This window comes from Myotis nattereri, assembly GCF_964212035.1.
Source record: "Myotis nattereri genome assembly, chromosome: 1".
NCBI lineage: Eukaryota > Metazoa > Chordata > Mammalia > Chiroptera > Vespertilionidae > Myotis > Myotis nattereri.
In genome coordinates, this window is record NC_138075.1 from 206,703,119 (window position 1) to 206,991,300 (window position 288,182).

A 288,182-nucleotide genomic window follows, 5' to 3' on the forward strand; every position below is an offset into this window, starting at 1 on the left:
GAGCCTTTCGAAGAGATACTCGCCCAGCTCAGCCTGGGGGCTGGCAGCCTGCGGAGGTGAGTCAGGTGCTGCCCATCTTCTTGACGAGTTTCACCTCCTCATCCTGGAAGTGGTTCTCCCGGAAGTAGCGGAGCTGAGGGTCTGAGCGGGTAGAACCCAGGCCTGCAGCTCCCGAAGGGCCTGGGTCAGGCTCCTCTCCAACGCCTTGGCGGCCTCCCTGGTGTCCTGAGTTTTGCCCACTCATCTGGGGAGGCTTCAGCACGTCCTGGAAGAGGGTGAGGCCACTGCACTGGTTTTGCATCTTTAAGAGACGCTCAGAGCCCTCCAGCTTCTTCACCAACTCTTGGAAGAAGTGGCTGGGCCCTCGAGAGCCACATCGTCAAAATAGAAGCCCAGGGAGAGGCAGGTGTGGGACAGAAGCCCAGCGAGAGGGAGAGGCAGGTGTGGGACAGATGCCCAGGGAGAGGGAGAGGCAGGTGTGGGACAGAAGCCCAGCGAGAGGGAGAGGCAGGTGTGGGACAGAAGCCCAGCGAGAGGGAGAGGCAGGTGTGGGACAGAAGCCCAGCGAGAGGCAGGTGTGGGACAGAAGCCCAGCGAGAGGCAGGTGTGGGACAGAAGCCCAGCGAGAGGCAGGTGTGGGACAGAAGCCCAGCGAGAGGCAGGTGTGGGACAGAAGCCCAGGGAGAGGGAGAGGCAGGTGTGGGACAGAAGCCCAGGGAGAGGGAGAGGCAGGTGTGGGACAGAAGCCCAGGGAGAGGGAGAGGCAGGTGTGGGACAGAAGCCCAGGGAGAGGGAGAGGCAGGTGTGGGACAGAAGCCCAGCGAGAGGGAGAGGCAGGTGTGGGACAGATGCCCAGCGAGAGGGAGAGGCAGGTGTGGGACAGAAGCCCAGGGAGAGGGAGAGGCAGGTGTGGGACAGAAGCCCAGGGAGAGGCAGGTGTGGGACAGAAGCTCAGGGAGAGGCAGGTGTGGGACAGAAGCCCAGGGAGAGGGAGAGGCAGGTGTGGGACAGAAGCCCAGCGAGAGGCAGGTGTGGGACAGAAGCCCAGGGAGAGGGAGAGGCAGGTGTGGGACAGAAGCCCAGCGAGAGGCAGGTGCAGGAGGCCAAATGCAGGTTGGCCAGGCGGTTGACCACAGCCTCCACCGGGTGGAATAGTTCTGATGAATTTGGGAGCTCATGGTTGTTCAGCAATAAGGAGTTAAAGTAGAAAATAACTGGTTGTTGGCTGGTCTCAGCGGTGGTTCTGAAGGTGGTGACTAGATAAGATTCAGGAGAGTGGCCGGAGGCTGGAAGAAGGGGTGTCCCTGGGTCTGTTCCCGCCGAATACCGTTGAAGCAAGAGACAGATCCAGGACCACGGAGGGCACTATCTCGCCTGTTAAATAATAACCGCGTCACAGATGGTTGTGAGGGTAAAATGAGGTAACTATGGAAAGCCCCTCACACAATGCTGGGCCAACAGTAAGGGCCCGCCTGCCCACAGCGGCTGCCACCGGTCAAGCGCACTGCAGCCCCAGCTCCCACCACAGCCTCCTTGGGCAGCACCTGCAGACGCTCCGAGACTTGGGTTTCTGTTGTGTCTGTTTCCAGGCTCCAGGCCAGCTCCCCCCTTGCCCCACCGCCACCCCACTTCGGTTAATTCTCTTTCTTGAGCCAGGGTCCAGTTTCCACTGCCTCACGTTTCCATACAGTTCAGCCCAGAGGCCATATCTACGGGAAAAGTTCATCACTTTCTGGACCAGGGGTCCTCAAACTTTTTAAACAGGGGGCCAGTTCACTGTCCCTCAGACCATTGGAGGGCCGGACTATAGTTTAAAAAAAAACTATGGTCCTGATCGGTTTGGCTCAGTGGATAGAGCCTTGGCCTGGGGACTGAAGGGTCCCAGGTTCGATTCGGGTTAAGGGCATGCACCTTGGTTGCGGGCACATCCCCAGTAGGGGGTGTGCAGGAGGCAGCTGATCGGTGTTTCTCTCTCATCGATGTTTCTGACTCTCTGTCCCTCTCCCTTCCTCTCTGTAAAAAAAAAAATCAGTAAAATATATTTAAAAAAACAAAGAAAACTATGAACAAATTCCTATGCACACTGCACATATCTTATTTTGAAGTAAAAAAACAAAACGGGAACAAATACAATATTTGTATTTGCATGTGGCCCGCGGGCCGTAGTTTGAGGACCCCTGTTCTGGGACAGTCAGTAAACTAAGGCCCTTTTTGCGTTTGGGGAACCACTCACAACGGCCACTTCTGTAAGAGCTGAGAACACTCACCTCCTAACCTCCCTTGGAGCTCAGTCTCAGCTGGCACCTGAGAGCTGTCAACCAAACTCCTGCCCCTTTGAGATGTGGGTTGGGTCACGCTGAATGGGGACCACACAACCTGGGAATGCTGGGCAGCGGTGCCCACATCCCACCGTGGGTGGCACAGGTGCTGCAGGCTGGCTGGGTGCCCCGGGCGCTGGCAGGGGAGGCCAATAATGTGATACTATTTCTGACACTATAACATCTACCATTTCCCAGAGGGTTTGAGCTACTTAACACTTGTTAATTTTTTATTGATTTCAGAGAAGAAGGGAGATAGAAACATCAATGATGAGAATCATTGATTGGCTGCCTCCTGCACGCCTCCTACTGGGAATCGAGCCCGCAACCCAGGCATGTACCCTTGACCGGAATCGAACCTGGGACCCTCCTGTCCGCAGGCTGATGCACTATCCAATGAGCCAAACCAGCTAGGGCTCAACACCTGTTAATAAACTTCTTTTCTTCTTGAATTAGCTAGTTGACTTCTGGTAAATGAGTGCCAGTAGCTGTAGGCAGCACTCAGGGAAATGGGGTCACCTGGGTTAGCTCCTGGGCGTGGTGAGGGCAGGAGGCGGTGCGAATGGAGCAGGGACTAGGGGTGGGTTTCAGCAGACCTGGACAGAGTAGTGAAAAGTTCATCAGAGGCCCTCACAGCCACATGCTGAAACCCTGAGCCCCAGGGGCTGCATTTGGAGACAGGGCTTTTAGGAGGTAATTAAGGTTAAATGAAGTCATAAGAGGGGGGCAGTGACCCAACAGGGTTCGTATTCTTGAGACAAGACACCAGAGCACTCTCTCCGCCTGCGCACATAGGAAAAGCCATGTCTGGACACAGCAAGGTCCTGTCCATCTACAGTCCAGGAAGAGAAAGCGAACAGCCCGGCAGGAAACCTCTCGGGTGGGCTCCTCAGCAGGAGCCTTTGGCTCCAGGATGGGTTTCTGTCCCTTCCACATGCGACAGGGATTTTTTTCTATCCCCAGCTCCACCTGATCTTCACCTCTACTCAGGAACGGTCGCTTTCCGTTCCGGCAGCTAGTGTTACTTAGGAGAGGAGAGTCGGGCAGGGCGTGGTTTCCTTCCCGCGGCAGCAGCCAGTCATCCCGAGAGCTTATCTCTGGGCTCCACCTGCAGGTAGGCGCGCTCCCAGGGCCCACAAAGCACCTGTGAACAGGCATAAACCCGAGTCTGAGGGACCTTTCCTTAGGTTATTAAGTTCTCTAATGGGCTCGAGAAAAGTTCTGACTTTGTGGATTATTTTTTTTCTAGCTTTCTACATTCTAAGCTTTGGACAGAAGGCCCTAGATTCAAAGTGATGAGAAACTTAACTTATTTCAATTTTGTTATTCTACGTTTTTTGTTTTTTGTTTTTTTTTTTTTAAAGTCACTAGAACCTGCTCTGGTAGGTGTGGTTCAGTCGGTTGAGCGGTGCCCCATGCAACACCAGCTCGGGCATCTCATATCTTTGCTTCTATTTTCTATCTGCATTTGAGTGTTTTTTTCCCCCATTGAGACGTCCTTTATTTACCACCCTTCTATTTATTTACCCTACAAGTATTTACTGATGACTGATCTATTTTTTTAATGTTCCAGTCAATGTTCTGGGTATTGTAGATACATTAATAAGACACCACCCCTCAAAAAAAAAAAAAAGAAGTCCCAACCCTGTTGGACAAAATTAAAAAGCAGGTTAAGCCCTGCTGGTGTGGCTCAGTTCAGTGTTTGAGGTCCAGGTTTGATTCCTGGTCAGGGCCCATGCCCAGTGTGCAGGCTCAATCCTCAGTAGGGGGTGTGCAGGAGGCAGCCAATCAGATTCTCATTGGTTTCTATCCCTCTTCCTTTCTCTCTCTGAAATTAATAATTTTTTAAAAAGCAGGTTAATAGGAAGCATCATAAAGAAAAATTAAGCAGGGAGGAGAGCTAAATGGAGGCAAAAGCGATTTCAGTTAGAATGATTATTTGAACAGCAACATGAATGAAATGATTAAGCAGGACATGTGAGGATCTGGGAGAAGAGCATTTCAGGCAGAGAACAGCTACTCAAAGGGCTGAGGTTGAGAAGCCTGGTGCATCTGACTAATGCTAGAGGCCAGTGTGTCTACTAGGGGGAGCAGAAAGGGATAAGGCCTGAAGAGTGACGAGGGTCAGATACTGTCACCATGGTAAGAAGCATAAATTCTACTGATACACTTGATGAGATGTATTCCTTGCTTCTCTTATACAAGAAATTAATTCGTTAGCTGTGGGATTAGAAGCTGTCAGAGATTCAAGGCAAGTAAGTTGCGCAACTGTCACCTCACAGAATGGAATGCTATGATCAGGGCGATAGAGATTAAAGCTAAGTGATAATGGCCCAGTCGAAAATAGTGGTTACCAGTTGACAGTGAGAAGTCCGCACAACTGTTTTCTCCAGGTAAATTGTTATGCAGGTATGAGGTGACTGGGTAGAGAAATGAGATTTTGCCAGGAATGTCAGGAAGCAAGGGACGAGATGTTACAGTGATGGCCCATGGGACATACGCTGGGTAAAGGTAAGTAACAAGGAGTGCCCCTGCCTCCCCTTCAGGAATGTAGGATGTGGCGTTAAAAATAGCTGTTGAGGACTTTAAATCAACCATATCAATGACCACTTTGGACATAATCTTTCCATCTCTTCATCATTAATTGCTACTCTACTCTAAGCAGCCCCCTTGTTCCATTATACTTTCTCCTTATCTCTACCTCAGTTCCAAGCTGCTGCATCAGTGAGATGCCCTTTACTTATATACACCCTGCCCCCAGGATTCTACATCTCAGTCCTTTTGTGCATTTAACAGCCCTCCCTCAACCTAAATCCCATTAGTACCTAAAGATAAAGGTTAGGGATAAAATTAGAGAATTAAGAGATACCAGGTATAATTGATGGGACAGAAATATGACTGTTCCAAAAGAAGCCTAGAGTTACCTAAAGAGGAATAACCTAAAAACAAAAATCAGACATTTAAAAACTGTTGTCTCAATTAAAAAATAAAATAAAAATAAATAACTGTTGTCTCTATGGCTTAGTATTAAAGGTAGAATGATAATCATGTTTTCCACAATGAACTCTTCCATTACTCAGTATAAAAATTTAAATGTAGTTTTTAAATGAAAACAATGAACCATGCTAATAACCACCTCGGCAGATGGTTATCCTGAATGTTTCCTTACCAAAAATTTTGCCTTTGTACTTTCCCTCTACAAGGTTAACCTCAGAGGAGCTACACCTCTCTGTACACACAGAAATACGCCATTATGCAATTGAGAACTAAAGTATCTGTAATGGAAAAAAATAAATGTTAGGGCCAATGAGATGTTGCCACTTAATTTTCTGTGGGCCCCCTAAACCAAGAACACTGCTATGCATTCTATTATTCCAAAAATAGGATAAACGTATGTTTAGTGCATTTTACACTTCAGCGGAAGTCATGGAGCCCAAAATACAGATGGCACTGCTTCACCAAAACATTCTGCTCAATTCACACCATGAAAACTGGTTTGGGTACGTTCCTTGAAGACCTCACTCCCACCTGAACTGGGTTTTCCTTAAAATGCTTGCAAATGACCCCTCCACATTTCCTATCTTTAAGGAAAAACAAAAATAAGAATATTTTAGACTTGAAAATGCTACCTAGAAAGGCACATATAAATAGCAGTATTATGGGACTTCTATCAAAAATAACCTGTTACTCTGGATATCCAACCCATTTAATTGATTATTTTTTAAAGGATTTTATAAACTAGGGGGTAAAAGACTGGAAGGTCTCCCTTTTCCACCATATTCTATAAATATGGTTAGAAGGTATCAGTGGAATGTCATTAACCCTGCTCCTCAATATTGGTTAGGAAAGTTCATTCATCTATCAACATAATGCAAATAATAATGAATGTGTATAGCAAAGGAATGTATTTCACATATTGAAAACGAAGAGCTACAGAATACAATAATTAGAGCTAAATGTTAAGTGAAGAAAAAGTACTACTAGTTGCCCTTAAGTTAAATTAGGTATAGTCTGTACATGCAGCAAAGTACGAGGTATGTTTACTCAGTAAGAAATAAAATACACTCTGGGTTTCTAAAATTTTGTCTATGTACATTAAAAAAGAGTCTATAGCCCTAACCAGTTTGGCTCAGTGGATAGAGCATCAGTCTGCGGACTGAAAGGTCCCAGGTTCGATTCCAGTCAAGGGCATGTACCTTGGTTGCAGGCACATCCCCAGTGAGGAGTGCAGGAGGCAGCTGATCGATGTTTCTCTCTCATTTATGTTTCTAGCTCTCTATCCCTCTCCCTTCCTCTCTGTAAAAAATCAATAAAATATATTTTAAAAAAAAGAAAAGAAAAAGAGTCTACAGCCTAGTCGGTTCAGCTCAGTGGATAGAGCACCGGCCTGCAGACTGAAGGGTCCCAGGTTCGATTCTGGCCAAGGGCACATGCCTGGGTTGTGGGCTTGATCCCCAGTGGGGGGCATGCAGGAGGCAGCTGATCGGTGATTCTCTATCATTGATGTTTCTCTCTCTCTGTCCCTTTCCCTTCCTCTCTGAAATCAATAAAAATATATTAAAAGGAAAAAGAGTCTACAAGTATTGTAAACTGAATATTTACACAACTTTGCGTTAACATCTTAGAAGGTAATTTATAATAGGAAATTTAAATGATAAAGTTGTGCTTTAATGTATTTTTACTAAAATAAAATGGGGTGAAATGAACATTACATGCATACATAGATAGTATGTTACTATAGTACAGTGATGGCGAACCTTTTGAGCTCGGCATGTCAACATTTTGGAAAACCCTAACTTAACTCTGGTGCCATGTCACATATAGAAATTTTTTGGTATTTGCAACCATAGTAAAACAGACTTATATTTTTGATACTTATTTTATATATTTAAATGCCATTTAACGAAGAAAAATCAACCAAGAAACTGAGTTCGCTTGTCACCTCTGACACGCGTGTCATAGGTTCGCCATCACTGCTATAGGACATACTCCTAAAACCTTTATTAGAGAATTCATGTTATTTACTGAAAATCTTTAAATCTTTGATGATCGAATCAAAACACATACCAAGTGTTTACTACCCTTTAAATCTGACCATTCTTTGCTGGGGATTGGCATGACAGCTCACTTGAGTTCCATTTGTTATCCTTGATTTTTAATTTGAAAAGCTCCAGCTTGCTCCATGAAAAGAGCATTTCATATCGGCATTCCATTCAGGAGCAAGTCCATTTTCAGGTCAGAGAAACTAAGGACTGCTGAAAGCTCGATATAAATGCCCTAGAGATACAAAGTAATGATCAGTTTGCTCTGTAAAAAACTAGCACAAATCCTAATCAACATGACCTCTTCTAATTATCATTCCTAATGGAGGCAGGAGTAATCCAAGGATAGTGACCCAAGACTTTCTGAAACAATTCAGAGTCCTTTCTATGGTAATAGGACTCTTTCTAGAAAGATTTGTGTGCACTATGAAAACAGAACAAAATTACTTTCAATACTCACTCTGGATTACACTAATTTTTGAATTAGAACCTAGTTAAACAATGTTGTATTTTCAAATAAATAATTTTAACTAGAATTAAACAATTTCAAGTCATTTTTAAATATAGACCCAATATAATTTATTGCATCTATCATCATATGCTCATCATTCTAAAACTTGTCTAGGAGAAACAGCTACCCACTTCTTTTTCTTGTTTAAAGTTATATGGAGGCTTAACCGCCTGTCCATAGATGAACACCCAGAAAGAAGATATAAACCATTTTCAGGGGAAAACATGCATGCATTTATTTTTAAGAATTCCCAGTAAGGGGGAAAAAAAATTCAACATCTTTAAAAATGTGTTTATTTTTTTTAAAAAATCAGTTGTGTACAAAAGTGTTTCGTAGTTTTAATTCTCAAGACAAATACCCAACCCTCCCCCGACAGCCCACCCTGCTTCATGGTCTTTCTGGTAACCCACCCACTTTCCCCATACAGGAAGTTAACGGCTTAGGATAGACCCTCCTACAGATTTATCATCACTAACAGATGGTTTAGAATAGAGATCTAGAGAAGCTAACAAGCAAGGTTCTTTCTTAGTGAGGTTAATGAGAATCCCTACAATGGCAGTAGACTTCCAGCAGACACCACAACAAAGCACCATCAATTGCTGAAAGCTAAAAAATAGATATTATTTTCAATAGTATTTCATTTTCTATTGGAAAAGTCTTTAAATTACATTAAATAAGTCTCTTTCCCCCCAAAAGAAATAGTCTAGCTTTTATGATGATGCCTGTAGAAAGTAGGTACAGCAAGCACACAGGATTGGTTAACAGCACAGTGCAATGATTTGTATCCACCCACCCGCTAGAGCCAAACTGATAAACTGTGCCACACCTGATTACATATAGAGCAGCACGGTTAAAATACCCAAGCAGAAGGTGACACATTCTCAACTTACATTTAGGTGATGGTCACAGGTTTCTGAGGGTAGATCAGTCCAATAAAGCGGTAAGGGAACAGGACAGGAGAGATACTGACATTCCTCTAGCCCTGTGCCACAAGATTTTTGATCCATGTTGCAGCAGTGCAAATAGAACATGTGACATAATATGCAGACACTGCAGAAAAGTCGCATTTGGGGAAAAGGCTATTTATCAGTAAATACTTCAAGTTGCCTTCTTCCCTAGTGGTAGCAATGAGCTGGTATTAAGCATTATTTTAAACTGATACTAAAAGAATAGAAATGCAAAATTCTTAAATCAATGGTTTGTACCCTGGAATTGAAATTTCTTGAACTAGAAAAAGTGTTTAATACATCATTTTGTAAAAGTCCATGAAATAAAGTTAACTGTAAACAGACGGCTTCCTTTTTCATATCCAAACATTGTTTCCATCTATATACAAGTATACCTGGCTCCAACTGTTCCCTGCCTGAATTTATCTGAAATCTTTGAAACAACAAAATGCTTTCTTTCCTCTGTTGCTACAAGATTGTGGAAACATTATCTTACTCCTATTGCAGAGTTTTAAAAGCTCAAATCAGGTGTAAACTTATAGCCAAGATCTACTTTCACATTGATAAACTTATTAAGCAGCCTAAACAGTAACACGATATGCTACATTCTGTAGTGCATAAGTAAGCAATACCCACCCAACTGCCAATTCTCTTGGATACTTAAAAAAATTATTTTGCATAGTTTTAAGCGTCACCAACAACCACAAATGTGAAAAACTCCCCCCCATCAGTCTTACTTTCATTTCATAGATTATTCTCCTTAAAAGCAAAATACTCAGAATCCAAACATATTTATATAATTGAATGTGTTGTGTTTAAGTAAACCATAGTCACAATTCCAAAAATTTGTGGGAACCAACTCAGAGCATCTAATTTTGTACAAGTCCTTCAAATATTTATATACTACTTACTATATACTTATTTGGGTCACAAATAGCTATTCATTCTTTCAGTTATCTGTACTGAAATATTATACAATTATTTGTTGTTATAAAAGTCAGGCACATACTCACGGAATAGATTTGATTATAATAAAAGCCTGCTGGAGTATCAGTGTCTTCTAGCAAATCTGCCTGCCGTAAACAAGACATCCCTAAATACATATTTTTAACCACTGTTTTTGAGGCCTTTAAAAAAAACTGGAAAATCACAAAAAAATTGAGAATTATAAAAATAATTTTTTATCAGGGTACCTTTTACCTAGACCTGTACTTTTAGTGTCCTTTTTCTAAACATATATAAGACCAGAGAAAAAAAGAAATTGCTTTAATTTCTTTGTTTAGGAAAATAAATCCACCTATAGAGAAATATGAAAAAAAACAAAATAGGATGACAGTGTTCCAGAAAGGAGAATTATCACATTAAATGAAAATGAGGTAAATAATTTTGAAATGAAAAATCCATTATGGAGAACCTCTCATACCAAATATTTTACTTTTCAATTTACTGGGCACTGGGATGTTGAATTATAGTTAGATGAATAGATACCCTATGGGCTAATGTGCATAAAAATCAAAGGCAAGGTATAGCTGCCTCCCAGAGTTAAGTAATGCTTGACATTTAGTAACCTCTGAGCTCTCTCCTTTGTCTAACCACAGGACAATTAAATATACCCTGAAAATATAAGCAATTAGTAAACTGGGTAGATGTTTGATATTTAAAATAATCCAAATATATTACCAAACTGCCCTCCACTTAAAAAAAAAATTCTAACCAACAATGCAACAAAACTGTCCACATTTTCACATAATTCCAACCTTACTTCAAAATATAAAGAAAAGTACAAGGTATTAGTTATTTAAAATAAATAAAGAAAAATCTTGTTTCCTTTGGCATCTTTAGAAAGAAACTAAACTACAATTAAAGGAGGTGATTGTATAAAGAAATTTATGCTTAAGCAAACATATAGGGAAAAAAACATAGCAACTTGTGTTTAGTATGCAATATCTACTACTAGAGTTTACTATTGATTAGGAAAGCCTTACAAGTTTTTGGAAGAACCTTCACATCTTTAACGTTACAATATATTTAACAATGGTTCTTTTATTGCTTCTAAGATTATTGAGAATTCAATGAAATTATGATGAATTTATGGTTTAAAAATATTTTCCAAACACTTAACAATTATAATTTAGGATAAATAACACTTGAAGAAAGCAAACCTTTTATAATAGGACTTTCAATGTACAGCCTTGCTTTAATTAATTCCAATTCCATTACATTTTTATTATTTGCACTGTCCTGAAAATTTAATAAGAACTGTGTTTCTATGCATAGAACTGCCTGCATAAATCCATTTCAACCTTCATAAAATGGTCACATTAGTGTTTGAACTTGCAAAACTAAAAATTTTCAAACTTTAGAATTTAGAATGAAATGTAAGTTTAATACACAGAAAGTCTGACTATATGTACAAGAGAAGGTAAAGTTTTCAATTTTCGTATTATCAGAAACATCATAAAGAAAGCTAGATTTATAACACATTTCTATTCCTATGTGCATCTGAAGTATGTACAGTTAAACACCAACACAGCTTTCATGTGTAAATAGGGGGAAATGCAAGCAAGAGTGACTTTTAAAGTATCTGATAAAGCAATCTCTATAAAGCCAAAATTTGGCTAAAAAACTGCAGTTGGTTTATTTCATCTTTTCGAGTTCTCAAAGAAAAACTTCATCAGCTTAAAAATAGATGTCAAATTCACTTGAAAAACTAAGTTGGGTTCTTTTATTAAATCTTGGGAATACTGCAACATCAAGTATTTACTGATTTTGCAAGAGAAACAAAATTGGCAGCTCCATCTTTCCATTATTACTTAACATAGGGACGTTTTTAAAAATAAAGAACTGTGACATAACATTCCATATGGACAACCTAAAAAATGAAGCAAGGGATACTGTCCCTCAGCACATTTCCCAGAGAATTTACTATTAGGATATTAGCTGTGTGTGGCAAGAGAGGAAAAATAAATATAGTGTCCCAGTCTGCTGACCAGGACAAAAAGGCTCTGAATAGGTCACCATCTTCATTCTAGATAAACCTCAAGTTTAAGAATTCTCAAATGCTTAAAATGGTGGTCTTTTCAGCTACCCATCTTAAGAAGTCAAGTACAAGCATGCAAGTAAATTCACAGGCACAGAGGATCCATGTTAAAAACAGTTAAGGTAGCTGTGATGCAACACCAACAATTTGAATGGTCCTGACACACTCAAAATATTACCTAATTATTCAACAAAACCCTGAAGCAAACTCTTGCTATTCTGGTACACTGCTAAATACTAAAGTAGCATGTTTTTTTCCATGGTTTCGCTTAGCTCAAAAAATTTTTACACTATTAAGTAAGAAAAAAAATTAAAGTATTTCCCCTTTTTAAATTTACACAGACGTTTAATTAGCTTTATTTACAGAGCAGGGATGTTTTGTTTTGTTTTTTTTCAGTCTCCAATGGTGCCTAGATAACATCATTAGGCAAGAATGCCAGTTTAAAAGAAATCTATGCAGAATCCTAAAAATAACAGATGTTGATGCTCCTCAAGAAGGGGCAAGCTTGACTATATCAGCAGCTCTCTCATTATGCCTCAGTTACTCAGAAGCAATTCTGTTGCAGTCTCTACATCCCATGATTTTGAAGACAAGGCCACTATTACCGCATTCTGTAGAAATAAAAAGGGGGACAAAAAAAAATCAAATCTCAAGGAAATATCTTAAATCACTCCTTGTCTTTTTATATTTAGAAACCACACCCTATTTTTGTTTTTTTATCTTTATGCTGAGCTGCCCTTGTGCATAAAAAGCTTCTAAAACAAATGATTGGAATGAGCAAAAGGAAAAGAAAAATCACTGATTTTTAATAACAAAAAGTTCATATATCAAAACTAAATTCAGAGTATTTTTGAACCAATTCTGTCAGCCAAGAATTTGCTGCAATCATTTAAAATCAATGAAAATATCAAAAACAGCATGCCTTTATGTTACTTACCCTATCAAAGCCCATAGCACATAGGTTTTCTATTTTTTTGGTGTATTCTGGACTAGAAACTGGTGCTCCAGCATACACATGTGCCCAGAGTCGAGCTGTCTGTTTGAACATTTCAGGATTTTGCTTGTACTACATGAGAAAAAAAAAAAATTGGATTGACATGACGATAGAGTTATAACTAGCTAAGTTCTAACTGCCTAATAACCTGCTTTTTCTAAATAAAACTAATGTATGTTTTAAATGTTATTGATTCACTCTCCACTGCAAAAAAACTAACATTATTATAACATAAGCTAGAATTCATAAGTTGTATAGATGAAAGACAAATAACATTTATCAACTCTGATCTCCAATTTCAAACGTAAGTAGTCGAAAACTAATACTAAGTCAAGTGAGGTGTTAGAGATTGTTTCTAATAGAGATATTTCTAAATACTGTGTAGGGCAAATATTATACAACTAAATAGAATTACTAGTTTCTAAAATAATGTGGACATTAATTAACCATAGCTCAGGCTGTACACAACTGGGCTTTACTGTTTTGCTAGAGCTGTATCAGTGTATAGCGATTTAAGAAAACCCTATATATCAACAATAAAGATTAAAAAAAAAAAAGAACACATATGCAAAGCCCTAATTTATACCACATGTTTTGAGATGATTATGAACTTACCATACAACACTTATAAAGGATAAAACTTCCCATATGGATTGAAAAGAGGTAAATTTATTCTCAAATATTCCATTATTTAATAAAGCAAAGTATACACTTAAAATAACTGAGGAATTCACTTTCTTTCAGAAGTATTTTATACATCTTTAGTATTTTAACACTAAAATTTTGTTATATTTAAAATGATATAGTTTCTAATATTAATTCTTAACAAGAAAATAAGTCAAATTATTGGCTTGTTTAGGAGCTAGAAGAAATCTTTGAGTCCAACTCACCACTAAATAGAAAACCAAAGCTGGGACTAAGGCTATGCTTTTAAGTACCAAAAATGAATGGATAGCATATACATATATATAACATGTAAAACCATAATTCTAAGCACTTGGAGACAAATAGAATATTTTAACAAGAATATATATGTAAAACAAGGAGTGAACAACTTTTCAAGAGAAAAGAGAAGCTTGCTAAGAGGAAAAGTTTCATCAGGTAGCCCTGGCCAGTGTGGCTCAGTTGGTTGGAGAGTCGTCCTTTACACCAAAAAAAAGGCGTGAGTTCTATTCCTGGCTGGGGTGCATACAGGAGGCAAGTGACCAATGTTTCTCTCTCATATCAATGTCTCTCTCTGTCTCTGTCTCTGTCTCTCTCTCCCTCCCTCTCTCCCTCTCTCTAATCCTCGGGTGAGGACTAAAAATGTTTTCTCAGGCCTCTAGCCAGTTTGACTCAGTGGATAGAGTGTCGGCCCAAGGACTGAAGAGTCCTGGGTTCAACTCTGTTCAAGGGCACTTACGTCAGTTACAGTCAGGCAGTTCTGGAGGCAACCAATCCAATGTGTCTCTCTCTCTCACAGCGATGTTTCTCTCTCTGTGTCTCTCACGCTCCCCTCTACCTTCTCTAAAAGTTAATGGAAAAATACCCTTGGGTGAGGATTAACAAACAAACAAACAAACAAAAAATGTCCTAAGGTAGAGGAAACATGGCAGATTGGGTAAAATGACATGTAGAAATGAATGCATCTTAAAAAAGCTTGAGTTTGAGGAACAGTAAGAATTTAGGGAATTAAGCTGAGTATGTAGATAGCTCAAATCATGGAGGAACTTTGCAAACTCAAGAACTGAGAATTATGCCGTAGGCAGTTTGTCTCAGAGGACAGAATGCCAGTCTGTAAACTGAAGGGTCCCAGGTTCGATTCCAGTCAAGGGCACATGCCCGGGTTGCGGGCTCAATTCCCAGTAGCGGGCGTGCAGGAGGCAGCCAATCAATGATTCTCTGTCATTGATGTTTCTATCTCTCTCTCCCTCTTCCTTCCTCTCTGAAATCAATAAAAAAATCTTAAAACAAAAGAATTGAGACTTACCAAGCAGATGATAGAGCTAATAGGTTTTTAGTAGTAAAGTAAGATTTGCACTTTATAAGGCTAACTGGTATCAATGTAGAACATGGGGGAAGGAAGAGGCTGAGGAAGGGAAGTTCTATCACAGCAGTAGAAATGAGAAATTTTTAAAAATGTGTACTGCAGCAATCAGAGAAGTATGATGACAAAGAGATAATGGGAAGAGAATCAACAAGAGAAAAAAATACCTAGAGAAGAATACCAAGACTGTGATTGGATATTTAACTAAATTGATGATGGTATCACTGAAAGATAGATGGGTTTGCAGGATTTAAGATTTTGCATTCAGTTTTGGGACTGCTGTGCTGAGGTTTTCATGGAACATTTAGATAGAGCTATCCAGTTCCAAATTGGCTCTTGGGCTCAGGAGAAAGGTCTAGCCTGAACATTTTATCAATATACAGATGGTAAATCAGTGTGGATATGATCATCCAAGTGAGTGTATATAACAGAACCAATAAACTATATTTAAAAGGGAAGAGAAAGAAGAGAAATAATTGTGGGAACTAAGAAGGAATGACTACAACTATGAAGATAAAAAACTGTTATTTCAGAAATAAAGCGAAGAAAAAATTTCTAGGTAAAAAAAATCAATCCTAAGGATTTAGATAGGGGTTGGCAAACTTTCTTCAAAGACCAGATAATAATTATTTCAGGCTTTCAAACCATACTGTCTTTGTCACAACTATTCAACTCTACCACTTGTAGCTGGAAAGTAATCAAATAGGTGTGGCTGTATTCCAATAAAATATTACTTACAAAAACAGTCTGACTATAGTTTGATATCCTCTTTCTTGAAGATCAAAACTAAAAAATAATATTCCAATTGGCAATTATAAAGTCACTTCGGTAAGCTTTACCATGACACTTCAGTGCCACAGAAGCTGGTTAAAATTATCAAGAAGGGATCATCATTTAATGGAGGAACAGATAAATGGATACACACATAATAAAGTACATGTAGGCAAATGTTAATCATAGAATATAGGTTAGGTAGGTATATGGATGTTCAGTCTAATTATTTTTTAAAAAAAATATATATTTTATTGATTTTTTTACAGAGAGGAAGGGAGAGGGATAGAGAGTTAGAAACATCAATGAGAGAGAAACATCAATCAGCTGCCTCCTGCACATCCCCTACTGGGGGTGTGCCCACAACCAAGGTACATGCCCTTGACCGGAATCGAACCTGGGACCCTTCAGTCCGCAGGTCAATGCTCTATCCACTGAACCAAACTGGTTGGGACCACTCTAATTCTTTTAACATTATTTGTTTGAAAATTTTTATAATATGTTAAAAAAATCTACCATATACCCAATTAAGTTAATATATTAAAAATCAAGAAATTACCTTTTCAGATTAATAAAAAAAGACATTCACTTTTCACTATTATATCTGACAAAATAACCTTATTGCAAGAAAGGAAACCATTTCCAAATTTAGGTTTGATAGAAGTATGCTCATATGTTAACAATGAAAACCACTAACCTAGAGACTAAAAGGTAAATATATAAGCGTCTTTCAAAAGATAAATATATAAGCGTCTTTCAAAAGCAGCAGCTATCTTACCTGATTTGCTACTACTGCATCCTGTGGATCATCTGGTTCTGCAGCTGCCAACAGTGCTTGCAATGACAATAATACCGTGCGGAGAGTCATTGCTGCTGCCCTGAAATTAAAAATAGGAAAAGATCAAGTTAAAAATGCTCCACATGACAAAAGCAAAGTGGATGTTTTCTGAATAAAAGATAACTACTGGAGTGAAAAGTAACCCAGGCTTTATCTTAATTATATAATTAAGTTATAGAATTTATAATTACATATTTGTGTACCGTACCTTTTCTTCTTTACAATGACCGAGTCTTTCTATTTCTTTCTTTTTGTTTTTAATACTCACCTGAGGATATTTTTCCATTGTTTTTCAGAGAGTGGAAGAGAAAGGGAAAGATAGATACATCGATGTGAGAGAAACACATGCCTTGCACACGCCCTGAATAGGGCCTGGCCAGGGAGGAGCCTGCAATTGAGGTAGGTGCCCTTGACCAAAATCGAACTCGGGACCCTTCGGTCCATAGGCTGATGCTCTATCCACTGAGCAAAAACCGACTAGGGCTGACTGATGTTTCTTGCATTGAAGTTTCTCTCTCTCTCTGAGTCATTCTATTTCTTTTTTTTTTCTTTCTTTCTTTTTTTTATTGCTTAAAGTATTACAAAGGGTATTATTCTATTTCTTAAGACAATTCAAACTATCTTGAACTGGCTTTGTTTTTTTCTTATTACTGATATCTTCAGGTAAGCTGTATCCACTGACTCATTTCCTACCCATTTCTCTAGACGTAAAGTAAAAATAGTGATATACTAATATGCGGAACTTAGTTTCAACGGCACTCTAAAAACAAGTAAGACATCATCAAGCACATATCTTTTACTTTCAAGAAAACCTCGCCCAGTCGGTGTGGCTCAGTGGTTGAGCATCGACCTACGAACCAGGTGGCCACAGTATGATTTTTGGTCAGGGCACATGCCCAGGTTTGTGGGACTGATCCCCAATAGAGGACGTGCAGGAGGCAGATGATCAATGATTATCTCTCATCACTGATGTTTCTATCTCTCTCTCCTCCTCTTCCTTTCTCTATGAAATCAATAAAAAATAAATATTAAAAAAAAAAGCCCTGGCCTGTTTGAGTCAGTGGTTAAAACCATGGCCCTCAGACCCGAGATCTCCAGGTCGGGGCCAGGGCGCATGCAGGAGGCAATCAATCTCTCTCTATCCCTCCCTGACTCCTTTCCTCTCTTTAAAAATCAATGGAAGCCCTAGCCCAGGGATGGGCAACCCCTGGCACACGTGCCAAACATGGCATGCCAGTAACTTTTGCTGGCATGCGAAACCCTCTTATAATTTTCCATTTACTATTTTTTTTCTTAATATCGACTTCTTTATTTTTCAGATAAATTCAGTGTAGGTGCATCTTAGATAAATAATTTTACATAACAAGTTATCTTAAAGACCATAGACATCATGGATTGACGAGAGAGGGGAAGAGCAATTTCTATGCCTCTGCCTTAACTCTCCCTGCCTTCCTAGATCCAACCAGTGTTTTGGTTTCATCCACATACGCTTGTGAATCTTTGTTCTCAGTGATGAATTTTGTTAAGTCTCGTTATAGGAGTAGCCTGACAGATGAAAGTAGTAGCTCGTGCATATCTCTGAAGGTCACGAAATATAAACCTGATGTAAAATCTCTGTCATCAGTGATGCAGCAGCAAAAGTCCCACTGATAATATCAAACAAAGTCATAAAGTTTTCTGTCGGACTATCAGTGTACATGTATACATTAAAAAATAAATGTATTTTTCACCATCATATACTGTGTTTTTGTCGCTCAAATGAATTTTATTATTTCTTCAAGGTTCTTCACATACATACACCTTAAAAGATATCAAGTAGGCGTAACATGTTCTCAAAAAATTAGGGCTGGCACGCAGAAGAATTCTGAGTCAGAGATGTTGCTGGTTTTGGTACGCACTCACAAAAAGGTTGCCCATCCCTGCCCTAGCCAATTTGGCTGTGATTCTGGTCAAGGGTACGTAACTTGGGGTTGCAGGCTTGATCCCTGGCCCTCGTTGGGACAAGTGTGGGAGGCAACCAATCAATGCTGTCTCTCTAACATGTTTCTCTCAGTCTCTTCCCCTCCCTTCCACTCTCTCTAAAAGTCAATGGGAAAAAAAAAATCCTTGTGAGGATTAACAACAACAACAAAAAGTAAATAGAAAAATTACAAAATAGTTATTTTTTTAAAAAATCAATGGAAACATATCCTCGGGTGAGGGTTAAAAAAAAAGCCTGGACTCAATTCGCTGCCACCTCTCCCGGCGCCCCCCTCTCTCCTCAGCCTCTTTCCAGATTCCACTCGTCCGCACCTTCTCCCTCTCTTCAGCACAGGTTTTACAGCTCTTTAAAAGATTGCACAGGACCAGACAACAAGTTTTTAAAAATGATACCAGAGCATTAGAAGCAGCCAGAATAAAAATAAATGAAGAATTCAAAAATAATAAAAATGAAGCTTCTTCTAAGAAAATAGAAGAGAGGGAGAACCAAGATGGCGGCAAAGGTTAACGCTGGAGTTTGCTGCTTTCAACAACTACTTCAAAAGTGAAACCAAAAAAACGGAAGGGACATCACCCAGAACCACAGGAACGCTGGCTGAGTGGAAGTCCTACAACTAGGAGGAAAGAGAAACGCATACGGACACTCAGAGGAGGCGCAGTGCTGAAGTCAAATTCTGAGGTGCGGAGTGCGCGGAGCGGGCTGGCGGCGGAGGGCGCGGTTGGCGTTTTCAATCCGGAGGGAGTCGCAGACTCTGAGCTCCAGATCCGGGCGAGTCTTCAGGGACCCAGACTCAAACGGGAGAAGCGGGACTGTCTGGCTTCGGTCAGACAGAGTTCAGCTTTCTCTCCGAGGTTTGCAGCCATTGCTGGGACTCAGAGAGGCAGAGCCCCTGGGGATAGGACTGAGAGCGGCCATAACTGCTCTCTCAGGCCCACCCTGTTGATCGTGAGCGACCCGCCCCGCCCAAGCCCTGCACACAGGCATTTGCCGGATAGCCTCAGGCAAAGGCTAGATTAGCACCTCCCTAGAGGACAGAAGTTCTCTCACTGCTGACACAGCTGATTCTCACAGCCACTTGGCCTGGAGGTCAAACCCTCCCTGGAATTAGCTACAACAATCAAGATTTAACTATAAGACTTCGAACAAAGACCACTAGGGGGTGCACCAAGAAAGCATAACAAAATGCGGAGACAAAGAAACAGGACAAAATTGTCAATGGAAGATATAGAGTTCAGAACCACACTTTCAAGGTCTCTTAAGAACTCTCTAGAAGCCGCTGATAAATGTAGTGAGATCCTCAAGAAAACTAATGAGACCCTCGATGTTATGATAAAGAACCAACTAGAAATTAAGCATACACGGACTGAAATAACGAATATTATACAGACTCCCAGCAGCAGACCAGAGGAGCGCAAGAATCAAGTCAATGATTTGAAATGCGAGGAAGCAAAAAACACCAAACCGGAAAAGCAAAATGAAAAAAGAATCCAAAAATGCGAGGATAGTGTAAGGAGCCTCTGGGACAGCTTCAAGCGTACCAACATCAGAATTACAGGGGTGCCAGAAGATGAGAGAGAGCAAGATATTGAAAACCTATTTGAAGAAATAATGACAGAAAACTTCCCCCACCTGGTGAAAGAAATGGACTTACAGGTCCAAGAAGCGCGGAGAACCCCAAACAAAAGGAATCCAAAAAGGACCACACCAAGACACATCATCATTAAAATGCCAAGAGCAAAAGATAAAGAGAGAATCTTAAAAACAGCAAGAGAAAGAAACTCAGTTACCTACAAGGGAATACCCATACAACTGTCAACTGATTTCTCAACAGAAACTTTGCAGGCCAGAAGGAAATGGCAAGAAATATTCAAAGTGATGAATACCAAGAACCTACAACCAAGATTACTCTATCCAGCAAAGCTATCATTCAGAATTGAAGGTCAGATAAAGAGCTTCACAGATAAGGAAAAGCTAAACCACCAAACCAGGATTATATGAAATGCTGAAAGGTATCCTTTAAGAAGAGGAAGAGGAAGAAAAAGGTAAAGATACAAATTATGAACAACAAATATGCATCTATCAACAAGTGAATCTAAGAATCAAGTGAATAAATAATCTGATGAACAGAATGAACTGTTGATTATAATAGAATCAGGGACATAGAAAGGGAATGGACTGACTATTCTTGGGGGGGAAAGGGGTGTGGGAGATGCGGGAAGAGACTGGACAACAATCGTGCACCTATGGATGAGGACAGTGGGTGGGGAGTGAGGGCGGAGGGTGGGGCGGGAACTGGGAGGAGGGGAGTTATGGGGGGGGGGGAAAGAGGAACAAATATAATAATCTGAACAATAAAGATTTAATTAAAAAAAAAAAAGTCTGAAAAGATTCCTTAGCATTCTGAAATAGGGCAAGTTTTTGCTTAAAATATATCACTTAATTCAGTGGTTACCAACCTTTCGGACCTCACGGACCGCCAGTGGTCCACGAACCACCGGTTGGTGACCGTTGACTAAATTCATTTGCTTCTAAATGTATTTATAAAGCAAATATGTATCTAGAAAATGGTATCTACCTAACGAGCAAGGATTCATAGCATTTCTGTTAAAAATACAGAAATGTTTATAAATGTAAGCATAACAGTGTAATATTTAAGATCCTGAAGATATTAAACAATATGCCCATTTTCACCACACTAATTATATCATTCTAAAATACTTCCTTTCAGTTAGGGGTCCTCATTTCAACCACACAAAGAGAAAATTACTAAGTGACTGTTTTCTCAATTTCCCCAGGATAATATATAAATAATACCATCCTAGATGTTTATTACCAAGAATGGATGATGGCTTAAGGCAGTGAGCATAACAACAAAGTATGCTTTACCAACTAGTAATATCGGTAGCACTTGGGAACTTGTAAGAAATGAAAATTCTCAGCCTTATCCTAGACCTACTGAATTAGGAACTCTAGGGTGGTTTAACAGGTACTCCAAGTGATTCTGAAGTACAGTAATCTTTCAGAAATACTGCTTTGGTGCATTACAGATTAAGCTCACTGAGAAAGGCTATTCTAAACCTAAAAAATAAATATCACATCTGCATGTATATATGCTATATATTAGAGAAAAATTTACACAAGTTGTTCTTTAAAATGTTATCAGAGTAAGTCTTTATTAATCTAACTTATCCTTTTAGAGAAGCTACAGGAATAAGAAAAAACTGGTTATGCTAAAAACTGGCTGAAATGCTAAACTAGTATTAAAAGGAGAATAGGATTTAAAAACCATTATATAATCTTATCTAATAGAAATTACTATTTCTAGAGATGGGGAAATAGAAAGTGCCTCTCTAGACTAAGCTTTAAAATTTCCTAAAGTTTACACAAGTTCTTTTCAATCAACAGTTCTAACATCTTTTTTTTTTTTTTTTTAAATATATTTTATTGATTTTTTACAGAGAGGAAGGGAGAGAGATAGAGAGCCAGAAACATCGATGAGAGAGAAACATCGATCAGCTGCCTCCCGCACATCTCCCACTGGGGATATGCCCGCAACCCAGGTACATGCCCTTGACCGGAATCGATCCCGGGACCCCTCAGTCCGCAGGCCGACGCTCCATCCACTGAGCCAAACCGGTTTCGGCAGTTCTAACATCTTTATACGGACAATATTCTTCTAAGACAGATGTCAAAGCATAAACAATACAAATTTAGTCCTTAAATGTTCACTGTTGTCCTGTCATTATCACCATAACAAGGTTGGAATCTTTCTTAATTAGAAATTCACTACTATAATTTCATTTTATGCTTCGGTAATTTTAAAGAGAATGTTTACAGACACATGCACATCAGAAACTACCTAGATAACCCGCTGGTGTGGTGGCTAAGTGGTTGAGCATCAACCCAGGAACCAAGAGGTCACAGATTCGATTCCCAGACAGTGCACATGCTTGGGTTGCAGGTTTGATCCCCAGCAGAGGGCATGTAGGAGGCAGCCAATCCATGTTTCTTTTTCATTGATGTTTCTATCTCTCTCTCCCCCTCTTTCCCTTTCTGAAATCAATAAAAAATATATTTTAAAAAAGAGATAATGAGTATTTGTTGTAAAGCCACCTAAATAGCCATAGTCGATTTGGCTCAATGGGTAGAGTGTCAGCCTACTGACCAAAGGGTCCCGGTTTTGATTCCGGTCAAGAGGAACATACCTTGGTTGTAGGCTCCTCCCCTGCCCTGTAAGGGTGCTTGCAGGAGGCAACCAATCAATGTATTTCTCTCACATCAATATCTCTCTCTGTCTTTCCCTCTCTCTTCCACTCTCTCCAAAAATCAATGAGAAAATATCCTCAGGTGAGGATTAAAAAAAAAAAAAAAGATACCTAAATATACCAGCTTGAAGCAGACTTAAACCACCCAAAAAGGACAAAAATACAAAATATCACAGAAGTAGATATAAAAAGTTAAGCTGGTTACTCTAATATCCCAATGTACTTAAGTGTCCTAACTTAAAAACACATGACATCACTTTAATAAAAATCCTAATTTATATAATTTTAAATTAATACAATTGTTTCTTAGAGAAGAAAATTTATTTGAATATTGAAGAAAAATATTCACTCAGAGGAATTATTTCATTTTAAATAAAGTTAAACTCACAATTATTTTAACTCACAATAAAAAGGTAAAACCATCCTATCCTATCTACACTAATAAAAGAGAAACATGCAAACTGCTGTCCCTCCGCTATGCCCACCAGCCAATCGGAGTGATATGCAAATTAACCCAACAAAGATGGTGGTTAATTTACATACACAGGTCAGAGTGTAGAAGGAAGCCAAGCGCTGCAGAAGGGAGCAAAGCAGCGGAGAAGGGAATGGAGCTGAGGCAGTGGACAGGGGAGGGAGCGAGGCAGCGGAGAAGGGAGGGAGCTGAGGCGGCAGAGACGGGAGGGAGAGAGGCAGCCTTCTCTGCTTCACTCTGGCCTCAGGAAGCCCTATTCTTGCAGGAATCTTCCTGCAACAGGTGTCTAGTCCTATATAATATGCTAAGTGTCCAGTCGTCTGTTCAACCAATCAAAGCGCAATATGCTAATAATATGCTAAGGCCACTCAACCACTCACTATGACGTGCACTGACTACCAGGAGGCAGAAGCTCCAATGGGTAGGTTAGCTTGCTGCTGGGGTCTGGCAGATTGGGACTGAGCAAGATGGGCCGGACACACCCTGGAGCCCTCCCATGGTCCCTCCCTAGCCCCAATCATGCACCTGTGGGGTCCCTTGACCTGGCCTGCACCCTCTCGCAATCCGGGAACCCTTGGGGGATGTCGGAGAGCTGGTTTTGGCCCAATTCCACAGGCCAGGCCGAGGGACCTCACTGGTGCACCAATCTGTGCACCAGGCCTCTAGTGTAAAATAAAAACCATCAAGTCTCAGCAAAATCTTAACATCTCCACAAGGTAGCTTTATACATTTATATCCCAACAATGCAACAGACATTTAAAAACTTGACAAGCTCTCAAAAGAATAAAAGTGGCCCTTGCCTTACACCATATATAAAACTTAAAGTGGATCAAAGCCCTAAATGTAAGAGCTACAATTATCAAGTTCTTAGAAAACATAGGGGGAAAAGCTTCATAACACTGGAATTGGCAATAATTTTTTGGACATCATCAAAAGCACAAGAAACAAAAGAAAAAACAGAATAATTTATATATAACTCCATCAAAGTTTTAAAAACTGTGTAGAGAGGGGGGAGGGACATTTTGTGCAAAAGTTACAATCAACAGAGTGAAAGGCAACTCACAGAATGGCAGAAAATATTTGCAAATCATATATCTGATAAAGGGTTAATATCTGGAATATATAAAGAATGCCTACAACTCAACAACAACAAAAAAACTATTTAAAAAATGAGAAAGGACTTAAACATTTCTCCCATGAAGATATACAAATAGCTGCTAAGCACATGAAAAGATGCTTAACGGCCAGGGCCAGGTTGCGCAATTGATTAGTGTGTGTCCCAATAGAAAAAGTTTGCGGGTTGGATGTCTTGTCAGGTACTTACAAGAGTCAACCAATGAATGCATAAATAAGTAGAACAAATCAATGTTTCTTTTTCTCTCTCTCAAAATCAACTTAAAAAAATGATGCTTAACATTACTTAAATCAAACAATATCACCTCCAACCCATTAGGATGACTACTACTACAAAAAAATAAAATAAAATAAAAATCCAAAATAACAGTTGTTGGTGAGGATGTGGAGTAATTGGAATCCTTTTGCACTATTGGTGGGATTGCAACAGAAACAGCATGGCAATTCCTCAAAAAACAAAACAAAACAAAAAAAACAACAACAAATAAACAAAACATACCATAGAATATTATTTAGCCTTAAAAAGAAAGAAAAGAAAAAAAAAGAAAGAAAAATCTGACACATGCTACAATGTGATTGAATCCTAAGAACATTGTGTTAAGTGAAACCAGGAATGAGAAGACAAACTCTATGATTCATAGAGACAGAAAGTAGAATGGTGGCTGTCATGGGCTGGAGAAAGGGGGAATGGGAAGCTAAATGGGTGAATGAGTTTCAATTTTGCAAGATAAAAAGGGTTCTGGGAGGGGAGGAATAGGGTGAAGGGATGAAGAAGCAGAGCATAGATAAATTCTAGGGCAGCGAAAACACTCTGTATATCATAATGATGGATACAAATCATTATATGTTTGTTCAAACCCGTAGAATGTACAAAATCAAGCATGAACCGTAATATAAACTATGGACTTTGTGTAATTGGGATGTGTCAATGTAGGTTCATCAACTGTAGCAAACATACCACTCTAGTGGGGTAGGCTATCCTTGTATTATGGAGGCAGGGAGTACATGGGAAATATCCCTACCTTTCTCTCAATTTTGCTGTGACTCTAAAACTGCTCTAAAAAATAAAGACTTATTAAAAGGGAGGTGGGGTGTATTCTAGAAACTGGTTGCACAACAATGTAAATATACTTGTTACACACTGTACATTTTTAAAAAGTTAAAATTACAATGTTATGTCAATTTAAAAACAACAGGTAAGATGGTAACTTTGTTATATATACTTTATAAATATATTTTAAAAACGTTAAGTGATAAACTCTTCCTTAGAGATTCGTAAGTTATTATTATAAACTAGAGGCCCGGTGCACAAAAATTTGTGCACTCGAGGGAAGGGGGGGGTCCCTCAGACCGGCCTGAGCCCTCTTGCAGTCTGGGACCCCTTGGGAGATAAAGACCTGCTGGCTTAGGCCTGCTCCCGGGTGGCAGAGGGCAGGCCCAATCCCTAGGTGCAGCCCCTGGTCAGGCTCAGAGCAGGGCCGATTGGGGAGTTGGGGCGCCTTCCCCTGTCATGCACAGAGCAGGGCAGATTGGGAGGTTGCGATGCCACCCTCAGTCATGCTCAGGGTAGGGCCGATTGGGAGGTTGGGGCACCTCCCCGTCACACTCAAGGCAGGGTCGATGGGGAGGTTGCGGCGCCACCCCGTCACGCACAGAGCAGGGCCCATCAGGGGGGTTGGGGCTCCATACCCTGTCATGCACAGAGCAGGGTCAATCAGGGGGTTGAGAAGCTCCCCCGTCACTCACAGAGTAGGGCCGATAGGGGAGTTGGGGCACCGCCCCGTCACACTCAGGGCACAGCCGATCAGGTGGTTGGGGCGCCGCCACTCTCATACTCAGGGCAGGGCCAATGGGGAGGTTATGGCTCTACCCCGTCACACACAGAGCAGGGCCCGTGGGGGGAGGGAGGTTGGGGCCCCGCCCCCTGTCACACACAGAGCTGCAGGGAGATCAGGGGGTTTGGGCGCTGCCCCCTGTCATGCTGATCCCGGTGCCGGGAGGCCTCGCGGCTCCGCTGATCCCGGTGCTGGGAGGCATATTACCCTTTTACTATATAGAATAGAGGCCTGGTGCACGGGTGGGGGCCGGCTGGTTTGCCCTGAAGGGTGTCCTGGATCAGGGTGGGGGTCCCCACTGGGATGCCTGGCCAGTCTGGCTGAGGGGATGATGGCTGTTTGCAGCTGGTCACATACCCTTCAGGGTGGGGGTCCCCACTGGGGTGCCTGGCCAGTCTGGGTGAGGGGCTGAGGGCTGTTTTCAGGCTGTGACTGACGCTCCCAACCGCTCCGTTTTTTCTTTTTTTTTATTTTTATTCTGGGCCAGCTTTAGCTCTGAGGTGTCGGCTGCTGAAAACAGGTTTCTGGCCTTTGTTTACCGTCTGTATTTGATACAATGTTGCGGTCCGGCTGGCTGAAGCTCCGCTGAGTAAAGCAGGTTTCTGGGTTTTTTTTAGCTTCTTTATTCGCAACATAGTTGCTTAGAGTTGCAGCTGAGAGGCAGGCGGGGAACGTTGGAGTTCTCTGTCACTGAAGCAAGCAAGCCTCCCTGTTCGCATCAGCTGCCTGGCTGCCGGCCGCCATCTTGGCTGCCAGTTAATTTTCATATCTCGGCCCTACTCTGTGACTGACAGGGGGATTAGCCAATGGGAAGGGTAGTGGAGTGACACTAATTACCATGTTTCTCTTTTATTAGTGTAGATACTTTCTACTTCCTTTATTTGTAGTGTCTTTATTGGGAAGACACTCACAAGCTATTATAGACCTTCTTGAGTTATCACTTCAAGAAGTGGAAATTAAAGACCTAAAGGTGAACATGTTAAAAGGGATTATATTGTTTGCTCTCAAAATGAAAAAGTTGTACATTTTCAATATGCTTGAAAATAATATGTTGGGGAGGTATTTATAAACCATTAGGGATTAGTTTAATAAAGAAAACTGAAAACTGTCCAGCCGGTTGAATGTCAACCTATGAATCAGGTCACAGTTCAATTCCCACATGCCCGGGGTTGTGGGCTCGATCCCCAGTAAGGGGTGTGCAGGAGGTGGCCAATCAATGATTCTCTATCAGTCACTCTGCCCCCGCCCCTTCCTTCCTCTCTGAAATCAATTAAAAAATACACACACACACACATATATAATTTTAAGATTCATTTGTGCCCCTCCCATTCGCAATCCTTACCTAACCCCACCACTGTCCTAATTTCTATCATCATAAAATAGTTTTGGCTCATCTTGAATTTCATAAAAACAGAATCATGGTGCATACTCCTTTCTGTCTGGCTTTTGTCACTCAGCACGTCTATGAGAACCATCCATGCTGACTGTGTTAATGTGCTTTTGCCCCCCTCTATGCAGTGTTCCACTGTACAATAAAGCCATTAGATATTCATTCTCTTGTTGATAAACATTTGGGTTATTTCCAATGTAAGTAAATCTGCTATAAACATTCTTGTACAAGTCTCTTGGTGGACATATGCACTCATTTCTCTTGGATATATACCTATGAGTGGAACTGGTACTGGAACTGCTAGGCCATATTGAAATTGTATGTTTAGCTTTGGTACATACTAATGGTTGGGTGGTTAAACCACATTTGTACCAGCAATTCATGAGAACCATTTACAAGTGTGTAGTGGTATCTAATTGTGACTTTAATTTGTTTCCCTGATGACTAAAGATGCTGAGCACAGCTTATTGACCATCTAAATAATCTCTTAATGCCTGTTCATGTCTTTTGAAAGGGCAGTAGCGAGAGCAATTTTTATGTGTTGTCATTTTCTTCCTCAGGTAAATTAGACATCTTTAGTCATGATAGGTGGGAAAAAAATCAGAAAATAGTTTCCACATAGACTAAGTGTAGGAGTTAAGAAATAAACCATACTAATATAAGTTGTTAAATATTATTAAAAGTAAACCACCATCTACATGTATTAGTAAAAGACCAAGATTAACAAACTGCTTTCTAGCATATCTGTCCCAGATTATTCAATGTTTATTCAATTTATTTTTCCCAAGATTACGATCCTATAGTTTTATCTCTTTTTAAAAAATTGATTTTAGAGAGGAAGAGAGAGGGAGAGAGACAGAAACATCCATGATGAGAGAGAATCATAGATCAGCTGCCTCTTGCACACCCCAGGCATGTGCTCTGACTAGAAATTGAACTGTGACCTCCTGGTTCATAGATCGATGCTCAAACACTGAGCCATGCTGGCCAGGCTATAGTTTTCTTTATCAAATTCAAGTTCTAAAGTCTAAACATCCACACTTAAGCAGAGATATCTACTAAATGTCAATTATACCTCAATAAAGCTGGGGGTGGGGTGGGGGTGGGGCAAATGGGGGGATAAGGGCACAAATGTAATACCTTAATCAATAAAGAAAAAAATTTAAAAAAATAATAAATAAAGCTGGGGAGGCAGTGAGAGAACAAACCCATGGATATCCAATCTCACCTATTTTATCTGATGTATCTTTGCTATCTTTTAATATTTCAATTATATAGGTATCAAACAAGACTAAATTTCAGCTATATCACCTGCCTTAGGAAATGGAAATAGTTGATAAAAAGTCTTTTGGTACAAAAATTCAAGTTCTCTCCCTATATATACCCCATAATCATTCAACTATCTATAGAGAGATAATCAGAGGTGGTAGGACTGATGGCTTAACTCTGAGCAAAAAGGAAAGTCAGTGGAAGATTTTAGTCTGGAGCTTTATTTATTTTAAAAGAGGTGGCTATCATTCTGGCTGTTGAGAAGAGCCCGAGCAGGGAAGGATCAGAAGCAGTGAGGAAAGCTACCATAATCATTCAGACAAGAGTTAAGGTGACTTGAATCAAGGTGGTAGTAGTGAAGCTACTAAGATTTTGGAAGTTCCACCAACAGAATTTAAAGACAGGGTACAGGGTACCAGAGAAAGAAGAATTAAGGACCATGATGAGACTTTGTTCTGAGCAACCGTGAGGATGTAATTGCTAATAACTTAGATGGGGTGAACCAGGTTTTTGGTTAGGGGGAATATCAATCAATTCAGTTTCCAACATGTTTAAGTTAGAGATAAGCCTAGAGTTCAGGAAAGATAAATTTGTGGGTTGCTAGTATGTAAACCATGAAGTTATGAGATCAGATGAGTTCACCAAGGAAGTGAGTACTGATGGAAAGGAGCAGAGGTCAGGACTTAGTCCTGAGGCATTCTCATATGTAAAGCTCCAGAGAGGGAGTAACCAGTTAAGGAGTCAGAGAGTGGGCATAGGAAAAAGGGAAGAACAGAATTGATATTGTGGAAACCAAGTGAAAAAAAAAAGGTATCTCTTAACACAGCAAATATTCATTAATATCACTGAACGATGATAGAGCTAGGCGTCTTGGAGATGACCTTAAAGGTAAAAACAATAAGGCCAAGAAATTCAGTAAGTTGCAAAAAGTAAAAAAGTCAAATGAATGACAGAAGATCTACTTAGATAGATGTTTTCTATACTGTTCAATGTTTAACAATATGGAATGTAGATCAAGAAACTAGATCCCAAGAGATGATATACTGAGGGAGAAGCCTTACACAGATGTGCTATTAGAATGAAAAAACAAAACCAGCAACTCTTGCCTGTTTATCCAGTTACTAAATAAACCAAGTCGCCCACACACTGAATGTTGTCATTCCTGTCTCACCTTGTTCAGGTTCCATTCTTTCCCTTCCTTAACAAATCAAACACATTACTACTATTTTCTCCCACTTCAATGTCTTTATGTTTTCTGCTTGACTGCAACCTGAGCACATGCCCTGATGGGAAACTGAACCAGTTACCTCCGTGTGCATGGGTCCACGCTCAACCACTGAGCCACACCAGCTGGGCCCCAAGGTCTTTTTATACCTTTTTGTCTTAGTCTTTTCATCCAGTTTCAGAATATGCCAGACATAAAACAATTCACTCAGTCCTGTCAACAGCCTTATGAAGAAAGTATTAACCCCATTTTTTTCAGATGAGTGAAGAGATAAGGCACAAACATTAAGTCAGGGGTTCTCAACCTGTGGGTCGCAACCCCTTTGGGGGTTGAACGTTCCTTTCACAGGGGTCGCTTAAGAACATCAGAAAACACATACTGAATATATAATTACATATTGTTTTTGTGATTAATCACTATGCTTTAATTATGTTAAATTTGTCACAATAAAAATACATCCTGCATATCAGATATTTACATTACGATTCATAACAGTAGCAAAATTAGTTATGAAGTAGCAACGAAAATAATTTTATGGTTGGGGGTCACCATAACATGAGGAACTGAATTAAAGGGTTGAGGCATTAGGAAGGTTGAGAACCACTGCGTTAAGTAATTTGCTCAAGACTACACTGTTCAGTAAATGGCAGAACCAAGATTTGAACATTTTGAACATAATGGCTACAGAGTAAGAAAGTTAAAAAAAAAAAAAAGAAAGAAAAGAAAAGCTTATTGATTTTGAGAAAGAGAGGAAGGGAGAGGGAGATAGAGAAACATGGATTAGCTGCCTTCTGCCTGCTACTGGGTATTGAGCCTGGAACCCAGGCATGTGTCCCAACTAGGAATCAAACCTCTAGAGCAGGGGTGGGCAACCTTTTTGTGAGTGCGTGCCAAAACCAGCAAAATCTCTGACTCAAAATTCTTCTGCATGCCAACTCTAATTTTTTGAGAACATGTTAAGCCTACTTGATATCTCTTAAGGTGTACATATGTGGAAAACCTTGAAGAAATAATAAAATTCATTCAAGCGACAAAAACACAGTATATGATGATGAAAAACACATTTATTTTTTAATGTATACATGTTATGTAAAATTATTTATTTATCTAAGATGCACCTACACTAAATTTATCTGAAAAATAAAAAAGTCAATATTAAAATAATTGTAAAAACCAAGATGGCGGCATAGGTAAACACCAGAGTTTGCTGCCTCGAACAACCACTTCAAAAACACAACTAAAAGACAGAATGGACATCATCCAGAACCACAGGAAGGCTGGCTGAGTGGAAGTTCTACAACTAGGAGGAAAGAGAAAAGCATACCGAGACTCACAGGAGGCGCAGTGCTGAAGTAAAATACTAAGGTGCGGAGTGCATGCGGAGTGGGCTGGCGGTTGAGGGCACGGTTGTCGTTTTCAATCAGGAGAGCGTCTCAGGCTCTAAGCTCCAGTTCCGGGCGAGTCTCTAGGGACCCAGACTCACACGGGAGAAGCGGGACTGTCTGGAATCACTCAGAACCCTAGGGCAGCTTTCTCTCTGTGGGGCTTGCAGCGATTACTGGGAAACTGAGAAGCAGAGCCTCTGAGAGCAAGACTGAGAGCAGCCATAATTGCTAACCCCACCCTGTTGATCCCGTGGGACCCGCCCCACCCAAGCCCTGCAGGGAGACTTTTGCTGGATAGCCTCAGGCAAAGGCTAGATTAGCACCTCCCTAGAGATCCAGGAGACAGAAAGCCCAGAGGTCAGAGTGGGACGATCCAGTTTGCAGCTCTGTGGAACCATAAAAGACACACTCAGGGGGCAGACTCAGTGAGCACCAAAGCCCCATCAAAGCAAGTCTAGCCCCAGAGGGGTCTCTCCAGCACAGAAGTTCTCCCACTGCAGACACAGCTGATTCTCACAGCCAATTGGCCTGGAGGTCAATTCCTCACAGTGATACCTACAACAATCAAGGCTTAACTACAACAAGACTGTGCACGAAACCCACAAGGGGGTGCACCAAGAGTGTCTACCTCAGGTAATTGGGACACTTAGCACAGAAAGGCACTCTATCGACATAGCGAAGCATAAAAAATGCCGAGACAAAGAAACAGGACACAAATGACAGAATTGGAGGAAAGCAAACTGTTGGATATAGAGTTCAAAACCACACTTTTAAGGTCTTTAAAGAACTGTCTAGAAGCCCCCGATAAATTTAATAAGGCTCTCGAAAAGACTGGTGAGACTGCCGATAAATGTAGTGAGACCCTCAAGAAATCTAATGAGACCCTCGATGTTGTGATAAAGAACCAACTAGAAATTAAGGATACACTGACTGAAATACAGAATATTATATAGACTCCCAACAGCAGACGAGAGGGTCGCAAGAATGAAGTCAAAGATTTGAAATACGAAGAAGCAAAAAACACCCAACCGGAAAGGCAAAATGAAAAAAGAATCCAAAAATATGAAGATAGTGTAAGGAGCTTCTGGGACAGCTTCAAGCATACCGACATCCGAATTATAGGGGTGCCAGAGATGAGAGAGAGCAAGATATTGAAAACCTATTTGAAGAAATAATGACAGAAAACTTCCCCTACCTGGTGAAAGAAATAGACTTACAAGTCCAGGAAGCGCAGAAATCCCCAAACTAAAGGAATCCAAAGAGGACCACACCAAGACACATCATAATTAAAATGCCAGGAGCAAAAGATAAAGAGAGAATCCTAAAAGCAGCAAGAGAAAAAAAATCAGTTACCTACAAGGGAGTACCCATATGACTGTCAGCTGATTTCTCAACAGAAACTATGCAGGCCAGAAGGGAGTGGCAAGAAATATTCAAAGTGATGAATACCAAGAACCTACAACCAAGACTACTTTATCCAGCAAAGCTATCATGGAGTTTCCTTAAAAAACTGAAAATGGAACTCCCATTTGACCCTGTGATCCCACTTCTAGGAATATATCCCAAGAAACCAGAAACACCAATCAGAAAGGATATATGCACCCCTATGTTCATAGCAGCACAATTCACCATAGCTAAGATCTGGAAACAGCCTAAGTGCCCATCAGTAGATGAATGAATTAGAAAACCGTGGTACATCTACACGATGGAATACTATGCTGCTCTAAAAAGGAAGGAACTCTTACCATTTGCAACGTCATGGATGGAACTGGAGAGCATTATGCTAAGTGAAATAAGCCAGTCAATGAAGGAAAAACACCACATGATCTCACTCATTCATGGATAATAGAGACCATTATAAACTTTTGAACAATAATAGATACAGAGGCAGAGCTGCCTCAAACAGGTTGTCAAACTGCAGCGGGAAGGCTGGGGAGGGTTGGGGGGCAGGAGGTAGGGGGGTAAGAGATCAACTAAAGGACTTGTATGCATGCATATAAGCATAACCAATGGACATAAGACACTGGGGGATAGGGGAGGCTAGGGGACTGTCTAGGGCGGGGGGATAAAATGGACACATGTAATACCCTTTGTAATACTTTAATCAATCAATCAATCAATCAATCAATCAATAAATAAATACAAAAAAAATAAAAAAATTAAGTTAATGAACATTCAAACTAAAATGTGTTTCAATAAAAGACTTCACAATTCAAAAAAAAAAAAAAGAACTTCACAGATAAGAAAAAGCTAAAGGAGTTCATCACCACCAAACCAGGATTATATGAAATGCTGAAAGGTATCCTTTAAGAAGAGGAAGAAGAAGAAAAAGGTAAAGATACAAATTATGAACAACAAATACACATCTATCAACAAGTGAATCTAAAAATCAAGTGAATAAATAATCTGATAACAGTATGAACTGGTGATTGTAATAGAATCAGGGACATAGAAAGGGAATGGACTGACTATTCTTGGGGGAGGGAAAGGGGTGTGGGGGTGAGGGAAGAGATTGGACAATAATCGTGCACCTATGGATGAGGATAATGGGTGTGGAGTGAGGGCGGAGGGTAGGGTGGGAACTGGGTGGAGGGGAGTTATGGTGGGAAAAAAGAGTAACTAATGTAATAATCTGAACAATAAAGATTTAATTAAAAATAAAATAATTGTAAATGGAAGATTATAAGAGAGGGTTTCGCGTGTCAGCAAAAGTTTTGGTGTGCCATGTTTGGCACGCGTGCCAGGAGTTGCCCACCTCTGCTCTAGAGGCATGTGACAATGCAAAACCAACTGAGCCACACAGACCTGGGTCAGAGTAAAAACTCTTAAAACACTATGTTAAGATAAAATCAGACAAAATATGTGAAAGTACTATAAATTACTGTGCAAATGAAGATACCACCTACAAAGGTACTTCTTCTTGGAATCTGAAACTTAAAATGTGCTCAATTAACACAAATTTTCACACTTTTGTTGGGTAACACCATCTAAGTCAGAGCTGATTATTTCAATACTTTTTTTTAGTCTTCACAAATATCTTCAAGACAACAAAAAATCAAATTTACCAAAATAACAAATGAAGTCCAAGACTTTTCTCAAGAGGTAAGCCAGCATCTGACATTACTTAATAAGTCTGTATTAAAATATAGACTGTGATCTCAATTATAACACATTTTCAATTACGTACTTAACTACATAAATCTTAAAGTCAATGCCCAAATAAGAGAAACTGTAATACATGGTGGGCAAAAGTAGGCTTACAGTTATGCATATGCAAAAGTTTATTCTTGCATTATTATTTATTGCATTATTTACCATATGAACTGTAAATCTACTTTTGCCCACCTCTGTATATACAGCTTATGCTTTGAAGCAGTACTCATTTAACACTCCAAATATAGTCTTGGAATTTATATGGGAGAGGGGAGAAGGTAAACTGAAAATCTCTTACCATTGATCTTTCAGGATATCCAAACAAATAGCCCCTGTGACAGAACTAATATTAGGATGCCATATTTTAGTGATAAACCGGACCTAAAAATATAAAGCATACAAGTTTTTAAGTAACAGAAATAAAACACATATAGTTTAAATAGAATTACAAGAGAAAGAAATCCTCATATTTAAAAAGAGTGCCCATACTTACATCATTTTGCCTAAGAGAAGGGAGTGGTATAGAAGAAAAAGTACTGAAGTAGTAAGCCAAATGTTATCATTGACATACATTCCTTTTAAACCTGTTAATAAATGCTCCGCCCTTAAAGAAACCCAACCATTACTAGGTGTTCACAGATAGTAAACAAACTTTTTTAGTGTGAAGGAAGGTGCAGAATAAGTTTGAAGGAAAAAGTGAGCAAAATCAGTAGTAAATGGAAGCCCAAGTAGTAAGTGGCTGTAAGATTGTTCCTAATTTTTCTGTAGTAATTTTTTTTAGCAAATTCTTTTTTTTTTTTTTAATATATTTTACTGATTTTTTTTTACAGAGAGGAAGGGAGAGAGATAGAGAGTTAGAAACATCAAGGAGCGAGAAATATCGATCAGCTGCCTCCTGCACATCTCCCACTTGGGATGTGCCCGCAACCCAGGCACATGCCCTTGATCGGAATTGAACCTGGGACCTTTCAGTCCGCAGGCCGACGCTCTATCCACTGAGCCAAACCGGTTTCGGCTAGCAAATTCTTTTTTAAAAAGAATTCAACTGCCTATTTTTATGTGCCAGGCATGGAAGAGACACTGAGGCTTAGAGTTTAACATATTGATCCAAAATCAAACAACTAGTTAGCAATAGAACAATGTACAAACTCATAAACTCTGATTTCAGATTCTAAGTCTCTAATCTTAGAACCAATACATAATAAAATTTTAAAAATAAAAAAAATCAACTCATTGCCCAGCTGGTGCGGCTCAGTGGTGGAGTGTCAGCCTATGAACCAGAAGGTCATGGTTCGATTCCTGGTCAGGGCACATGCCCGGGTTGCAGGCTCGATCCCCAGTGTGAGGTGTGCAGGAGGCAGCCAATCAATGATTCTCTCTCATCATTACTGTTTCTATTTCGCTCTTCCTCTCTGAAATCAATAAAAAAATCAACTCATTAATATATGCTCCAAATCTAAGCTAAGGAAAGAGGCTAAACAACTTGCACTTTTTTTCCTTATGACTTGGATTTGTCTATTCTACTTATCTCTAACTTCCTCACCTACTTACTCACTAACATACATGCCATTTGAAAAAGCACTTTAAGTCACTAATGGCTTCAAAACACCTAAAACTAATGGATACTTTCCATGCCTTGATCCTTTTTTTATTCTTGAAATAAAGTTAATGATTTCAACGATATCTACTTCTCTCCATTCACAGAACCACCATCTCGTTATAGGACAGTGGTTCTCAACCTTCTGGCCCTTTAAATACAGTTCCTCATGTTGTGACCCAACCATAAAATTATTTTCGTTGCTACTTCATAACTGTAATATTGCTACTGTTATGAATCGTAATGTAAATATCTGATATGGAGGATGGTCTTAGGCGACCCCTGTGAAAGGGTCGTTCGACCGCCAAAGGGGTCGCAACCCACAGGTTGAGAACCGCTGTTATAGATCATTCTTCATCTGGGTTACTGAACAATTTGCTAACTTTACTACCTTCAGTTCTGCTTCCTACAATCCATTCTGCACACTGAAACCAAAGAGAATCCTTTAAAACAAATCTGATTCATACCACTACTCTATTTAAGGCCCTTTAATGGCTTCTCATTCCTTTTGTGCAAGCCCACATTCATAAAGTGGCCCTACCTATCTCTCAAATCTCACTTCTACATCATATTCCATGCATTTGCTCCAAAAGTCATATTTTTAAAAAGTTTGATTTTTTTCTTTTTGCCTTGGGGCCTTCACACACCTTTCTTTCTCTCTCCTGTCTACAAGAGCATCCCAGTATTTAATGTGCCTCATACTGAATACACATACAATTAACATAATGACAATCCTGTTATTACAAGGCTAAACAGTATCCCTCTCAAATATAGTGCAGGTCAAGTAAGACAGGCTATACAGAGCTTATGTACAACAAACATTTCTTCATAACAGATAAAACCTCAATATTCACATCATCTTAAATTTTACCACTGAGTTCAAAATATAATTCTTATGCCAGAATTTCAGTAATTCAGACATTACAGCCTTTTGTGACTTTAAAACAAAAGTTGGTTCAAAATTATATTGGAAAACAGAATTTTAAATTACTACTGAAGATGTCAGAAGGTTTATGGTTTAAGCAAGTGAAATAATACCTAATGGTGCCTAAAACAGAGCCAGGGCTATACAATCACTTTAAAGCTATAATAATGACTTTAGAGGTTAAAAATGAAACACTTTTATTGAGAGCATTTCAGTGCACAACTTCATGGATTCCAGTTTATTCACAGAGTTGTGCAACCATCACAATAGAATTTTTTTTACCATTTCGCACCTCAAAAAGAAACCATGTAACTCTCATCAGCCAGTCCCCATTCCTCCCTACCTCGCAAGTCTGAAGCAACTACCAATCTATTTTTGCCTCTATGAATTTGGTTCTTCCAAAGTTTCATATCAATGATTGCCGGACCTCTTATTTAGCATACTCTTTTCAAAGCTCATCTATCTTGTACCACATATCAGTACTTCGCTTCATTTTTGTCTTTTTAATACATTTTTATTGATTTCAGAGAGGGAGGGAGAGGGAGAGGGAGAGAGAAAAAGAGAGAGAGAGAGAGAGAGAGAGAGAGAGAGAGAGAGAGAGAGAGAGACATCAATGATGAGAGAATCATTGATCAGCTGCCTCCTGCACACCCCCTCCTGAGGGTCAAGCCCACAACTGGACATATGACCTGGCCAGGAATCAAACCTGGGACCTTTCAGTCCACAGGCCAATGCTCCATCCACTGAGCCAAACCAACTAGGGCTTCATTCATTTTTATAACCAAATAACATTTGACTATATGGACACACTACATTTTATTTATCCATTCAATTGATGGATATTTAGGTTGCCTGCACTTTTTGACTATCATGAACAGTGATGGTATAAACACTTTTGTACAAATTATTGTGTGCATATGTTTTCATTTCTACTGACTAGAAACCTAGAAGTAGAGTTGTTAGGTCAAATGGTTAAAACTCTACTTTTACCATCTTAATCAAAGTATTTCCAAAGTACCTACCAATATTTTACATTCCCACTAGCAATGTATGAGAATTTCAATTTATAGAGGAAATTTAAGTGTCAATGCTACTGCATTTAAAAATGATGTTACATGTCCTGTTGGGTGGCTCAATGGTTGAGCATTGACCCATGAACCCATCACCAGTTCGATTCCTAGTCAGGGCACATGCCCCAGTTGTGGGCTTGATACCCAGTAGGGGGCACGCAGGAGGCAGCCGATCAAGGTTTCTCTCTCATCAATGTTTCTATCTCTCTATCCCTCTCCTTTCCCCTCTCTCTAAAGCCAATAAAAAACATATTTTTAAAAAAGTGATGCTATAGAATAAATACAACAGATGACTTCAAGGACCTCTTAGGGTGGTGATCAATGGTTAATGCTAGCTAATATTTCTGAGTGTTTACTCTACACAGGCACTGTTATAAATATTGCCTTTCATTAAATCTCAAATACCATCAGTTATTAAATACAAATTTTATGTACCCTTTAAGAAGAAAATTCTGCCAATTAAATTATGACATACATCCATTGAAAGATGTGTCCTGATTTCAGAGATGTTAAAAATGTTTCACAGAATTATTGGAATTTAATTCTTTACATGGATTAACTCCTTTAATCTTTATAATCCTATGAGAGGACTTTATAAATGAGGAAACTGAGGTAACAGTTTGCTTCCTAAAAATCACAAAACCAGTTAAAAAGCAAAAGGAAGATTTAAACTCTGGTTGACTGTTCTTGGTAGAGCAATATTCGCTGAGAGATTTTGTCCTTACTTCATCAGGATCATGGAAATAGAGCGCATGAGCTTTATGAAATTTTTCTATTGAGTTCTAGCCAAAATTCCCTCATTTATTAGGACTATTTTAAAGACTATTTCGGAAAAGGCATGTAAAATTCTTAGTACAAAGCAAGTGATAGCTGCTACTATCATTATTCAATAGTAAAAATGTAGTGGTTGAAAATAGTCTCTCTTGAGGTTTTTTTTTTTTTACATTTTTAAAAATTTTTCATTTTATTTATTTTTTACAGAGAGGAAGGGAGAGGGATAGAGAGTTAGCAACATCGATGAGAGAGAAACATCGATCAGCTGCCTCCTGCACACCCCCTACTGGGGATGTGCCCGCAACCAAGGTACATACCCTTGACCGGAATCGAACCTGGTACCCTTGAGTCCACAGGCTGACGCTCTATCCACTGAGCCAAACTGGTTAGGGCTCTCTTGAGGTCTTTTATTTCTAACTCATTTCCATTAAAAAGATTTAGGCTATGAAGTCATCCTTATCACTAAATCTTCTTTACTCATTCTAATGATAATACTGACAACCTAGATTGAATCCAGTGGATGGTAACCCAGATGAAGATAAAAATTAACCAGGATGAGGATAAAATTAAGTCACAGACCTGGCTGGTTTGGCTCAGTGGATGGAGCATTGGCCTGCGGACTGAAGGGTCTCAGGTTTGATTCTGGTCAAGGGCACATGCCTGGGTTGAGGGCTTGATCCCCAGTGGGGAGTGTGCAGGGGGCAGCCGATCAATGATTCTTTCTCATCAGTGATGCTTCTATCTCTCTCTCCCCTCTCCCTTCCTCTCTGAAATCAATATATATATAATTAAGTCACAAACATAAGATGAAAACAGTGAACATCTGTAAGTGGTCATATTGAAATTTTGTTTTCTATTTTTTTGTACTTCACTATATAACTTTCCTGTACAACAAACTACCTTTATAATAATAATAATTCAAAAAAATAAATGAAAAAAATAATTTGTGTGAGTTCTCCAACATCTAGGAACATCAAGTTTTTCCAGACCTAGAATTTAAGCCATTGTCAGATGCACCTCCTATTATTCCTGCCTAGAGCCATTATTAGCTGCCTGAGTAAGCTTGCTTTTCATCATAATTCTAGAAGCTGTCTTCCATTATCTGAAATCTTGTCCATATTAAATTTTCATAGTCAACAACTCAAAACACTCTAATTTTAATAAGCACTGAAATATATGTATTAAATAAATGGGCCAAGAGAAATATTTTAGAAGTTCATGCACAAAAATAGGCTTACAATACCTTAGGGGGGTTAAATGGATATGTTTCTGGTATTTTTATCTCTAGTTGATATCTTCCTCCTAAAAAATGGGAGAACAGAAAGATAAGAACACTGCTCATCTGAAACATGAGCAGTAAAGCCAAATATAGTGGTAGAACTTTCAAAACATGTAGTATTTTATATTCAATTACAACAAACTCATTTTAAAGTTGCAACCCAAAAAGGAAATAATCAAACGCATAATTTTTTAATTTAAAGCATACAGAATACCCATTTTATACAACTATATTAGCTTATCAGTGAATAATAGGGCTAGACATAGGTAAATACATTAAACCCACAGACAATCCAATGCCAAAGATTTAATTGGGATAATTAAGCAGTACAGACTCTGTCTCCTTTTGTTTCTTCTAGTCCACACCGACAAGAGTTGCTAAATAACTGGGGAGGTGGGAGTGGGGAAAAGAAAAATAGAAAGAAAGCAGGGAGGTATAAAGGCATTGATGGTACAGAGGTAAAGGATATATAGATTATGCTATAAATGGAAAGAATCTATTTCTAGCTGGTTCTCTCATAAGCAAAAATGTCCCAAACTTTTAACTTGTGCCCTAAATTAAATGTTAACATTGCTTGCTAAATTTTTAAAACAAAATTCAACAACAGGTACACCTAAAGACAAAACTATTGTCTCTAAAGTGGTGTACAAAATGCAAAGCTTTACAAAGAGGTTGTTCTGACCAGTAATATATAAATAGAAAGCAACATTCTGTTTTGAAGTTATCTTGAGCAATTAGCAGCTAAATACATATTTTATTTATTTATTTATTATTTTTTTTAATATATTTTATTGATTTTTTACAGAGAGGAAGGTAGAGGGATAGAGAGCCAGAAACATCGATGAGAGAGAAAGATCGATCAGCTGCCTCCTGCATGGCCCCTACTGGGGATGTGCCCGCAACCAAGGTACATGCCCTTGACCGGAATCGAACATGGGACCCTTGAGTCCGCAGGCCGACGCTCTATCCACTGAGCCAAACCGGTTCTGGCTAAATACATATTTTAAAAAGTTTATCTAGCTTCCCATACCTGGGAGAATAATAACAGCCTCTCGGGAAACTCTAAAGGGTAAAGTCTTGCACTGGATGAGAACCTGGATTTGAATATTAACTCTAAAGAACCTAATTCTAAGATTCATTAAAATAGAACATTCACTATTTGAAACTATAGCAAATAAAACTGTGCTACCAGAATATTTACATATAAAATTGTGCCTGGGATTTACTTCAAAATAATCATGGAATGATCAGATCAAAGACTGGCCAAGAGTTGAAAGCCTATAAAGCTGGCTGATGACTATATGAAGAATTCATTATACCATCTGCCTTCTATAGATATCTGAAATTTTCCATAATAAAAAGTAAGCCCTAGCCGAGACCGGTTTGGCTTAGTGGATAGAGTGTCGGCCTGCGGACTGAAGGGTCCCGGGTTCGATTCCGGTCGGGGGCATGTACCTGGGTTGCGGGCATATCCCCAGCGGGGGATGTGCAGGAGGCAGCTGGTCGATGTTTCTCTCTCATCGATGTTTCTAACTCTCTATCTCTCTCCCTTCCTCTCTGTAAAAAATCAGTAAAATATATATATATATAAAAAAAGTAAGACCTAGCTGGTTTGGCTCAGTGGATAGAGCGTCGGCTTGTGGACTGAGGGTCCTGGGTTCGATTCCACTCAAGGGCATATGCTCAGGTTGCAGGCTCAATCCCCAGAGGGGGGCATGCAGGAGGCAGCCGATCAATGATTCTTTCTCATCACTGATGTTTCTATCTCTCTCCCTTCCTCTCTGAAATCAATACAAAATATATTTTTTTAAAAAAGTAAAATAAAAACTATGTGCTAGAAGCAATATTAACTTCAAAATTCCATACATTCAACTCTCAGTATATCATGAATTCTCTCAAATCCTCCTCCTCCACTATTAGAAATAGATAGGTGAATGTGGATCTGGGAAAAATAAAAGAGCAATTCACTTGGTTCCCGTTTCTTCAAGCCCTTTTTGGTTCCAATTCTTCTTTTCTTGCTAATTCTTTTTAAGAGTCCCAAAGTAACTGATACATGAGTTGGAACTGTATGCCTGAATCAAAAAGCATATGGCAGCAGTGAAATATACAGGAAAGTAGTCAAAACAAAAGAAACAAAAAAATAAGATAGGTAAGAGATGAGTACTTGAAGAAATTTTGTGAATACAGAGATAACTCTTTATGTTCAGTTATAAATGCTAGCTTCAAATAAATCTGGCCTGAAAAATATGTAGGTTCTTTTTCTTTCCTAAGAACCTTACTTTTTTTTCTAATTTATTTCCAGATTAGTGTCTCTATAACCTTTTATATAAAGTTATTCCTTCATGAATGTCCAAAAACAATCTATTAAGAGTAGTATGAGAGCCCAGATATATAAATAATGCTGAATCCTAGAGTCCCCAATCCTATTTCTACTCCCACATCCTATTAATATGCTCTGTCTTGAATTATTCTTTTTGTCCTGAATTATTATCTGATAACTTTCAATATCTAATCATAGCATTATTTGGTATACATCAGAGCAACACAAGTAAGGGAGCTTTATAACTACACTGGAGGCCCTGTGCACGAGATTCGTGCACTGATAATAGGGGGCGTGGCCTGCAAGAATTGGCCGCTGTGAGAGTGCGGCTCATCCCTGTTACCAGAGTGGTTGTGGACCTGCACTTTAAGGGGCTACTCCTGCTGCAGGAGCAGCTGCTCATCCCAGTCAGCTGAATGGTGCTCCCACTGTGGAGCGCACTGACCACCAAGGGGCAGCTCCTGCATTGAGCATTTTCCCCCTGGTGGTCAGTGCATGTTATAGCAACCAGTCATTTCACCATTTGGTCGATTTACATATTAGGCTTTTATTATATAGGATTATTCATATTATAACAGGTTTCCCTACAAAACATTTATTTTTTGAATAACTTAATATTAAAATTTTATCATTTTTATATTCAACTTAATCCAAAGGGATGGTAAGGGATGAGATTTTTAAAAAATATCAATAATTCTACAAATTCAAAACAACTCTTAGGGAAAAAGGCTCAAGAACTAAATTGCTCCTTTCCCACTGAGCCATTATGAAACGAGAATTAAGTAACACATATAATACTGTAATTTTTCCATGGGTGTTCTACTTCTCAATCTGATTACTTTGAACACTGCATAAAATAGCTGCCTCATTATTTAACAATGATTATAAACAACTTAACATTCCACAGGTAAATTTTGGCCTTAGTTATTAAATCGAGATTTTTTAAAAAATCTCAAAAACTAGTGAGAGCCTGCAATAAATATTATCAAATTATTTATCCGTGTTTATATATTTTTAAAAAGTAGTATATGTTTATGCCTTTGAATGATGCTTTTCCTAAACAAAGTGAATACTTCTCTGCAACAGTTTTATGATAAAAATATAATTTAAATTAATCTATCTTAAATATATAATCCCAAAACATTAAAACTAATCTTATCAAATATTTATGTCTCATATAGTGGCAGCAGTGGAAATAAGCACTTAAAAACCAACCACCAAACTTGTTTCTAATTAGCAAAGAATGTTATATTTATAACTTAATCATCTTACAAATAGTGTCTATGTCCCAATTTTTTGAATTTATCTACCTCTCTTAAGGGTTGCCAAGAAAGTAGAGAACATTCTGCCTATCTAATTTAGTTCAGGAAGTACCTTGTTTATATGTATCAAACTACTGAAAGAACTCAAGAATGATGTTACTGCCCCATTATCTTTAAAACATCTGAACCTAAAAAAAGTAATTCAAGAATATTTATAATGTCTGCCTTCAGAAAAAAGCTAGTATAGTCGTCCCTCAATATCCACAAGGGATTGGTTCCAGGACATACAAACTTCCAAAATTCGCAGATGTCCAGGTCCCTCATATAAAATGACATAGTATTTGCATATAACCTATGCATATCCTCCCATGTGCTTTAATCACCCCTACTAGATTACTTATAATATCTAATACAATGTAAATGTTATGCAAATAGTTGTTATAGTGTATTTATATTGTGCAGGGAATAATGACAATAAAAAAGTCTGTACATGTTCAGTATAGACACAACCACCATACACCTAACTACATAACATACATCAGCAACAATGTAACATCCTCCTCCCCCAAATATTTTCATCTGAAGTTGGTTGAATCCACAGATGTAGAACCTGGAGATATGCAGGGCCAACACCTGCTATTAAGACAAGAACTTGATTTTTATAAGATAACAAAGATCTATTATCTAATGATTGTCAAAAGGACTAAATGAAAAGCTTCCATGAAAGCATCTGATTGAGGGCTGACATATAGGAGGCACTCATGAATAATATAAAAATTTAAATATCTAAAAATGACTCATATGAACTAGAAAACAAAATAAAATTTTATTATTTAAGATTTGGTAAGCTATACCAAAGACATTTTAGGGTCTTTAAAATTTTAAATAAAAACAAAAATATTCTAGTACTATATTAGATTCTTCTGAGGTAAATGTTCATTCTAGGATTATAGAACCACAACATTCAAAGTAGACACAACCACCACTTCTAATATTCAGTCAACCCTGATTTATTAAAAAACAAACAAACAGAAAAGTGATGAGAAATACAGGCTTTGAAGTCAAAGGCTGAGACTGAAATCCCAGCTGTGCCACTCAGATGACTTTAGACAAGTTACTTAACTTCTCTGAGTTTAAGGTTTCTTCATCTATGAAACAGTGACAACTGTACTTACCTCATAAGATTTGTTGTAAAAACTGAATGAAAAAAAGACATGTAAAACTCTAACAAGTAAAAACTCAGTTAGTGTTAATACTACAAATAGTTATATGATTTCTATTAAATATTTGAAAGCCTATTATATGCAAGAACCTTGGTTATGCTACATGACCCAAATTTATATTCATTACTGAAGATGTGCCTAATGAAGAAATAAAAAGCTATAAAGCTTTTTTCTGTATCTTATCACCCAATTTCATGGTCTAATGTAGCTAGAGACTTAGTCTGTGAACATAAAATTCAGCAAAGCTGCCTCTTTTCTTTTTTATATATCTTGAAACAATCACGCAAAGCTTTCCTGAATAAAAAAATCAAGTATTTGTAATACAGCCTATAAGAAGACATATGAGTGAATGAAATGCTAAGTGACAAACAGTGGAGAGGAATTTAAAAAATATGTAAGTATTTTTTCAGTCAGAAATTTAAGGCAAGGCTTATTATAGATACCATATGAAAGGGTAACTGAAAGTCTATAGTCCATGTAATTTAGAGGCTTAACTTATACTATTAAATTCTAATCTATATAACCTGTAACTAGACTCTACTGAATCTATTTTGGGAAAATAAAAAAATTAGCTAAAATTCGGTAAGAAAAATAAGTCCAGATAAGTATCTATTTTTATTATTTAAAAATTGCTGTATATCCTAAGCCAAGTGAAATTACCTTCCATTTAATTTATAATATATGCTTAAGTTATTCTGATTTAATGTTTCAGACAAGTTCTAATACGCACAATATTTTGATACAGAAAAAAGTACTTGCCTTCATATGGTGTGTCTGGAGGTCCTGCTATTTCTCCTCTTAATTCTGTAAAATTCTCATCTACAAGATCTACTTTAATTTGATTTTTGCTCGTCTTAAAAATAAACAGAAAATAAATGTTAGTTATATCAGCAAGAAAAAAACCTATTATAAAGTATTATCTATAAAAATTTTGAAACCCCCTCTTTCATTAGCTTGGTTATCTGCTCTAGTAAAAATAATAGTCTGTGTTTTCCTAGGACTTAACTAGCCAGTTTTAAGAATATTTAAAACAAAAAAACTAAATATTTTTCACTTCAATGTTTTCAATGAAATAAAACTACTTTGAACAATAGTACAATGGCTATTGACTTTATAGGAATGTTCAGAGAAAAACAGCAGACATTTATATTTGCCAACTTCATGTATGTTAGGTACAAAGTGATAAATCTATTCATTTGTAGACTACACTGAGCTACTATACCCCCAGATTACATGGGCTCTATCCATATAAATAGAAAAATCGGTGTCAATAAAAGCCATTTAGGCTATAAGCTCTCACTTGAACTAGGCACTACTCTAGATATCTAAAATATCTAAATATCTGAAATATTACACCATCCACCCAGATGGTAAACTGAAATATTATGGTAAAAGCTCTAAGCAGCTAATTAACTTCCCTTCCCTTTCCATAAAAATTCCTGAAGCCTAATTGCCTCCCTAGAATTGTCTAATGCCTTCTTCAATTTGTTTTTCTGCTTAGTTTACTTCAATGGCAACAGCCTACTTTTTTTTTTTTTTTTTTAAGATATAATAGCAAGTTTAATGAAATCAGATTTGTATGAAAGCAAAACATTCTTCTTGGCTCCTAGCTCTCTGCTTCTCTGGCCAGCCTATCTGCCCTCAAAGCCACACCCAGTCTCTCTCTTGCTCTCTTCAGTCTCAGAGTCTATCTCTGGGTATCTCCACGGGTAACTGGTTGCCTGCAGAGAAGTTGTAGGCCACAGAGACCTGCTCCTGGGTGCCTACTTTTAAAACAGATTTTTATTTTAAATTTGCATACCATCTATCTATGCTGCATATTACACTACTTCTCAAAGTACTTTATTATCAATAGTATCACTTAAATCTCTCAATCTGTTATCAGAGCTGATCAATGGTGATTCAGAAAACCTTACAGTGGGATTCACATTAATGCTCACAAGTATCTGTCTGCAAATGGGTTCTCCATTTATATTTTCTGACCTATACTAGCATCTTACTGGTCTATACTTTTAATAGTTTATCCTCCCCTTTTCTCAACTTTTAAAAATATAAAGCCTTAATATACAAGTTATGTTTTCATTTTTTTGGTTAGGATTTCATATTTTTACCTAAGTAACACAGTATTATCTACTCTTATGAAAGTAAGCCTGGCAAGATTTCAAGAATAAATTTTTGCTTTTGAACCTACCTTCTTCTTAGTCTTGTTTCCTCTCCCCACCCCAATAGAAGATACTATTTTTACTCTTTTTCTATACTAAACTATTTTAGTACAGAATGTTAAGTACAGAAAAAAACAATTTAAAACCTAAATTTTAAAAGTTTCATGACTCCTAATTAATTTTATCTTTTAATAAGAGCATAAGATAAAAAACATTATGCATTTCAAAATTAAACATCCTAATTAGTACTGGTTTGTTTACTATCATTTTTTATACTTGAGATTAAAGTATTTCATATATTTCTGAAGATAATTTTATCCCCAAATTAAAATTAATTATAGCCTGGCCAGCATGGCTCAGCGGTTGAGCATTGACCTATGAACCAGGAGGTTGCGGTTCAATTCCCGGCCAAGGCACATGCCCAGGTTTTGGGCTTGATCCCCAGTGTGGGGTGTGCAGGAGGCAGCTGATCAACGATTCTCTCTTATCACTGATGTTTCTATCTCTCTCTCTCTCTCTCCCTCTCTGAAATCAATTAAAAAAAAAATTAAAATTAATTATAAATATGCATAATGAGAAATATCTTTCTGTGCTCTAAAAAAATCATTATCACCCTGGTATTTGTAGTAGAGGATTAAGTGTACAGTTTTAGCAATTATAAAGTATTTTGTCCAGTATGCACAGCCATTAATGTTAAAATAAAAACCTAAGGCATTAGACTTTCACAGACCAATTTAAGGAGCCACAAGTATAACTACAGATTTCCATTTCTCTCCTAAGACTTCTAAGTAAAACAAGAGTAATCAGATCTTGCAAATCATCAATGCTTTCAAAGTTTCTACTGCTTCCCACAATATACCTTTACCAAAAAGAAGTAAATAACCAAAAATGTGAGGATACTAAAGGATAGGATTAAAGTCTCGAGAAAGGGAGGAGAAGGTAACAAATTAGAAAATCTGCCTTCTAGATTGCCCCCAATTGTCTTGGTTAGTAAAATGGTAAACCAACATTATTAATTTTTATACCCCGTCTTTTTGTCCTCACTACCCTCAAATTATAATCGAGAAAAATGGGTTTTTCACTCTATGAAAAATTTACTAGATTAGCTCAAGAAAATACAACCACCATGATGAAATCTATTATAAAGAAGCATTCTATATGATCTAGAATAGGGTCTTTATTTGCCGAGAAAATGGAGAATTAAAGACAAAGATTTTTCAGCTTAATTTTTCCATTATACAATTATCCTTTATTACCTCCACAGTTTAATTCAAACATCCAATTATTCCACAATCCAGAACTCCAATTCCGTGCCCCCACAAACTAATTAAAATTCCACTTAAGACTGAGCTATAAGGAAGACATGGAAAATGGCAAAAGATGACAAATAGTATTAGAAATGGCATGACTTTTGGGGTCAGATAGATGTGAGCTGAATCCTACTTATGCCAATTACTTGTGGTATTAATTCAGGTAAGTCACTTAACTTCTCTCAATTTTATTACTGTAAAATGAGAATACATCTCTCAGAATTACATATATGAGAATATCCTGGATAGAAGTAGGGGATGTTGTTCCTCTAACAACATTACAAAAACCCTTGCTTTCAAAGCCTTCTTTTATAAAATGTATTCACAGTTCTGTTTCAGTCTAATATGAAAGTAATTTCTAAAAATAAACAACAGGCTCCCTTTCCTTCATTCACTAAAGATGAGCACCTGTTACGTGCAGGCACAGGAAACAGTGCAGCAGTGAGGCAACCACAAGTTAAGACTTTCTAGATGGTACGACTTTATTAGAGGGAAACAGGCAGGCTGGCAGTGCGCTACAAATAGTGTCCCTTTAGGTAAGCTGCTGTTCCTTGGGTCTTCCCAGCATGATCAGAGTCAGGTGTCTTTAAGGGTCCGAAGCAGGGCAGGGACACTGTCAGTTCTGCACCTTACAAAGTTCACTCTGAGGCTGGAAGAGAGGTCTGTCTGATGGAGCAGGACGACCCTACCCCACCGTTTGCCTACTATTCCACTCTGTCTTTCTGAGACAGTCTCTATGGTGAGGCCCAGAGTTCTTTCTGGAGGATCCTGCAGCCTCACTCTTCTACTTTACCATTAGCCACTTCCTTCCTCTTTTCCTTTGCACCCCAATTCATTCCCTTTTACTGGCTCTAGCAAAAGTATACTTTTAAAAGATCAAGTTTGAATTGAAGGCAGAAAGCACATTCTGCCTAACCTGGCTGAAAGCCGTATGCCCCTGGGGACATGGGAGCCAACATCAGAAGGCAGTCCATCCTCCTTTTCGGAGAACTGCCTATCATTATGGAAAGATTAACAACCTAGTCCCAGAGTCACCCACCCTATGCCACTCAACCCAGCCCACACTGCCTGTAACCTATAACTATTATACCTTGCCTACTTTCCCATGCTCCTAATTGTTACTTTCCAATGTAATCTTTGTCCTTCTACACAATATAAGCAGCTGGTTTATGGGGAGGGGTAGAGCAGATTTTTGTGTATGACCAGCTGCTCTCCCATACTGCTGGCATTATTGGAATAAACACTCATATATGAAAATTTAAAAAAAAACAACACACAAAAAACAGAATGTTATTCATTTTAATGACTGTAACGACCAGGGAGGCTAAATAAGTCTTTTGGATGAAAACTCAAAGAATTGTTTGGTATCAATGCACTACTTTTTTTGAGAGGACAGCTGCAAAGTTGCTTTTCTATAATTTCTTCTCCCAACTCATCTAAACACGAAATGGGACCACTGGTAGTCCTGATTTTTATAATTTTCCCTTGTGGCTCCAATGCATTTCTAACATATAATAGGAAAAGAAATGAACAGAAGCTATACAGCTCCTAGTAAACATTTTTTAAATAAACTATTTTATTAAGGTATACATAATGTACGCAAAATAGCACGGTGACAGGGCAGGAGGTCATTAGTCATTGCAGCTGGTCCTGATGTCTGCCATGGCATTGCTCCACCTGGTTTTGCTGCTTTTCTGGGCCTGGAGCTGAAACACAGCTGAAGCCTACATGTCATCTCCAGGGGTTAATACTTAAGGGAGTGGTCCTGCAAGGGCCTGTTGCTAGGTACAGGGCTCTCTGCCCTGGTGACCCTCTGCATTTGGCCCTTCGTTCCTGCCCTGCTTATGCCTGTGAGAAATGCTCACCTCTCCGAATGCAAATAACAGACTCAGAGACAGAGTATGGTGAAAACAAATCTTTTAATACCTTCTCGAGAGCTGGTGTCTGGTTGTACAGGCACATATGTAGTATCGATCACAGGCTTATCCAGCCCCTCCTCCAGTTCCCACAGGCTAAGTACTATGGGTCACCGGTTTCCTCATACATCGCTTCCTTGTACATCACCTAGGTCTTGTCTCCCATTGGGCCATTTTAAAAAATTGGACTGAGGCCTTTCCTAGTTGTCTCCACCTCCCCGTCTAGTTGAGACAGGAGTCTGGGGGTTTCCATCATGATGCTGGCTCATGTCCACAGTTCTTCGTTCTTACATCCTCTTCCCTCCTCCCTACATTCTGTTTGCCCTGGGAAAATTCAGTGACCGGTTCCATTAAAAGTTGACTGTGTTGAAGGTGGATCACAGAGGCTTATTTCCTACAATGCCGAACTGCCTACTACAACTGGAAGTAAAACTTACAGGATTTAGTTATTACATACTAAAAGTGTATGATAAGGAGAAACAAGGATCACTCTTATAGTTTTGGTTTTCAACTGGGTGGATGATAGTATAATAAACTAAGGTAAGGAAATAAGAAATTGAAGAGTCAGAGTTTGGGAAAAAGGGAAAAATCAAATTCAATTTTAGATATGATGAAAAGAAGTATGAAATCTATAAAATCTCCAAGGGCCAAGTAGACTGTTGAAAACACAGATCTAAAGCTCAGGCATGGGTCTGTAGCAAAGATATGATGAGCAAAACAAACAAAAAAAATCAAGAGTCTGTTACCACTGGTACAAAAGGAAGAAAAATGTTTCAGGGACAGAGTAGCTAGCTAATGTTGCTGAGAAGTTAACAACGATAATAGCAGTTCATACTTACATAGCACTTTATAAGCAGTGCTCAAACTGATTTAAATGTAATAACCCACTTAATCCTTGTACAATCTTACGTGTTTACCAACCAGTAAACAGAGATACAAAGAGGTCTACACAGATATTAGTGAAGCAAGGTTTCAAAAATGACTCACAAGCCCTAGCCTATTTGCTCAGTGGTTAGCCCACGGACTGAAGAGTCTCGGGTTCGATTCTGGTCAAGGCCACATACCTCGGTTGCAGGCTTGATCCCTGGTCCCAGTCAGGGTGTATGTGGGAGGCAACCAATCTATGTCTCTCGCTCACACTGATGTTTCTCTCTCTGTCTCTCTCTCCCTTCCACTCCTTCTAAAAATCAATGGGAAAAATATCCTTGGATGAGGATTAATAACAAAAAAACAGACTCACAAGTCAACCTATTTCACTGACTCTAAAATACCGTAAATTATAGGATGCCCTGATACATGCCACTAAAAAAAACACCACCACTCACATTATTACACAATATTTTATCATTTAGAACTGCTACTTTACAATTAAAGAGACTTTAGATTTTACATACATTACACATAGACTGCATTAAGAAAAAAATAAGCAAAATAGTTATTTTGTTCATACACACAAAATACTTCCACAAGCGTACATAAGAAACTGACAAGAGCCTAGCCGGTTTGGCTCAGTGGATAGAGCGTCAGCCTGCAAACTGAAAGGTCCTAGGTTCAATACTGGTCAAGGGCACATGCCCAGGTTGTGGGCTCGATCCCCAGTGGAAGACTTGCAGGAGGCAGCCGATCCATAATTCTCTCTCATCATGGATGTTTCTATCTCTCTCTCCCTCTTCCTTCTTCTCTGAAATCAATAAAAATATATTTAAATAAATAAAGAAAGAAACTGGCAAGACTGGTTCCCTTAGGGTAGGAAAACTAAGAACTATGGATCTAGGGTAGATGGAGAACATGGTACTGTCTGAAAATGATTTCATAGACATGTAACTTTTGCTGCAAAAAACTTTATAAAGGCTGATGAAATGAGCAACAGAGAGGTCCTTGCAAAGTGACAGAAAAAAAGGTAAAAGCATCCACCATAATTGGGTATTCCATGAAAGGTGAGGGAATGGACACCATGATGAAAGATAACTCTTCCAAATTTTGGCTATGAAAGAAATGTGAGAAATAGGACAGTAGTTAGAGAAAAAAAGGGCAGTTCTATGGGAGAGGGAGAGGTTAAAAATAAGAACAGCACAGATAATGTAATGAACAAGATAGAAAGGGTGAAGTCTAAATGAGAATAAATGACTGGCCTTAAAGAAGAGAACAAAACACTTAATCTACATCAAGAAAGGAGAAAAAGATATTCATAGGTCAACATAGCTGTATAGGTTTCTTGCTTTTCTATCCTTGATGAAGAACTCCTACCTTTTTCCTACCCTACTAGTGTGAGCTACTAAATCTTCAGGAATCAAGTCTTAACTGTGACCCCTGCCACAATCATCTTTTAAGTATACATATTGGGAGAGATTATTTATGAACAGGATCTAAATTTAATTCAGAACCTAGCACACTGTATGAACTATATACTTTTCAGAACTGGCTTACATCCAACTTGTAAAAAATATACATGCTCAGCCCAGTCAGTGTGGCTCAGTGGTTGAGGGCAAACCTATGAACCAAGAGGTCATGGCTCAATTACCAGTCAGGGCACAGCCAAACCAGCTAAGACAAGCCCTAGCTGGTTTGGCTCAATGGATAGAGCGTCAGCCTGTGGACTGAAAGGTTCCAGGTTCGATTCTGGTCAAGGGCACATGCCTGGGATGCAGGCTCAATCCCCAGTAGGGGGCGTGCAGCAGGCAGCCAATCAATGATTCTCTCTCATCATTGATGTTTCTATCCCTCTCCCTTCCTCTCTAAAATCAATAAAAATATATTTAAATATATATATACATGGCCTGAAGAGAAATGTGCCTGATTTAAGATTTTCTAATGTTCACAATTACATCAGTTATACATACAGCAACAATGACACTCATAGCCCACATTTGTACATTACTTCACCTCATCTTTTATGAGAGCAATCACCTTCCCTTTTCCATTTTTTTTGGTTGAAGTTCAGTCCCACTTCTGATGGGGCCATTATAAAGCTACTGAAATCAAGATGCCTGACTTCAGCTTGGAAATTTAGATACACAGAACAATGGACCAAAATAGGGAGCGCAGATACAGGCCCAGACTTACATAATCTACAGGCCCAGACTTACATAATCAACTGACCTTTGACAAAGGAGTAATTTGATGGGGGGAAAAGAATAGCATTTTCAACAAATGGTGCTAGAACAACTGAACAAAGTAATCTTACATTATATTTAACTTTTTAAACTGGAAAATAATTTTTCAATTTATCTTTATTGTTGGAAGTATTTCAGATATCCCCCTTTCCCTTCGCCCCCACTGACCCCCTTCACCTTCACCCCCTCCCTAAAATGGCAAAATTCTTTCTTTCTTTTTTTTAAAAAAAATATTTTATTGATTTTTTACAGAGAGGAAGGGAGAGGGATAGAGAGTTAGAAACATCGATGAGAGAGAAACATCAATCAGTTGCCTCCTGCACACTCCCCACTGGGGATGTGCCCGCAACCAAGGTACATGCCCTTGACCGGAATTGAACCTGGGACCCTTGATTCCGCAGGCCGATGCTCTATCCCAGGGTTGGGCAAACTTTTTGACTCGAGGGCCACAATGCGTTCTTAAACTGGACCAGTGAGCCGGAACAAAAGCATGGATGGAGTGTTTGTGTGAACTAATATAAATTCAAAGTAAACATCATTACATAAAAGGGTATGGTCTTTTTTTTTTTAGTTTTATTCATTCCAAATGGGCCGGATCCGGCGGGCCGTAGTTTGCCCACGGCTGCTCTATCCACTGAGGCAAACCGGTTAGGGCCAAAATTCTTTCTTTTTAAAAAAATATTTTTATTGATTTCAGAGAGGAAGGGAGAGGGAAAGAGAGATAGAAACATTGACGATGAGTGAGAACCACTGATTGGCTGCCTCCTGCATGCCCCACACTGGGGATTGAGCCCACAACAGGGGCATATCCCCTGACCAGGAATTGAACCAGGACCTACCTCCTGGTTCTTAGGTCAATGCTCAACCACTGAGCCCACCAGGTTAAGCTGGCAAAATTCTTAATACCCAACACTGGTAAGGTCAAAGTGATACCAATAAAGCTCATAAGCCCTTTTTTTAAAGGTAATAATGCAAAAAATATTAACACCATAAAAATTTTCATACTCTTTAAACCAGTAGTCCCACTCCCAGAAACTACGTTATAAACTCATTTCACCATCCCTCCTCCACGTCCATCAGCCAATCAGGAGTGAGTATGCAAATTAACCAAAGATGGTGGGTTAATTTGCATACACAGGCGCAGAGCGGGAGAGCCGGAGGAGAGTGGAGCAGCTTGGGGAAATAGCTTCCCAAGCCGCCAGACGGAGAGCAGAAAGGAAGAGCTGGCGGATTGGAGGACTTGGCAGAGTGGGAGGCCATGGGACGGAGACAAAGCAGGAAGGGAAAACCAAGATCGCAGGGAGCACCAGGAATTCTGGGAATAGTTTTGGTGGCAGCCCCAGGAACAGAAGCAGAAGCCCAGAGCGCAGGGAGCACCAGGAATGCTGGGAATCATAATTCTGATGGCAGATGGATCTCCTGGACACTAGAGCAAAGTGAGCCTGGAGCAAGTTACTGTTGTGGTGGGGGATGGAGGGAAAGCAAAGGTGAGAGACATAAGTAAAATCAGAGTGTCTAGGAAAAATTAAAGGGAAGATATCCTAAAACTTCCAGGAAATCTCCACCAATGAAGCAAAGGAAAAAAAATGCCTCTAACATTCTGTGAGCAACAAACCAAACTGAGTTGGGGTCTCAGGCAATCTGCTCATATGATTGCAAAGACAGACAGAAACTCCCGGATTGGAGAGGGCTCTCCTGAGGGCTCCCAGATTGGAGAGGGTGCAGGTCGGGCTGAGGGACCCCCACAACCCCCAGTGCATAAATGTCATGCACCGGGCCTCTAGTTACATATGATGAAAAACAAGAATCTAAGTATCCAACAACTGGGGGATATCAACAAGAATTATGGTACAATTTAAGGGGACACAAACAAAGATAAATGGAGTAAACTTATGGTTTCCCATCCAGCATGTAAACACTTGGAAGCTGTCACTCCCACCCCACAGAAGAAAAAAAATGAACAAATTGAAAATCAGTAACTCTTCTTAGATATAATTGAAGTCACAGGGCAAATTGCTGCTGTCAAAATTGGAGACAGGTAGGCAGAAAAAGAGACTCAAACCTTACCAGAACAAAAGCTTGCAAGCCTCTCTGCACGAACCATTCATTACCTGGCTAGGTAAATCTAAACTGTAATTGATAAATTACAGTTGCTGGAGGCTCAGAAAGGATGAATCTGAGAGTAAAAAAAAATCCCATGGGCCTGCAGGTGAATTTTTACCTCCAGGATTCCTATAAGGTTTTCACAGCTAAGATCAGAGAAAAATGCCCTAATTCTTCTGGCTAGGAAAGGGGGAAACTCACTATTTTGAAATAAGCCCAGAATAGTATGTTCTTAACAAAGCCTACCCCCAAGAGAAACTATCTCACCAGAGCCTAACCAATTGGGGTTTTAACAGATCTAAGCAACCCATACTCAATTCTAGCCACCCCTAGTCTTCCACTCTCATCTAAGAGGGGAGGGGACTGAGAAACACTTGAAGATTACAGCTTAGAGGCACAGGCTCACTAAAAGACTGACACCCAATTACAGGACTATAGATTGATTCCCTTACCCCAAAGTCTTACCATTAGGGCTCCAGTATACCAGGAGACCACAATTCAAAAACCTGCATATCTCAGACCTTATTTAAGATATTTCTAGGGAACCCCAAAGAGGAGCCCTAGCTGGTGTAGCTCAGTGGACAGTGTGTCAGCCTGCGGACTGAAGGGTCCCAATTCTGATTCCAGTCAAGGGCACATGCCCAAGTTGCAGGCTCGATCCCCAGTAGGGGCGTGCAGGAGGCAGCCAATCAATGATTCTCTCTTACCATTCTTGTTTCTATCTCTCTCCCTCTCCCTTCCTCTCTGAATCAATAAAAATATATTTCTTAAAAAGTCAACAGAGGAGACAAAAACAAGAACATAGGAGATTTTAGCCTCTGACACCTATACCTACAGCAAAATGCAGCCAATTCCCTAGACAGATAAACATAAAATTATCTCACTGAAGGCCTATTTACACCTTAGTTTCTTTTACCCAGTACATCATGTCTGGCTTTCAAAAAAATTACAAAGCATACTAAAAAATAACACAAAAAAACAAAGACTTGGGCTCAGATATGGTAAAAATGCTGAAATCAGACTGGAAATTTAAAACTATAACTAATATGCTAAGTACTCTACTGGAAAAAGTTAATAACAATGTCCAAAACAGATGGGTAATGCAAGCAGTGATGGAAGTTATAAGAAAGAATATAAAAAGTAAATGCTAGAAATAAAAAACACTGTAACAGAAATGAAAATTGCCTTTGGTGTGCTCATTAGTAGGTGAACACAAAGAAAGAATCATTGAGTCAGAAGCAGTGTCAATAGAAACTTCCAAAATGAAAATGCAAAGGAAGAACAAATGAAAAAGAACAGAACATCCAAAAGGTGTAATATACAAGTAAAGGGAATACCTGATGGAGAAAAAAAAGGAAAAGAAATATTTGAAGCAATAATGACTAAGAATTTTCATAATTAGTAATAGACAACAGATCCAGGAAACTCCAAAAGTACAAATCAGGATAAATCCTCAAAAATCTATACCTAGGGACATCATAGTCAAATTGAAGAAAATTAAAAAACCAAGATAAAATCTTGAAAGAAGACAGAGGAAAAGAACATTTTACATATAGAGGTGCAAAGATAAGAATTATGCCCAGCCCTAACCAGTTTGGCTCAGTGAATAGAGAGTCGGCTTGAGGACTGAAGGGTCCCAGGTTCGATTCCGGTCAAGGGCATGTACCTCGGTTGCGGGCATATCCCCAGTAGGGGGTGTGCAGGAGGCAACTAATTGATGTTTCTCTCTCATCGATGTTTCTAACTCTCTATCCCTCTCTCATCCTCTCTGTAAAAAATCAATAAAAAATATATATATATTTTAAAAGAATTGTGCCCAGCTGGCGTGGCTCAGTGGTTGAGCATCAACGAATGAACCAGGAGATCACGGTTCGATTCCCGGTCAGGCACATGCCTGAGTGTGGGCTCAATTTCCCATGCAGGAGGCAGCCAATCAATGATTCTCTCTCATCATTGATGTTTCTAACTCTCTCCTCCTTCCTCTCTGAAATCAATAAAAATACATATATTTTTAAAAAGATAAGAATTGCATTGGACTTCTCTTCAGAAAATATGGAAACAAGATGAGAATAGAGAAGAATTTAGTGTTGAAAGAGGCTGGCCACGGGGGCTCAGTGGTTGTGTGTTGACCTATGAACCAGGAGGTCACAGTTCAATTCCTGATCAGGACACATGCCCGGGTTGTGGGCTTGATCCCCAGTACGGGGCGTGCAGGAGGCAGCCAATCAATGTTCTCATCACTGATGTTTCTATCTCTCTCCCCCTCTCCCTTCCTCTCTCTGAAATCAATAAAAACATATTTATATAATGAAAAGACAACCTAATGGGAGAAGATATTCACCAATGACACATCCAATAACGAAGGGGTTAATAACTGAAATGTAACTAATACAACATAACACCCCCCAAATAAAACAAACAAATAAACAAAACACAAACATACAATTCGATTAATAAATGGGCAGAGGACCTGAACTGACATTTCTTCAAAAAGAAAATACAGTGGTCAACAGACATATAAAAAGATGCTCAATGCCACTAAGCATCAGAGAAATGCAAATTAAAACCACAATGAGATATTATTACCTCACACCTGCCAAAATGGCTATCACCCTATATAATACAAGAAAACATGCAGCCCTAACCAGTTTGGCTCAGCAGGTAGAGCGTCGGCCTGGGGACTCAAGAGTCCCAGGTTCAATTCCAGTCAAAGGCATGTACCTTGGTTGCGGGCACATACCCAGAAAGGGGGGTGTAAGAGGCAGCTGATGGATGTTTCTAACTCTCTATCCCTCTCCCCTCCTCTCTGTAAAAAATCAATAAAATATATTTTTTAAAAAGCAGAAACATGCAAATTAATTGTCCCTCCGTTATGCTCAAGCCACGCCCACAAGCTAATCAGGAGTGAGTATGCAAATTAATCCAACCAAGATGGCAGTGGCCACGAAGCTGGAGTGAGCAGGAGCGAGCAGGAGGCTTGGATTGCCCCTGGCGATGGAGGAAGCCAAGCTTCCCATCTGCCCTGGCCGGCCTTGTCTCTGCTCAAGGCTACAAAGTTCCAATTATAGAAGATAAATAAATCCCAGAAAAAAATAAGAAAAAAGAAAAAAAGGAGAGACTAGGAGCTTGGGTTGCTGGGGGGGTTGGCCAGCCTGAAAACGGCCCTCAGCCCCTCACCCAGGATTGCTTAGGCACCCCAGCGGGACCACCACCCTGATCTGGGACACCCTCCAGGGCAAACCAGCTGGCCCCCACCTGTGCACCAGGCCTCTATTCTTCTATCTAATAAAAGAGAAACATGGTAATTAGCGTACGACCGCTACCCTTCCCATTGGCTAATCAGTACGATATGCAAATTAACTGCCAACCAAGATGGCAGCCGGCAGCCAGGCAGCTGACGCGAACAGGGAGGCTTGCTTGCTTCAGTGAAGGAGGAAGCCAAGCTTCCCTGCCTGCCTTGCCCGCCTCTCAGCTGCACTCTAAGCAACATTGTAACAAATATAGAAGCTCAACAAAACCCCAGAAACCTGCTTTAGTCGGCCCGGGCTTCAGCCAGCAGGGTCGCAACATTGTTTCAAATACAGAAGGTAAACAAAGGCCAGAAACCTGCTTTCAGCAGCGGAGGCTTAAGAGCTGGAGCCAAGCCTGAGAGCTAAAGCTGGCCCAGAATAAAAAAGAAAAAAAAAGAAAAAAAGGAGCGGTTGGAAACTTCAGTCACCCACCAGCCTGAAAATGGCCCTCAGCCCCTCACCCAGACTGGCCAGCCACCCCAGTGGGGACCCCCACCCTGAAGGGTGTGTGACCAGCTGCAAACAGACATCATCCCCTCACCCAGGCTGGCTAGGCACCCCAGTGGAGACCCCCACCCTGATCCAGGACACCCTTCAGGGCAAACCAACCGGCCCCCACCTGTGCACCAGGCCTCTGTCCTATATAGTAAAAGGGCAATATGCCTCCCGGCACCGGGATCAGTGTGACAGGGGGCAGCGCCCAAACCCCGATTGCCCTGCGGCTCTGTGTGTGACGGGGGGGGGGGGGGGGGGTGCCCACAACCTCCCTATCCGCCCTGCTCTGTTCGTTACAGGGGAAGGCGCCCCAAACCCCTGATCAGCCCTGCTCTGTGCCTGATAGGGGGGAGCTCCCCAAACCCCTGATTGCCCTGCGGCTCTGTGTGTGACAGGCTGCGGTGCCCCAACCCCCTGATCGGCCCTGCTCTGTGTGTGACAGGGTGCGGCGCCCCAACACCCCCCCACACACACACACACGGGCCCTTCTCTGTGTGTGACGGGGTAGAGCCATAACCTCCCCATCGGCCCTGCCCTGAGTGTGACAGTGGCGGCGCCCCAACCCCCTGATCCGCCCTGCTCTGTGTGTGATAGGGGGCAGTGCCCCAACTCCCCTATCGGCCCTACTCTGTGAGTGACAGGGGGGAACTCCCCAACCCCGATCGACCCTGCTCTGTGCGTGACAGGGTACAGAGCCCCAACCCCCCTGATGGGCCCTGCTCTGTGAGTGACAGGGGATGGCGCCGCAACCTCCCCATCGACCCTGCCTTGAGTGTGACAGGGGGCGGTGCCCCAACCCCCCAATCGGCCCTACCCTGAGAGTGACTGAGGGTGGCATCACAACCTCCTGATCCGCCCTGCTCTGTGCATGACAGGGGGTGGTGCCCCAACTCCCCAATCAGCCCTGCTCTGAGCCCGACCAGGGGCTGCACCTAGGAATTGGTCCTGCCCTCTGCCACCCGGGAGCAGGCCTAAGCCAGCAGGTCATTATCTCCCGAGGGGTCCCAGACTGCGAGAGGGCACAGGCCGGGCTGAGGGACCCACCCCCCCCCCCCCACCGAGTGCACAAATTTTTGTGCACCGGGCCTCTAGTCCTATATAATAAAAGGGTAATATGCAAAATGACCCTAACAGCAGAATGAATGGGAATGACTGGTCACTATGATACACACTGACCACCAGGGGGCAGACGCTCAATGCAGGAGCTGCCCCCTGGTGGTCAGTGTGCTCCCACAGGGGGAGCTCTGCTCAGCCACAAGCCAAGCTGACGGCTGCCAGCACAGTGGTGGTGGCAGGAGCCTCTCCCGCCTCATTAGCAGAGCTAAGGATGTCCGACTGCAGCTTAGGCCTGCTCCTCGCTGGCAAGCGGACATCCCCCAAGGGCTCCTGGGCTGCCAGAGGGATGTCTGACTGCCCGCTTAGGCCCGTTCCCCCCCAGGGAGTGGGCCTAAGCCAGCAGGTGGACATCCCCCGAAGGGTCGCAGACTGCGAGAGGGCACAGGCCGGGCTGAGCTCCCCCCCACCCCGTGCACAAATTTTTGTGCACCGGGCCTTTAGTACTATATAATAAAAGGCAAATATGCAAATTGTCCCCTCAGGTATTCGACCAACCAAGAGTTCAACAGCTCACTATGACATGCACTGACCACCAAGGGGTGGTATGGAACGAAGGAAGGCCCCAGCCAGCAGCCAGGGGAAGGAAGGCCCCAATTGGGCTGGAGGGAGTCAATGGAGGTGGGGGGTAAGGGGGACATATGCAATACTTTCAACAATAAAGAATGATTTTAAAAATAAAATAAAGGCTGAATGAAAAAAATAGTAAATAAAATTACTAGGTTATCGTATTTTAACTCTTCATACTTTTATGACCAAAGTAATTTCTAGAAAGGTGGTCGTAAATTATTATAGCGCTGGCCCTTCATGAGGTAGCCCATTTAATCATATTCTCATCATTAGTACAGTCTTTAAAAACACACACAAATAGAAAAATCAACTATCTATCTTTTCAGTGAGACTAGCCTATGTCTGTTCCAAGCAGCATTGCTGGAGAAAAACCCACATAACCATTCATTAATTGGTTTCTTGTTCAAGTGAAGACCATACACAAATGGAATTTAACATGGCCCTGTGTCTGTTCCTATTAAAGAATGATCCTTCCTCTATGCCAGGGATACCACCCCTCTGTTCTTCTCAAGGACTTTGCACCTTCAATTACTCCTGCTCTATCATAATTTCTCTCATCCACCAATATACAAACATACACTATTATCTACCAGAAAAAATTTCTCAAGATCACTGCGGCCATATTCTTCTCCAGCTCACCTTCTTCTCTGCTCTCCTATCAAAGCAAACATCTTTTTAAAAGTTGATGATGTAACACTCATCAGGTAGCTCAGTTGGCTGCAGTGTCATCCCAGACACCAAAAGGTTTCAGGTTCAATTCCCAGTGAGGTCATATACCTAGATTTGTGGGTTTGATCTCCAGTAAGGAGGCAACCAACCAGTATCTCCACCCCCCTCTCTAAAAATCAATAAAAACATATCCTCAGGTGAGGACTTTTTAAAAATTGATAACGTGTTAGAGTTGTACACTTGAAATATGTATGGTTTGATTAACTCATGTTACCACCAATAAACTCAATTTTAAAATGTTTATTAAAAACAGAATTGCTCTAGCCAGTTTGGCTAAGTGGACAGAGCGTTGGCCTGCGAACTGAAGGGTCCCAGGTTTGATTCCAGTCAAGGGCACATGCCCAGGTTGCAGGCTCCATCCCCGGTAGTGGGCATGCAGGAGGCAGCTAATCAATGATTCTCTCTCAAAAATTGGTTTCTATCTCTCTCTCTCTCTCTCTCTCTCTCCCTTCCTCCCTGAAATCAATAAAAATATATTTCAAAAAACACACAGAGTTGACCACTGTCAGTTCCTTACCTACTTCCTCTTAACCCACTCTAATGATATTCATCTCAGAAATAAGCATCATGATCTATCTAGTTGCTTAAGAGAAAACTCTAGGTGTTTTCCCAGCTTCTTCATTTTTCCTCTGTAGCACCAGCAAGCTCTGGTGACTCCATGTACCTTTAAAACATTTCCCAAGTACTTCTACTTCTCTTCAGCTCCCTATTCAACCCTAAACCCAAGATTACAATCATCTCTTGCCTGGCCTCCCAAGAAAGACTCCCCAAGATATCTTTCTGAGTTCATTCCTACTCCCCACTCTCCCACTATACATGGCAAGTTGCCTACCCAATTTCCTTTCTCCTTCTTTCTTACTAATGGAACCCTGATTTAATTGGGGATCAATGTAATCAGCTAAAAGAACATTTCCTAGCCTCTCTTAAACCAAGAAGAGGTTATGACACAGACCTGGATAAAAAATAAAAACAAAAAGAGGTCACTGAATGGGGTTTCTCAGAAAGCTCTTTAAAGGGAGCAAACTCAGCTGGCATGCACCTTATGCCTTTCCTTTCTGAAATTCAGACGTGTTGTCTGGACTGCTGACAGTCATTTTGAGAATTTAAGGACAAGGGTCAAACTCCTAAGAACGGTAAATTGAAAGTTAGAATAGTCTACTAACACTATAAAGCCCTTAACCAAGTAATTCAGAGATACTTCCCTCCAGACTTTTGTTTAAACCACTACTATTTTTTTTTTACAGCCAGCCAAACTTAACCCCTAACTCTTAAATCCTTTTTCCTTACATTTTCAGTTTCTATTCATTGTTCCCACAGCAGCCAAAGTGATCTTTTAAAAAACAATTTTTGTCCTTTGCTTTAAATATTCAAATGGCTTCCAGTCATTTAAAACCCAAATTTCTTCCTTTGGGCTTAGAAAATTTTATGTGATCTGGCTTCCGCTTATATCACCTTGCACCATTCTCCTCCCTTACTCCAGCCACAATAACCTCCTTTTGTTGATTAAACACAGCAAATTCTTTCTGACTTTAGGACCTTTACATTAACTGTTTCCTCTGACGTGGAATAATGATCTCTAGAGGCATGGCTTTATAATTCAGATCTTAATCTAAGACTGAAATCTCAGAAAAGGCCTTTTAATTTCATCTATACAATATTACTATATTTCTCAGCGTTGCATTTATCACATACTTGTCTGTCTTCTCTTGCCCCACTCATCACTACAGCTCCATGCATCCCTAGGGTGCAATTACAGATAATTTTTTTCTTTAATATAGTTCCATACTTTCCAAAATTCAATAATGAGCAAATGCTTATTTTTATATTCACAGAATTACTATTTATTTAACAGGAAAAAGCAATTAGATGGCCCTTCAGTCTTGACTGTATAATAGTTATAAGCTTTCTATATGTATATTAGAGTTGATATCCTAATATATGACAAAGTTAATTCCACAATTTATCTTCCCAAGTGTCAGTTTAAGGGTCATTCCCAAGGAACTTTTTCCGAGGTTAGGTTTCCCCACCCCAACAGTTCTTATTTAAACTCAACCAACACACATATAATTAACTAGAGGCCCAGTGCACGAATTCGTATGGGGGGGGGGGTCGGTCCCTCAGCCCAGCCTGCACCCTCTCCAATGTGGGACCCCTCAGGGGATGTCTGACTGCCGTTTTAGTCCCAATCCGGGACCTCTGGCTCCTAACCGCTCGCCTCTTTGCCTGCCTGATAGACCCTAACCACCTCTGCCTGCCAGCTTGATGCCCCTAACTGCCCTCCCCTGCTGGCCTGATCACCCCTAAAAGCCACCACCCTGCTGTATGGGTCCTAGGTGTGGTTATCTAGCTCCCTCCTCCCTCCTGTCAGAGTCTGGGGATGCAGAGTCAAGTCCCCATCCACCCACGTGCACTTCAAAATCACGCGAGACCCAGACTCGGCCGGCCCCACCCGTCAAGCCCTGCTGACGCATCACGACCCTGGCCGGTGCCAGGACCCTGGCCAGCGCCAGGTGGGGACGCAGCCTCCTGCTGATCAGTTGTTACAGCATGAGGGTGGGACGACAATTTGCACATTATACGCCTTTTATTATAATAGACTAGTGGCCCAGTGCACCAAATTCGTGCATGGGGTAGGAGGAGGTTCCTCAGCCTGGCCTGCACCCTCTCCAATCTGGGATCCCTCTCGCAATCCAGAACCACTGGCTCCTAAGCGCTCACCTGTCTACCTGCCTGATGCCTCTAACTGCTCCCTTGCTGGCCTGATAGCCCTAACTATTCCCTTCTGGCCTGATCCCCCTAAGTGGCTATCTACACTCCTGGCCTAAACCCCCTGCCTATGTGCTCTACCTTCCTCTCCATGCCTTCAGACCCCAGCACAAGAGTGCTGAGAGCTCTCCGCCGAGGCCCCGCCCCCATCCTGACGCCCCCCCCTCCCCCCAGTCTGGGCCACCGCGGCCCATCCTGACGCCCCGCTCTGGGCCAGGCAGCGCCGCGGGACTGCACATGCTTCAGCTGGGGGGCCACCCCCGGCAGCAGCCTCACATCCTGGTGGTGCAAGTCCCCGCCCCCCCGGTTCCTGTGTGCACACACCTTTGACTAGTCGTGGCTTGGACACCATTAGGACCAATTAGCATATTCCCTCTTTATTATATAGGATTAGTATCTCACTGCCTTATCAAACCATAACTTACTCCACAATAGCATGGGCCATGTCTATCTTATTAACACAGGTAGCATTCAATAAATATTTGTTGAATAAAGAAAAATGTAAAATTAAAGAGTTAAACCCAGAAATACAGATGTCATCATAAACAGGTTGGGGCAAAAGTAGGTTTACTTTTGTGAGTACAAAAAAGTTTATTCTTGTACTACTTTCAGAGTGAACAACTGTAAACCTACTCTTGCCCCACCCTGTATAATACTAAATAGATGCTCCTGAGGTCTTCAAAAGGGAAAATACAAAATAAAGGGAGGGGTTGGGGGTAGGTATTTCCCAATTTTTGGCTTGGACATTATATCACTCCTATGCAGAACCTGACTACATTATCAGTACTTACATTTAGAACAGAAACCCAACTTTACTAAGAGGCCACATTTATCAACATAGTCAACTCTCCTTCCTAGTCCCAAAGGCAGGATAAAAGGCATTACTTTCATAGTGGTTGGGGATGACCACCCAGGAGCTTAAGAAAATCCTTAAAATCATTCAGGAAAACAAGTGCCTCTGACTTGCCAAGCAATGTGCTAAGCAATGAAGAATCAAAAATCAGTAGGTCTCTGCCCTCAATGACTCACACTCACAGTTCCTATGGGCAGATGCAGATAAAGCATCTAAGTAAACACCTAAGGATATAATTAAAGTATGACCAAGCCCACAGATATAAAAAAATTGTCTGACATATATAACCACCTAAAAATCTCATCCAAACACCCAATGACTTAGTAATACCACTCTCAAATATACACCCAAAATCTTGCATGTGTGCACCAGCAAGAAAATGAAAATAACTGAATAGACAAGATGCATAAACTGCAGTATCCTATATAATAAAAGGGTAATATGGAAATTGACCCTAACAGCAGAATGACTGGGAATGACTGGTCACTATGACACACACTGACCACCAAGGGGCAGACACTCAATGCAGGAGCTGCCCCCTGGTGGTCAGTGCGCTCCCACAGGGGGAGCTCTGCTCAGCCACAAGCCAGGCTGATGGCTGCCAGCACAGTGGTGATGGCAGGAGCCTCTCCCGCCTCCTCAGCAGTGCTAAGGATGTCCGACTGCAGCTTAGGCCTGCTCCTCGCTGGCAAGTGGACATCCCCCAAGGGCTCCTGGGGTGCCAGAGGGATGTCTGAATGCCCGCTTAGGCCCGATCCCCCCCAGGGAGCAGGCCTAAGCCAGCAGGTGGACATCCCCCGAGGGGTTCCAGACTGCAAGAGGGCACAGGCTGGGCTGAGGGACCCCCCTAGTGCACAAATTTTTGTGCACCGGGCCTCTAGTTTTTAAATAAAGGAACTACTACCGAATGACATATAAGAAAAATGAAGCACAGCATGGCCTGTGTGGCTTACTCGTTAAATGCTGACCTATAAACTAGGAGGTCACAGTTCAATTTCCGGTCAGGGCACATGCCCAGGTTGCTGGCTCGATACCCAGTGTATGACATGCAGAAGGCAGCCAATCAATGATTCTCTCTCATCATTGATGTTTCTATCTCCTCTCTCTCCCTTCTTCTCTGAGATCAATAAGAATAAATTTAAAAAAGAAAAAGAAAAATGAAGCACAAAATGTTTTATCACTGAAAACCAATAGTATTAGACAATCCACAATTTGATGTGCCAGTTCCAAATAGGATGGGTCACAAGAAACAAAGAAACCTCAAAGCAAAGCACCCACGGTCACCTGAGAAAAAAGGCTACATATACTAGCCATGCATTTATAATTACTAGGAAAATTCATAAACACACAAAGGCTGAAAATAATTAACAGAATGACAGGCTCTAACCACTGAGGACACTGTCCAGGGCAAGGCATCTTTTTTTAAATAGGTAAAAGTTAGAACTACAAGCCATCTATAGAATGAATTAAAAAACTGTGACATAAAATACTATATAGTTTAGCCGAAACCGGTTTGGCTCAGTGGATAGAGCGTCGGCCTGCGGACTGAAGAAGGGTCTCAGGTTAGATTCCGGTCAGGGGCATGTACCTGGGTTGCGGGCATGTCCCCAGTGGGGGATGTGCAGGAGGCAGCTTATCGATGTTTCTCTCTCATCGATCTTTCTAACTCTCTCTCTCCCTTCCTCTCTGTAAAAAATCAATAAAATATATTTAAAAAAATATTTTTTAAAAAAATACTATATAGTTTAAATTGAAGAACTGAAGCAATATGCATTGTCACAGAAAAAAACCCTCAAAAAATACAATGCTAGGAAGAAATGTTGCAGGATGTAGAATATTATAATAATCATCCATTAAGTGGTTTTTAAGTTTTAAAACACTAAGAAGTGTTTTTACACTAAAAAATACTGTTTACCAATAGTAAAAACAAAATACAAATAGTAAGGATATACACCAACTTCACATAGTGGTTACTCCATCATAGTGGAGACTGGAAGAGGAAAAAGGTTACAAGATGAGCTTCATCTGTATGGTATGTTTTATTGGGGGAGGGGGCTCAGTCCAGTTTGAATGATGGTTAAATTTGTTAAATCTGGATCATGGCTATAAAGGTGTTCATATATTATTTTCAAAACTTAAGTGTAAAATATTTCACATTTCTAAAAACCATCTTTAAAAATAATGGGCAGGAAATAAGTAGATATGACTGTACACTATTGTTTCCATCATAGTCAGTAAATGTTTTGGAGTCAGAGACCTTATTTCAAAAACCTTGTACCACCAAGTTACTGAAATCTGAGAAAGTTAATTTCTTCAGAACTGCAACTTTCTAATCTGTAAAACAACAACAATCTTACAAGGCTGCCATATATATAAAATGTTAGATAACAGGCATTCAACTATAGGTAGTTATTTCAACTATAGGTAGTAACAGTAAGGAATTAAAGGGAGGATAAAGTACATAGATTTTATTTTATTTTTTAGAACATAGGTTTTAAATGAAGTTCTCTTACATTTTCAGAATTATATAACACCATGAATGTCAGATAAATGTGACCACCACTTTCTAGTTTTCAACACCCAATTTTAAAATAGGAATTTACAAAGGTATTCAAACTTACTTTACACAGCATAGGATTAGATCTCGATTCCTTGGCCCAGTCCCCATTGACCAGAGCCACGTCAAGAAATCCAAGGGTGGCCCTGACCGGTTTGGCTCAGTGAATAGAGCATCGGCCTGTGGACTGAAGGGTCCCAGGTTCGATTCCAGTCAAGGACATGTACCTTGGTTGCGGGCACATCCCCAGTAGAGGGTGTGCAGGAGGCAGCTGATCGATGTTTCTCTCTCATCGATGTTTCTAACTCTCTATCTCTCTCCCTTCCTCTCTGTAAAAAATCAATAAAATATATTTAAAAAAAAAAAAAGGTAAATAGTTCTAGGCAAATTTAAATTCTCATACCAAGAGAGAAAAGCAAAATACACTTAAATACAATATCCAATACTCAACTGTCACTTGTTGTACTTAAAAGTTTTATTGGCATTCAGTTTTTACAGTATTGATATATAAAAAACCCTAATATGCAAACAGACCGAACGGCAGAACAACTGAACAACCAGTCGTTATGATGTGTGCTGACAACCGGGGGTGAACACGAAACATGGCGGGCGTCACCCACAGTAGGATGGTGGAGCAGGTGAGTGGGGTTGCCAGACCAAGGCAGGGTGCCGGTCACTGTCATCTAGGCGAGCCTCTGGTGGTTACCAAAAATTCTCTGCTCCTGCGCACTGCGGTCCCACCTGGTGCTCACACCTGCTGCCAGCGCCGGCCCCACTCCCACCCACTGCTGGTGCCGGAGCCACTGCTCGCACCCATTGCCGGCGCCCGGCAACCGGCCCTGATCGCCCCTCGGCTTCTCCACCTCCCCCTGCTCCTGAGGGGTAACTGGGGCAGCAGGTGCCACTTGCTCCTGCTGCTGGCACCAGCCCTGCTTGCACCCACTGCTAGCGCTGGCCCTAATCACTCTGCACTGTCAGCAGGTGCGAGCGGGGCTGGCGCCATCAGTGTGTGGGAGCAGCAGAGGCAGGAACGGGGCTGCCAGCAGACTGGGGACCGGGGACCAAGGCGGGAGGGGCCAGGTGGGGGCACGGAGGATGGGCCAAAACCCACCCCTGTACCCACAGCAGCCTCACAGCCCACAGTTCCTTTCAGGTGCACGAATTTGTGCACTAGGCCCCTAGTACATATATAAAAGTCTAAGCAACGGGCCGAACATTCGACCAGCAGCTATGACGCACAATGACCACCAGGGGGGCAGATGCTCAACACAGGAGCTGCCGAGCTACAGTGACTTGGCAGCTGCGGTTTTCGGATGAGGCACCCGGAACCAGAGAGGAGGGAGGCCTATTCTGCAGCTTGTCACCTGAGAACCACCCTCTCACAATCCGGGACCCCTAGGGATGTTGGAGAGCCGGTTTCAGCCCAATCCCCACAGGCCAGGCTGAGGGACCCCACCAATGCATGAATCCGTGCACCAGGCCTCTAGTTTACTTATAAGTTACATATTCCTGTAATTTCTTTGGGACTGCCTTCTGAAATTTGAAGTCAGTTTTAACTTTCCTTTGAAACCTAGCTCAAGAACCTCTCTTCATATGCATACCCTCAGAACTCCCTATCTCCCAATCAGGTAAGTCTTTTGGGGCTGTGGTCAATATGTTCAATAACTGCTGATAATATTTATGAAGAAATAAGTATAGTCTATACAGAGGGGTGATATACTAGGGGACCCCAGTATCTAAATCTATGCCTGATGGATAGAGATGAAAGTCTTTATAATAGTAAAGTAAAACAAGAAATGCACCCCAGTCAACATTACTTGGACATGCTTTAAATTTTTCATTTTTTTACCCAATCTATAAGCTTCCCTTGTTCAACCCACACCCAGAACCCCAAAAGACGCACTATTTAAATAAGTTATTAAAAACAAAGATACCAAGCTTCCATATTGTGTCCCCGCATGTGTATGATTATTCTGAGCTGGTCTGCCCAAGACTCCCCGAGTGCCAAGCCTAGTCCCCTGTGCAGCCCACTTCCTCTACAAGATGAAAGAAACTCGTGATCCAAGAGAAACTGGCCAAACTGTAGGCACAAGTGCACATTGGTGAGAAAGGAACTTGTCGTAGAAGATAGTTCACAGAACAGCCACAGCAGATGATAAAAAACTTCAGTTCTCATTAAAGAAGATAAGGTAAACAATTTACTCTGGTAAATATGTTCACAAACCAAGGAACAGTGAGCCACTTTAACAACCCTAAAGTTCAGGCATCTCTAGCAGTGAACACTTGCACTATTATAGGCTATGCTGAGACAAAACAGCTGACAGAAGTGCTACCCAGCATCTTAAACCAGCTTTGTGCAGACAATCTGACTAGTTTAAGGAGGCTGGCTGAAGCTCTGCCTAAACAATCTGTGTAGGGAAAAGTATCCTTGCTACAGGAGAGGATGATGATGAAGTTCCAGATCTTGTGCAGAATTTTTAAAATCCTCACCCAAGGAGTGAGTATATTTTTCAATTCATTCATTCATTCATTCATTTAAAATATCTTTTTATTGCTTTGAGAGGAAGGGAGAAGGAAAGAGAGACAAAGAAACATCAATGATGAGAATCATTGATCAGCTGCCTCCTGCATGCCCCTCATGTGCCCTTGACTGGAACTGAACCCGGGACCCTTCAGTCCACAGGCCGATGCTCTATTCACAGAGCCAAACCGGCTAGGGCCATTGATTTTTTAAAAAATATATTTTATTGATATTTTACAGAGAGGAAGGGAGAGGGACAGAGAGTTAGAAACATCGACAAGAGAGAACCATCGACCAGCTGCCTCCTGCACACTCCCCACTGGGCATGTGCCTGCAACCAAGGTACATGCCCCTGACTGGAATCCAACCTGGGACCCTTCAGTCCGCAGGCTGACGCCCCATTCACTGAACCAAACCGGTCAGGGCACCTCACTTTTCACATCTGTTTTTTTCTCGATGTTTATATTTTTAATTAACAACACACTCCAAGTATGGCCACTTATAGCTTATGGCCAGAACTCACCAAACATTATCATTCTTTACAAAGGCACTCAAAAGGCCAAAACAAAATCCTTAAATCAACCCAGTATTCTTAGCAAAACAAGCATATGAAACCTAAACTTTAGTAAACTTGACATTTACATAGGCGACTCAAGATACTGCATTTTACATTAAAAAAAAAACAAAACACATGGCCTGGTTTTGCTCAGTGGAAAGAGCATTGGCCTGTGGACTGAAGGGTCCCAGGTTCCATTCTGGTCAAGGGCACATGCTGGTTGCAGGCTCAAACCCCAGTAGGGGGTGTGCAGGCGGTAGCCGATCAATGATTCTCTCTCATCATTGATGTTTCTATCTCTCTCCCTCTCCCTTCTTTAAAATCAATAAAAATATATTAAAAACAAAGAACAACAAAACACACACACACATGGACTGTACTACAAGTCCTTCAATGAGTTGAAAAGAATTCACTTATAGAACTGGCCTTATTAAGATACAGATGAGCCCTAACCGGTTTGGCTCAGTGGTTAGAGTGTCGGTCGCGGACTCAAGGGTCCCAGGTTCAATTCTGGTCAAGGGCATGTACCTTGGTTGCGGGCACATCCCCAGTAGGAGATGTGCAGGAGGCAGCTGATTGATGTTTCTTTCTCATCGATGTTTCTAACTCTCTATCCCTCTCCCTTCCTCTCTATAAAAAATCAATGAAATATATATTTTAAAAAAGATACAGAATAAAATATTGGTGTAAATAAAGCTATTTGTTGGTTATACTCCAAAATTAAGTTATCTGACTCTAAGAATATCATGGTGAAAAGCTGAGAGCCCTTACCACTTTTAAGAAACAGAATATACAGCATTACAAGTTTAATATTAAGTTTAAGATTTGTACAATCTTATTATAGAAGAAATGTTTGGGGCTGTTGGTAAAATATTAGCTGCAATGTTTCATTACAAATATATATGTTAACTATCCTAAAATATATGTTCTTATTAAACAAAAAAATAAAGTCATTATTTCACTGCATATCAGATGACTACTTCTGCACTGTACCACAAAAATACAAAGTCATCCTTCCATTCAGAATTTTGGCACTTGAACAGAGAGGTCAGAGTTCATACACATGCTCTGTAAAACTGATTATACTATATACTACTACATTCAATAAGTCTGCTTGTATTTGTAATTTTTATATAATTTTAAACTATTTTCTCCATGTCTAATTGGAAAGATGTGTAAACACCCACTATAGACTCAATAGCACAAATAAAACTCAAGTGCTATCAGATATACAGGGGTGGGCAAAAGTAGTTTACTGTTGTTCCTATGGAAAAAGACATGCAGGTTATGATTATTACAATAGCTCTATTAACTCAAAAGAATGTCACAATGACACAATGAACCTACTTTTGTCCACCCCTGTATGTATTTCAATTACTCATCACGTACTTAGAATGCCGAATTTCACAAATAATTGAGATTATAAAAATACCAAGAGAAAAATACAAACAGCAATCATACATTCAATAATGGTATCTTACAACTTGAAAATAACCACCATTTCAGTATTGCTTTCTTTGTTAATTCCAAGAAGGAAAAACAACCTGGCATTCTTGAATTGGGTATGAAAAACTGTACTGATACTTGCGTGGTTTTGAGTCAAGTTACTAGGACATTTTGAGGATCTTATGTAAATAAATGTGGCCAACACTAGAGTATCTAAATTCTGCAGGACTCAAGAGGAGCTTTAGAAAGAAAAAACAAATTTTTTTTTTTAGTCAATTCAGGTACGCTATGATACACCTGCTCACTTAAAAAGGAGATGTAACAATGTGTTAATCAGGTGAAACCTCATGTTTTCAACAGGGCTGTTTCAAAAGCAAGAATCAACAATGAGGGACACATCATAATGAAGTTTCATGGCACAACACAGTCACAGAGGCATTGTCTGAGGAGAGGCTCTCTGATCTGTTACTTCTGTAACTTGTAATGTTTTGAAATCAGCTTATCATACACTCCATTCCCCCCCACCCTCCCGTTAAAAATATCTAAATGCCTTCAATACACCGAACTACTTGCCTTTACCCAGTTAAAAGCTTTAGGTGTCAATAGAAAAGGAGCCGAGGAAGTGGGGGGGGGGGGTGGTAAGTGAACATGAGATAATGATCTGGCAGGGAATTAATATCTTATCTGAGGTGAAAATTCCCTCATCGCCCCACTCCAATGCGATGGCATCGCAGTAGGTCCCTCCTCCTCTCCCAGCACCCAGCTGAGGGGGTCACTCGGAACGTCCTCCTCCTTCCATCAATACCTAGGCGTTCTCACGGCGCCTTCCCTCCGGAAAGGACGGTGGCGGCCACAGGCTACCACCCAGAACACCCCCCAAAGTGCGGGCCCTGGAGCCCCGCGGCTCCCCGGATCCAGTTCCCGTCCCTCTTCCCCCCGCCCACTTCCCGGGTTTTCTCCGGCTCGGCCTGCTCCCCCCGCTCCACCCGACAGCCACACTTCCAGCGGCGGCCGCTGCCGGGGGCTCCCTCAGCGCTCACACCCCGCCGACCAGCACCCGCTTCGGCGTCGGCCCCCCAAACGGTGCTCCTCTCCACACCGCCCACCCGCGAGACTGTCCATCCCAGGGCCCGGGCGGGGAGGGGAAGGGAAGGCGGCGGAATGAGAGGGGGTGGAGGAGCCTGCTGGTTCCCCACAGGCAGAAGGGCGGCCCGCGAGAAGGGGCCCCCGGGGTGAGCCGTGGGTATGGGGAGGCGCCGCTAGCAGGGCCCTCCCGCCCCGGGCTGAGGGGGGGGGATGTCCCGGAGTTCATTTCTGACCTCCTCGCTCTTCAGCACCTCCTTGAACTCCCGCTTGATTCGCTGCACCGCGATGTTGGCCATGTCTCCGCCCGCAGCTGATTCGTACCCGCCTCCTCCGCCACCGCTACGACCACCGCCACCGCCGCCACCTCTTCCTCCACCGCCTCCTCCCTCGGCGATTCACACCCGAGCGCACGAACACTGCCACTGCCACCCCGGCCGCCGCGCTCTCTTCAGTGTGGAATCACCTCCGCGCCGGGCCACCAAAATGGCGCCGGGGCCGCGCATGCGCACGACGCTGACCTGCCCGGGCGGCGCAGCCGCTCCCGTCGTAGCGCCCCATACGGCTCCGCCGCGAGCCTCGCGCCGCGCCGCGCCGCGCGTCTCAGAGAGCTGCGGCCGCGAGGCTCCGCCCTGCGGGCGTCTGGGGCCTGGAGGGTGCGGCTTCCGCGCCGGCGAGCCCTGCGCGGGCCTCCCGAGCCGCCGTCGGCCCTCCTCCCCGCTTCAGACCCCTGCGGGGTGGTCGGGGCTCCCCGCCTCCGCCCCGCCTCTGGAGGAAGGCGCGCAGTCAGCCCGGCGGGTTCGCGCGGCCCCGACCCAGCCCGACCCAGAACCCGCCGGCTTCCTGCGCTTGGCGGTGCCGAGCGCAGGAGAACGCGGTCCCAGAACTCAGTCGGGCCCGTTTCGGGCTGGGATAGGCCCAGAAAACCCATCGCGGTCCGTTTCCGTTCTGAAGCCATTACAGTGCCGCTGTCACTCCCATCGTGCCAGGTACTAGAAATCATGCCATTAGGTCTGGTCTGTGCTGGGTCCCATCAGGGGTATTTGAGGCAGGCTGTTGACCTTTGACCTACTTAGGTTATACCGAAGCTGTGGAACAAAAACCATAGTGTTCTGGGGGTTTTTTAAAATATATTTTTATTGATTTCTAAAGGAAGGGAGAGAGAGGGAGAGAGAGAGAGAGAGAGAGAGAGAGAGAAAGAGAAAGAAACATCGATGATGAGAATCACTGATGGGCTGCGTCCTGCCGGCCCTGACCGGAATCGAACTGTGAGCTCCAGATTCATAAGTTGAGGCCCAACCACTGAGCCACCCGGCCAGGGTATACCTATAGTTTTTAAACTTCAGTGTACAACCAGAACCCATTCAGACCTTGTGTGTGTGTCTGTGTGTTTGTGTGTGTTTTGTTGTTTAAAGAGATTGCTGGGCCCCATTCCTAGAGTGAGGGGTGGGCCTAATAATTTGCATTGGTAACAAGTCCCCAGATGGCGCTGCTCCTGCTGCTGGTTCAGGGACCACACTGTGAGGACCACTGAACTACTGGCATGTGAAAGTGAAAAATGCAGAAATAGATGATTCTTGGGGGGAGAAGGGCAGTTTTACTTCCGTAAGCCGATGGCCTACAACAGTATCTGACTCTAGTAGGCACTCAATAACTATTAAATGAATAAATGAGTAAAGATAAGAGTAAAGCCCTGACCGGTTAGGCTCAGTGGATAGAGCGTTGGCCTGCGGACTGAAGGGTCCCAGGTTCGATTCCAGTCAAGGGGCATGTACCTGGGTTGTGGGCACATCCCCAGTGCGGGGTGTGCAGGAGGCAACTGATCAATGTTTCTCTCTCCTGGATGTTTCTAACTTTCTGTCCCTCTCCCTTCCTCTCTGTAAAAAAATCAATAAAATATATTTTAAAAATTAAAGATAAGAGTAAAGTGTTTTAACAAGTATGAAAGGCAATGTGAAAATGGTTGCTAGGGTTTGCAACTAGTAGTGGTGCTGAGAGTTACTTTGAATAGAATATTTGGAATAAATAGTAAAGTTTACTTAGAAGTCTGTATTTCATTGCACTTTTTTCACTTAACCAATCAGTATAGTATCCTATTAGAAAAATATCACAAATACACTCTTAGCAAAAATTACTAAGATTGTGGCAGCAAAAAAGGAGATAGCCACAGGAAGTTAATCACACTGAGTGATGGCAAAAAGCCCCCGCCATAGGAACCAAGAGGAGATGTTTCATTCCAGCTCTCCATGCCAGTTCTCTTGGTTAATCTTGGTTTCCGCATCTGAAAAATAGGAAAGCTGGATTTGATTCTCTTTTTCAAGTTTTAACAATTCAGAATTCGAAATCATCATCTGGAAACCTTTCCCTAAATAGACTAAAATAAATTATAAAAAAAAAAACACCCTTCCAGCAGAGCCCCCTAGTGGTCCTAAGAAGAACCTACTATATATGTGGGTCATGGTACAGTGAATTATTTGTATAATGTAAATCATGCAATATTATGGGTATTTGTGTCAATACAATAAGAATAATTATTCTGAAGTGTGCAAAATTTTTTTTACTATTATACATTTATCACCTTCATTCAGTCCCTAATCTTAATCTTGGAACTTCAAAAAATGTGTAATGCTCAAATCCCATGGGAACTAGTTAGAAGGGCATTGTAATTTCTTTAATGGAAAGGGATTTGGTACTTTTTAGAGCCATGATCATTGGCTCTAAAATTCCATTTCCAAGTAGTCATTGTCACCAGCAAAGACTGGCATTAAATGGAGCTCTTTCAGACCAGAAACCAGCAAACAGCCTTCAAGATGAAACACCCTCTTAGTTTGGACATGGTACTATGGTTTTTTAAGATGTTGAAATCAGTAGAAGTAAGTAAAGCGTATACAAGAATTTTTGAAACATTTCTGTAAATCTAAAATTATTTTTTTTTAAAGTTTACTTTTAAAAAAACGATGGCCCTAATTGGTTTGGCTGAGTGGATAGAGTGTCAGTCCTTGGACAGAAGGGTCCCAGGTTCGATTCCGGGCGCTCGATCCCCAGTAGGGAGCTTGCAGGAGGCAGTTGATCATTGACTCTCTCTTCACTGACCCCTATCTCTCTCTCCCTCGCCCTTCCTCTCTGAAATCAATAAAAAATATATTTTTAAAAAATGAATATATGGCCGAGACCGGTTTGGCTCAGTGGATAGAGCGTCGGCCTGCGGACTGAAAGGTCCCGGGTTTGATTCCGGTCGGGGGCATGTACCTGGGTTGCGGGCATATCCCCAGTGGGGGATGTGCAGGAGGCAGCTGGTCGATGTTTCTCATCGATGTTTCTAACTCTCTATCTCTCTCCCTTCCTCTCTGTAAAAAATCAATAAAATATATTTAAAAAAAGAAAAAAAAATGAATATATGAGTCTTTCACTTCAAAGAAAACAACTGGCAGAATTTGTTGCCTACGATAAAATTCAAACTTTCAACAGAAAATTAGAGTGTTAGAAAACATATCTGCCACTGTGACTTGACAACTTCCAAATACACTTAAAGACAATTCTGTTTAAATTGGTGGTAATTTTAACAAATGTGATTGCTTGAAATTGTACAGTGAAATCGCCGAAACCGGTTTGGTTCAGTGGATAGAGCATTGGCCTGCGGACTCAAAGGTCCCAGGTTTGATTCCGGTCCAGGGCATGTACCTGGGTTGCGGGCACATCCCCAGTAGGAGATGTGCAGGAGGCAGCTGATCGATGTTTCTCTCTCATTGATGTTTCTAACTCTCTATCTCTCTCCCTTCCTCTCTGTAAAAAATCAATAAAAATATATTTAAAAAAAAGAAATTGTACAGTGAAATGTATTAAAATTTGGAAGAGCTGCATAAATCAGTGAAGCAATATTTTCCAAATGAACAATGCAGGATGTTAGAGAATCAGGCATAGGTAAAAACATTCATTCTAAGTTCAAGATAGACCAATGGATTTTAATGTAACAGTACAAAAAGTTCATTGATAACATTTCAGATTCCACATTGCAACTAACCTTTAAGAAACTATAATTTGTCTAGATTTAGCATAGTATTGAAGAATAATATCCACAATTTTCTGAAAAAGTTATTAAAATATTCCTTCCCAGCACTGGCTGGTGTGGCTCAGTTGATTGGAGTGTTGTCCTGTACACCAAAAGGTGGTGGGTTTAATTCCCGGCCATGGCACATACCTAGGTTGAGGGTTCAATCTTCGTCAGTCAGTCAAGTTGTATGAGGGAGTCAACTGATTGATATGCTCTCTCTTTCTCTCTCTCTCTCTCTGAAAAATCAATAAAATAAAATAAAATTTTTAAATAAATAAAACATTTCTTCCCATTCCAACTATGTATCTGTATGAGGCTGGGTTTTCTTCATATACTTCAACCAGAACAACATATGCAGTATATTGAATGCAAAAGCATATGTGAAGATATAGTTGTGTTCTATTAAGCCAGGCATTAAGGAGATTTTTTGGGGGAAATATAGTTATTTTTCACTAATAACATTTATGTAAATATGTAATGGATTTGTTATAGTTCTTTATTAATAAATGTTCCAAAAATTTCTCAGTTAATTTTTTAAAAATCCTCACCCAAGGATATGATTTTTTTTTTAATATATTTTATTGATTTTTTACAGAGAGGAAGGGAGAGAGATAGAGAGTTAGAAACATCGATGAGAGAGAAACATCGATCAGCTGCCTCCTGCACATCTCCCACTGGGGATGTGCCTGCAACCCAGGTACATGCCCTTGACCGGAATCGAACCCGGGACCTTTCAGTCTGCAGGCCGACGCTCTATCCACTGAGCCAAACCGGTTCCGGCAGGATATGATTTTTTTAAAATATATTTTTATTGATTTCAGAGAGGAAGGGAGAAGGAGAGAGAGAGAAACATCAATGATGAGAGAGAATCATTGATCAGCTGCCTTCTGCACGCCCCCTACTGGGGATCAAGCATGTGCCCTTGACCAGAATCGAACCTGAGATCCTTCAGTCTGCAGGCTGATGCTCTATCCACTGAGCCAAACCAGCTAGGGCAGGATATGATTATTAATTTGAGAGGGAAAGAGGAAGGAGAGAGAGAGACAGAGAGAGAGACAGAGAGAAGAGAAACATCGATCAGTTACCCTCTATCCACTGAGCCAAACCAGCTAGGGCAAGATATGATTATTAATTTGAGAGAGAGAGAGAGAGGAAGAGAGAGAGAAGAGAAACGTCGATCAGTTGCCTCCTGCACATGCTGGGGATCAAACCTGCAAAATGGTATGTGCCCTGACCGAGAATCAAAGTCACAATCTTTTGGTGTACAGGAGGACACTCCAACCAACTGAGCCACCTGGCCCGGGATCTCACTTTTAATTTCTAACACAATGTTGTTTGACCTACATAAACATGATCTTTGGAATTCTCAATATTTTTGAAGAGTGTACAGGAGTCCCAAGTACATTTAAGTATACTGTACTCCTTAAACATGAGACTTAGATCTAAAGTCACACATTTTTCAGAATATACAATTTCCATAAAAATTTTTTTGTAAAGGTTGTAAAATTGGTTTTAGATTGATGAAGGTAATTAATCTGGTAACTCCTGTTGTTCCTAACAGAACAATGTGTTTTGATGTGTTGATGCATATAAAAAAATTACAGCAAGGCATAATAGTGCTTTGCTGACCCCTGATAATAATCGCCAACATTGGAAATGGGAAAGTCTTCCTTTTTGGAGCTCTTGCTAGTTACTGTTACTGCTTTTCAGATTCAAATTTCCTGTTCTATAAAGTCAGAGCAGTATTTCTTTCTACAGCCCTTATGTTTTCTCAGTTTCTGGAGATTTTTTTCTTCTCTGTCTCTCACCACTGGCTATTCTACTCACGCCTCTCATTTAACTCTTTTTGAAACACCCAGTCATAACTCTGAAATCATTTTGCTCCCCCCCCCCGCCCCATTTCATTGAGTTCTGTTCTTTCCATCTTGTTAGCTCTTCTCCCAATAGGGGATCAAACTGGCAACCCAGGTACATGCTGTTGGCTGGGAATTGTACCCACAACCCCTTGGTGCACGGACCACTGCTCTAACTACTGAGCGACACTGGCCAAGGCTGTACCACAGCTTTTTTTTTTTTTAATATTTTTTTATTGATTAAGATATTACATATGTGTACCCTCTACCCCCCCCCCCCCCCGCTCATCCCCTCACCCCCCCCGTTGTCCGTGTCCATTGGTTAGTCCTATATGCTTGCATATAAGTCCTTTGGTTGATCCTTCCCCCTTGCCCCCACCCTCCCCTACCTTCCCTCCAAGGCCCGACAGTCCAATCAAAGCCTCTCCGTCTCTGGATCAGTCCTTGTTCATCAGTTTATGTTGTTCATTATATTCCACAAATAAGTGAGATCTTGTGGTATTTATCCGCTCTCCAGTTCCATCCATGCTGTGGCAAATGGTAAGAGTTCCTTTTTCTTCTTCCTCTTCTTAAAGAATACCTTTCAGCATTTCATATAATGCTGGTTTGGTGGTGATGAACTCCTTTAGCTTTTTCTTATCCGTGAAGCTCTTTATCTGACCTTCCATTCTGAATGATAGCTTTGCTGGATAAAGTAATCTTGGTTGCAGGCTCTTGCTATTCATCTCTTTGAATATTTCTTGCCACTCTCTTCTGGCCTGCATGGTTTCTGTTGAGAAATCAGCTGACAGTCGGATGGGTACTCCCTTGTAGGTAACTGACTGTCTTTCTCTTGCTGCTTTTAAGATTCTCTCTTTGTCTTTTGCTCTTGGCATTTTAATTATGATGTGTCTTGGTGTGATCCTCTTTGGATTCCTTTTGTTTGGGGTTCTCTGCGCTTCTTGGACTTGTAGGTCCATTTCTTTCACCAGGTGGGGGAAGTTTTCTGTCATTATTTCTTCAAAAAGGTTTTCAATATCTTGCCCTCTCTCTCCTTCTGGTACCCCTATAATTCTGATGTTGGTACGCTTGAAGTTGTCCCAGAGGTTCCTTACACTATCTTTATACTTTTTGAATCTCTTTTCTTTTTTCTTTTTCGGTTTTTCTTTTTTTGTTTCTTTGTATTTCAAATCTTTGACTTGATTCTTGGGATCCTCTTGTCTGCTGTTAGATCTCTGTAAAATATTCTTTATTTCAGTCAGTGTATGCTTAATTTCTAGTTGGTCCTTTTTCATGTCCTCCATGGTCTCACTATACTCCTTGAGGGATTCATTAAATTTATCGGCGGTTTCCATAAAATTCTTGACAAACCTTATAAACGTGGCCTTGAACTCTATATCCAGTCGTCTGTCCTCCTCCGTTTCTGACAATTGTGACCTGTTTCTCTGTCTCCGCATTTTGGCTGCTTCCCTGTGTTGATAGAGTGGCCCTGCGCGCCAGGTGTCCTGTAGGGCCCAGTGGCTCAGCCTCCCCAGTTACCTGGGGTGGACACTCTTGGTGCACTCTTGGTGCCTTGGTTGATGTAGGATCACTGGGAGGAATTGACCTCCAGGCCAATTGGCTGTGGGAAGCAGCTGTGTCTGAAGTGGGAGAATGGTCCCCCTCTGACCACTGGGTACAGTGGCTCCTGGATCTAAGGAGGTGCTAATTCAGCCCCTGCCTGAGGCCTCACAGCCGGGCCACGAAGAGGCTCAGCTGTGAAGCAATGCAAGCCGCTGCGGGGCCTTGGGCCTTCTCTTGGAAGTTCCGGGTCTGGCTGGCCCGGCTGCAGTTAGGTAATTATCAGGTTGCAAAGGGCCGGGGCATTCACATGCAAAAGCCTCTGCCGCAGCCTGGGTGGGGCGGGGTCTCAGGGAGTCAAAAGGCCGGAGAAAGAAGCAATGGCTGATTCTCCGCGCCCGGAGTCGCGCGTCTCAGTGTCCCGGTAATGGCTGCAAGCACCTCTGAGGGAAATCCGCCCTCAAGTTCGCCCGCTGCCGCCTGAGAGAGCAGCCTCTCCCCGTATGTGTCCTGGGTCCCCAGAGACTTCCCAGAACCGGAGATCAGAGCAGTCGGGAGCTTGTGATTCAAAAAGACAGCCGCGTCCTCAGGTGCCACCCCCTTTCCGCGCGCGCGCGAGCTGCCGCCGCTGTACCTCTGCACTCAGCCTCCGCAGCTCCTCTGGCTCTCAGCGTGCTTTTCTTTTCTTCTAGTTGTAGAAATTACACTCAGCCAGCCTTCCTGTTTTTCTGGACGATGTTTGCTCCGTCCTTTGGGATAATTTTCAATTGCTGTGGGAGGCGACTATTTCCCGGTGTTTATCTATGCCGCCATCTTAGTTTCTCTGTACCACAGCTTTTTTATCCATACATCTGCTGATGGGCATTTGGGCTGTTATAAATAACTAGTGGCCCAGTGCACGAAATTTGTGCACATTAAATGGGAATTAATTAGAGGAAATATTTTAATATTGCTATTTGCTCTTTCTCTGTAATAGAAGTGTCAGAGATAAAAGAAAATTAGTAAAATGTATATGAAAATCTTCCTCCTGTTAGAGTCTGGGGCACCCCATGGGACCCAGAGTCAAGTCCCCGCCCACCCACGTGTGCCTCGAAATTGCATGAGACCCAGACCCAGCCGGCCCCACCCTCATTGGGCTAGATCTAGACCTGGTCGGCCCCACCCCCGTCAAGGCCCACCGGGCGGGGGGTGCAGCCTCAGGTCCCCCAGCCCAGCGCCAAGCAGGGGGCGCAGCCTCAGGTCCCCCGTCAAGCCCTGCTGGGTGGGGGGTGCAGCCTCAGGTCCCCTGTGAAGCCCCGCTGGGTGGGGGGCGCGGCCTGAGGTTCTCCAGCCTGGCAGGCAGCAGGGCGGGGGGGCGTGGCCTCAGGTCCCCCGGCCTGGGACATAGGGGCGCAGCCTGAGGTCCCCCATCAAGCCCCACTGGGCAGGGAGCGCAGCCTCAGGTCACCCTGGCCTGGCGCTACGCAGCCTCAGGTCCCTGCTGATTGCTCATTATGGGAACCCCGCCTCTGCTGTGGGCGCAGCCATCTTGTGTTACAGGAATCCTGCCTCCGCTGTGGATGCAGCCATCTTGTGACAGCATGACGGAGTGAGGGTCAATTTGCATATCACCTCTTCATTATATAGGATGCTGCTATGAACATAGGGGTACATATATTCTTTCTGATTGGTGTTTTGGGATGCTTAGGATATATTCCCAGAAGTGGGATCACTGGGTCAAATGGCAGTTCCATTTTTAATTTTTTGAGGAAATTCCATACTGTTTTCCATAGTGGCTGCACCAGCCTGCATTACACCAGTAGTATACTGAGGTTCCCTTTTCTCCACATCCTCACCAGCACTTGTTTGTTGATATGTTGATGGTAGCCATCTGTCAGGTGTGAGGTTATATCTCATTGTAGTTTTAATTTGCATGTCTCTGATGACTAGTGATATTGAGTGTTTTTTCATATGTCTATTTGCCATCAGTATGTCCTCTTTAGAGAAGTGTCTACTCAGGTCCTTTGCCCATTTTTAAATTGAATTGTTTGTCTTCCTTTTGTTGAGCTATATGGGTTTTTTATATACAGAGAGTCCCCCAAAAATGTATACACAGATTTTGCCCAATTATAAAGGCATTGTTTATTAAAATACATTTCATTTTCAAAATTGAGCTATCAGCTGTTAAAGTGTATATACATTTTTGGGGGGATACCCTGTATTTTGGAAATTAGCTCCTTATCAGATGTCTCATTGACAAACATGTTCTCCCATATAGTGGGTTCCCTTGTCATTTTTAATGTAAACCCATTTGTTTTTGCCTTTGCTTCTCTTGCCCTAGGAGATACATTGGTGAAAATTCTGCTATGTGAAATGTTGAGATTTTACTGCCTATGTTTTCTTCTAGGATTTTTATGGTTTCATTCACTTACATTTAAGTCTTTTATCCACTTTGAGTTTATTCTTGTATGTGGTATAAGTTGGTGGTCTAGTTTCATTTTTTTGCATGTATCTGTTCAATTTTCCCAACACCATTTATTGAAAAGACTGTCTTTACTCCATTGTACACTCTTGCCTCATTTGTCAAATAGAAATTAATTGACTGTAATGGCATGGGTCAATTTCTGGGGTCTCTTTTCTGTTCCATTGATCTGTATGCCTGTTCTTGTGCCAGTTCCAGGCTGTTTTAATTATATTGGCTTTGTAATATAGTTTGATATCCAATATTGTGATCCCTCCAACTTTGTTCTTTTCTTTAAATATATTTTAAAAAATATATTTTATTGATTTCATAGAGGAAGGGAGAGGGAGAGAGAGAGATAGAAACATCAAGGATGAGAGAGAATCATTGATAGGCTGCTTCCTGCACATGCCCCACTGGGGACTGAGCCTGCAACCTGGGCGTTTGCCCTTGGCCGGAATCGAACCTGGGACCCTTCAATCCATAGGCTGACTCTCTATCCACTGAGCCAAACCATCTAGGGCCAACTTTATTCTTTTTTCTCAAGAATGCTGAGGCTACTCAGGATCTATTTTTGGTTCCATATAAATATTTGGAATATTTGTTCTAGATCTGTGAAATATGCCCATTGATATTTTAATAGGATTGTGTTTAATCTATAGATTGCTTTTGGCAGCATGGACATTTTAATTATGTTAATTCTTCCAATCCATGAACATGGTCTATGCTTCCACTTGTTTGTATCTTCCTCAATTTCTTTTTTCAATGTCCTATAGTTTTCTGAGTACAGGTTTTTTACCTTCTTGGTTAAGTTTATTCTATGTATCTTATTTTTTTTGTTGCAATGGTAAATGGGATTTTTGTTTGTTTTTAGTTTCTCCTTCTGAGAGTTCATTATTGGTATATAAAAATGCTATGATATTTATATGTTAATTTTGTATCCTGCTACCTTGCCAAATTCACCTGTTAAATCTAGTAGTTTTTTTTGGTGGAGTCTTTAATGGTTTTTCTATGTACAATATCATGTCATCTGTGAATAAGGACAGTTTTACTTCCTCCTTTCCAATTTGGATGCATTTTATTTTTTCTTCTTGTCTGATTGCTGTGTCTAGGACTTCCAGTACTATGATGAATAAGAGTCGTTGAAGTGGACATCCCTGTCTTGTTCCTGTTCTTAAGGGAAATGATTTTTTAGTTTTTGCCCATTGCATATGATGTTGCTGTAGGCTTGTCACATATAGCCTTTATTATGTTGAAGTATGATCCCTCTATTCCCACTTTGCTGAGAGATTTTATCAAAAAATGGGTGCTGGAGCCGAGCTGGGTTGGCTCAGTGGTTGCGGTTCTACCTATGAACTAGGAGGTCATGGTTCAATACCTAGTCAGGGCATATGGCCGGGTTGTGGGCTCAATCCCCAGTGTGGGGTGTGCAAGAGGCAGCCATTCAGTGATTCTCTTTCATCATGATGTTTCTGTCTCTCCTTCTCCCTTCCTCTCTGAAATCAATAAACATATACACGTTAAAAAAAAAGAAAAAGAAAAATATCCTTGAGTGAGGATTAACAACAACAAAAGAAAAATTAAACACACACACACACATACTAATAATTTCAATTTTTCTGGAGGACCCTAACACAATTCCAAAGACATACATATGCATATACCTATTCCTCATATTTTCATAATAGTCAACAAGTGACAATCCATTTCAGGGAATGCTTATCCAAACCCACAGAAAGTTGGGAAGTACATGGCAATAACTAACATCTCACATCTGAATCTGATAAATGTCTTAAGGAGCATATCTGCCTCTCTGAGAGCACTGCTCTTCTCAGAATGTTCTGAAACTGTTTATGTTGTCCAGTCCAGGAGAAATAGAGGTGACTCAGGGGCTACAGAACCAAAATATACATATCAATCAAATCACTCCTTAAAAGTTACCTTGAGGGTGGGACGGAGGGGTAAGAGATCAACCGAAGGACTTGTATGCATGCATATAAGCATAACCAATGGACATAAGACAGTGGGGGATAGGGGAGGCCGGGGGAATGACAAGGGGGGTGGGGGGAAGGAGACATATGCAATACTCTTTGTAATACTTTAAGCAATAAAACAAAATTTTAAAAAAAGTTGCCTTGAGGAATAGAAAGTTTGAGCAAAACTTCTGCATCATTTTCATGGTGCCCTCAAGCAACCAGCTTTTGCAATTCTCTATCTATGGCATTCCTTTTTAGTGGGCTGGGCTTGGGAAGATCATGAATCTTTTTTTTTTTTTATCCATCTTCTCACCAATTGGTGACTGATGGCAGCTGAATGGGGAGTGCATTAAGTGAAATACATTTTTCTAACAATGTTTGGTCTAAACTCTAAACAATCAACTCACCATTAAATAAATGTTTTATGATTTTTGGGTTTTAAATTTCTAAAATAGGGGTAACAATGCTGTCTATATCCTATATAATAAAAGCCTAATACGCAAATTGTCCCCTCAACTGGGAGTTCAACCACTCGCTATGATGTGTGCTGACCACCAGGGGGTGGTGTGGAACATGGTGGGCATTGGAGACGTGCTGCTGGCAGTGGGCAGCAGTGGAGGTGCTGCCAGCCCCGATGGGCTTTGATAAGAGCGGGACCCCAGCAGGACGGTGGAGCAGGTGAGCAGGCAGTGCCAGGCTAAGGCAGGTGCGAGTGGGGCTGAGGGCGCTGGCTGGGGCCCGATCACCCCATCTATTGCCCCTCAGGTGGTGACCAGCAGTGGCGGCAGGGGCCGGGGCCACCACCTGGCTCTCAGGTGCTGAGGGAGCTGGGCAGGGGCCTGATGACTCAGGTGGAGGGGGACACGTGAGGAGGCCTGGGGGCCCAGGTACTACCCAGGGCCCAGAGGTCAGCTGGGACCTGCCCTTCCACACCAGAAGCTCATGCTTCAATTGCCGGCTAGGCCTAGGGACCACACTCGTGCACGATTTCCTGCACCAGGCCTCTAATCCTATATAATAAAAGCCTAATATGTTAAGTGTCTGGTCCAGCAGTTGGCCATTCAACCAACCAAAGCATAATATGCTAATGATATGCTAAGGCTGCTCAACCATTTGCAATAATGTGCACTGACCACCAGGAGGAACACACTCCAACTGGTAGGTTAGCTTGCTGCTGGGGTCTGGCCCTGGAGCCCTCCTGCGGTCCTTCCCCATCTGGCCAACCTTACGCATCTCTCTCCTGCCCCGATCATGCACCAGTGGGGTCCCTTGGCCTGGCCTGTGCCCTCTCGAAATCTGGGACCCCTTGGGGGATGTTGGAGAGCCGGGTTTGGGGGATGGTTTTGGGGGATCCACTTAAGCCAGTAGGCGGACATCCCCCGAGGAATCCCAAACTGTGAGAGGGTACAGGCTGGGCTTAGGAACCTCCCCACCCCCCCACCCCAGTGCATGAATTTCATGCACCGGGCCTCTAGTATTTAATAAATATGGCAGGAGAACTACAAAGAGTCAAAGTATTTTACTTTTTAGATGATTAGAAATGATGCAAATACAAAATGTTACTGCAAACACTAGAAGGCACTATTACTCTACTGAGGCAGAAAATGCATATAATACAAATTTCTTATATCTTAAACCCCTCCTTTTGCTCAATTCCTATTCAAGAACAAAAAGTGCAGTATGACAAATTTTAAAATGTACATTTCTACAATGTATTAAACTATTTAAAAAGGGAAAAGGAGGACTCGTGAGATAAAGGACACAATTGCAAAATGTAAATCCAATAAAAAGCCAGAAACAAAAAAAAAGCTGCAAAAGGCGATAAAGGAGAAAAGGAATAATGAGAAGAAAATGAGGTCAAAGCAAGTTTCTTTTATACAACGTAATATATGGGAACTGTTTTCCACGTCATAGCTCTTTGCCATACTATGTTGAAAAATTCTAATTTCTAATTAATTAGTAGCTCTCTAGGTCTGCGCTGGCTCGCCTTTTCAATTTTCTCACCTACCCCATTTTTTCAACTGAACCTTGCAAGTAATGTATCAGAATCTATAATGAAGATAATGGTGAGGAGTTTGTAGTTACCATGGACATTCAAATGTTTTTATAGTACTGGTTGGTGGGAAGGGAAGTAGACAAATGTCCTACTTATCCTTCCCTAAATGATTGTGCCTCAACACTTGGTTTAGAGTCCAGTGGTCGGCAAACCCATTAGTCAACAGAGCCAAATATCAACAGTACAATGATTGAAATTTCTCTTGAGAGCCAAATTTTTTAAACTTAAACTATATAGGTAGGTACATTGTTATTAACTTAATTAGGGTACTCCTAAGGCTTAGGAAGAGCCACACTCAAGGGGCCAAAGAGCCGCATGGGGCTTGCGAGCCACAGTTTGCCGACCACGGGTTTAGACTTACAAAATAATTGAAGGGATTGTGAATGATGGAGAACTAGACTGGCCTGGACTAATTTTGGTTAGAGGCTTTTTAAAATTTTTTAATTTTAGGGACTTTAGGTTTCACAATAGCTTGAGATTAATTTCTTCTTGCTGCTGCTGCTGTTTTGGTGATGGTGGTTTTGTTTTCTTTTTCTCTCTTTCTCTGAAGGAATGCCCTCTGCTCCTTTCAGGTCTTGACAATGAAAGGAATCCAGGAGGAGGCAGCACAGACCTAGCTGCTTAGGATTTGATCTAGGTTTCAAGAGGGATCTTGAGGTTGACTTCTAATACCCTATCTTTGAATCAACTGAAGAAACAGAAATTGAAAATCACGGATTTGTCTAAATCAAATATTGTGCATTTAAAAACCTAGGAAATAATGCTTCAGATTCTGAGGACATTTTACTAACTGTGCTTTGAGGACAAAGAAATACAAGTGACTCACTTAGCAAATTGAACATTAGTTTGGAGGTTAAAACAACACCTGGGCCAAATAATTTCTCAATAATAAATCCTCTATCAAACTATGAGCTCTCAGGGAATCATGCCTTATGTTAGGGTCGTCGAAGGAGGTACCCACTAAAAGGGGTAAAAAATTAATTTATTAGGTCATCTGGAAATCCAGATAGGCTGAGCCCCAAAATGGCGCCAAGACCCAGGGACAGAGTCAGAGATTTTAAAGGACTCAAGGCAGGGTTTTTGCTGAGTGAAGAAATCTCTGGGCAGGTCCAGATCCTGGGAAGGTCCGGAGGGGAAAGATAATGGTCCTAGCAAGTGGAATGTAGTCTATGCAAAAGGGAATGTCGGTTGTGAAGTGGTCTAAATGTCAGTTCCCGGGGGAGGGGCTATTGATTCAATTATTTGATCGGATCTAACATTCCAGCCTTTTTGTTTTTTGAAATAGGGACGAAGGTTATATCTTCCATAGTTACTTCCTGCTGAGGGGAGACCTCAAGATGGGGGTGGGGGCAGGGTTGCGGGGGTGGACTTTGATTGTAGTCAGCTGGAACACTATAGATTTCTCATGGTTGGAGCGAGGGGTTGCAGTGGAATGATCTCCCCAAGAGGCTGATTGGTGAAGGCTCAAAAGTGGCCCTGTTGAGTGAAGGGAGGTAAAGGTGGTCCTGAGGCTGCCACAGCGTCACTTGTCTGGTTTTGCTGCCTTTCTGGGCCTGAAGCTGAAATACAACTGAAGCCTAATGTTATCTTTAGGGAGGAAAAGTCCAGGGGACCAAGCTGCCCGACTAGTGATATGAAAGGGGAGGATAGCTTATCCTGGGAGCGAGGTTCTTGTTTTCCCCATTTTGCCCCTTGCTAGACATCGGAGCTTTCTGCCCTGGTGAGTTTCTGTACCTGACCCACCATCCTTGCTCTGGGAGTCAGAGGGACGATCAGGCCTAAGCAGAAAATGGGGTTGTGATGGTGTGTAGGGGTGGTATTTCCTGAGTACAAGTAGGGTTTGTAACCTGGTGGAAACAAACTATTTTATAAATTTTGGCATTATTGAGGCAAAAACTAGAACAATAAGGATAATGATAAATGGTCTGGTGGGAGGAAAGAGACAGTAGTTTGGAGGGTTGTAGTCTAATATACCAAAATGAGGTTTTTTCTTTTAGTTTCATTTGTCCTTGGGTGTGGCTATCTGTCTCCCTGAGATAGATTTAAGCCATTTGCCCTCTGGCTGGGGAGGAATAATGCAAATCATTTACTTTTTTTTTTAAGAGTTTCTTTTCTTTTTTTCAATATATTTTATTGATTTTTTACAGAGAGGAAGGGAGAGAGAGAGAGTTAGAAACATCGATCAGCTGCCTCCTGCACACCTCCCACTGAGGATGTGCCCGCAACCCAGGTACATGCCCTTGACCGGAATCGAACCTGGGACCCCTCAGTCCGCAGGCCGACGCTCTATCCACTGAGCCCAACCGGTTTTGGCAATTTACTCTTAAGTGTCCTTGGTTTAGGGCAGTGGTCAGCTAACTGCGGCTCGAGAGCCACATGCGGTTCTTTGGCCCGTTGAGTGTGGCTCTTCCACAAAATACCATGTGCGGGTGCGCACGTACAGTGGGATTGAAAATTCGTGGCCATGCGCAGAAGTCGATTTTCGGCCTGGGCGCGTCTATTTTGAAGAAGTGGCGTTAGAAGAAGTGGGGGGTGTCGGTCGGTCGGGCCACAGGAGACGTGGCACAGGTGGGCCGCCGGATACGCAGCGCGGGGGAGGCACGCACAACTCATGCACAAGTTGAGGATGGGAGAGTTGCAAGGGGTCGACCTCAGCGAACGTACCTCAATCAGATTGAGGACGTTTTTAGCAAAGGCCAGCTTAGGAGTACCCTAATTAAGTTAATAGCAATGTACCTACCTATATAGTTTGTTTAAAAAATTTGGCTCTCAAAAGAAATTTCAGTCGTTGTACTGTTGATATTTGGCTCTGTTGACTAATGAGTTTGCCGACCACTGGTTTAGGGAAGATAGGATTTACTAGATGGCTTTGGACTGCTTGGCATCCAAATGGCTGCAAACTGCTTTTTAACTGTCTCACTCTCCGTATTCTGCTTGTCCTGGCTTACTGGTCTGTGTCATTTAGTTGTAAGACACCAGTGTCATTTAGTTGTAAGACCAGCCTGATCAGACCTAACACCTTACATCTTTTACATCTTACTTGTCTTTGTACCCACAATACCTGGCATGTAAGAGTCTCTCACTAGATGGTAGTTAAATGGGTGAACATAAAAACACTCGTTTTTTTTTCCTGATATTTTTTTTTAGTCTTTGCTTTCCTTTTTTAAAAATTGTTTAAAATTTTATTATTGATTTCAGAGAGGAAGGGAGAAGGAGAGAGCGATAGAAACATCAATGATGAGAGAGAATCATGGATCGGCTGCTTCCTGCATGTGCTCTGACCGGGAATCAAACCGTGACCTCCTGGTTCATAGGTCGACACTCAACCGCTGAGCCACACCTGTTGGGCTAGTCTTTACTTTCATTCGTGCTCTTATGACAGAAAGTATTAACAATCTCTTTCTCACCTCTTATCAGTAGGAGTGTTTGAGTCCAAAGAACATGACTGAGGCTGGTGCCAATCTCTAAGTTAGAGAGAGAGGAGACTTTAATAGCCAGTAACTAAATTTGTGATGTCCTTAAGCTTCTTGGAGTAGGAAAGAAACCATTGAAAACATTAACTCGATGGGGAGTCTTGATGACAGAGGATATAATCTTTCTGCAGTATGAATTTAGACTTTGATGCCAAGAGAATCACTGCTCCTCATTCTGTATTTCCAATGTTGGTTAGTGGACTCATCAGGGACCTAATCACTTAAGCTAGAAATGAGTCATTTTGAATGCCTCCCTCTTTCACAATCACATTGTTCCGTTGTTTCTGCCTCCCTAATATACCTCAGTGATTCTCTTGGCTCTGCTCTCTTTCTCCTGTCAGCTTCTTCCTTAGGCTAGTTTTTAGGAACCCGCAACTATTCTGGCCTTATACGTGCATATGACTATACTGGGGAGGGGGGGCGAAGAGGCCATCTCTCCCTTTGAGAGATGAAAGATAGATTGGCCTCTTTTCTTACTTGTCAAAGCCTAGGCTGAATCTCATGCCCGGCATTAAGTCATGCCTGAGGCCAGAGGAATGCTCTGTGCTCATTTAAACCAATATCTAGCAAGGTGGTTGGATAGGATTCTTAGACTAATGAAACCTACCTCTGGAGTTAGGGTGTAAAGGATGTAGGGGATATAACACAAAGTCCACTGGAATGACTTCAGCGGGCAGATGAAAATGTGATTCCAGAGCACACAGAGATGCAGACATGGCAGACATTTGCATCGATGTTAATTTGAAGATTTAGGAGAATTTGAGGTCATTTAGGGTGACAGTGTATAGTGAGAAGAACATGTCAACATTGAGGAACAATTACATTAAAGATTAAAGACTCAATGAGTGAGGGGTGGCCAGAGAGGCAGGCATTTGTAGAACCAAGGTAGTACATCCTCTCTGTAGCCATGGGATGAATGTTTAAAGGAGTTCATTTCTCGTGTGTGCTTGTGTGTGTGTGTGTGTGTGTGTGTGTGTGTGTTAACTTCTCCAACTTAGTGTGTAGTTCTCATGGACAAATGCCCTGTCATTTATTTCCTTTTTTCTTATCTCCTTTTTTTCACTCACAATGTCCATCAAAGTCTCTTGTACATGGCAAATGCTTGTTTGCATTTAATTTTCTGATTATGGTGGGGTATTTGGTTAATACAGAACATTATATGCATGTAAAGAAAAAGTATAATTAAAAGCAAGAGCACTTGAACTATGGCTCTTTATTAAACTCAAGTGTTGATGCTCTATTTAACAAAAATATTTTAGAGCTAAAAGTTATTTTGTGCTAATAAAACCACAGAAAGCATATATTTTTTCCTCCTTTAGGTATCTTTTGAGTATACTGATGACTATAGAAATGCTTAAAGCAAATTTACTATTGATATAATAAAAATGGTTAAAATGCAAATTTTTAATTAAAGATGTTAGATGCCTGTTTCATTTTTAAAAGTCTGCCTTCCATAATGTCAAATTAGTGGTTCTCTTGTTACCTTTTTCCTCTCAGAATATGTTTATATGTATACATTTTCAATATAAGGAAGATAAAGACAGAGAACTCTTTATCACACAACTCAATCTGTTTTGCATTATTTTGTTTTTCATCTTCTCAAAATTTGTGTAGGCAGGGGTTGTTTTGCTTTATTGAAGGGGAGTGGGTGTCTGTTAAAGTCCCCAGCACACTAAGAAGCATCAAGTAAAGCCTTTTTGATTGGCTGGTTCTTTGATTAACATTTAGCACCATTGCCCTGGCTGGTTTGGCTCAGTGGATAGAGCTTCAGCCTGTGGACTGAAAGGTCCTGGGTTCAAATCCAATCAAGTGCACATGCCTGGGTTTCGAGTTCAATCCCTGGTGGGGCGCGTGTAGGAGGCAGCTGGTCAATGATTCTCATTGATGTTGCTGTCTCTCCCTCTCCTTTCTTCTCTGAAATCAATAAAAGTATATTAAAAAAAAAAAAGATTTAACACCATGCCCGGCTGGAGTGGCTCAGTGGTTGAGTGTCAACCCATGAACCAGGAGGTCACGATTCGATTCCCGGTCAGGGCACATGCCTGGGTTGCAGGCTGGATCCCAGTAGGGGACATGCAGGAGGTAGCCGATCAATGATTCTCTCTCATCATTGATGTTTCTATCCCTCTCTCCCTCTCCCTTCCTCTCTCTGAAATCAATAAAAACATATTTAAGCCCTAACCGGTTTGGCTCAGTGGATAGAGCGTTAGCCTGCAGACTCAAGGGTTCCAGGTTCGATTCCAGTCAAGAGCATGTACCTTGGTTGCAGGCACATCCCCAGTAGGGAGTGTGCAGGAGGCAGCTGATCGATGTTTCCCTCTCATCGATGTTTCTAACTCTCTATCCCTCTCCCTTCCTCTCTGTAAAAAATCAATAAAATATATTTTAAAAAAATATTTATCATCACGTTAATACAATGCACAATTTACAAATAACACTGAATGATGATGCTGAAAATACTTTATGAAAGTGGAAATGTATAGCAGATGAGTGGATTAAAAAACTGTGGTACATCTACACAATGGAATACTATGCTGCTGTATAAAAATAAAGAACTCTTACCATTTGCAACAGCATGGAGGGACCTGTAAAGCATTATGCTAAGCGAAATAAGCCAGCCAGAGAAAGATAAATATCTATGATCTCACTCATTTGTGGAATATAATGAACAACATAAATTGATGAACAAAAATAGATCCAGAGACATAGAAGCATCCAACAGACCGTCAAACCTCAGAGGGAAGTCAGGGGAAGGTGAGGGGAGGGGGCATAAGAGATTAACCAAAGGATTTGTATGCATGTATATAAGCATAACCAATCCACACAGACAGTAGGGTGGTGAGGGCCTGTGCAGGGGCATGGGGGGTGGGGGGAGAGTAGGAGCTGGCGGGGAGAGCTCAATTGAGGGGGGGAAAGGAGACATATGTAATACTTCAACAATAAAGAATTTTTAAAAATTAAAATAATAAAAAATAAAAAAAGGAAGTGGAAATGTAATTGGTGCTGTGATTGCCAAAAGAAGATATAGAATACATTTTCTATATGAATTCTTCTTTTGATGTTTTGGTGATTAGTCTAATGGACTGCTTTTTTATTTTCAGAAATTCTTTCTCCATTACTGCCAGTAGCCACTCTTCTCAGATCATTAAACAATAGCTTGTGGAGATTAGAGTTTTAGAGGACAGTGATTAGAAGCTCTGGTTCTGAAGTCAGAAAGCTGGAGTGATTCTATGTTCCTTAGGTTTCTCATCAATAACAAGGTAAAAATAATGTTATCTACTGCTTTATTGTGAGAATTACACATGATACTTGACATACCACAAAAGTTGGCACATCAACAATGCTCAGCTATTGATGGCTAATGACTATTAGGTATTGTCTCTGATGATCTATCTGCTCTGCTTACAAGTAATTAGTGGACAGACTATTAGGTATTGTCTCTGATGATCTATCTGCTCTACTTACAAGTAATTGGTGGACAGAGTCATCCATAATTTAATGTTAGTGCTGCTTATGTGATTTCCAGTATTTGGGTGGAGAATTATTTATCAAAGCCAAGAACGGTGTGTTCTGTGTCTGTCATGTTTACCCAGTCATTAAATAACCACAGTGTCTGTCTCTGGCTTTATATTACTCAGTAGTTCTATGATTTAATTGTTGAAAATGATATCTGTTCCTAAATTATGTACCTAGAGTCATTCTCCCAGTAGAAATAGCAGGACTCCACCCATATATATCACTCTATTCAGAAACTTTTATCCTAGATTTTGTTCCTGGTTCAAATACAACTACTTTGGTTTCTATAATTTTAGGGTAAGATTTCTTTGTTCTTACGCTATACCAAATATTATCTCTTTTTCATTTTTATCTGCTAGATCCATCTGATTTTGTACTCTCTCAAAACTTTTGCTCTAGCTCTAATCACGTCTATTTAAGAACTAACAATTCTTCTGTGGGAAGTTTCACTTTCCTGCTTTTTTCCATTTCAGTTCATATGGGATGCTACAAAGTATTTCACCAAACATGCCAATTTATTCATGAATACTTCTCTTAAATTTCCCCACTGTCTCATTTATTCATGGATCGTGATGCCTTTTGCTTGGAGTTAGGGGATACTCTAGGATTACATGCTTAAATATCAAAAATAATTTGTTGTGCTCTCACCATACTCTTGGCTAGCCATACTGTGATATCATAATAGCTGAAAGTTTAGCCAAGTATTTTATTTTTTTAAAGTATATTTTACTGAATTTTTACAGAGAGGAAGGGAGAGGGATAGAGAGTTAGAAACATCGATCAGCTGCCTCCTGCACACTCCCTACTGGGGATATGCCTGCAACCAAGGTATATGCCCCTGACCAGAATCGAACCTGAGACCCTTGAGTCCGCAGGCCGACGCTCTATCCACTAAGCCAAACCGGTTAAGGCTTAGCCAATATTTTAATTTCAAATAAATTGCTATGTGTTGAGGATGGTTCTAATTCAAACTGGAGCAGTTAGTTTTGACTCTCTTTTTTTTAACATTTTATTTTTTAATTTTATTGGGGTGACATTAATCAACATGAACATATAGGTTTCATGTGTGGATTACTAATTTACAAAATCTGTATATAGGAACATGTGTCCATCACCTAAAGTCAAATCTCCTGTCACCTCATATTAGAACCTCTTTCTTCCCCCATCCCCGCCCTCTGGCAACCACACTGCTGTTTGTGTCCATAAGTTTCAGTTTTATATTCCACATATAAGTTAAATCATATAGTTCTTAGCTTTTTCTGTTTGACTTATTTCACTTCGCATAATGTCCTAAAGGTCCATCCATGTTGTTGTAAATGATGCTATGTCATCCTTTCTTATGGCCGTGTAGTACTCCATTGTGTATACGGTATATACCACGTCTTCTTTATCCAGTCCTCCATCGTAGGGCACTTTGGCTGTTTCCAACTCTTGGCCATTGACTCTCTTTTTAAGTAGTGGGGTTCTGGATTAGAAATATTCTGCTTATTATTTTTTCTTTCCAATTAGGTAATATTGCATTGCTTTGTCATCCTTTTTTAAAATTAAAAAAAAAAATTTAATCCTCACCCAAGAATATTTTCATTGATTTTTCTTTTTAAAATAAATTATTTATTGTTGAAGTATTACTTATGTCTCCTTTTTCCCTCATTGACCTCTCCCTACCCGTTCCCGCCCCCTAGCACATGCCCCCACCCTCCTATTGTCTGTGCTTATATGCATGCTCATATGCATGGATACAGATCCTTTGGTTGATCTCTTACCCCACCCCCCAACCCTCCCTTTGAGGTTTGACGATCTGTTGGATGCTTCTGTGCCTCTAGATCTATCTTTGTTCATCAGTTTATATTGTTCATTATATTCCACAAATAAGTGAGGTCATGTGATATTTATCTTTCTTTGGCTTATTTTGCTTAGCATAATGCTCTCCAGGTCCATCCATGCATTGATTTTTAAATGTATATATTTATTGATTTCAGAGAGGAAGGGAGAAAGAGAGAGAGATAGAAACATCACTGATGAGGATCATTGATAGACTGCCTCCTGCATGCACCACACTAGGGATCGAGCCCGCAACCTGTGCCCTGACTGGAAATCGAACCGTCACCTCCTGGTTCATAGGTCAATACTCAACCACTGAGCAATGCCGGCTGGGCTTTTTTCCATTGATTTTTAGAAAGGTGGCAGGGGGGAGAGAGAAACATCGATTTGAGAGACATCAATTGACCACCTCCTACACATGCCCCAACCTGGGGGCGGGGGTGGAGCCTGAACTGAGGTATGTGCCTTGACCACAATCGAACCTGGGACCCTTCAGTCCGAGGGCTGACACTCTAACCACTGAGCCAAACCAGCTAGGGCTTGAGTGTATTTTTTCAATATTTTGCTGGTCACATAGAACATATTCTTGTTAAATAACCAGTCTCAACAGCAGACCTGAGTCCCAGTGTAAAACTGGTCTATTCCATATTACTGATGCCAAGAAGAGACATGATGAGACTATCCTTTCAGTCCATTTCTATCTCAGGGAATCAGGATAAGTAGAGAAAATGTTTGTTGTCCACTAGACAAACATTTGGACAGTTAGCCCCAATGTGGCAAGATGGGGGAAGGAATTGAATTCTATCAACCTCTTTGGAATTCTTGCATTAGGTTCAGATTAATAGACACAGTATCTCGCTTTAGATTATCAGCCTCTGGAGCCCTCAGTTGATTTCACTGATATTAATAATCAATGTTGGCAAAGTGGTACAAGTCACAGCTCCCCTGAAATTCCTTAGACCTACATTTACAAAACAACACTACTAAACAATATGTTTCATGCCTTTATCAGGGGTCAGTGCCATGCAGGAACTTTAGAAAAACTGTTTAGTCTGATTCTTGACCTTCGGGAATTAACTGTCACATTACGGTCCTCCACCTTGATCTGTTGTCAAGATCTTTTTATGACAAGATCTTTATTGTGATAGAAGTTAAGATGCTTTAGAATTGAAGTGTACACACAAGCTTTAAACATTTGCAATAACCAGTGAAGAATTGGTGTGGGTTTAAACAGAAACCAAACCATTTAACAATACCAGCATAAATTTTGTCATATTTTTATACTGACTTTATAATTCTCTTGCCTCCCTGATTTATAGCTATCTGAACTTGAAGGTATACATCTGCTGAGTGATAATGAACCATAATCAATCTGCCATTAACCAAGTCTACACCTTCCTTAGGTCAATTCTATCCATAAGGACAGTGTCCTCGGAAACAAAAACAAAAGGACATAGCCACATTAATATTTTTCTACATAGCCATATTAGAGCTCCCCTTTTTTCAATCATTTTGAGAGTGTAGACCAGTTGTGGAAGTTTGTATTTCATTCAGCTAACTTCTTGGCTCTCCAAAAAAGGAAAAGGTTTTGCAACAAGCATCTGCATCCAAGCTAAAAAAGAATATTATTCTCTTGTTCTAAGCCTCTCTCTAAGCCTCAGCAGAACTATTAGTTTTTCCCTAATAGAGGAAAGGAGTCCATTTATTGACTCCTTTCTCCTCAGCAATAGTTTCACCTTTCTTTCATTAATCATTAATTTTAATCCAAGCCTTTCTTTCTGGAGCAGATCCCTCTGGTTCAGCCACTGGGCTAGTCCACATAATTGATAGCAACATGAAACATGGTTGGATTTCCCTTCCAATTTCTTTCTTTCTTTCTTTCTTTCCCTCTTTCTTTCTTTCTTTCTTTCTTTCTTTCTTTCTTTCTTTCTTTCTTCTCTCTCTCTCTCTCTCTTTCTTTTTATTTTATTTTTTAAAATATATTTTATTGATTTTTTACAGAGAGGAAGGGAAAGGGATAGAGAGTTAGAAACATCGATGAGAGAGAAACATCGATCAGCTGCCTCCTGCACACCCCCTACTGGGGATGTGCCCACAACCAAGGTACATGCTCTTGACCGGAATTGAACCTAGGACCCTTGAGTCCGCAGGCCAATGCTCTATCCACTGAGCCAAACTGATTACGGCTCTTTCTTCCTTTTTAAAATATATTTTTTATTGATTTCAGAGAGGAAGGGAGAGGGAGAGAGAGAGATAGAAACATCAGTGATGAGAGAGAACCATTGATTGGCGGCCTCCTGCAGGCCCCCTACTAGGGATCAAGCCGGCAACCCGGGCATGTGCCCTTGACTAGAATCGAACCCAGGCCAGCACTCTATCCACTGAGCCAAACCAGGGCATCAGCCCATTTCTGATTACAGGGGTTCAGATTGGAAAAGTAGAGAAAATGGGGCTATCTTGTTCACTAGGCAACAACAAACAAACATCTGCACAGTTAGCCCCGATGTGGTGACCTAATTCCTGGGTCATACATTGCTGTCTTCTGTGTCCTCATATGACAGAAGGGCTAATAGTTTTAATTTCTGATTAGGTAACATGTCTATGCAAAATTCATGCATCACTTAATACCTAAACTTATTTTCATCATACTTACTTAATGTCTACCAGAATTATGTCATCTCATGACCTAAATTTGAATAGTCACAGTTTTAGTTTGCTTTGAATTCTGAAAGAATTCCAGGAAGTAAGCTATATTTGCTTTTAAAAAATATTATGAGTCCTAGCCAGTGTGTCTCTGTTGGTTGGGCATCATCCCATGCACCAAAAATGTCTCCAGTTTGATTCCCAGTTGGGGCATATGCCTGGATTTTGGGCTTGATCCCTGGTTGGGGCATGCAAGAGGCGGCTGATCGATGTTTCTCTCACATCGACATTTCTCTTTCCCTTTCTCCCTCTTTCTCTCTCTCTCCTTTTCTCCCTCTCAAATCAATAAAAAAATATACAGATTTTGTATCATAGAAATGCACACTAGCCCTAGCCGGTTTGGCTCAGTGGATAAAGGGTCGACCTATGGACTGATCAAGGGCACATGCTTGGGTTTAGGGCTTGATTCCCCAGGAGGAGATGTGCAGGAGGCAGCTGATCAATGACTGATCTCTCATCATTGATGTTTCTATCTCTCTTTGCCTCTCTCTTCCTCTCTGAAATTAATAAAATATATATATATATATTTTAAATATATTTTATTGATTTTTTACAGAGAGGAAGGGAGAGAGATAGAGAACTAGAAACATCGATGAGAGAGACATCGATCAGCTGCCTCCTGCACATCTCCTACTGGGGATGTGCCTGCAACCCAGGTACATGCCCTTGACCGGAATCGAACCTGGGACCTTTCAGTCCACAAGCCGACGCTCTATCCACTGAGCCAAACCGGTTTTGGCATAAAAATATATTTAAAAATAAATAAATGCACACTAGAAACTTATATGAGCCCATTAACCAATGTCACCCAAAGAAATTTAATAAATAAATAAGAAAACTTTCGGTATCAGAAAAAAAAAAAGTTTCACAATCTTGCTAGGACCCCTGCTGGTGCCCAGATGTCTTCAGTCATCAGTCACCTCTTGCTCCTCCCATTTCCCCCTTCCCTTGATATAAAAGAAGCCTAAATTCTGTACTTTCTAAAGTTGGTTTTTTAGATTACTACTTTGCCATCTTTTTGGCTTGCTGACTTTCCAAATAAAGTCACTTCTCTCTCCTCAAAAAAGTAATTACAACTATTAATATTATGGGGTAGCCCTAGCCATTATGGCATAGTGGATAGAGCACTGGCCTGCAGACTAAAAGGTCCCAGGTTTGATTCAGGTCAAGGGCACATGCCCAGGTTATGAGTTCGATCCCCGGTAGGGGGCGTACAGGAGGCAGCCAATCAATGATTCTCTTTCATTATTGATGTTTCTATCTCTCCCTTTCCCCATCCGCTCTGAAGTCAATTAAAATATATATATATTTTTAAAAATATGGAGTAAAATAGTCTTTTCAATAAATTAAGCCTCACACATTGCTGTTGGGAATATAAAGCGATACTTTGGAAGTTTGGCAGTTTCTTAAAATGTAAATATACACCTATCATATGAACCAACCATTCCATTCCTAGGTATTTACCCCAAGAAACATGAAAGTATATATTCATACAAAGGCTTATGCAAAAATGTTCCTGGTAGCTCTATTTTTATTTTATTTTTTTTATTATTTTTTAAAAAATACATTTTATTGATTTTTTACAGAGAGGAAGGGAGAGGGATAGAGAGTTAGAAACATCGATCAGCTGCCTCCTGCACACTTCCCACTGGGCATGTGCCCGCAACTAAGGTACATGCCCTTGACAGGAATCGAACCTGGGACCCCTCAGTCCGCAGGCCGACGCTCCATCCACTGAGCCAAACCGGCCAGGGCAGCTATTTTTAACTAGAAACTAGAAACCCAAAGGTTCATGGATAAACAATAGAATGCTACACAGCAATAAAAAGGTATGAACTGTTGATACATAAATCTCAAAATATGCATGCTGAGTGACAGAAGTTAGACAAAAAGGAGTACATATTGTATGGATCCATTTATATAAAAATCTAGAAAATATAAAATAGTCTATAGTTATATAAAGTAACAGTGATTGCCTGGGGAGGAGGGACCCGGATGAACAGGATGAAGGGATTACAGAAATAACACTTGGGTGTGATAAATTAGTTTTCTTGGTTGTAGTGATAGTTTCATGGATGTCTACAGATGTTAATATTTGTCAAATTGTACTCTTTAAACTTTTGCAGTTTAAGTTAACTTTACTTCACTAAGATTATTTTTTTTAATTTTTATATATATTTTATTGATTTTTTACAGAGAGGAGGGGAGAGGGAGAGTTAGAAACATCGGTGCAGCTGCCTCCTGCACACCCGCTACTGGGGATGTGCCCGCAACCAAGGTACATGCCCTTGACCGGAATCGAACCTGGGACCCTTGAGTCCACGGGCCGACGCTCTATCCATTGAGCCAAACCGGTTAGGGCACTAAGATTATTTTTAAAAGTCTTGATCTTGCCGAAACCGGTTTGGCTCAGTGCATAGAGCGTCGGCCTGTGGACTGAGGGGTCCCAGGTTCGATTCCGGTCGGGGGCATGTACCTTGGTTGCGGGCATATCCCCAGTGGGAGATGGGCAAGAGGCAGCTGATCGATGTTTCTAACTCTCTATCTCTCTCCCTTCCTCTCTGTAAAAATCAATAAAATACATTTAAAAAAACGAAATTCTTGATCTTTACCCTAGTTGTTTTGGCTCAGTGGTTAGTGTTATCCCATGGATGGAAGGGTTGTGGGTTCAATTCCATCAAGGGCACGTACCTCGGTTGCAGGCTCCATTTCCTGGTCATGAGGGAGGCAACCAATTGCTGTGTATCTCTCACGTAGACGTTTCTCTGTCTCTCCTCCTCCCTTCCACTTTATCTAAAAATTAATGGGAGAAAAAATTCTTGATATTTTGCATAGATGTAGAGATTCCTTGGTGAAAAAATGATAGTTTTAGTGAGCCTCACTTTATACAACAGATTTATGAAAACTTGTATTAAGCTAAATATGGAAAAACAAGGTAACTTTTTAAAATATACAATTTTTATTGATTTCAGAGAGGAAGGGAGAGGGAGAGAGAGATAGAAACATCAACAATGAGAGAGAATCACTGATCGGCTGCCTCCTGCATGCCCCACACTGTGGATCAAGCCCGCAACCTGGGCATGTGCCCTGACCGGGAATCTCCTGATCCACAGGTCAACACTCAACCACTGAGCCACGCTGGGTGGGCAACAAGGTAACATTTTTAAAATATCAAGGACACTCCTTCTTCATGCAGAGAATCCTTTCTTCTTTCAAATTTTAAAAATCTACATACAAATTAATTTTTTAAAGCATGTACATTTCTATGAGATTTTATGCATGCATAGATCCTTATAACCACAGAAAAGCTACAAAACAACTGAACACCTGAAAGAATTTCTCCTGCTGCTCCTTTGTATTTAGACCCTTTTCCACACCTATTGTTGGCACTCACTAATCTGTATGAATTATTTCTGTTCCTATATTTATGCTTTTCTTTAGATGTCATATAAATGTAATCAGACAGTGTATTGTATAGCCTTTTGATATTGGGTTCTTTCATTTAACATAATGCATTTGTGATTCATCTGTGTTGTTGTATCAATAATCCATTCCTGTTAATCACTGCATATTCCATTGTATGAATGAACCACGATTTATTTGTCCATTTATCTATTGAACATTTGGATACTTTCCAGTTTTGGACAATTATGTATAATAATGTAAATATGCAAAGACTCATTTTACACTAAAAACTCTTTTTGTGGTGTAATTATTTTTCGTAATAGTTTTATAAAATTTCATTTTAAATTAATTATTATGTTTAATCCTCACCTGAAGGTACGTTGTTATTGATTTCAGAAACGGAGAAGGATAGGGAGAGGGAGAGAGGGAGAAACATCAACCAGTTGCCTTCTGTTTGCGTTCTGACCTGGGATCAAACCTGAAACCTGGTATATCCCTGACTGGAAATTGAACCCGCCACCTTTCTTTTTTCTTCTTCCCCCCCCTATATTATTTAATGTGTTTTTATTGATTTCAGAGAGAGGAAGGGAGAGGGAGTTAGAAACATCAATGGATGAGAGAGACTCCTGCCACCTTTCTGAATACAGATGACATTTCAACCAATTGAGCCACACCGGCCAGGGCAACATTTAGTTTTTAGTATATGAAACTTCCTTCAAGCAGGGCACCTTTGTATGAATGGCACTAAGAATGCCTAACAAATATCTACTTCATATGACAAAAAGGAACTTTTTGGCAGTGTTGTCATGGTAGATATTTAATAAATTTCTAGGGATGAGGGTAAGGGGAGTAGCCCTTAATTTGTAACATTTGCCAGTTTCCATGGTGTAAAATATTCCTACCATGGCAATTTAAAGCCACCAATATGACATCACTGAACTTGAAGTTGGGAACAGATGGGCACAATTGACTCTTGTAAGGAAGGATCAAGTATGAGCTGGCTCCAGCACACGAATTATTGATAATGTAAGTTTAAAAGGTGCATGAAAAGAATAGAGACTATAGAATCAGAACTACAATGTTACATGTATTTTCTGAAACACTGTTGGGAACTTCTAAAACTTCTGATTCAGTTACTGACCATTAGACAAAATGTAATATATTGAATACTTGCATATTAGAATGATTAACAATGAACTCTTTTTAATTTTTGTTTTTAATACTAAACTTAAAATATATATATAGATTGAGTTCAGAGAGGAAAGGAGAGGGAGAGAGAGATAGAAACATCAATTTTTGAGAAAGAATCACTGATTGGCTGCTTCCTGCACGCCCCCTGCTGGGGATTGAGCCCACAACCCAGGTGTGTGCCCTTGACTCGAACCTGGGACCCTTCAGTCCCCAGGCCAACACTCTATCCACTGAGTCAAACTGGGTAGGGCAACAATGAATTCTTCATAGAGGAGTAAAAAGCAAGGTTAAATAAATTTTAAAATATCATAAATATGTTTTTGAGGAAATATATTATGGATCAATTTTTACCAATGTAAAGAGAAAAGTATAATCTATCTATATATATAAAAGACTAAGTGTTCGTCCATCCAACCGGTAGCTATGATGCACACTGACCACCAGAGGGGCAGATGCTCAACACAGGAGCAGCCATGACACACACTGGCAGTTTAAAAAAATAAATGGCACTGTGGACCTGTTGTCAACAAACCAACACTCAGCTTCCCCGAAGTGGGACACAAGTCCCACCACCACCCTGGAGCAGCACCCCACCAAATCACAGCCAATGCTGCCAAGACCTCATGGCGCAAAATACGGCCCACAGTCCAGCCCAGCCTGGAAACAGTGGCTGTGGGCGCCGGGTAATCACATAGCAACGCCCAGCTTTCTCTCCCTAGCGACTAGCCTCCTTGGAGTTTCTTCAGCCCAGGAACCCAATTTGCTTCATAGCCAGGTGCAAACATTCTACAGTTTAACCAAATGTTTATGAAATGTCTTCCCATGCCTCATCTCATTTGATCCTCACAGAAGTTCTGGAGTAGGTAGATAGGAGACTTGGTAGAATCCTATTTTCTTTGCATTAGCAAGATGCGAATAACGATATTAAAATATTTCTTCTAATTAATTTCCTTTCATGTGCACGAATCTGTGCACCAGGACACTAGTAAATAATAATAATGAACCAGTTTAAAAACTATCAATACATGGTCAATCTGTATTGATAATGGTCCATCTTCTTTCATCCAATCCACTGTCCATTTTCTTTTCCCTGATTATTTTGAAGCAAATTCCCAATATAACATATTTCATCTGTAACATTTTATTTCTCTAAAACAGTGGTTCTCAACCTTCCTAATGCCATGACCCTTTAATACAGTTCCTCATGTTGTGGTGACCCCCAACCATAAAATTATTTTCGATGCTACTTCATAACTGTAATTTTGCTACTGTTATGAATCATAATGTAAACATCTGATATGCAGTATGTATTTTCATTGTTATAAATTGAACATAATTAAAGCATAGTGATTAATCACAAAAACAATATGTAATTATATATGTGTTTTCCGATGGTCTTAGGTGACCCCTGTGAAAAGGTCGTTCGACCACCAAAGGGGTCGCGACCCACAGGTTGAGAACCGCTGCTCTAAAAGAACTCTTTTTAAACATAGCCACAATAGTGTTTAGTGTTACCATACAGAAAACAATTAACAGAAATTATTTTTTTCTTTTTTTAAAAAAAATATATTTTTACTGATTTTTTACAGAGAGGAAGGGAGAGGGATAGAGAGTTAGAAACAACCAAGGTACATGCCCTTGCCCGGAATCGAACCTGGGACCTTCCAGGCCTCAGGCCGATGCTCTATCCACTGAACCAAACCAGTTAGGGCCAGAAATTCTTTAATATCATCAGATACCCAATTAGTGTTCACTTTCTTGATTGTCTTATACTTTTTAAAAAAATGTATTTTTATTGATTTCAGAGAGGAAGGGAGAGGGAGAGAGAGATAGAAACATCAGTGATGAGAGAGAATCATTGATCCGCTGCCTCCTGCACGCCCCCCACTGGGGATTGAGCATGCAACTCAAGCATGTGCCATGGACCAGAATCGAACCCAGGACCCTTCAGTCCACAGGCTGCTCCATCCACTGAGTCAAACCAGCTAGGGCTTGTCTTATAATTTTTGACAGTTTTTCAAATAGAGATCCAAATAAAGTCTATAAATTGTGATTGGTTCAATTGATTTATTTTACAAAAGCTTTTTGTGCCCAAAGGTATTTAAAATTTTTTTTTTTAAATATATTTTATTGATTTTTTACAGAGAGGAAGGGAGAGAGATAGAGAGTTAGAAACATCGATGATAGAGAAACATCGACCAGCTGCCTCCTGCACATCTCCCACTGGGGATGTGCCCGCAACCCCGGTACATGCCCTTGACCGGAATCGAACCTGGGACCCTTCAGTCCGCAAGCCGACGCTCTATCCACTGAGCCAAACCGGCTTTGGCTAAAAATTTTTTTTTATTAAAAATTCAAATTAATATACAAAACTAGAGGAAACTGTACAACAGAACTTAGCTTCAACAATATAACATACAATCACACCCACTACCTCTACTACTAGATGTGAGGAAATCCTAGGACTCTTATCATTTCAGCTTTGAATACATCACTATGTACCTCTAAAGATAAGATTTTTTAAATTTAATAACTTGAGCTTCTTTTGACTGGAGATAATATATAGTTGGTGTGGGTATGCATTGCATGTGCATTTGTGTGTGTGTGTGTGTGTGTGTGTGTGTGTGTGTGTGGTGATTGAGCAGTTTTCTAGGGCCCTGCTATACCATGTAGTACCACTTGATTTTTGGGAAACTTCTTACCATTCCAACAGTAGAAATACAGATTGTCCCACTACACAGCTGACACCTCCCTCTCTCAGTTTTACCTACCCTCTCATGTCTCTTTTTCTATTCCCTAGCAGTACCAGGTGAATTGCTTGGCAATTTTTAGACTGGAGGCAATCACCAATTCTCAACTTAGTGGCATCTAATAATTCAGGGGTAGTGGTTCAACTACCCCTACTTTGAGTGATTCTTTTGGTGACTCCCTCCCCCATCTTGGGGAAAAGGAAAATTCTCTACCCTCCCTCACAACAGGAGAGAGAACACCCTCTTTATTTAGAACACTGCAATCCCCCAAAAGGGTAACTTTACCTTAAGAACACTGCCTTCTCCCCAAAAGATACCTTTCACTTGTTCCTGTCTTCCCCTTATATTGGGAGGGAATAAAGATGGTGGTGGTGCTGATTATCTTAACTAGTACCTTTCACTAGACCCAGTGAGGAAGGGATCGACTCCAAAAGCCCATGCTTCTTCAAACATACAACAGGTTAGGGGAAGGTAGTTATTAGCACCAGGTATTCTTAGTTGTGGGCTCAAAAACAGGATTTTATTTCCCTTAAAATGAAACAACCTCTGACCTAAATAATGAGCTGGATTCCTTTCAAACTCCATTTAATTAGAAGAGGTGACCCTTTCTCTCATGGGACTGCAAGCAGATGTTGGGTCGGTAGGCATTCTAATATAATGCTTGATTGGGGTTGTAGGATCAACCCCATCGAGGTAGCTCACCCACAGGCTGGTAAACTGGTGCTTGGCTGGCTGTTGGGGAGGCTTTTGTTCCTCTCCACAAGGGCCTCTTCACAGGGCTGTTTGAGGAGAGATGGAGACTATCTTCCCCCAGAGCAAGCAATCAGTGTCTTTATGACCTAGTTTCAGAAGTCACCCACCTTCAGCTGTGTTCTACAGGTCAGAGTGCCCCTGATTCAAAGGGCTGGAGGAGACTACAGAGGCAATCTTAGAGCCACCAGGGATCCTAACATCTCGATTTTCCAGTAATTTATAAAGCAAGTCCTGATAATTTTGCAATAACCCGTACAAGTCTAGTTTTGTACCATACTGTTTCCTTAAACACAGCTGTGTTGTCACGTATGTGCACATGGTGCACTCAAGCAAACAAGACTTTCTGTCCCACAGATTAAAGGCCCTCTGCTGCAGGGTCAGCCCAGGAGCTTCTTGGGGCACTAGATTCCACTTCAAACTCCCTGAATTTGAGTCAAGTTCAAGAATTGCAGATTAAGGGCCAAGACGCTTGACTTGTACTTTGAATCTGTTATTTAACTAGGAAACACTTTTGAGTTTTACCAGAAACCTTTAATTTTCTAGAAACCTTTACCGGTGCTCAAACACTTTAATTAAAAAGCTCTCGCTTAATCATACTAATTTTCTGAAGGTGACTCAGGTAGTTGAGATGATTAACCAAATGGCTGAGGTAGAAGTCTGGGTAGGCGCAAAAGTCACCAAGTCAGAGTGAGGAAGACAGCTACCTTTCACTTCGCCTGCAGGACAGGCCAAGAGGCACCTTTGTGAAATCTTTCTTGGAACTCCTTTTACCATTGGTTCTATTTTATTTTTTAAATATATTTTTATTGATTCCAGAGAGGAAGGGAATAGAAACATGCATGGTGAGGGAGAATCATGGTTCATCTGCCTCCTGCACGCCCCCCACTGGGAATCGAGCCCACAACCCCGGGCATGTGCCCCTGACCAGAATCGAACCTGGGACCCTTCAGTCCGCAGGCTGATGCTCTATCCACTGAGCCAAGCCAGACAGGAGACCACTGGTTCTATTTTAATTAAGTTTGTCAACGCATGGACCTTAAGAAAACAATAGAGTAGCCCTAAACTTTGCCAAATTGGGAGATTTCCTGGACCCCAAACGTTTAGCAGTGAGACTAAGGGGGCCAGAGTAGGAAGCACCAACTTGGTCTAAAAAGACGATTGTTAACTCCACAAATAGTATCCTTATTCCAGCACCTAAGGTCAAAGTAACAAAGGCTTAAGCTGGCTGCCTAACAATCTTAGATGGTTTCATTTTAAATGAATAGGATCCTATTTTCGACCTCACAGCTTCTCTCTTCCAGTCTCCTCCCCCCCATCTCTCGACCAGCAAGTCGTCTTTGGTGACATCTTCCTTGCAATACTCCTTTTGAGCTTAATTGTAGCCAGCTTCCTGGGTGCAAACATGTTAGGGTAAAGGGGATCAATAGCTGCCACATTCAACGTACCTTTGTACTTAAGACAAAATCCTCTCTGCCCCATTTTCACCTGGCCCTGAGTTTGGATCAAAAACAATGTCTGTTAGTGGTACCCTGTCCCAGCGGACATCAACCTGCGCCCACCTCCACCCCCGCTATTCTAAAGACTCCAGTCGGGGACAGCCATCCGTTTGGGCAAACAGGGACGCCCAGTAGAGGAAACAGTCCATCCCGGACAAAGCAGAGGCTACGTGGGGGCAGTTTAACATCCGCGAGGCCTCGCCCCAGTCAACCGGAACTGCAACCGCCGCAATCCGTCCCCCGAATATCGCGACGCCCGCGCCCGTCCCGCCTCCGCCGACGCACTGCGCAGGCGCGGCGTTCGCGCACGCTCCGCAGACCCGCCGCCGGGGTCTCGGGCCGCTGCAATCTGTTGCGCCGCCGCCCGCGGAAGCGGGCAGATCCGGGTCTCGTGGCTAATAGTGACGTGGGCAGTCGCACCAAAACAGAGGAGGGGAGGAAGCCCGAGGCCAGGAGCCGCCGCCGCCGCAGCGTTCCGGAAGCTCCAGGCGGTCTTTCTGCCGAGCCGAGCTCCCGGCCCCCATCCTCCCCGCCCCGTCGGTTGTTTTCTGGGCGGGTGAGTGTCTCCCCTGCGGCGGCCCACCTTCTCCTCACCCCGGTTTTTCCTGGGGGGTCCTCCGGCTCTCGCGGGCTGCGGTGGCGACGACAGAGCGGGACGGCTGCTCGGGTTCGGTGGTTCCCGGCCGGGCTGGCGGGTCTGCCCGGGAGAACCCCGCTGCTGTCGAGCCCGGGTCCCCCCCGCGAGGAGCGAGGCAGAGAGCCTGCGATTTGGCTTTTCTGCAGGAAACCATAGTCGGGGCTATGGCAGGACAGTGGACGATGGCCCCGGGTGGTTTTATTTTTAGGGCGAGACAGTTAACTCGGGTGGAGGCGTATAATGGAGTAAAAGAGGGAGTCGTTACGTAGCTGGTAGGAGAGACCCACAAATCCTGAAATTCACACTATGTCGTTTACCTCTGGTTTTCAGCCCTTGCCAGGTTTAAGGCAGGCACCAAGATGCGTCCTTTGTTGGGATCGATGAGACAGGAAAGCTGCCATCTAGAAAGCGGGAGCTTTTTATCCTGCATTGTGTTGCGAATTTAAAGGATTTCCCCCCTTTTTTTCCTGTTTGTTCAATAAGTGGAACCAGAGCTGACAGTCAAGAGGTAGCACAGGTTGTGCGCGATAAACTGATGGCAGGAGCACCTGAGATCCCATGTTGCCGTTGAAAGCCAAAGTTTTCCTAAGCGGCTGTGTCTGTGTGTGAAGATTTTAGCCCAGATGATGGTGCTTAGCCGGCGAGAGTCCATAGGATGTTTCTGGTTGTCCTAGTTGGCAAAGTCGAAGCTGTGGCCTTAATACCTTGGGTTTGCATTCAAGAGGGTCGGGTGAGCTTTATGCACATATTAACCTGTGTGTGGTGTTGAAGGGAGACCGTCCAGTTTTGGGGTTATTGTCAGAAATCGTTGGCAGCTCTGCCTGCAGGAACTTGGAGGAGGGCAGTGACTGTCTCAGCTGGTTTGGTCTTGAGAACCCGGAGGCTGAGGAAGCGTCTGGCTGCCGGTTTCTGTGGAGGAGGCTGCACGCGTGTGTTCCACCTCGGTGGCTGGCCACGCAGATTCCTCCAGCGTAGCCTGCAGCCAGCCCCCCAAGACACCAAGGAGACCTGAAGACCAAACCTCCTTTTTGTCCAAACTTGGTTTTTTAAAAAGAACACTCCCCCCCCTTCCAACTCATTAATTGAGGTGTTTCTTTGGTAAACAATAAGAAAGAAAAACAGAAGTATGTGCTAATTGCTTGTCCCTTATCAAATCCGGGAAGAGTGCTTACGAATTTAGAGGACTACCTTACAGGGGACCTTCTTGTGTGGACCTCTTCTTAACAAATTTCTTCCTCCTGCGAGGGCAGTTGAGATCTTTTTTCGTTCTTTTTTTTTTTTTTTTTTTTTTAAATTGATTGTAGAGAGAGAGGAAGGGAGAGGGAGCGGGCGGGAGCGGGCGAAGGAGGAAGAGAAAAACTTGGGAGATCCAGGACGGGGACCCAACCCACAACCTGGGCATGTGCCCTGACCAGGAATCGAACCCATGACCTTTGGTGCTCTGGAGCAGCGTGGGCAACAGATGGTCTGTGGACCACTGGTGGTCCCTGAGGTCCGAAAACCGCTGCTCTGGAGAATGCTCAACCATCTGAGCCACACTGGCCAGGGCTGAAATCTTTTTCTTAACACCACAGTTGGAATCCTGTTGAATTAGTTGTTTTCTTGCAGTTCTTTTTTAACCTTTTATGCTAATGCATAACTGAATATTTTTGCTTACACAAAATAATTTGTAATAGTTGGGAAAAATGTTGATTAAAGCATATAAACAAAAAAGAAAAAGAAAAAAGTCATCAATATTCCTGCCATCACCAATGTTAGCTGTGGTTTATATCCTTTCAGACTTCTTTTTGGCATTTATACATATATTTAAAAAAAAATTATTTGTTGATTTTAGAGATAGAGAGGAAGAGAGAAAGAGTGAGAGAGAGAAACTTCGATTTGTGTCTGATTCTTCTATGTGCCCTGACTGGGAATCGAACCCACATCCTTGGCATATCAGGGCGATGCTCTAACCAACTGAGCTACCCAGCCTGGGTGGAATTTATATATGTTATACAAAAATGGTTTACAAGAAAAGCTATCACCTGCTTTTTCAGATGTGGGTTTTGGACCTTAACTTTTTTTTTTTTTTTAATATATTTTATTGATTTTTTACAGAGAGGAAGGGAGAGGGACAGATAGTTAGAAACATCAATCAGTCCTCCTACTGGGGATGTGCCCACAACCAAGGTACATGCCCTTGACTGGAATCGAACCTGGGACCTTTCAGTCTGCAGGCTGACGCTCTATCCACTGAGCCAAACCAGCTAGGGCTGGACCTTAACTTGTAAGGACTATTCACTGTATGTTTGCCAGACCATAACAATAAAAATGAGGGTTTTAAAAGATTTCCTCCCAAATATTTATGATATAATATTTAAGAAATTAGTATGCGTTGAGTGGCAAAGTAAGGCCTTTCTAGTTTAACTGTCGGAAGAGCAAGCACAGAATAACTTGAGTTGGCAATATGGAAGTTTCAAAAGTCTTTGCTGTTTTAGTCATTTGATTCAGGTAGAGGTTTGGTTCTATTTCATAGTCACAGCATGTTCCCAATGCTGACCAGCTGTCCGGGCCTGCAACAGTAAGGTCCTGAAAGATTTACTTTATGAATCATACTAAGTATGCTTTATTGACATTGAATCTTGGATGTGTGCTTTAGGGATGGTGCCAAAAGAGAAGGAAATGGCCTCTTCGCCTCAGCTTCAAGGGATAAGTACATATTGTGAAGTACCCTAAATATGCTGATAATTTTGGTTTCCATTAGTCATAAATTTACCTAAAACCTTTAAGCCTCTATTTTCATTCTGTATCTCTTGGGTAAGTAAAATCAGTCCCAGATGCTAACTACTCATTATCTGATTAATTTTTTTTCTTTGATTTGCCTTAAGTTATAGTGTTCAATATATATTCTAGATTTACCCACTTCTTCCCACCTTTACTGCCACCACCTTTGCCAACTATCACCATCTCTGACCTGGCCTTCTGCAGTAACCTGCTGGTCTCCCTGCTTTCACTTTGGCTTTTTATGGTTCGTTCCCCTGACTACAGTCTAGGTCTAGGAGATCCTAAAATGTAGATCAGATTTTGTTGCCCCTTTGTTGAAAGCCTCCCATCATATTCAAAATAAAATCCAAACTCCTCACTGAAGCTTGCCAGGCACTACCTGTTTGGCACTAGATCAGCGTGATGGAGCCTGGCCACATCCGTTTCCTCCTTTGTTCCAGCCCCACTAGTGTTCCTGGAACTTGCCAGGCATGCTCCTGCCTTGGGGCATTTGCACTTGCTTGTACCCTATGGCTTCACTATTCTTATCCCAGATCTTGCTAATTCCATGATATAATTCAGCTCTTGATTCAGATGTTGCCTCTTCAAGGAGGTTGCATTGCGTTGACTTCTCTTGTTTTCTGCGTAATATTTGTCACTATTTGAAATTTCCTTTTTTTTTATATTCAGTCTCTCACACTAGAAATTAAACTCTGAAAATGGGATGTGTCTTGTCTTTTCACTGCATAGTAGGTCCTCAATGAATGTTGGTTGAATGCATGAACTTGGTGAACATGTCTGTATTCCTCTGGAACGAACTGTTCCATTTGAATGTTTGTTTCCGTAGTTGGGCACGTATCAGTAGAAACTGCCGTTAGGTAAAGAACAGTTTGGCACTTTGAAAGCCATTCTGAAAGAGGGCTGAAAATTATTTGAGTCTGACATTAGAAAACAATTACCTGTCTGAATATCAATAATAATGGCATTTACTGTTCATGGAATATATATGCCAGTCCCTTTATTTCCTTTATATTAAGTTTACCTGACATATCAACCCTCCAAGTCAGATATTGTTATCCCTAATTTACACTGGAGGAAACAATCTCTGGGTATTTAGATAAGTTGCCCAAAGTAAAGTTACTAGTACTGTCAGGATTCAAGCCCAATTTTCCCTTGACACAAAGCTCACGTACCTCCTTATATTACAGCAGTATTGACTAGTCTTTTTGACTTACAGAATCATGGAAGTTGTCTTAAATAAATCTACCTGTTTTAGCTATCTGAATATGCTGCTAGCACTACTTTCATGAATCGTTTTGTTGTATTTAAATTTAAATTGGCTACACGTTTCTAATAGCCCTTCCCCCACCATTTTAAGCAAAAGACATGTTATTGAAAAGCTACAAAGGATAGTAATATATAAAGCCAACAACAACAAAATATAATCCATTTATTCAAAAGTCATCTCCACATATTTTTTTCCAGTGTTTTATTTTTTAAAAATTCATCTTTGGTGTAAATGAGATATAATATTCACATAGATTTGTAACCTAATTTCTTGTTTGTTTAACTTAATGAGTTTTATACCATGGCCTTAGAAACTTTCTAAGCTTGATTTTAACTGGCCGTATTTTATAAGATATTTTGAATAAAGTGTTGTTGTTTTTTAATTATGGACATTAATGTAGTTTCTGATTTTCACCATTATACTAGTAAATATTGTGCTGAACCATGGCTTTAAGTAGTTAACCCAAGCTCTAAATAATTAGAGCAACCAGTCTAAATACAAAATAAGTCATATTTAAAACATTGTAGTGATTTGAAGTGTAGTGATTTTAATAGTAATATAACAAGTATATATAGCATGCATATACTTACAGTACCTAGAAGTTGCCTCTGAGGAAAGGAGAGTACCTTTTACTTTTGCAGTTTTATTATCTTTTTTAAATCTTTCTGTGTTTGAATTTTAAAACTATAAATGTGTATTGCTTTTAAAATTAAACTCTGGGAAAGTGTTTTTTCTAAGCTAAAATTTTTAGGTGTATAGTAGTGTTTATATTTTGTTTATAACATTTTAAACTTCAATGCATTTGTTCTGGGGAAAGTTACCTTCTGTTGCTTATTTTCATATTGACTTTTCATTTCCTTTTTTAAACTTAGGTCAAAGCATTGATGTGAGTCTCAGCTTTGTAAAAATACAGGATGAAGCTGGTTTTTACTTGACCGCACTCATTGAGAAGTGTAACAGGTGCAGCACTTCTCAAAATTTGACAGCTAATAAAGGTTCTTTAAATCAAGTTAGGGATTCAGTAAGCGTCTTCATGGTCTATGCCCCAGACCTAGAGATCAGTGGTCTGGCTGCTATCTTGTTTTAGCTCACAATATGCTTTTTAAAAAACAAGTTAATTTAACATAGTATTTTTTGCTTTGTTACTCTTAGCAAAGGTAATGTGGAAGAAATTGACTTGTTTGACATTTTGAAATCTTTGGTGTTTATTCAAGTTTCTAGGCTGCAGCATGGTTGAGAGAGGATGTAAGTTACAGGAGTTGGGAGAGCAGTAGCCATAATTCCTTCTGCTCAGAAAGTCATGTAGGCAAGCAAGTGAATGAGAATGATACTGAGAATAGATTCTACTCTAATTTATCTGAATGATGTAAATCAGGCATAAACTTGTAACATTACTTGTGATGTACCTCACAATTTCAGAAGACACTAGTACTTTGTAATACAGCTCTTGAAAAGTGCTTTCTTAACATTTATGAGCAACTTATATACACTGTGATTTGTAGTAGTATGGAATTTTTATATAATCTGTTGAATTTTTCTGTTTTTACCTTATGAAAAATAGACCTTGAGTTTAAATCTTGTAATTCAGAGTATTTCTACTAAGTACTCTTTTATTTTTTTATTTTATGAAATGCATATGTAATTTTCTTTTTTTGACTACTGAATACTCTTGAGTAGAAATTTAGAAGACATTCTCTGACTATGACACTTTGGGTTATGATATTGACTGTAAACAAAGATGATTCAATTGAAAAGTTTTCCTTTATTTAGCTACTTATAATAAATGTTTACTCCTGGACCTTGAGAGAATGTTTGGGATTGTACAGGAGCAAGGAACAGCCAGGGAAGGACAGGAAGTTTTCAGGTGAGAGACCAAGATTTAGAACAGAGACTTCTTTCTTCCCTTTCTCTTTTATGCCCAAGAGTGATAGCTGAGCCCCAGGGGAATACAAACGCTCTAAAGCAGTCTACAGAGAACTTGGCTGAGGGTTGAAGATACATTTCAAATCTAAGGGCTTAGAGTTGAATTGGCCCAGAGCATTTTACAGTTTATAAAGCACTCTTACAAATTCTCATTTGATCCTTGCAACCACCCTTTAAAATGAATAGTTTCAGTTAACACTCTGATTTTATAGTTAAAGAAACTGAAGCCACAGAGAGACTGAGTAATTTATCCATTCTCAGTAGTAGTGCCATAACTTGAATCAGTTATCTAAGATTTTCTTTCTGCGGTCCCATGATGTTTTAGCAAGCGTTCCCTAAGGTAATTCCTAGAATACGATCAAATACTGCTAAGGAAAAAAGGGGTCACTGAGGAAAGAAAGGAAAGGAAAATAGGGTCGTAGTAACTGGGAATTTCTAGAAGAGTGGCGGCAACCCCAGGTGGACCTTTAATAGAGTCCTGTGCTGCAGTGTCATGGAGCTAAGAACATTCTTGATGACCTTGAAGAGTTAACTTTAATATCAATGTGATAGAAGGTTGAGAGAAATAGTTCTCCTTTTCTTTGAACTTGAGCTTTCTCCAGATTACCACAGAAGTCATTTGTGACATTTATGTTGGCTAATGATATTGGTATATAATTATATTATTATCATATGTAATTCAGAGTATTTCTACTACTCTGGCGCTCTTGGAAGAAGGGGCTTTTTTATGTTTTCTATATCCTCAGAACTCTTCTGCCAGTTACTTAGTCCCCTGAGGACTTATTAGCAATATCCTTTTCAGGAAAGGAGAAGTGAGAGAAGACATGGGTTTGAATCCCACCTCTGCTGTGTGACTCTGAGTAAGTCACTGAAGCTTCATGAGCATCAGTTCTTTCCTCCTTAAATGAGAGGTTGAGAACTGCTGCATCCCCACAGTTTTAAGAGTATCACTTGTAAAGTTGTCATTTGTAGAATCTGAATAAATGAAGATTTGACATCCTCTAATCTACATGTGATCTATGCAGTGAAACCTTGCACAGGCTTCCTAGTCATGCTGACCTTGTTTTCTCTATACATTCCCATTCTTCTCTATGGAAAGAAAACATTTTGTTGTCTTCTTCTTTGTTGTTCCTAATCCTCACCCGAGAATATTTTTCCATTGATTTTTAGGGAGAGTGGAAGAGAGAGGGAAAGACAGAGAGAAACATCGATGTGAGAGAAACACATCAACTAATTGCCTCCTGCGTGAGTCCTGACCAGGGCCCTGGGCCGGAATTGAACCTGGGACCCTTTGGTCTGTAGGCTGACGCTCTATCCACTGAGCCAAACTGGCTAGGACTGTTGTTGTTTTTTTACACGTTTTTATTTATTTATTTTTATTTTATTTTTTAAATATATTTTATTGATTTTTTACAGAGAGGAAGGGAGAGGGATAGAGAATCAGAAACATCGATGAGAGAGAAGCATCGATCAGCTGTCTCCTGCACACCCCCCACCGGGGATGTGCCTGCAACTAAGGTACATGCCCTTGACCGGAATCGAACCTGGGACCCTTCAGTCCCCAGGCTGATGCTCTATCCAGTGAGCCAAACCGGTCAGGGCTGTTGTTGTTTCTTTAAGCTTGCTCTAGTCTCTTCCTCTTGAATAGTGTGTCCTCTGAAAGAGTGTTTTTAAGCTTTTTGTTATCCTATAAAAAAAAATATTTTTGTTAATCCTCACCCAAGGATATTTTTCTATTGATTTTTAAAGACAGTAGAAGGGAGGGGGTGGGGAAGACAGAAACATTGATGTGAGAGAGACACATCTACTGGTCGACCTCCACACACACACACCCTGCCTGGGACCGGTGATGGAGCCTGCAACCAAGGCATGTGCCCCTGACTAGAATCGAACCCAGAACCCTTCAGTCTGCAGGCCAGCGCTCTATCGACTGAGCAGAACTGGCTAGGGCCTGTAAAAATGTTTTATGTTAAGAATTTCAGAAGTGGTTTTCACTATATTTTTCTCTTATAAATAGCTATTTATAGATGGAACAATGTATGGTCACTTTATTGGATCAGTAGAGGGAATATATAAGAAATTTGTAACTGTAATTGCTTGACCGTTAATTTGAATTTTTAAAAATCTCAGAATAGAATTCAGAGAGTTCTTAAGCACAGAGAATTGTGATATTTAGGGTATATAATGGAGTTCATTTCAACATGTAAATTTTTAAAATTTCTAACTTCTCCCATATGTAGCTTTAGTACAGTTTTTAACAAATAATGATTGCTTGATTTGAATTTGAGTCTGTATCCTCTTCTTGCCCATCAGAGATGTAAATATGGTTTAAGAGATAATATGGTTTAATTTCTGTACTGCTCACAAGTTGTCTTTATAGGCCTCACAAAGTATTGTATGTGGGTGAATTTGAGCTCCTTATTACATTGAGATGCTGGGTCATCTGATAAAAGTAATCCCAACTATATGTTAGTAGATAGTATAATATCATATTGGAATTAATAGACAAATATTTTGTTTTCCCTGTTTAATATGCAAGGTAGCCAGAGTTTTGGGATAGCCCTGATCATTTGGTTGATCAGTTTTTAAATTGGCTACTGGGTAAAATCTTAGGGTCAGAAAGCTGTTTCTAGAAAAACATTATTTTTAAAGGTGAGTAGTTACCTCTGCAATGTAATTTAGAATAAGGTTAAAGAACAGAGAGCAAACTCAAGTGAGAGAAAACAGGCTCCCTGAAGGTCCTGGGGGCAGTTCCAGCCATTTCTGACATGATTCACTTTTGTGGTTTTACAGCTCTGGAGCTCTCATCAGTAGAATTGATGCTTTTTCTGAGTTCCCCGTTTCACTGGCTAGCATCTCTGTTTTCCACCTTGTAAAAACAATGGGAAAAATATCCTCTGGTGAGGATTAACAAAAAAAAGAACACAGCTAAGTTAATTTTTCTGCACTCAAAACATTTTTCTGATTATAGGAGTTAATATATGATCATTATATGATACTAGAGGCCTGTTGCACGAAATTTGTGCAAGAGTAGGCCTGCCTTCCCCCTGATGCTGGGACCCAGGCTTCCCTCGCAGCCCTGGCTTTGTCCAGTCTAATTAGCATATTGTGCTTTTATTATTATAGATTTGATAAAATGTATAAAGTAAAATCATGTCACCAAGTCATAACCAGTGTTAAAGTTTGGTTATATTTTCTTTCAACTTTTTAAAGTGTGTGTTTTTCTGTGCTTTTTATACTTATGTGCATGTGCTATGCTTATTTTTAAAAAATATATTTTTATTGATTTCAGAGAGGAAGGAAGAGGGAGAGAGAGATAGAAACATCAATGATGAGAGAGAATCATTGATTGGCTGCCTCCTGTACAACCCCCACTGGGGATCAAGCCTACAACCTGGGCATGTGCCCTTGACCGGAATCGATCCTGGGGCCCTTCAGTCTGCAGGCTGACGCTCTATCCACTGAACCAAACTGGCTAGGGCTATGCTTATTTTTTTTTTATCTTTAGTATACTTTAATATTGTATTGTGATCATTTCCCCATGTCGTGAAAGAAAATGAAACATAGGGCTGCTTAATACATCATAGTATGTATTACAATTTAAACATTCCTTTTTAGCAGACATGTAGATTATTCTAGATTTTGTTTTTCTTAATTCTTACGCTATCATCCTGACTGGAACTCCTTTTGTTCCTGTTTTTTACTATTATAAAACTATGATAACCACTTTTGTACATCTTAGATTTTTTTAAATAGAACCTTAGAGGTGGAATTATGGTTGGGATGTTCAGAAAGTTCTAGAAAGAAGAACTAATATCTTATTTACTGGGTTGTAATATTTATTTTTTAATACATTTTATTTATTTTTTTACAGAGAGGAAGGGAGAGGGATAGAGAGTTAGAAACACCGATGAGAGAGAAGCATCGATCAGCTGCCTCCTGCACACCCCCAACTGGGGATGTGCCCGCAACCAAGGTACATGCTCTTGACCGGCATCGATAGAGCATTTTGCAGGCAGATGCTCTATCCATTGAGCCAAACTGGTTAGGGTTGGGTTGTAATATTTATTATCTCTAATTCTTCTTCACCTTTTTTCTGTTTGCCATCCCAGCTATAGTATGCATCCAGTGTCTTTGGTTCTGGATGTGCCTTGGGAAAAAACCTAAAACAAAACCTGTGTTAGCCCTTGTCCTAAGCCGCAGTCTGGCTTCTCTCTGCAGGAGGCGACTGGGCCAATTAGGGGAAGGTGCTGCCCCCGTCACCCTGCCGATGCTGCTGCTGCTGGCCGCATGGCTGCCTGCCCTTGGCCCTCGCAGTCACCATGGCTTTGTCTGGAAGGACGTTCGGCTGTCTGGTCTAATTAGCTTTTATTATTATAGATTAGGTCATCTGGGACCAGATGTGCTGAGCCCCAAAATGGCACCAGCACCCAGGGACAGGGAGTCAGAGATTTTAAAGGATTCTAGGCAGGCTTTTTCTCAGCGGAGAATTCTCTGGGTGGGTCCGGATTTTGAGCAAGTCCAGAGGGGAAGGTACTGGTCTTAGCAAATGGAATGTGGTCTAAGTGAAAGGGAATGTTGGTTGTGAAATGATCTAAAGGTCAGTTTCACGGGACAGGGGATGTCAATTCAATTATTTGATCAGACCTGTTCCAGCCTTTTGATTTTATGGAATAGGGTCAGAGGTCATTTCTTCTGTACTTCCTGCTGAGGGTGATCATTGAGATCATAAGCAGATGGACTTTGATTGTAGTTGGCTGGAACACTGTATAGATTCCTCATGGTTGGAGTGAGGGGTTGTAACAACATGATTTCCCTGAGAGACTGATTGGTGAAGGTTCAGAAGTGGTCCAATTTATATTTAGCCAATAGTCCCATGAATTTGATTAATGTTCTCTAATCTTTGTGCCTCTTTCTGTTAATTTTTGGGTGGCATCCCTGACTAGGCCAGACTGAAAAGACAGTTATGAGCCACATGATCAAGCAAGGTACCAGGCTTTTTCTTGCAAGTGGCTTTTGACTGGCTTCAATCAGTTTTGAGAGTGCTTTCTTGTGGTGCCCTAAATCCAGGCATATTTTTTTCAGGCATGGCATTCCAGTCAAAAACTTGGTTAATTAAACAACAATTGGAAAGTGGTCTTATTAAATTCATGCAAAGAAACGTATTGCCATGATTCACTCATTAAGAATTGCCAAATTCTAGAGGGATAAATAAGGTAGGGAGAAAAATTCATAATTTATTAAACTGTTTTAATATACCAAAATAAGGTTTATTCTCTTAACTTTATTTGTACTTGGGTGTGGTTGGCAAATGCCACTAATTGGATTTGTACTATCTGTCTCCCTGAGTAGGTTGATTTAAGCTATTAACCCTGTGGTTGGGGAGGAAAAATGCAAATTATTTACTCTTTTTTTTCTTGTTAATCCTCACCAGAGGATATATTCCCATTGATTTTTAGAGAGAGGGAAACATTGATGTGAGAGAGAGATATCCATTGGTTGCCTCCTGCATGGCCCCGACTTGTGGCCGGGGATTGAGCCTGCAAACAAAGTACATGATCTTGACTGACTGGAATCGAACCCAGGACCCTTCGGTCCGCAGGCTGACGCTGTATCCACTGAGCCAAAATGGTCAGGGTCAAACCATAAATGTCTTAACTGTCCTTGGTTTAGGAAAGATAGGATTTACTAGATGATTGCAGATTGCTTGGCATCTAGATTTTCTAGATGGATGCAAACTACTGTTTAATTATCACAGTTTCCCTATTCTGCTTGTCCTGGCTTACTGGCCTGTGTCATTTATATTACTTCCCTTTAACATTTCTCTCTACAAACCTTCTATAATTTTTATAAATCTTTTTACAACTTTCACAAACTTATCAACTTTCACAAACTTTCCTACAATTTTAACGTACTTTCTTTTTCCTTTATAATGCGTATCTGTGCCTCATGCCTTCTGTTACCAAACCCATACAATTTCTTTCCAATTTAATTGTAATTCTTAACTCTTAGAAACCTTAATTCTCCAATGATAACCAAAAAGTAAACAACCAGCATTTCTTAGATTGACATTTATGAACACACTCACTTTCAAGAAACACACCTTTAACAAAGCACAGTACATTAACAGTTCCAAATCTACTTTATGGGTTTTCTTTAACAAAAGGTAAAAGCAGGTGAACTTAAAACTTGGTATATTTAGATGTATGTCATTTAACACAGTAATGCTTCAAAGCTTTTAAGTTACCAAAGACTTTGGAAAATTATGTATAGGCATATGAGGGTGGAGAAAAGGCGGGGCGGGGATGGGGGAGAAGCAGGCACCACAGTCTGTTCTAGGACTGTAGTTTCCAGGCTGCCAGCTACTTGGGTTTAAAACTGCCATATTTTCCTTAGAGATAACATATTAAGGTTTCGGTGATAATGAGTTCAGCTTCTGATAGTAGCAAGACTGTTAAGTGAGTGTTTCAGTTTTACAGTAAAGAAAGTTGTCCTTTGGAAAGGTGGGATGAGAAGGCTCTGAGGTGAGAGCAGTTTTTTAGAGCATTAAAGGGAATGAGAATGCTGGCCTTGGGATCTAAAGGCTCAGTGTGGGATCCCTTTCTCACGCATCATAGAGGGGCCTTGCGAGAAGAGCAAAGTTGGGAACCCAGAGGAGAAAGTACTCAGTGAGCCCGAGAAAGGAAACTATATCTTGTCTAGAGGAGGGGATAGTCATGGAGGAGATAAGGTGTTTATGGCCTAAGGTAATGGTTCGACTTTGTGGGGTGAGAGTGGAATGAGGTAGGTGACTGTGGTTTGGGACAACTGGGCTTTATGGGGGGATGCATGGTAGCCCTGTTGGGCACTGGGATAGAATGAGAAAAGAGTGGATAAAGCGGGTATTTAGTAAGATGCAGTGTAGAGGTGAGGTGGTTAATGGCTGTGAGACTAATCTGCCAACCCCCATAACCGAGACTGAGGAGAGGACAAGGGTCCCAGTGAATTTGGGGAGGGCAGAATGAGTGGCCCCGGTGTCAATTAAAAAGGAGATCGGCTTACCTGCCACCACAGTCATTACCTGAGGCTCTGTCCTAGTGATGTAAGTCTTTGAGGCCCTATCAGGGCCTGGGCAGCTTCAGTCTTTGGTGGCCATTCCCAGGAGATCCAGAGGGCAGCTTTGCTGGACTGGCTGAGGTCTGACCTGGAGAGGCCAGACTGTAGTCTGATCTGCAGTGGCCTTCCCTTCCACACCTTGGGCATTGGCCCGGAGGAGGCTTAGCCCCTCCCTTGGTTGGAGGACCAGCACTTGGTTTGGGGTTGTGAGAGTAGTGGCTAGGAGCTGAAAGGCCTCCTTCTGGCCTCAGTCTTGGCCTGATCTTGCCTTTGTTTTGACTTTAAAGGCCAGGTTACAAGGTCTCTTTGAGGGGTTTGTGGATCTGTGTCTGTTTTTCAAGGTTTGTGGTGTATGTCAGGGGCTGATTGAGATATAAAATGGGTGTTCAGAAGAAGGGTTCCTTCTGGGAAGGTGGCGTCTAAGGTGGTAATTTCTGCAAGGCCTCTGTGAGATGGGAGAGGAAGAGAGCTGGGTTTTTGTCAGAACCTTGAGTGATCTTGTTAAGTTTGTCATAGTTGACTGCCTTATAGGCAGCCTTTTTGAGTCTGGCAATGAAACAGGTGATCATGGATACGGAGCCGGTGCCCTGGAGAATTGACCTGATAGTTCCATCTCGGGTCAGTTTAGGTGACCGCGTCAGCACCAACCTGGTTTGCCGCCGTGTCCTGTCTATGGAGGGCATCGGCATAGCCCTGAGCTGCTAGCCAGAGGTGCTCCTCCTCCTCTGGGGTTAGAGAGGACAGGATGACGTAGATGTTGTGCCAGGTCAGGTTATAGGGTGGGGTCAGGTACCCAAATTCCTTATTAAAAGTGGTCAGGTCAGTGGAAAAAGACCCAAGACATCTCTCAATCTGTGCGAGGTTGGACATGGAAAATGTGTACTCAGACAGTACTCAGGCTACCTCTCGGGAGGGTAGGATGGGAGCTGGAGGCTGGGTTGCCTTGGAATGAGTCAGAAGGGGGCTTGGTAAGAAGGCTGAGAAGGTGGACAAAGAGGTGGAGTCCAAAGACAGCGGGGCAGTTGGAGGAGGGACATGAGGTGGATTCGGGGGACCCATAGGGGAACAGGAGCAGGTGATGGGAAGGGTCCAAGGGAGGGTTTGAGTGACCTGACGGGTCGGAGAAGGAAGGATCAGAAGCCTCAGGGTGGAAAGGTCCAGCAGAAGGGGGCTTTGAGTGGAGAAGTAGGACTTGATAAGTAGAGCAAGTTTGACAGAGAGAAGGATGATTGCGGAGTGTAGGAGATCTCTGACCATTTCCCATTGCGGTGACAGACATTGTCTAAGTCCCAGAGACTTAAAATTGAAAGTTCCATTCTCGGGCCAGTGAGTCACTGTCTAATTTATATTGTGGCCAGGCAGTATTACAATAGAAGATAAGGTGCTTTGGTGAGACCTCCGTGGAAAGGCCGAGTGTGTTAAGATTACGGAGGAGACATCCCAGAGAAGTGTTTTTCGTGGGAGGGGGGATAGAAAAACAATTCCCCATGGTGAAATTAGGAAGAGGATGTAAGCCACAAAGGGAGACCCGGGAAGCCAGGAGGGCGTCCCCACCGGCAAGTCAGGCTCCAGAAGAGAGGAAGACAGTCTGATCCATGTGGCGTCCCCGAGGTGAGGAAGACTGTGGGACCTTTGCCTGAGACGGAAAACAGCAAATCAGAAATCCAAAGGGTGATCTAATTGTTATTTACCGGAGATGAAATGAGCTGGTGTTGAGTGCAGGGAAGGGGGGTTCCCCATCCCGCATCCTCCTTGGCTGGTTTGGGAGGGCTGTAAGGGAGGGAGGCCTAATCGAGGCTGGCGATCATGTCACCCGAGTAGGATTTGGAGGTAAGCCCAGGTCGAGCAGCCGCTGCCTACTGCTCTTTGAGTAGCAAACTCGGGGTGACTGAAGCCGGGGTGATGGCTCCCCTTCTCCGTGGAACCCCCTGGGTTTTCCGCACCAAATATTAGGGTCGCTGAAGGAGGAATGCATCAGGCCAAAGTGATAAGGGATTATAAATTTATTAGGTCATCTGGAGACCAGATGGGCTGAGCCCCAAAATGGCGCCAGCACCCAGGGACTGGGAGTCAGAGATTTTAAAGGACTCCAGGCAGACTTTTTCTGGCTGGATTTTGGGCAAGTCCAGAGGGGAAAGATACTGATCTTAGCAAATGGAATGTGATGTAAGTGAAAGGGAATGTCGGTTGCGAAATGATCTAAAGGTCAGTTTCTGCCCTAGCGGGTTTGGCTCAGTGGATACAGCATCGGCCTGTAGACTGAAGGGTTCTGGGTTCAATTCTGGTCAAGGGCAATGCCCAGGTTGCGGGCTCGATCCCTGGTAGGGTGCATGCAGGAGGCAGCCAATCAGTGATCCTCTCTCATCATTGATGCTTCTAGCTCTCTCTTCCTCTCCCTCTCTGAAATCAGTAAAGGTCAGTTTCCCAGGGAAGGGGTTATTGATTTGATTATTTGGTCAGACCTAACACTTTGAAAATTGATTTTGCAAAGAATGATTACCTCAGATTTAGGACAAAGGCTGACTTCAGAAGTTTCCATTGTATGGTCTGTTTATATTTGGTCATTTTTCATTGATGATGAGATTTGGTTCATTTTATTACACATTTACTTAGAGAGTTTTGAAGATATCTGCTTTACCATATTACCTCTAGCCAACAAATTGAGTCAGGAATGAGGTTCAGATAGAGGGTTAAGATAATTTATCATATTCTTTACAAAAGCAAATTTAAATGTAATTATTTGTCCCTTCTGGTAGGGGGAATAGGAAGCTTACTTTAGAAGTTGTTCTTGCCAGTGCGGTGACACACGCCTGTAGTCCAGCTACTCGGGAGGCTGAGGCTGGCAGATCGCTTGAGCTGACGAGTTCTGGGCTATAGTGCGCTATGCCCATTAGGTGTCCGTCCTAAGTTCGGCATCAATATGGTGATCTCCCGGGAGTGGGGGACCACCAGGTTGCCTAAGGAGGCGTAAACTGGCCCAGGTTGGAAATGGAGCAGGTCCAAGCTCCAGTGCTGGTGAGCAGTGGGATCGAGCCTGTGAATAGCCACTGCACTCCAGCCTGGGCAACATAGCGAGACCCCGTTTCTAAAAAAAGAGAGAGAGAGAGAGAGAGAGAGAGAGAGAGAGAAATAAAAGAAGTTGTTCTTTTAAAAAGTTAATAAGTAGTTCAGATACAAATGGTGTGCAGTGAAATGTTTCATTACTACTTCTGTGTCCTAGCCCCATTCCAGAGGCAACCAATTTTAAATTATTATTTTTAAAAATATATATTTTATTGATTTCTTACAGAGAGGAAGGGAGAAAGATAGAGAATCAGAAACATCGATGAGAGAAACATCAATCAGCTGCCTCCTGCACACCCCCCACTGGGGATGTGCCAGCAACCAAGGTACATGCCCTTGACCGGAATCGAACCTGGGACCTTTCAGTCCGCAGGCTGACGCTCTATCCACTGAGCCAAACCAGTCAGGGCTTAAATTATTATTATTATTATTTTTTAAAATATATTTTATTGATTTTATACAGAGAGGAAGGGAGAGAGATAGAGAGTTAGAAACATCGATGGGAGAGAAACATCGATCAGCCGCCTCCTGCACATCTCCCACTGGGGATGTGCCCGCAACCCAGGTACATGCCCTTGACCGGAATCGAACCTGGGACCCCTCAGTCCGCAGGCCGACGCTCTATCCACTGAGCCAAACCGGTTTCGGCTTAAATTATTTTTAAATACGAAATCCTTAATGTTTTAGACCATTTGCAAGCATCCCTCCATAGGTAAAAATTTATGTTTAAGTTTTCATGTGTGGAAATTTGGGCATCAACCTTTAGTATTTACTTTGTGTAGAACCTTTTGTTTACATGTATACATGTTTGCACATATTTATAAATTTACATACTCATGTAAATAAAGGGTGGGGCAAAAGTAAGTCTAGAATTGTTAATATGGAAATAATACAATCCTATATAATAAAAGCCTAGGTGGCGTCACTCCCGCACATGATTTCATCACAAGATGAAATCACGTAGTCACAAAATGGCCGCCACATGTTGGGCCCCCCCCCCCCCCATGTTGTCACAAGATGGCCGGCAGGCGAGGGCAGTTGTGGGCGAACAGGCCAGAAGGGGAGGGCAGTTGGGGGCAATCGGGCCGGCAGGGGAGGGCAGTTGTGGGTGAACAGGCCAGCCGGGGAGGGCAGTTGGAGGTGATCGGGCCGGCAGGGGCGGGCAGTTGGGGGCAATTGGGCCAGCAGGGGAGCGGTTAGTGGGCGATCAGCCTGGCAGGCAGAATCAGTTAGGGGCAATCAGGCAGGCAGGCAGGTGAGCGGTTAGGAGCCAGCAGTCCCAGATTGTGAGAGGGATGTCCGACTGCCAGTTTAGGTGTGGGATCAGGCCTAAACCAGCAGTCGGACATCCCCCAAGGGGTCCCAGATTGGAGAGGGTGCAGGCTGGGCTGAGGGACATGGCCCCCCCACCCCCACATGAATTTTGTGCACTGGGCCTCTAGTAGTTAATAAATAGCAATACAAGAATTGTTTTGTGTACTCACAATTGTAAACCTACTTTTACCACACCCTATATATAATTTGATTCATAAAGTAAAATGTAGTATACACAATTAAGAAAACAAGGAGAAAACACATCATCCGATTACCTTAACAGAATCAGTATAATCATTTTAATGTAGAATAATTAATAAAGAATAATGTAGGTTTAAATTTTGGGCATATAGTAATTCTACATATTTTCTCCCTTAACCACAGGAATTTCACATCAAGCATACTGATTCTATGACTCATTGCTTATGATGGAAATGAATTTCTTAGTAATATTGCTCTTGGAACCAGGAGCAGGGAACTAACCTTTATTGAAGAGAGGAAACTAGAGATTGGAAAAAAAAGTGAGGAGGTTAAATAAGGGTACATATTTTTATTATTCAACTCTGAAAAAAATAAAGGAATCAAGTTGACAAATCAGATTTTGGGTTCTTAGAACTGACTGTTTCTCTTTTTCTTAGTAAGGAATGGATCGGAGGTGTGTACAGGATAAGCTGCCATTTTGTTATATTTTGAAGTGGGAATTGGAGGATTTTTTTAAAAAGAAAGGAAAAGACCTTTTCCAGTCTTGCATTCAGTTTATGTTGGCACCACAGTGGAGCTTCGGCAACAGGGACCAGAGACTCCAAGTCATAAAATGTAAAGGAATTGAATGCTTGCATGGAAGGACAGAAATGCCTATCTCTCCCTCAAATAAAAATTAATTTCTAAGTCTCTTGGTAGTTTCACAGGGAGGGCAATCTCCAGAAGTTTCTGGAGAATAATGGATGATAATGTTACATTACCCCGTATTACTAACTTAAGTAAAATATCAGTAGTAATCTTATTTCTTTTTATCATTTACTAGTGGCCTGGTGCACAAATTTGTGCACATTGAAAGGAAATTAATTAGAAGAAATATTTTAATATCACTATTTGCCCTTTATAATAGAAGTGTCAACCAAATTCATGATCAACAATGACAGATTGAAACACACCCGTGCGATTGGTGCCAGCAAGAGCTTTATATCTATACTAATAAAAGGGTAATACACTAATTAGACCAGATAGACCAGACGTCTTCCAGACAAAGCCATGGTGGTGAGGCAGAGGTGGTTAGGGGCAATCAGGCTGGCAGGGGAGAATGGTTAGGGGCATCAGGCAGGCAGAGGCGATTAGGAGTGATCAGGCTGGCAGGGGAGAGGAGTTAGGGGTGATCAGGCAGGCAGGTGGAGGCATTTAGGGCAATCAGGCAGGCAGGCAGGTGAGTGGTTAGGAGCCAGTGGTCCCAGATTAGAGAGGGTGCAGCCTGGGCTGAGGGACCCCCCTCTCCCCACCTCCTACCCCTGTTCACGAATTTCGTGCACCGGACCTCTAGTATATAAAGACTTTTCTAGGATCACCTGGAAGAAGTAGTGGTGTGCTTTGTAACTCCTCTGGTCTGTGATAGTTTTGTAGGCCTTCTTTGTTTTTGATGCCCTTGCACTTTTGAGGCCCATTGGTTAAATGTAGAATTCTCCTCAATTAGGGTTTGATGATTTTTCTCATAAATTGACTTGGTGTTATGGTTTTTGAGAAGAATACCACAGAGGTGAAGTGCCCTTCTCATCACATCATATCAAAGAGTACATGATATGAACATAACATCACTAATGATGTTTACCTCAATCTTTTGGTTAAGGTAGTGTTTGCTAGGTTTCTCTACTGTAGTTACCTTCTCTTTATGTATTCTGCCTTTTAGAAATGAGTCACTAAGTACCATCCTCATTCAAGGTTGGGGGAGGAGATAAACCTATTAGTATTTGGAATTCTGTAAGGAAGATGTATCTCTTTCCTTGTCTTGGAATATTTTAAAGCAAGCCACATATAACATACATTGATAAGAACATTTTTACAATTCCTGATAAAAATTACATTTCAGAGGGGTTGTAGCAGTTAACTGTAGAATTAGGAATGTATGATGAAACTTTCATTATACTTTGTTTTGTTTTTAGGTGAAAGTTCACATTTTAATTTGCATGTTTTAGATGACTTACGGTTACCTTTAAAAAAAGTTTCTTAATTAGCTATAGTTCCTCTTTTGGGAATCACTGTTTCCTTGGGCCTTACCTATTTCAAAAAAATGTTATACACTTTCTTGGCTATTTTAACTCTTTTTTTTAATTATTATTTTTTTATTTTTATTTATTAAATTTCTTTATTAAGTTATTACATATGTGTCCTTATCCCCACATTACCCCCCATCTCCTCCTCTCATGCCCTCACCCCCCTGTTGTCTGTATCCATTGGTTAGGCCTATATGCTTGCATATAAGTCCTTTGGTTGATCTCTCCTCCCTACCACCACCTTCCCCTACCTTCCCTCTGAAGTTTGACAGTCTGATTGATGATTCTCAGTCTCTGGATCTCTTTTTGTTCATCAGTTTATGTTGTTCATTATATTCCATAAATGAATGAGATCATGTGATTTTTATTTTTCTCTGACTGGCTTATTTCACTAAGCATAATGCTCTCCAGTTCCATCCATGCTGTTGCAAATGGTAAGAAATCCTTCTTTTTTACCACAGCATAGTATTTTATTGTGTAGATGTACCACAGTTTTTTGATCCACTCATGTACTGATGGGCACTTAAGCTGTTTTCAAATCTTACCTTTGGTGAATTGTGCTGCTATGAACATAGGGATGCATATATCCTTTCTAATTGGTGATTCTAGTTTTTTGGGATATATTCCTAGAAGTGGGATCACTGGGTCAAATGGGAGTTCCATTTTTAGTTTTTTGAGGAACTCCATACTGTTCTCCACAGTGGCTGACCAGTCTGCATTGCCACTAGCAGTGCAGAAGGGTTCCTTTTTCTCCACATCCTCACCAGCACTTGTCATTTGTTGATTTGTTGATGATAGCCAGTCTGACAGGTGTGAGATGGTACCTTATTGTTGTTTTGATTTGCATCTCTTGGATGATTAGTGACTTTGAGCATGTCTTTGGGCCTTTCTTCTGTCTTCTTTCGAAAAGTATCTGTTTAGGTCCGTTGTCCATTTTTTGATTGGGTTGTTTATCTTCCTTTTGTTAAGTTGTATGAGTTACCTATAAATATTGGAGATTAAACCCTCATTGGTGATAACATTTGCAAATGAGTTCTCCCATGCAGTGGGGTTTCTTGTTGTTTTGTTGATGGTTTCCTTTGCTGTGCAAAAAGCTTTTTATTTTGATGTAGTCCCATTTGTTTATTTTGTCTTTAGTTTCCATTGCCCTAGGAGCAGTATCAGTGAAGAAATTGCTGCGGCATATGTCTGTGATTTTGCTGCCTGTGGAGTCCGCTAGTATTTTATGGTTTCCCATCTTATGTTTAAGTCCTTTATGCACTTGGAGTTTATTTTTGTATTTGGTGTAAGTTGTTTTCTAGTCTCATTTTTTTCCATGTATCTGTCCAATTTTCCCAACACCATTTTGTAGACAAAAAAATAAAACCTGTGCTGAAGAGAGGGAGAGTGTGCGGAGGAGTGGAATCTGGGGAGAGACTGAAGAGAGAAGGGGGGCCGGGAGAGGTGGCAGCGAATTGAGTGCTGAGACACCCCTGAGCCCAGGTCTGGGGCAGCCATTCTCTCCCTATTTTAACTCTTATGTCTCTGAGACACTTGAGATTTATTTACATTTTGCTTACTAGCCCTTAATTTTTAATCATCTTCATGGTCTTGTCTTTTATTCAAATCTCACTACCATAGCATTCTTAGTCCTATTGTAGTCTTTTAATTTTTTTCTTCCTTCTGTTATATTTAACTACTGGAAGGAAATTTACTAGTCATTAGTGAAGCAAGAAATAAGCAAGTAGCCGAAACCGGTTTGGCTCAGTGGATAGAGCGTCGGCCTGCGGACTAAAAGGTCCCAGGTTCGATTCCGGTCAAGGGCATGTACCTTGGTTGCGGGCACATCCCCAGTGGGAAGTGTGCAGGAGGTGGCTGGTCGATGTTTCTCTCTCATCGATGTTTCTAATTCTCTATCTCTCTCCTTTCCTCTCTGTAAAAACTCAATAAATATATTAAAAAAAAAAGAAAGAAAGAAGCAAGTAAGGCCATCTTAGGCAAAAGTCATGTAATGGCCGTTCCATTACAAATTTCATGTGAGAACTGTTGTGGGTTAATCTATCATATGTTTGGATTTTTTGCTTTAAAAAATTCATGACTGATTCTCCCAAGAATTTTGTGTTAAAAGCACTTTTAGCCCAAGCCATTGGGCTCAGTGGATAGAGTGTTGGCCTGCAGACTGAAGTGTTCCGGGTTTGATTCCAGCCAAAGGCATGTACCTTGGTTGCAGGCTCAATCCCCACCCAACCAATTAGATGTGTCTCTCTCACATCGATGTTTCTCTCTGTCTCTCCCCCTCCCTTCCACTCTCGAAAAAATCAATGGAAAAATATCCTCTGGTGAGGATTAACAACAATAACAAATAGCACCTTTAAAATACTATTTTGAAATGTGTTACAAAAATAGCTAATCTGTTTGAAAATTACTTTTATAATTTTGAGATATATGTTTACATTATATTTTGGGAATTTTATTATCCCTAGTTATTAATAAAATATACCTTCTTTTAGAAAAGAAACTTAGAATATAATAGCTTCTTAAAAGCATATATCCCAAACCACATATTTCTTCTGTAATACAAGGAACCAAAGTGAACTCTCACACACACAAACATATAAACACTTTCTCCCTAAATCTTTAATGGTTTGGAAGACATTTTTCCCCTCTACATGTAAGTCCTTAACCACTATGGCAACAAAAAATAGCTCCAAAATAAAAGAGCTGAAGTAAATTCAGGGTTTGTCACTATCCTTCAGTTCCTCCTGGAAAAAATCAGTGTGTTAAAACATTACAGAAAATGAAAACACTTTCCAAATAATACGTTATATTATCATTGTTATTTTTACTTGCCCTGTTGAGATTTTAGATGTATTTTTCTGTGGTTTGCAATTGTATTAACTCTTTAGTCTGAGAAGATAGTTAAGTAAAAAGATGTGTGAAAACAGACGCTTATTAATCTGATTTTGGCGCCATCCAGAAGGAAGGCAAGAAAATAACCTATAAAAAGTTCTCAATTTTATTATGATATAACAATGGATTAATATTCAGTAGTATAAAGAGCTAAAATCAATAAAACAAAAGGAAATTTACTAGTCATTAGTGAAGCAAGAAATAAGCAAGTAAGGCCATCTTAGGCAAAAGTCATGTAATGGAATATAAAAGTCATGTAAAAGTCAAAAATAAATATAAATACCAATAAACTTGAAAGCTGTACAGTTTTATTAGAATTAGGAAGTAAAGCCAATGAAATACATTTTTTCATCTTGACATCCTGGCAAAAACATTTTTTTAAAAATTGATTTTAGAGGGGTGGAGAGAGACAGAAAGCCTGACTGGAGGTTGAACCCGCAACCTTGGCACATGGGGACAACACTCTAACCAGCTGATCTACCCAGCCAGGGCACACATTTTTTTTTTAATATATCCATATATAATTGCACTATTAGTGGTAGTAATAGTGATACTGTATGCAATTACTATGCTGTATAATTTGTAATTTGTACTATGTACTGTTGATAGAATTAAAATCGCTAAAGACTTTCAATGAACGCCTTTACATCTATACAGATTTAATTTTGTTGTATCCTGTTCTACAGAAATATGGGCACATAAACTTTTTTATAACATTATATTAACAAAAAATTGGAAAGTCCCTAAGTAATCTCTACTAAAGATTTGCTAAAATTGTATGTACATGTTTTGGAGTATTAAAAAGAATGAGAGGTAGAGCTTTATGTATTGAAAGGTCTCTAAAGCTTTTTACGTTAGGAAAAAGCAAGTTGCAGAACATGTGTAATATAATCTCATAAAACCCACCAGGATGATACATGTATATATATAATTCTAAGGGTGTGATTACATATAAAACCACCTGGTATTATTTAGAACAGACTGCTAACTGGGGTGGTACCTTTGGGGAAAGGAAGAAAAGTTGGGGGGAGAGAGGAATGGGAAGGTTGACATTTTTCATTTTACTCTGTGCGCTTTTGGGGATGCCACTGATTCCAAGTGATCTGATAAAGATATACATCACTGATAATGTTGCTATCTTACTATTTCCTACTAGGAGGGTTTGGCCCAGCCGTGGACAAACTACAGCCCGCGGGCCGGATCCGGCCTGTTTGAAATGAATAAAACTAAAAAAAAAAAGACCATACCCTTTTATGTAATGATGTTTACTTTGAGTTTATATTAGTTCACACAAACACTCCATCCATGCTTTTGTTCCGGCCCTCCGGTCCAGTTTAAGAACCCATTGTGGCCCTCGAGTCAAAAAGTTTGCCCAACCCTGGTTTGGCCTAATTAAGAACCACTTTTAAGAAGTCTATTTCCCAAGGAATCAATTCTCTATATAAACACGTAGTTCCATGGCATAATTCTAGAAAGCACACTGTAACGAAACTGCATTATCTACTTTTTCACCCCTTCCAAAGTTATAAGCAGGCAATTAAATTTGATTCCCCAGTGATGAATGATATAAAGTAAATTAAACCCACCCAGCATGAGCTGAAGTGTTTAAGGTTCTAACAGCAGACAATAACTTAGTTAACAACACTGGAAAATTCCCTCAGCGCATATAGAAATTGGATGACTCGACTGACATATTACAGCTGAACTCTACCAGGAAAGGTTTGTTAGTTGTAGTGGATGGAGAAAATGACCCAGATCTGAGGGATATAGGGAATTGTATTTGTCCTCTCAACATACAGAGTGCACTATTATACTACTTTTCTGGGTTGAGAGTTGTTTAGGAGTGGATGGTTTGAGAGATTTAAATGTATCCACTTATTTTGTGCTTTATGCTGCCTAATAAATCACCTATAAACTGTTGCTTAATTTAGGCCCAGAATCAGATTGGTATCACACATATTAATTATAATGGGGAAATACTGATGCATAAATTAGATACTTGTTATGGAAATTTTCAAAGTAAAATTATATAGGAATATATATTTATACCTATTACCTAACTTCAATAATTATCATCTGTGCCCATATTTACTTCACTCCTTCCTCTCCTGGATTTTTTTAATTTTGAATTTTTTTCAGTGCATGTTTCATATTTTTATGATTTACGCCTTTTGTAACTGATAGTAACAAAGATGGTTGTCTTCAAGGGTCAAGCCCATGCTTTTGGTATTATTTAACGCTAGGGGCCCAGTGCACGAATTTGTGCACCTTGAAAGGAACTGTGGGCTGCGAGCCTGCGGTGGGCACAGGGGCAGGTCTCTGCCCATGCTTCGCGCCCCCCCCCCCAGCCCCTCCTACCGAAGCCCCTGGTCCCCCATCTGTTGGCAGCCCCGCTCCCGCCGTTGCCACTCCCACACGCTGATGGTGTGGAGTGATTGGGGCTGGCACCAGCAGCGGACATGAACAGGGCTGGTGCCGTCAGTGGGGACAAATGGTGGCTGCTGCCCCGATTGCCCCTCAGGAGCAAGGGGAGGTGGAGAAGCCCTCAGGGGCGATCGGGGCCAGCAGCCGCTGCTCACTATGCCAAGCGATCAGGACCTTTGCCAGGCGCCGGCAGCAGGTGTGAGAGGTGGCTCCAGCACCGGCTGTGGGTGTGAGCGGGGCCAGCGCTGGCAATGGGTGTGAGTGGGACTGTTGCTGGCAGTGGGTGTGAGAGGCGGCTGCCGGCCCCCATCGCCCCTCAGGACCAGGGGGAGGTGGAGAAGCCCTGAGGGGCGATGGGGGCCAGCAGCTACTACTCGCACCCGCTGATGGTGCCAAGTGATCAGGGCCGGCGCCAGGTGCCGGCAGTGGGTGCGAGAGGGGCCAGTGCCGGCAGCAGGTGTGAGCGCCAGGTGGAACCGCAGTGCGTGGAAGCAAAGAATTTTCAGTAACCACCAGAGGTTTGCCTCGATGACAGCGACCAGCGCTCCGGCTTGGTCTGGCGCCCCTGCTCACCTGCTCCACCATCACGCCACGGCTGACGCCCACCATGTTCCACTCTTTGCCACCTGCTGCTGATGCCCACCATGGTGGGCCCCGTGGTGGTCAGTGCACATCATAGCAACTGGTTGTTTGGTTGTTGGGTGCTCAGTCTGTTTGCATATTAGCCTTTTATTATGTAGGATTGTTCTTACATTAGGGATATATGTTGGGGAGGTGAACACTCCTCTGGAATGTGAAAGGCAAAAGCATTGCCTTTATTTATTTATTTATTTATTTATTTAAATGTTTTTTATTTTAGAGAGAGAGGAAGGGAGAGGGAGAGAAATACTGATATGAGAGAGAAACATTAGTCAGCTGCCTCCTGTGCGTGAGAGAGAAACATCGATTGTCTGTCTTCTGTACTTACCAACTGAGCCACACAGGCCAGAGCAAAAGCATTGTTTTAGATTACTTTCTGTCCAAGGCCTCTTCTAGGCTGATTTACTGGGATTCTGATTGAGTAACTCAGTTCGGTCTTGCCCTGGATGGAGTAGCTTCTTTTCTTTCTCTCTCTCTCTCTCTCTCTCTCTCTCTCTCTCTCTCTCTCTCTCTTTCTTTCTCTCTCTCTCTCTCTCTTTCTCTTTCTCTCTCTCTCTTTTTTTTTTTAAGGAGTAGCTTCTTAATGTCTCTGGACATCAAGGGATTTAAATGTGGGGTGGGATTGGTTAAGCTTTTTGCTTAGCTGCTGGTGTGCTGAGGTCCTAGCCAAAAGAACTGTTTCCTTTCTATTTTTTTAAAAAAACAAGTACTATTAAGTGGAAACTCTTAACTGAAAACTGAATAATACTTAAAACAGCTCAAATTTACATGAAGAAAATTCCATAGAAGAGTAACACTATTGAGGAATGCCCTATTTATGAATATTTTTTCTTATTTTACTGGAGAGGCTAATTAAAACTCATGTATACTTTAAAATTCTAGTTGATTTATGTGCTCCTGGCATATATAGACACAGAGAAAGTCAACCTTGGCAAAAGTCAGTAAATATTTATTCATCCCTGTGGCTTACTCAATGAGGGAGGTGTTTACAGACAGACTGATGACTAAGATGGGTTCCTGCCCTTAAACTGTGTGGGTTTAAAATAAATTTTTTTAAATGGGTGATAAAAACACGTCTCCCTTTCTTTATAAAATTCAGTTTGCTAGTATAGTAATTCCTCACTTAATATCATTGATGGGTTCTTGGAAACTGTGCCTGTCAGCGAAGTGATGTATAAGAAACCAATTTTACCATAGGCTAACATATAAATAAGAGTTAAGTTCCTATGGCATATTTCTGGTCACAGAAACATGACCAAACTGCTATATAAAGACCCAAAACACTTCTAATAGTAAACATTGAAATAAATGTGAGCTATACAGACATTTAAGGAAGATGAATAGCCCTGGCTGGTTTGGCTCAGTGGATAGAGCGTCAGCCTGTGGACTGAAGGGTCATGGGTTCAATTCTAGTCAAGGGCACATGGCTAGGTCCCCAGTAGGGGGTGTACAGGAGGTAGCCGATCAATGATTCTCTCTCATCATTGATGTTTCTATGATGGATTCTCTTTTCTCTCTCTTCCTGTCTGATATCAATAAAAATAGATTTTTTTAAAAAAGAAAGATGAATAAAAACAAGATAATTTTAGTTTCTAGCCCGCTTATTCCACTTCAGGATGGTGTGTGTCCAGAGCCTCTCCCCACAGCTCAGGGTGCAAGGCTTGAACCCACCCTGGACAGGACACCCTTCCATCTCAGGGGCGGATACACACACACATACACTCAGACTGGGAAAATGTAGACACTCCAGTTCACATGACATGCACATCTTTGGGATGTGGGAGGAAACCTATGGAGAGATGGGGAGAAGTTGCAGACTCCAGACAGACAGTGGGCCCTGCTGGGGATCAATTTTTTTCTTCTCGTCAACATTATAACTGTTATTAGAGGACCTACTGTACTTTCTTAGCATTTCTGTGTTTAGAGGCTCCAGAACTGGATAGGTATTAAGCCCTTTATTTATTTATTTATTTTTAAATGTTTATTGATTTGGGAGAGGGAGAGATAGAAACATCAATGATGAGAGAGAATCATTGATCAGCTGCCTCCTGCACACCCTCAACCGGGGGTTGAGCCCACAACCCGGGCATGTGCCCTTGACCAGATTCGAACCTGGGACCCTTCAGTCCTCAGGCTGACGCTCTATCCACTGAGCCAAACCGGCTAGGGCGTTATTAAGCTCTTTAGTATTTGAATTTCATTTTTAAAAATCTTAGTAAAATATCCTTTAATTTTAACTGACATTTTATTGGCCTAGGGAGGCACAGATAGGGAGGAAGGAAGGACCAGTATTTGTAAGTGGACACTTGCTTATATCACACCAGCAGTCTGAGCCCCTTTTTTTCCTTATGGACAATTTGAAAAGACAGTTGAGAAACAGGCTTTCAAGGGTAACTTTATGTATAAGGGTGGATTATATTTACTTTCAGGGTTTTCTGTGTTGGATATATATAGTCAGTTCTCTAACATGAAGGCTAATCAAGTTTCAAAGAAAGGTGTGGACACAGAGTGGCCTCAGACAGAACTAGGAAGTAGTCAGAATTGATATTTGGTGTTTCCTGCTTCTGGAGAGTTAGGCTATTCAGCTCAGGTTGTCTCTGACGCCACTTACCCTTTCAATCCCACCTCCCCTTACTTCAGAAAACAGATGGGAAGTAGGTTGCCCTGCTTGTTCTACAACTTGATTTCCTCTCAGTATTAACTTGGTATTTCCCCAAATCATCACATAGAAATCTGCCTCATACTTTTCAGCAGCTGTAAAGGATGTACTTATACTATCATTTATTTAATCAGAACCACAGGGATGAACACTTAGCATTACCATTAAAATTTTTTCCCTTATTTATTGATTTGAGAGAGAAACTTCTATTTGTTTTTCCACTTATTTATGCATTTATTGATTCTCATATGTGCCCTGACCAAGATTTGAACCCATAACCATGGTGTATCGCGATGACATCCTAACTGAGTAAGCTACCTGGCATAGAATTCATATAATGTTAGTACTAAATTCATAGATATAGGTTATTAATAAATATGAACTAAAAAGGACTATTTTGAATTGTACAGTATATGAAATTTTCATAGCTCAAGAGAAAAAGTAACTCTGAATGATAGTCTTACAATATTTTTTCCTTTCTCCTAGATTTAAACAGTCAAGTTAAATCAAGCTGGGTAATCATGGCAGAAGGAGGATTCGATCCCTGTGAATGTGTTTGCTCTCATGAGCATGCGATGAGAAGGCTGATCAATCTGGTGAGATGTACAGGACAGTCCTATTCAGAACTGAACTGTACTGCTTCTGCTCTGTTTTTGTGAAAATGTTACGGAAAGATTTTCATCTGATGGTCACTAAAATTATTTCCTAGTTGAAATTCCACTGTGGTTTAAGTTATGGTTAAAATACTTACCAGCAATTATTTTATTAAAGATAAAAACAAATTTATTTATGTTAGTGAAATTCCCCATCATTGTTGAGTAACATTCTGCCTATAGTTATTAAATATATGGAGCTTGTTTACCTGATAAATTGCTGTGAAGTCAGTTTCTGTTAATGATATAGTTCAAATCCTACTCCTTCAGATGGCATGACAATAAAAATCTCTATGTAAAGCATTTAAAAATTCAAATTATTTAACAGAGGCAGATTTCTGACTAACATACTTTGTTTGGATAGTAGTCTATAGACTTTGAAGGAGGTTTGAATTGTGGTGTTTTTAAGATTTCCCTAATCTATAAGCTTAAGTATGGGGCTATTTATGCATTATACTTTTTATGTACAAAAGGAGAAATTTAACCATTATTAACAATAAAGCATATTGTTATGTTATACATTATAACATTTTGTTGTTTTAGAATACTCTTGTACAGAGGTATATTGTCATTGGCCAGTTAAAGACAGGCACCAACATTTGCTCAAATATTTGAATTGTTGGTAGTTAATAAGGTTTTCTGCTGACTCGGTGTCTATATATAGTGATCAGAAGTGTATTTCTTGTAAGTGATATTTCTTTTAGAATCAGCATATACTAAGACATATGATCCTCAAGAATGCATTAGAGGGAAAGCAATAAACTAAGAACTTATAAATTAAATCTTACTCTTGTGGAAATATAATGGCAATGTCGTATCTGTGATAACTTGATATAAAAATAGATGAGTCTGAGGAAAGAATATTTTTAAAAATATTTTCTGTGTATTCATGAAGTTAAAGAGCTGATAATTTTTATTTCTAAATTCAAATATAAGGCAAACATTTTTTCTAGTTACTGTGATATTAGGAACAACTTTTAGGTCATCTTTTACTCTTTCAACCCCATAGCTAATGCAGAAACAAATCCTTTAAGCTCAAAACATATCCTTAAAAACATATCCAGAATCCAGCCATTTCTCACACCTTCAGTGCAACATCCTGGTCTAATCTAAATCATCTCTTGCCCGGATTATTGAAATTAGCCTTCTTATAGGTCTCCTCTTGCCATACCTGACTCCCCTCAGGTTCAGTCTCACTACAGCAGCCAAAGTGATCTATTTTTGATAAATGATAAAGGAGTGGGGAAAAGTTGTCCCAAAAGAATGTGATACTCTAAATCTCAGACAAAATATAATTTAAAGCCAAAACAATGAAATGGGACATGGGAATTACTAGTATATTGACCAAAAAAACCCAGTTCATCAAAAAGATATAAACCTTTATGTCCTGAACAACAGAGAATGCAAAAACTACTAGAATTACAAAAAGAAGTGTTTTAGAAGTATCTGAGAAATGCTAGTGAAAGCCATAGGGATGCCTTTGCAGGTTAGAGAGAGAGAGGTGTGCAGGTCAGTATATGTTTGTAAGTACATAGAAGCGGTTCCAAGGGATATACCTCAGACTCCTAACAGTTACATTGGGGAGAGTTTGAAGGAAGTCGGGTACTATTTTAAGTCCATAGAAAGCATCTAATGTAGGTTTTCCTTTTACAAATGAGGAAACTGAGATAAGAGAGGTTAAGTCACTTTTCCCAGGTGTTGGAGTTGACTAGTGGGTGTCAGGGGATGCTCAATCTGACAGCTTAGCTCCAGGCCCTACCCTGCTTCTTTAGTACCATGCTCTGCTCCACTGCCTGTTGATCTCCTTCAGGCATTTAAAAAGCACTATATTTGAAATCAAGGGTTGGGGGGGATGGAGGGACAGCTGTAATACTTTCAACAACAAAGATAAATGTAAAAATAAGTAAATAAGTCCTGGGATGTAAAAAAAGAAAGAAAGAGAAAAGAGAAGAAGAAAAGAGAAAAGAAAAAAAGAAAAACCAAAGGGGCAGTTGAAGGATAGGAGAAAGTAGGAGGAGAAAGACTCTTCATTGTATTTTTACTAGAGGCCCAGTGCACGAGTTCGTGCACCAGTGGGTTCCCTTGGACTGGCCTGTGGGATGGGCCAAAACCGGCTCTCCAACATCTCCCAAGGGGTCCTGGATTGCGAGAGGATGCAGGCCAGGCCGTGGGACCCCACCAGTGCATGATTGGGGCCAGGGAGGGGCACGGGAGGTTGGCCAGCTGGGGAGGGACTGCAGGAAGGCTCCAGGGTGTATCCAGCCCTTCTCGCTCAGTCCCAATCAGCCAGACTCCAGCAGCAAGCTAACCTACCAGTCGGAGCATCTGCCCCCTGCTGGTCAGTGCACATCATAACGACTGGTTGACTGCTCAGCTGTCTACCCCTGGTGGTCAGTGCACATTATAGTGAGCGGTTGACCGGCCTTAGCATATCATTAGCATATTATTCTTTGATTGATTGGATGACCAGACACTTAGCATATTAGGCTTTTATTATATAGGATGTTTAAAAAGTTGTGAATATGCCCTAGCCCTGTGGTCGCCAAACTGCGGCTCACGAGTCACATGCGGCTCTTTGGCCCCTTGAGTGTGGCTCTTCCTAAGCCTTAGGAGTATCCTAATTAAGTTAATAACAATGTACCTACCTATATAGTTTAAGTTTAAAAAATTTGGCTCTCAAAAGAAATTTCAATCGTTGTACTGTTGATATTTGGCTCTGTTAACTAATGAGTTTGCTGACCACTGCCCTAGCCAGTTTGACTTAGTGGATAGAGCTTTGGACTGCGGATTGAAGGCTCCTGGATTTGATTCTGGTTAAGGGCACATACCTCAGTGGCAAGCTCGATTCCTGGCTCTGGTCGGGGTGCATGTAGAAGGCAACCAATCAATGGTTCTATCACATGGATGTTTCTCCCCTACCCTTCCACTTTCTAAAAATCCAGTGAAAAATATCCTTGGATGAAGTTTAACAGAAACAAAAAAACTTGCAAAACAAAACAAAAGGCTGTGTGAATGTATTGTCTATTCAAATAATTAATTTTTAAAAAGAAAACTTTGTAAGCACCTTCAAAGGTATTAAAAGCAGTACAGTTATATACAAAAATTTGTAATTACAGACTTTTTTCACTGGAGAATAAAATTTTTGAATGTACTTTTAGGTGATTTGAAAAGAAAATACTATATTTTACAATGTTTGGCTTTTCAATAATTCTAATAAGATTTTCTTCTCTTCTTTGACCTTCTTTTAATTTCTAAACTGGTAGAATTTTTTCTCATCAGAATGTAAAACATACATATAAAAATAGAAAAAATGTGTATGTCTCCTAAGGCTCAGTGATACAAATAGCAATTCAGACTCTTCTCTACTGCCTCATCAGTACTTATATACGTTTTGATTACTTAAAGTGAGCTATACCAGCACAAAGAATATAATCTGATTTTCATTCATTGTATTGTCTATCTGCAATATGGACTTTCGAGTAAATGATTGTATCTCTGACTATATTTATGGGAATGTTTTAAAATGATACATTATAAACAGCATTTAAGTTCAAGGTTGATAACACTGCAGTACAAAAAATGCCCAATTTGGGGTGCTGATGACAAAGCTTTACTTACTCTCTTGGCATGTCTCCTTCCTGTGATTTAATTATATCACTGAGTTACACAAGTGTTAGACTGGTCTTAATGCAGTAGTATTTTGCTGGGTGCATGTATGTTTCTGTTTATCTCAGGAATGTTCAAAAACATTAAAAATGGAGGTATTGCCCAGCTGGCATGGCTCTGGTTGAGCATCAACCTATGAACCAGGAGGTCATGGTTCAATTCCCGGTCTTGCACATGCCCCAGTTGCGGCCTCAGTCCCTAGTGTGGGGTATGCAGGAGGCAGCCGATCGATGATTCTTTCTCATCATTGATGTTTCTATCTCTCTCTCCCTCTCCCTTCCTCTCTGAAATCAATCAAAAAAATGTTAAAAAAAATTGAGATATTATCTGACATTACAGAGATTTTTCTTAGTCTGATACTCTTCAAATACTGCCTAATAGGACTCAAAGGAGGTAGATATGAATATATAGTAATTCTGTCTCAATTAAAATTAGACATCTTTGTCATGTTACATATAATTCTGTGTTTTATTACTTGACTTAATATGGGAATATACATAGTGATAAAAATAAGGATATTTAGTGATATAGAATATGTAGTAAGATGCCAACATAAAACCATAATCTAATTATAAGTTATTCTTTTATGTTGTCTAGTATTTTTTGTCCCCCATCTGAAGTCAGTACTCTTTTTTTTTTTTTAAAAAAAAGAGGTATTTATAATTACTGTATCTAGTTTTGGGGTTTTTATTTTTTAAAAAATTATTTCAGAGAGGAAGAGAGAGAGATAGAAACATCAATGATGAGAGAGAATCATTGATCGGCTGCCTCCTGCATGCCCCATGCTGGGGATGGAGCCTGCAACCGGGCATGTGCCCTGACAGGGTATTGAACCATGACCTCCTGGTTCATATTCAACCACTGAGCCATGCCAATTGGGCTAGTTTTTGTTTGTTTGTTTTAAAATACTCATATTTCCTTAAACCACACAAACTGCCTGGAGAGGGGCTTTTTTTTTCTTTTCTTTTTTTTTCCTCCCATTTCCATTGAAGCCATTTGTAAACTTATTCTGGCTTCATCCTTTCCTACTCCCTTGCCACCACCTCCTTCTCATGTTTTCCTGACTGGCTGTCTCTTGGTATATAGTTTCTTCTGTAATGATAGGAGTTTCAGAAAGAGAGAACAGACGGATTTAGAAATGTGAACTTGAATTATGCTCTGTTTTTCCTATTCTCTGTTGTAATCTAAGATTTGGAATGCAGATAATCCTTTTTTTTTTTTGCTTGTTTGTTTTGAGCTCTATTTCAGCTCTAATCTAAATAGTGTAATTTAAACTTCTACATCTTTAATTTACTTAAATTTGTTTCCGTATTGAAGTACTATAAGCATGTGATCTGGGAGATCCTTGGACAGATTCCTCTATATGGCCTGACAGCCCTGTGAATTGTGACTAATGTTTTCTGTACTTAAAGAAGTCATATTAAAGACCTATTGGCTTTTACCTGGAAGAAGATGTGGGCCTGAAAATCTTAAGAAACCTCTCTATCTAGCAAATATATCTACTACTAGTATATTTTAATTTTTGTAAAATATAAGAATTGATAGAAACCATATATGAATATGTTCTTTTGAAAAAAAGCAACCAATGTATTGAAAGTAAGACTGAACTCCTCTGTCACTTCTCCAAATTGGCTTATTTCCTGCTTCTCTAGATGAATTTGGTATGCATTTTCCCAGATCTTTCTAACAAATATATATTTGTAAACTTTCCCCCAATTCAATAATAGTATTTAGCATTTCCCATGTTGCTACAAAGTCTTTTTAATCATATGATCAATTTACAGTCTTTATTTTAGTCAGTAAAGGAAATTTTATTGGACTTTGGAGCTGTGCCAGCACAGCCAAGGGTTCAGTGAACCTGGGGGCGTGGGGGGGTGGGTGGCGGGCGGCAAAGGATGTAGAAAAGACAGACAAAGAGAATAAGCTGGGTCTAGTGCAGCCGTGGGCAAACTACGGCCCGCAGGCCGGATCCGGCCTGTTTGAAATGAATAAAACTAAAAAAAAAAAAAGACCGTACCCTTTTATGTAATGATGTTTACTTTGAATTTATATTAGTTCACACAAACACTCTATCCATGCTTTTGTTCCGGCCCTCCGGTCCAGTTTAGGAACCCATTGTGGCCCTCGAGTCAAAAAGTTTGCCCACCCCTGGTCTAGTGCCTGGCTGAGGCCACAAAGAGAGATCCAGACAGCAAGCTGAGCCTTTATTTTATAGCCAGAAGTAAACAAGGTAGTGGTCACAATAGTTACAATGTTCTTGTGAGTTTCACTTGTTTTGGCAGCACTTGCTGCATCTCCCTCAGCCCAGTTAGCTACCCAGGTAAGATCTAGGGGGGTCATAAGGTCAAGCCTAATTATGCTAAGAGGGCTGTGCCCTCTAAGCTGGGACTTGTTTGTGGCTTTGCCAAGGCTTAACCCTATAGCTGCTCCCTACAGACTTCTTTCTTAAATCTTAATGTTTTTAATCACTATCATCCAGGCAGTGGAAAAGTAGATACTCTTCCTGTGGTAGAGTTTGTTTTATTTAAAAGACTAGAGACCTGGTGCACAAAAATTTGTGCACTCGGGGGAGGGGGTCCCTCAGCCCGGCCTGCGCCCATTTGCAGTCCAGGACCCCTTGGGGGATGTCCACCTGTCGACTTAGGCCCACTCCTTCTGGCAGCCAGGGAGCCCTCAGGGGATGCTGACTAAAGGCTTAGGCCCCCAAGGGAGCTGTGATGAGGAAGCTGGGGTGACAGAGGAGCCACACTTTCCCACCCCGCCGGTCTGGGTTGGTTCGCACACGGGACGCCTGGGCGGGCCGGCCGCCCTGGGTCGGGTCTCACACGGGATACCCTCAGCCCTGGGTTGCAGATAGCAGGCCCGGATGGCGGCAGGGTAGGCGGGATGGCATTGTCCACCCTGCCTGCAGTATGCAAATTAGCCGCCATCTTTGTTGGCAGCTAATTTGCATATGCTGATTAGCCAATAGGAGGCATAGTGAAGGTACGGTCAATTACCATGTTTTTTTATTATTGGATAGGATAACTATTGTGTGTCCTCATGGCACAAAATTCACACACTGCTAAATGTAGAAAGGGAAAGACAAAAAGTCTCCCCGAGTTCCCCAACTCCTTATTGCCACTTTATCAAATTTGAACTATTAACAGTTTCTTTTATATTGTTCCAGTTATTATGGCTATATAAATAAGTATCCCAAAAATTAATGGCATAAAACTACCTTTTATGGAGTTCACAAACTGTGTGTCAGGAGTTCATACAGAGCGCAATGGAGGTGGTTTATCTGCTGTACAGCATCTGGATTCTTAGCTGGAAGACTCAGGCTGGGAGCCGGAAACATCTGGAGGCTTTTGCTCACTCACTGTCTGGCAGTTGATGCTCATGGGCGGCTGAAACCCTACCTATTACTATCAGCAAGAACACCTACATATGGTCCTTTCAAGTGGCTGTGTGGCTTCATCACAGCATTGTGGCTTTGTTCCAAAGAGGATTGGGGAGGAAGAGAACCAGGCTGCAGCTGGCAACTTGTTATGATGTAGCCTAAGTCACATACATACAACACTTCTGCTAAACTCATGGTTGTAACAGTCACAAGCTTGCTATTGGGTTCAAGAGTAGGGGAAATAGACTTCATTTCTTGATGGGGAGTGGCAAGATTCTGGAAGACTGTGTGACTGGTAATAGTGCTATGGCTATTTTTAGAAAATATAACCTGCCACGTATATTTTTCTAGAAAATTGTTTTACATAGGAGAGATTATAGTATGTATACATTTCTACAACTCCCCCCCCCCACACACATACTTCATATAGCTTTGCATATTAGCAATATCTTAGTTCAGGCTGCTTATGAACTGAAATGTATTTCTCATAGTTCTGGGCTGGAAGTCCAATATCAGGGTGCCAGCCTGGTTGGGTTCTGGTGAGAACCCTCTTCCGAGATGCAGATGGACACTTTCTTGTTGCATCCTCAGTTGGTGGAAAGAGGGTAAGAGAGCATTCTGGGGGCTCTTTTATAAAACCACTAATCCCACTCATGATGGCTCCACCCTCATGACCTAATCACCACTGAAAGTTCCCATATCCCAATAGGGGGTGAGGATTTCAACATACAAATTTTGAGGAGACCACACATTCAGTCCAAAACAGCAAATCAAAGTCAGGCTCATTTTTTTGTGTATGTGTGTCTTTTTTTTGGCCTTTCTTCTTAATAACACATAAAATATGTGAATATCTAAATTATTATCGCATGAAACGATACAGAAATATAGAGCAAAATATCGAAGTCCCTCTCCCTATTGCCCACACCCCCTCCCTCCATCCCACCTGATGACCTCAATTGCTTGCTTGGCTGGAGGTTGCATTAAGTTTGTGGACTTTCATATACCTATGTATTTATGTATATGTTTTTATATATAATAAAAACAAACTGTACCATATGGGTGTAGCATATAAATTGTACTATTATCTTACCAGTGCCCATAAATTGTGTGATGATTTTTGGTTCAGTAAATTAACTCAAATTCAGATAGTATTTTGTAGGATTAGGGAAAGTATGTGCATGTCATATGGTCAAAGCAGCCCAGCCTATTAGTGTTAGACATTTAAAAAATATTTTCAAAGTATTCAGTCTTGCCTTTACCTGATTACTTGAAGCCTTGAGGCTTAAATGTGAATATATTATTGTGGTCCATCAAAATTATGTTTGTTAATGTTGTAGGAAAATATGTAGAGATGCTGGTTAATCATTAAGGACTAAATGTGCTCAGAAATATTAGGTTTTAGCTGATCTCCCCTTTGAAACACTGAACTTCTGCAGTGGTGTGATTATGCAGAAATACTTGAATTGAATGTACTTTGTCATTTCTTTAAAATTCCCCTCCTAAAAAAGGGCTTCTGTCGTGAGTGGCACACGTAGAGCAGCCTGATTAAAAAAAATAAATTCCCCTTCTGTTGTCCTAGCCAGTTTGGTTCAGTGGATAGAGTATCGGCCTGGGGACTGTAGGGTCCCAGGTTCGATTCCGTTAAAGGGCACGTACCTCTGTTACAGGTTCCCTGGCCCTGGTCAGGGTGTGTGCAGGAGGCAATCAATTTGATGTATCTCTCTCACATCGATGTTTCTCTCTGTCTCTTCCTCTCCCTTCCACTCTCTAAAAATGAGTGGAAAAATATCCTTGGGTGAGGATTAATCAAAAAGTAAAAATAAAATTAACCTGTAATTGGGGAAAGTGTATCAAAACTTAAAATGCACATACCTTTAGTATTCTAGTAATTTTTATATGCCTTATCCTAAAAAGATTAATGAAGTATGCAGCAATGTATTTATAGGAACATTCACCATAGCATTGTTTTTCTTTTGTCAGAAGGGGGGGGGGTGTGGGGAGAGAGAGAGAAAGAGAGAGAGAGAGGAACATCAATGATGAGAGAGAATCATTGCTCAGCTGCCTCCTGCACACCCCCCACTGGGTATGGAGCCCGGAACCGGGACATGAACCCTGACCAGGAATTGAACTGCGACCACTGAGCCACACCAGCTGGGCAGCATTGTTTTCATATACAAATTTGGGAATGATGCAATTAAATGGAATACTGCGCAGCATTAAAAGTTATATAGAATTGGGTTTGGTCATTAAAAGATTTGCAACTAGTTGTTGAGTATGGCAAAAAGGTAGCAAAATAACATGAAGTGTTCTATTTTATAAAATTATGTGTACATGCATATATATATATTACAAAAATGTATGTCTGGAACACATTTAACCAAAATGTTAGCAAAATGGTTATCATTGGATGGTGGGATTTTGTGTATTTTGCTTACTGTTCTATTCCAACTAACTACTAGAACATACTGAGCAACATCAAAATGTAGGAAAATTTTTTAAAGTCACTTTTAATATGTTTTTATTTATTTCAGAGATTGGAAGGGAGAGGGAGGGAGAGATAGAAACATCAATGATGAGAATCATTGATTGCTGCCTCCTACACGCCCTCTATTGGGGATTCAGTCCGCAATCCCGCATGTGCCTTGCTGGGAATTGAACTGTGACCTCCTGGTTCATTGGTCAATTCTCAACTACTGAGCCACTCCAGCTGGCCTGTTTTGTTTGTTTGTTTGTTTTAAGAGACTTTATGTTTTTATTTTCTATGTGAGATTCTCTACCACATCTTCAAATCCATAATGTAGAGTCTATTTATATGGCTATGTTTCCTAAATCCCACATTGAAATCCATGACCTGACATTGATGACCATTTCAAACAAGCATGTCAAACTCAAAGGCTAAAATGGGCCAAATAAACAAGGTTTAAGTTTATGTGGGCCACAAAAAAACAAAAGCTTCAATTTTCATAGAAACGTAGGTTTATTTCGATAGAGACATGCTGAATACAAAGGGCTGAAATAAATGAGTAATCGTTAACATAAAACAATAGAAAATTTTAGTAAAAATTAATATTTTTTCTTGAACATTAACTTACTAGACACTGAATAATTGCACAAGTTAATAAGCGTAACGCAAATAAACCTATTTTTCTTTTCTCTGAAAGCAAAATATTTCCTGTTGTGCACACCAAACAAGTCAGTACAAGACTAATGACATGGCAATCAGCTACTAAAATATTCGCTGCTAGTATTAGTGTAGAGAAATGGTGCGCCGGCGTGTAAGGGAAATTAATGCAGCACGATTATAGTAATCAGTCATTAGCAAACGTTGTAGTTCGTTATTAATAACTAGAGGCCTGGTGCACAAAAATTTGTGCACTCGGGGGGGGGGTGTCCCCTCAGCCCGGCCTGTGCCCTCTCGCAGTCTGGGACCCCTCAGGGGATGACCACCTGCTGGCTTAGGCTTGCTCCCCGGGGGATTGGGCCTAAGCTGGCAATCATACATCCCTCTGGCAGCCCAGAAGCCCTCGGGGGATGTCCACTTGCCAGCGGGGAGCAGACCTAAGCTGCAGTCGGATGTCCTTAGTGCTGCTGAGGAGGCAGGAGAAGCTCCCACCACCACCGCTGTACTGGCAGCCATCAGCCTGGCTTGTGGCTGAGCAGAGCTCCCCCATGTGGGAGCGCACTGACCACCAGAGGGCAGCTCCTGCATTGAGCGTCTGTCCCCTGGTGGTCAGTGTGTGTCATAGTGACCAGTCATTCCTAGTCTTTCTGTTGTTAGGGTCAGTTTGCATATTATCCTTTTACTATATAGGATAGAGGCCTGGTGCACGGGTGGGGGCCGGCTGGTTTGCCCTGAAGGGTGTCCCGGATCAGGGTGGGGGTCCCGCTTGGGTGCCTGGCCAGCCTGGGTGAAGGGCTGATGGCTGTTTGCAGCTGGTCACACCCCCTTCAGGGTGGGGGTCCCCACTGGGGTGCCTGGCCAGCCTGGATGAGGGGCTGATGGCTGTTTTCAGTCTGCCTGCTCCCCTCTTAGGGTGGGGGTCCCCACTGGGGTGCCTGGCCAGTCTGGGTGAGGGGCTGAGGGCTGTTTTCAGGCTGGCTGGCGACTGAAGCTCCTAGCCTCTCCTTTTTTTCTTTATTTTTTTAATTCTGGGATTTATTTACCTTCTATAATTGAAACTCTGTTGCCTTCACTGGCACTCCCAGCTCTGAGGCCGTGGCTGCCTGAAAGCAGGTATCTGGGGTTTGTTTAGCTTCTATAATTGAAACTTTGTTGCTTTTGGAACTGTTGCTTTCGGAGCTTAGATCCGGGCTGCGGCAGGCGGGGAACCTTGGCTTTCTTCATCACTGGAGCAAGCAAGCCTCCTGCTCACTTCAGCTGCATGGCTGCCAGCCGCCATCTTTGTTGGCAGTTAATTTGCATATCTCGCTGATTAGCCAATGGGAAGAGTAGCGGAGGTACGGTTAATTACCCTTTTGTCTTTTATTAGATAGTATTATGTATTTCAGAATATTGTAAAAATTAAGCTACGAAATTTTTATTGAGATGTTTCTTACATACTATTATATTGGCTGGGCCACAAAAATATTTGTGCTGTGAGTTTGACATGCTTGATTTAGAATATTTTAAACTGGGCACATCTATTTTCCATCTTCATTTTCAAAAATAGCTTGATTTTAAGCTGGCAGTGAATTGAGTTGTTGCAAATAAAGTTGACATGAATTCCTGAGGAATTTGAAAACAAATAGCAAATAGACTTTTAAAATTTAAAAACCTTATTTTAACAAAATGCACATAGAAGGCACTTGTTAAATTTTTTTCAGATAGGCCTCGGCTGGGTAGCTTAGTTGGTTAGAGTGTTGTCCAATGCACCAAGGTTGCGGGTTCAATGACTATTCAGAACACATACGAGAATCAACCAATGAATGCATAAATAAGTGGAACAACAAGTTGATGTTTCTCTCTCTTCTCTCTCTCTCTCAAATCAACTTTTTAAAAAATTTAAAAAGTATATTTGTCAGATAAATGGATACTTTATGTATGTTTTGAGGAAAGCCATACGAGTCTTACACTCAGATATTTTCGTACCAACGTTATGACTGTGAGCTGTGTGAGGTCTGGTCAGAGAGGACATTGACTTGGACACTTATTCATTGATTTGAAAGAACTTTTTTGTTGTTGGTTTGGGAGTTTGGTTTAAGAAAATATTAGTGATAATTTTGAGCAGATTTATTTGCACAAACAGGCAGGACTTTCCCCCCCTTTCCTGAATCTAGTCCAGTCAAAGTAAAATGTTTCATCTATGGGTAACCAAGTTTTAAATATAACCATTTAATCAGCCGAAACCGGTTTGGCTCAGTGGATAGAGCGTCGGCCTGCGGACTGAAAGGTCCCAGGTTCGATACCGGTCGGGGGCATGTACCTGGGTTGCGGGCATATCCCCAGTTGGAGATGTGCAGGAGGCAGCTGATCGATGTTTCTCTCTCATTGATGTTTCTAACTCTCTATCTCTCTCCCTTCCTCTCTGTAAAAAATCAATAAAATATATTAAAAAAAAATTATAACCATTTAATCAGACCTCCTGAGGCCATGAATTCATTCTTTCTCATTTATGTGTGTTTTTGTTGTTGTTTTTGTTTTGGAGTGGGGTTAAAATTTTTTAAGGTGAAGCAAACTCAATTTAAATGAACATTGAAGTAAAATTTAGTTACTGTGGACTAGTACCACATGGCAGGGAAATGGGACTTTGAAAACTCAGAAATTTAATTCTGCACAAATAAAAATCATTTCATTCTCCTGTGAGAGTCTCAAAAAATTCCTTTTCTCAGGAAATCGTAAGAATCCCACCCTCAGTGACAACCAGGGGAAATAAGCCCCCCTCCTCTCCTGTAACTCTTTGGGAAGTCTAATGACATATGGGAGCAGGAGTTCCTGTCATAGGTGTGCGTTTTCTAATTCCTTAACTTAAATAGGTGAATTGTGGTAGATCACAGTATATTTGAAAATTACTTTAAGTAGGAAAAATCCCCCAAAGCAGAACAGCCCCTCAATGTGTTCTGCATTTATATCTGATTTTGAAGATACGATATACACTGTGGTAACATTCATTAAATAACAAAACATGACCATTCTAATGAATAGTATCCATTTTTGGTGAAGTCCAATGGCTAACTTTCCTTTCTTCTTATTCATTGTAGTTGAGGCAGTCCCAGTCCTACTGCACAGACACAGAATGTCTCCAAGAATGTAAGTAACGATGGGATAGGAGGAGGCTTGGCATTGAGGGCAGAATTAGAGGCCAGATGACTGAGCATATTTGTCAGAAATTACTCCTGGTTTGTTCTTTAAGAAAATGGTCCTCAGTAATGTATTTCTACTTAAATATTTCATCTCTAACTGAAAAAATGGTATGGTTTTGTGTTTGTTTGGTTTTGTTCGTTTTTTGCCTCAAAAACAAATCCTGTTCATTGAAGAAAATTCACAAAGAAGAAAAAAGAAAAGGAAAAACGCCCAGAATACTAAAAGATAACATAACCACTGTTGACTAACTTGGTGTAAACCCTTCCGGGCCTTTTCTTGGCAAATATATGTGTAACAGAGCACTTTTGGCGGGTTGAACTGGAACGTTGAGGCTGCTAGCTCAAACCCTTGCTCTTTGCTTAGCATCTATTTTCATCCATTGGCAGCTCTGAGAACTTCTGAGTAAAGGAAGAGGCCATTCTTTACCAAGGTTTGGAAGCTTTGGGAGCCTGTGCAGTCATTCGTTTGGTTCTGACATTAGCATTCCCAAGAGGAATGAGCAGTGGGAAGGTTTCTGTCTGTGTCTTTATGCTCAGTGGTGACAGTAAAGTGAGATTCAGCAGGAAGGTGGATCCTGCATGGGAATGCAGCTGGCAGACTTGGTGGCCATTATGTTAAGTATCTTTTCTTTCAGGACAGAAATAACTTGAAGGATACTTTGGGGGAACTGATAACTAACATTTAAGTCAGTCCAGTCTTGTGCTATATTAATTCAACAGTTATAGAATGGAAGTATGACATTCACAGACACAATTAGGTTTCATATACACTTATAAAAAGGGGTCACTTGGTATTGTTTTTCATTGCTGTATTATGAAAATATCAGTATATATCTATATTAAAAATATTTACCAACTGCTCTGGCCAGTATTCTCAGTGATTAGAACAACGGCCCATGCACCTAAGGGTCACGGGTTCAATTCCCAGTCAAGCGCACATACCTGGGTGGCAGGTTCAATTTCCAGCCCTGGTTGGGAGGCAACCAATTGATGTGTGACTCTCACATCCTTGTTTCTCTCTCTCTTTCTCCTCCCTCCCTCCCTCCCTCCCTTTCGTCCTCTTTGAAAAAATAGTCTCAATTGAGGATTAACTTCTTTTGCCCTTATAAGTAATACTTAAACATCCTTCGTATGTACATTTTAGGGCTTTTCACATAATGCTAAATTGTGTTTATTTATAGGCTAGTTGTTTATATTTAACCATCTCTGAAGCTGAGCTCCACTTTATTATGCATATGAAGTAAAACAAATCACAGTAAAGTACCTTTATAAAGAGGCTTGTTATTACATGATTAATTGTTGTTCTTGCGGTGTGTACTGGGTGTTTCATCAAATTCTATAAATATAACAACTTATAGGAGCTGGTACAGTGCCTCGTCCAAAGTAAGAATTTTGTCAAAACGTAGTCCATTGGTGCGACAGGGTAAGCATTTTATGCCTCTGGAGAGAAGGTAATGGTACTATGCAGATGTGTTAAGTTGTTAGGATGATGAGTGGTGGTTCTCTCACTTCACCTTTCTTTATGTTGCTTCTTTAATAGCATTTATTAATCTGCATTATGCCTTCTGATAAGCAACTCAGTTTTTTGACTCAGCAGGTAAAGCTAAAACTTGTTCTTCTAGTTGAAAGTAATCTTACTGAACTTACAGGAAAACTAGTGTTTATTACATTTGTGGTATTTGTGACCTTTGAGCCAGCCCCACCTGTAAACAGATACACTCTTATTTCTGTGAGTTAAATTTTCACTTCCTTAATTTATTTTATTATTATTTTTTTAAACAAGCTCCCTTTCCTTCAGGAGTTTATTTTTTTTTTTTTTTTTTTTTTATATATTTTATTGATTTTTTACAGAGAGGAAGGGAGAGAGAGATAGAGAGTCAGAAACATCGATGGGAGAGAAACATCGATCAGCCGCCTCCTGCACATCTCCCACTGGGGATGTGCCCGCAACCCAGGTACATGCCCCTGACCGGAATCGAACCCGGGACCTTTCAGTCCGCAGGCCGACGCTCTATCCACTGAGCCAAACCGGTTTCGGCTAGGAGTTTATTTTTAAAAAATATATTTTATTAATTTTTTACAGAGAGGAAGGGAGAGGGATAGAGAGTTAGAAACATTGATGAGAGAGAAACATCGATCAGCTGCCTCCTGCACACCTCCTACTGGGGATGTGCCTGCAACCAAGGTACATGCCCTTGACCGGAATTGAACCTGGGACCTTTCAGTCCGAAGGCCGACACTCTATCCACTGAGCCAAACCAGTCAGGGCAGGAGTTTATTTTTATATATATATATAGAATCATTGATTAGCTGCCTCCTGCACGCCCCACACTGGGAGGATCAAGCCTGTAACCAAAGCATGTCCACCTCCCCCCCCACCCCCCCCACCCCCCGCCAGGCCAAACGGAACTGGGACCCTTTAGTCCGTAGGCTGATGCTGTATCCCCTGAGCCAAACCTGCAAGGGCCACTTCCTTAATTTAAATATAAAGGCAAGCTCTAGTCCTTGAGTATTAATTTGGTCATATTTGCCAGTTTTTTCCTACCAGTTTTTTTTAGCATTTATTGGAAATCCTTTCTGAGAGCCATATTTTTTAATGGTTTAAGCAGTTGTTTCCTCTGGGTAATAGAATCACTTTTCTGTTTATTCTAAATTTTCCCTAGTGAGCTCTTGCTGTTTTCATAAAATATAAATCAAGGGTTCCCATGACTCCCCTCCTGAGGTTCAATAATTTGCTAAAATGCCTCACAGAACATTGGAAAACAGGTAATTTACTATCACTGGTTTATTAGTAACCAAATGGAAAAGATACATAGGGCAAGGTGGCGGGAGGGGGGGGGGGGGGCGGCCGTGCAGAACTCATGTCTTTTTCTGGTGTGCCCTCCCAGCACATTGATGTGAACACCAGCCAGCAAGCTCTCTGAACCCCATTGTTTTATGGAGGTTCCATTATATAGGCGGGAAGGATTAAATCATTGGCCACTGGTGACTAACTTCTACCCTCCCTGGAGGTCAGGGAGTGGAGCTGAACGTTCCAACCCTCTAATCACCTGGTCTAAACCCTGGGCAACTAGCCCCTATCCTGAAGCTAGGGGCCCACCAAGAGTCACCTCATTAGCGTAAACTCAGGTATAGCTTTAAGAGATTAATTATGAATAACAAATGATGTTCCTATCACCCCAATCACTCAGGAAGTTCCAAGATTTTAGATCTCTGTTCCAGGAACCAGGATGAAAGCCAAATATATATTTTGAATTATATCACAATATCACAGTACCTGTTATGCCTGCCACGTAGAATTGCATATTTGAGATGATGTAGTTGAATAGGGAGCTCATTACTTCATGTGGGAGCGGGATCTAGTTGCAGTCTGTTAACAGATCTAGTTGCTGCGTGATTCTTTATATTGAGCTACATTTCACTTTATTGTGATGTACACCCACAGTTTTGCTCTCTAGAATAGTATAGAACAAATCTGCTCACTCTTCTGAAAGACTGCCTATGAGATAGAGGTGTATGGCAACCAGCTCTATCACTAACTTACTGTTAAAGTAAATCAGCATGAAAACAGGTAGCTGTACTGAGGATAATGTAATTACTGCATACCAGCTATTTTCAACTGTTTCATCTCGTGGCACACATAAACTAATTGCTAAAATTCTGCGGTACACCAAAAAAAAAATGTAATTTTTGCCATTCTGACAAAAAAATAGGTATAACTTTGATTCACACTGGATGGCTATTGTTTTTGTGTTGATTCTTGTCATTTTTTTATTTGACAATCTAAGGGAATAGAGATCAGTGCCCCTGAATAAATAGTCAGGTATTGCATGTTTTAAAAGTTGTTGCGACACACCAGTTAAAAATTGCTGCTGTATATAATCCCCACAATTACAGGCTTAAAGCCTATTGGTGCTTTGTCCACTTTCACTGTTGTAGTTCTACTTTTCCAGTGAAAACTTATAAAAGTCCACAGAAATAATCTCTTAGGCTCTGCCACCTCATAGACTTCCTTCTCTACTCTCTCATCTTCCCGTGTCCAGCTAAGTTAATAGCTTCTTTGTAATATTCCATTGGCATCATTTTTTATTTTTCTTCTTTAATTCTTATGAAACTGGACAACCAATGGGTCTGGGCTGCCTGTCACTACTTGAACCAATTAAGCTGAGACAGGGTTGAATCATATATGAGCATTTATTCCAATAATGCCAGCAGTATGGGAGAGCAGCAGGTCATCCACAAAAATCTGCTCTTGCCCACCTGGTGTGCTCAGTGGTTGAGCGTCCACCTATGAACCAGGAGATTGAAGTTTGATTTCCACTAGGGGCACGTGCCTGGGTTGTTGGCTTGGTCCCCAGTCAGGGGCATGCAGAAAGCAGCCTATTGGTGATTCTCTCTCATCAGATGCTTCTTTCTCCGTCTCCCTTTCTCTCTGAAATCAATTTTTTTAAAAACCTGCTCTACCCCTTCCCATATGCCAGCTGCTCATATTGGGTAGAAGGACAAAGATTACATGGGAAAGTAGGAATTGCAGGCATGGGAAGTGGGCAAGGTGTAATGGTTACAGGTTACAGGCCATGTGAGCTGGGGTGCAAAGGGCAGGCAAAGGTCGGTACCTCTAGAGCAGGGGTGGGCAAACTTTTTGACTCGAGGGCCACAATGGGTTCTTAAACTGGACCGGAGGGCCGGAACGAAAGCATGGATGGAGTGTTTGTGTGAACTAATATAAATTCAAAGTAAACATCATTACATAAAAGGGTACAGTCTTTTTTTTTTTTTAGTTTTATTCATTTCACATGGGCCAGATCCGGCCCGCGGGCCGTAGTTTGCCCACGGCTGCCCTAGAGCCAGATTGTCTCAGCAATAAGGTGGTTAATCTTTCCATGATGATGGGCCGTTCTCGGAAGAGGAGGATGGGCTGCATTCTGATGTTGGCTGGAGTACAGCTCTCAGCCAGGTTAGAATGTGCTTTCTCTAATCAGAACAGAACAATCACAATTAACAGAGCATGATTAATATTTCTTATAATTATAGCTAGTCCCCACTGTTCTATTTCTGCCCCTAAAACTTACCTGAGGACATGATTAGAGAGAGAATGAGAGAGAAAGAGAGAGAAACATCGATCAGCTGCCTTCCTCACACGCTGTAACCTGGGATCGAACCTGTAACCCAGGCATGTGCCTTGTCCGTGCACAGGATGACACTCAGCCGACTGAGCCACTGTCGCCGGACTGGCATCTTTTTTATAATACTCATGTTTGTTTTTAAGGAAAACAGAACACTCTATTTTGGTGTACAAAGTTCTTTTGCATTTTTATGATTTGACATCTTTCCAGACCATAGAGTAAAAAGCATTCACCCTCATTTTTAAAAGGTTTATTTTAGTGGTGAGAGAAAGGGGGAGAGAGAGGGGGTGAGGGGAGGGGGGAGAGAGAGAGAGAGAGAGAGAGAGAGAGAGAGAGAGAGAGAGAGACTTGTTGTTCCACTTATTTATGCATTCATTAGGTGCTTCCTATATGTGCCCTGACTGGAGATAGAACTCGCAACCTTAGAGTATCGGGACGATGCTCCATCCAACTGAGCTACCCAGCCAGGACTAAGAAGTATTTACCCTCTTTTTTGTTGTTGTTAATCCTCACCCGAGTATATTTTTTCCATTGATTTTTAGAGAGAGTGGAAGGGGGGAAAGAGACAGAGAGCCACATCGATTGGTTGCCTCCCACAGCCCCAACGAGGCTAGGGATCAAGCCTGCAAACGAGTTCATGCCCTTGACTGGAATCGAACCCGTGACCCTCTAGTCCCGGCCGACTCTAACCACTGAGCAAAAAGGCTAGGGCTGTTTACCCTCTTATGGCAAATAATTTCCAGATAGTGAGGGAACAGATTTTATAACCTCCACTTGATGTTCCCCTTATTATTTATATGTGCCTAAAGGTTATAACAATGAAAAGCACAGACGCCAGGCCATTTAAAGGTCCATTTACCTCTCCATACTGACCTTAAAATAACTGCTCCTAACATTTGTTTGTATTACCTGCATACAGTGTCAGGGAATTTGAATAGCATACCTGTTGTGAGACTACATGAAGTGAAAAGTTGTCATCCTACTCATTCTCCCATCTACCCAGATCAAATCTCTAGATGTTATTAGCCTTCTATATATCTTCCCAGAATTTCATATACATGTACAAGCAAAATCTGTATTTGCCCCTTGTTTTTGGACACACTGTTCTGCTTTTTTTCTGTCAAAAAATAGTATATCTCATGGAAACTTCAACTTTTTTTTTTACAGTTTTAAAGTATTTTATTATACAGATATACCATAATTTATTAGTCAGACACTCTTTTTTTAAAAAAATATATTTTATTGATTTTCTACAGAGAGGAAGGGAGAGAGATAGAGAGTTAGAAACATCGATGAGAGAGAAACATCGATCAGCTGCCTCCTGCACATCTCCTACTGGGGATGTGCCTGCAACCCAGGTACATGCCCTTGACCGGAATCGAACCTGGGACCTTTCAGTCCGCAAGCCGACGCTCCATCCACTGAGCCAAACGGGTTTCAGCAGTCAGACACTCTTGATGGACATTTAGTTTGTTTTAGTTTCTTATTAACCTCTAGAGTGCCGGGGAGCACGATCGCGCTCCTCCTATCTTTTACCAAAAGTGCCCAGAGCGCTATCAAAGCTTCGAAATGGCGTCCAGTTCTAAGTCTGCTTTTATTAGTGATGATGATATTACTAAACATGTCAATGTAGTAAAGGTTTCCTTAAGTTTTTGAATATGTAACTTCATTTACTTGCGATTCATAATTTTTTTCCAAAACTGTAAAATCAGCAAAAATGCCTTGGCAATTTTAGCATAGTTCCTAGGATATTGGTTGGCACTCAAAGGGTTAATAACCTTGCACTGTATGCCCATGTGAAAGTAAATTCTAGAGCGAATCTTAATTTTGTAGGACTGCTATAAATGAAAAACATTGACTATGATCAAGAGGTTTTACAGCTGGTTCATCTGTTATCCTTTAATCCTAGGAGGGTCTTTCAGTTAGTGGAAAATACGAGAAATGATCTTATTAAACCTTGGAGGTTAGAAAAACTATATCCATTTAGCCTTTTAAAGGGAGAAGTTCGACTGCATACTACTATCCTTTAGAGCAAGGGTGGGGAATCCTTTTTTCTGCCAAGGGCCGTTTGTATATTTATAACATCGTTCATAGGCCTTACAAAATTAACAGCTTAAAAATCAGCCTGCTATATTTGGTCAGACATTTAATTAACTCACCCTAATGCCATGGCAGGGCCAGACCCAGTGATTTCATGAGCCTTATATGGTCTGAGGGCAGGTCTCCACCCCTTGTCTAGAGGCACCCTTCACTTCTTTTTCTTCCTCCTCCTACCACCATTCTAGGCAGCCACCAAGTGCACTTCTTCCATCCTAATACCATTTGTATTTGACCCTTTTCCATTCCCACTTCACCATCTTGTCTAGGCTAGTTATTCCCACTAGGATCCATCTGCGCTCAGTCTTTCCTGTGCTGTACTTGACCTTAGTACTGGTAGTGGCTAATGTTTATTGAATACCTACTGTGCACCAGGCATGGTGCTAACTGCTTTCCGTGTACTGATCATTTCAACCTTCACAACTCTCTGAGATGATGCTAGTATTTCCATTTCACAGCTAAAGAAACCGAGGCATGGATTACATAGCTAAGAGGTGGTCTCAATTCTTAAAAAGTTAATGACTTAATTAGGAGAAATAGGAAACCATTTCTTTAAATTAGAAATGCTATACTAGTCCAGAGCAGAAAGGAAAGAGTGGTGAGAGAAAATGGAAATTTTTACAGAAGAGAGAGAGGGATGTAGGATATGAGAGAATAAATAGAGGTTGTATACTAGTATAAGAACATGTCAGACAGGAAAAATAATGAGTACCCCAAGGCTGAGTTTGCAGAGTTGGCAAATGCTGTCAGCCAAACTAGTATTGAACTATTGCATCAGATTCATTTGGAAAGCTTTGAAAATATCGTTGGTTCCTTACCCACCCCTGAGTTGCTTCTGAATTAGATGGTGTGAATTAGAATCTGTGGTGTTGATATTGTTTCAGGCTATCCTGATGCACAGGCAGACTAGGAACCACTGGCTAAAGAGAAGGTATAGGGTTGACAAAGGATGCTTTTTCTGAGAAATGATAAGAGTTTATATTGATGAATAGGTCAAATCTTAGGAAGGGCCAGGCTGAAAGAGTTCAGAGTGGAAGCAACAGAGTGAGTCACTGGGTTGGTCAGCAGAGATGTGTTAAGAGCAGAGTTTTCTGGCAGCAAAATGCAGGAAGGAAAGGCTGTAATAGGAACCAAGCTATGAGACAGTTACAGGGAACCAAGTGTCATATTATCCCTATGAGAGTTTTAAAAAGGAGTGGGCCTTTTGTCAGGGCTGCTTGGTCCAGAAATATGAATTAGTAAATTTGTGGTCTGAGGTTCAACTCTGAAGCTTCAGAATCTTTTACTTACATATAATATAAAAAAGTAAAGGATTCATTTTTCAAATTGAATAAAATAAGAATTGGCATTGGAGTTACACTTCTGGTTTATACAATTAATTAATATTTTATTTCTGAGAAGGACACTATAAGGTGATAATGTACAACTATCTTTCTTCGGCTAACTTTAAATCTAGTTTTACTTAACAGGTAGTTATAAGCTTTCTTATAAAAAATTATTTTTAAATCTGTATTTTCCAGTTTTACTACCTACAGTTCTAATAATTTTCAGAGGTCTGCCTCACTATGTGATATTGTCAGAGATTATGACATAGCAAAAGAGATCAAGAGCACAGGTTCTGGAATGAGAATACTTGTATTGAAGTCCCACCTTTGCCACATACCACCTATATGACATTGAGATTTAATCCCTTTTCCCCCAGTGTCCTCATCTATAAAATGAAGATATGATAGTACCTACCATAAAATAAAATTGTTAAATGGATTAAGAGAGATAATACTTGGTTCAAAGTAACCACTGAAATTTTTGCTGTTTAGTAATGAAATAATAAATAGTATTTGCTTTTTAAAAATCACTGTTGGATCAGCATATAGCACAGAATTAGAGGAGGCAAGAGTAGGTATGGGGAGATCTGCTGAGAGGCCATTGCAATAGACCAGACAAGAAGTGAAGGTAGCTAGAGCAAGTGTGGGAGTAGAGCTAGAATTGGACAGATTTGAGTAATATTGAGGTAGTAAAATTGACAGAAAACTCATGATGTGTTAAGTAGATCATTGAGAGAGAACAAAAGATATTCTCATAGGTTTCTGGCCAAGGCAGCTGAATGAATGGAGACCCAGTTTGGTGGGACAGAGAAGGTGGGACAGGGGAAATGCTTGTTGTTTTAGTTTGAGAAGCTGCTGAATGGTTCTGATGTATACCACAGTTTAAGAACATTTGATGGTGGTGTCATAGGTGACCTTTTGAAAGCTGTTCAAATGACAATGGAGGTGGATACCAGCCAGAGCCGTGATGGGAGGTAGTGAAATGTAGACAGTTCTCAAGATATTAACTCAGGGAAAGGGGTTAAGATAGGGGAAATGAGGATTTTTTTTTTTAAGATGGGATAAACTTGCTCACATTTAAGTGATTCTGGGTTGGCTGCAATGGAGAAAGGGGTGTTGAATACACAAGAGAGAAGATAGTGGATCCTCTGTAAGAGCAATGGGATCCAAAGCTCAAGTGGAGAGAAATTGGTTTTAGTTATAAAAGAGGCGCATTTAGTATAATAGGAGGGAACCAAGGAAAAGATATGTGTATAGAGAAAAAAACCTGCTGATTCATTGTGTGATGAGCAGTGCAGTTTTGGTGACTGAATACTATGTTAGCTGTGTCTGGAGAAGTGATTGGGGTTGGAACAGACCGAGGCTACATTCCTATCCGGCCTGCTGTTGGGCTAGCTAAACCCTTTGCCTGACTTTGTCCCCTTTGGTCACTAATCTTGTGGCCTCAGCAATGCCACCCCTCATGGCCTTCACTTTCTTGGGAGTGAGTCCTGGGTTCACGGACCCCAGTTGCAATGCATCTTGCATGGATTTCTTTTACTTTTTCCTGAGGCAAGGAGAACAAAACCAAACAGTTATAGTCTTTTTTTAAAATATATTTTATTGATTTTTTTACAGAGAAGGAAGGGGGAGGGATAGAGAGTTAGAAACATCAGTGAGAGAGAAACATCTATCAGCTGCCTCCTGCACACTCCCCACTGGGGATGTGCCCACAACCAAGGTACATGCCCTTGCCTGGAATCGAACCTGGGACTCTTGAGTCCACAGGCTGACACTCTATCCACTGGTTAGAGCATCAAACCGGTTAGGGCAACAGTTATAGTCTTGACAGCCTATTTTAATAACCAACTAGAGATACTATGCTTAGAAATTCAATCTTCTGTAATTTTCATTTCTGATAATTGAATTTTCTAATATATTACAGTAAAAATTTGTTTCATTTATTAGAAGTTTTTGAAGCTCATACCATGGGCCAGGCACTGTGGTAGGTACTTGTTATTTTGAATGAAATAAAATATGGCTGCCTCAAGGAGCAGAGAAAAATGATATATACATACGCACACCTGACATTTTTTTTTTTAAGATGTGGAATATTTTTGTTGTTGTTTTATTTTTTTATTGATTTCAGAGAGGAAGGGAGAGGGGGAGAGAGACAAACATCAATGATGAGAGGAATCATTGGTCAGCTGCCTCCTGCACGCCCCCTACTGGGGATCAAGCACACAACCTGGGCATGTGCGCTTGATCAGAATTGAACCTGGAACCTTTTAGTCCGCAGGCCGACTCTCTGTCCACTGAGCCAAACTGGCTAGGGCTGACATTTCTTTTGATAAATGCATAGACTTTAAATTCATACATATATATATATAAAATTGATTTTTTACAGAGAGGAAGGGAGAGGGATAGTTAGAAACATCGATGAGAGAGAAACATCGATCAGCCGCCTCTTGTACACCCCCTACTGGGGATGTGCCCGCAACCAAGGTACATGCCCTTGACCGGAATCGAACCCGGGACCCCTGAGTCCGCATGCCGACACTCTATCCACTGAGCCAAACCGGTTAGGGCTAAATGCATAGACTTTAAAATATCTAGATCTGAATCCAACTTATTTATGCAAAAAAAGGCCAAATTAATATCTCTTTGTTTGAGAATATCATTAAAGAGATCTTTAATCTATATATTATATAACTCAGATGTTCCTTTTTCCTTAAGCTTTGTTATTTTTTTCTTGCTGCTTCTGTAATTAAAATGCAGAATTCCTCCTTCCCCAAAAGTAAGTGTCTTTATTGTATATCAGATAATTTTAACCTGGGTTCCATAGATTTCAATATATCTGGATTAATGGCTTTGTGGGACCATGAACTTTCCACAATTATATGCAAAATTATTTAATTTGTATACATAGATATTTACAGTGAAGAGGGTCCCCTTAATTTTTATCAAGTTCTCAAAGGATTCTATTATTCCAAGATATTAAGAACTACACTATTAAAATCTTCATTTAGCCCTCACTAGTTTGGCTTAGTGGATAGAGCATCGGCCTGCAGACTGAAGGGTCCCAAGGTTCGATTCCGGTCAAGGGCATGTACCTTGGCTGCGGGCACATCCCCAGTAGGGGGTGTACAGGAGGCAGCTCATTGATGTTTCTCTCTCATTGATGTTTCTAACTCTCTATCTCTCTCCCTTTCTCTCTGTAAAAAATCAATAAAATATATTAAAAAAAATAAAATCTTCATTTAGTAGGTTTTGGCTTTTGACTATTTTATACAATTTACCATTTAGATTTTCTCACAGGAGGAAAGGGAAATTGAAAATGTAATACTTCATAATTCTACTTCTCTAAATTATGACTACAGTTTTTTATATTACTACAGTTTTTGAAGTTAACATTTAAACATAATTGTTTTTACATTTATCTAACAATATTATAATCATGCTGCAGTTTTTGTTGCAAATATTATTTTTGTCTTTAGTACCAGGACCCTCTGGTGATAATGGCATCAGTATTACCATGATCTTAATGGCCTGGATGGTAATTGCATTGATCTTGTTTCTACTGAGACCTCCTAATCTTCGAGGATCCAATCTCACTGGGAAGCCAACCAGTCCTCATAATGTAAGTGCTGTTGATTAGAAACCCATTTGAAGAGGTGGGGTCGGGGGAGTAATGGCATGAAAAGGGGGGGGAGTTTGTTTTGACTGAAAGATTGAATTAGCAAAAGGAAGATTTAATTCATGGAGTAAATTAAAGTTCTTCCTTTGTCATCCTAGTAAATCTTGCAACCTCAAATGGCTTAGTGTTCATAGCGTTTACATACAGAGATAAGCATAGTAGCCCAAAAATAATTTAAAATAAATTCCAATTTTCACTCACACGAGAAACATTAAAAATGATTCAGCTTATGATAATCTACAGCAATATTTCTCAGATCTCAGTCCTCTTCTCCAGTTCTATCCACCTCTCAGTTGATTCTTTGCCTGTCATGTTTCCAGCTCCCTGAATTCTCTTACTAGCTGCAATTGAAATGGTTTTACCCACACTCCATTTTCTCCCCTCTGTTCTAGCTATTAAATACAGTAAAGACACTGAGTCTACCTGGCTAAATCCTGTTTTCCCATCCTATTTCTCTCAAACTCATTTTTCTGATTCTGCATCACAATAATCAACTGAGCGGGCAAAAGCAGAGGTAGGAATCACCCATGTTGATAAATTTTGATAGTCATGATTACAACCATTTTTAGAATTTTCTATATGAAAGACATCACTTCATCATGTTTTCTCACAGGAGGAAAGGGAAATTGAAAATGTAATACTTCATAATCCTACTTCTACTAGAATTCTACCCAGTACAGAGTTCTCAGTACTGTCTTTACTAGAACCTCCATTAAAGGATCCCTTTTCATCATTTTTAGAACCAGCATTTATTTATTTATTTTTTCATTCGATTTGGATATCTCTTTTAAAATATTTCTGTGATGGATTCATTTGTTGAACATCAAATTATCCCACACATTCCTTCAACCTTCACCATGTGGAATTCCTAAAATAATTGCTTCTTTTCCTTAATCCTGTGTTGTTAATATAAAAAAGTTCAGATAACCTAATTTCTTATGTAAGAGAAAGCAAATGTGCAATGTTAATTGGTCAGTGCTTTAGTTTTTTTAGGATTAGAACATTTAGATATATAACATGCTGACTTCAGTTAAGAAAGAAGGCCTCAGCACTATCTAAAAAAGCCTTAAATTTATTTTTGTTTTTGTCTTGGAGAGGGGATTAGCCATTAAACAGCTATCTTGATAAATTGCTTTCTCCTTAGCCCTTCTTCTTACTTTCTATATACATTTTTATTTTATATCAAAGATTTACCTCCTCATCGCTTGGAGCTAAAGAAATCCAATTTCATAAACTAATTTAGAAGCCATTAAAAATGACAAGATTACAGCCCTCTGAGCCTTAGGTCATTGTTAGTAGTAGTAGTCCCACTGCTCTAAGAAAAAAAAACATATCGCCCTGGCCGGCTTGGCTCAGTGAATGGAGCGTCGGCCTACGGACTGAAGGGTCCCGGGTTTGATTCCCTCCGAGGGCGCATGCCTGGGTTGCGGGCTTGTTCCCCAGTGGTGGGTGTGCAGGAGGCAGCCAATCAATGATTCTCTCTCATCATTGATGTTTCTATCTCTCTCTCCTTCTCCCTTCCTCTCTGAAATCAATAAAGAAATATATTTAAAAAAAAAAAAAGAGAGAAAGAAAAGAAAACGTATCGAATAATTCCAAGTAGAAAAATTGACCACCCTCTCCTCGGGCCTCATAGCATGTCAGAGTAAATACATAGAATCTTCCTGAAGATTCCTGAAGTGCTGATATTCCCTTTACAGTTCAGGTGCTGTCTATTGCAAGTTACAAAAATCAGCTCAACCTGGTTTAAATAAGTGCTTTATTGGTTTACACATCAGAAAATCCAGAGGTTATATTGGTTTACACATCAGAAAATCCAGAGGTAGAGTCAGTGTTTAGATTGAGAAAGTTTAACTGTGCCATCAAAGACAATTCTTTCATCATACCATCAGCTTCACTCCAAGATGGGCTCCCTCTGTACTCATTAGATAGCTGCCAATAGCATCTGGAGCCATGTGCATCCTCATTGACATTCTGTAGTGAGAAACAAGTCTCGAGTTCATTTTGTACTGTACTCAATCCATCACCTTAGCAAGAGAGAAGAGACTACCTTTATTAGTTTGAATATCACTTCTGGAGCTGTTAGGGAGAGAAGTTTCATCCAAAACATACCACTGTTAAACAATTTTCCTTTCTTCCATAGCACAGGGAAGAATGAGACAAACATTGGTGAAACACTAGTAATCTAGTGTTCCCTTGTGCAAAACCGTATGAAAAAATCCTAGTAAGGATATGATTTGAGATGGGAAGTTGGGGGACACTGCTGCTCATTTCTTACTAAATGTGTTAGATTGGTTGCACTGGGATTTAAGAAGTCAGTTCTATAATTTTTCTCCAATACAGGGACAAGATCCACCAGCCCCTCCTGTGGACTAACTTTGCGATATGGGAAGTGAAAATAGTTAACACCTTGCACGACCAAATGAACGAAGATGACCAGAGTACTCTTAACCCCATTAGAACTGTTCTTCCTTTTGCACCTGCAATATGGGATGGTATTGTTTTCATGAGCTTCTAGACATTTCATTTGCAAGCTTATTTTTGCCTCCTGTGTTATCACCATTCCTATTCATGGTGTATTTGAGTAAATAATTATATTTTTAAAAAATTACATGGGCTTTTTGGTTACCCTAAACTCAAACATTCCATTCATTCTATTTGTAACTGTGATCACAATTTTGGTGATGATTTCTGGCCTGATTGAAGGAAATTTAAGATCTCTGCATTTAAATATTTTAAATAGTTTTGATAGATTTTAAGGTTGCTTTTTTCATAGGCTATTTATAAAGTTATTTGGGGTTGTCTGAGGTTTTATGAAAGAAAATTAAACCACACTATATTTCTACTTACCTTGGTAGTTTATTTGTGTGTGGGTAGCAGTTCTTGGGACTGTGGCAGCCTTTGGAATTTTTACAAGTTACAGCTGAAATCTGCATCATCCATTACAACTGGCTTATGTGACTAGAAAAGGAGGAGAGAATAAATTATATAACTGTTTTCTAAGGTTTTCATTCCCATAAAAATGTCTAATATTAAGAAAACTTTAAATAAACGTGATTTAAATATGGTGGATGATTTTCAGTCCATTATATGACATATGAAGCCACTGTATATTAACTAGCCTTACAAGGTTCATGAAAGGAGGAAAATAGTTAATTCTTTTTGCCTTTGCCAGGTATAATCTATTCAGTAATAATTTAATCTGTAATTTATTTCTTAAATGAGTGCCTCTCAGAAAGCTTCCTTTTTGTTCAGACACTTCCCTGTTAAATGAAACTCTTAAAGCTAACTGTATGGGGAGCCTGTTTGCTTACTGACATTTGAATGCGATTTGCTTATTTACTCTCTTTTCCTTTGAAGAAAAATAAATTTTGAGTATTTTGTGGTCCTTCTGACTTTTAAAAATATTTAGTAAATTCTTGGTTTACTCCAAGGGAAAAGGAGAAAAATGAGGAACAATCAAGGATTTTTTTTCTTACCCTGTATCTCATTCTTATTTTGGTAATGGAATGGATTGGGGTGGGGAAATATAGGCAAAATTTTGAACTGTATGAAAAGTAAAAGGTTGCATTGTTTTGGTTAGTTTGAAAGAAAATGAATACAAATGGCATTTTAAAAAGGCATCACCTATGTGGTTATGGAATTTTTTTCTAGCAAGTGATTACAGAGGATTTATGGGGGCTAGAAGAAATTTTGCTATCAATGTAAGGAGTTCCCCCCCGCTAGACTTGTCTAGCTTTTCACTGTATTGATCTGAGAAATTGTATGAATTGAATAAACTTCTCAAAATCATTGTACTGTTTAAGAGTCTCTGATATAGTTGTGTGACACTCCTAGGGTATTTCCCCCCCTTTATTATGATTATATTCTGGGCCATGAACATTGTAAGGGCTTCATTTCATTATATAATCCATATTGACTGCTTGCATTCCTCCTGTGAATCTTGGCTTTGTGCTCAACTTCTTGAAGTAGTATAACCTATTCTTAATTACTTGTCTAATCAAGGGTATTGTAACACAGGTAAGTCAAATCCTGGATAAATAAATACCAGACTTACGGTTTTTCCTCTTGCTGTGGCGTACTGGAAGCCTTCCCAGCTCTATAGCTACTATCGTATTTAAAGCAGAACAGGCAGGAATGGCATAAGATGGAGCTAAATGCCTATAAGCATTCCTATTTCTGCCCTTGCCGCCCTGAACTTTGAAGGCTTACACATACATCCTAAATCTGTTCTCTAAACTGCTAGAAATCCTGGCAGGGATCCTGATGTATTCACTGAATCAACGGCTCACAAGTAATTGAGAATTGGCTTTGGTAGAAGATGTGGCTGTGACATGGAAACAATGTCTAGTGTTAGAGACCTGGAAATCTGGATTCTTATTCCTAGTTCTTCATTTCTGTCACATCCACTTAATTGACAGAACATCTAGAATATTAACCTTTCCCTGTATGGATCATCTAATTAGTAACAAAAGTTTTTAGTGGAGTATTTAGTCTTGGGTTTTTTGCTTGTAAAATATCTGCAGTTCTAAAAAAACATAGTGTGCTACTACATATAAAGTATTCCTATTAACCTAAGTAGTAATTTATATTCTTTTTAATTCTTAAAGCTTCCACATGTGGCCTTTTTATTAAGCACACTCTTATTCATTACTTGGCTTGTAAACATTCACCTGAATTATGGCTACAAGCATTTTTAAATAATCTCGAAAAAAGAAAAATAAATCTTCACATTTTAATCACTGCAGGCTCTTAAAACACTCCACAGATGCCATTCAGAATTTATTTTTAGAGCCATTTAATGTCCCTTTATGCAAAATAATGTTTTGTTTGTTTTTTGCTTTCCATTTGGAAAAAAAGTTAACATTGGAACTATGTTTAGTAAAAGATTTTATCATGTAGATATCCAAGCACTGTTCCCTGGTCAGCAAGTCATACTTTAAACAACTTGTAGAGATTTTCCAAAGTAACTATGAAGTTCAGCTATTCCGTAGTTACCTTTAGTGTCTTTGTGTGGTATGTAATATGATAGTGTTTATGGAAAAACCAAATTCTTACATTTTCAAAGGAACATTGGGAATTTTTCACTCGGAATGAAAGTCGTCACTCTAAATGAATATGTGCTAAACTTTGACCAGCTCAGCTTAAGACATAAAATAACAACTTGAAGGAGAAATGGGAGTTTACAGTTAATGAGTTAAATTTTTGTTGTTGAATTAGTAGGTTTAGTTTTAACATTATAATATTTCTAAATGAAAAATCATGTATTTGTTACCATGTCTGATGATTACTTTGTTAAAAGGAAAGTGGCCATATGCTATGCTAAATGTTAATTGCTGTTTTTAAATGTTTAATCATGCCAAACAAATCATGTCTGTGCCATCCAGAGTTTATTGTAATCTCTTACTGAGTACTTGGATTGGGATAAAGGGCTTGTACTATGCACTTTTTATTAATGAATAAATAGAAAATGTTAGTAACACTCATTGTTTTCTGTTTGGCTTTTGTTGGAAGAGGACCAAGTATCTTCTGCTTAGTAAAATGTTAACATCCTTTATTAAACAGTTTCTTTGTAAGCCTTTTTACCCCTAACTAAAGACTTTCCTGCCTTAGCCGGTTTGGTTCAGTGGATAGAGCGTTGGCCTGAGGACTGAAGGGTCTTGGATTCGATTCCCATGAAGGGCACCTGCCTGGTTGCAGGCTCGATCCCCAGTAGAGGGGCGTTCAGGAGGCAGCCAATCAATGATTCTCTCTCATTATTGATGTTTCTATTTCTCCCTCTCTGAAGTCAATAAAAATATATTTAAAAAAGACTTTCCTAAAAGAGAACTTTAGGTTATAAGAAATACATTAACATTATAATAGCTCTATGGGACCTTACAATTAATCCAGCAAGTACAATTTTTGTGTTTACAACATACAGAACAGATGTAAATCTAACACCAGGGCATACACCCCCAATAAAAGGATTAAGATTTATCCTTGCAAATGTTCTCAGTCTTCATTTTTATCTAACAATCTTAAAGACTACACTTTATTTTGTCTCCCATTGCACCTTTGTCAACGTTCTCTTACTTTACCATTTTTACTAGCAACAGCCTATTGAAAGCTGGCAGTCTCAAGCTTCAATCAAGCATGATTCTGTTAGCCAAAGCTAAATCAGAAAATACAAGTCTTAACAAAATCTTGGGCAGCTAAGTAGCATTAAAAATTATGGACTTGGGGTGGTGAACACACAATCTATAATAATAAAAGGGTAACATGCTAATTAGACTGAATGTCATTCCAGACGTCCTCCCTGACGAGGCCGGGTTTGGAGGGAAGCCAGCCCGGGCCCCTGATATAGTTGTGTGACACTCCTAGGGTATTTCCCACTCCCTTTATTATGAGGACAGCAGGAAGAGGGAAGCAGCCTGGGTCTCAGGTGCTGGAGGGAAGCCGATGCCAGCAGCCAGGGGAAGGAAGGCCTACTCTTGCACAAATTTTCATGCATCAGATGTCTAGTCTATAGATACATAAGCTTAAGCGACCAAACGACTGGTTGCTATGATGCGCACTGACCACCAGGAGCAGACATTCAATGCAGGAGCTGCCCCCTAGTGGTCAGTACACTCCCACAGCAGGAGTGCCGCTCAGCTGATTGACCCATCCTGGTGGCCCACCAGCCCGGTGGCAGCCACTCCATCAGTAGTTCTGCAGGTCCAGTCTGTGGAGAATGGGCCAGGCACCAACGACCAGCACTGTTGGCACAATCCCAACAGCACCACCGGCCTCCTGGAAGTCAGCCTTGGGCATCGCGGCCACTTCCCCACCCTAAATGCTCTGCAAGGAAGACGCAATATAAAAGCAGCTGCCAGGTGGTAACTGACAACAGGCATGAATGTCAGCAGGACAGATCCAGATCCCAGGATGGCAAGGGTGTTCCACCGCCCACCCGGAGGGCTGATCGCATCCCACCCCTACCCGACTCCCCTCAGGATGGGCACCAGATGGCAGGGCTCATGGCTGGTGAGCCTACTATCCCAATCAGGACTGACTCGGCGCAGTGGGGCCGGGATGAGCAGGAGTGGCAGGCAGGAGTGGCAGGTGGTGTTGGACTGCCAGTTTTGGCACAATCCCTGTAGGCTACACAGAGGGACCCCACCCATGCACAAATTCATGCACTGGGCCTCTAGTATAATATGCAGATGATGCATTATAGAATTGTACCCCTAAAACCTATATAATTTTATTAACCAACTAGAGGCCCAGTGCACAAAAATCATGCCCTCAGGGGGAGTCCCTCAGCCCGGCCTGTACCCCCTTGCAGTACGGGAGCCCTCGGGGGATGTCCGACTGACAGCTTAGGTGGGGAGCGGGCTAAGCCATCAGTTGGACATCCTTAGCGCTCCCTCCACCACCGCTGCTCTCGCCAGCTGTGAGCCTGGCTTCTGGCTGAGCGGCACTCCCCCCGTGGGAGTGCACTGACCATCAGGGGGGAGCGTCTGCCCCCTGGTGGTCAGTGCACATCATAGGGACCAGCCATTGTACCGTTGGGTCGATTTGCATATTAGCTTTTTATTATATAGGATGTCACCTCAATAAATTTAAATTAAAAAAGAAAACTATCGTTTTTCTATTGAAGAATGGGTAGGGCCCACCCAGAAAGTGTGCCTCAGTAGTTGAGCATCAGCCTATGAACCAGGAGGTCATGGTTCAATTCCCAGTCAGGGCACATGCCCAGGTTGCAGGCTAGATCCCCAGTACGGGCTGTGCAGGAGGCAGCTGATCAGTGACTTTCTCTCATCATTGATGTTTCTATCTCCCCTTTCTCTTCCTCTCTGAAAATAATAAAAAAATATATTTTTAAAAAGAATGGGTAGGGCTGATAATTTTCTCCCTCTACAACATCCAAGCAATTTTTTTTTATTGTCACAACATTTTAATAACTTAGTCACATAGATGTAAACTGGCAGCATTTAAGGTTGAAATCCTTTGCCCTCTCATATTAATAATTTTTTGTGCTAATATATGAAAGCATCAGATATTCAAAGAATGTTTTTTGCCGGGGTCCAACCCCAGCAGGTCCAGGGGTCCCCAAAGGTGTGGACGGAGTCGGCGAAGAAGGAATGACACGGAGACAGCGTTCAGTTGATCAGCAGCCTAGCCAGGATCTCCAGCCAGGATCTCCAGCCAAGTTCTGGTCTGGATCTCCAGCGAAGTTCTGTGTCCATGTTCTCTTGCTAGGTTCTCCAGGTTCTCCAGCCAGGTTCTGTAGCCATGTTCCCTCACTAGGTTCTCCAGCCAGGTTCTGTGTCCAGGTTCTCCAGCCAGGTTCAGTCATCAGGTTCTAGTCAGGTTCTCTTGCCAATTTCTGTAGTCAGGTTCAGTCCTGGATCTTTTGCCATGTTCTCTCGCTAGGTTCTGTCTCTAGGTTCTGAGGCCAGTTTCATCCAGGATCTTTTGCCATGTTCTCTCCAGCAAAGTTCTTCTGACTCTAGAGAACGTTCTGTGTAGGTTCTGTGCCAATTTCTGTCTCCCTTTCTATCTCCTAAGTTCTGTGTCCTGCTGTCTTATTACATCTGTATTTATACCAGTTGATTCAATCCTATCAATCTCTATTACAAAGGTTAGGGCGTTTCTTATCTCCATTCCAGGGAGTAAAGATTATGTAGCTTAAGCATGATTGTTTGTAGTTAAAGTGATTAATTACCCGCCTGGCACTTAGTTAAGAGGTTTTATTCCCTCCCTAACTTCAGGGGAAAATCCCTACCTGGGGAAACAACCTTTCTCAGAGACCTTGGTTAAAACACATAGTGCCTAGAAGGTGAGCAAACACATTAAGAACAGTATGCCATATATGCCAGGTCCCTTGAAACAGCAAGCATGGACCGGCTCCCGGCAGTTTTTGTTGAAGAAAGATGGCTGACAATTTTTAAAATCACTCTAATTTTCACCCAGTTCTCAAACTTCTATTTTTATTGCAGCAATCTTATTGTGTGCTAAATAAGAATACTTAGTATTGTCAATAGTGTTTTAGCCTTGGGGAAAAAATGTTAAAGTAGCTTTGTCTGATTCTGGCTTAATGTTAAGGTAAGCAATTCATTCGGATTTTAAGCTTTTCTCACAACTAAAAAAAATATGACAGAGGCTATAGCATTTAGTGATAGCCTACAATGATTCTCAAACACTGGTTTGGGGACCCCAAAGAGCTTTTGTTTATATGGGTATGTCTATCAATATGTACTGTGTTGTATCCCAAATTAAAACATTTAAAATATTAAATATTTTTAAATAACAATAAACCCAATACATGTTAATATAATAAAATGCTTTAAATAAAAAAATAACCTTTTTCCAAAATGACAACTTGAGAATGGCTATCCTAGATCCAAAGGTCCATTCTAGCTAATATTGATATTCTGATTTAATTTCTGAGATTTTACTGATTGCTGTGAAGATTGTGATGATGATTATCAAAATACTAGCAAAGAATATAAAGTGAAGTTGAATTCATAAGAAGGGGAAGAATAGAAAAGTACATTATTTTATTTTTTATTAGAAAGCCAATTGTAATAGGTAACAAATCTACATGCCAAGTTAAAAGTGATACCCCCTATTATAGTATAACTCATATGCATTGCAATTATTTATGTGTTCATGTCTCCTACTAGCCTGCGAGTTTGGAAGGAGGAATTGGGTCTTGATTCATTTTGCATCTTTGGTCTCTAGGATAATGTCTAATGCACTAAATATTTGATGGGTGATAGAATTTAACTGCATAGAATGTACAATGCCTACATATACTATCACACTTTATACAATTCACAGCAAATTATTTTATTTAGTCAACATTCAACAGCTTTTTAAAAGTCCTCATCATGATCCTATCAAGAAAACCATCATCTATATGCGGTATTTTAAGGTCTTTATAACCTAATGGATCTCCTCATGATGTATCTAAAAATACTTTGACTTCTAGTACAGATTGTTACCTGATGTAATTCTTTTTTTGAAATATATTTTTTTTGAGAAACCAAGATGGCGGCATAGGTAAACACCAGAGTTAGCTGCCTCGAACAACCACTTCAAAAATACAACTAAAAGATGGAACGGACATCGCCCAGAACCACAGGAAGACTGGCTGAGGGGAAATTCTTCAACTAGAAGGAAAGAGAACAGCATACGAGACTCAGAGGAGGCGCAGTGCGAAAAATACAAAGGTGCGGAGGTATGCGCGGAGCGGGCTGGTAGCTGAGGGCATGGTTGTCGTTTTCAATCGGGAGGGAGGCTCAGATTCTGAGCTCCAGTTCTGGGTGAGTCTCTAGGGACCCAGACTCAAACGGGAGAAGCAGGACTGTCTGGCATTGGTCGGAAAGCGAGGGCAGCTTTCTCTCTGAGGTTTGCAGCTGTTGCTGGGACTCTGAGAGGCAGAGCCTCTGAGGACGGGACTGAGAGCAGCCATAACTGCTCCCTCAGCCCACCCAGTTGATCCCCTGCGACCCGCCCCACCCAAGCCCTGCACACAGGCATTTGCCGGATAGCCTCAGGCAAAGGCTAGATTAGCACCTCCCTAGAGGACAGAAGTTCTCTCACTGCTGACACAGCTGATTCTCACAGCCACTTGGCCTGGAGGTCAAACCCTCCCTGGAATTAGCTACAACAATCAAGATTTAACTATAAGACTTCGAACAAAGACCACTAGGGGGTGCACCAAGAAAGCATAACAAAATGCGGAGACAAAGAAACAGGACAAAATTGTCAATGGAAGATATAGAGTTCAGAACCACACTTTCAAGGTCTCTTAAGAACTCTCTAGAAGCCGCTGATAAATGTAGTGAGATCCTCAAGAAAACTAATGAGACCCTCGATGTTATGATAAAGAACCAACTAGAAATTAAGCATACACGGACTGAAATAACGAATATTATACAGACTCCCAACAGCAGACCAGAGGAGTGCAAGAATCAAGGCAAAGATTTGAAATGCAAAGAAGCAAAAAACACCCAACCGGAAAAGCAAAATGAAAAAAGAATCAGAAAATACTAAGATAGTGTAAGGAGCCTCTGGGACAGCTTCAAGCATACCAACATCACAATTATAGGGGTGCCAGAAGATGAGAGAGAGCAAGATATTGAAAACCTATTTGAAGAAATCATGACAGAAACTTCCCCTACCTGGTGAAAGAAATAGACTTACAAGTCCAGGAAGCGCAGAGAACCCCAAACAAAAGGAATCCAAAGAGGACCACACCAAGACACATCATCATTAAAATGCCAAGAGCAAAAGACAAAGAGAGAATCCTAAAAGAAGCAAGAGAAAAACAGTCAGTTACCTACAAGGGAGTGCCCATACGACTGTCAGCTGATTTCTCAACAGAAACTTTGCAGGCCAGAAGGGAGTGGCAAGAAATATTCAAAGTGATGAATACCAAGAACCTACAACCAAGATTACTTTATCCAGCAAAGCTATCATTCAGAATTGAAGGTCAGATAAAGAGCTTCACAGATAAGGAAAAGCTAAAGGAGTTCATCACCACCAAACCAGTATTATATGAAATGCTGAAAGGTATCCTTTAAGAAGAGGAAGAAGAAGAAAAAGGTAAAGATACAAATTATGAACAACAAATATGCATCTATCAACAAGTGAATCTAAGAATCAAGTGAATAAATAATCTGATGAACAGAATAAACTGGTGATTATAATAGAATCAGGGACATAGAAAGGGAATGGACTCACTATTCTTGGGGGGAAAGGGGTGTGGGAGATGCCGGAAGAGACTGGACAAAAATTGTGCACCTATGGATGAGGACAGTGGGGGGGTAAGGGCAGAGGGTGGGGTGGGAACTGGGTGGAGGGGAGCTATGGGGGGGAAAAAAGAGGAACAAATGTAATAATCTGAACAATAAAGATTTAATAAAAATATATATATATATTTTTTATTGATTTCAAAGAGGCAGGGATGGGGAGTGATAGAAACATCAATGATGAGAATCATTGATTGGCTACCTCCTGCACGCCCCTTACTGGGGATCGCGCCCACAACCCAGGCATGTGCCCTTGGCCGGAATGGAATCCGGGCGGCACTCTATCCATTGAGCCAAACCGGCTAGGGCCCCTGATGTAATTCTCAATGAGGGAAACCAAATGTCATGACTGCTTTTATTTGAGGTTGAAATGCCCGTGGGATGGGGAAAGAGAAACAGAACTGCCTTCCACATTAAAAGTGGGCAGGCTCCATATGTTAATTTCACCCTCCCCCATGCACGGGACTTACATGTGCCATATTCTGCTAAGTCTCATGCACAGACACCCCAGATCCTGCATTTGGCAGGAGCTTCAACTCTAGAAAACATCTCTGAAGGGCGTCGGTGTCCCGCTTCTCCTCCCAAGGGATCAGGGCGGGGGCACCAAGCGGTCCAGTCACGACAGGACTCAGCATCCTCCAGACGTCAGGCATCTCCTTCCCAGAAGCGGCGGGTCCGGCCGGATCTGACTCAACCTTAGGCCGCAAGCCCGCAGGGTGAGGCGGCCCCAGGGGCCTGGAGGGCGTGGGAGGGGAGTCAGCCGCCGGCCCCGTCCGACCGGCCCCGTCTGACCCGCCGTCTAGCGGGCCAAAGACAAGGCCGGCCCTCCGGGCTCCTGGGGAGACCGGAAGGGGGGCCCCGACCTTCCGGTCCCTTCCGACTGCCGCGGGACCAGTCTCCCCACTCGTAGCCCCGGAGCATGGCGGACCTGGTGCGCATGCGGCAGCACCTCGGCGCGGACAGTTAGCCAGCACCCGGTGACCCGGAGGGAAGCGGGGCGCAACCGTGGTCCCAGTGCCTCTGACAACCAAGGCGGGGACGCGCCAGGGCCCCAGCCCGGCAGAGAGGACCGCTGCGCGCGCAGCTCCGCCCAGAGCTGTTCGCGGTAGGGGCGGGGCCGCCTACCTGGACAGAGCGGATTGGCCCAAGCTTGACCGGGGCGTGGCCTGATCCTCCCAGCCGCGACAGGCCCCGCCCCGCCCCTGGACCCCGGGCCTGGTGTGGCGGGAGGAGGAGCAGGCTTGCGGCGGAGAGAGGAGTCCAGGAGGGCCTGGCAACTGGGGAATGAAGCCTCCGCCTTCTCGGGCAGAAGCCTTTAAATACGGGCCCAGGCCCGGGACTCTCGTTGCAGTGAGAGGAGGCCTGGCGGAGCGGCTGCAGTTCGGCCCAGAGGGAGGAGTTGTCCGCGCCGCGGGGACAGGAGCGGAAGTCGCGCTCGGTGCTTGGAAGTGGGTAAGCCCCTTCCCGGGATGGCTCGCCGCCCCGTCGGGATGCTCCGGGGTCCCAGCGGCGTGCGCAGCGAGCGGGGCGGGGGTGTGCGCGCTGCCCCAGGTCCCTCCCAGCGCTCAGTCCCGGGCTTTCTGTCTCCAGACCCCCGTCTCCTCCTCTAGGCTCTGGGCGGGAATCGCCTTTTGGGTCTGCTGCCCTGGGGATGGTATTGCTTGGGCTTTTTATCCCAGACTCGCGAGTCTTCCCGTCGCATCTCTGTCTGCTTTTTCTCACTTTCTGAGTTGAAATAAAGGAGATTTCCCCGGCCGCTCAGGAAGCCGAACGCCCCCCAAAGGAAGCGGTCTTCTGCTTAGGGACCCCATTTTGGCCTCAGAATCACGCCTGGTCTTTTGTTTGTGTGAAGTCTGCTTACCGGGGGGGGGGCTGCTGCTTTCTTCACTCTATTGGCTCTTCTTAAGAAACCAACGAGAATACGAAGCCAGAAAGCGCTTTTGAGGGCGAAATCCGAAGGCATTCTATTGTGGCATCTGTATGGGCTGTCCTGGAATGCATTGTTGCCGCTACACCATATACATGGTTTTTATTTCATGTCAGGGGAGGCCTGTCGTGGGTGCTTTAGGAGATCATGTTTGCGTGAGACCTTGGTTAATTATACCTCTTCTATAGGAAGGTAATTGAGTAGGGTTGAGAATTCTGGAATCGAGAAAAGAGGGATTCACTGGTAGGGAGCTTTTTATGGATATATGTACAGAGGAGGGCTGTCCATTGACTGCCCTCAAAGACACAGTGAGTCTTTGAGTTTCTTCAAGTCCCCTAAGAAATAGAGAACAGTAGTCTGGTCTGTTTCTTCAGGGGGGTTCTGCAAATGAAAGAGCTTACTGTCTGCTCTGAGATGTGCTTGTTAGTACCCAGCAGCTAGTTAAAGGTAAGTGGTAGACAGTCCTGATTGGGAGGATCCCACTTCTTCTCTGACCGCTGTACTTCTTTCTCTAACATAAAATCTACAGCTAAGCCCTAACCGGTTTGGCTCAGTAGATAGAACGTCGGCCTGCAGACTGAAGGGTCCCAGGTTCGATTCCCGCCAAGGGCATGTACCTTGGTTGCAGGCATATCCCCAGTTAGGGGTGTGCAGGAGGCAGCTGATCGATGTTTCTAACTCTCTATCCCTCTCCCTTCCTCTCTGTAAAAAATCAATAAAATATATATTTTTAAAAAACCTACAGCTAAGAAGCATATTCCATCCAGTCTTTCACTATTTCCACAGCTAAAGAAACCCTTTAGATCTAACATTAGCACTCTCTCACTGATTAGTACCTTTCCTGGGTCAGGCATCTGTTAGGATATAACTTTTGAAAATGACTAAAATGATTTGTGAAGTTGATATATCCAGCTATAGTCAGTCCATTGCTTTGCGCAGAGTATATGGAGGGGGGGGGCGGGGGGGATTATATTTAGTTTAGATTATGATAGGACCTTCCCTATCTGTTAGCCACATATTCTAGGTAGAAATATTGACCTCAGTTTGTAAAATTTTAAATGAAGAGTGTTTTTGGAATCGCCTGGTTTGTTGTGACTTTCCCAAAATACAGAGGTGAAAAACTCATTTCAAACTGACTTATAAAGCAAACATGCCCATTTCCCTGACAGCCCAGTAGGGACGGTCAGAAGGTACATAAAAGTAGAAGTAGGAAATGGAATCAGAAGACATCTGTGTTGGGGAAAGTATATAGCTAACACTGTATCCATATTAAAGCGTATTGAAAATTTTATTGAAATTTCCAAAGATAATTTATTTGGATTTGCACAGATTGTACATCTAACTTCTTCTGTAATTTTCCCATTGTCATTTACAGCCATACTTCTTATGAAATAGCAATGCAGGGACCCCAGAAACATATGTAATTCTATAATACAGGTCCACCTGCTATCAGTCGTTTACTCCATCTGTTGTACATGAGACAAGGTGAATACAGCTTTGCAATCAAGGTAGTTAAGAAATAACTGGGAAGACATACTGAAGTTCTATCTAAAGAGGAGAAGATGATAGGATTCTGGGCAGTCTCTGCAAAAATACTATGATCAGCCATCTAAGCTAAAGATATTAAAATAATAGTCTTCATTTATAAAGGTAGACCCTCATGGAGAGTTACTCATTCATTCAATTAATATATATTGAGAGCCTACTGTTCTAGGTATCGAGGTGAATAGCAACAGGTAAGCACTGGGAGTACCTCATTAAACTATGAACTTCTTGAGCTCAAGTTGCCTCATGTACACATTCAGTCCATGTTTTTTTTTTTAATTATTATTATTATTATTATTATTTGCTTTTATTAGCATTTATTTTATGCTGAATTTACTCCCCGGCCATAAGTTTTTGTTTCTTCTGGGTTATCTTTTTCTTCTGTGCAACCTCCTCTTCTCGTTTAGGAACTCTGCTCTTTTTCAGTGGGATCATCTCCATGTGGCAGGGAGAGCTCCTGTGTGGGTTAATCTGCCCATGAGATCTGTAAGTTCTGTGCTGCATTTTAGGAACTTCTTTCACCTGGATGTGCTCAATGACCAGAGAATCTACGTCTAAACCCTCAAGTTCAGCATTACGGTCTGCATTTTTAAGCATGTACAGCCAGCACCTGTTTTGCTTGAGATTGAGGGCATAGGATTCCCTATTAACCTCTGAACTATGGGGTTAAGTGGTAACCCAAAGAAATCCTCTGGTCCAAAAATACTTTGAGATGATACTTTTTACGTATTCTAGATTTATTGGTTTTACTTAGAGAGAGAGGTTGGCTAGCTGTCCAGTAAGGGTGTTACAGTGTAGTAGTTCTTCAGGTTCATTACAGTTCAGGACTTGATCTTCAGCCTTTCATATCTGGAAGGTAGTACCACCCTCCAACCTCCATGAACCCAAAGTTAATGAGGCTTTAAATGTTAACTTATGATGACTAAGCTCATAAGAGACTGATGAATAAACTAGAATAGAACTTTGCTATCACAGTAGAGAAATTTTATTCCAGTGCCTAGAATACTGTGTCTCAAATCCAGGCCATCACTTTCTAGTATTATGGTTCATGGAAATCTGAATTCGTAAGGCAGCATGGAATCAGAACAAAGAATCTTGGGGGAGTATGCCATCCAAGCATTGGGAAAGCCTATTTTTGCCCTATTCTCTGGAATCAGAATACTTCTGACTTCCAGATTCTGTGTACTCTTATGTAGACAGGACTGAAATAAACAATGTCATTCTTGTTCTTAACTCCCTCTTTCCAGACTGATCATTCCCTTTGTGTCCCCCCCAACACACACATCCACACCACCCCCTTTTTTGTGTAATTATTAGATTTTAGCTACATTAATGCCATTGATTCTTAGGTTACTTTCGCCATGTTACCTTAAGTTATTAAGTTGTAGTCCCTTGGATTGTTATGGCCATGCTTTCCTGAGAGAGGCATTCAAGACCCACTTTCAATTCATTTCCATTCTAGGAGACAATTATTGCTGCTCACTACTTCTTAACATCCACTTTTTTTTGTCCAGCGAGACAGATCTCACTTCTTTGGACTCATTTCTCTCTGTAAGTCCTTATTTATTCTCTGCTTCTCATCTGCCTTCTCATAAGCCTCCCCCACTAATCTATACTTTTTATATCCTACTCATTCTTTAGGTCAAGCTTAGATTTTACATTTGCCTTGATGTAGATGCCTTATTGACTTTCCCCCCACCATAGACTTTAACACTCATTTTGTCATTTATTGTTTATACTGCCTTGTATAATTTAGCCATGATATCTGGGTGCAACTAGCAACTTTTCAACTTTTAAGTCAGCTTAAAAGTCATTTTCTCAGAGAGTCCTTCTTTAACTACCCTATCTAATGTAGTCCTTTCTCCACAGACAGCTTTTCCCTCCCTCCCTGTCTCCTACATGATTATTTCCTTTATATGGAACTAGAGGCCCAGTGCATGAATTTGTGCACCCGTGGGGTCCCTCAGCCTGGCCTGCGGGATCAGGCTGAAACTGGCTCTCCGACATCCCCCAAGTGGTCCTGGATTGCGAGAGGGTGCAGGCCAGGCCGATGGACTCCACCGGTGCATGATCGGGGCTGGGGAGGGACGTGGGAGGTTGGCCAGCTGGGGAGGGACCAGGGGAGGGCTCCAGGGTGTGTCCAGCCTGACTCACTCAGTCCCGATCGGTAGGACCCCAGCAGCAAGCTAACCTACCGATCAGAGTGTCTGCCCCCCTGGTAGTCAGTGCACATCATAGCGAGCTGTTGAGAAACCTTAGCATATCATTAGCATGTTATGCTTTGATTGGTTGACCAGACGACCAGACACTTAGCATATTAGGCTTTTATTATATAGGATGTGTCACAACTGCCATTATTTTGTCTGTGTGCTCTCCTAGAATATAGCCATATGAAAGTAGGAACTGTATCTTTCTTTCTTTTTTTTTTTTAAATATTTTATTGATTTTTTACAGAGAGGAAGGGAAAGGGATAGAGAGTTAGAAACATCGATCAGCTGCCCCCTGCACACTCCCCACTGGGAATGTGCCCACAACCAAGGTACATGCCCTTGACCCGAATCAAACCTGGGACCCTTCAGTCCGCAGGCTGACACTCTTATCCACTGAGCCAAACCGGTTAGGGCTGAACTGTAGCTTTCATGTTCACTACTAGTATTATATATCCATAGCACATAGACCAGTAGTGGTTGTTACATAGTAGGGTGTTTAATGTCTTTCAATTGAATCATTCCCTAGAATAAATTGTTAAATACCAGAGTGTCAGTTACTGTATCCCTCTATGGCCAAATTCTCTGCTATGCCTACACAGTAGACCTTTACATTGGAAATACTAATTTTTCATGAAGATGAAAATGGGAATAGGCCTGAATTAAGTTGAAGCAATTTTTAAAAAATATATTTTTTTATTGATTTCAGAGAGGAAGGGAGAGGGAGAGAGAGAGAGAAACATCCATGATGAGAGAGACTCATTGATAGGCTGCCTCTTGCAAACTCCCTACTGATGATGGAGCCCACAATCCGAGCATGTGTGCCCTTGACCGGAATCGAACCTGGGACCCTTCAGTCTGCAGGCTGACGCTCTATCCACTGAGCAAAACCAGCTAGGGCTTGAAGCAATTTTTTTGAAAACAGATGCTGAGACTTTTCTGTTGTAGAGGTGGGAAGAGCAGCAGCGAATGCTGGAGACACATCTTTGGTAAACCTGCTCCAGAGTCAGAAGGCCCCTTCCCACAGGTGGGAGCTTTAGCCAGTTAGCTACCCCAATGCAGTCTTTTCCTCCCATGTAGTTTTTCTTTCTCCTGGTGTATAGGACACTTGAGACATGGACAATGGTAAAGAGCAGAACTGAAAAGTAGAAGGGTGAAGAAATGAAAGATGGATGGTTGCCAAAAGTAAATTTTGAATTTTTGCTGAAGTGAATCTTGTAATCCTAAATGTTTAATAAGAATATCAATTAAAATATTTTTAATTGATTTCAGAGAGGAAGGAAGAGGGAGAGAGAGAACTAGAAACATCGGTGATGATAGAGAATCACTGATTGGCTGCTTCCTGCACACCCCACTCTGGGGATCAGCCCACAACCCGGCATGTGCCCTGCCCAAGAATCGAACCGTGACCTCCTGGCTCATAGATCAGGGCTCAACCACTGAGCCATGCCAGCTGGGCAAGAATATCATATTTTTATGGCTTCACATGATAGGAAACTAAGTGTTAATCCACTTAGATTATCAAGGAGAGAATCTACCAGATTTAGCATTGGTAAGTACATCCACACAATGGAATACAGTATAACTTTTTTTTAAAAGAGAGGAGAGGAAATGGATAGGACTTCAGAATGCACTAAGTGGAAAATAAAACAAATGTTGATAGTGCATATGGTATTCTCTCATTTGAATTTAGGGAGAAAAGATGATTAGAATTTACTATATATTTACTTGAGTTAAAAATACTGGAAGGATACACAAAATTCTAATAAAGGAGTTGCTTGTGGGAGCAAAGTAGATAGGGATGGGGTAGTCATGAGACTTCTTAGAGTATATACAGTAGGCCCTCGGGTTACGTGGGAGATCCGTTCCTACGGCGTGACATAACACAATTTTCGCCGTAAGTCGGAACCCACCTACATAAGCACCTGCGCCACTCACATGGAACACACACACAGCAGTAATGAAGTGAAACAGCAAAAAAAATTTAAAGGAACTATAATTCCTGACCTTGTGGTAAATAAATAATAAAAAACATAAAGCACCTATGTACATACGTCAAAATGACGGAACTTTTTTTTTTATAAATAAATGGGAGATGATGACATAACCACGAAAGGAGGTATGTCGAGTCCGGCATAACCCGAGGACTGCCTGTACCTTGTTATATGGATTTAATTTTTGAACCATATGAATGCATTACCTATTCAAAACAAAAAACAAATTTAAAAAATATCTTTGTATGTATATCACTAAGAGTATTGCTTTCTGCTCATATTTATTATTTTACTAAAATTCTGTTTCTTTATACACTTTTAAAAAGTCATTAGAGATTAGACTCTATGACAGTGGTTCTCAACCTTGGCTGCACATCAGAATCACCTGGGAATCTTTTTAAAATCCTGATTTCTGGGCCTCATCCTCCGGAAATTCTGTTTCTTTGTTATGGGGTGGGGCCACAACATTAGTAACAAAGAAACAGAATTTCCGGAGGGTGAGGCCCAGAAATCAGGATTTAAAAAAGATTCCCAGGTGATTCTGATGTGCAGCCAAGGTTGAGAACCACTGCTCTATGAGTTGATATCTGCTAATTATGACCACTGACGATCAATTTATAAGCCAGGGTTAATTGTTAATAATACAAACCAGGATACTTTTATGGTTTGGTCAGCTCATTTGTTTCCAGTAGGGAAATCTACCCAGAGAACCAGTGAAGATTAGGGATATATTTGGCAGGCATTGTAATGAGATCAGCCTTCTCTGATCCATGTAGGAATATACTAAAAAGTTACTGAATTCTCTGATTATCATTTTTCTTTACTTTGGAATCCATGAATTAGATGTCTGCGGTCTTGACAAGGAGTAAAATTCTGAGAATTTGATCAGTTTGACAGTTTTTGTTCTCACTATAATAAATAAACTGGCATTCTTATGTATAAATTAGTCTTTTGTAATTTTGATTAGTGTAAATCAATTTAACTAACGGTTTTTGAAAATCCGTCAAGCCCTTGCCGGTGTTATTCAGTGGTTAGAGCATCAGCCTGTGCACGGAAGGGTTGTTGGTTCAATTCCTGGTGGTCAAGGGCAGATTCGATCCTCGGCCCATTGGGACATGTGGGAGGCAACCAATCGATGTGTCTTTCTCACATCGATGTTTCTCTCTCTCTCTCTCTCTCTCTCTCTCTCTCTCTCTCTCTCTCTCTCTCTCTCTCTCCCTCTCCCTCCCTCCCTCCCTCCCTCCCTTCTACTCTCTCTAAAAAGCAATGGAAAAAATATCTCAGGTGAGAATTAAAAAAAAGTCTGTGTTACAGCTTTGGTTACTACAGAAATTTCTTTCTTTTAACTACCTCATGGTTTCTGATTAAGTTGGAATTGAGTTTAAGATCATCGTCAAATACCTAAAAGTAAACTGAAGCCAAACTGGGTAGAGAGTATAATCTCAGAGGCCAATAATTCTGGAAGGCAGAACTAATCTTACTATCACTGTGTTTGTCTAAACCGGTCTCAAGGCCGACCTTTGTATACCAGCATTTATTTAAGCAGGAATTGCACTAGTATTTCACCCTTGAACTTTACCTCTGCAATCAAAGTTGTTCTAGTGTATTAAGAGGCCTAAGTAAGGTTTTATTTTGCTTCTTGAGTTTCTAAATATTGGGTCATTATAATCTTTGGGCTCTTCTCCAGTATTACCAGTTATTGTAATTTTTTCCTTATGTTTCATACTAGTGCAGCTGAGAACAGGTTTGGTCATCCAAGTGGAATGTTATTTTTTATCACTATTTTCATAATTCTTAATGAGTGTGAATGTAGGAAATCTTTCCAGATATGGCACCTTGACAATTTTTATTGTGTGATGAATAAGCAAAGTTATTTTAAATTTTCTGTTTTCAATAGAACAGTCTTACTGTTTCTCTTCTAGTACAGTCATGTTTGAAATTAAGAAGATCTGTTGTATCGGTGCGGGCTATGTTGGAGGACCCACGTGTAGTGTCATAGCTCAGATGTGCCCTGAAATCAAGGTAACGGTTGTTGATGTCAATGAATCAAGAATCAATGCATGGAACTCTCCTACGCTGCCTATTTATGAGGTAAACCGTATTGTACAACTCTTTGTTCTTATGTTCTTTGTTTTCTTACTGGTTTTGTGAAATAACTTACTATTGATGTAAAAAAATCTATGATCGAAACTGATAGGAAATTAAATTAAAAAATTTAGATATACAGTGTTGTGGACATTATAATTACAATTATGTCAAGTATGACCAGGAAAATGACTGGAAAGAAGTAAATTAGAATATTAATAATGGTTGTATTAGTGCAGTGAGTTTATGGGTAATTTTTTTCGCTACTTTCTAATTTTACTATGGCTACCATAACATAATAGTAAAATTAAAAAGTGGTATTCAGGAAATACAAAACTATGGATGTTTATAATATTAATTCATATATGTCTGTTACAGTTCTTGGATTATTGTACTTATATCAGGTAAATCTTGGATTGGTAAATGGTGCCTTTCATATTTAGTGTTTAGTATCACCAGTTTGTTTAATTAGAATTTGAAAATTTCTGAATTTAGAGAATTTATAGTTAAGAAAATATGCTTTTAACTATTTTATTAAGCTCTCTGCATCCCTTTTTAAAAATTATTTCATTGTAAATGAATTCATGGTAATGATTTTGAAGCCCAACAGGGAAGCATTTGAAAATTTAATGGTAGCATTTTTCTATTTAGTATTTTTATATATAAATACTGGGGGAACAATAAAGAAAAGTGGCAATAAATATGTACCTATCAGTAACCACTTTAAATATCAATGGCTTAAAAGCTTCAATCAAAAGACATACGGTAGTTAAATGGATAAGAAAACAAGACTCATATATAATGCTATCTGTAAGAGACCCATCTCAGAACTAAAGACACACACAGACTAAAAGCAAAGGGCTGGAAAAAGATATCTGTGTTTTTTTTATTTCTTGATTTTATTTCATTCATTTATTTATTTATTCATTTATTTAGTTATTGCGGGGGGCCGGGACCAACGATCACCAGCTGCCCAAGTACCAAAAAACTATGCTTCTGAAATCTCTTGATGTCGATTCCGCACGTAGAGCAGTCAAGCTGCTCTATGTGTGCCACTCACGACAGAAACCCTTTTTTTTTATTATTTCTTGATTTTAGAGAGAGGCAGGGAGAGAGCGAGGAAAAAGAGAGAGAAAGAAACATCAATTTGTTATTCTACTAATTTATGCACTCATTGGTTGCTTCTTGTATGTGCCCTGACCAGGGACTGGGATTGGACCTGCAACCTTGGCATATCGGGATGATACTATAACCAACTGAGCTACCTAGCCAGGGCAGAAAAAGATATTTCATGCAAATGAACAATACTTATATCAGACAAAATGGACTTTATAATGAAGACTATAATAAGAGACAAAGAAAGACATTACATAATGATAAAGGGATTAATCGAACAAGAGGATATAACCATTGTAAACATTTATGTCCCCAGCATAGAAGCACCTAATTATATAAAGCAAATCATGATTGTAGGTATCTTTAAGAATATATAGGAGGAAATGCCATAGAGAAGCAATGAAGAATTTCAGAGAAGGTAAACCAAATACCAGAAGAGTTTTTTTGTTTTGTTTTTTAATTTTTATTGATTTCAGAGAGGAGGGTAGAGGGAGAGAGAGATAGAAACATCAGTGACGAGAGAGAATCATTGATCGGCTGCCTCCTGCACGCCCCCTACTGGGGACCGAGCCCACAACCCAGGCATGTGCCCCGACCCGGGACCCTTCAGGCCAACACTCTGTCCACTGAGCCAAACCAGCCAGGGCAAACCAGAAGAGTTTTAATAGTGCAGATGCCATAGAGATGCATGTCTTGGTTATGAGTGACTAACACAGTGAAGAGCACATAGTAAGTGTTCAATAAATGTTTGCTGAATCAATTGGTAAGCTGTCAACTATAACAAATGCAGGAGAAATAAGGGCTGAGACATGTTCATTAAATTTTGTATAATGGAGGGGATTATAACTTTTGCAAGAATAATTACAAATGATAGGAGCTTGAGGGTGAAAGTGTAGAAAAGAAAAGTAAGACTCTTTAATTTAGAAGGGGGTGGTCACCGAAGAGGGGCACAGGGTAAATGCAATGATTTTATTTATATTTGATGATCGAGCACGTTAATAAACTAAAGTAGACAAATCACATAGAGAAGGAATAGTCAAAAGAGTAAGAAGAAAGGGAAAATTGATGGAATAATGTAGACAGAGCAGAAGGATGGGATCAAAAGCACAAATGGAGGGATTAGCCTTAAAAATTGCTTCTTGGAGACTGAAGGGAAGCAAACAAGGATGGAGAAACATATAGACCAGTGATGGTGAACCTTTTGTGCTCGGCGTGTCAGCATTTTGAAAAACCCTAACTTAACTCTGGTGCTGTGTCACATAAGAAATTTTTTGATATTTGCAACCATAGTAAAACAAAGATTTATATTTTTGATATTTATTGTATATATTTAAATGCCATTTAACAAAGAAAAATCAACCAAAAAAATGAGTCCGCGTGTCAGAGGTTCGCCATCACTGATATAGACAGTTTTGCTGGTGAGGACCTGAAATAAAGATGACTGACATTGGTAATCTTAATTGCCTGGAATTGAGAGGTAAAATATTCTGAAGAAGATAAAAGGGATAGTGTTGGGTCAAGGATTGTGAATAGTAAAGAGCAGTACAGGTGCTCCTCGTTTTATGAATGGGGTTACATCCAGGTAAACCCTTTATAAGTTAGAACTATTGTAAATCGAAAATGCATTTAATATACCTAATCTACTGAACACCATAACTTAGCAAAGCCCAATTTAAACGTGTTCAGAACACTTACATTAGCTTATAGTTGGACCGTTATCTTGAGTTCTATCTCAAGAGCAATTGCCTTCCTTTTCTCACCAGAAACAATAAACACAGATGTTTTGTAGACTTGATGGGATGCAAAACACAATACCCAAAAAACACTGGCGAACACGTTACACTGTAGAGTATCTCTCCTGGTCACTGCTGCTGAACAGTGTATTGCTACCCTGGGAAGACATCAAAATTTGAAGCACAGTTTCTACTGAATGCATATCGCTTTTGCATCATTGTTCAGTCAAAAGGTTGTAAGGTGAAGTCCTGGCCAGGTAGCTCTGTTGGTTAGAACATTGTACCGAAAAGCCAAGGTTGCGTGTTTGAACCCTGGTCAGGGCGCATACAAAAATCAACCAATGAGTGCATAAATAAGTGGAACAACAAATCAGTGTTTCTCTCTCTTTCTCTCTCTCTCTCTAAAAAAAAGATTTATCAGGCCACAATGAAAACCCAACGAAATATACTTAAAGCCTAGGAGTTTAAGTTTACTGTGGTTCTTTCTAATCTTATAGGCTTATATTTTATGGGTCAAAACTATATTAATAAACAAGTAGTCATTTTGTATTCCATAAGAAATAGTAATGATTTCTAATGTAAAATGTGGTACTAAGTTACTTAAGTTTTTACTCAGAAAATAATGTGGTAGATACTGTTAATATTTAGCAATTAAAACATTCTGTTTTGTGTTACCATATTTATTGAATAGTCTGCCTTTTTCATTAAGATTGTTCATCAAAATAATTTAATAACTACTTTTTAAATTTAATGTTTTATTGATTCTGTAATTTGATAAAGATAATAACTACTTTTTATTTTTATTTTTATTGATTTCAGAGAGGAAGGAAGAAGGAAAGAGAGAGATAGAAACATCAATGATGAGAGAATCATTGACCAGCTGCCTCCTGCACACCCCCTACTGGGGATGGAGCCCACAACCCGGGCATGTGCCCTTGACTGGAATTGAACCCAGGACCCTTCATTCCGTAGGCCTACGCTCTATCCACTGAGCCAAACCAGCTAAGGCATTAATAACTACTTTTTAAAAAACAAAATGAATAATTTGCTTTTCTTTTTCTGAGTAAAATTAAAGATAATTTTACCCTGTGAAAGGATTTGAGTTTTTTTTATAAAAAGTATTATATATAAATTCTAATTACTAATTATGATAATTACATAATGACTCTAGTAAGAGGTAGAACCTATATTATTAATTGCTTCTGCATCACTTCTGCAGATCTACAAATATCCCATTGGTTTTAGCAGAATAATGTAGTTGTTAATTTTGAGGTCTTATTGAAGCTTAGTATAAATTCTGCATTGCCTTAGCTGGTTTGGCTTAGTGGGTAGAACATTGGTCCATAGACCGAAGGGGCGCCAGTTCCATTCTGGTTAAGGTCACATACCTCGGTTGCTTACTTAATCCCCGGCCCCAGTCGGGAAACAACCAATCGATGTGTCTCTCTGACACTGATGCTTCTCTCTCTGTCTCTCCTCCTTCCTTCTACTCTGTCTAAAAAAATCAATGTAAAAATATTCTTGGGTGAGGATTAACAAACAAACAAAAAGCCCTGGCCCATGTGACTCAGTTGGTTGAGCATCATCCTGTGCACTGAAAGGTCGGTCGCTGGTTTGATTCCCGGTCAGGGCACATACCAGTTGCAGGTTCAGTCCTCAGTCTGGGTGTGAACCAGAGGCAACCGATCTATGTGTCTCTCTCACATCAATGTTTCTCTCTCTCTCTCCCCCCGCCCCCCCCCCCCATCCCTGTGTGGGTGTTTTGCCTTCCTCTCTCTCTAAAGTCAATTAAAAAAACATATTAAAGAAATTCTGCATTGCCCTAATTTTAAGTTAATTTAAATACAGTATTAGGAGATTATACATAGGACTGAATTAAATTCCTCTGTAAAATCCCATAACCTTTTAGTCTGATTTTCCAGAATCTAGTCAAAATAACCAAGGAAACGTTACTGATTGATGACACTATATTTATGGTTGTTGTGGTTCGTGTATTTTGCTGGTCCTAGTATATATTTTAGTCAAACTAATGGAAATTGAATTTACATTTAACACTTCCTCTAATTGCTTATTTTCAAAAGCCTCCGAACCATGAAGAAAAGTAAATTGCTTCTGGATATAACTAAACCTGAAGCCCTGAAGTGGCTTTTTACTTTGCTATATACGCAGATAGTTTAATAAACATCCATAATATTGTGGCATTGTTTGAACCTCTCTGCCAAGAAAAGTAAGTGTCAGTGGTTTAGTCTTTTTTCCCCTCCTTTTTATTATGAAAATTTAAAATCTATTAAAAGCAGAGAGAATAGGGTAATAAATCCCCATATGCCCATCACCCTGTTTCAACAATTTATCAACATGGCCCAGTCCCCTCTCCCAAATACCACCTTCCTGTTTATATATAATTTCATCTATACTTATTTCATTATGTATCTCTAAAAATAAATATTTTTAAATATAAGCACATCACCATTATTACTGATAAAATTTTAAAAAATTTCTTAATATCAAGAATTCTTATACATGTTCTTCCTCCCATAGTTTATTTGAATCAGAGTGCAAGTAAGATCCAGACATCCCAACAGATTTGTGTCACCTAAGTGTCTTTCAAGACCACAGTATTTTAATCTCTTTCTCGGTTTTTCTCTTTAGTCTATCTATTGAAGAAACCAAGTTGTTTATCCTGTAGAAATTTTCAGTCTGGATTTTGCTTATTGGACTGGTCTGATCAGATTTAGTTCTGATTTTTTTTTTTTTTGGAGGGGGGCAGGAATACTTGTTAGGTGGTGCAGCACAGCTTAATATTCTTAACATTATTAGATCTCCTGTTAAACTATGAGAAAAGTAACAATTCTCATTAGAAGTGTTTCTTACAGTATGACTTAGAAAAAAATATATTAATTTATTTGTAAATAGTGACTTTCACAACCAGTTGTATGGCCTAAATTCTTGGGGGTAAAAATCTATATTATATTCATAATGATAATGTGAAATCAAATGTTTGCTTGAACTCACAGAAGATATTGAATTTCCTGATAATTGTGTTGATACTCAAGAGTTAACTATTAACTCTTATGAAATAATCTGGCACATGGTAAACAATGACAAAGCATTAAAATAAGCTGCTGCTTTAATTGTGGGAGGTTTAATTTGCTTTATTGAATGTTAAATAATGTACACTTTATGGCCTTTGGTGTATGATCTTTGATTTTTGTACACGGGTGTTATTTGAGAGCGAGTCTAGACCTTTAACTTACAATATAAACTTCTGCTTCTTTAACACATGTAATTCTATACTTGTAAGTTATCTCATATAACTGGCAAATAGTATGTACAGCTCCTTTTCTTTTTTTCTTTTTAGCCAGGACTAAAAGAAGTGGTAGAAGCCTGTCGAGGAAAAAATCTATTTTTTTCTACCAATATTGATGATGCTATTAAAGAAGCTGATCTTGTATTTATTTCTGTAAGTATGTTCCTTTGGTGTGTGTTTTTTAATGTATTCTTGTCTATACAGATGTTTCATTTTATTTTAATAGTAAATGCAGTGTAGTAAGCCACAGCATTGCTTAGGATAGCATTATCCAGTTGAATTTTGGTTGTCACTGACTTTGTGCAACACCTTGCCAAACCCTATAATCATTTGGTCAGATACGTCATTAGATCATTTAACAAATAAATTCAGAGAAAGTCCTAGTTTGAGATCTAGAATTAGGAAATGCTGGTAATGTGTGAGCACGTATGGTGATAGTATTTTATTTCATCATTTTCCCCTCCTCTGGTTGGTGGAGGTGAGGTAAAGAGAATCAGGTGTAGTTTGCTTGTAAACTTACAGGCATCTCCTATCTAGATGAATTATGTTCCAAAACTCATTTTAAATTAATTTGGAACTTGGCATCTGTTGGTTAGGTTGTCAGGCTAGCCTACAGACACCTTCAGCTCATAGTATGGCTACACTGTTGCACCTTTGTAATTAAAAAAAAAAAAATAGATTCAATGCTTGGGAGTAAACTCTGATAATCCAGTATTTGAACCAAGGTAACTTATTTCTTGCTGTCCTGGTAACCATCTACTCACATATTCTGTGTGTGCGGGTATAGTTATCACCAATTGGTGCCTGAGCTAGGATGTTATAGGACTCCAGACCGTTAGGGCCTTACAGAATAAAGGTGAAGCCAGTGGCGTGAGTTTTGACTGGGTCCCCTGAGATAAAGGGAAGAAATGTCATGAGGTCCATCTACCCTCTGCATATTGTTAATGACTATAAGTTAAAGAAAAGGTGTTTTCTTACTGGTGAGACAGAAGCAGTACTGTGAAGGTATGTGAACTCCAGAAAAAAAGTGGTAATGAAGCCAATCTCTCTCCCTTTTTGGCCTTTTTAATTACTTCAGAGCAATTGGTGCAGCTTCTATGACTCCCCTACCCATCCTCTACTTAAGCTTGCAGGAGGGAAGCCATCTGATCATCTCCCATCTCTGGCATGTTTTGCCTTATCCATTAGCCAGCCATCATTTCCCTTCTTCCTCCCTTGCACCGTGGCTTCATGACTTATTCTTTTCCTCAGTTGTTCTATATATATAAACAACTTTTTCTTCCTGCTTTTCACTCCTCAACTCAATCCTCAAATTTTGATTTATTTTGGCTTGATTTCTTTATTTAGTCCTCCATTAGGTTATAAGCTTGTCAAGAGAAGAAAATTGGCTCTTCTTCCTCCTGGTTCAGAAATTATTCCTGTATAGAATTTTATAATTTTCAGTGTACTTCCATTTTTTTCTTCTTCTTGTACTTTCATTTTTATCAGAGTGTTATAAAACTCGTGTGGCCAAAGCCGGTTTGGCTCAGCGGATAGAGCGTCGGCCTGCGGACTGAAGGGTCCTGGGTTCGATTCCGGTCAGGGGCATGTACCTGGGTTGCGGGCACTTCCCCAGTGGGGGATGTGCAGGAGGCGGCTGATCGATGTTTCTCTCTCATCGATGTTTCTAACTCTCTATCTCTCTCCCTTCCTCTCTGTAAAAAATCAATAAAATAAAAAACAAAAAAACAAAAAAAACTCGTGTGTTAGATTTTAAAGAGTGTGTTATCCTGATGAGGTCATTGAGGCAAAGGCAGCCACACTTCCCCAAGGTTATGTAATAGAACTAAGCCGAAACTAAATGCCTAGAGGACTCTGGGCTCAGGATTTATTTTTCTTTCTGTTTGATAGTCTTTGTCTACGTAGTATTGTGTATGCTGAAAATGCTAAATGATTCTTAGCTTTAATGAGCCAAGAAGGTATTTGTGAATGATACTGTAAACATTTTTAAAAGCTATTGATAGTGGTCTATAAAGAAGGATAGTAAGAAAGGAATTTAAAGACCATGATAATATATTACATACAATGAAGAGAGGAAAGAAGAGAAAATTTACATTTCATTTCAGATTGTGAACTCCTTTAAGATAAGAACTATTTCATTCATCTTTATAGCTCTAGCACTTTTTTTAGCTTGGAACTTGCCTGGCTTGGTGTCTGACACATGTATGGTAGTTCTCAACAGACATTTATTGAATGAATTCTCCAGAAGCTTCAAGCTATTCCTTCTGGTGATTATATTTATAAAATGTATTGTTTTTGAGGAGCGAATGAGTTTTAAAATCAGGGCTACTGATGACAGGTAACTTCCCACTTGACTAGCTAATTGATGGTCCATGGCCTATCTTGAAATTGCTGAGTATCTCACAGATAATCTGTTCTTAATCCCGGATACTTTCACCAGGTGAACACTCCGACAAAAACCTTCGGAATGGGGAAGGGCCGTGCAGCAGATCTGAAGTACATTGAAGCCTGTGCTAGACGCATTGTACAAAACTCACATGGGTACAAAATTGTGACCGAGAAAAGCACGGTTCCTGTGAGGGCAGCAGAAAGTATTCGGCAAATATTTGATGCAAACACAAAACCCAACTTGAATCTACAGGTATGAAAAAGAGGAAGCATTAGAATCTGGTTTTTCATATGTAAATATTGATGTCTTAACTTTGTTCACAGTGAACTCTAGCTTAAAACTTCCTTTGCATTGGGATTCTAGGTTCTGTCCAACCCTGAGTTCTTGGCAGAAGGAACGGCCATCAAGGACCTAAAGAACCCAGACAGAGTACTGATTGGAGGGGATGAAACCCCAGAGGGCCAGAGAGCTGTGCAGGCACTCTGCGCTGTGTATCAGCACTGGGTTCCAAAAGAAAAGATCCTCACCACTAACACTTGGTCTTCAGAACTTTCCAAACTGGTTGGTACATAGCATTCAACTCTCCATTAATTTAAGGCCAAGGATTTACTTCTCTTATAAACTGTTAGGTTACACAGCTACTTCCTGAATATTAACAAAAGGTATCCTTTTGAAGGTAATATTCTTCTACATTATGAAATAATTTTCACAAGGGGGATTAAATATTCCCCCTTATGTAAAATATTCTGGAAAATTCTATAATTTTAATAAAATTTAAGAAAATGGAGGGTAGAATAAAAGTATTTTTTAAAGTCATTCCCTTCTTTTACCCTCTTTCACAATCATCTTCTTTTTCTAATTCAGACATTTTCCCTTACCAACCTATCTGTTGACTCCTCAAATTGAGCCCTTCAGTAACTTTTATATCTCCCTCAGTAATTTGCATCAACACAATGAAATATAATCCAGATGTATAAAGTTGCTATTTTAGCTTATCATAGTTTTCCTTTTATTTTTTAAGGCAGCAAATGCGTTTCTTGCCCAGAGAATCAGCAGCATTAACTCTATAAGTGCCCTCTGTGAAGCAACAGGAGCTGATGTAGAAGAGGTGGCAACAGCCATTGGAATGGACCAGAGAATTGGAAATAAGTTTCTGAAAGCCAGTGTTGGTAAGCTGAAAATTTCAGCACATAAAGTGGGTTCATTTAGTTGGGTCTCTAAATTTAAGGAAGTCTTGCCCAGCTGGTGTGGCTCAGGGTTGAGCGTCGACCTATGAACCAGGAGGTCACGGTTCAATTCCCAGTCAGGGCACATGCCTGGGTTGCTGGCTCAATCCCCAGTAGAGGGCATGCAGGAGGCAGCCGATCAAGGATTCTCATCATTGGTGTTTCTCTCTCTCCCTCTCCCTCTCTGAAATCAATAAAAATCTACTTTAAAAAAAATACATTTAAGGAAGTCTTTGTTTAACTTAATGCCCTTAAAATAATCATTCCATTATACATGTAGCCTTCAGCCTATCAGGAATTTTTTTTTTTTTTTATAAAGTATTTTTATTGATTTCAAAGAGGAAGGGAGAGAGAGATAGAAACATTGATGATGAGAGAGAATCATTGATCAGCTGCCTCCTGCACACCCCTTGCTGGGGATTGAGCCCACAACCCAGGCATGTGCCCTTGACCAGAATCAAACCCAGGACCCTTCAGTCTGCAGGCCAACACTATCCACTGAGCCAAACCAGCCAGGACTATGAGGGACTTTTTAAGTGAGGTAACAGTTACTTATGTTGTTTAATAATTATTGACCGATTAGTAGGATAAACATACTTCAGTGTTTTAGAAGGAATAAATTGGTATTTAGTAAGAACATTTAAGAAGAATAAGTTTGGGAGACCACATAAAAAAAAACCTCAAGTAATAGCCAAAGCAAGTAGCAAAAATTTGCTATCATTTGCTCTTCTTACGAATATACTTTTAGAAATCTGGCTTTGATCTTCATTACTTGCAGATTCCATATTTGTGAGTTAGCTTACTCACTACAGTTTATTTCTAACCTCCTAATCAATCCTCGGGGTGCTTTGTGGTCCTTTGCGGTCCTTTGCAGAAATGAACAGAGGAGCAAAAAATTTGAGTCACCTGACATACATTCCCAGCTAGAGCTGGGTAAGGCAGTGCTCTTGCCTTCCTGTGTCAGCTTTCATACTACAAACATGCACTGTTTTTGTGGTTTATTAAGTTCCAAGGGTTTTGCATTTTTGTGCTTTTTGGTTATGGTTTCACTGTTTAAAATGCATCCAGGAGAAAATGCATGTGGTTAAGCTTCATTCCTGCATGGGTGATAGTGCTGATGGCTGTGAGTTCAATGCTAATGAATCAATAATATGTATTAAATAAGGTGTCTCTAAACAGAAACACATAAAACAAGATTATTGATTGGTTGATGAAAATGTGACCAGAAGCTCACAGGAACCTAACCCTGTATTTCATTTAGGAGCAGTGCTACAGTATTTGCTAATTCAGCAATCTGTAGAACATAACTACCAAGTAAAATGAGAACTGATTTGATTGTGTTTTTGGATATAAGTAAATAAGGTTGATGTAAAAGTAAACAGAGCCTCTTTAAAACATTTTTTTTTTTGTAATCCTCACCTAAGGATATTTTTTCCAATGATTTTTAGAGAGAATGGAAGGGAGAGGGAGAGAGGGGATGTTGGGGGAGAGAGAAAGATCGATGTGAGAAAGACACATTGACCAGCTGCCTTCTGCATGAGGGCCGGGGATCAAACCTGCAACCAGGTATGTGCCCTTGACTAGGAATTGAACCCACTACCTGTAGCCCCACTGGCCAGGGCGTAAACAGAGCCTTTTACACATTGGTCCATAGCGCAGCCTTTCTTGTATTTCCGGGACGCTTATGCCATTTCCCAATATTGGTTTCCCTGGCTTTTTGTATCTTTTTGATATTTTCTTCTAGCTACCATTTAATAAAAATAACTGCAATTTACTGAAGCCATATTGTGCACCAACTTCAGAACCAGCACTTTATATATCTCATTATTAATCCTTACAACCTGTTACAAAGGTGCTGGTATTTTCTTTATAGAGGTAATTGAGGTTCAGGGACATTTTGCAACTTGATCAAAGTCATACAGCTACTGAGTGGCTAGATGTTTCTGACTCCAGAGCTCATGCCATCCCTCACTGTATACGGCATTGCACTAGAATAGGGGTGGGCAAAATATGGCCTTCAGGCCAAATCCGGCCCAGTTTATTTTTGTAAATAAAGTTTTATTGGAACATAGCCCCAACCATTTTATAACATATAGTCTATGATTGTTTCTGAGCTACAAAGGCAGAGTTGAAGAGTTATGTCAGAGCACTGGGTGGTACTTTCAGTGGTTAGAGCATCAGCCTGCGGACTGAAGAGTCATGAGTTTCATTCCTGTTCAATGGCATGTGCAGGAGGCAACCAACCCATATGTCTCTCACTTTGATATTTTTCTCCCTCTGTCTCTCCCTCTTCCTTCCATTCTCTCTAAAAATCAATGGAAATAATATTGTCGGGTGAGGATTAACAACAAAAGAAAGTTGTGCCAGAGACTGTATGGCCTACAAAGATTTAAATATTTGCTACTGGTTCATAAAAGTTTGCCACTCTGTGCTAAAGTTAGATATGTGGGGCAGTTAGACAGACGACTGAGAAAAAAAAAAGAAAATATGAAAATAATAAAACTTTAGCTAGAAAATTATTTGGGGTGTATTTATAGAATTGATTAGTTGCCAGCAAGTTTTACACAATTTGTAAACCCACTAATTTTCCAGTATTCAAACTTTAGTATTTAAAATCCCAGCATAGGTCCTCTGATTTAGTATGACAAATTTGTCACGATTCAGTTTTGTGGTATCCTAAATGAAAATATTGTCATTTTCTTTTTTCTTTCTCTAGGTTTTGGTGGGAGCTGTTTTCAAAAGGATGTTCTGAATTTGGTTTATCTTTGTGAGGCTCTGAATCTGCCTGAAGTAGCTCATTATTGGCAACAGGTATTGATCTTTATAGTCAACAACTTATGATTAACTTCTAATTAAAAATGTCACCCTTTGTGAAATGTTTTTGATAGGATATATTTATTCCAGGAACTCAACTATTACTATATTCAATTTTTAAATTTTAGGTTTACTTACTGGGTTTCGGTGTTTTTGTCTCTTGCTAATCAACTGTGATAGAAGTTTCTGATAAAGGAGTATTTCTTCTAATTTTATAACTAAATTTGCTCCTAGAGTAAAGCAAGAACTTGCTCAAAGTTTTTGTTTACTCTAAATTGTAATTATCATTAAATGCATAAAATCAAAATAAAGGAAGGATCTGTATTATAATGATTTCATGTGCTTTGCATAGGCTGATATTTGACCTGTCCCTTTGAGCTAAAATTGGAGACCTTCTCAAATTGGAAATAGAGTTAACATTTATTGAGTCCTTACTCTGTGCCAGACTCTCTCTTTTTAAAAAAACAAACAAACATATATTTATTTTAGAGAGGAAGGGAGAAGGAGAGAGAGATAGAAACATTAATGATGAGCGAGAACCATTGATCGGCTGCCTCCTGCACACCCCACACTGGGGATCTAGCCTGCAGCCCCAGGCATGTGCCCTGACCAGGAATTGAACCTGTGACTTCATGGTTCATAGGTTAATGCTCAACCACTGAGCCACACCAGCTGGGCCAGACTCTTTTTTAAGTGCTTTGCCTAGTCCTCATTTATAGTGCTCCGCCTATATTTATAAGTGCTTTGCCTAGTCCTAATATTATCCTTCATTTATAATGAGGAAATTGAAACTTACAGATGTTAAGTAATTTATCCAAGATACCAGCCAGTATATGTACCTTTCCCAAATATTTTCCCCCCAAATTTGTAGTTTTTCAGATTTCAGCAGTGGGTAGGAATGTAAGGAAATACACATTTTAAAAAATGGAAATGTATACTCGATCCCACATGATAGCTTTATCTTATTGTCCATTGGGGGGCAAATGCAGATAAAGGCTTGCTTTTCCAACACTTTGGGCTCATTTCTCGTTCTCAGGATACAGCCCCTTGAAGCTTAGAGCCTTAAAAACAAAACAAAACAAAACAAAACAAAACAACCACACACAGGAAAGTAGTCTCTTTCCTTACATTCATTTGGTCGAAGTCTTGTTTATAAACTTTTAGGAGAAAAACAATTAGGTGATCAGAGACTTTTTTACCCATAACATTTAGTTAAAAACTGCCAAATGTTCATGGTGTTATAGTTCATCCAGAGGCAGCTGTACAATGTTTGACAGTCCTCTGTCCACTTTCTATTCACACTCAGTTGTGGTGAGGGGTGGGAGTAAGCATATGAGGAAGTACTTTGGGGTTTGATTGCTTACAGCCCTGCTTCCTCAGGGTTTGGAGAAGTTAGCTAACGAGAACACTGCTGCTATGTGCTTATTTAGGCTGGCCTCATAGCTGGACCTCAGATGCTGTGTTTTCATCTTTACATCCATCCCAGCCTGATGCATGGAAAGATAAGCCAAATGAAAAATACACATTTTAGTATGGCTTTAAAGAGGGGGCGGGGGTTTTTGTTTTTTTAATCTGTAGATACTAAAGCGGTTGGCTAATCTTTGTCTCCTGTTAATTTATAAGGCTTGGATTCATGCAACAGTTAGCATCATAAAACTAAGCAATGTATGGCACAAGTGGTACCTCTTCAGTTGTTGCATAATTGTACATGTAATTCCAGGTCATAGATATAAATGACTACCAGAGGAGGAGGTTTGCTTCCCGAATTATAGATGGTCTGTTTAATACAGTGACTGATAAGAAGATAGCTATTTTGGGTTTTGCATTCAAAAAGGACACTGGTGATACAAGGTATTATTAGTTCTTTAAAATATTTCAATCCCTTTGAGAGTGTTAACTCCTTATCTTATCCTGGTGTTTGACTGGTGGATGAGTGTGTAAAACACCTGTATGTATATAGTATAAAGAATAAAAATAAAGTGAACATCCATATCTTCACAAAATATAGAATCTCACCTGTACAGAGTGGGCAAAAGTAGGTTTACAGTTGTTCATATGGAAAATAATACAGTAATTAATAAATATAATATGGAGGGTAGGGGAATTGAGTAAAACAGAAAAAACAACTCATGGACACAGACAACAGTGTGGTAATTGCCAGAGGGAAAGGCAGTGGAGAGACGTGCATGACAGTTTAGGGGGCGTAAATGATAGACAAAGACTTGACTTGGGGTGGTAAACACAGAATACAGTGTACAGTAATGTGTTGTAGAATTGTGCACTTGAAACCGTATAATTTTGTTAACCAGTTGTTGCCCCAATAAGTTCATTAAAAAGGAAAAAATATAAGAATAAGCTCTGTTTCTTATACTCACACTTGTAAACTTTTGCCCTGCCCTGTATATTAAATGCCTAAGGTATGAGAATATATGCCATTTAAAAAGCTTAACAACACTGGTTTTTTTTCATCAGAGAATCTTCTAGTATATATATTAGCAAATATCTGATGGACGAAGGTGCACACCTCCATATATATGACCCAAAAGTGCCAAGGGAACAAATAGTGGTGGATCTGTCTCATCCAGGAGTTTCAGAGGATGACCAAGGTAAGGCTTCGAGTCTCATGTATCACTTTGAGTATGGTCCCAAAATTTGTTTGTTCTCCAGAAACCTTTGTTCAGGTTCTATCATTGGTAGGCCTGTTTCACCGTTATTTCTCTAATGAAACCCTTAGGCCCTGGTCAGTTTGCTAAGTGGTTAGAGCAGGTTCTATTCCTGGTCAAGGGTGTGTTCCTTGGTTGCAGGTTTGATCCCATCCCTGGTCGGGGGCTCCTGCAGGAGGCGTTTGATGTGTCTCTCTCACGTCAATGTCTCTATCTCTATCTCTCCCTCTCCCTTCCTTCCTCCCGCTTCCCTCCCTCCTCCCTTACACTCTCTCTAAAAATCAATGGAAAAATAAAAAGAAACCTTAGGCAGTTTTGTCAACTTCATTTTGAAGTAGTGAGTTGTGGGTTACTCTAATGATTTTTCCTACATATTCTAAAAAGCCCCAGAGGCTCCAAGGAGATGCTTCATGGCCACCTCATTCCCCTCACTCACACTTCAACCGGACCATTCCATTTCTTTCAGGCCCTCAACTCCTCCTGCAATCCTAGTGTTAAAATGCACAGTTTCAAATAACTCCTTTCCTATTGCCAATTTTTTGTTGTTATAGTGTCTCAACTTGTGACCATTTCTAAGGATCCATATGAAGCGTGTGATGGCGCCCATGCTGTTGTTATTTGCACCGAGTGGGACATGTTTAAGGTGAGGTGGCGAAATGGCAAGGGGAAAATTTTGGAGGTGTTCTAGTACCAGTTGGGGTTGAATATGTGCTCATGCGTGTATTCTAACTGCTCCTTTGGCTCTGCCTCTATAGGAATTAGATTATGAACGTATTCACAAAAAAATGCTGAAGCCAGCCTTCATCTTCGACGGACGGCGTGTCCTGGATGGGCTCCACCATGAACTGCAAACCATTGGCTTCCAGGTAATCATGGCCTAGACTGGTGTTACGTTGTTTGGCCATTTGCTTTCCAATGGTGTTGCGTTTTAGTATTTTAATATTTTCTCATTTATAATAACATGACTCTAGGGCAGTTCTCCGGGAAGTCTCTATGGGATTTTTGTAACTTTTCTGTACCTTCCTTAAATTTCTGATCTAGCCTTAGCCGGTTTGGCTCAATGGATAGAGCATCAGCCTGAGGACTGAAGGGTCCTGGGTTTGATTCCAGCTAAGGGCACATGCCTGGGTTGCGGGCTTGATCCCCAGTGGGGGGCGTGCAGGAGGCAGCCGATCAATGATTCTCTCTCATCATTGATGTTTCTATCTGTGTTTCCCTCTCCCTTCCTCTCTGAAATCAATAAGAATATATTTTAAAAAAATTTATGATCTAAAGGTCATTCAGTCTTGGTCTCCCTTATATAGTAGCTAGATAAAGTCATTAGTTGCCTATCATATAGGGACAAAATATGCCCTGCCTGACCTTGTATCATAAAGATCATGAAAAGATATAAAAAAAATTTTTCGTGTAACTGCCAAGGCTGCTTTGCTAAACTGCCTGCAGCACACTGACTCCTCAGAGGCCAGGTCTTTCATTCCTGCACAAATGACTGGAAAACCGCAAAATGCAATGTAGTTGCCACTTGTTGGTATAGGATCTATGCCTTCTGAATTCTGAAACTGTCCTAGTGCTGAGAGAGGCCTGCAGGAGGCGAGGAGCTTCAGTGGTCCTGGCCCTCTGCTTCTTCAGTTTGTCACTCAACTGTGGACTGCTCAGAGAGCTGACAGAGACTTCTGCCCAGAACAGAACGTCCATATGTCGATTTCAGTTCTACCAGGCGTCCTAAGATTAGTCAGAAGGAGCCACTTTCTGTTTCCTCACAGCAGTGTATAGGGGGCGGGAGGCCAGGTTGCGGGCGGGGCGGGGGGCGGCGCGTAAAGAAATGTGCCAGGAGATTGCTGTCAGCATAGGCCCCTAGCAGAGTGGAAGCGGACAGAGTTCAGAGCTGGCTGTGTGCTGAGAAGGCCTCACCTCCTGTTAAAATATCAGATCTGGTCCTAACCTTCACCGAATTGTTGAAGCTCTTTCTTATTTAGAATTGTGTTCGTTTCTCATTCATGAGAGATTCACTTGCAGCAAGAATCAGATGGCAGCCTCGTCTGTTAACATTTCATCAAGGACCTTGGGATTCTTCTCTCCCAGTCCTTACTGAACTCAGCAGTGTTATTTTTTAAAGAGTATTTGCAAGGCATAGACAGACTTTCTCTCATTCCTGTTGAACACATGTAAGGGAGAAGATGTGTAAAGGGTATCTATTTCAAATGAGTTCTAGTTCTTATAAGTTAACTTTTCCTAGTAAGCATTTTATTTTATTTACTTATTTTTAAATATATTTTTATTGATTTCAGAGAGGAAGGGAGAGGGAGAGACAGACAGAAACATCAATGCTAAGAGAGACTTATCGATCAGCTGTCTCCTGCACGCCCCCCACTGGGGATTGAGCCAGCAACCCGGGCATGTGCCCCCAACTGGGATCAAATCTGGGACCCTTCAGTCTGCAGGCTGATGCTCTATCCACCGAGCCAAACCAGCCGGGGCTCCTAGTAAAAACATACACTTACCCCTCAGAGGCCAGGTCTTTTATTCCTGACCAGGAATCACACCATGACCTCCTGGTTCATAGGTCGACGCTCAACCATTGAGGCACACTGGCTGGGCAAACTTAGGACTATTAAAGAAGCAATGTCTTTAAAGTTAAGATTGATGATTTTGAATATATGGAAAAGAGTTTAAAATGTAATATCCAAAATACAATTTGACTTTATTCATTGAAGGTTGACTTGTATGCCAAACATTGTTGAGCACTTAATCTAATTCTTTTTTTTAAAAAATATATTTTATTGATTTTTTACAGAGAGGAAGGGATAGGGAGTTAGAAACATGGATGAGAGCAAAACATCGATCAGCTGCCTCCTGCACACTCCCCACTGGGGATGTGCCTGCAACCCAGGTACATGCCCTTGACCGGAATCGAACCTGGGACACTTGAGTCTGCAGGCCAATGCTCTATCCGCTGAGCCAAACCGGTTAGGGCTAATTCTTACCACAACCCTTTGAGGCAGGTGGTAGTGGTAACATTTATAAATAAGGAAGAAAAACCTAGAGAGCTTAGGTAAGTAGTAGGATTCCAACTGGGCCCTCCAAACTCTAGAGCCTGAACTCCCAAAAACAATGCTAATAGAGCTTCTGCAAGTTTTTTAGAATAAGGGAAGTGGGCATGAAAACAAAAAATGAGAGAGAATTTGAATTAACTGGAGTCTAGTGTCTTAATTGCTTCCATATGTGCTACCATAACAAAAGCAGCATATGATTCTCTGCTCTGTTTGAGGCGGGGGGAGGGGGGATGTCTGCTGTTGGGACTGGCTGGAGTATCTAGATCTGACTATGAAAGTGGAGTGTACATGGGATTGAGAAACATAAAAAATAGGCAAGGAACCAAAGATCTCTCATAGCAACTCAGACAACTTGGAAAACATTTTCTGCTTTCCCCTTCTTATACTTCAATATAGAGTCTTTACAGTTGTGTGTTATACTTGCTGGTTTTCTTTCTAAAATCCCCTCCCCCCCCCTTGTTTTTTCTAGATTGAAACAATTGGGAAAAAGGTGTCTTCAAAGAGAATTCCATATGCTCCTTCTGGTGAAATCCCCAAGTTTAGTCTTCAGGATCCACCTAACAAGAAACCCAGAGTCTAAACATTGTCATTTTTATTTGTAATTTTTTGGTACTTCAGGATAGCAGATATCTACCTGATATTTAATGGTAAATGAACCAAGTGTTTTTAAGGAAAGAAAACTATTTTTTTAATAATCAATTTATATTAGCTCTGTGGGAATCAGCATATCTAGTAATTATGAATCTAGAATATTTTTTACATATTTTTATAATATTGTTACCTCAGTGGTTGGGTGAGTGGCAAATGATCATGTTGGCTTTAATGGTGTTGGTTTTTGTAAAACAAAAATTAAACTTCAAACACTTTTTACTTTACAAAATACCCATAGGCAGCATTTTAATGTATTATAAAGGGAAAGCACTCTTCAGGTTTTCTGATTATCGGTTTGATGACCTGTCATTAAATGTGTATTTTAAATCATAAAATTGCTATGCTAATTACTGGGCAACCCGGTTAACCTTTCCGACAGTGTCATGGAGACTTAGAGGTTCTGGCTTCACTGGGGAAAGTGCTTTCCAGACCGTTTGTCTCGATGACCGTTTCTTAGGAGGAGGATGCAATGAGCAGATGGGGCCTTTTGTGCTTTTTCTTTTTATTATGCTTCTAATATTTTTCCTGTGCTTCTGTGTTAGAAATAATCCTTTTGTCTAATGAGCTGTGTCATTGATTTTTAAGCCCCAAAAGGTCATCACTGCCCTAACTGGTTTGGCTCAGTCGGCCTACGAACTGAAGGGTCCCAGGTTCGATTCCGGTCAAGGGCATGTACTTTGGTTGCGGGCACATCCCCGGTAGGGGGTGTGGAGGAGGCAGCTTATCGATGTTTCTCTCTCATCGATATTTCTAACTCCCTATCCCTCTCCCTTCCTCTCTGTAAAAAAAATCAATAATAAAAAAATATATATATATGAAAAGGTCATCACTGCTTATTTCCACTCAATCCAAATAAGATTAAAAAGCCTTTTTTTTTTTTAACATGAAGAGAACATCAGTGGTATGATCTATATAATTTCTCTTCACTTCTCGTTTTTCCTCACTGATGATTCTTTTTTTAGTTCGAGAGCCAAAAATATTTGTTACCTTGACTTTGCATTTTTATTTTTATGATTTGTTGCAATTTTCCTACTTTTTCTTTAAGTAGGAAAATGGATATAATCTCATGTATAAACTTAAAGACGTAGATTTTACAAATTATGGATAGTTTAATTCTAACATAAGAATTTTTGTATGTGTTTCCACATTCTTTTTTCTTATCTCTTGTTGACTTATGTTTGATTGTTTTCTGTTTTATTATTGAAATGTGTCAGATGTCCATTTGATGCTTATGCTCTGCTAAGGGGGTACAGAGCTCAACAGATACAGGTCTTATCCCTGAGGAATTAATGCTGGTCAGTAAGAACACAGAGACAAATATAGAGATAAGGACAGAGACATCTGTACAGATATCAAATACATAAATAAAATATTCTGCATAAACAACTGTGTAGCTGTATTTTTGTCACAGTGCAAGTAACTAATGAGTTATGACAGTCTGACATTAGAAAGGGAAAATATCACTTCTTTTTTGAGAAAAAGCCATTACATCATTCTTGCAGATGATGCAAGAAAGGGAGGAAATGTAGCAAGTAGACCAGCTATCAGCAAACTAGCTCATGAGTCAAATTTGGCCAGCCGCTTGTGAGCTAAGAATGTTTTCTACATTTTTACGTAATTCCATTTAGAATGGTTATATTAGTCTCCAATTTTGCCCCTTAGTTCGAGAAGCCTACAATATTTGCTATCTGGCTCTTCAATAAAAAGTTTGTAGACTGCCTTAACCGGTTTGGCTCAGTGGATGAAGCGTCAGCCTGCGGACTGAAGGGTCCCAGGTTCGATTCCGGTCAAGGGCATGCACCTGGGTTGCGGGCACATCCCCAGTGGGGGGTGTGCAGGAGGCAGCTGATCAATGTTTCTCTCTCATTGATGTTTCTAATTCTCTATCCCTTTCCCTTCCTCTCTGTAAAAAAATCAATAAAATATATTAAAAAAAAAAAAAAGTTTGTAGACTCCTGAAAGAAACAAACAACAGAGTGAACATAAAATGAGCCTGCCCTAGCTGATAGGCTCAAGTGGATAGAGCGTCGGTTTGTAGACTGAAGAGGGCACATACCTCAGCTGCAGATCTATTCCCTGGTTGGGCATGTGCAGGAGGCAACCAATCTCTCTCTCTCTCTCTCTCTCTCTCTCTCTCTCTCTCTCTCTCCCCCTGCCCCCCCAATCCCTTGCACTCTCTCTTTCTTAAAAATAATAAGATGAGCCCTCACAAGATTTGAAAGTGAGGATGAGCTTATTTATTAGAATTTGCTTTACATTTTTGCTTGAAAATGTTGTATTCTGTTTACTAATTGTATATTCTAGTTAAGGGATTATAACCCAAAAATGTCTTGCTAAAGCAGATAGAATTAGGCACTCGTTTTTAGTTGTAGCATGCTTCAATGCCTAGAATTGGTTTTTTAAAATGTGTGTAAAATACTGCCTTAGTTGGTTTGGCTCAGTGATTGGAGCATCAGCCTGCGACTGAGGGGTCTTGGGTTTGATTCAGGTCAGTTGTAGGCTCAATCCCCACCCAGTCGGGGTGTGGGAGGGAACAAATCAATGTGTCTCTCTAGCACAGATGTTTCTGTTTCCCCCCCACTCTTCCACTCTCTCTAAAAATCAACGGAAAAAAATACTCAGGTGAGGATTAACAAAACAAAACAAAAAAGTGTAAAATACTGATCAAAAGGTAAGAGAATTGGTAAGTGGAGGAAAATGGGCAATAGATGGCTTATAGAGCCTTGTAAACTTGATGTTTGTGGTGGGGAGGAAAGAAACCAAAGCAACTGGGGAGGTAACTTAGCACAGCTATTTGAGAACTTTGTGTGAAAAGTTGCAAGAATGTGGTTAGCCTTTTCTTCCCCTAATAAAATTAAAGACCACTAAAAAAAATGTGATACGTGGTTTCTATTTTTCTTAGCTAGTATTTTTGGCGGGGCCAGTGTATATTGGTGAGATTATTAGCCAATAATTAAAACAGAAAATCATACATAAAAATGGTTTTAAAAAAATCATTCAAATAGATACAGAAGAATATTTAAAAAAGTAAAATCTCCCACAGTGTACTCTCTAGAAATTATCTGTTATTCCACTAAGACTTTCAACTTTAACCTGTCCAGCGTGGCTCAGTGGTTGAGCATCAACCTATGAATGAGGAGATCACTGTTTGAGCACATGCCCAGGTTGCGGGCTTGATCCCCAGTAGGGGGCGTGCAGGAGGCAGCCGATCAATGATTATCTCTCATTGATGTTTCTATCTCTCTCCCTCTCCTTTCTCCTTTCCTTTCTGAAATCAATATATATATATGTATATGTATACACACACACACACACACACACACACACATATGCTTTTTTCAATTAGCAATAATCATGCCTCAGATAAAACTCATTGGCTACAATATTGCCACTGCACGAAACTGAAATCAATAAAAATATGTTTTAAAAAGATTTCCGGCTTTAAATTTTTAATGCATTTTCTACTAGCATGTGATACCTTGGCTAAGTTACCTGCAGACCTTATTTTCCTCATCTGTAAAATAAAGGTAATTCATCTCTAACTCAAAATATTGTGATAAGCCCTAGCTGGTTTGACTCAGTGGATAGAGCATCAGCCTGCGAATTGAAGGGCCCCGGGCTCACTTCCAGTCAAGGGCACATGCCCGGGTTGCCGGCTTGGTTCCCAGTAAGGGGTGTGCAGGAGGCAGCTGATCAATGATTCTCTCTAATCATTGATGTTTCCATCTCCCTCTCCCTCTGAAATCAAAAAAATAATTAAAAAACAAAACAAAAAATTGTTATAAGGATTTCATGAGATAAATGTTCACACAAAGATCTTATCAGCATAGTAGCTGGCAGGTGATGGGCACTCCTGTTAAACCCATGATGAGCTGGTCCCACTGAACCAGAACCACATTTAGGTTCTGGAATCCCTAAGAACAGTAACACTGAGCATTACAGGACAGTCACTGTGCTAAGCCCATTGGGTGCATTTTCTCATCCATTTCTCACATAATTTTTTTAAGATAAAAGTCCTATCCTCATTTTCAGATGAAGGGCAGAAGGCTAGAAAGATTAATACCTTGCTCAAGTCAGAACTGTTTGAATAGGAGCTTTTCTTAGTTGAAAGCATCCTAATTTTAGAGGTACTAATATGAGTGAGTACCTATGTATGGCCTTAGGCAAAATCTATATATATAAAAGCATAAGCGAACGGGCAACCGGGCAGCCATCCAGTAGCTATGATGCACAATGACCACCAGAGGGCAGATGCTCAACACAGGAGCGGAAACCACAGGCATGGAAACATGGAACAGACTGATGAATCTCAGAGGAAAGGGTGGAGGGTGGGAAGAGATTAACCAAAGATCTTATATGTATACTAGAGGCCTGTTGCATGAAGAGATTCGTGCAATAGGCCTTCCTTTCCCCTGGCTGCTGGCACTGGTTTGCCTCCGGGACCTGGGGCCCAGGCCTTCGCTTTGGCCGGAGCCAGCCCCGGAAACGTCAGGCCTCGCTGCTCCACCGGCCCCAGAAACGTCAGGCTTCGCTCCACCGCTTGGAGCCTATGTATGCAAATTAACCGCCATCTTTGTTGGCAGTTAATTTGCATATCATGCTGATTAGCCAATGGGAGGTGTAGCGAAGGTATGGTCAATTACCATGTTTGTCTATTATTAGATAGGACTAGAGGCCTGGGGCACAGATTGTGCCCTCTCACAATCCAGGACCCCTCGGGAGTGTTGGAGCCCTGGTGCATGGACTTGTGCACTAGTGGGGTCCCTCAACACAAATCACATTTATAACCCACATTTATAACCCTCAAGGAAAGATAACTTGATTGGCTTTAGAGGAATAATCCTGACATTTGGGAGTTCTTCATTGCAAAAACCAGTTCATTGCCCTGGCCTGTGTGGCTCAGTTGATTGGAGTTGATCAACCTATACAGACAGGTGGCAGATTTGATTTCTGGTCAGGGCACATACCTAGGTTGGGGGTTCTATCCTCGGTTGGGGCATGTGCTGGAGGCAACTGATTGATATTTGTCTCTGTCTCTCTCCCTTCCTCAATCTAAATCAAAACAAAAAAATATCCTTGGGTAAAGATTTAAAAAAAATAAAAATAAAAATCCAGCTCAAACCCTCCCCCGCACAGCACCCTATAGTAAAGTTTTATTTTTAAATTTAATTGGAGTGACATTGGTTTGCAAAACCATACAGGTTTCAAGTGTACAACTCAATAAAACATCATCTGCACACTGCATCGTGGGCTCATTGCTCCAAGAAAGTCTCTTTCCATCCCCATTTGCCCTCACTTTGCCCACCTCCACCTAGTCCCCACTCTCCTTTCCCTCTGGCTATCACTACACTATTGTCTGTGTCTATATGTTATGTATATGTTTTTTGGCTAATCCCTTCACCTTCATTCATCCAGTCCCCCCTTTGCTCTGAGATCTGTCAGTCTGTTCTCTGTGTCCATGCCTGTTTCTATTTTGTTGGTCAGTTTATTTCGTTCATTAGATTCCACATATAAGTGAGATCATATGGTATTGTCTTTCTGACTGGCTGATAGCTCCCCCCACCCCAGCTTCCAGCTAGCTGTAGAGTGTCTTAGCACTTAGTATGCATGGAGAGCCAAGGATCAACAGGCATTTGAGGGGAGCCTTCAACCCAAGGGGCAGAGACCAAGACAAAGGAAGCAGACAATGCTCAATGCAGAAAACTCCAACTTAAAAAAAACTAGCTATCTTTAGAGAGAAAATTGGTAGAAATTGCAGCTAGGAAACAAGAACAGGATGCTATTTTTTAAATATGGAATAATCAAAGAGCTCTTGAAAATTTAAATGTGGTGGCCACAATTTTAGCAAGAGAACCCTGGGCGTATGAAATCTCCATGGAAGCCCAATATGAAATACATTACAATGGTATATCATTAGCATAAATGTATGTTACAGTGTGGACGGGGGCTGGGAATCCCCAGGGGGTGAAGGACCACTCACAATCCTCTCAGCTGCTGCTCCTGCTATTTTGCTCTACTTACATTCTGAATTTTTCTTTGTGGTGTTTTCCCCATTTTTCTGCCTATGGCCACTGGTGCTCACATTTCTTAACGTAATAATACCTCTAAAGTTACGATGCTTCCAGCTTCAGGGAAGAGAAATTCCTATTTACTAGTAAACCAGTTTCATTAATAAAGACATTTATTATCTCGCCAAACAGGAAGTGGGTTACAGGAGGTGGTTTCTCAGATGGAAAGGGGCTAGTTTTCTTAAAAAAACAACAATGTGCATTTATCATTTTCACTTTATTAAAAACACCATCTGTACTACATAAATAAAAAGAGCAGACATACTGAAATGGGCACATAACAGATTGTAACACATGGGAGAACACTGATGTATTTATTAACTTGTGCTGCCCAATCAAGAATTTTTGTAGAGACCTCCTGCCTTGCCTCTGCATTTAAATGTACTTTTTTGTTGTTGTCACCCGAGGATATTTTTCTATCGATTTTTAGAGAGTGGAAGGGAGGGGGGAAAACACAGAGAAACACCAATGTGAGAGAAACACATCGATTGGTTATCTCCCGGACTTGCCCTGACCAGGACCTGGGGTCGAGCCTGCAGCCAAGGTATATGCCCTTGACCGGAATCGAACCTGGGACCCTACAGTCCTTGGGCCGACGTTCTATCCACTGAGCCAAGCTGGCTGGGGCGAAATGTACTTCTTATTAATGCATCATTGTTTAGGAAGGTCAAAGCTCTGCCCTGGCCTCTTAAAAATTCAAGCCTGTATGTCTGTTACAGGTGTGCAAGGAGTATACCTTTACAGTATATGTTCATCACACCCAAATGTCCAGCAAGACCCAGGCATCAGGTCATGGATTTTAGTCATGGTATAATGGTTAGTTATGCCATTCTAATTATTTTACACTGGATTCCATTAAATTTCATTTGACAAAAAGATTCTTCTGCTAAAATGTTTCATTCCCATTCGCATCCACAGTGCAAAATTAGGAAACATTAAAATCTAATCTACTATTCCCGTGAAAGAATAGATTTTAGGGAGGATGGTTGTCAGAGATGTTTACATTTAAACTGATGAAGTTAATTTTACACGGCAAAATTTACTAGGATCTCTAAAGAAAGTGAATCAAAGTATGTTTGATTCCTGTAAGTGAAATTAAAATGTACTAATTTTCAAAGTTATGCATTATTTTTATTAAAAATACTAGTTCACACATTTTAAAACTCAAAACAGAACTGGCTAGCCACATTACATATTTTACAATATAGCCACCTAAAGACTTCCTTTGTGAGATGTAGAAGAAAGACAAGATTCAGTCAAAAGTTCCTGGTACTTAGGAAATAAATTCCTTACTCAGATACTATTATGCATACAACCGCCTCCTCAGAGCAATGTGAGGAATAAAAGGGACAGTGCATGGTGATAGCAAACTACCCTTAGATCACATTTCCCTGTCTCGGACAACATCGTGGTCTTGGTTTCACCAAGGCCCTAAACAAGTAATCGATGCAAAACTATTTTGCCGAACTAAAGTGGTCACACCAATGTAAAAGTCAACATGCAAGCTCTTAAGCCTTTCTAAATCATCCCAATGATGTTATACTGTTATGTGAAGAACAAATCTAATTACACGTAATCTGATCAGAGTCTCCAGCTATATTGCCTGTTTCATCATAGTATGTTATTTATCAGAAATGCAATGCATCAATGGTGCACAAGTAAGAGAGGCTTAAGGTTTGCTAGAAGTTTTCAATGTATTTTTAAATTATACTGTAAAACAGTAAGCTATTACAAGGATGTTTTATGATTACATCACAGCAAGCAACTGTCTATTGGGGGACAAAAAAGATATGTTAAAAGGCAAATAAATTGCTATAATTAAAATATGCACAACTTATTGACATTTTTCTTAAAACAAAAATTGGGTTCATCCAGTGAAGCATAGGCATTCTGCCACCACCTCTGTTAGCAAATGGAATCCAGTTCTAGAATTCCTGTGATCTTGAATGTCTTGTTAAGTGTTACAGGGCTTTTGTTTTTCTTTTAGCCACTAAATTTTTCAGGAAAAATTCACCTATTTAGGAAAAATGAAAATAGATTAATATCAACTTAAAGTCAATGTCAGAATAATTATATTTCAGTGTTTCCCTTTAAAGAAGATTTTTGTGTTTGTTGGCATTTCTCTCTTCTCAATGGCAATATCTCCTATATCTTTGGCTCTTTCCCCAACAATGATTAGTCATTATTCTTAAAATAATTTTTTTATGATCACTACAATCTCTACTATTATTCTTGTTTTTTTCCTCTTTATTATATTTTTTCCATCACCATTTATCCCCCCCTCACCCTCTCCCACCTCCACCCACCTTCCTCTCCCCTGCAGTCACCATACTGTTGCCGTATCCATGAGTTTTTTCTTTTTTGTTCAATCCCTCCATCCCCCATAACCCCCCACCACCACCACCACCAAAGCTGTCTGCCTGCTCTCTCACTATGAGTCTGTCTCTATTTTGCTTGTTAGTTCAGTTTGTTCATTAAATTCCACATATGAATAAAATAATTTACTATTATTCTTTCTAGTAACTCAGTATTATAAAGGATGACCCTATTGTATCTATGGGTCTTCTGTACATTTATTCCACACTATGTGTACTATCTATTCCTCATCACTGACAAAGGTATTGCTGTTGGCACAATTCCTTTCGGAGAGCAATTCTGCTACATTATTAGCCGAGATGTGATGTTTATAAAACAGACCTCGTTTCAGTTGAGCAGACTCATCCGATGGAATCTCTTTAGCTCATTCCCCTCTAGGGAAGCAAGAGCTCTTCCTTTATAATGGCTTCTTCTCTGCCCCCTAAGGTGTGTCTATCACTGTGACAGCACAGCTCAATGCTTATTGGCAGAGCTCAGAGCTGCAGGTCTGATTTTATGAGGAGTCTGATCAAGTCTCTTTGTCATCCAAATATACGAGTAGAATTGCAAACTTCCGTATACAATCACAAAGAATCCCAAAGCTCATAAACTAGCCAAGTAATGGAGAAAACAATCCTTGCTGCTCCATACTTCTATCTAAATCTGATAGGAGCGAAACAAATGTTATTATCAGATCCTAATGCATGGTCTGAATCTAATGCTCTATAACCAGAATTTGATCTTTTACTGGTAATTTAAAAAGCATTAAAATATTTGTAATTAATTTCCTTATAAATGTTAGAAAATTTCCTTAAAAACATACACACATACACAAAACCAAAAACAACAAAATAAAAACTCCTTTCAAATGACAGTACTCTACTGTAACCACTTTGGAAGCTGGTATTTTTCTATTCTTTATATATAGTGTTAGCTTGCTAGCACTGCCTGAAGAATAAATCACTTGTAATTATTAGTTTCCAAAGTCCCCACATTCTGTCAATGCAGTCAATCAAACTCTTGGGTTTTGTAACTAGGATAAACTATTATTACTTCATTTAATTTCTTTACAGGAACACAATAAATATTACTTATACTTTGTATAATTTTTATAAATATAATTCATGCCAAATTTAAGCTTATCTATGATTTAGACCCTACTATAAAAGGCATTTAAAAGAGCATTAAGCCCTAGCCAGTTTTGCTCAGTGGGTAGAGCAGACCCAAGGGTCGGGATTCGATTCCGGTCAAGGGTACCTACAGTGGTTGCAGGCTCTTCCCAGCCCCGGGCCCTGGTCAGGGCTCCTGCAGGAGGCAACCAACTGATGTGTTTCTCTCACATCGATGTTTCTCTCTGTCTTTCCCTGTCTATTCCATTCTCTCTAAAATCAATGGAAAAATATCCTTGGATGAGGATTTAAAAATAAAAAAAAAAAATAAAAGGGATAGAGCAGATAAAAGTATTTAAAAAATAAAATGAAATAAAAAGAAAAGATCATTAACAGTAACAACATGGCTCAGACACATCCAAAAAATAACTAGCTGTTCATTCTTCAAAACGTTATAATGAAATCTAACCGACAGGGCAAACACCATAAAGATCTCTTGGATCAAAATAAGAGCTAAAATTACAAAGGTGAAAAATTGCATGTAGCAAGTAAAAACAAAAAATGTTTATAGGGAAAATAATCTTTTTTTTGTTTTTGTTTTTTAATATATTTTATTGATTTTTTTACAGAGAGGAAGGGAGAGGGATAGAGAGTTAGAAACATCGAGGAGAGAGAAACATCGATCAGCTGCCTCCTGCACACCCCCCACTGGGGATGTGCCCGCAACCCAGGTGCATGCCCTTGACCGGAATCGAACCTGGGACCCTTGAGTCCGCAGGTCGACGCTCTATCCGCCGAGCCAAACCGGTTAGGGCGGGAAAATAATCTTAAGAATTTTTTTTTCTGTTGCCTCTGGGAGGAAAAACACAAAGCTATTAATGTTGCAGGCAGCAATGCTGTCAAACACTTTTAAGGGTTTAGTTTGATCTAAAATGTGGAGTTTGAAGAAACAACTGGCATCATTGTCAAATGACTACGTTTTCCAAAAAACCATGTTATATGCTTGATGGATCTTTGTCATTTCTGAGTAACCTACTATTGATATCCAAGCATAGAATTAACTGATTACTTCTGCTTTCATCAGAGTAGCTGAGCTATTACATATTAAGGTAGGGAAGGGAAGGATTCTTTATTTAACAAATGAACAACTAAGAGTAAATGTTCCCTCAATATGACCCTTATGAAACAAATCTCCTAAGGAAGTTTCCCCAAACCCTCCCCACTTTTTTTCTTCTTCACAAAAGACAACCACAACTATTAAAATGTAAATGTGGAAAGTTATGGCCTACATGAAACCATCCCGCAGTCTACCTCACCTGCTTTATATGAAGAACGCACCAGAGGGCCACTTGCCGTATAATGAAATCCAAGGTCATTTCCTACTTTTTCCCAATATTTGAACTTTTCAGGAGTAATGTATTCTTCAACCTAGATTTAAAGAATTAATTTTGATTCTAGAATTTCCATAAACCATTTTGATTCTACAGAAAATTGATACCCATGCATTCAAGGTGGTTTCATAAAAAATTATTTATTGTTGAAAGTATTATACATATCCCCTGTCTCCCCCATTGACCTCTTCTAGCCTGCCCCCATCGCCAGCCACCACCCTATTGTCTGTGTGCATAGATGATGCATAGATGCAAACAAGTTCTTTGGTTGGTCTCTTCCCACTCACCGACCCTACCCTCCTTCCGAGATTCTGCAGTCTATTCTATGGTTCTGTGTCTCTGGATCTATTTTGTTTATCAGTTTATTTTGTTCATTAGATTCCACATATGAGTGAGATCATGTGATACTTACCTTTCTCTATCTGGCTTATTTCACTTAGCATAATACTCTCCAGGCCCCTCCATGCTGCCTCAAAGGGTAAGAGATCCTTCTTTTTTACTGCTGCATAGAATCCCAAGGTATAAATGTACCACAGCTCTACTGATGGGCACTTGGGACTTTAACTGTTGTAAATTGTGCAGGTTTGATTCTGGTCAAGAGCACGTGTCTCTCTCTCTCTCTCTCTCTCTCTGACTCCCTCTTCCTTCCACTCTCTCTAAAATCCATGGAAAAGTATCCTCAGGTGAGGATTAACAAACAAACAAATACACAAATAATAAAAAGTGGGATCTACCTTTGCACAGTGACTCCTTGGTCTGGTTTCCTCCCTGATTTTATTGTTTGGATAATGACCATTAGCATCTGAAGGGAGCCTTGCTTTCCCCCTCCTTCTTTCCCCACCCTATCCAGTCCCTTCCCTCACTGGAGGTCAGATATCCCTCAGCAATAGAACAAGCCTGAGAATTATTCTCAGATAGAAGACACCATTAAGCTTATTGTCACTAAGGTTTAATATTTGTTTTGCATGTGATTTTATTTTCGATTACTCTGTTTCATGGGAACCATTATAGAATTCTGGAAGGCAAATTTATATGGCAACTATTTCCTTTAGCATGGACAAAATAAAAATTTTAGGCTCAGGACAAAATAAAAATTTTAGGCTCCTAATATCCTTGCAAAGGTTAACATTATTTGCAAATCTTTATTTTATTCATATTTTAATGTGTTGTTTGTTTTAATGGCTACAGGTGTGAAAAAATTGAAAGATGTGGAGTATCTGGGGACAGTGGCCAGTGTTTGCCTTCATTCGGACTACGCTGCTGCTCTTTTTGAAGGCAAAGTCCAGTTACACTTGGTAAGTATAACTTTGAGGTCCTGGAGGCCTGTCAGTTAACTTAGTGTCTTATTAAAAACTTCGGTCAGGAAGCAACCTTGTACAGACTAGCTAGAAGCCAGGTGTGGATAAAGGATTAACAGAAACCTTTGCCCTTCTGCAGGAGATGGTCAGTTAGTTTTCTAGCTCTGGCAAGAAACCCGCCAGTTTATCAACTGAGCTGCTTCCAACAGTGCTTATGGTAAAAATGACCCTGTTGGTAACTGCATGGAGAAACCGTAAATGAACTATAAAAGCTGATGGGAATGCCACACATCTGGGCCTCCTGGAGTGCACTGACTCGTACATTTAGGCACGTTGCTTGTGGGGGTCCTTGAAACTAGGCCTCTTGAGTTGTCCAAGAGATGCTGGCCCTGGAATGTGGGGCTTCCAAACCAGGGCATCTGCCACATCTGTTCTTGGCTCTTTGCTTCTGAGAAGCCAGGGATTAGCCACTAGACAACTTCAGAGCCTGTGTTCCCGCTAAAGAGGGGGGGTCTAATGCTGCCCTGCTCGTAAGCCGTGCTTCCTGCCTGACGCCTTTGAGAAAACTGGCCTATGCAGTCTGCTGAGTCTGAATGTTTAACTGAACCTAAGGAAAAGATCCTCCCCTACGAGCCACTGCTATTCTTTGTTTTAGATAGAAAGTGAACTCTTGGATACTCAAGAAGAGCGTGAGACTCGACTCTTCCCAGCAGTGGATGATAAGTGCCGGATTTTAGGTCATGCCTTAACTGGTGACTTCCTCATCTATGGCACAGATGTACGTACTGTCTTCTTTAATATAGAGCACAGGGCAATTTCTAGTTTTTACTTTGTAATATATTTTATATGTATATACATATAGTGTGTCCTGAAAACTATAACACACTTTGAATAATTATAAAGGCAGTGTTTATTAAAATACATTTCATTTTTACAACTGAGCTATCAGATCTTAAAGTATGTATACATATTTTTGGGACACCCTGTATATATTATATATTACATACATATTATATATTATATATATTACATATTATATAATAGACATAAGTAAATATATGTAGAGCACATAGGTGGCATGATTTGTTAGTATTGAGTGCTTTTGTGATTATAAGCAATTTTGAGAGCGCAGTAAAAAGGGCAAACTATTGAGTGTAGAATATATGGATTTAAATATCAGGATTTTTCTTTTTTTATTTTTTCCTTGCATCAGTTATTTTATTTGCCAAGAAAGAAGCACTGAGGAGGGCAGGAGGAACTTGGTTTCAGGAATGCAGGCATGGATGGAAACATCAAAAGGGCATGCTTAAAAAGTGTACATGTTAGCCCTCCCTGGTTTGGCTCAGTGGATAGTGTTGGCCCTACGACTGAAGGGTTGCAGGTTGACTCTGGTCAATTGTCTGTAGCTCCATTACAGAGTTCATCACAGGCACCGGTTAGGATGTGTACAGGAGGCAACCAGGTGATGTGTCACCCTGAATGGTTTAAACCTCTGTCTCATAGAGAGTAAATCCAGGCTCAGCGACTGAATGTAGATTACCTGATGATAGAGTAAATAAAAGGCAGGACTAGAAGTCAAAACCATGTGTCTACAACAACGGAGGTCTGGCCTCTAATGTTAGGCTGAGATTAACTCCTAGAGAGCAGAGTTGCTACTTCATAACCATTAGGATTGGCTAGATGTTACACCCATAAAGCTTTAGTGGCTTTGCATATAGAAGTTATCTTTCTTGTTCATACCACATGTCCATTCTGGTTCTCCTAGGACCGGAATAAAGGAGGAGCCACCATGTAGGTACCTACTGACATTATCAGAGATGGACAGAGAGGGTGGCCAGTCTCAGTGTTTCCACTAGGATTTTTTTTAACTTACAGGTAGATTTTTATTTTATTTCTTAAATATATTTTATTGATTTTAGAGAGGAATCGAGAGAGAGAGAGAGTTAGAAATATCGATGAGAGAGAAATATCCATCAGCTTCCTCCTACATGCCCCCTAATGGGAGTTGAGCTTGCAACCAAGGTACATGCCCTTGACCAGAATCGAACCCAGGATCATTCAGTCCACAGGCCGACACTCTATCCACTGAGCCAGATCTGTTAGGGCGATATTTGTTGTTTTACTTGATTGTTGCTCTTTAACCCCTCGAAGTCTCATTTTCCTTATCTGGATGCTTTAAGGACTTAATTTGATGACGAATATAAGATACCTCATTCAACTTTAGACTTCCAGTGCCTACGTTTAGTAGGCATTTATTAAGTATTAAAATTAAAGGAATGCTGAGGACCAGTGTTTTGGTCCTTTGAACCACCATTACCCTGTACCTCTAAGCATTACGTTAGCCACATGGACATAAAGCATAGTTATAGTAATAGCACCTAATATTTGTCAAAACGTTTTCAAAGATTTTTCAAAGCATTTCATACCTGTTATCTTGCTCAGTCTCTACATTCAGTAAAGTTCGTAGAAAAGGTGCTGTTTTCCACATGAGAAGAACAATGATTCACTATCTCCATTTTCTCTCATTGAATTGTTTATTAAAAAGAGCAGGTCTTAAAGCATGCTTATTGCCATAGAGAGACTTTATAAGTTGAAAATATCAATCTTTGTGCTACTTTAATAACATTAAATACAATACGTTTGCATGACAACTAACATTATAAAGCCTGATGTCACTATAAGCAGGGACGTTTTAGAGATGAGGACACTGAAGATTGAGCGGTCACTAGGTTTGTGACAGAGGTGGAACTTGGACAAGCAAGTGGAAAACGTACTCTTTCCACGATGCCACAGGCACTTTGAAGTAACAACTCAAAGAGTAGTGGCCTGTCAGTAAGGCAGTACTTATCTGTCTCATCCTTTTTTTTTTTTTTTTTTTTGAAGTATAATTGACATAAAACATTAAACATTATATTAGTTTCGGTGCACAACATAATGATTTGATATTCTTATATATTACAGAATGATCGCCATAGTAAGTCTAGTTAACATCCGTCACCATACATAGTTACAAAATTTTGTTTCTTGTGATATATCTCATTCTTACGTGATTCTGAAAATATTGGTGCTTTTTAGCAGCTTTACTGAAGTATAAACTGGTAATAAACTACACAAGTTTAAATGAAGTTTTGACATATGTATGCACCTGTGAAACACCATCAACTCAATCAGTATAATGGACGTATTTATCACCTTTAAAAGTTTTCTCAATCCCTCCTTCCCACCCCTCCCCACTTACTGCTTTGTCACTATAAATTAGTTTGTATTTTCTAGAGCTTTATATAAATGGTTGTGGACTTGATCCCCAGTTTGGGGTGTGTAGGAGGCAGCCAGTCAATGATTCTCTGTCATCATTGTTGTTTCTGTCTCTCTCTCTCTCTCTCTCTCCCTCTCTCTCTGAAATCAATAAAATAATATTTTTAAAGAAAAGCCAGCAGCTTTGTAATTTTACCTGTGGAAAATAAAGATTTAATTAAACATTTGGCAATTCATGGTAGCTGTACCTTGAGGTGGCGCTTTGTTGGCTGCATATACTGTCCTAAAGTCAAACAGTCCACATCTGCCTCACGAAGTGCTAGAGAAAAAAAACAAAAACACATTATATTAGCAGATGCTTCTGTGATGCTAAAATTATACATTTAAGGATAATTTTTCAGAAAGTAATTTCACTATAGAACAGTGTGAACTTTATCCTGGCCTATAATCCTGATGTTGGAAAGTAAGACTGTACCCATTCATTCAAAGGTATTTATGTGCCAGGAAATATAGTAAGGACTGAAAATATAGGAATGATTAAGACAATCATGGGGGCTGATATAAAGATGAATGACTCCAGCCCTAACCGGTTTGGCTCAGTGGATAGAGCATCGGCCTGTGGACCAAAGGGTCCCAGGTTCGACTCTGGCCAAGGGCATGTACCTTGGTTGCCGACACATCTCCAGTAGGGGGTGTGCAGGAGGCAGCTGATCGATATTTCTCTCTCATTGATGTTTCTAACTCTCTATCCCTCTCCCTTCCTCTCTGTAAAAAATCCATAAAATATATTTAAAAAAAATAAAAAATAAAGATGAATGACTCCATTACTATGGAATAAATGCTAAAATAGGGTTGGAAAGTGTCTAGAGCAGGAGTCTGTTAGGCAGAAAAGATGAAGAGAACAGTATATCAAAGGCCCAAAAACACCCACATTGTAGACCAGACATGCTATATAAGGCTTTAGGTAAATGTATAAGATATGCACTGGGGATGTGATTTGATCTTTGACTTTGGAATCTTTCTAGTAAAACATTATGAACTGTGGAAAAGAGAAGCTTTTAATTACTATTTGAACTCATTACTCTTTGAAACAATAAATAGCTACAAGAAGGCCAAGGGCTTTCAGGTAAAATAAAAGCTGTTATGTTTAAAAATTTAAAAAGCCTAAGAATCACAAAGCAAATGGGCTTACGGGACTAAGGTTAGCAAAGTCCAAAATATATCATGTTATGTGACAATGTTGCCAGTAAGCTCTTTCTCAGAGGCCTGGATTCATCTTACTCATCTTTGAACTGTCAGTGCTGGCCAGAGCTCCTGGCACCTAGATGGCTCTCAAAAATTGTCTAACTGAACAAGAAAAGTGGACAAAATCATGTTGTTACTTGATACAAGGGTAGAAAATAAAATGGGATGCAAATTTCATATTTTGACCTTCCTGCATATCATTCCACAAAATTCTAAGAAAACATACATCCTTCCCTTTTTATGTTACTATTTCTAAACATATATTGTACTTAATTCTTGGAACTTTCACTGAGATTATGGAGGGAATCGTAATGGGGCCTTCAAAGTGGGGATCCTGTCCAGCCACTGTGGCTCAGTGGTAGAGCATCGGCCCATGAACCAGAAGGTCACGATTCTAGTCCCAGTTAATGCACGTGTCCAGGTTGTGGGTTCGATCCCCAGTAGGGGGTGTGCAGGAGACAGCCGATCAATGCTTCTCTCTCATCATTGATGCTTGTATCTCTCTCTCCCTTCCTCTTTAAAATCAATAAAAAAATCAATAAAAAAATGGGAAAGAGTTTTAATTTTCAATTCCTTTACCTTTCATTGTTGCATATACTTGCTCGTCATCCTCGCCTAAACCCAACATTATAGATGTTTTAGAAATGACATCAGGCTGAACCTCCTTGGCGTGCTTCAGGACCCGCAGAGATTGGTCAAAGTTGGCCCTGGGATCACGAACTTTCCTTGAAAACAGCAGGGCTGTTGTCAGCAAGAATAGCCACAAGTTCAACTAAGCACATAATTATGGAAACAACATGAAAGACCAGAAAAGTACATTCTGGACATTACGTTACATCTTATGGTTCAATGGTAGAATTTGTGCACCAATGTCTAACTGTTACTTTAGGATAGAAAATAAGGCTTTGCCGGGCGCCCTAGCTGTTGACTGTTAAGGCCTTTCAAGTCTGGGGCAAAGAAAAGAAAAGTAATTCAATTTATGAAGTACTTGAGGAGAAGCTAGAATTCTGAAGCTGAGAGTGAGTGATTATAAGAGGTAGTCAAGAAACAAAGGAAAAAGCGTGGAAGAAAATCTTCATATTGAACAAAGAAAAAACTGTTTAACTTAAACCCACATTTCAGGGCTGAAACTTTATGATAATTTCTTTTCAAAAGACTAAGCTGCCCTCTGCTGGTGAGTATACAACATTGACATCTCCTAGTTTAAAAAAATGCAGGATTCTGGAATTTTCACTGGAAAGGATAATGTTTCTTAAGTGAAAACAGGGAAATTGGCACCCACTGGTGGTGGTATGATGAGATAGGGCAGGGTTGGAACAGGTTGTGTGCCAGACTTCAACAGGGGCCAAACCACCATGGTTTAAATTGGGACAAGGCCCAATGGATAGAAATTGCTGATGTTAGCCTGGCTGGTGTGGCTCAGTAGTTGAGCATCGACCTATGAACCAGGAAGTCAGTTCAATTCCTGGTCAGGGCACATGCTCCAGGTGCAGGCTCAATCCCCAGTGGGAGGCATGCAGGAGGTAGCTGATCAATGATTCTCTCTCATCATTAATATTTATATATTCCTCTTCCTTCCTCTCTGAAATCAATAAAAATATATATTTCTTAAATTGCTGATGTTAAACCAGCATTCATTTGAAATCAAAAGCAACCTTTATTTTTGGGTAATTGATTTGTTGTTGTGGTTATTTTTAACCAGAGACCAGTTCACTGAGAAGAGAGGAAACCAATTAATGAGTTAAAAAATAACCCCAAAACTGGTAATACAGAAAGTCATTATTTTCTGAAAGTACTTCTCCACTGAATTTAAATTATGCTCCCTAAAGTTTATGATTTAGTGGAAATGGTTATTCTTTATCATATTTCTTTCAAATTCTATAACACAGTATAATGTCTATAAACTAACAAAACCATTATCAAAAACTTTACTAAGATTAATAAAAATGAATGTTAAAGGTTAAAATAATTTTTATTTTTTTGAAATATGAGCATAGTCATAATGTGGAATAACAATCTATAATTATTTCTACCCACTAAAATTTTTAGAAAAAGTAAAGAAGTATAGTGTCTACTTTTTAAAAGAGGTTTTAAAACACATCGGAATACCAGTTTTTCTTTGGCATCATTTATTGCATATCTTTTTTTAAAAATATATTTTATTGATTTTTTACAGAGAGGAAGGGAGAGAGACAGAGAGTTAGAAACATCGATGAGAGAGAAACATCGATCAGCCGCCTCCCGCACATCTCCTACTGGGAATGTGCCCGCAACCCAGGTGCATGCCCTTGACCGGAATCAAACCTGGGACCGTTCAGTCTGCAGGCCGATGCTCTATCCACTGAGCCAAACCAGTTTCGGCATTTATTGCATATCTTAATGCCAAATGTATTTTATAGTCTTTTCTGTTTGTTTTTTTAGAATTATAATCAAAGTATTTGCTCTTTTGTAATTTTTTTAACACTGTTCTTTGAAAAAATAACTCATTGGCACTTGTAATAAGATAGTATCGAAAAAAGAAAAAAGATGCTCATTATGTGTGTATAACAAAACATACACATGCATAAATATGATATTTATACTTGGATGTTGAAAACTGATATTACTGGGTAGAAATATTATGGGTGATGATCACATTCTTTCATTGGCAATATTATCTTAATTTTTCTGTAACAGGCTTATTTATTTACGTTGCTTTTGTTTAAAAAAATTCACTTCATCAAAGTCTATTACAAAATTCTCCTTTGAAAAAAGTGAGAAAACATTCCAACATTACTCTGTATGTGTAATCACCTCTGTAATTCTGGAACTGTTTCTACATTATGTGCATATACATCTAATCCTGACAGAGCGACTTTTTCTATTGCTTTAAGATCTCCTCGGAAATCAGGAGTGAGACATTCCACAAGAATTTTTGGATTCCTAAAGGAAAAAAAGATAAGCATTAAACTGAGAAGAACTGACATAACTGCTGCTCAAAACAGAAATCACCCTACACATTCTGTATCAGTTTCAACACAGTAATCTTTAGAATCCTGCCCCAAAAAGCATGAACATACAAATGTTTATAACTGAACTGTTTAATGAAAAAATAAATCCAGAACATCAAATAATATGTACACAGTGGCTAAAACACATCTCTAAGCCAAGGACAACCAGGATACATTTTGAGACTGTGCAGATTTTTAAGCATTACTAAGAAGGCATATAAAAAATATGTATTTTTTTAGGAATTAAAATATAAGTATTACAACGTTAAATATAAAATATTTTTTATTTTTTAGAAAGTAAATTGGGATATCTCTATGTGAATGTAAACATTATTTGATTGCTTTGATTTTTATTTCTTTTAAAATTCATCAAATAGAACTGTCCTTGCAAATATTTCACAAGTGTTATGGGCTTTAAAAGCTATTCTGAGTTGCTGAATCAAGTTGAGCTTTGCTTAAATAGAGTGTAAGCTAAATATTAATCTTTCTATTTATATTGGCTATATCTATACATTCAAGCATTGAAATGTGAACTAGCTCATAGAGCTGCTTTCTCTGACAGCAGCAGAAATAACCGGGACAGCTGACAAATTTTTCCACAAACTGTAAAGTTTTGGTAAAGTTTTGGGAGCTGTTTCCTAAGAGAACAGATGTAAAGAAAAATATGCCGAAACCGGGTTGGCTCAGTGGATAGAGCGTCGGCCTGCGGACTGAAAGGTCCCAGGTTCAATTCCGGGCAAGGGCATGTACCTTGGTTGCAGGCACATCCCCAGGAGATGTGCAGGAGGCGGCTGATGGATGTTTCTCTCTCATTGATGTTTCTAACTCTCTGTCTCTCTCCCTTCCTCTCTGTAAAAAATCAATAAAATATATTAAAAAAAAGAAAAAAAAAAAAGAAAAATATGCCCTTTCATGGATATAAAAGATATTGAAAGAACACATCCTGTAACTCACTGTTTGTTAACTGCAAGTTGAAACCCATTAGTAGTTTGTGAAATCAATTTAGTGGGTTGCAAACAAAAATTTTTTTAATGAATTATAAAATATATTAAGTAGAAAATATTACAAGAATCATTGAAGAAACATTTACTAAGAATGTAGGTGCTAGACTAGCACTGAGCTATAGGAAATAGGCATAACTCCCTTTTTAAATCTTTTTAAATGGACGAGGTTATAATCGCAAAATGTGGATTATGGGTAAAATTCCAAGGACACATAAATACAGATAAAATCTACATCAAGACTTACATATTTTTACAATGTGGGAGCTTATCTCATCCTTATTCCTTCTAGATGATGATTTATTCAAAATCAGTGCTAGGAAGACTGCAGCTTTATACTTCTTTTAAAATTACTCAAAGGAAGTTTAGACTAGCACTCAAATACAAAGCAGGGGCACCAAAGGTTCGTGGATAAGTTCGTGTCTCCAAATCCCTAAAATTTCTGCAAATATGTATCTGTATGTTTACATATGCTTTTTTATGGCAGATAATTTCCAGCAGATTATCAGAGGGATTTATAACACCCCCCCCCCCTAAAAAAAGGTTAATACCACTGCTTTGAAGTAAAGACCATACTGAACTTATATGAGACCAAAAAAGTCCTTAAATTACACAAGTACCTTTCCTTTAAGTATGATACAGTCTTTGCAAAGTGTTCAGCTCCTCCATCAGGCAAATCTAGAAACAAGAGAGCCCACTGCTCAAGGTGATGCCACAAATTAGTAAGAGCCAATTTCCAGAAGAGGTAATAATGACACTAACCATCTCGATCCACAGACGTCAGGACAACATAATCCAGACCCCACTCTGCTATTGCCTTCGCAGTATTGTAGGGCTCATTGGCATCCAGCGGAGGTGGCTTTCTTGCAGTCTTAACGGAACAAAATCTGCAACCTCTTGTACATGTGTCACCCATCAACTAAAATAGAGATGTTACCATTTCAATCAAGTAGACAGATGACCCTCAAGAATGTAATATTGAGAGGATAAAGTTACAAAGAATGAATACAATTTGACTCTGTTTATAAGAAATTTGAACCATTCAAAGCTAAGCAATATAGTTAAGGGACACAAATATAATGTGGTAAAAGGAGAAAAAAATAGAAAGTGATAAACTCAGGATTAAGAATGGTGTTAAGGGAAAAAGAAAGGGGATGCGTGCTGGAAGCCGGTCCAACCTTGCTGCTTGACACAGTCGCTGCAAGGAAGAAACATCTGCACAGCTTATGTTTCATGGGACCTGGCATATATGGCATATGGTTTGCTCCCCCTCTTAGCGCTATGTGTTTTAAACAGGACCACCTCCCGAGAAAGGTTGTTTCCCCAGGTTAGGGATTAACAGGACTAAGGAAGAGAATAAATCAGTAAATCCCCCTAGTGTTACAGAAATACCATGCACTACTTATGAAGAACTTGGACTAAGACTGTTGGCAATAAATTTGGGACTTGTTGGGCCCACAACCCCAGGGGTCTGCCCACCAGGGAAAGCACCAAAGCCTATACCCCTGGAGATCCACCGACACAGGGCAGTCCCAGGGAAGGCAAGCAGCGAGGCTGGGAGGACATAACCTTTACTGGGTAGGATAAACTCCTTCAGTCACTTCCTTGTAGCCTATCAGTAGAGCAGCGACCTTGGAATAGCCCTTATAATGGAACACAGAGGTTAACCTAGACAAGATTAAAATCAACAGAACTAGATAGAAACAGGATTTTTGGTAAAGATCAGATAAGAAACTATGGAAATGAAACAAGGAACTGTAGAAGATTACCCAAAACATACCATGATGTGATTATATGGTTATAGGATCAAATGATATAAATACAGATGTAACGATGCTGGGGTCCAACCCCAGCAGGTCCAGGGGTCCCCAAAGGCGTGGACGGAGTCGGCGAAGAAAGAAGGACACGGAGACAGTGTTCAGTTGATCAGCAGCCTAGCCAGGATCTCCAGCCAGGATCTTCAGCCAAGTTCTGGTCTGGATCTCCAGAGAGGTTCTGCTTAGGATCTCCAGCCAGGTTCTGTGTCCATGTTCTCTTGCTAGGTTCTCCAGCCAGGTTCCCCAGGTTCCCCAGCCAGGTTCGGTCACCAGATTCTGTAGCCAGGTTCTCCAGCCAGGTTCAGTCACCAGGTTCTAGTCAGGTTCTCTTGCCATGTTCTATAGTCAGGTTCAGTCCAGGATCTTTTGCCATGTTCTCTCGCTAGGTTCTGTCTCTAGGTTCTGTTGCCAGTCTCTGTCCAGGATCTTTTGCCATGTTCTCTCCAGCGAAGTTCTTCTGTCTCTAGGTTCTGTTGCCAGTCTCTGTCCAGGATCTTTTGCCATGTTCTCTCCAGCGAAGTTCTTCTGTCTCTAGGTTCTGTGTAGGTTCTGTGTCTCTTGGTTCTGTCTTCTAAGTTCTGTCTCCTGCTGTCTTGTTACATCTGTATTTATACCAGTTGATTCAATCCTATCAATCTCTATTACAAAGGTTAGGGCGTTTCTTATCTCCATTCCAGGGAGTAAAGATTATGTAGCTTAAGCATGATTCTTTGTAGTTAAAGTGATTAATTACCCGCCTAGCTCTTAGTTGAGGGGTTTTATTCCCTCCCTAACTTCAGGGGAAAATCCCTACTTGGGGAAACAACCTTTCTCAGAGAGGAGACCTTGGTTAAAACACATGGTGCCAAGAAGGTGAGCAAACATATTAAGAACAGTATGCCATATATGCCAGGTCCCTTGAAACAGCAAGGATGGACCGGCTCCCGGCATAACAGGACAATAGAAAGAGAACCTAGCTATGATGATCATACTGAACTCTGCCTCCGTCCACACCTTTGGGAACCCCTGGACCTGCTGGGGCTGGACGCCAACAGATGCGATCCGCAAGGAATGCATAGGCGGGTTCAAAGATAATGCTAATGTTCTACTCTCAAACTGGAGCTATTAGGTTATTTGCTATATTGATATTCTTACACATAAGTTATAGAGATTCTTTTGTATCTATTTAATATTAATAAAATGATTTAAAAGAAATAAAATATTTAATGAACATCAATATGCAGGTCTCTGTGGAAATTAAATAGAAGGCACAGCTCCTTCTTGTTAAATAGATGAAACAGAAAACATATAAAAAGTTAATAATCTGCTCTCTGTGGGTATCGCTTTCTCCAGGACACTGCTGCTGCTGCCACAGGTCACCACCGTGTCTACCCCCTGCAAGCACAGCCATTGCAGATGTTCTGTAGGGGTTGTAGTTTGGAGGAGAAAGCTCCTCTCCCCCTTTAACCCTCTCAGAGGGGACTGACAGCAATGATGCTTTGGTCCAATGTCTCACAGTTTTAATGAAACAATGAACTCTCCCCAGGAACCAGTTATGAGTCAACAGTGGGAAAGGGGACCTGGTAAGGGGTGGAACCAGAGATCCCCATCATGGAATATTCAGAATGACTCCTCCAAGAACTGAGGTTGTGTGACTTGGATAAGTTCCTGGTTGGCTCTGCATTATAAGAAGGAGCTCTATCTCATAAGAATCCCCACTTCCTCAAGTGAATAGCCTCCAGCTGGTACAATGCAATGGTTTATCAGACCTTTCCAGACAAGCATGAATTCTCAGTTGCACATAATACAGGTTAACCTCAATACCTCTATATCCACACTCCTCTGGATAAATATGGTAGACTGCACTGTTAATCCAAATTTTTAGGCAACCAAATTAAGGTTATACATCTCACCATTTGCCATGTTACTTGCAGGCCCTCTCCCCCAACCCAACCCTCCCCCCCCCTCCTGCCCCCCGCAATCCCCACACACTGGATGAGGAGTTTATGTGTCTATCCCAACTGATGTTTGGCTTGGCCATATGACTTAATTTGACCAATAGAATGATAGCAGGCATGACCAAGCAGAAAGCTCAAATGTGCATAGGTGGTTGGCTTGCCCTCTTGTACTCCTTCCATTCTCCATAAGAATATGCCCTGAATAGCTGCTGGTCCAAGGTAAATAAAGCTCTGTAGAGCAGACCTGAACCCAACCTACTTCCTGGAGTTCAGCTTAGCTCAGTCAGGGTCAGTGGAACCCCAGCCAACCAAAAGCCCATGAGAAAAATAAATTCTTGTTGTTTAGGGGGAAAAAGAAGTTCAGTACCATAAGTAACATTTCCAAAACTTAATAGAAGATATAGCTCAAGACAGCACATGATTAACTGTCAGACAGATGGAAAAATCAATAATATATTCAGAGATTTATTCAGAGAAGGGAGAGATCATAACAGGCTGGTTTATTTTGTCAGGTTGTTTTTTTTATGCATTTCGCAAAAATCCATGTGAAATGAAAAATCTAATCAGAGGCACATAATGCATATTTTTAGGAGAAAGACATAAAACATTTCCTTTCAATTTCTAGACTAAAGCTTTAGAGTTTGAGACTGGCCTTACCATGATTGTGGCTGTAGCAGTAGCATATTCTCCACCTCCCCAACACTCTCCAATATTGGGACATCGAGCTTCCTCACACACCTGTGAGCAAAAGGGTACTGAGTACAACCAGGTTGAAAATATTTACCAATTGAACAAATGAGTGACTAGGCATTTTACCTGTACATCTTTACAACATATGTATGAAGAAATTCACTATTTAAAAATGCTGTTAAGTTGTCAAACTGTATCTTTATAAAGTTAAAAACTATATGAATGTATACATTTTATATGTGCAAAGAAAAGGTTTGTAAAGATATATATTGAACAGTTACCAAAGTGGTATAGTTAACATTTGGGATTATGTAAATGAGGTCTTTCCTACAAGCAAGTTCTTAACTTGTAATATAAAACAAACAAACCCTCATTTCCTAATATGCAGGAAAATCTTTTTTCCCCCTACTATTAAATGAGAAGCTAAGAAATTCAATTACTTTTTTTTTTTTTTGCTTAATTCTCACTGAGGATATTTTCCCATTGATTTTTAGGGAGAGTGGAAGAGAGCCGGAAAGGCAAAGAGAAATATTGATGTGAGAGAAACACATTGACTGGTTGCCTCCTGCATGAGCCTGACCAGGGCCCAGGCTGGGGAGCCTGCAACTGAGGTACATGCCCTTGACTGGAATCGAATCCAGGACCCTTTGGTCCACAGGCTGATGCTCTATCCACTGAGCCAAACCAGCTAGGGCTTCAATTACTTTTTGTTTCTTTTGTAAGGAAAATAATTTTTAAATTTATTTCCATTATTAATAGTAATGCATCCTAAACACTTTACTTACTGTTATTGCTATGTAGTTTATTAATTTTTAAGTTACACATGTAGAAAATGTATGGCTTTTGGTTAGGAGACATATTTAACACTTTGACAACTTACTGTATGGAGATTTAAATTCCGCAAAGTATTTTTCAGCTTATTGTAATTTTTTCCCATGGGAATCTCTGTCTTTAGCCATGGAGGTAGTCTTAACCTGAGGAAAATGAAAACTATCCATTAACAAACTTATCCCCAAATAATCATACAGCTTTGATCTATTAATTCATCTAATAATCATATGTTGATCTATTAATTCCTGGTTAAGAGGTTTACGCCCCATTATTCTGAATTAACTTATAATTTTTGCCACAGAAGAAAGAACAGAGATTCAAATGTAGGCTTGCTCAAACACTTTGGGAAACACTGATATTTGTGTCTAACAGGGCACTACACTCATGGCTATCATTTGCAAAGGCACAGAATAACACCATCCTAATAAAAAAGAATGAGGAAGTTTTGAACATCTCATTTCCCAATGAAAAAATTCTATATTTTTTTAGATTAAGGAGGATTTTCTGCTGTACTTTATATTCTCAATTTTTATGTTGATTATTAAATGAGAAAAATCTGAAATTTGGAGTGAAGACTATGTATCCTCAGGTTGACTTACACCCACTTGGGATCTAGAAGTTGTTGGGTAAAGTATCAGCAAAACAATTTGTCCTCTGCATGAAATCCCCTCTCCATTCTTTTAAATTAAGTCAAGATATCCATAGGTCATATGTACACAGACTTCGAGAAGCACAAGTTAGATCATAAACACCCAAGTACAATGAAAAATTTAACAAGGTCTAATAGATTAGTAGTAAGGTAATAACCTTTACTTTCTGAAGAAATTTGATGATGAATAGAAAAAAGGAGATGGAGATGTAGGATGGTTCATCCTAGAAAGGTTAAAGGAAAATTATCAAAGAGCACAGAGAAAAGCATTTCAACAATTTCACCTACTTACCTATTCTATGTCTGTTAACACTTCCTTTTAATGATTTTAAGCTAAATTTAACAAGTCTGATTAAAAATATACTCTAAGGTTTGGTTATATCTTAGAATAATGCAAGATGAAGGAATTGGACATTAAAATGATCTAAAAATTTCAATTACCTTTCTCCTTTCTGGCGCTTTAAGTTTCCTTTATATTCATCCCAGGTGCTCTTGTCAGCAAGATCACCAGATACAAAATCTTGAAGGTCTGGTCCATTTTGTAAAACTTCCTTTTTTTCATCTGGCAAGGAACTTACTGCTCTGACTGGACTGCACAAATATTTTCCAAATACCTAAAGAGTTCGTTATGACATTTATTTAGTGGGGTTTGGAATAATTTACTTACCATTTAATACCCCCTCTCCCCACCCGCCTGCAGATACCAAAATTTGAGGATGCTCACATCCCTGTATAAAACGAACTGGATCAATGCGTACAATCCTACCTTCCCATCGGGATTCCCAAATGCACATAGGGGGGAAAAAACACACCTCATTAGTGGGCTTTTGCAGTTCAGACCCTTGTTGTTCAAGGGTCAACTGTACATTTGTTGACCATAAAAAACCACTAGCTTCTAGATGTGAATACGAACATGACAAGATAGCCCAAACACTGCAAAAGTCAGTACATCTAATGCAAAAGAATCTTCAACAATTTAAGAAGAGCGTCTGTTAACGGTGCTGCACATTGCTACAGCACTTGTCCTTGTCTCTGGGAAAGCCTACAGCACAGGCTTGTGTGTTCAGCATCCAGAGTGGTGTCTAGTACATCCTATCCTATGTAATAAAAGCCTGATATGCTTCCTATATAATAAAAGCCTAATAGGCTAAGTGTCCGGTCATCTGTTCAATCAAAGCCTAATATGCTAATGATATGCTAAAGCCGCTCAACCACTCACTATGAGGTGCACAGACCACCAGGGGGCAGACGCTCCAATCTGTAGCATAGCTTGCTGCTGGGGTCCAGCCAATCAGGGATTAGCCCGCCAGGCCCTGGAGCCCTCCCAGGTCCCTCCCCAGCTGGCCAACCTCCCGATTCCTCCCTGGCCCCAATGTGCACCCATTGGCCTGGCCTGTGCCCTCTTACAATCTGGACTGAGGGACCTCCCACCCCAGTGCAAAAATCTCGCACACTGGGCCTATAGTAGTAAATAATAAGGGGTGCTCAACACAGTGCTCCTATAAATGCTCCAAAAAGTGCAGGGTTCAACTCAGTGATAAACAGAGAAAAGCTCTCAGCGTGGGCCAGAGAATCTACAAAGAAACCAATACCAGAGACTGTACCACACAGGGGAGTTGGGAGCATTAAATGACATCACGTGAAAAAAGATTAGAGCCCCGCGGGCAGGGCTCAGTCAGTGGTGGGGCGGGCCCATTCCCGGATTACGGCACCAGCAGGGCTTTCGGTTAGACCCCCAGGGGAGGGTGGTGCCGGAGGCAGCCAGTCAATGATTCTCTCTCCCTCTCCTTTCCTCTCTGAAATCAATAAAAATAATTTTTTTTTTTAAAAAAACAGCACATGTTATCCAGAAGGCCGCGAGAATAGAGCAATTTGTTGCTTCCATTAAAAAAAAAAGAGAAAAGATTAGAACAGTGCCTGGGTAGAAGTAAATGATCAGAAATTGTTGGCCTTATTATTGGGCGCACTGAAGAGAATGGAGCCCCCCACCCCACGCCCGCACCCTGAAGTCCCGCCGCTCACCTGGGGTCTCACGGTGCGGACCACTACCCCGCATCGTAGAGACATCTCCCTCTTCCGCCTTCCAGCAGGGTCCCGGGATCTAGTTACCAGGAAAAAACAGGTAGAAAATCCTCTTGGTATTTATGACAGCTGACCTTAAATACCACTGAACCGGTGGAACTTCAAGCTGGCTCCCGATTGGCTGCTTTAGCCGAGTGGCGGCGCGCACTCATGACGCCATACGCAGCGCCCTTACGGCTACAAGAACGTGATGACGAAAGACGCTTCCTCTTTGCCGCATCTACTGCGAGGTGAGGTTATGTCTGAATTCGGTGGGCTTTGGGAATCTGAAGCCATCGGCTCTGGGAAAGCCAGCGGCGCCGGTATGGCGCTCGGAGGCTTTATCCTGGCTGTTCCCCCGCGCGGCGGGCCCTATCTGGGTTTGGCGGCACTGGGATTCGAGCTCTGTCCCGGCTGTTGGGCCTACCCCCGCCCCGCAGCGCTGCCGGGATGGCGCCTCGCTGATAGGGCTCCCAGGGTGGCGCCGGGTCGGAGTTAGTCCGCTGGGCCTCGGGACACCGGCTTGCTGCTCGCAGGCCGGCACGCACGGGGCGCCGCTCTCCCGGTGGGTCCACCCGTGAGCTCCCCGGGATTTTTGCCTGCCGGTCTCCGATAGATGTGACACCCGGGGCAGGGTAGTTTGGGCGGAACGTGGCCCTGCTCGGGTCTCTGGTTATCCCGAGTGTTTGTGTTTCAGAATGAAGACCATTCTCAGCAATCAGACTGTGGACATCCCCGAAAATGGTAGGGGACTTGACGTTAGTCTTTTTCTTACGCCTTTACCGCGCGCGCTGCCCCCGGCTCCGCCGCCTCACCAATGCGTTCTTTCCTAGTGGACATCACTCTGAAGGGGCGCACGGTGATCGTGAAGGGCCCCAGGGGCACCCTGCGGAGGGACTTCAACCACATCAATGTAGAGCTCAGTCTCCTCGGAAAGAAGAAGAAGCGGGTAAGGTTTTGTGTGTGTATGTGTGTGTGTGACACCTTCATTGCTTGTTTGGAAGGTTGTGCTTCAGTAACATCGTATTTGGCTGCTTTAAAAAGGACAGGACTGAGGGTTAATGTTTTAGCTGAAAATTTGGTGTCAAAAATTGTAGGTAGTTTTAGCGAAGTTGGAGAACCAAATTCCTGAAGGAGGGGACTATCAACAAAGCCCCATGCCGTAGCCCTCGGTAGTGGCCGGTCTTAACAACTGTTGCAAGTTCCTCGGGATTGTTGTTGTAAGGATCTTCGGAATCGGGCAGTAGGCTTCTTCACACTTAGCATTTTAGCTTTCTAGGAGGGAAGCGGGTTGTCGTTCCTTTTTGTAAAACTGTGTACCTGTGATGAACAGTGATAGCTGTTAATTACTGGGGGCTTTATATGTGGTTCCATCTTTCCAGTTGAAAAGCATGTGCTTTAATTAGGCCTCATGTTAGAATGTAGTGTAATTCTCTGGGTAAACGGACTTTTCTTCCAAGTTACTTATTACTGGAAAGAATCTGCTAAAGTTTTTATTCTGTTAACAGCTCCGGGTTGACAAATGGTGGGGAAATAGAAAGGAACTGGCCACAGTTCGCACCATCTGCAGTCATGTACAGAACATGATCAAGGGCGTTACGCTGGTAAGCAAATCCCTCAGACAACTCTTTAAGGGGTGGCTGTACTTTAGGCAGCGGAAGTGTCTACTGTGGGGAATAAATTATGCATGTGATTTACTGAAATTTCTGAGCTCTAGAATGTGGGAACAGGTGATCTTATTAGTTAGAGTGTTTGCTTAGGGTCTCCTTTAAGTGTTTAGCATTAAGTGGTCAATGCAAGGAAAGACCCGGTGGTCTTAGTGGGGCTGAGGGTGTGTTTTGTTTTGCTTTTATTGCAAATTGTAGCACATCGGGTAGGTTTTGATTCATTTATGGTGTGCCTCGCATCACCAAGGCCTCTTGATAGGGATAGGAAAAGATGGATCTGATTTCTGAGCTCCCTGTTCATTTCCCTAAAGGCATATTTGATATCACTATTCTCCTTCCAAATCCCTCTCCCTGGCCTTTAAAATAAAATTGATGCTTCTGTCTTTGCTGAAATGCTTTTCTTTTAATTAAAAGTCTGTCCTGGAGTACACCTGGTAATGGCAACTTGTACTGGACTCCATTGTAAGCCTATCTCGCCATGTCTCCCCTTGCTCCCAACCTAATAAGTTCCTTGAGGGCAGAGTGCTTGTCTTAATATCCTCAGTTCTTGCCATCTATCCTACCTTAGTGACTCAGTAAATGTTAGTCTTATGTCCAAGGTAAAGGACTTGGGGTTTCTTATTGAAAGAAGCTAGCATTGATTGCTGTGGGCACAGGCGGTAGTAAAATAATGCTTCCTTAATGTAGTCAGTAATGTGGTAACTATGCCAGGTGGGTACTGGAAATATTGGGGGACCCTTTGTAAAGTATATGTTTGTCTAACCACTATGTTGTCCACCTGAAACTAAGACAAAATAATATGTATGTAAACTCCAAGTGAAAAAATACATAATGCTTCCTTAAGGAGCTTTACAGTCCAGTGAGGAGACACTGAAACAAATGTTTGTGTATCAAATTTTTGTAAGGCTTGGCTCAGGTGACAGTTATAAAACCTTGACGAATGCTATGTGAGGACTGTTTTATTTTTAAATTATAAGTATCCTACAAATTTTTAAAACGATTTCTTGTCTTTCAAATTTCTCAGCATTGCTAATTGTTTACTTAATGTAGGGCTTCCGTTACAAGATGAGGTCTGTGTACGCTCACTTCCCCATCAACGTTGTTATTCAGGAGAATGGTTCTCTTGTTGAAATTAGAAATTTCTTGGGCGAAAAATACATCCGCAGAGTTCGGATGAGGTCAGGTATGTGCATACCTTCTCATGGTTCAGAAATATTTCCTTTGTACTTGTGAAGGCTGGTAGTTTGGGTTAGCTATGAATACAACCAAATATATTTCAGAATTGTCTGTTTTGATGATGCTTATAATAACTCTTGGTGCTAATTAAAGGCTTTATACCAGTTGCAATTCCTGAAGGCTTTTGCATTAGAGTAGTTTGCAGGGCATGGTAGTTGTGTTTAATTCGCTTTGCAAACTGAAATCCTAAAAAAGACTATTTGGATAGCAGTTAATAACATAGAATGCCTAGGTTCAATTCTGAGGCCTCACAATCCGCCTTGGGCCAGTTGTCTCTGTAGCTCATTTTCCTTATCTGTAAAATTGGGAACATCTCATTAGCTAAATTTGAAGTGCACTTAGAGCAGTTCTTGCCTGATACATAAACACTGAAGCATTAGAAAATTGTGTGTTAATTCTTACCTGAAGATAATTTTTCTATTGATTTTTGAAGAGAGTGGAAGGGGAGAGAGAGAGAGAGAGAGAGAGAGAGAGAGAGAGAGAGAGGAGAGAGAGAACGAACTATTGATTGCTTGCTTCCTGAATTGATTAGACTTGGCCAGGGATCGAACCTGCAGCAAACCAGGTACATTCCTTTGTGCCCTTGACTGGGAAACCCCAGATCATTATTGTTCAGGGTCCACACTCTAACCACTGAGTAACCCTGGATAGGGTGTAGAAAATTTTAAAGCTCTTGGTCCTTTTTATTCCATTGGGGTCTGGAGGGATGGGAATACAAGCTTTCTATAGCTAAAATGTACTAGCTGAATGTCATCTTCTCTACTCCGTAATTGAATCAGTGTGTAACTACTATGGGAGAGATTAAATGAAATATTTTCTCTGCACATCTGGTTATACGTTGACACTATGCAAATACCTTCTCCCCTTTTAGGCGTTGCTTGTTCAGTATCTCAAGCCCAGAAAGATGAGTTGATTCTTGAAGGAAATGACATTGAACTTGTATCAAATTCAGGTTTGTATGTTTATTATGCCTATAATTTTTTTCTAGTTGAATATTATTGTAGTTGAATATGTGGTATTCTGTTCATTTGGTGAGCTTTTTTTAATTGTGGAAATTAAAAGCTTTCCTCAAAATACTCAGGTTTTAAATGGGTTTGGCTGGTAAAGTTATTGCCTTATCTCTTATAGCTGCTTTGATTCAGCAAGCCACAACAGTTAAAAACAAGGATATCAGGAAATTTTTGGATGGTATCTATGTTTCTGAAAAAGGAACAGTTCAGCAGGCTGATGAATAAGGTCTGAGGTAGGTTCTTATAGTGTCTTAAGTTTTATTACTGCTTTACTTGGGGGGGGGGGGTATCTTAATTTACTAAGACTTAATGAGTTACAGTGGCAGAAATGAGTTGCAATCTGAAAGTAAATTTGGCAGATAATAAATGAAATTGCATTCACATTTTAAAATGTGAATCTGTGTTTTATATTTAGAGTAGAACTTTTCTGGGCAAGGATTTTGATGGAGATTTACAGACATTTTTATTTCTTTTTACAGTTGTCCAGCTATAGAAACACCGAGATGCCGAATGGTTTGCCACATTTGTCAAACTATAAAGATGTACAATAAAAGCCTTGTATTGATTTGAGACTTTTTCTTAAACTGATAATTCTTTCCAACTGTTTGGCTGGTAAACAGTTAAGTTTCTAGTAAGACTTCATAGAAAGAGTGACTTCTTTTTTTGAAAGAATTATCAAGGCAAGAATATACCAGTGACAGGCAACACTGTGTAGCTGTTTATCATTGGATGGAGAATTCTGGGGGGTGGCCTGAAGGTAATCTAATTTTGCAGAGGCATGAATTTGAATCTGAGGCAAGGGTGTCTGAATTATTTGTCTGTATACCAGTAACTTATTCTGCGAAGGGAAACAAAGTGGTACACCTTTAGTAGGTATTGGGAGATGCAGTTAATTTGTGTTTATGATAAACACTAGAGGCCTGATGCACGAAATTCGTGCAAGGGGCTCAGCCCTTGCAGCCCCGCTCACTGGTCGTTCCAGAAGGTTGTTCTGCAGTCTGGTCTAATTAGCACATTAGCTCTTTATTATATAGGATAGTTGCTCTGCTCCAAGGTCCTCTCCATGTTATCCTTTACCCTATACCCTTCGTCATCTATTTACTTTCATATCCTAGTCCAGTAATGGCGAACCTTTTGAGCTCTGCATGTCAGCATTTTGAAAAACCCTAACTTAACTCTGGTGCCGTGTCACATATAGAAATTTTTTGATATTTGCAACCATAGTAAAAGATTTATATTTTTGATATTTATTTTATATATTTAAATGCCATTTAACATAGAAAAATCAACCAAAAAAATGAGTTCGTGTGTCATAGGTTCGGCATCACCGTTCTAGTCTTTGATATTTAACAAACTGATAACATTCCATAATCTCCTAATTTCATATGTCAACACTTCAAATACATATTGTTTGGTTTGATGATTATAATTGTAAGGTGTTTAAGAAATGGATGAAATGATAAATCGAAAATTTGTTTTGAAGTATTTTAGGTGGGATTGGGGTAGGCATTGAATAGCATTTTAGGTGAAACAAGTTATTTCCAAGTTGATAATTTGTTGAAGCTAGATGGGGCTTCATTATAATATTCCTACTTATATAAAGATTTGAAATTTTTCATAATGTAGAAATGAAACAAAAATCCCTGTATATTTTGCCTGGATTGGTGTAACAGTCTTTTTTTTAATATATTTTTACTGATTTCAGAGAGGAAGGGAGAGAAACATCAATGAGAGAATCATTGATTGGCTGCCTCCTGCATGCCCTCTACTGGGGATCGAGGCCACAACCCGGGTATGTACCCTTGACTGGAAAGGGACCTGGGACTCTTTGCAGGCTGACTCTCTATCCACTGAGCCATACTGGCTAGGGCTGTAATAGTCTTTTAACTGGTTACTTTTGTTCCTCCATGTTTTCAGCAGCAGCCAGAATGCCTTTTTTTTAATCCTCACTCAAGGATAATTTTCCATTAATTTTTAGAGTGAGCAGAAGAGAGGGAAAGACAGAAATATCTATGGCCCAGGCCGGGGAGGAGCCTGCAACCGAGGTGCCCTTGACCAGAATTGTGCCCTTTGGCGAATGCTCCATCCCTGAGCCAAACTGGCTAGGGCCAGAATGCTTTTTTAAACTGCACCTACCCTTACTTTTACACTGACTGAACTGACCTTTCTATTCAATATTGCTGCTCCTAAGGCTTCAAGTTATCTTTCCCTTTGGAGGTTGTCTTTGGACTCACCAATGACCTCAAATTTTACTAAAGCCCACATTGACCACCCTCTTGTGCTCACTCCTCACCCCCAACCTAGCATACCCTTACTCTGTTTCAGTGTAATATTTGTAGTTTACTTTGTCATGTGTTAATTGTATGTTTTCTTGATGCTAAATTTAACCTTCACAGAGGGGTGGGTTTCTATAGGGATATTTTAAGTACCTGGAACAGTGTTTGGCACATAACTGTTTGCCAAGTGAATGGTACCCAGATTGCCAGGGAGGTTCAGTTTATAAAGATTTAAGACAGTAATAGCAGTGGAAATGTAAAGGAGATGTTTTGACAGGATTTCAGAGCTGGATGTGAGGAAGAAATTTTCAAGCGGCAATATCACAGATGTTAATATTGAGTGTGGGTAATAGACCATAGTAGCAACTCTGAGAGTAAGTGTGATTTCTCCAAGAGTGAAGTGGATTGTCATGCAGGGTGAGACCTTCACTGGAGATAACTATTGGAGGTTGGTTGTATCCAAGGAGTGATCTCCATTTTGTTACTTGGGTGTGGTAAATGAAAGTCTAGTTCTCCCCAAGGAAGTCTTTCCTATCCTCTGGGTCTTCTATGGATAAGCACTGTATTGCCCCAACTTAGAGGTGGAGGAGTACATATTTTATAATGAGAAGTTAATCTGGTTGGCACACAGCTTGAGAGGATGGGGGAGGCAGTGTTGGTACAGCACCCAGTTAACATCAAACCCATTCATATTTCACAATTCTTACATTTGACCTAATTGTTAACAGTTAATTTAGAGTAAATTACATTGAAAATTAAGTCACAATAAACTGACCTCATTTTCCAGCTCTTTAAACCATAATTAGGTTGTTATATTTCCATATACATATATCAAAGACTTGTTAGTGAGAGATGGTTATATTGCATATGCAACCATAAGTTAGATTTTTAAGATTTTTTCCCCCCAACAAATCTCAAAAACTTACTCTAAAGATCTTACTCTGTCAAATGTTGTTAACCATTTCTAATTGACCCTTTATGATTTTTAAATGAATTTAGCTAAACCTAAATAGTAAATATAATTGGTCATGAGCCACATTGAATACTTTACCTACAGATAACTAAGATAAATTGTATTTTAATGCAATACTTTTTAAAATATATATATATATATATATTTTTATTTTTTTTATTTTATTGATTTTTTACAGAGAGAAAGGGAGAGAGACAGAGAGTTAGAAACATCGATGAGAGAGAAACATCGATCAGCTGCCTCCTGCACATCTCCTACCGGGGATGTGCCCACAACCCAGGCACATGCCCTTGACCGGAATCGAACCTGGGACCCCTCAGTCCGCAGGCCGACGCTCCATCCACTGAGCCAAACCGATTTCGGCTTTAAAATATATTTTTATTGATTTCAGTGTAGAAGGGAGGAGAGAGAAACATGAATGATGAGATAGTCATTGGCTGCCTCCTCCATGCCCCATGCTGTGTATTGAGCCCGCAACCGGGCATGTGCCCTGACTGGAATTAAACTGACCTGTTCATAGGTCGAACCCCAACCACTGAGCCATGCTGGCCAGGCTACCTAAGGATTCTTAAATGGTGTCAAAATACTTCCCAAGTGGCAGAAATGGAGGACTGTAAGCATTGGGTTTGGAATTTGCGGATTTGGGAGAGTTTATGGCAAGCCAACAAGTTTGAAAAAGGATAATACATTTTTAAGCTCTAAATGTAAAGACATTTGAAAAATAGTGAGTTTGATTAATGGAATTGTAAACCATGAATACAAGATATAAAGTAGAGACCAAAAAAGCAAAACCTAAACTTAGCTCCATTTTTATTCTTATGGCTAAATGCATTTTTCAAAACCTTGGATGTTACTGGTTAAAAAGTTGGGTCAAGTTTCGCCCTGGGTGATATGCTTAGTGGTTAGAGGGTTGGCCTGCACACTGAAGGGTCTCAGGTTTAATGCCTGGGTTGCAGGTTCAATCCCCGGCTCCGGTGGGGTGGGAGCACATGTGGGAGGCAACCAGTGGATTTGTCTCTCACATCGATGTTTCTTCACCCCTCCTTCCCTTCCATTCTATAAAAAAATCAATGGAAAAAAAGAAAAATTGATAAGAGATTCTTAACTGGTACTTCCTATAAGACTATTTACAGGAGCTCTGGGGTCAGAATGAATCTGTGGCACAAAATAAAAACCTGAGCTAAGTGATGAATTTATTTTTTATTATTTTTTTTAAATATATATTTTATTGATTTTTTACAGAGAGGAAGGGAGAAGGAGAGAGAGTTAGAAACCGATGAGAGAGAAACATCGATTCAGCTGCTTCCTGCACACTCCTCACTGGGGAGGTGCCCGCAACCAAGGTACATGCCCTCGACCGGAATCGAACCTGGGACCCTTCAGTCCGCAGGCTGACGCTCTATCCACTGAGCCAAACCGGTTAGGCCCAAGTGATGAATTTAAATGCCTCTTTAAAAAAAAAAAAAAAAGTTGACTATGTGTATACCTTCAGGCCCACTTAGTGTTCATAAGAAAATATCAAAAATCTAAAAACAGCCATGGTTGGAGGAGTGGGTGCACTGGGGGTAAGATGAATAGACAAAAAGCAATAGCCAAAATTTGCTATTTGAATTTGGCCAACCAAAGCAAACTGATTTCTCATTCCTTTTGCATTTACTTGATCAATTGTGTTACCTCTTTATAGTATCTTTGAAACTTATTTATTTCACTTAGAATCTCATATATGTAATTTGGCTTCTGGTAGAGGTAGCCTTGGAAAACAATTACAATTGCCTTAATTTAGATTATTTTCCTACCAGGCCTTTTTGAACTGAAGAGCTTTCCTTTGACTTAAGAAAATCTGAATTTCTGGAGAGGATGGCTAGTGACTAGCTGCTGTGGTTGTTTAAATGTTGATTAACCTAAAGAAAGAAAATGGGCATAATTGGGTTTACATGCAAGATTTATTCCTCCAACAATTAGAATACACTGAACAAATCATAAGAAAGAATTAAGAAAGTTAAAACTCCAAGTTTAGACTTAAGAATTCACTAAATCTCAGCTGCAGTGTAAAAAGTTGGAACTCATTCAGACTCCTCATTCTGCATTGCATCCAAAGAGTCATAGTTGCTAGGCCCAGATGTGGCTGCGTTCTACACCTTGAGAGGTCCATGTATGCATGTGGTGTCTGAAGAGTGAAGCTCCTCAGGGGAGAGCTAGTCTTGGGAATGATATGGTCCTTGGTCTGATAACTTGATAAATAAAACATTTCCTAAGTGTACTAGATACGATTTTGTCACCTCACAAAACTCATGTGAGGAAGAATGTCAATTTGTCTGAAGAGAGTTGCTTGGGTGACTTCCTATCTTCACAGGCATTTGGGTCTTGCTGTCCTTAATCTTAGTATTCTGATCTTTACATGAGATGAGTTAATGGAGGTTAACATCTTATTTTTTAAAAATCACTTAATAAAGGAGAGACCTCACAAAATTAGATGATAATTTGTATTTCTATTGAGGAAAACTAAGGGATGTGCTTGAGTATGCTGTAACTGGCTACAGACAGCACTCTACCCTATTGTTTTTTCTCTTTCCATTTGAGAACCACCCTGCCATAAAGGGCAAAGCACCTTATTAGAAGTGACAGAATATATCACTGATCATCCAGTGTTGAGTTTTAAATCTCTGCTATGGAGTCTAACAAAGCAAAGTTGCACTTTTTCAAAGTAATTTTTTTTTTTATGACAAGTAGCTTGGTATTTATAAAAAGAATGATGGAAAACATCATTGAAGCAGTGTATCAGATAATCTTCATAGCTTATGTCTAAGTCAGTGATTTTTAACTGGCGTACTGCAAGGATTTTTAAAACATGCAATACCTATTTAGGGGCACTGACCTCTTTTCCCTTAGATTGTCAAAAAAAAAAAAATGACAACAGCTACCACAATAGCTATCCAGTGTGAATGAATTAGAATTACACTTTTTTTGTCAGATCAGCAAAGTTAAATTTGTTGGTGTGCTACAGAATGTTAATAATTGGTTTATTTGTGCCATGAGATGAAAAAAGTTGATAATTGCTGGTCTAGGTAAAGCCTTTATCTTCAGATCCAAGAACTGAATTCACTGACATGAAGAGACCTACAGGAAAATTCATCTGAAACACAGAAGAAAGATCAATTGTCATCATCTTGACTACCACTAATATCTCAAATTTTCTTTGTTACAATATAGGTATATCTTCTGTAAGTTATGAGTACATGGAACTGGAGTGAATTTTTAAGATTTCTATCATGCAGGCAGAAGTAGGATCAGTTTAGCTAAGAATTTTCTTGTGGCCTTTCTTTAATGGTATGTGTTGGAAGTCCTTTGCTTTCCAAAATTTTCTCCTCTTTCGCTTATGAAAAAAGGTGATTGATAAAAGTAGAACCAGGGTAGAGAAGAAGCAACAACCAAAGAATATCAGTGGCTTCTTCTGCACAAGAAATAAGCAGACAGCGCACTCTGTGTTTCTTTGAGTCTGACTGCATCTAGGACTATTGTTCTCAGAAGGGAAGCCACCGTTGCTGATCAGTTTGTTGTAAAACTGAATTGAGGATTTAGCTTTTAAGTCAGATGTGAAGAATCCGAATCTGGGTTTAAATTTTTCTTCAGTCAGTTTGAATGCATAATAGCCTTTGATTTTGACTTTATCAACCAGGTATGCTGAAAAAGAAAAATATCAGAAATGAACATTATTAACCATAAATGGATTATAACACACCTTTTAATAAGAATTTAGTTTTCGCCGAAACTGGTTTGGCTCAGTGGATAGAGCGTCGGCCTGCGGACTGAAAGGTCCCAGGTTCGATTCCGGTCAAGGGCATGTACCTGGGTTGCGGGCACATCCCCAGTGGGAGATGTGCAGGAGGCAGCTGATCGATGTTTCTCTCTCATCGATGTTTCTAACTTTCTATCTCTCTCCCTTCCTCTCTGTGAAAAATCAATAAAATATATTTTTTAAAAAAAGAAAAAAGAATTTAGTTTTCATTGAAACAAGGTAAACCCATGCCCATAAAAAAGGGTGATTTTTCATTAAAAGTCTTTTTAAAAAATGTTTTTTTAGAGAGAGAGGAAGGGAGCAGGATAGAGAGAAACATTGATTAAAGAGGAGCATCATTGATTGGCTGCCTCCTGCACACCCCCTTCTGGGGATCAAGCTAGCAACCTGGGCCTGTGCCCTGACTGGAAATAGAACCTTTTGGTTCCTGGGTTGACCCTCAACCACTGAGTCACATGGGCCATGCTAAAGGGATGTTATATTCTTTTTTTAAAATATATTTTATTGATTTTTTAGAGAGAGGAAGGGAGAAGGATAGTTAGAAACATCGATGAGAGAGAAACATCGATTCAACTGCCTCCTGCACACCTCCTACTGGGGATGTGCCCACAACCAAGGTACATGCCCTTGACTGGAGTCGAACCTGGGACCCTTCAGTTTGCAGGCCGATGCTCTATCCACTGAGCCAAACCAGTTAGGGCTGTTATATTCTTTTGTAATTGATACAAAGGTGGTGAAAATACATAGTTAAGTTTAAAAAAGAAATTTGAAGTAAAACTTTGATTTATAAATGACACAAACACAGCTGGAGGGAAAAGCAAATTTGAGAGTTGATGCCGTGAAGGACTTTATTGTCACTTGTTCATAGGGAAAAATCTTACCTATTTGGCCTGATTCCAAACCTCAAATGTGCCCTTAGTGTTGCCTTATAACCACACTTGGTTTCCCCTAGTCACTCACTCTGTCTTTTTTTTTTTTTTAATGGTTTTATGGGGGAGTTATCTTATTGTTGCTAATTTCCACTTGAGGATATTTTTCCATTGAGTTTTAGAGTGGAAGGGAAGGGGAGTGATACATTGACTGGTTGCCTCCCACACGTGCCCTGACTGGATTGCGCCTGCAACCTAGGTATGTGCCCTTGACTGGAATCAAACCTGGGACCCTCAGTCCTCAGGTCAACGTTCTCTCCGAGCCTAACTGGCTAGGGGTCCTCTGTCATTCTTGCTTTGAAGTAATGACCTTCCTACTTCACTGAAAAACTGAAATGCTCAGGGAACTTCCTCAATCTTCCACAAATATCTACCTACCTACTGGCATCTGCACACATATATTCTGCCTTCTTATTACTCTGATTGATTTGTCTGTGCTCTAGGAGGAGGCTGATTCCTCCACTTACAAACGAAGTTTATTTTCTCTTGCCTACTCAAGGACATTGCTCCATCTGTTCTCTCATGTATCTTCCCTCACTACTGGATATATATTCTATATATATAAAAAGCCAGCGACCTGAATGACCAGTTGCTATGACGCCCACTGCGGCCAGCGAACTGGCCCGATCTGGAGTGGGGCCGGCTGGCCAACCTCCCAGGGCCCCTCCCCATGGCTGGCCCTCCCCTCAATCAGCCCCCACCAGATGGGCCTCCACCACCCCGATCAGGGGCAGGGCTGGCCAGCCAACCACCCATGGCCTCTCCCCCAGGCTGCTGGCCCCCTACCGGCCCCCCCATTTGGGGGTGGGGCTGGCTGGCCCACAGCCCCTCCCCATGGCCGGCCCCATCCCCATCAGCCCCCACCACCCCAATTGGCCTGCGTCCCCACCCCCAGCCAGCTCCACCCCCCATCAATCCCCCCCGACACACACCAATTGGGGGTGGGGCCCACCAGCCAATTGCCTGCAGCCCTTCCCCCCAGCTGGCCCTGATCGGGGTGGGCTGGCCAGCCAACCTCCCACCACCTCCTCCCCTTGAAAGTCCCGGCCCCAATTTGCTGATTGGAGCCGGGCTGGCTGGACCCCACCTGTGCATGAATTCATGCACCGGACAGCTAGTTTCCATATAAACAGGCTGTTGGTTATCTTTTACAACAGTGGGTCCTCGTCAGTGATTTTTGCTGATTTCTCATTTCTGACCTCTGAATACTGAAGTGTCCCAGAACTCAGACCCCCCCTTTTCTATCCTTGCTCCCTTAGTGATTTCAATAAGCCCTATTTTTAAAAAATACCATCCATTTTTTTTCTTGGCTCCCAAATATGTATCTCAGCCCAGACCTCTCCTCTGAACCTGACACACCTATTAGCTTACTTGACATCTCTAATTGGATGTCTAACAGACATCTCAAACTGTTCAACATCAAACAACTCATTTCCAAAAATGTGCCTACCAGTCTCCTCTAACCTAGTAAATGGCCACTTCATTCTCCCCCCTCCCCCCAATATATTTTTATTGATTTCAGAGAGGTAGGGAGAAGGAGGGAGAATCATTGATTGGCTGGGATCGAGCCTGCAACAACCTGGGCATGTGCCCTGACTGGGAATTGAACGGCGACCTCCTGGTTCATAGGTCGACACTTAACCACTGAGCCATGCCAGCTGGGCTACTTCATTCTTTTAATTACTCAAGCCAAAACTTTGGAATCATTTTTTACTCTTTTCTCACATGCAATCCTGTTGACTTTACCTTAAAAATATACCCACTTTGCCCAGCCAGTGTGGCTCAGTGGTTGAATGTCAATGCATGAACCAGGAGGTCACAGTTCAGGGCACATGCCTGGATTGTGGGCTCAATCCCCCCAGTAAGGGGTGTGCAGGAGGTATCCCAATCGATGATTCTCTCATCATTGATATTTCTGTCTCTCCCTCTCCCTTTCTCTCTCTGAAATCAATAAAAGCATATTAAAATATTTTTAAAAATATATATCCACTTATTACCATCTCCACTTTTTTTTTTTTTGTTTATTGGCTAGTGTCTCAGGAATTCGACCATAACACTAATTTTCTCATTTATGCCCCAGAAAAATAATGCAACTTTTTCCTTAAAAAAAAAAAAATTAAAATACCCAGTATTGTAAGTAAAGTTATTTTCTCTTATTCTGGATCTCCTGACTTTCTGCTTTCAAATGCAGTAACAGTCCTAATATTGCTTTAGGCTAGAGGGTGAGGGTCTGCTTCCATATTTTGTACTAAATTAGGTCTAAAATTGGTAATGGGGATGGGGATATATTCCTTCATGGGCCAAGACTTAAGCCCCCATTTCTCCTCTACATGAGCCGTTAAGATAATGTGTTAACAAGGAACACATTTATAATGTGATATTAAGAAAAAGTTGGGTACAAGATTGCATTACAGCATGAGCTCAATTGTATTAAAAATGTCTAGCAAGCACAAGTCTAGGTGCTTGTTTTGGAGAATGGGATTTCAGGTGATTATTTAAAAAAAAATACTTTTCGCCCTGACTGGTTTGGCTCAGTGGATAGAGCATCAGCCTGCAGACTGAAGGGTCCCAGGTTCGATTCCAGTCAAGGGCATGTACCTTGGTTGCGGGCACATCCCCAGTAGGGGGTGTGCAAGAGGCAGCTGATCAATGTTTCTAACTCTCTATCCTTCTCCCTTCCTCTCTGTACAAAATCAATAAAAATATTTAAAAAAAAAATACTTTTCTAAACTTGCCAAATTTTCCATAATGAGCTAACACTGTCTCTAAGGGGCCTACTCTCCTCTTTTAGTTTTGGTAATCATCACCAGAGGATATTTATTTTTCCCATTGTTCTTCAGAGAGTGGGAGGGAAGGAAGAAGGAGAGAGACAAAGACTGGTTGCCTCTGGACTGATTGCCTCCCGCGTGTGCCCAACAGGGAATAGAACCTGCGACCATTCCGTGCGTGGGGCTGTCCCTCTAACCATTGATCCCACCGGCCAGGGCTCCCCTCCTCCTTTGTTCCCAGTAGCTGGTGGCCCGCCAACCTCACCTTTCCTGGCCTCCTGAATGTATTTCTCTAGGTAGTACTTTCGGAGTTCATCGTTTTCCAGAGCTGGGTCATCAATGCCATTGGCCGTGATGTAAACATCCAGGTCTCCATAGTTCCTCTGGATCCAGCTCAGCACCTTCCGCTGTCCCCAGGGCAGCACGGCCAGGCGGGAGGGGGAGCTCAGGCAGGTGATGTCTTGCAGGAACTGGACGTCCCTGTCCGTGCCATAGTGGCTGCCGTTCTGGCGCGCGTGCATCACGAACCTGGTGGTGAAGTGGTTCAGGGCATAGAAGTCGGCAGTGCCCTTGACTAGCCGCCTCTCCTCCTCGGTGAACTGAGGCAGCGTGGAGCGCGAGAGCCCTCGCCTGTTCTTGAAGGCGATGTACTCCCTCATGGCCAACGGGTAGTCCCCGGTCTTGAAGAGGGGTTCGGCGAACCAGGCGATTTCGAACTGGAGGAAGCGCTCTGCCGCCTGCCAGTGCGACTCTGCATAGGGGTTGGCGGGTTCCGCCCAATCCGAATGCAGAGACAGAGAGACCGACCCGCGCTGGGCCGGCCTGTACTGCCGGTCGTAGAGGTGCCAGGCCAGGGCGTGAGCGATCAGCAGGTTGTGGGCTGCCCTGTAGGTGTCGTTACCCGTGCGGTTGTAGATGTCACTCAGTCGGTTGGGCTCGTTGATGGTGATCCAGAGCTTCACCAGGTCCCCCAGCTCCTGGAAGCACAGCCCGGCGTAATCCTGGAAGGCCTTGGCCATCGACGGGTTCAGCCACCCCCCGCTCTGCTGCAGCGGCGTGGGGAGGCCGAGCTGGGTGTGGGTCGGGTAGTACAAGGTGACCATTGGGGAGATGTTGAGCTTCAGGCCCTCACTGACCACACACCTGTAGTACCGCAGAGCTTGTCGGTTAACTGTGGACAGGTTGCCAGTAGGAAGGACTGAGGGCCAGTCCAGAGCAAACCGGTAGTAGGTGACTTTCATCCTTGCCAACATCTCAACCTGTCTTTTGATGCTGACAAAATCTGTGCATTGACCTGGCCGTGTTTTCAGCTTCACTCCTCCCACTTGGTGCAACAGTCTGTTGCCTGTCACATTCCACACATACAGGTGAGGATCGGTGAACTGTGGGGAGGAAGCCACCAGCTCTGGCTGTGAAAAACAAGCACATTCAGGTCAAGTACACCCAGGTGGACAGGCTGTCAGCATGCATCATCTGAGAGGGAGAAGGGCCTGCTCTTATTTTGCCTCTCACTGACAATAGAGAAGATACATGATGAGTATGTCCTCAACCTAGTATAATGACCCATGTGTTCCAGCTGTTCTGGTGATGTCATGGAAAAGGCCTGATGGATGATCTTCTTTTCTAGCCCTTGAAATTTCCTAGGGAGACCAGAAGACTTCAGGAAGGAACCACACCCAGGAGGGCTTAGCTTGGAAAATAAGCTGTTTTACAGAAAACCCTGAGAGGCTGTTTTCCAGTTAATTTGTCCTAGAAACCCAGGTCAGATGATGGGGACTCATGTGATTTTATTCAAATGCATCAGGATATTGGCTTGGTACTCTCAGTTGACAAGAATCATGGAAGATGGACCCTTTAAACACTGCCATAAATTGAAGCAAAGTTAAAATTCCAGTGTAGAGGTTTTTTTTTTTTTTATTTTATTGATTTTTTTACAGAGAGAAAGGGAGAGAGATAGAGAGTTAGAAACATCGATGAGAGAGAAACATCGATCAGCTGCCTCCTGCACATCTCCTACTGGGGATGTGCCCGCAACCCAAATACATGCCCCTGACCGGAATCGAACCTGGGACCCCTCAGTCCGCAGGCCGACGCTCTATCCACTGAGCCAAACCGGTTTCGGCGAGTGTAGAGGATTTCACTGAGGGCAGCACTTCGGGTTAGAGGAGGCTAGTTGATCCCAGCCAAAGTTCCTAAAAGAAGCCTGTGTGACGGGGTAAAGAATGACCCCTTGCATTTGCTGAATGCAAATCTCTAACACCCTCTTCGGTTTGAAAAGTCCAATGATATCATCACATGTGCATCATTATATTCTCCCCACCCATATGCCTATGAGAACATAGCATTTACTCATCCACCAGGAGAATACTGAACACCCTCTTTATGCAAGGCACTTGGATACGAGCAGAAAGGACAGTAAAATACTCCCCAGAAACTCCCAAGTTGACTCTTTGATCTGATGGTGTCTCGTTCCCTATTCCTCACCAGGAGATAGCCCTGGACTCTCTCTGAAACTCAGGCTTGGCAACCCTGTACAGTGACCGCTCAATCTCACTCCCCTTACAGGTGTGCTGTGAGGAGTCAGTGACTCTGGGAAAGTGCTCTGTCAACTCTAAAGCACTGTACAAACATAAACTAGACATGACTTGGGTTTAGTTTTCCCTGGTTGCAATAATTGCCTCCTAGCTAAATTATAACAGAAGAGGGCTTAAGAAAAAAACACTTCCAAATTCAAGATTAATAAGAAAAAGTAAAAGTTGTTTTTTTTAAAAAATGACTTGTTTTAAGTTCTTGTTTTAAAGTACTTTTCTCCCCATGGCTGAATTTAAGTGCACCTGGAAAAAAATGATAATTAACCTTTGGTAAATATTTTCCCTCTAATTGTTTTCGCATGTGTCATTTTTCATAGTCTAATTATGAAACCATATCACTGCTCACTTGCCATCTGTCAACTAGTTATCTAGAACATTAAACTGAGAGAACATTGATCAGGTGAGCATGAAGTTAAATCTGTATATAATTATTTGAGTAAAATCCTTCTAGCCTAGATGGCCAGTTTCAGAGTCTTGAAACATCAGAGCATCCTGGTAATGATAGGGTGTTTACAAAGGGCAATCTTGCCATAAGGTAAGGCAATATTAAATGAAAATGTCTTACTTGTAAAAACCTCCAGAAAGCATTAGTCTTAGCAAGTGGTGTGTGACTAATCTGCTAACAGATCTAGTTAAAGATAATGCACCTTGCTCTCAACCCTAGCTCCCAGAGCTTGGTTCTAAATTATTCCCCACTAAAAGGATCCTGAGCTTTGGAGGAATATGGCTTTTTCCAGGCCTGGGGCAGGAGGAGAATGAGGTGATGCTGGTACATCTTGTGCCAGAAAAATAAGCAAGTGCTTAAGAATAGAAAAGGAAATCTCAAAAAGACAGGAGTAGCTGAAAGGAGTCCCATTGGCCAAATTTGAGATAATTTGAGCATCAAAAGGAATAATGAAACAATGACAACAATATCATTAAACACACACACACACACACATAATAAATGTAGATGGAATAATCTAATTAGAAATTTGTCATTTTGGCCCTGGCTAGGTAGCTCAGTTGGTTAGAGCATTTTCCCAATATGCCAAAGTTGTGGGTTCAATCTCAGGTCAGGGCACATACAAGAACCAACAACAAATGTATCAATACGTGGAACAATAAATGTTTCTCTCTTTCTCTTCCTCTCTCTCTAAAAATCAATAAAAACAAAAACAGCCGAAACCGGTTTGGCTCAGTGGATAGAGCGTCGGCCTGCGGACTGAAGGGTCCCAGGTTCGATTCCGGTCAAGGGCATGTACCTGGGTTGCGGGCACATCCCCAGTAGGAGATGTGCAGGAGGCAGCTGATTGATGTTTCTCTCTCATCGATGTTTCTAACTCTCTATCTCTCTCCCTTCCTCTCTGTAAAAAATCAATAAAATATATATATATAAAAAAAAAAAACAAAAACAAAAAAAAACAAAAACAAACAAACAGGATAAATTCACCACTTTGCAATTTATAAAGTATAATTAAGACAAGATTCATGAATCAGTATGAAGACCATTGGGTGAAATGCTATTGGGGAATAGGATATTTATATGGTCTCAAAGTATCACCATCAGATTACTTTTTAATTACAAATGGAAAAGATACCTTTCAATGAAGAGATCTGGCAAATGCCACCTTAACTAAGAAATCTGGTGACAACTACTTCAACTAATGTCTTTAGTAATGAAACAAGCTGACGTCATGTACTTTCTGATGTGATATGCATCGTCTATGTACTATTATGTCCAGAAATGGTTAACTGAGTCTAATAAAGAAACAATAAGAAATCCATGAGATATTCTATAAGCAACTGGCCTGGACTCTTCAAAAAAGCCAATATTGGAGGCCCAGTGCAGGAATTCGTGCACGGCCGGCCTAGCCCCAATCAGGGCAGATGAGAGCTGGGCCTGTCGAGAGGAGGAGATGGTGGGAGGTTGGCTGGCTAGCCTGCTCTGATCAGGGCCGGGCTGGCTGGGGGAAGGGGCCGCAGGTGATTGGCCGGCAGGCTCCGCCCCCAATTGGGGTTGGGGGACTGATTGGGGGGCGGGGCCGGCCAGGAGGAGGGGTGGTGGGCTGGCCGGTCCTGCCCCCGAATGGGGTGGGGTGGTTGGCCAGCCAGCCCTGCCCCTGATCAGAGTGGGGGTCTGATCTGGGGTAGAGCCAGGTGGGGGAGGGGCTACAGGAGGTTGGCCAGCTGGCCCCACCCCCTATTGGGGTGGGAGGGTGATCAAGGGTGGGGAAGCCGAGGGGAAGGGCTGTGGGCCTATTGTGGTGGGGTAGGCTGATTGGGGGCGGGACTGGCCAGGGGGAAGGGAGGGGGAGTTTGGCCGGCAGGCCCGCTCTTGATCGGGGTGGGAGAGTCCCATCAGGGGCAAGCGGGCAGGAGGGAGGGGCCACGAGGTTGGCTGGCCAGCCCCACCCCCTGATCGGCTGGTTAGTTGGCCACAGTGGGCATCATAGCGACCAGTCGTTATGGCCGTTATGGTCCCTGGCTTTTTATATAGATAGACTAGAGGCCCGGTGCACAAAAATTTGTGCACTCGGGGGTGGGGGTCCCTCAGCCCGGCCTGTGCCCTCTCGCAGTCTGGGACCCCTTGGGAGATAACGACCTGCTGGCTTAGGCCTGCTCCTGGGTGGCAGAGGGCAGGCCCAATCCCTAGGTGCAGCCCCTGGTCGGGCTCAGAGCAGGGCCGATTGGGGAGTTGGGGCGCTGCCCCTGTCATGCACAGAGCAGGGCGAATTGAGAGATTGCGATGCCACCCTCAGTCACGCTCAGGGTAGGGCCGATTGGGGGGTTGGGGCACCGCCCCCTGTCACACACAAGGCAGAGTCGATGGGGAGGTTGCGGCGCCACCCCCGTCACACACAGAGCAGGGCCAATCAGGGGGTTGGGGCGCTGCCCCCTGTCACGCACAGAGCAGGGCCCATCAGGGGGTTGAGGAGCTCCCCCCTGTCACTCACAGAGTAGGGCCAATAGGGGAGTTGGCACACCGCCCCCTGTCACACACAGAGCAGGGCGGATCAGGGGGTTGGGGCGCCGCCCTCTATCACCCACACAGCAGGGCCGATCAGGGGGTTGGGGCGCCGCCACTGTCACACTCAGGGCAGGGCCGATGGGGAGGTTATGGCTCTACCCCATCACACACAGAGCAGGGCCCGTGTGGTGGGGGGCGTTGGGGCACCTTCCTCTGTCACACACAGAGCAGGGCCGATAGGGAGGTTGTGTCACACACAGAGCCGCAGGGCAATCAGGGGGTTTGGGCGCTGCCTCCCGTCACGCTGATCCCGGTGCCGGGAGGCCTCTCAGCTCCACTGATCCCAGTGTTGGGAGGCATATTGCCCTTTTACTATATAGAATAGAGGCCTGGTGCACGGGTGGGGGCCGGCTGGTTTGCCCTGAAGGGTGTCCCGGATCAGGGTGGGGGTCCCCACTGGGGTGCCTGGCCAGCTTGGATGAGGGGATGATGGCTGTTTGCAGCTGGTCACACACCCTTCAGGGTGGGGATCCCCACTGGGGTGCCTGGCCAGTCTGGGTGAGGGGCTGAGGGCTGTTTTCAGGCTGGTGGGTGACGGAAGCTCCCAACCGCTCCTTTTTTTCTTTTCTTTTTTTTTAATTCTGGGCCAGCTTTAGCTCTGAGGCTCCAGCTCTTAGGCCTCCGCTCCTGAAAGCAGGTATCTGGTTTGTTTCAGTTCGAAACAATGTATAACTCCAGCTCTGACTCCAGCTCTGAGATCCCAGCTGCTGAAAGCTGGTTTCTGGGCATCTATATTTGTTACAATGTTTGAAACTGCAGGCTCAGAGGCGTGCAGCAGCCGGCGGGGAACGTTGGAGTCCTCTGTCACTGAAGCAAGCAAGCCTCATGTTAGTTTCAAGCTGCCTGGCTGCTGGCTGCCATCTTGGCTGACAGTTAATTTGCATATCTCACTGATTAGCCAATGGGAAGGGTAGCGGTCGTACGCCAATTACCATATTTCTCTTTTATTAGATTAGATAGGTTTCTCTCTCTGTTTCTTCTTCTGAGCAATCCCTTTAGCATTTCTTGTAATGCTGGCTTGGTGGTGATGCACTCCTTTAGCCTTTTTTTGTCTGAGAAGCTCTTTATTTGACTGTCTATTTTGAATGATAGCCTTTCTGGATATAGTAATCTTTGTCTCAGATCCTTGCTTTCCATTACCTTGAGTACTTCATGCCATTCCCTTCTGGCCTATAGAGTTTCTGATGAGAATCAGGTGCCAGCCTATGGGAACTCCTTTGTAGGTAACAGTTTTCTCTTGCTGCCTTTAAGATTCTCTCTTTGTCTTTAATTTTTGGCATTTAATTATGATGTGTTTGGGCATGGGTCTGTTTTGGTTCTTCTTATTTGGGGTTCTCTGTGCCTCCTGACCTTGTGTGACTTTTTCCTCTACCAGGTTAGGGAAGTTTTCTACCATTATTTCTTCAAGCACCTCTCTATTCCTTTCTTCCTCTCTGCCTCTTCTGGAACACCTACTATTCTAATATTGTTATGTTTCACATTGTCCCACAGCTCCCTTAAGCTGTCCTCCTGTTTTTTAATTGTTTTCTAAAATAAAATAAAAAGAAAAGAAACAAAAAAGTCAATACTGTGAGGTTGGGGGATTGCTCTGAATTAAAAGAGGCTAAAGATACATGAAAGCCAATGTGTTATCCTTGTTTGTGATCAATTTTTTAAAAAATCTATAAAGGACATTTTTGGAACATTTAGGAAAATTTGAATATGGATTGTACATTAAATGATATTGAATCAATACTAAAATACATAATATTATAATGAGAGAGAAAGTAAATGTGGCCACATGTTAACAATCAATTTGTCTTGATGAGGGGAATATGTGTGTTTATTGTACTAGTTTGAAATTTCGCAAAACAAAACGTTGGAGGAGAAAAGAATGCTAAGAGGTGGGGTAAGTGGGTATAAAGCGGGGATGTGTGAGGGTAGGCATAGTAATATATTTATTTTCATTTTGGGATATAAAGCTTTTTTAAATTAAAGTACAGTTGACACAATATTATGTTAGTTTCAGGTATACAACATAGTGATTTGACATTTACATACCTTACGAAGTGATCACCATGTAAAGTCTAGTAACCATTTGTCACCATACAAAGTTATTGTGACATTGTTGACTGCATTCCCTATGCTGCACATTGTAGCCTCGTGACCTATTTATAACTAAGTTTGTACCTCTTAATCCCCTTCACCTTTTTGCCCATCCCTTCATCTCCCAACCCTCTGGCAACTATCAGTTTGTATTCTCTCTGAGTCTGTTTGGTTTTTGTTTGTTCATTTGTTTAGTCTTTTAAATTCCACATATAAATGAAATGATACAGTATTTGTTTTTCTCTGATTTACTTAATTTAGCATACTAATACCCTCTAGGTCAGGGGTGGGCAACCCCTGGCACGCATGCCAAACCTGGCACGCCAGTAACTTTTGCTGGCACGCGAAACCCTCTCTTATAATCTTCCACTTACAATTTTTTTCTTAATATCGAATTTTTTATTTTTCAGATAAATTCAGTGTAGGTGCATCTTAGATAAATAAATAATTTTATGTAACAAGTTATCTTAAAGACCATAGACATGGATTGACGAGAGAGGGGAAGAGCAATTTCTATGCCTCTGCCTTAACTCTCCCTGCCTTCCTAGATCCGACCAGTGTTTTGGTTTCATCCACATACGCTTGTGAATCTTTGTTCTCAGTGATGAATTTTGTTAAGTCTCGGTATAGGAGTAGCCTGACGGATGAAAGTAGTAGCTCGTGCATATCTCTGAAGGTCACGAAATATAAACCTGATGTAAAATCTCTGTCATCAGTGATACAGCAGCGAAAGTCCCACTGATAATATCAAACGGAGTCATAAAGTTTTCTGTCGGACTATCAGTGTACATGTATACATTTAAAAAATAAATGCATTTTTCATCATTATATACTGTGTTTTTGTCGCTCGAATGAATTTTATTATTCAAGGTTCTTCACATACGTACACCTTAAGAGATATCAAGCAGGCGTAACATGTTCTCAAAAAATTAGGGTTGGCATGCAGAAGAATTTTGAGTCAGAGATTTTGCTGGTTTTGGCACACACTCACAAAAGGGTTGCCCACCTCTGCCTGCTCTAGGGCCATTCGTTTTGTCACAAATGGCACAATAATATTCTTTTTTTTTTGTAATATATCTTTATTGATTTCAGAGAGGAAGGGAGAGAGAAAGAGAGATAGAAACATCAATGATGAGAGAGAATCATTGATTGGCTGCCTCCTGCACGTCCCCTAATGGGGATTGAGCCCGCAACCCAGGCATGTGCCCTTGACCGGAATCGAACCTGGGACCCTTCAGTCCACAGGCTGATGCTCTATCCACTGAGCCAAACCAGCTAGGGCCACAATAATATTCTTAAAGTGATACTTTCATTTTGTCAGTTTTCCTATAGAGACATCTAGTTTTTGCTAGCACAGCATCTATTCATACATCCTCTGGCCGAAATGTCAGAAAGCATCCTAATTTTTCTTGGCAAACGATTCAACTTCACTCTTAGTTCAAATTCAAAGGGAGCTGACTTCTTGCTGGGCTGCAGGTGTGAACATGAAACCCAGACCTAGTTGATTGCAGAATTACTTTCCCCTGACCTGAGTGATCAGCTCTTGAGACTAGGAATAGGGTCTTTAGAATGGGGCAGACATTCACATCACCAATCAATGTGAAACAGATGGAGGTCTTCAGATAGGGCAGGAGGAAATTGCAGGTTGGGTCATGTACAGGCAGGAACTCCTGTCTCTTTTGGATCTCTCTTTGCTAGGCCTGGAATTTTGAAAAATATAAACCCACTTGAAGTGGCAGGGAAGAGATGGCTGACTGACTATGCTGTGTGGAGGAGGAGACAGGAACTGGGTAAGTAAGTGGCTCTGTAGGGTACACGAGCTGAAGGTGAGTCACTGTGTCTGTGTGGCTCTATGTATGTTTCTCCTTTTATCACTTCTGGGCTTTTACTAAAGTCTTGTTTACATATTGACAGGGTTTGAGATTCATAACCTGTGAATACTGCCTACTTATTATGGTTTGAGCCCTTTTGTCTGGTCCCATCTTTGTACATCTTGTTGTCTCTCTATATGCTTCTAGAATACAGGCAATAGTGTGGTACTGTGAGGTCTTATAGTGGTCAGGAGACAGATCTGGGGAACCTGGACAAATTATGTAACTTCCCTAATCTTCAGTTTTCTTGCCTATAAAATGAGGGGTTTAAGATTAGCTAAAGACAACTTGCATACATTTAGGTTAATGCTTGGCACGTAATAAGGGCTTAAAAATAGTTGTTATTATTATTTTGGAGAAAGCACTCTGCCTCTGGGAGCTTGAGGGTGGCTTGTTACAGTTGTGCCACTATTTGTGTTACCTTGGGCAAGTCACTTAGGTATCAATTATTAATTGATATATCTCACTTTCCTCATTCATAAAATGAAGCATTTGGAACAGGGGTTCCCTAAGGTCTCACTTGGCTCTAAAAGTTGACCTTGCCCTAGCGGTTTGGCTCAGTGGATAGAGCGTTGGCCTGCGGACCAAAGGGTCCTGGGTTTGATTTCAGTCAAGGGCATTTACCTGGATTGCAGGCTCCTCCCCGGCCAGGGCCCTCATCAGGGCTCGTGCAGGAGGCAACCAATCTATGTGTTTCTCTCACATTGATGTTTCTCTCTCTTTTCCACTCTCTCTGAAAGATCAATGGAAAAATATCCTTGGGTGAGGATTAACAACAATAAAAGTTGACCTTTTTCATTCACTATGTATTGAGCCTGAGCTTCTCTAGTGAGGCATACACATAGCAGGCAGCAAAGCCTCAAACATGCCCACCCTCATGCGGAGAAAGTTTGCATTCTAGTGGGGAAGACGGGTGATAACTAAGAAGAATGTGTGAAGTGATTACCAGGGGCTGGGAGGTGGGGGAAGTGGGAAGATATTTGTCAAAGGGTACAAACTTCCAGTTATAAGATTCACAAGTACAGCATGGTGGCTATGGTTCATAATACTGTGTTATATTCTTGAAAGTTGCTAAGAGAGTATGATTTTTTTTTAAAAAAAATGTTTTTATTGATTTTTAGAGAGAGGAAGGGAGAGGGATAGAGAAATAGAAACAATGAGAGAGAAACATCATCGATCAGCTGCCTCCTGCATGCCCCATACTGGGAATCGAGCCCGCAACCCAGGCATGTGCCCTGAGCGGGAATTGAACCAGTGACCTCTTGGTTTGTGGGTTGATGCTGAGCCATTGAGCCACACTGGCCTGGCAGGGAGTATATCTTAAGTGCTCTTACCATGAAAAGAAGTGGGAATTGTGTGACGGTGTGGAGGTGGTAGCTAACGCCTCGGTGGTAATCATTTTGTGATATATAAATGTATCAAATCAACAAAAGCTGTATATCTTACACTTACACAACATTGTTATATCGCTTATATTTCAGTAAATATAACCTGGAGGAGAAAATGTGTAAAGTCCATATATGTGAGGGAGTGATGAGTGCTACATGAAAAAAATAAAGAGGAAAGGGGTGAGAGGTAATAGTAATGGGGCTATGACTTTTGGGAGTGGAAGGAAGCCTTTTTGAGAACATGACATTTGAGTAAATATTTGAAGAAGGTGAGGAATGGGATGTGTGGGGAGGCCCCTCTGGGATATAGAGACCTCATAAGGCAAATTACCTAAATCTATCAAATAACAGGAATGACTTAAATAAAGGGCCACTGAGTAACTTGCTTTTGGCAAAACAAAAACCTATAAAATGTTTTCCCTATAACTTCGACACTGCTCACAAGTGCCTCTCACAAAAAGAACTCAGTTGTTTCTAGACTTGAGGGCATCCTCTCCGACTCCTTCACCAAGCTCCTCATCGTGAGTCCCGGCACACGCAAGGCTCTCAGGAAGCCTTCGTTCTACTCTTCCTCATCCTTCCTCTTCCCCCAAGTTCCCTTCAGAACCTCCCAGTAATCGTGGCATTTGATATGGTCTGACGGCTCTCTCTTAGCTGCCACTGAGTAAGTGCAATAAAATTTTGAACACCATTGTCCCGCTTTAGAGTTAAGTAGCCACTTACCTTGAGGACAGACTCAGTGACGCCCCAGGAGAAGTCGCAGGGAAACTCACCCCGCACATCGGAGGTGGACTCTTTTAGAGGGAAACCATTTTCTCGTATGATCTGTTTATAGTAATGTGCTGAGGTCTTGGGCTTTCTTTCCTTTTGTTTACTATTAAAATCCACATAAAATAATCCTCGACGTGTGGTGTAGCCATCCTGCCATTCAAAGCCATCCAGGAGAGACCAGGCAGTGTAACCAAACACGCGTATTTCATCAAACCTTATTGCTGCATAGAGAGAGAGAGAGAAAAAAAAAATCAGATGTTTGGAGGCCTAAACACACTCGTTCATGTTGATGGCTTCACCAACACCAGGCCAAGGGGACAGCGTGTTGTGAAACCAACCTTTTGCCCAATTTGTAGGCCCATTAGATCAAATAGAAAATTCATGTTTATCCTTGAAAAGCAGCGTTTATTTATTTTTTTCCACCCAGGATGGTCCTCCCCCAGCAAGTGAACCACAGTCAAAGCATCCATCTGAACATTTTCCTGAGACTCGGTGTGCAGGTCTGTGTCAGAGGGCGTGGTGGTTCCCAGAACTCCTTGGGACAAATGTCTGCTTAGGACCAAGAGGGTCTCATTTCAAGCTTGGGTTGGTTCCCATTTGTGGACAAACTATCTTCTATGAAATGATCCTTCAGGGACTGAAAAACTAGCTTTGAGAATGAACATACGTGGATGTAAATATAAGGAGGGGAAAGTCGTGCAGTGATGTAAGAGAACAAGCACTCACTGGGCCGAGGGGCAGGGGAAGGGAGGGTACTGTTGGGCAAGTTTCTTGACTTTAGTTTTCTCATTTGTAAACAGGAAAGATTGGAAAAGATGATCTCTCAGGGTCTTTCTAACTTTACAACGCTGATTCAACGACTTTTAGGAGTTGGGTAAACCTGAGATATGAAAATCAACAGACAGCAGCAATAAAAGCAACAAAGACTCAAAACTAATCAGGAAACTTTTTTTTTTTTTTTACTAAAAGCTTTTATTTCTCTCACAGGAATGCCTTACTTCTGCACTTTTGATTTTTGCTGTTGTTGTTAATCCTCACCCGAGCATATTTTTCCATTGATTTTTAGAGAGTGGACGGGAGGGGGAGAGACAGAGAGAGTGAGAAACATCAACGTGTCTCACATCGATTGGTTGTCACCCAGGGCCAGGGATCAAGCCTGCAACCAAGGTATGTGCCCTTGACCGGAATCGAACCCAGGACCCTTTAATCTGTGGGCCTATGCTCTATCCACTGAGCCAAACTGGATAGGGTGCATTTTCTGGGTTTTATCATTGACACCCTTTTCCTAAAAGGTAGAAAATCCTGACCAAGAGATTTCTTTGAGATCACTGATGTTTGAAATAAATACATTTTAACAGGCCCTGGTTCTAACCCCATGGGTATAGGGCACTGAGGAGAGGTGGAATAGTGACGCCTGGGAAATGACACCCTTCTGCCCACGGGCATGGCGTTAGGCCCTCTGCTCCAGAGGCCCCCTATACACATGCTTGTGGCTGGGCACGACTCTGTTCCATGCTGCTCCTTCCTGCAGGGTGGGTAGCAGGCTCTTGCTGTTCCTGAGGACGCTCCCTGAGCACTCTCTTCGGCAGAATCTGGGATTTTTCTCCAGACAGGTGGCTTTTAAAGAGAGCTACAGAATTTTAGAAGGATCTACCGAGAATTCCTTTATATTTGCGCGAAATGAGCCCAGCTCTGACAGAGCCATCATGATTTGAGTTTGTGTTCTGCTCCATTATTTCAATCAGCCACCTGTAGATGTCACTACTTGAGTAATGGAAAAGGAATGAGGGGATAAGAAAGGGTCAGAGAAATACTCAGGATCAATAGAAATGACTCAGCTTTGAGATTCGTGGCTCATTCTGTGTCTTCGGACTTTTTCATCATTTGGACATGTGATAGAGTGAAAGCACAATTCCAAGAAAGCCATCAGCATCTTAAAGCTCTACTGTTAAAAAAACTTTGGACATATCTTTCTCAGCATTATAGACTGAAACAGCATCTTGTTGCCAATTAATTATGTATCTATAGTCTAAAATTATTTTGTTCTCAAGCTTTCACTAAAAAAGAACATGAGATAACATTAAAAAATTTTGTCGCCCAGCCAGCATGTCTCAGTGGTTGAGCATCAACCTATGAACCAGGAGGTCATGGTTTGATTCCCTGTCAGGGCACATGCCTGGGTTGCGGGCTCAATCCCCAGTAGGGGGTGTGCAGGGGGCAGCCGATCAATGATTCTCATCATTGATGTTTCTATCTCTCTCTCCCTTTCCCCTTCTCTCTGAAATCAATAAAAAATATTGTAAAATAATTTAACACTGGACAATAAAAAAGCTGCGATAACAATAATCACATAATCAAAGGCAACTTTAAATATATAGCATAAATATTCAAAAAAATCCTTTTAAATTGAGCTAATGTGCAACCAACCTTGAAGAACCTGGTTGAGGAAATTCTTCATCATGTAGATGGCTGTGGTATCTTCTGTTTTCACATGACTGTCCGTGAACCAGCCATTCTCAGTAATCAAGATCCGGGGGTGGCCATATTCCAGCTTAATCCAGTTCAGCACTTCTCTCAAATTGAGTGACACATTTTGTCCCATTTTAGCCATGGTGCTCTGGGGCTTGAAATTGTTGGGCCCAAAGGAAAAGGCAAAGAAGTCAGCGGTGCCCCTCACCTCCTTCTTCTCCGCTTCTGAGAAAAGGGGCAGAATGGAGAGCAGCTGCTTTTTCATCAGCTCTGGGTAGTCCCCGTCCCCGTGGATAGGGCTGGCAAACCACCCGAGCACAGAAGCCATGGACTGTTGGCACTTGAGGACGTCCATCGTGTTTTCTGGTCTGTTTGGCTCAATCCAATGGGATCCCAGTGTGATCGATAACCGCCCCTTCTGATGTGGGCGGAAATTTATGTTGTAGTTGTGCCAAACTTTTGAGTGAGCCTGAGAAGAAGAAAATACGATTAACTTATATTGTTCTTACAAGGGTTTGACTCGGTTGGTAGAAGGTCTTTCATGGATAAATGAATGCAGCACAGGGTGACGCAGAGGAAAGCTGCCAGGAAACCCTGGTGGCCTCAGAGGCGGTGCTCTGCCCACCTCCCCTTGCTTGCAACCCACGCCTCTCCTATAGGACTGCTGAGAGGCAGGCAGAGAGCCCTCGTCCAAACTCCATCTTACTTCTCTTCTCCCTGACCCCCTTCCTGGCCCTCCTGGGGCTGGTGCAGGTGAGATGCTATGTGGATTAGGGGATTTCTTCCTTTAGATAAAAAGACGCAGAGCAGTGAGCTTTCATTGTCCCGCAGAAACTCCTTCTGGCCCTGACTTAGAAGTCCAGGATAATGTGGGATCCAGATTCTGTCAATGAATAATAATAGAGCCACCTCCTAGGCTTGTTGTGAGGCTTGAATGAATTAATGTGTGTACAGGGCCTCAGAACAGTGCCCGGGACAGAGTAACTTCTATAGAAGCCTTAGCTGTGATTACTATCATTATAAAAGTGTGGCAGGCGCTGCATAAAGCAGAAAACCAGGGGACAGTGTGTGGGCCTTGAGGTCAGCACACTGGGGCTTGAAGTTCAGGTGTTTAATGTGTGGCCGTAGAGAAGTCACTTAACCTATCTGAAACCTGGTACTATCCTCATCTGTAAAATGAAGTTAGAAATAACAGTAATACCCTTTGTAAAGTTGTTGTTAGATGTAGAGCTAATGTGTGAATTAAATCTGTAGCACAGAATTAAGTATGTAGCACTTAGGAGCTACTGCCTAAAGATGAATGTTATTGCCTTGGCTGGGTAGCTCAGTTGGTTAGAGCATCGTCCGATAGGGCAAGGTTGCGGGTTCAATCCTTGGTAAGGGCACATACAAGAATCAACTAGTGAATGCATAAGTGGAACTGCAAATTGATGTTCCTCTCTCTCTTTTAAAAAAAAAGAAGAAAGGATGGACGTTATTATTATTAGTCTCCTGGAGTTTACATTGCCAGTTGAGCTCTTATGACAGAGCCTCATGATCGGTTTCCAGTCTATTTAATAGGTACGAGTGTCACTCAATGCCTGTCTAGCCTGCCCTGAGAGGCTGAAATAATTGGAACAGGAACTCGCCCTCAGGAGCCAATCATCTTATTGAAAAAATAAGACTGAAAGGTGTGAAAGAGAAACATAAAATGGCATAAAATAAGGCCTTAAATGAAAAAATATTTAAAGCAAAAAGACAGGTTCATTAGAGCCATGAGCTCTATTAGAAGGAGGAGCAAACATTAAGGACTCCAATTAAGGACCCCTGACCAGCCATAAAATTACCCTTTACCTGTGACCATGACTCTTTTCCCTCAGCATTTGACTTGCTTGCCTCTTCCCAGGTCTCCCAATTTCTCCTCTATTTGGCTGTTTCTGAAACCAGTGTGCACACCGTTCCCTTTAACCCACAAAGTCTGCTTTTCTTGGTTCCTTGGCTTTTCTTTTGCTCATCAGAGACGCTGTGTATTGGGTTGAATTATCTGAAAGGGCCTCTGTAAGTCAAGGACAATCAAATGTGCCCAGTGGTTCAAACCTAATAGACCCTGCGGACAGCAGCTGTGCTTCAGAAATCCTGTTAGGGTGGGGAAAGGGAGGCGAGGATTTCAAAGTTGGTGCCTTGTTGCTTGATGGAAGGAGTTCATCGAAATCATTCCCGGGGAAGGTTTTCTGAGGTAGATGTCTCGAGGTATTACCTCTGTCTGTCTGATCTTACTTGTTTTCACTGCAACCATTTAGCACCCAAATGTCCCCAGGGATCTGTAAGAATGCTCTCCCGTCAGAGAAGTGTACAGGCTGCCGCCTCCTCCCCTGCCTCCAGCCTGAGGTTCCAGCTTCTGGAAGGAACCACATGGGGACGGGGGACAGACACCACCTTAAGTGGTCTCAGCTGCTCTGTCTGGGCTGAAAAGCCTGGAATCCCAAAGTCTTGAGAACTGCATTTTTTTTCCGATTTGAAACAAAAGCAGTCATGCATTGCTAGAATTCTTTGCTTGCTTCTAATCCGTCACTTCATGCCTGGATACTTGACCAGGGCAGTCATGCAGCTCCGACGTGTAAACTATAAAGCTCAGCACCCATGTAAGTAAGATCCTGAGCCAGAAACTCGCTGCCATGCAAATATGACGCCATCAGACACTGAAGGGAGAGTGAGATGGAGTCAGTAAGAAATTTATTAAATCAGCAATGAACCAGTCCTAATAGGAAAAAGAAAGGGAGGGGGGCGTTTTTTAATTTTAATTTTAATTTTCTTGCGTTTCTTTATAATTGGTGTTTTATTGCATATTTTAGTGATTGTATGAAAGATAACCTAAGCTGTGATAAAATCTTGGTGGCATCAGCATTTTAATGAGAAATAGAGCAGCTTAGAAGACAACGGATATGTACCTTTGCAACATCTTTCCAAACAAGTTTTCTGGATATATATGTCTATACACACGTTTCGTCATGCCCCAAGGTGACCTTCGTGTTCCACAGCGTCTCTTTCACCTTTGCTGCTATTTGCATAGGCTATCAAGGTATCTAGGGTTATCTTTGCTCTGGGCTGAAGGCAGCCTCTCCATTCTTGTGTAGAGAATGTGGGAGAGGTTCTTTGGACAGTGCTTATAGTTATAACTTGATCCTGTTTGCCAAGTAACAAGGTAAAAAGTATTGCTCAGAGGTAGTGAGTTTGACATAAATCTTGATGAAACAGAGATATCTACGTGTGTGCGCTGCTCTGATGCTCACAAAGGACGGCTACTGGGAAGACTAAAATAGGGCTAGGAGGGCCGTGCAGCCTGGGCCCTGCCACCTTGCACAACAGTCTTTCTGAGCTTTCCCAAGGTTACCCTCTATCTGTACAAGGCCATCTACCTTTGGAATGATTGATTTAAGGGAGCTTCAACCTTTGTTCTTTAAATTCAGTAGCTTAAAGGGGAAGTCAGCAGCTTTTTTTCTGTTGTTGTTTGGGGTCAGCTATCAGGGCCTCATATCATTGAGAGGCAGCTGCTGGCCTAGCGTGGCAGTTCTCTTTGATGCCGCTGGAAATGCAGACTCAGATCAGTTCTGTGGGTGATAGGAAGCAAATAAGACACAACTCTAGAAGCCAAGATGAAGAAGGGGCTGGAGGTCGGGAGGCATGGCGGGACGCTGGTGGGAGGGAGTGCTGTGGAGGGCGTGGGCTGAAGACAGATGAGCACACATGTCTGTAACCAAGTTACCGCCAATCAGTTGTCCAACTTAAATTTCCAATTCGGTGCCTAATTTTAGTCGCATTTTGGCTGAAATATCTTCATGTGGATTTGTTTATATGTTAAAGCAATTTAACAAAGTATTAAGCAAAAACTATTAAAGAAAATTTACTTTAAACTCCACAATCACAGCAAACTGTTTTCCTATTTCTGTGTTCCCTGCCAGCTTTTCCCAGTATATTTCCCAGCTAAAATGACTGGACATATTGCATGTTGTTTTTAGTCTTCATAACTATCTTAACAGTATAATAATTCACCAATTGTATGAAATACGATTTCCTTAGTCATCTCTCTCTTTTGATAGAAATTAGCTTCTCCTCTCTCCCTCCCTCCCTCTCTCTCCCTCCCTCCCTCTCTCTCCCTCCCTCCCTTCCTTCCTTCCTTCCTTCCTTCCTTCCTTCCTTCCTTCCTTCCTTCCTTCCTCTCTTTCCCCTTTTCTATCATAAATAATGTTGTAATAACTAATGGTGGGCATATAGCTTTTAATTTGTTTGAATTATTTCCTTTTGTTAATCTCAGAATGACTGCCTAACAATTTTTAAAGTTGTTTTACATATCTCCAAATGGTTTTTCGGCCAGTTTGTCCTTTGGTGTGAGTGTTCTTTGACCACCTGCTTGGAAATATTGATTGCTCTCTTTTAGGGATAAATGGCCATGAAGAATGATATAAAATGCATCTCACCTACATGGCACTCTAGGTGACAGGGCCTGGGCCTTGAAAGCAGGACACCCAGCCTCCAGTACCGGCACAGCGACTACTGAGCTTATGATCTTGGATAACGCATTTCCCATTCAGCAGCCTCAGTTCCCTTCTCCATCATACTGAGCTAAAAATAAACACTAGAGAATTGTGGTGAAGACGGAATGAGGTAATATATGTGAAGATCCTGTGCAAACTACACAAATGAAAATTTGAAGTATTTTGAAAGAGCAAGCTGAAAATTAACTTGCTGTGGAAAACAACAGTGGGAGTCTGTGTGGGATGAAGAGTGTTAATAGAAATGATTCCTTCTTCCTTCCCTCCTCCCTCCCCCTTCCTTCCCCTTTTCCTGTTATAAATAATGTTGTAATAACTCTCCTTTACCCCTTGAGTTTCATGGCTAACCTGTTTGTCCTTATTTTTTTTATTTTTGAAGTTGACCGAGTTTTATTCATTGTCCATTGGGACTGAAATTAATTTCAGGTTGATTCATTTTTTCATCTATTCAGCACTTCTTTATATTTGTTTTCTACTGATTACAATTGCTGTTCCAGATTTTTTTTAATCTTCAGTGATTTGTTCTGCATTCTACAAATATTTATTAGGTGTTTAAGGTGTGTGAACTTTACAGAAGTTCATTGCTAAAAAATTATTACTATTATCTCCTTAAATATATCACTGTCATTTCTTTAATTTTTTTGATAATCTTGCAACTCTCTTAGAAATATCTTACCCTCATTATTCTTAGGAGAGAATATTTAAATATTAAAAAAAGTTACCACCTTTCATAAGGAAAATATTTACCCATCCTATTCATGTTTTCTATAGTTGAAATAACTCAGAAATAATCATATTAAAATTAATTTTAATGAATTTTCATTTTAATAAAATTCATTTTAATTAATTTTCCTCCCATTTTCTTTGTAATCATTATATTTGCAAAGTATTTTTAACAAATCATTGATTGTTCTCAGTTTGTATAGTTTCAGGATTTTCCCCATAGGAATCATGTAAAAACTAAGCTCTAATATATTTGTTCCTTTAAAAAATGGTCCTATAGGTCATTTCAAAGAGAGCTTATGGGACCAAAACCAGGAGCTCTTAACTCTGTGACCTAAGACTGAAGATCTTTATAGTACATAATAGACACTCAATAGTGCTCTGTTTTCCTGAGGAGTATAAGATTTAAAAAACGGTCCTATTGTTGTTATAGAATTCTAATTTCCATTATAATATTACTGAATTAAATCAATGCCTGAGCCAGAGTCTAAACCTGGCAACACAAAGGGAAAAAGCTCTAGAATAAAGTTCCTAATTAATTAAACGAAGCATCTGTGGTTTCCACAGATGTTAGAAGGGAGTTTAGAAGAAATCAATATTAGTAAATTGGAGCTTTACTGGAGGCCAGGTTCCCTGCCCAGAGATAACATTCGTATGCCAATTTCAGTGTTCTGTTCTTACTACATTAACAATGGCAATCCTGTTAGTAACTTTTTCATGTAAAAGGACCATATCTCAGAGAATAATTAAAGCTAAAACAGCCTGGGTTGGGAACCTGAAGTTTTTCCTCAGGATTTAGGAATGAAGAGTTAAAGATAGTCAGTACGAGTATAGCCTGGCTGGTGTGGTTCAGTTGGTTGAATATCATCCCAAGAACCAAGAAGTCACAGTTCGATTCCTGGTCAGGGCATGTGCCTGGGTTGTGGGCTCTATCCCCAGTGGGGGCTTGCAGAAAGCAGCTGATCGATATTTCTATTTCTCCCTCTCCCTTCCTCTCTCTGAAATCAATAAAAAATATTTAAAAAAATAGAATCAATATAACAGCCATTCTAGAAATCATAAATAATATAACTCTTACAATAACACAAATACCCCTAGCAGGTTTGGCTCAGTGGAGAGAGTTGTTGGCCTGCAGACTGAAGGGTCCCAGGTTCGATTCCACCCAAGGGCACATGCCCAGGTTGCAGGCTGGATCCCTAGTAGGGGGAGTGCAGGAGGCAGCCAATCAATGATTCTCTCTCATCATTGATGTTTCTATCTCTCTCTCCCTCTCCCATCCTCTCTGAAATTAATAAAAACATATTTTTAAAATAACAAAAATAAATGTGGAATCTAATGAACAAAATAAACTGATGAACAAAATAGATCCAGAAACATAGAGTCATGAACAGACTGATGAATTTCAGAGGAAAGGTGGGGGGAGAGAGATTAACTGGGGGAATTTATATGCATACTAGAGGCCCAGTGCATTAAATTAGTGCATGGGTAGGGTCCCTAGCGGCTGCTGGCTGCCAGCTGGGGCCTCCCATCTTCTGGCTGCCTACTGCTGCCGCAGGCTGGGGCCTCCCTTTGCACCTGCCTTGGCCTGGCGCCGCCCGCTCACCTGCTCCACCATCCTGCCGCCATCCCGCTTTTGTCGGGGCCCATTGGGGCTGGCAGCACCTCCACTGCAGCCCACTGCCTGCGCTGCCCCCTGGTGGTCAGTGCACGTCTAACTCCTGGTCGGTGGAACACCCACCCACAGGGACAATTGGCATATTAGCCTTTTATTATATAGGATATGCAGAGCCCATGGACACAGACAGTAGTGTGGCAAAGGCTTGGGAGGGCAGATCCAGGGAGGAGGAGGTCAATGGGGGGAAAAAAACCACACAAAGCAGACATCTGTAATACTTTCAACAATAAAGATACATTTTTAAAAAATAACAAAACGAAGGCCCCATCTTGGGGCGTGCAAGAAAGGCAGATTCACCATGAGCCTCAGGAGCTGAAGCTTCAGGCCCCTGGCGTGCATGGGTCCTTGTAAAATGCTCTACGTGGGTTCTGAGTAAGGCTGTGATGAAGCACTGCTAGGTAAGGATTTCTGATAAATTCCCTAAAGAGACCTCAGAAAAGAAGGAGTCAGAATCTCCGAGACTACAGCAATCTGATGTAAGATTTCTCTGATTCTAAACATTCACTTTTGTACCAACTTTTGTGTTTGTCATTTTTTATATATTTTTTTAGATAGGGGCTCCAGATTGCGTAAGTCTCAGGCCAGCGCCACACAGGTCCACGCCTGGCCTATGAGCTTTTTGAGTGCAGGGACCGTATGTATTTTGTCATACAGTTGTGCATACACATGCCCAGGATAGAGCCTGGCATAAAATACTTGTTGAATGAATGCCCACTATGAGCCAGCTAGTATGTTGGCCACCTGACAGCTTCTGCGAGGCAGATTTTAGTTTTCTACTTTTAGAGAAGAAACTGAACTTCCCAGAGGCTGGGTAGTGGTGGAGCTAGGATTTGAACCCAGGTCTTCCCTGATCTCCTTACTAAACCATCCTGCTTTCTGTATGTGCCAGTTCTAAATTTTGAAACTGTTGGGGAAAGAGCACTGGATATGAACCATAACATACTGTTTTAAAATTATGCTTTCTTTCCGCTGAACTTGGTTATTAAAAGAACTAAGCTGTCTTGCATGCTGAGAAGAAAATGTCTATGTAGTAGTATGTCTGGAATTCAGGATCACCCAGAAAGGTTCTGGAAGACCTGCCAGCAAATTTGGGGTGTTCAGAAGACCACATAGTAGTCCAAGTGCCCAGCACAGCATGTAACATTTATGCGTATTTCCCTGTCCCAGTATTGGCATTGGATACTGTCCTCAGAGGCTAAATGAATCCCTATGCACCACTTCTACATTTGACTGTCTCAACTGAGGACGGTGATCTTTACACCACTGTCAATGTTAGACCGAGAGGGCAGGGATGCCGTGCTTGCATAGTGTTTAACACTGCATCACCTACAAACAAGTCATTAACGAATGGTCCTTAAAGATGAGTGACTTTCATGGTCAGGTAGAACAGAATAGTGATTAAATTACAAAACCATAGAAAATTAATAATATAAATGGTGATAAGAACTAACATCTATGAGTGCCAAACATTGTTCTAAGTGCTTTCCATTTAATTCACATTTATCTCCTGTAATCCACACTTAAATTTCTTGAGGTAGGTACTATTATCATTCTCATTTTGGAGGAGAGTTTCATGAGTTGTCAAGCCCAAGCTGGAATGCTCCAAGTTCTGTGCTCATGCCTGCTAATTAGAGGTAGAGGATGAACCTTATGGGTCATTTGGCCCAATAAAATTTTTTAAATATTTTAAATGAAGAAGCTGAAACTCAGAAATAAATGGCTTACCCAAAGTCCCAGAGTGGCAAAGCTAGAATTAGAAGTAAGTACTTCAGCCTTGTAGTTCACTGTCATATCATCACGAAAATTAAATTATGTGTCTTTGAAACACACTTTTATACCTTAGATTCAATGGTGATTGAACAGGCTGTGAAAATGCAAGGGGTGTACTAGTATAACAGCTATGGCCCCAAATCAAGGGCCAGTGGACCGAGAAAGCCACGTGTCAGTGTACGGGGGCCAGGAACACGCTCAGGAGAGGAGCAGTCTGGAGCAACACCTCGGTAATTAAATGGAGATTCTGTTCAACTTCTTTCCCTTACAGAAATTCTGTACATCATCAAAGGCAAGTTTAGATAAATCATTTTTCTTTAAGTTCATTCAACCCACAGCTATTATTTTATCCTTCTTTCCTCTTCATTCATTTACATTGATTATTTCCTTAAATTCAAGTCTACAAACACTTATTTAACAAATACAAGGCACAATGGTAGACATTTGGATAGAGATGAACAAAACAGTGCCGGTTTTATGACCTCTGACCTCTATTAGGAGACACAAGTACAGAAATAAATAGAATAAAAACAGTGTAGTTTTATGTTTCAATTAATCAGAAACAATAACAAAAACTTAATATGATTCAAATTTTATTAAAAATTTGACCAAATGTATGTGTTTATTTATACATAGAAGAATATTTGGACATTGAACAAGCTGCTAGCAGTTGTTACTTCTGGGTATGGAGTTAGGGAGTAAGACTTATAGAGGAGAATTCAATTTTTTTTTTGAGACTTCATTTTAACTTTATGTGTTATATATTGTTTGAACGTTTTGTGGTAAAAAGCATCATTTTTGTAATTTAAAAAGGCCAAGCCCAGCTGGTGTGGCTCAGTGGCTGAGCGTCGACCTATGAACCAGGAAGTCACAGTTTGATTTCCCAGTCAGGGCACATGCCCGGGTTGTGGGCTTGCTCACCAGTGTGGGGCATGCAGGAGGCAGCTGATCAATGATTGTCTTTCATCATTGATGTTTCTATCTCTCTTTTCCTCTCCCTTCCTCTCTGAAATCAATAAAAATATATTTTAAAAAATGCAAAGGTCAAGAGCATTGGTTGAAACAAATAGTTTCTATCAGTGGATTTAATTGCTCTTTGCTTTCACTCTTCAGTTTCTCCAAGTTCCATAAATCTCAAAGGAAAAACCAGAAACTTAAAAAAAGTTGTTATTCTGGATTCCATTATATATTAAAGAATGTTTGTTTATTCTGTAACAATACATTGATATGTAAAGGTAAAAGGAGGAGACGTACAATGCATGTGTGATGAACATGAAAGAAGCACTGATAACAGTAAACCCCAGCCCTTTATTTAAGACTCAGTCACATAATCTCTGGTCAAGATATGATGCTATGAAGAGCCCACCAATGGCCTCTCCCAGACACACTTCCAGGAAGCAGTACTAGGTCACCCAAGAACCACTTTGACTACTTAAGTATGCACTCATTACTAGTTAGTGAAATGTTTTGATGTATTCTCAGCATCCCTGCTACTTTTCAGCAACGAAATCATTGTTAAGGTTTAATAGTTTTGATTATACCTTTTTTTTTTTTAACAAAGACTATTTTCTAATGTTGAGTTTTCTCAGTAAGCCTTTTTATATACAGTAAAATGACTTATTCTATAAACTAATGTAAAGTTTCCCTCAGTTCATAGACACATCATATTTAGTACCGTTTCCATTACTTAACATTTTTTTTCTGATCTCCAGTTGGGCCTAATTTTCCATGTATGAGAGTGTTCATATCAAATCAAGCTGTTTAAACATGATCCCAATGTTATTTTCTGGGCATTTATAATTACATTTATTTAAACGCTTGTTAATCATTCACTGAAGTATAACTTTTTCTACTTAATGATTAGAAAAAGTAAATATTGCTCTCTTGAAGGTTTTGGATACCAATTGTCATCTACAAATAGTTGTGTTTTTTTTACATGGTTCTTGTATCTAATGGTGCTTTCTGATTATAGAAACTGTCTTTGGCAATTCTTTTTTTTTTTAAAATATATTTTATTGATTCTTCACAGAGAGGAAGGGAGAGAGATAGAGAGTTAGAAACATCGATGAGAGAGAAACATTGATCAGCTGCCTCCTGCATATTTCCCACTGGGGATGTGCCCGCAACCCAGGTACATGCCCTTGACCGGAATCGAACCCGGGACCCTTCAGTCCCCAGGCCGATGCTCTATCCACTGAGCCAAACCGGTTTCGGCGGCAATTCTTATCTGTAAGCGGTTTTCATCTTTATTCAGATTTGGTTAGAAACATGTATAAGAATGCTAGTTTTAACTTGTTTGATCATTATTTTCTGTATTTTGTTGGAGATGTCTTAGGTCCTAATGGAGATGAGTGGGATGACCATATAAATACTATGATCATTAGCTAAGTAAATGAATAATTGTGTTAACATTTAATTAAACTTTAGATGGTATTGCCAAGGGCACACATATGTGATTTAACATCACTTTAATGGAGCATTAAAGTTTTTAAATATATAGATATATTTTTTTATTGATTTCAGAGAGGAAGAGAGAGGGAGAGAGAGATAGAAACATCAGTGATTAGAGAGAATCATCAACTGGCTGCCTCCTGCACACCCCACACTGGGGATCGAGCTCACAACCCGGGCATGTGCCCTGACCATGAATTGAACCGTGACCTCCTAGTTCATAGGTCGACGCTCAACAACTGAGCCGTGCCAGCCCGGTGAGCACTAAAGTTTTGAGCAAATAAAAATTAAAATCATGGGGACAATGAATCAGGGATAAATTGTTCAAAGATTTTGCAGACTAATAAAACATGTACATAGATTTTTCTGGTCTTTAAATAGGCAAAGTGAAGTCAAATATCTGTTGAGTCAGTATCAACACTAGTGACTGCTATGGGTTTAAAGCTGAAAATTGTTATCTTTCATTGAATCTCGCTAGGTAGCTGATTCATGCCATTAAACCTGGCTAACTTGGATTCAGATGGCTAAGATTTGAATTTTGGCTCTGATACTTACTATGGAGTAAAAAAACCCCACTTATCAGCTATGTAGCCTCAGGCAAATTTCTCTGGGCTTCAGTTTCATCTTATACTAGAGGCCAGTGCACGAAATTTTGTGCATTGGTAGGGTCTCTAGCAGCTGTTGACCAGGGCCTCCCTCCCTTCCCCTGGCCGGCCCGCCCCCCATGGTGAAACTCCCGGAACTCGCAGCCAAGGGGACAATTTGCATACTATGATTTTATTATCTACACTAATAAAAGACAAAGATGCTAATTGACCATACCTTTGCTACGCTCATCAGCCAATCAGAAGAGTATGCAAATTAACCCAACAAAGATGGCCATTAAATTTGCATACTGCAGGCAGATCCTGCTGTGCCGCCCTGCGGAGGCGGCTGTGCAATCCCCAGCTGCTGCCCGCCCCAGCGTGGGATCTGGGCCTGCCGTGTGCGGGGGGGGGGGCGGGGGGGAGGCGCGGCAGCAGCAAGATCCCCAGCCACTGCCCACCCCAGCGCAGGATCCGGGCCTGCCATGTGGGGCCCAGGGCGGGGGTGGGGGTTGTGGGCAGTAGTGAGATCCCCAGCTGCCACCCGCCCCATTGCGGGATCCGGGCCTGCCATGTGAGACTGGGAGAGACGGGGCAGGCACTGAGGGATCGGGCGTGCCATCTGCCACCAGGAGAGCGGGCCTAAGCCAGCAGGTGGTTATCTCCTGAGGGGTCCCAGACTGTGAGAGGGCACAGGTTGGGCTGAGAGAACCCCCCCCCCCCCCCCCGCCACGGCCAGTGCACAAATTTTTGTGCACCAGGCTTCTAGTATCCTATCTAATAAAAGAGAAACATGGCAATTAGCCATACATCCGCTACCCTTCCCATTGGCTAATCAGGGCGATATGCAAATTAACTGCCAGCCAAAATGGCAGCCGGTAGCCAGGCTACTGACACGAACAGGAGGCTTGCTTGCTTCAGTGACAGAGGATTCCAACGTTCCCTGCCTGCTGCTGCTTGGCTCTCAGCTGCTAAGAAACATTGTTACAAATATAGAAGCTAAACAAAACCCCAGAAACCTGTTTTCAGTCAGCCAGGATCTCAGAATTGGAGTCGCAACAAAGTTTCAAACACAGAAAGTAAACAAAGCCAGAAACCTGCTTTCAGCAGCGAGGTCTCACAGCTAAAGCCGGCTCTCAGCTCCAGTGACAGCCATAAATCCAAGAATAAAAAAAAAAGGAAAAAAGGAGCGGTTGGAAGCTTCAGTCACCTGCCAGCCTGAAAACGGCCCTCAGCCCCTCACCCAGACTGTCCAGGCACCCTAGTGGGGACCCCCACCCTGAAGGGGGTGTGACCAGATGCAAACAGCCATCATCCCCTCACCCAGGCTGGCCAGGCACTCAAGCAGGACCCCCACCCTGATCCAGGACACCCTTCAGGGCAAACCAGCTGGCCCCCACCCGTGCACCAGGCCTCTATCCTATATAGTAAAAGGGTAATATGCCTCCCAGCACCAGGATCAGAGGAGCCGCGAGGACTCCTGGCTCCTGGAGCAGCGTGAGAGGGGGCAGCGCCCAAACCCCCTGATCGCCCTGAGGCTCTGTGTGTGACAGGGGGCGGGGCCACAACCTCTTTATCCACCCTGCTCTGTTCGTGACAGGGGAAGGCGCCCCAACCCCCTGATCAGCCCTGCTCTGTGCCTGATAGGGGGGAGCTCCCCAACCCCCTGATCGGCCCTGCTCTGTGTGTGACAGGGTGCGGCCCCCAAACCCCCCATCGGCCCTGCTCTGTGTGTGACAGGGTGGAGCCGCAACCTCCCCATCGGCCCTGCCCTGAGTGTGACAGGGGGGAGTGCCCCAACCCCCTGATCAGCCCTGCTCTGTGGGTGACGGGACGGTGCCCCAACCTCCCCATCAACCATGCCTTGAGTGTGACAGGGGGCGGCGCCCCAACCACCCAATTGGCCCTACCCTGAGCGTGACTGAGGGTAGCATCACAACCTCCTGATCGGCCCTGGTCTGTGCATGACAGGGGTGAGCTCCCCAAACCCCTGATTGGCCCTGCTCTGTGCGTGACAGGGGGAAGCTCCCCAACCCCCTGATCGGCCCTGCTCTGTGCGTGACAGGGTGCGGAGCCTCAACCCCCCTGATGGGCCCTGCTCTGTGTGTGACAGGGTGCGGAGCCTCAACCCCCCTGATGGGCCCTGCTCTGTGTGTGACAGGGGGCAGCGCCCCAACCCCCTGATCAGCCGGCTCTGTATGTGACAGGGGTGGCACCACAACCCCCTGATCTACCCTGCTCTGTGCATGACAGGGGGTGGCACCACAACCTCCACATCAACCCTGCCTTGAATGTGACAGGGGGCGGCGTCCCAACCCCCCAATTGGCCCTGCTCTGAGCTGGACCAGGGACTGCGGGGCAGGCACCTAGGGATTGGGCCTGCCTTCTGCCACCCAGGAGTGGGCGTAAGCCAGCAGGTTGTTATCTCCCGAGGGGTCCCAGACTGTGAGAGGGCACAAGTGGGGCTGAGGGACGCCCCCCCCCTCCACCCCGGCCAGTGCACAAATTTTTGTGCACCGGGCCTCTAGTAGGATAATAAAAGCCTAATATGCAAATTGCCCCCCAACTGGGAGTTCAACCAGGGGGTGGGGCCAGCCCGCCAACCACCTGTGGCCCCTCCCTCTGACTGGCCCTGCCCCTCATCATCCCCCCCGCCCCCAATCAGGGACAGGCTGGCCAACCTCCCATGTCCCCTCCCCTTGGCCGGCTCGGCCCAATTGGCCCCGATCGTGGCGGGCTGGCCGGACCCCAACCGTGCATAGATTTGTGCATCGGGCCTCTAGTCAACCACAAAATGGCTATAAGAATACTTACCTGGTAGGGTTGATGTGAGAATTAAACAATATATGAAAAGTACCTAGGGTAGTTTCTGAAACTACAGTAGGTATGCAATAAAATAGTCTTACTATAAAAATAATTATTAAGAATAGTAGTATAGAATGTCAAAACATTACCTGTAGTAATGTTTCAACCCTCCACTTAAGAATTAAGACCAATCTCTGTCCTTTTTTCTCCCCATTTCTGCATTCATTTTTGGGGGGTGGGGTGGAAGGGCAAAGTGTGGAAAGTAGCAAATAACAAGTTTTGGGTTTTTTTTTAAGCTTTTTTTTATTCCTTCATTGACAGAAAAGCTTGAGCTAGCTTTTAAAAAAAGGAGGTGGTGGGGCAGGCTGGAGGGAGTCGATGAGGGGGAAAAGGGCACATATATAATACTTTCAACAATAAAGAATTATATATATATATATATATATATATATATATATATATGTATATATTTCAGAGAGGAAAGGAAGGGGGAGGAGAGAGAGAGAGAGAGAGAGAGAGAGAGAGAGAGAGAGAGAAAAGAGAAATATCAATGATGCGAGAGAATCATTGACCGATTGCCTCCTGCACGGGATTGAGCCTGCAACCCAGGCATGTGCCCTGACCAGAAATCGAATTATGACATCCTGGTTCATAGGTCGACGCTCAACCACTGAGCCATGCTGGCTGGCCTGGACTAGCTTTTTAGCTACCAGATTTAGCAACCCAACTCTAACAACAGGAATTTTTAAAAATTCCTCTATCTTATGGGAAAAAGTCATTTCAGATGATCTTTGAAGATTTTGGTTCTATCCAACTAAAACAAACTAAAAAAGGATTCTACTAGTATTTCCATGTCAAAATATTATACTTTGTCTTCAAGACATTGGTGAGGGGTTGGGCAGAAGAGGTTTAAAAATGACATTTAATCCATTTAAATGTGCCTGTGAAATATGCAGTCTTCTTGTTCAAGAAAGCAGTTGCAGCAGCCTCCTGGCAGAGAAGGCTTAGCTGTTAATCATGTGAATGGTGGCTTTTTCACATCTGATTTTGCAGTTTTCACACTAAATTTTGGCTAAGAATTTTGACAGAGCCTTCAAGAAGTGTATTATATAGAGGTGATTGTTTTATTTTAAAATATAACATTTCTTTTACTGTCTACTTTATTTTTTACTTTTAATTGTGGAAATTGTCACAGTACACAAAAATCGAAAGAATAACATAGTGAACCCCAATGAACACATCGCTCAGCTTTGAGAGTTGTCAGCATTCTACACCTTGGTTGAAGGCGGGCTATTAATGTAAAATTTTTCATAGAAACTGGCATACCTAATTGATTTGCATGTTCTGAAAAGACTGTATGTTTGTGCCAGAGTATGTGTTGAAGTGTGTGTGTGTGTGTGTGTGTGTGTGTGTGTCTGAAATCAATTTCTCTTCAATTGCAATTTTAAAACCTTTCTGGGATAAGGTAGGTCTTATTTAATTATAAAATAATCAATTGAATTATTTCTTGAATATCTAACACATACCCCAGCCTGGTGTGAGCTTCTCTGAAGGGATGATGGCAAGAAATGCTAAGATAGTTTCCCAAAGAAGTGAAAAAATAAGGAGAAGTAAATATCCCAGGCTGAGGAACAAGTTGGTAAGGCCTTGACCTAGATTAGTGTTTCCCAACATTTCTTGTCCTAAAAGCCTCTTTCCCAGTATTAAACAATCTCTTAAACCCCTGAGGAATTTAAAACATTATTTCATCATTTGTGTGTAGTATACGCAAATGTGTTGGCATATATTTACTTATATAATCTATTTTATTGCTAAAGGTTATAAAGTTTACTTTAAATATTCAGAAAATAAATAATGAATATTTAAAATACTCATAATATACAAACATGAATGTTAGCATTTTCCCATCTTATAAACACTATTACATTATGTAAATTATTTTAATGACATAAGAAAAATTATTATATGACACATTTTTTAAATGATCCTGTGTTTGGTTTTATGACAGCATGTATACTAAAATGCAGAGTAAAATTTGCCCATTCTGTGGTGTTTTCCAAGTCTGGTACACCTACCTCTTTTGTATGGGAGATGACATTAGGTGTAACAAAAATGAAAATTTTTATTTTAAATGTTACATTATTTATTTTAAGGGTATTAGAAAATACTGGTGTCTCATGTATAGTAGGATATAAAGTTTCCTTTCAAAACAAACATTTTATAGGAAAAAATTTTTTTTATATATATTTTATTGATTTTTTACAGAGAGGAAGGGAGAGGGATAGAGAGTTAGAAACATTGATGAGAGAGAAACATCGATCAGCTGCCTCCTGCACACCCTCCACTGGGGATGTGCCCGCAACCAAGGCCCATGCCCTTGACTGGAATCGAACCTGGGACCCTTCAGTCCACAGGCCAACACTCTATCCACTGAGCCAAACCAGTTAGGGCAATATAGGAAAATGTTTTAATAAATAAGACTACATGTGGTTTTTGGATACACAAACAAACAAAAAAGCCAGCAAAAAAGCCAACATGGAGTGATGTCCAAAAAACTACACTTTGTGAAACACAATGTTATAGCATCAAAAATGGATAAAAATTGTTTCTATAACATTTTGCTTAAATTCTTAAATTTTGCTTTTTAAAAAAGTACAAGCTTTAAAAAAGTAGGTTTAGTTTTGCTCATAAATAGCTACATATGTAAGAGCAATGATTTGGGCCAGCTCTTTCAAGTACTTCACAAATAATTAAAAGCCACTCTTAATTTCCAATATGTGAAAAGTCAAGCTAGATATAATCATCAACATTATTTTCTCATTTAATATTTCTGAAAGCTTTGTTTCTTCTCCTGAAACATCCTGATAATACTATAAATTAATTTTGAGATTGTGTGTGCAACTTATAGATCTGGTGAAAATTTCCTTGAGGTGATTTTGTAATTTATCTTTTTCATGTCCCTCGTACTGGTTATATTTCAATGTCCTTGCTCTTTATGCTTCATGCCTTTAACCACTTCGTCAGTTGTTTTTAAGGGACTGAAGGAAGAGGAATTTTGCTCTTCCCCCAGGGTATATTTGGCAATATCTGGAGACATTTCAGTTGTCACAACTCTGGACAACAGGGGTACTACTGAAATCTAGTGGGTAGAGGCTGCTAAATATCCTACAGTGCACAAGATAACCCACCACAACAAAGCATTCTCTGGCTCAAAATGTCAATAGTGCCGAAATTGAGAAATCCTGGCACTATATAGACAGAATATGGCTATGAAAGATAATAATTTAGAGCTGTGACATGGTCAAGACTATCATGGAAGCTGGCAGTATTGAGTGGAGTAATCAAATGAATCAGCTACCATCTCATGAGCAAACTTACCTGCCCCAACCTCTATGCGTATTTTCTCAGAGGCTCTCAAATATTCCATTTTTAGTGGGAAAGAAATCTACAGATTTAAATTATATTATGCATGTATATTGATCTAAAAATAAAAACGGGCACAATTACTGCCTTTACTAATGTGAAACCTTGGGAGTTTGCTGATCTGAGGAATGAGAGTATAGACCAAACAGGTTGAAATTTTAAAAACTGAACTTGGGAGAAAGAAATCTTTCCTCTACAAAGAAGAAAGATGCCAACCTACAAGAAGAAATGGACACGAAAGAAGGAGATGAAGAGCTTCTGAGAGTTATTGGGTCCATTCATTCCTGTGATTTGGTTACTGAGCCAGGAAGTTGCTCATTTTTGCTTAAGCCAACTTGAATTAGGCTTCTGTCACTTGCGACCAAAAGAGTCCACACTAATACACCACTGGATTAATACAGGCGATTTCAGGAATTAGCAATAATGCAATGAAATATGTATTTTATACTTGGGATTGGGTCTTTGATGACAAGTTTAAGAGACATTCCTAAACCACTCATTCAATGTACCTAGCATGTATCTAATATTCTGTGCAAGGTGCTGGAAATATGAAGACAAACAGTAGCATCTTCTTTCAAAGAACTCTCAGTCTAGTTGGGGAAACAAAAAAGCACCATATGGTATGAATTCAATGCACATCTTACTATGTGAGCCTTCAGGAGGGGCACTGACTCTAAAGGGTCAAGAATAATGTAGAGGTGGTAACTGCCTAAATTGAGTCTTGAAGGACATTATCAGCAAAGCTGGGAGTAAGAAAAGCATTTTAGTTGCACAGAGCATTAATGAAGGCTGAGCAGAGGGCAATAGTAAGGTAAAATCCAGACACTTTAGTAGTGCATTACAGCCGAGTGTGGGGTGCAAGGGTTTGGCATTAGTGATGGGGGTGGGAGAATGGCCAGGAAGGAGCCTGGAATGGAGGCTGGGTTTGTGTCCTGAAGATCTTGATGAAAAGTTGGGACTTTATCCCAGAAGTTTTGGGACATCACTGATGGATTTTATGCAGGGGAGCGACATGATGCATTTTTAAGAAGTATCTGCTCTGTAAAATGGGGGTAATAACAGACACCTCGGAATATTATTGCAAAAATATTAGATAATCTTTAAAGCTATGTTTGCTGTGCTTAAAGATGGACAAGCCAATCAAGGTGTGCTCTTTCTGTTCTGAACATGGTTACGGATTCAGAGTGAAGCATCCATTAGCTGGTGTGATTACCACAAACTTTTATCTGAGGCTTAGACTTGCTTTAAGCCAGGTAATGACCAGATCTGTCCAGCTCCGTCTCAGGACTGGCCAGACAATTCAGGTTTCCTCCAAACCAGGACATTTCAGACTGAGATGGAATTTTCAAGATCATCCTGGAACTGAAAAGACCCTGTAGCCACTATGTAATCTTCTCAATAGCTGAGGATTGGGAAATGGAGTGATAATCACCATCCATGAATTTAGGTTTATATTAGGCTTAAAAAAACCACTCAATAAATGTTCTTGGACTAAAAACTAATCCTAAAGAATGCTTCTGTTGGGTCACAAGGTGTCATAATAAGGAAGAAACGCTCCATTGCAACATAAAATATCCAATTAATCTTTGCTATGTTAAAAGAAAGGCAGAGAGGGGACAAGTGGGAAAAACAAGTTCACCTCAGGCTACCAAACCACTGCCAGCTTTCTCTCTAGTGCTATAAGTCACTGGGTTATGCAGTATATTTCACTTTTTTTTTGAAAATTAAAATTATTGGGGTGACATTGATAGATAGGACTATATAGATTTCAAGTGTACCTCGCTATGATACATGATCTGCGTTGTGTGCCCACCACCCAAGAGACCCCTTAGAAATTTTAAAGAGGTGGAAGAAATTACTTGGAAAACACAATAATTTAAAAATGTAATACCTCAGTTTAAAACAATAAAATATCTACCAGAGTGCTAATTTTGTGGTAAAGACAGAGTTTATCTCAAATTAGAGGAAAATGAAAATTATCTGAAAATATAGCATTTTACATACTAAGTTTGGAAGCAATATCCATTTGTTAGTTACATCTTTTTCCTGTGTATTTTTAATCAGATAGCCAATTTTAAGGCTTTAAATTAGCCACTTAAACATATTTTTAATGCGATTTCTAATTGTTAACATTTTCCCAGGTAACTGAAAACTTTTCAACAATTTAGAATTTTTAAAATAAGACATTAAATAACAATATATGTACATGTAATTGTATAGAAAACTTTAAACAGACTATATTAGAAACTATTAACAGCAGTTTTTTCAAGGTTGGAGTTGTCAGATGGAGAAGGAGAGAAGAATTTAACTTTTTCACTTTATATCCTTTGGTACAATCTGATATTTCTCAATTTACACCAGCATGTATTGTTTTAATAATTAAAAGAACTAGATAAAAGAAATATTTTTTCTAGCTTAAATATGTATATTCTTCATAGTTGACAGCTCCAAGTTTTCTCCCCTTTAATGTCTTTTTCCCAAATCACAGAATACCCATGCATTAATATGTTATACATACAACTCTATTCAAAGATATGTAAATGACCTTGAAATTATAATGCAATCTGTTTACTGCATGGGCAGATGTGACTGAATCATAGTACAATAATCCAGAAAGTTCATGTATTTTTGTATGTGCAAATTAAGACATGGAGTGATTTTATGTTCCTATATATTTTTTCTATTTCTATATATTTAACATTTGATTATTAGAAATCAGATTACTTCTCCTATCACATGATGAAACCCCACTAATAGTTTTTTCATTTTCAAAATGTAACAGTTATTCAGAGTAATTTATTTTTCCCAAGCAAACTAGTTGACTTAAAAAGATAAACCTGATTTTAAATATTAGCCTCAATGTGAGGCAAAATCTCTTGAAATTTTTCAAAAAATTGTTCCTTTAAAAATATCCTTAATAAAGACATTTAGTGTTTAATTATATTGTCATTTACAAAGCCCATGTTTCAACAGGTGCATTTTACTCTGTAACCTTGGGCAAGCTATTTAATCTCACTAAGCTTCAGTTTTCTCATCTTTAAAATGGGGATAATAATAAGACATAGTTCATAAGGTTATCATGATGATTAAATGAAATAATGCAAGTAAAATGCTTAAAGTAGTCTTTAAACACTCAATGAATATTAATTTATTTTGCTTAGAGTTTCACTATTATTTAACATCTCCCAGCATAAAGTCTAGCTTTTGAACTATACAGCTTTAAAACACTTAGTAGAGCATATTCTTCCAGTTTTGATATTACTCATTTAATTTTAACTCCTAGAACAATTAATCTTTCCTGCTATGTAACAAATGAAACCAACTGTGAATTACATTTATTTCAATTCCTGCATTTAATATGTATCAGTTAGCTAACACTTATTTAGCTTACTATAGCTAAGTACCAGTAAGAATAGCGATAGTAACAACAAATACATATTTGAAATGGTCATGCCTTAGAATAATTCTGAAATGGTTGCATATTGTCAGAAAAGGCTTTCCAACAATTACATTTATAAGGTACTGGTTTTCCACAGAATGAAAGGAAACTCATATTCTCATCCTCTAATGTATAATTGTACATTTAAAAATAGTTAATTTTTAAAAGTGCACTTTTAAGGAAAATAATTGGATTAATGCAGTAATAATAGCTTAGATAAATAAAATATACACTACTTTAAACATGAAACTTGAGGATAGACCTTGAGGGTTAGAATAAAATTAGTTGAGTTGATTGCAATAAAGAGACTTATTTAAACAGATTATACATTTCTTAGGGTTTCTTTTGAACTCCTGCTCCTCATTTTCGGAAGCTATAATATGAAGCCAGCGGTACAGTACCTTGATCAGGTTGTGTCCCACAGCGTAGACAGCTGCTAAATTTCCTTTCTCTCCAGGGGCATGCATACCTGTCCCATATCCATGCCAAGCAACTAGATATGGGTTGTGAATTGTAATCCAGTATTTGACACGGTCCCCAAACGTCTGGAAACAGTATGTGGCATAGTCATTGAAGATATCTATTAGAACTTCATTTTTCCACCCCCCGTATTTTTCTTGCAGTGCCAAAGGCAAGTCCCAATGGTATAAAGTTACTATAGGTTCAATGTTTCTAAGTACTAGAGCGTCCAGAAGACTGTTATAGTACTGGAGACCTTTTGCATTGGCAACTGCTGCTATTCCATCGGGGAAGAGCCTTGGCCAGGAAATTGAAAACTGATAAAAAGAAACGCCTATAAAATCCAGAGCCGATAAGTCCTTTTCCAGAAAAATGTAACTGTCACTGGAACTATTCACACTGCTGACATTTTTAAGGTGCGTCTGGGTGAAATGGTCCCATATAGAGGGACCTCTTCCATCTGCCTTCCAACTCCCTTCCACTTGAAATGCTCCAGTCCCAACGCCCCAGAAAAAGTTTTTAGGAAAAGTGTCATAGAGAAACAGCTGACTTTCATTTACCGGGCTGTAATTAGGATTTTTAGACCATATAGCTCTTCCGTCTCCGGAGAATCCAGTAACAGCTCGGAGGAGAAGAAATGTTGACAGGATGACAGATCTCTGCAGTCCCCCGGTGGACATTGTTTCCCTATAGCGTACGTTGCTTTCATCAGTCCTGAAGCAAATCCATTCATTCCCTGGAGATTCTGCCGCACAGCCTGGCTTCACTCGCCACTAACTGCTCGACTGTCTTATCAACGCTTCAGTAAAAGCTTGTGATTGTAAAGCTCTGTCAATGATTAGCTTGAAGTGTGAGGCTTGGGATGGGCCATGGAGAGCAACGTAGTCTGAGGGAGGTGGCTCTATTACAGCCACCAACACATTTCATCCTCTTATTATGGGGAAAGTTAGATGAAAATGCATCAGTGGCAATAGTCCGAATGTGTAACTAAAACATATGTAAACAATAATAAAAATGCCATATTTTCTCTTTAGCCTTTTCTCTGTAGCCTACTGACTCAAATCTTTCCTGAATGTTTTGACCATGATTGCCTACAGTATATGCCTTTTTTATTTTTATAATTTTTGAGTGGTCATTTATTATTTCACATTTCAGGAAAAACAATCTTATATGCGAATAATAGCATTTTTACATGCCAATAATAAAGAGTTAGAAAACATAAGATATTACACTTTCACAAAAATTATAATACATCTAAGAATATTCTTAAATGTTACCCAATTTAAGAAAATTATAAAACTGTATTGCTAAATTTGAGAGAAGATGAAGAACTATATAGCACTTTTTTTGGTGGGAACACTGAATACTTTCCAATTTAATTTATAAACTTAATACACTTTTAACCCAAATCCTCTAATACCAGATTTAGTTACACGAAATTATTGTGAAAGTTCCTTTGAAGAATAAATAGGCACTAATTACAAAAAAAAATCTGAAAAAGAAAATAGTGAAAGCATAGACTACTTTCAGATATGAAAACATTAAAAAAAGCACAAATTAAACAGCATGATTCTGGAATAAGAATAAATAGAAAGAAATATTGTACAGAACCTATAGCCTCCAAATAACCTTGAAAATGTTTTAAATACTTGAAATATCACACACCAATGAGAGGCAGAGTGGTTAATAGTTTGGCATCTGGAGTTAGACTGCCTAAGTTTAAGTATAGCTGTGTGACTAGAAAAAGTTATTTAATTTTCTGCACCTCAGTTTCTCTTATATAAGAAAATACATTTAATAGTATCTACTGCATGGATTAATGTGAGGACTACATACAAGTAAAGCACTTACAACAGAGATGGACACAGAGTAAGTGCTCAATAAATGTTACTATTGTAATTTTTATGTGAAAACTGGGACTGAACCCTCAACCTAAATATATGCCCAGACCAGGAATCGAACCGGCCACCTTTTGGTGTATAGGATGACACGCTCCAACCAACTGAGCCACACCAGCCAGGGCCATAGCAAACACCTTTTAATAAGTTGTACACATTTTAATTACTCACACCCCTGTGCCTTGGTACATGTGCTCTCTGCATAGGATGTGTTCTACTGCATGTGAGGGTGTAAATGATTACATTTAAAAGTTTTATTTTTGTGATAATTTTGCAGCTTATACTTATAGCAAATCATTAGGCTGTACACCTTAAATTAGTACAATGTTCCAAAAGTATCAAAATCACCAAACATTATAAAAAGTACAAAATTACCAAAAGTAAACATTAGTGATGAAAACCACTGTTGATGATGCTCATGTCTACCTGTTCTTCAAAACTTCACTACTTCCTCTGGAAAGCCTTTCTGACTCCTGGTTTGAGTTTATTTATTTACATTTTTAAAATGTGTTTACAGTTTATTAATCCTCTCGTGAAAAACCTTCACAATCACTGCAGATAAGGTCACTGCAGAATCTTTACTCCTCTGTTGTCCAATCTCCAACATTTTGCAGCATCAAACTTGGCCTTAGCAGCCCCCTGACTTTCTTCATCCTGTTCTTGTGACCCTTTCACTGTTTTCTTGAGGTCTGTTTCTTCTCATGCAGGCCATGTCTTGCAAGTCTGGGTGTGGGTTCAGTGTGTGTGTGTGTGTGTGTGTGTGTGTGTGTGTGTGTGTGTGTAATCCAAGGAATTGTAAATCATGCTAAAGCCACCACCACAACGGGTTCTGAATCCAAATATAGAGATGATATCTGGTGTGGTCTTATACATTTTGGCTAGTTTCTCCCAAAATTTCTGTCTTAGGGACTGTTTGCTTTCTCGGGGTGAAGGACGTCAATAACTGTTTGTTTCTGTTGAAGGAGTAGGTTGGTCATAAACTTCCTGGGCCAGACAGTTACTGTGCTGTTCAAGGTGGTGGTTGATCCACAGGCAGCCAGGAAGGAAAAGAGCCAGTTTGATTTGATTTAGATGGATCTCCTCTGTGCTCCCATGGCAGCTCATGCTTTCTCTACTGGGACAGTCATCACACAATAAATCAATAAATTACACAGTAAATTTATCTGTAGCCTCTGTTCCACTGTTCTCTCATCTTTCTTTAAAAAACAGCAATCATGACCAGTTAGTTGAATATTTAATATAGGGGGCGTAGTCATCACTAAAGTATATGATGAATTAATGAATGTACTTATAGTATACTATGTATACCTCTATCACTACATTTATCACATAATCCTAGAATGGTTTGTCTCTTCCACTTGACTGTAAGACTATCTCTTATCTAAATTTTTAAATCATTGTTTATCATAGAAAATGCTTAATTATTGTCTATGGAGTAAATGGAGTTGGTACAATTAACTCACTATAAAATAAAAATGTTCCAGGTTTATTGATATGCTAGAGGTCTAGTGCACAAAATTCATGCACCGGTAGGGTCCCTAGTGGCTCACTATACATTAACCCACTAAAAATTTAAAAGTTTTATGCACATAAATGTGCATATTAGGCTTTTATTATTATATAATTTAATATTTACTTTTATTTTCTTCCAGTTTGCTGTGGCTATATTATTTTTAATTTACCATCTTAACATTTCTGTGGCTATATATTTTTGAATTAGGTGTGTTTGTGTAAATTATTCCATTTAAAAGTTTTATTTTAGTAATAATTTTGCAGTATATACATATATCAAATCATTGTGTTGTACACCTTAAATTAATACAATGTTATATGTCAATTATCCTATATAATAAATGCCTAATATGCACATTTAGAGCTGGGTATGTGCCCTGACTGGGAATTGAACCGTGACCTCCTGGTTCCTAGGTTGACACTCAACCACTGAGCTATGCTGGCTGGCCCTATTTTTTTCTATTACAAACAATTCAGAAATGAACAACCCTGAATTCATGACTGCATATGTAAGAGATACGAGAAATTGCTAAAACTGGAATTGCTGGGTTAAAGGGGGTGTGCATTTTCTCTTTATGGATATTTCCTGACTGCCCTTCAGAAAGGCAGTTGGTACTTTTAAGCTCTTGCCATTAGCACCTGAAAGCCAGTTTCCCCTACTCTCCTCAATACAGGGTATTTCCAGTCCTTTTACTTTTTGTCAATATGGTAAGGAAAAGATAGCATTTCATTTTTGCATTCATTTTGGCTTCTCTGATTATTGATCTTTTCATATTCTTATTGGTTCTTTCTATTTCCTCTCATGTGAGTTGCCTTTTCATCTACTTTGTTTTACTATTCTGTTTTTTTTTGTCTTTTTCTAATGAATTAGAAGGAGCTCATTATATATGAAGCAGTAAATCCCTTGTGTGATATAAATGTAAATATTTTCTCTCAACAATCTGTCTTTTAACTTTTCAAAAAACAGTTTTATTGAGATATAATTTCCATGCCATACAATTCATCCACTAAAAGTATGCAATTCACCAGTTTTTAGTATATTCAGTGTATTTAGACCCGTGCAACCACTA

The 288,182-nt window shown here is 40.8% G+C and overlaps 7 protein-coding genes across 13 annotated transcripts; 4 read left to right on the plus strand and 3 right to left on the minus strand.

Moving 5' to 3' along the window:
- Window positions 1–10,687: 10,687 nt before the first annotated feature.
- On the minus strand, window positions 10,688–74,324 carry UBE2K (ubiquitin conjugating enzyme E2 K). 5 transcript variants are annotated; one of them, XM_081092918.1, is made up of 7 exons: window positions 73,866–74,324; window positions 45,806–45,899; window positions 40,206–40,264; window positions 34,895–34,977; window positions 16,428–16,527; window positions 12,796–12,924; window positions 10,688–12,469 (listed from the first exon to the last, which is right to left on the minus strand). In XM_081092918.1, the coding sequence occupies exons 1-7, from the start codon at window positions 73,926–73,928 to the stop codon at window positions 12,395–12,397; spliced, it is 603 nt and encodes a 200-aa protein (XP_080949044.1). In that variant the 5' UTR covers window positions 73,929–74,324; the 3' UTR covers window positions 10,688–12,394. The 5 variants fall into 5 exon arrangements, with proteins under 5 accessions (XP_080949044.1, XP_080949046.1, XP_080949047.1 ...); XM_081092920.1 differs by having other exon boundaries at window positions 73,954–74,109; XM_081092921.1 differs by lacking the exon at window positions 45,806–45,899 and having other exon boundaries at window positions 73,866–74,108.
- Window positions 18,363–18,975, plus strand: LOC308529883 (complex III assembly factor LYRM7-like; the record flags this gene model as incomplete). The annotated part of the gene is made up of 2 exons (XM_081106246.1): window positions 18,363–18,377; window positions 18,802–18,975. The coding sequence occupies 2 exons, from the start codon at window positions 18,363–18,365 to the stop codon at window positions 18,973–18,975; spliced, it is 189 nt and encodes a 62-aa protein (XP_080962372.1).
- On the plus strand, window positions 74,274–167,603 carry SMIM14 (small integral membrane protein 14). Of its 2 annotated transcripts, none has more exons than XM_081092965.1 (5): window positions 74,274–74,618; window positions 138,073–138,182; window positions 151,486–151,534; window positions 163,612–163,754; window positions 166,155–167,603. In XM_081092965.1, the coding sequence occupies exons 2-5, from the start codon at window positions 138,108–138,110 to the stop codon at window positions 166,185–166,187; spliced, it is 300 nt and encodes a 99-aa protein (XP_080949091.1). In that variant the 5' UTR covers window positions 74,274–74,618; window positions 138,073–138,107; the 3' UTR covers window positions 166,188–167,603. The 2 variants fall into 2 exon arrangements, with proteins under 2 accessions (XP_080949091.1, XP_080949090.1); XM_081092964.1 differs by lacking the exon at window positions 74,274–74,618 and adding an exon at window positions 108,936–109,208.
- An 8,510-nt stretch (window positions 167,604–176,113) lies between these two features.
- On the plus strand, window positions 176,114–205,687 carry UGDH (UDP-glucose 6-dehydrogenase; the record flags this gene model as incomplete). 2 transcript variants are annotated; one of them, XM_081092985.1, is made up of 12 exons in its annotated part: window positions 176,114–177,049; window positions 185,193–185,361; window positions 191,563–191,664; window positions 193,952–194,152; window positions 194,264–194,461; window positions 194,922–195,069; window positions 197,843–197,937; window positions 199,661–199,791; window positions 200,413–200,546; window positions 201,155–201,246; window positions 201,359–201,469; window positions 204,126–205,687. In XM_081092985.1, the coding sequence occupies 11 exons, from the start codon at window positions 185,200–185,202 to the stop codon at window positions 204,234–204,236; spliced, it is 1,485 nt and encodes a 494-aa protein (XP_080949111.1). In that variant the 3' UTR covers window positions 204,237–205,687. The 2 variants fall into 2 exon arrangements, with proteins under 2 accessions (XP_080949111.1, XP_080949112.1); XM_081092986.1 differs by having other exon boundaries at window positions 176,882–177,045.
- A 4,886-nt stretch (window positions 205,688–210,573) lies between these two features.
- Window positions 210,574–233,440, minus strand: LIAS (lipoic acid synthetase). The gene is made up of 11 exons (XM_081093006.1): window positions 232,966–233,440; window positions 231,385–231,557; window positions 230,344–230,437; window positions 229,431–229,511; window positions 225,782–225,938; window positions 225,640–225,697; window positions 223,822–223,950; window positions 221,608–221,753; window positions 220,032–220,102; window positions 215,156–215,267; window positions 210,574–212,389 (listed from the first exon to the last, which is right to left on the minus strand). Exons 1-11 carry the CDS (start codon window positions 233,008–233,010, stop codon window positions 212,337–212,339), a joined length of 1,119 nt encoding a protein of 372 aa, XP_080949132.1. The 5' UTR covers window positions 233,011–233,440; the 3' UTR covers window positions 210,574–212,336.
- RPL9 (ribosomal protein L9) lies at window positions 232,138–237,487 on the plus strand. Its single transcript, XM_081093014.1, has 8 exons — window positions 232,138–233,255; window positions 233,702–233,748; window positions 233,838–233,953; window positions 234,513–234,608; window positions 235,722–235,854; window positions 236,779–236,859; window positions 237,036–237,150; window positions 237,397–237,487. The coding sequence occupies exons 1-7, from the start codon at window positions 233,176–233,178 to the stop codon at window positions 237,140–237,142; spliced, it is 660 nt and encodes a 219-aa protein (XP_080949140.1). The 5' UTR covers window positions 232,138–233,175; the 3' UTR covers window positions 237,143–237,150; window positions 237,397–237,487.
- A 3,163-nt stretch (window positions 237,488–240,650) lies between these two features.
- On the minus strand, window positions 240,651–284,397 carry KLB (klotho beta). Its single transcript, XM_081093025.1, has 5 exons — window positions 283,645–284,397; window positions 261,803–262,313; window positions 259,328–259,596; window positions 247,925–249,068; window positions 240,651–243,847 (listed from the first exon to the last, which is right to left on the minus strand). The coding sequence occupies exons 1-5, from the start codon at window positions 284,380–284,382 to the stop codon at window positions 243,459–243,461; spliced, it is 3,051 nt and encodes a 1,016-aa protein (XP_080949151.1). The 5' UTR covers window positions 284,383–284,397; the 3' UTR covers window positions 240,651–243,458.
- Window positions 284,398–288,182: the final 3,785 nt, after the last annotated feature.

Excerpts from the sequence above, each read along its gene's own strand:
- LIAS (XM_081093006.1), bottom strand. The coding sequence starts at position 233,010 with ATGTCTCTACGATGCGGGGTAGTGGTCCGCACCGTGAGACCCCAG. Across the intron at positions 221,754-223,821 it reads ACAGTTCCAGAATTACAGAG|GAAAGTTCGTGATCCCAGGG; the intron begins GTGATTACACAT and ends GCTGTTTTCAAG. Across the intron at positions 212,390-215,155 it reads GCGTTCTTCATATAAAGCAG|GTGAATTTTTCCTGAAAAAT; the intron begins GTGAGGTAGACT and ends TTTCCTAAATAG.
- UBE2K (XM_081092918.1), bottom strand. The coding sequence starts at position 73,928 with ATGGCCAACATCGCGGTGCAGCGAATCAAGCGGGAGTTCAAGGAGGTG. Across the intron at positions 12,925-16,427 it reads ATGCAGTAGTAGCAAATCAG|TACAAGCAAAATCCTGAAAT; the intron begins GTAAGATAGCTG and ends TTTCTCATGTAG. Across the intron at positions 12,470-12,795 it reads GTGCTATGGGCTTTGATAGG|AATGCGGTAATAGTGGCCTT; the intron begins GTAAGTAACATA and ends TTATTTCTACAG.
- KLB (XM_081093025.1), bottom strand. The coding sequence starts at position 284,382 with ATGTCCACCGGGGGACTGCAGAGATCTGTCATCCTGTCAACATTTCTT. Across the intron at positions 262,314-283,644 it reads TGGGACACAACCTGATCAAG|GCTCACTCAAAAGTTTGGCA; the intron begins GTACTGTACCGC and ends TCTTCTTCTCAG. Across the intron at positions 249,069-259,327 it reads TCACTGAGTCTGTCCTCAAG|CCAGAGCTGGTGGCTTCCTC; the intron begins GTAAGTGGCTAC and ends TGTTTTTCACAG.
- RPL9 (XM_081093014.1), top strand. The coding sequence starts at position 233,176 with ATGACGCCATACGCAGCGCCCTTACGGCTACAAGAACGTGATGACGAA. Across the intron at positions 235,855-236,778 it reads CAGAGTTCGGATGAGGTCAG|GCGTTGCTTGTTCAGTATCT; the intron begins GTATGTGCATAC and ends CTCCCCTTTTAG. Across the intron at positions 236,860-237,035 it reads TGAACTTGTATCAAATTCAG|CTGCTTTGATTCAGCAAGCC; the intron begins GTTTGTATGTTT and ends TATCTCTTATAG.
- SMIM14 (XM_081092965.1), top strand. The coding sequence starts at position 138,108 with ATGGCAGAAGGAGGATTCGATCCCTGTGAATGTGTTTGCTCTCATGAG. Across the intron at positions 138,183-151,485 it reads TGAGAAGGCTGATCAATCTG|TTGAGGCAGTCCCAGTCCTA; the intron begins GTGAGATGTACA and ends TATTCATTGTAG. Across the intron at positions 163,755-166,154 it reads AGCCAACCAGTCCTCATAAT|GGACAAGATCCACCAGCCCC; the intron begins GTAAGTGCTGTT and ends TCTCCAATACAG.